Here is a 288,358-nt window from a genome sequence, read left to right as displayed (position 1 = left end):
GCGAAGAGAAAAACAATCTAGGGTAACACGATACTTGATATATTTTCGAATTTCAGATTTTTATGATGGGAGCATTAAGGCCTAACTGAATTTCTTTATATACGATAAAATTTACGATTTAATCTGAATCTGATGAAAGGCATAAATGTAAACCTCGATTGATATCAGACTTTGTCTAACGGTAAATAAACATAGCGACAACTAGTATTTTTCGTATAGTCTGGAGCAGGGACCAGTTGACTTTTTTTATACTGTGGTTATAATTTTCCTAGCAAAATTATTGAATTTTAATGAAAAGTCTGTGCTCTATCAGATAATTTTTAGTTTGATATGTAAACATTCATCAGACTTAATCATAGAATTAATCTTAGATTTTGTCATACATGTAAAAAGTACCACATTCACATATTAAGAAAAATGAAAACACCATTATTTTGTTACTTAAAATATTTTAAATATTAAATTGGACTCGAAATATATTAGGAGAAATTAGTTGTAGCTAACTTCAAAAACGTTGAAAATCACTGCTTTACAAAAGAAAGAAAAGACTGAAAAGTTTTAAAGTCTCTTTATATAGCCCAGAAATGTTTGACCTAAAATTCTAATTAAAATTTAATAGAAAGAAGATCGTCTCATTTTATAGTTTTAATTATTTTATATTACACAAAATTAATTTTACAGTTTCAATAATATTGTAAAAAAAAATTGTAATCAAAAATAATTGATTTTAATCGTAAAAAATAAAATGACTACCAAGACGAAAGCCAATCTGCGTTACGACTTTTTATAATCATTTTATTAGTGTAAAATGTTTTTGTAACAAAGAAAGAAATGCTTTATTGATTCGTCATTGTTAAAAAAAAAAAATAAAAAAAAAATTTAAATTAGTCTAATGAGATTTTAATTATCATTATTTAAATTATTTATTAAATTTTTCATTTTTATTGCATTAAGGAAATTAAAATAGTAATTAAAAAATCTATATTGGGAAAAAAAATAATGTAAAGAAAAACAAAGTTGTTCTGGTTAATGATAAGACAATGACGAAAAATACGGCTGATATTAAAAGAAATGAAGTATTTGTGCGTACTGTGACGTACGTGCAAATATTACAAATCAAATTAAGAAAAATTATTACTTGGCATTCATTTTGGTGTACAAACGTATCTTACAATAAAATTGTCAACGACTCATCTACACATTAAAATAAGATGGCAATATTCAATATTGTTAAAACACCACAAACTTTGTGATGTATCACGTTCCGTATTGTATCGTAAATTTTACGAATATTGCTGTATTGTATTTTCAAATTTTACGCATTCCGAATTGTATAAAATGTTTTTTTGAAACGCAGAGAAAAGCAAATCGTGCATCAAAAAAATTCTGGATGCTTTTTGTAAATTTTTCATGACAGGTATTATACCAGTATGCGTTAGCTAATATTCAACTTGACGTAGAGCTAATTTTTGACTATTTGTGTTGATTTTGATGTAGAAAACTTTAAGGAGGATAGTGAAAAATAGACGTTAATTTAAAAAGAAATGTCAAAATGAAAGAATAAAAATTTGTATTCCGCAATAGAAAAAAAAAACTTTGTTGTTGTTTGACAGTGCAGTATCTTTGTATTAAGTTTTGGACTCAAATACGGTTGAAAGACGGTTTCAAAACTTTGATTTCGACAATGCAGAATACGTAGTTCTTTGACAATGAATTTTCTCTTTTACAAATAGTAGTTACCGATAATTATAATGTAATGTAACAAAGCGTCCTTATCAGAATTATCCCTTTTTATTTAAAAAAAAATTTTTAAATAATATTGTCAATAAGAAAACAGTCAGCAGAAATTAATTTCTCTGTGTTAATCAGTTATAAACGCAAAAACATTTTCACAAAATTCCATTTCAATATTTTGTATTTATTTATACGTTAAAACGTGATATAAACTAGAATTTATGGTGTAACTTGAGAATAGTTATAGATATTTTTGTTTTTTTCAGCCCACATAATAATTTGAGTTTTAGTTCTAGAATTTTAACAATATAATGGCGTTAGAATTAACAATGTTAAAACAAATATGCACCTGCAATTACTTTTAGATTAAATGATGATGATTCATGTGAGTTATTCGCACTTTATATTCGTAATTGCAGATCAGTTCATTTAATGCATACAATATTGAAGATCAGTTCATTTGAGTGTACAAAAAAAAAAAGATAAAAGTTTACAATATGAAATTTGAACGACAGATGAAGGCGAGAAAATACTGATTTGGTTGTATGTAAGTTTTGATAATCATAATTAAATTTGATATGTTCAGATGAATAGACAAATGAGTGCAAAATATAAAGATAGTAAATTTTCAGACGTTGTTATAGGTAAATTTAAACGAATTTGCGAAACTGGAAGTATTTTCCAATGTTGAAAAATAATATTTAAAAATTACTAAAAATTGATGTTACATACGAATGAATTAGTTTTGAAAACGCTGTTATTAATGTGTACAAAAAGCAGCAAACCTTTTCAAGCAGGTATGATGGTTTCTTAAAAAGCGGTAAATATACTGCACTGACTGATTTTTACTACGTTTTTCTTAACTTCGTTTCTTGTTCCTTTAAACTCTAATAACTTAGCTCTCAGATGTCTTACCTAGGGGCTTGTTGGAACGGGTTCGATAACAGTGTCAACCTTATTGTTGGATTCTTCAGTCCTAGGTACTGTTGAAAAGGTCTCAGCTTTTGTTCGAGGACATCCCTGCAAATTGAACCTGCTAGGGTCGAGATCCAAAATTGGGTCTCTAAGAAGCGAAAATTGAAGCTTCTAAATATGATCAAGGTATAAAAGATCTCGGTGCTCTAAAATAATTAATTAATAATGGTGATTCATAATGCTCGATTTTAAGGTTTAATTGTGTGATTTAAGAAAAATAATTATATTTTTTAATGTCATGGAATTTACCGTTAGCTTTTTGTGTTTATAGAAATTTGAAAAAGCTTGCGGTTTCGGAAAGGCGATAACTTGGGAGGGGGTGGAGATGGAAAAAAATTTTTTTCTAACGAAATGAACTATTTGTTAATGTCTAAAAGCCCCTAAATTTTTCAAGCTTCTACAGGCTGGGGTCTAGAAGAAAAACGACATCAAAATTTTGGAAAAAAAGGACTTTAGATAACGGTAAATTTGAACGGCCATTTTGTTTTTCTAAAGTTTAACTATAATATACCCCGCTAGGGGAAACAAGCCGCTGCCTTTCTCTTTTTGCAAAGTTTCAAAAATGCTTATGGTTTCATTGCAACAAATATTTAAAAAAGGCCATTTTTAGGGCTTTGTGGGGGTATAACTTCTAGGGGGGGGGGGGTATAGGTAAAAATTTTGTTCTACGGAGACAACTTTCTAGTAAAGATCTATGTACGTATAAAATTTCAGCTTTCTATCTTCAAGGGTGTAGAAGTTTTGTAAACAAAAAAAGCGTCCACGGACGGACGGACAGAGTGAAACTAATAAGCACTTTTTTCAAAACCTTTTTGGAAAAGTGCCAAAAACGAATAATTTGTGAAATTAAAGTTCAATTTATGAAATGACATTATAGATAAATGACAGTTGTCATTTGACATTTGAGAGTTGACAGCTGACATTAGAATGAAGACAGTTGACAAATGACAGGTGACGTTTGATAAATGACAGCTTATATCTGAAAAGTGACAGTAGCCATTTGACAGATGAGAGCTGACAAGTGACAGATGACAGTTGACAGATGGCGGATGACATCTGACAAGTAACAGATGACATTTGACAGTTGGGGTTTGACAGGTGACATTTGACAGATTACAGCTGACATTTGGCAGGTGACAGCTTCAAGTTGATGTTTGACAGATGACAGTTGACATTTGACAGCTGATAGTTGACGTTTGACAGTTGACATTTGGCAGGTGACAGCTGACAGTTAGAATTTGACAGTTGGTGTTTGACAGATGACAGTTGATGTTTGATAGATGACATTTGGCAGGCGACAGCTGACAGTTGACATTTGGCAGGTGACAGCTGAGAGTTGGCGTTTGACAGGTGACATTTGACAGCCGACAGCTGTCACCTGTCAAACGTCAACTGTCATCTGTCACCTGTCAAACGTCAACTGTCAGCGATATATTGCGATAAAAGGGCCGTGCTACTTTAAAATTTCTGGTGAAGTATATGGCATATCATTCTATTTTAGAAAAAGCTCAAATTGAAAATAATTTTCTGTTCAAAATATGCTACAGCCTGCTTGTGGCACTATAAAAATGCTACTTAGATCTATAAGTAAATAGAGGGTTATGCTATGGAGCTAGAATGATTATGAGAGGTTTTCGCTACTATGCTTAAGAAAAGCATAGTAATAAAGTTTGTTTTGTTTCTTCTTTATTTGTCCGGAAATGAGATATAATTGTATTTTTTGGAAATTTTTAATTTCTCATAACTCAGCTCTCAGATGACCCTATCGAGGTGGCAAAGGATTTGTTGGAAAAAGTGTTTTTAATTTTAATATATTTAAATTTATGATGAGAAGAGATATTTATATGGTTTAAGTATCTAATATATAAAATCTAATCCAGACTAGGCTAGAAAAAAATTATTTTCTTCTTTTATATTATTTAAAAGTTCATCATTATCATCATGTGGCTCTACAGCCCGGGGTGAACTTTGACCTGCTTCACAATTTATCTCCAGATGGTCTTTTAGGATTTTAGGCTGTTCATCTTCAGTTTGAGATATTTAAAACGCTACTGTCATTTTCTATACTGTCCATCTAGTCTTTGGTCGACATATTTAAAAGTTATTATGCTTTATTTTGGATCAAATGCACATTACGATGAGATTTTTTTTGCTGCACTTTGAATATTGGGTGTAGATTACACAATGAAAATTTTCTGTTTAAATAATATTCTTACAGATGAAGATATTTGCAATAATAATAATTTAATGGTTGCTGACAAAAAAAAATTCAAACGCTCCAAAATTGCTACAAACCAGAAAACTTTTAATTTTATTTCCCCTATATATGTACATATAGCTTATCGTTTTTCTATATGGGGTTATTTTTATAAAAAAAAGCGCTGCAGATCTCAAATCGTGTAATTTTATTTGAATAATTGACAGATTGATTTTTCTAAATCAAATAATCGTCCTATTTCTATTTTAATAAGTCACAAATAACGGTTGCCTCATGACATAAAGCGCCATCATGTTGAAACTATATCTCATACAGATCAATGTCATTTATATTAAAAATTATTAATCATGGCTTTCCTCTTTTAAATTCTTATGAACGAAAAATTTTAATTCTGAATTATTGTAGGTAAAGTTGGGGGTACTTTTAAACATTAATTCGAAAAATTGTGTATAATAAGTATTTAATTACCAAAATTACTCAATTCGAAAAAATAATTTGAATCATTTTTGCAATACTTACTAGGGGAAACTAGGGGAATGTTTTTTCCCAAAACCAAAAGTGTTTCTGAGTAATTTGGGGCTGACAAATTTTCCATCGCTTTGTAGATCAGTTTCACCTTATATGGATTAAAGTTGCACACTCAGAATCTTTTCGAAAAGAAAAACTAAATCAAATTCATAAATCACAAAATATGAATTGGGAATTTAATATTTTTTTCTTAGAATCCGTGTAGATCTGTATAGGATATAGACGATTTTCCATTGAAATTTAACATATTTCTGCCTTGAGCTCACAAAATACCAAAAAACAAAACAACAATTTTAAAACGGAGTTGAATGTCACATATTTCATTATGACAAATCTTAAAAATTCTTTAAGAATTTTGAAATCCGAATTAATTCCTAGACTTGTGACAATAGAAATGATGAAAAAAAAAATAAAATTTCGTAGAATTATTCAATTAATAAACCAGACTTACTTTCAAATATGCCATCCCCCTATGTTTACTACATCCTATGAATATTAAATATGACACTCGAAATATTTCTTAATATTTTTGTATCAAATTTTTTTTATTAGAATAAAAATTGTGTTTTCTCTTTTTACACATGTTTAAAATGGTATTTCAAATAAAAATATTAATTTATAAAACGAGTAGAAGTTAAAAAAAGATTAAATTTAGAAAATAAAATTTCAATATTTTTTTTTTATTTATTTATTATTTTGATAGCTAAAACATTTGAATCATCTGCCATTGTATCTTAGTGAATAAATAAATTTGTTAGTTGGCACAATGAACTTACAAAATTTTTAATATAATATTTTGTAAGTTACTTTTATGCCTATACCAAAGTTTGTATAACAGGGTATTTAATTAATTTAGTATGAATAAAATATCAAAAATTTTGTGGGCTTGTGACGGGGATTAATTTTTGGGTAAATTTTACATATTTTCATAAATTTACGAAGGGAAGAGTTTATAGTGTAATTTATCAATTACTTCTAAGAGAGAGGCCTTCTTATTTTCACTCCATAAGATCTTTTGTAATTCTCAGCCTCAATTAAGGAGCACTTCGCTAAATTCTTTAGATAAATTAGAGTATCGCTGGTGCATCAAGCAATCAAATTTTCGATGAAGTCACAAAGTCTTTTCAAAAACATCTCATTCTGGACATGATTAGAGGAGGTGCTTGACAATAATAACAAATAATAAATTCTCCTACGTCTCTTTTTGGTTGTTGCATTGAAAACTAGTTTTAGATATAAAATAATTTAGCATGTTTTAATGTATCTAAACGTGTGAGTCAATTGTTATAATAATTACGAATTTAAAATTTTTTTCTCCTCACTCTTGAATGAAAAGTTTAATGAAAAATCTAAAATAGGAAATCAGAGTTCCAATTTGAATGCATTTAATATAAGTAAGTGTAAAAAAAATCAAGTTGTTAATTCCAAGTCCTGCTTCACGACGGCGATCCGACATGGCGCTGATAAATTTCGTAATTTTTAATTTTGTCACTATTACCTAGTGTTTCCCTTAATTTAACTTTAAATCTTGCCTACGTGGCGTCCGAACTACTGTTTACAATATGTACATATGTATATATTTTGGAAATTTTCGAATTTTCGGCTAAAATTTTAAGTGTAAAACTTCCTTCTTAAGAAAACTGGCATTCAATTGTTTTTTTTTTTCAAATTCAAAGGACAACATTATTCATTCACACAAAGCTTTAAGTCTTGCTTGTAAGTATTTTTAATTATAAATTTACGTACAAGTAGCTGTAACAATTACTATAAGAATGAATCGACAACATAATTAGATTACGATTAAAAGCATTGCTATTTTGTAGTAGCTTTCCTTAAATTTTCAAGGCACTCTGTTCCTCAAAATTTATCATTCATTAAGAAAATACAGAAATTTTTGGCAAACATTTTACAATATAAAATGTGAAGAATTTTGACATAAACAAGTAAAACAAAATATTGTACATAATTGCCCATACATATGTGCAAATGCTGAGTATAACCACATTTGTATGTACATATACATATATATATATTTCATTTAATGTTATTTGTGACATTTTAAAAACAGAAGCGAATATTCTCACGCTATTCTTTTTTCCTTGTTTTTGTTTTTTTTTCTTTAATGTCATTGATTTGTGATATTTATTTTTAAAACAGAAATGAGAAAAAGTTCGGTTTATAAATATTTCAAATTTATTTTTGGCATTAACGATTAATTCGATATGTAAAACAACAAAAAAATGAAAAAAAATGAGAAAAATGAGAAAATAACAAAAATTATTTAATAGTTTGACTAGACAGTTTGACGATTTTATTATAAATTTAACCAATTTTTATAAAGATTTTATTTAGAAAAAAAAAAAACATTTTATTTTTGGCATTATTGGTGATCTGTCAAATGTTAGTCCATTGACGTGGTGTTATACATTGTGAATATAAGGAAGAAATTCCATCAAAATCTAAATTGATGTTTCTATTGTATAAATATCGAAAATGGGTCAATTTTAGTAATTTTAAAATGTATGAACAAAAAAAAAATTAGAAATTCATTAATTATTTATTTTATTGATTTTGTTTTAATAAAATACTTGTCATAATTTAGAAAATGTGCGTACAAAACTTATAGGTTTAATTAAATTAAATTTATTTGCCATTTATAAGAGCAAAACTGTAGTACGGCATATGTATAGAATGTGTTGGAAATTGTTTTAAATAAAATATTCAATTTAATATTTTGACAGCACTAATCTTCCTGATATAACTATTCCGGTTTCACAGTATTTTCTTAAAATTGATCTCCCACAATGAATTTACATATATAATCTCTTCACAATTTTTTATATTAAGATTTCGATTTGAAATTGGATTTGAACTAAATTAGAACTCTTGTAATTTGGGAAAAAGAAAAAATTGAGATCTTTCTATAGAAATCGAAGACAATCAAATTGGGGTTTCTTTTTTTATCTATATAGTATTAAAGCAAATGCCAAAATAACCACGAAAACACACGTTCCATCTGTTGTACATAAGAAATACAATTTCCATCTACCGGCAAAAAATAACCTAACTACAAAGATCATTTATGCATTTGTTCAAGGTAGTGTAGTTATGATCTGTTTTCTCTCATAACAACTCATGACAATAGTTTCCTCTCAGGAAATGTAAATTATATTTTCGATTTTTTTTGTAAACATTACGTAACTTTTAATGGCTACACCTTAATATTTATTATGTACCAAGATTCATATTAAGAAAACATTAAAATCCGATATTATATTTAAATTTGTTATTACAAATTTCTGAAGATTTCATCAAATAGAAAACCTAGTGTTGCAACAATTACAATGTAATTTCATTAAATCATTGGTGATTTGATTACATAATTAATTGCAATGCTGAATTGATAACGAAATTTTGTTGTTACTCGTACAATGACAAAATGAAATTAGACAATTAATTATTTGCTTGTAGTTAAAAAAAAAAAAAACTGTCAACATTATTAATGAATGCAATTTTTTAGGAATATATTTTATCTAAATGGGTAACAAGTTCTCACTTACCTGAATTATTCATTATCGTGTTCATAATCATTATTACCTGCTGGAATTGTAAATTAATTAAGTTCGAATATTATTAATCATATTCAATTATTCTGACATAATATTGCACGACTTTTAATACAAAATGAATTTGATGTCAATCAATAACATCATAAATAATATTTTTCACTGAGTCGCCAAGTGCACACTCGGATTAACTCTTGAAATATCTAAAGTTATAATTAAAACTATTTTTGTAAAAAGTTCAATATATTTATTATGGCTTTCTATATTATATTATTATCCAATGGTGTATCGTAATTTGATGAGTTTTACTTATGATTTGTAAGAGCACAATGAGTATCGTCTAAACTTGAGCCGCAAAGCAAACATCTTTAAGCGTTATTGAAATGTTATTTAACATGCGTATTGAAAGCACTAAACACAACTTATCTATCTTGCTGAATGTAATTGAAAGAAATAGTTTCAGTAAATGCATCACCATTATTCTGAATATTTAATAGATTGCATTCGTTACATTTTGCGTAGAAACTGAATATAGCGCATAACCGGAAACATTAAGAAATCAGCATTTTAATCAGAAATCTAGTAACAATTTTTTAAATAATTTGAATTTAAGTTTTGTAAATTTTCATTAATGTACATTCCTTATAATTTATACAAAAGATTCAATAAACGTATGTGGTGATAAGAAATCAAGCAATTTCAGTTACTCAATCTAGGATACTATTACTATACAACCCAACTCTTAATTATCAATTTGTGTTTTCCCGATTAGTCAATTTTATCAATCATTACTTTAGTAGTCGGAAAGAAAAAACTATAACTTATAATAGTTAAATAGATTATGGGGATGTGCCTTTTCGTTACTTTTTCAGATTTGTAAGTATTCGTTACTTTTTACTTTTAAGTTTTAATTTAATACCTAGTGCCATTACAATATAAGCTTTTTTACCATAAAATACAAGACAATTCATTTATGAGTTCGGGGAAACAACACCAATAGACGTACAGAATACCACAATTCCCTGAATAATCAATTTAATTACAAAAATGTTTTTGAAAAATAGTAGCCCAACAATAAGTTTGCAGTTTTTATAGTGCTTTTTTGCCTATTATGTACAAACTGTTTTATTCATCCCTAGTTAAGTATACTGAAAGATATATGATGCTTCAATTAATACTCGTATAAAAATTTTTCACAAATGTTTTTCAAATTTCAAGAAACTAAATATTCTAGAGGACGAACCATTAAAATAAATTTTTCTTGTTAGCTTTTTAATTTATATAATATGTATACGTTTATAACCAATTATTTATTTGTATATAGAAAAATGAAAATTTCCCAGAAGTTTTATTGAACTTTCCCAATTTATTCATTTGAAATGATAAAAATAATGTTAAACCGCTTACGGCTTACCTCATCACCTTAATCTCATCTAAGAAATGTACATATTATGTATGTATGTCTGTATATATAATATATTTTTAACGGTATAAGTATGTCAATTATTATTACTGTTGAAATGTTGATTTAAGAAAAAAAAATTATAGAAAATAGAAATTCTACTTAAAAGCACAATAATTTATCACCATCACATTATGTCAGAAATTAAATGATTTTGGCAAATGCCTCTGACTGCGACGATACATGCATAAATTTTTTTTCCACTAAATTTTAAAATTTTTGTTTGGCTAATCCATTTTTTTTGAAATCTTCTTTATAAAAAAATTAATATTTTCTTTTTTTCAAATATATTTTATTGGATGATAATGAATTTAGCAGTTTAAAAAGTTTAAAATTATGATTGTACTTTTACGAAATTCGCAATTTTTTTTTTGAATTGCGAAAATGTTTTTAGCATGAAAAAAAAATATTTCAATTTCCAGTCAGTTTTTATGTTAAATTTTAAATTGCAATAAGAGAAAAACGGTAAATGATAATTTTAGAGAGAACATAAATTAGAAATCATCGCTAACGATTAAACTTTGTATAAAATGTGGGTAAATCAATCCTTGTGACATTGCTGACATTTCAATAGTAATCAAAACTTATTGTTAGTTGTTACGTAACTTATGCAAATTTTTAACGCTTTTATTAAGGGAGACTCGAGAAAATATTCTATGTAGGATTTTTACTTCCCATTGTAGCGCATCGAAAAAAAACTGTAATAAGAAAAATTTCATGTTTTTTAAAGAACATAAGAAAAAAATTCAATGTTCTCATTTTGGGTATACCCTAAAAGCTATAGCTTTTTCTCGAGAACTAAAAGTAAGATATAATTGACCAATAAAGATCTAATAATTAACTTTAAAACAAGGGAAACTGTTTACATGAAGGAAAGCATTTAATTATATGAAGGAAAAAATTCGGACCGAATTTTTTGAACAGACTGTAGCTTGAAAATGAGTATATCTAGTAAAAACCGGTGATTTGATTGATAAATTCTTAATTAATGTTTTTAACCAATTGGGGTATTGATTTGTTTTACAGGAAATTTTGCGAGTTGTATATATGGTTTTTTTGCACCAGATAATATGAAAAACTTTTCTTAATAATTTTCAGTAGTAATTTTCATTATTTGAGTGTGCAGATTAATTGTTGTGATATTTCGCACCTAATAAACTATTTCTACAATAGTATTCAATACACTGTTTGATATGCCACCGAAAGATAAATATTGATTTGATATAGGAACATTAAATAAATTTAATGAAATGTAGAAAAAGTTGCTGTTTGCAGTTTAACATAGAGTATAAAAGAATGGCAATAAAATATGAGCATATAATAAGTATAAAGTTGACCCAATCAACTTTGTTATACCCGTACGAATAAATGATTCTTAGATTTAATAAAACTCCATATAGAGACTTAAAGCCGCGTGTTGTGTTTTTGCCTACTATTATGTTGTATGTTTACCCTTTAACTTTAGCACTGTAGCCCTAGTATTTTTTCAATTATAATTATTGTTACCCAAAAGTTCAAAATTGTACCTCAAATAGTTTACATGATAGAGCAAAGAATTTTTGATATTGTATGACTATTGGTTCTGTTACTATATTCGTTTATGCAAAGAATCGGTAGGGTAGTATGTATAAATAATTTCTGAGATCTGATCAAAACACAACTTGCGGAATTGTATAGCACATACCATTAGGATTCGTGTATTCTCTACCACTTTAACAGAAAAGAATGGCCCTATTATTGAAGTTGCTTTTGTAAAATTTCACTACTGTACTTTTGTAAGTTAGTTGGAATTTTCAATTCAAATAAGTTGCTTTATATTATATATTGGAAACTTCTCAGTTTCGTAGATAGAAAAGAATATAATTTTCTGAATCTGAAAACTATTCCTTTTAATTAATAAGGGATAGTTTATAAAATCTGTTTAGAAAGTGTAATTTAATTCTAAAATTTAAAGATGAAAGTTGTATGCTATTTTAGAATTTTACAGTTATGTAATAGTCGAGTAAACGCGCAATTTTTTAATAAATATAAATAAAAAATAAACAAAAAATTTTTCCAAAATATTTGAAAAAAATGCGTCTATTTTGATAATTTTGGTTTTTTGTTTCCTCCCAACACGACTTAAATTATTATGACCGTGGCATTAACATTCTTTTACTTTTAATTAAATAAAAAGCAGATACTAAAACTATTTAAACAATTGGCCATTTTAAAATATTGTAATTAGTATTGTAGTTTTTTCTGTTCTTGCGGAACGGAGCGGAGCGTGTGCTTTAATATTATTTTTTTTGGATTCTTTGATGTTAATTTATTAGGCAACTTGTTTATTGGTAAACAAAACGTTTACCTTTTTTGTTATTTTAAAAATCTATATATACATAATTTCATATGGTTTCTTTATATTGTAGGCACACACACACACACATACAATGTATACAAATTCCATAAACTTTCAAAATCATAATAATAATGAAAGTGTGTATTTTTATTTAGGATTTTCATCCCATTAGGGCTACTGTGCGCTGTGTGAAATAATATATTTTTGTATTTAGATAAATAATAATATTTTTCTGACCATATAGAGAGGATCAATATATATACACATAGCGTCTATAGGTTTGTGTTTATTTTGGAAATTATTTTCAAAAATAATACAAAATATTTTTATATTGCATAGAATACTTTGCGGATAACAGAAAATGTTTTATTTCACATCGAAAAATTGAAAATAATTGGTTAGTTACGTAATAAGCAAAACATTATTTTCTCTTCTTAGTTGATTTACACTTCTTTTTTTTTTCTTTAATATTTTGACCGAAAATCTACAGCGTGCCCGAAACTTGGTGGTATTATGTAAGCAGGGTAATTCATTTAGTGTGCTAGGTAGAAGAATAAAGCACAATAGGAAAATTTTTCCTGCTTTCTGTTCTTCTTCTAAACGTATTGGATCTCCAAAGCTAGTTTTCTGTCGTTTCCTTATAGTCGCAACTCGGAAAATATGAAAAATTCCATTATTATGGAATCAAAACATTGAAAACAAAGAGTTTTAGTTTCAGGTTAAAATTTTCAAAAAATTTTTTTCTATTGCAGTTAGGAAACTAATCTTTTTATATAAAAAATAAAGCTTTTGATAAAGATTTAAAATAAAATGTAAATGAAGTTTTTGCACAAAGCGGTAAGATTGACGGATGTAAAAGCCGCAAGATATCTACCACATTAATTTTCAGAGATATTAAATACTAATTAATCGTCACATAGACGCATAGTTTCATAAGGATAAGCTAATTTTTAAACTTTTTCAAATAATGTTCAAAGAATATTTTGTTATTTGGCTTCTTAGTCTAAGACAACAATATTCTAAGTTTTCTTAAAAGTTAAGTACAAAGTTAACTAAGTTATTAATTAATTCGACAGTTCAGACATGCTCTAAACTAAACCTGGAAAGTTTTTTACACATGCTTACAAATCTGCAGAAACTGAATATTTTATTTTTGCAAACTTGTAACATACTCCAGCAAATCTTCAATATTTGAAATTTTTCCATTATGCTTCTTATTTATAATATTTTTGCAGTATAGTTATAGCAAGGCTTAAAAATTTCTTTAGAACTTAAAGTATAAAAATCATTTTCGAAAATGCTATTTTTGCAGAATTTGCAATTTTGATTTATAAAACGTGCTTTATACTAAGACCTAAGCTAGAACTTAATTATCGAAAATACCCTTAATTATTAGAATAAAGATGGGTCAAACCAATGGTTTGTATTGTAGCACTTTTCCCTTCAACAAGTGAAAATACTGCTTTTGAAATACAGTTTATTTATACCTATCACACTAAAATTATTTTCATTCATATACGGAACTATTTCTAGGATTGCATATATTTAGGACGAACGATTTATGCAGTCTTTGAAATAAAGCAAAAATTAATAAAAAGTGGGGTCAAAAATTCAAATTTTACAAATTTCAAGAGGCGATAACTTGAGAGGGGGTGGAGATGGAAAAAAATTTTCTTCTAACGAAATGAAGCACTTAAAATTTCAGGCTTCTAGAAGCTGGGTTCTAGAAAATAAACGACATAAAAAATTTGGAAAAAACGGACTTTAGATAACGGTAAATTTGAACGGCTATTTTGTTTTTCTAAAGTTAACCTATAGTATACCGCGCTAGGGGAAGCAAGCCACTGCCTTTCTGCTTTTGCAAAATTTGAAAAATGCTTGTGGTTTCACAACTAAATAGTTAAAAAGTGGCATTTTTAGGGTTTCGGGGCGATATAACTTCTAAAGGGGGGGGAGATAAATAAAAATTTTGTTCTACGAAAATAAGTTTCTAGTAAAGATTTATGCAAGTATTAAATTTCAGCTTTCTATCTTCAAAGGTGTAGAAGTTTTGTAAACAGACACACGGACGGACGGACGGACATAGTGAAACTAATAAGCACTTTTTTTCAAAATATTTTTGGAAAAGTGCTAAAAAGTGTAAATCCTCGGATCTTATCCCCTTGAATTCTTACAATAGTGTGAATTTTTTCGTCTTATTTGATTGAAATTTTATATAACTCTATACATATAATTTCGGCTTCGATTATGTGAATTATGTTTAAGTATATTAAAAGTATACGAGTACACCTTTGTTTCTTGATTAACGTTGACAATGTTGTGTTCTTATATATATTCACATACATATATACATATACATGAATTTAAAAATATAATGTTATTTACTTTACTACATTTAAACAAAGAAGAATGGTCTTTGTTCAGAATATTCTTAATATTATGCAATATACATATAAAGAGTATTTTAGTTATATTAAAGTCATGATTTAATTAAAATAACATATTTAACCATAATATTAAATTCTTCAAGGTTATTGTAATAAAGAATATTGCATATTATGAATAATGGTGTGTTTACAAAGAGTTGTTTACTTACATTAATTATATACATTAATGGTTACATGCAATTTAAAATTCTCGTATTGTTTTCCTTTGGCTTTTCATATTTTAATCAGTTTTAAAATAAATAAAATGCTAAGCACTACTTAATCATTAATTTCATACAATATTTTTTTTTTTCAATTATATTTTTTTAAATTTCTTTCACAAAACTGTCAATATTAATAAGTGTTTAATTAAAAATGAAAATATTGTTAAATGGTGATTATTAGTAGAGAAATACAGGAATACCCGTTTATGAATGTTAAAAAACACAAAAATTATCAGAGTGGCGTGCAGACACGCATTCTCGAAATATTTTAATTTAGCAGGTTTTAAAATATTTTCATTTATTGTATGGAATGAAAATTTGTATATACTCTAAAAAATGACATGTAACTGCTTACTAAAAGTAATCAAAATAGTAATATGTAAAAATTAACGGTACTGAGGCAAATTTGGATTTGTTGATACGATGAAAATGTGATACGATTTTCATTCTTGTTTGTAAAAAACATCCATTTGTTAACATTTTTTATAATACGAACATAATTTTACTAATCGCAAGCGCAAAGTATGGCGGGTTATCAAATTCAGTAAATGAAGCCACGAATTTGACAGATATTCTTATTTCCAGTTGGATTATTGGCTAATTAATATTTTTTCACTAATGAAAACTCAACATGCGTAATACTAAAAAGCATGACACCGACATATACATATGTCGTAAAGGGAGTTAGAAACGGCAGTTCATATAATATTTTAAAGAAAAAGTAGCAATGTCTCATGTGGCCTATGGTGACTTTGTAAAATTAATTTTTATTTTATAGTTTTAATAGTTCATAATTAATGCGAGCAATATATTCAATGAGAAAATACCGTTATATATACCCTTACATATATCCGGAATACTGAAATTTTTTAAGACTGAGTCTTGAAACAAGACAAAAAAAAATTATCGGTTTCAGAAAGCACTCGAATATGTAATCAACAAATGTAATGAAATTAAGATGAGATAATTCGTTCTTTCTATCCTCAAAATGAATGCATCGATACCTTTCTGGTTTGTATTTTGTATACGCAATACTTTGGTTTCGGTTTGTGTTCAATACTTAGTTGGACAACCATAATACACGAAGTAAAATTTTTTTATTTTATTTTTTTACAAAATAATTTTTTTATTAACTTTACTTTCAACTGATTTATTAAAATCGTGCCGATATTGTTAAACAACAACAACAGCAAAAAAGATCTTAATTTACAAAAAACATAAAAGCTTTTTGGATTCTAAGCATTTAATGCTTAAGAAGAAATAGTGGATTACTTCAATATTAAACGAATAAATGTGCAAATCGCATTTGGTTTTGCATTAGCTAGGTACTAGACTATTTCTTTCCACGGTGTAGTTAATTAATTTTTTGATTTGTAACGCCAGTAGCTTGAAAGATTTTTTCTGAGTTGTCATTTCTTTCTATAAAAGTTTATTCTATTCAAGTCGTGACTGAAGAAAAACTACTTTTGTTCTTGTTGATATAATTTGACATTTAAATTGTCATTTGTGTTGAATAAAATCATGTGAAAATTTGTCATTTACGTGCTTTACACACAAATGCAGCTACAAATCTAAGACATACTTTATTTTGTGAATTCAAGAAATCGATGCAGATTTAATTTCCCCTCATAATAAGAATTATAAAATTTTATGAATACGATTTTAAGATATTGCGTGTAAAGTGCGCTGACGGCTGAATGCGCTTCTTATATAGCTCATAATGAAATAGTTTTTACGAATCGATTAATTTCTCTTTAGTGTTATAGGCTAGTGTGAATACACTTGTATACAAACAAATAGATTTATTCAGATTAATTGCAATGATGTTAAGTTTCTTTATCATTAAATATTTTTCTTTATTTACTCAAAACTATTAAGAAATTTTTTTTTCTGTTAAATGTTTTCAATTGAATAAATTGTCAGGTATTAGAGATTAGGTGACATTTTATCAGATATTTTATCCATTTAAGGATAAATCCGTGCCAAGACTTGTTTTACAGCGTGCGTGAATTCATTTTCAGCTCAGATTAAATTATTAAGACATTAAGATGGTTTTTTACTTTTTAATTTGGTTTTTTTGTGTAACACTTTGTATAACGCTTTGATGTTCGTTGATTTAGTTTTGTTAGATACTGTATTAAATGCTATATTATAATGGTAGTAAATTTTTTTAAAGATTTTTATCTAATTAGCTTGCAACATTTAAGTTATTAGAAATGACTGTTAAGTTGTTATTGCGAGTTCTATATAAAATTGTGTTACCTACATATTTCTTAATAATTTTACTATGAATGAATCTACTTATTAGTGATATTAAATTAATTAAAAATATTATGAATTGTGGTAATCATGTTAACAGCATAAGTGTTGTTAAAATAAAACATCATTTTAAGAACGTACAGCTAAATAATAGACAGCTAAATAGCTCATAGAGAAGCGCTCATTTATGTTAATAATGCTTTTAAAACTTGCTTCTACTTAAATTTATTCTTCTAACTTGCTACTTCTACTTATTTAAAGTCGGAAAATTTGCATGGAATGTAATGGTGTGTTTTGATATTAATATTCGCTTACTTTTGCAATGCATAACTTTTTTTTTGAATATTTCTGAGGTAGATCCATATGTCTCTTTGTTAATCATGTTGCCTATTAGGCTATTTTAATAATACTAAGTTGTTTGTCTAATATTATATCCAAAATTTATCCAATATTTAGTTTTAGATTAAAAGAAACTGAAATATAATGATTTTTCGAAATTTTTATGCAACGCTCGAAAAACCTTTTCCAAAAAATTGTTATTTAATATTCGTCTTAGTAGTGTAATATACAAAGTTGAGGCACTCAGACTCTTTTAATCAGAAAATATGCTTATACACAATTAGCAAATTTAACTAGATACGGTTTTGAAAATTGGGCTAAAATATGACACGCAAAAATTTAATTTTAATTTTTGTAATTTTTTTACACGATTCCATAACCATTGGCTTAGTGTCACAAAAATTCTAAAAAATTATTCTTAATCTTCATGAACTTCAAACTCATTTATTTTGATTACAAAAAATTCATTAATATTACCCAAGAAGCCCATTAAATCTATAAGTAATAAATTTCTTTTAAGTATCTGTTTTTACTAAGTGCTCAAACATTACAATATTTAATCGATTTTACAAGAATAATGTAAACAACCTCATATTTAATTTATATAAAGTAGAAATTTGAAGCTACAGTAATCCCTCCAATAACGTAATTTTTTATAGCCGAAAAATTTTTAGCATAAGCGAAATCACGTTATAGCAGGTTCCAAAAAAGTAAGAAAAGTAGGAAAAATGTAATCGAAATTATGTAGTAAGAAGTTACGTCAGAAGAGGGATTGCTGTATTCCCAAATAAATTGACAATTTTATTAAGAATTTTTGGTTTAACCGACAGAATTATACTGAACAAAATTATAATTTTGAAATTGTCTGTTTCTATATATTAAAGATATGACCAGGTTAATACCGATAAACTAATGAGATTCGGCTGCTTTTAGAAGCTTGTGTAATAATAAAAAATTGTACGACTTTAATCATTCCGGATTAAGCAGTGATTCTACTATTATTGTAAAAATTACACCGAAAGAAGCAACAGAAATAGGGACAAACAATTGTAACTACTGCCGCTGCATTAGGCTCCAGTAAGTATCTCGATCACTTGGATTTGTTTTCCCTAATTCAACTGGGTAACTTTCGCAGAACAAAAATTCTTATAATTGGAACATAATAAACAAAATAAAAATTATAATTTAGTAAATTTCCAATTTAAATTCAAATTATATAAAAAATAATTTTCTTTTTCCTAACCTTGATCATCCTCAATGGATTTTGGACTTATTGAAGAAAAAAAAATAATAATTTGCGTTTTAAAATTTTCATTAGTTGTTCCATCTTAATTAATCAAAGTGTTCAAATTAATTTCTCAATATTTATTTATAAAATACAAATTAATGAAAATTGTATAGAATAATTAATCTTATTTATGTTTATTTTAAAATAGTTTCGAGAAAAATAATTAGTTTTCAATTTCAGGAGTGTTTTATTTATTTGAACCCGAGGAGAATTTTGCAAATTTCACTTTTTGCTATTTTATTTTCTAAATTCAATATCCATTGAAATTGTTCAATAAATCCTTATTAGCATTTAAAAAAATTAAAATTTTATAATTAAATATTATCAATTTTTCAAATGGAAACGGGAAGGTTGAATAGGGGCGAATGACCATGAAAATGAAAAACCGTTTCTCTTCATTGATTTTTTTTCGTTTTCTTTAATAAAATTTTTGCTCTTTATCAAAATTATTGTGCTTACTCTGCATGAATATATTATTTATGTGGGTGTATATGCAGTGGAGTCTCTATATAACGAACGGTGGAGTCTCTAATAACTCTATAGATAGAACGAACGGTGTTATATATCGAGTCTTGGGCATTTCTTAACTTGAAACTCTCAATATTGCGAGTTGTATGTTCATAATCTATAGAGAGCTCAATTTTCTATAATATCTTCACTTTTCACAATTGAAAAATGAAGACATTAGTGAATGAAAGTATCCACTACAGCTTTTGAATTTTCAAATAAAATAACTTTATAGTTTTAAAAATATTTTTCGATACAAAGATTTTCTCTGCAACGACTCATATTCTACCCAGATATTGACAAATAACAATATATTTTCAACATTGGAAGGACTCACCACGTAAAACTTGTATTTTGCAAGATATAAGAAAAAACACCATTCTTAACACCATTGATCATAACATCAATGAATGGTGTTAAGAACAAACCATTTGTTCTTTACACCATTCATTTACAGAAAGGATTTTAAAAAGGCATAATTTTGCCTATAAATAACACCTTCATTTAAAAGTATTTTTAGTCGCAAACTATTATTTTTTCTTCTCACGGAAGAGATTTATTCTGCACGTAACAGTTTCACTTATACATAAAATTTCTGAAAGCAAATTAAATTTTCCAGAACAATTTTCAGAACCAACAAATTTGAGATTTTCATAAGAAAATAAGTTCAAAAGTGTGACATAACACCTTTTAAGGGAAAATTATATTCTATAATAAATGGTTTTTGGAAGGCAATTTTGAATTTGAAAGACAAATACCTATTCTAACATTTTCATTATACAAAAAAGAAACACTTTCAAATTCTAGTTGACTCCTTCATTAACTCGTGCTTCAATTTATTGTGTTTTCTCTTTTAATACAAACAGCTCTTTCAATAATGACATAAAAATTGTCAATACAAAATAAATGTGAATCAAAATAAAAGAAAATTTTAAAATGATTTTATTTTTAGTTCGTTATGTAGAGATTCGACTGTATTTGCAAATTACCAATTCCCAATATAAACAATACAATGAAATTTATTTTAATAGTTGTTTCAAAAAGCTATGATTTAAGAGTGAAAAAGTCAAAGTATCGATTAAAACTATAAATGGAGTGCACATGGCGCGATAATATACTCCTAAGTATTTATTGAATTTCGAATCTAAAGAGGTGATATATATAAGATCTTACACGCTTTTATATGATTGACAAGCCTTTTTTTTTCATTATTGTCTACGAGTTTTGGTAATTTGAATTATGAAAAATGGAGTATTCTTTTCTTTTCTAAAATTTTTTCGCACAGTTAGAAAATTGTTACTAAGTTCAATGGTTAAGAAAGAAAATTAATGAAATAAATCGTTAAATCACTCACTGCACGTCAGAATACGTAATGTGAGTCACACACGAATTGTTCTTAAAAGTTCTGGCTGAACTTTTCGAAATCGAAATTAGAGAAAATTTCGTACTATCTTTGAGATTAATGAGTCAATTTGATAACTATATCAATTTAATAGGCTCGAGCCTGCTCGTATTTAAAATCATTGACTGACAAACTCTTAGATTTCTATAACTTCTAGAATTTTCCGATTTGTGTCTATTAATTTTCTTATATAATTGTTCATTTTTTTTCAAATTTTATTATTTAAAAATATTTTTATGTTATTTTAATTTTTTCAAAAGTCAAAATTGATGTGGCGTGAGCGACAATTAAATATAAAAATAAAATAAAATAAAAAAAAATTAAATAAAATATTTTAAATATATTTTTTTTTTAAAGAAAATTCTCGGAGGAATTTATAACTTTATTAAAAAATAAAAACGAAAAAAAAATTTAAAGAAAAAAATGTGAAAATGGAAAATTGTTTTTTTTTTGCTATTGTAATTTTTTTTTTTTGCTTAAATTTATAGTTGACAAATTTGCTTAAATTCCAAACTGAAGGAAGGTTGGGCTCTATGTTTTGTTTTCTTGGCAAACAAAATGATGAGATGCGGAAAACGATACATAATGTTAAATTTAGCATTCAAAAATGATTTGTTTGATGTTGACAATTATTACAGGATAAAATTTTTTTGTTATTCAATTGGATTATGAGTGAATTTACATTTTTATAAAATGATTTTTAACGTTAACCGTTCAGATAGGCGCTGCTTTTTGATTTTTATAAATAAAATTTTTGAGGGTGCCAATTATAACTTAAGAATAAAAATTTGAGTTACTGTGGCGCATAACATCTTTTAACAGTACAAAAATTATTGTATTTATTTATTTGTAAAGATGATCGTAAAATAGCTCATCTTTATAGTTGATATAATAATAATCCTAGCCAATAAGTATCACAACTCATAATTGACTTTAGGAATTCATAAATAAGTTTTTTTGTTGAAATTAAAATTTTTTTAAAATAAATTAAAAATTTGGAATTTCTAATGTTACTCAGCATGAATAAATTTCATGAATTGACAAAAGAGGCTTTAATGTTTTTTAAAATTATGTAGGACGCTTTTTGGCATAGACACTATTCGCAAAATCATTAAATGCTAAATAAGCTGCTCAATGTATATTCATTAAGTTGTTAACAAAAATCATAGCATTTTTTTCAATTAACTTAGAAAATTAATTGAAAATTGTGCGAATAAACTGCATGTAAAATGTGACTTATTCACAATTGCAAGAGACCCTATATTACACACCAACTTACACGCTTATGGCAACATTGGGCCTTATTTCTTCGATAATTAAACCATATTTTGCGCTATATTGAATAGAAATCATCACCCCACTGTTATCAATGACTTTTATTAAAATTTGGAGGTGGAAATCTATATGGCAATTGCTCATATCGAGCTATTTAATTAAAAAAATCACAATGAGCTGAATTCGAGAAATGAGTCTAGGAATTGAAAGATCGAGTCTAAGCGAAATTTCCTTGTAATTAAGTATCGAGTTTATTTAATGAGTTGTTTTACTTTAAATTTCAATTCAGTTTTATTTTCGTATACATACAGGAAACCTTAGAGCTTATTTTAGGTCATTTTTGAAAATTATTTTAATTTTTCCTTTGTGTTTATTTAGGAAAACTTTGGAATACACTGTAAAATGTATATATATTAGACTGCGTAAAATTTCCAAAGCCACTTGCAGTCTACATCTATTAGACACCGGTGTTTAAAATGGAGTAATTAAGAGATGGGGCTTTACTACATAACAACAACTAATCAATTTCAGTCATGATTGCACAAATTTAATGAAATTCGAAGAAATTTTACGTTTTGATTTCAAATGATTCAAATCCGAAAAAAAATTTGAAAATAAAGTGTCGAAATGAAAACTGTACTTTTTCCGTTCTGTAAAATTCAATGCATAATAAATTTTATGAAATTGTAATATCCGGTGAAAATTTCCAATACACGAAAAAAAAAATTTCTAAATATTTTTAAATTTATTTTGGAATTAGCGTCAAATCAATTTTGTTTTTAGAACTTTTATTCATTTAGCACGAAATTTCTTTGGAGTTCAGAATTCAGAAAATTTTTAATTTACATAATTTTAAATATTCTAATTCTGAAAATGTTATTAATGCCAAAAATTATTTTTAGAATTTACTATAGAACAACAATTATTAAAGTTCAATTAACGAAATGCACATAGTATTCGCTATTGTAGCAAATTTTATTTATGCATTGCAATTGTTGAGAATTTAAAAATTTTTGTTTTTTCTATAAATATAGATAATTAAAATTTACGTGCAGTACAGTGCAGTTATTGCATAAGAAAAAAATAAAAGTTAAATTGCATTGAAATTGAGAAATTCGACAACCAAAAACACCTCATACAGAAATATCACACACAAATCGGCATTGTCAAAAAATCCATAGAGACGATAAACTCTACGTACAAACAATTATTAATTATAATATGGGCGATATTGTTTGGATCAAAAACCTCTCAGCAGGCGCCAAAAATATTATGATTAACTTCTCCAGAACAAATTTCATAAAAGAACAGTAATATCACATTAGATCGCATACCTTGGATTCAATAATTTTGTGTTACAATTGGCATGTGGTTCCTGAAAACTCTAAATTAAAGTCAACCTAAATCTCAAACAAACATAGAAAATTGTAGAAAATTTAGTTGCAGGTAAACAGCATCAGATTTCATCCTAAATAATCCTTTAAATTAACAAGTATCTTGAGTTAGATTGTAAAATGCAAATTATAACAAAATTTTAGATGAGATGACTACATGCATATGTACTTTGACATTTTTAACCAAAATTATCGATAAAAGAAGCAGAACGGAGCAAGATTTCATTTGAAAATATTGTCCAACTCTACGCTGTAAGTGATCCACTTGAAGAGATAAATTTTGAGTCACATTTTCGGAGATTAATCAACCCATACCGAAATATGATTTAGTTTTCAGAGATCCAAACATAGCTGAATACGAAATAAAGGTAAAATTAGACAATTATTTGCTATTTATAAACTTTTTGCTTCATGAAAGTCATATGCTTACTGATAACTTCACAGATTTATCAATCAGTCATGTGCTATCCAACATTAAAATTTACAAAATATTTACGATTATTCTTTAAAACAGAAGTTTGCGTCAGAAGTGCATTCTAAAATTATAGCAAAATCTTTGTTACTTAACACAATTTTTATTATGAAAATGTTAATTCATCACTAGAATTATAAAAAGTTGCCCAAAATCTTATGAATGTAAGATGACATTTTTGAGACTTGAAACACCTGCGCACTTAAGCAGAAAATTTTTTTATTTATGTTTGCCATTCATCTTGTGAAAGCAATTTATGAAATAATAAATATTCATAACATTATTTTAATTTTTTGTACACGCGGGAACATCATATTTTAATGACATTATTTTAGTTGAACAAAAAGCGTAACAAAATTATTTCTCCATTGATAACGCTATGAGAGGGAAAATATTTGTCTTGCATGTGAGCAATTTCAAAGCATCATTAAAAAAAAAAAATTGTTTTTAAAAGAGCAAAATGACAAGTTATTTTAAAATTGAGAGAAAATTTTTGAAACTGCTCTCATATAAATGTTATATAATGTGAGAATGTCTTTCATAGGTGAACTTAAGAAATTTGAAAGAAATCTATAAAATGACATCTGAAATTCTTCTGAATCACCTTTTGTCAATATATATTCGAGGTTATTATTAAATTACTTTACTTTTTTTTTGATCATTGGTGCAATTGTTATAGAACCGGCCCTTTAACCAAACAATCTATGGTTCAAACATTGGGTTACTATAAAAATTATATTTAATATTATATAGTTTATAAAAGTAATTACACCCACATATCCACAATAATCGGATATTGAATACCAACCAAAAAAAACAATAAAATAGTACGGCAGACTGGTCACATGCCTAGTTAACTCAATGACTTACGAAACTCTAAAATTTAAATGAAAGACTCTAGTGCTCTAAAGTGGAGCAAGGAAAAAGCATTAATATTTATGTCATTTGTGACGAAAAGACCAGATTTTACAAAAATTTCTTTTATATCCTAAAATTGACCACAAATTTGCATTTCCTTGTTTGTTGTCTCTAAAATATTTCATTTCATTTGAAGTGGTAAATTGTTTTTTTTTTTTTTTGCGAAAAACATAAAAATAAATTTTTATAAATAATTTAACTTTGAAGGTGTAACAAAATAAAAATGCACCACAGAATTTTGTGGTTGCTCTCTAAATTAAAAAGTTTCATGCATAAGTTTCCAAAAATAATTTATTTTGGTCGGCTTACGCTCTTGTATTTTTTTTATATTTTTTCTTGTATATACCATTTCTAATTAAATTAAATGCAAAATAATTTATTTTTAAAAATAAATTTATATTTTGTCAACTATTTATAAAAATTTGTGAATATTAAGAAACTACAAATAACGCGCAGTCGTATACCAAAATACGTCACCAACGCCGATAATCATAAGGGGCAATTAATAAAAATGATAAAAAAAATTAAGAACAAGGAAATGAATAAATGTTGATTCTAAAGTATGATGTAGTTGCTCATGTAGTTGAGTTTTAGAAATATGAAAATAAAAAATTTTAATTTCTTCTATCAAAAAATAATTTTGCAAAAATCCTACTCTCAAAGAAAATAAGTGAACTGCAACATTGCAATGAGATTATCGCGTAAAAAATCTAAAATCGACTGACATAGAGATACAACGTATAGAGTCGGTAAATTTCCCGCTCTTACAATCTTTTCTGAAATCAATTAAATAAGGAATTTTTTTGTCTCCTGAGCAGTTTAACATTTTTTGCATTTGTTAAAATTATTGTAATCAAAAGCGTATATTTATAATACCACGGAAATTAACTTGACGATGAGATGTACCTATTTTCAAACATTGCAAAACAAAAAGTTAAAGCTTTAAATTCTAGGCTTTAATTCTATCACTTTTGCATTCAGCATAATAAAATTACAAGAAAATGATTTATTATGCGCTATGTTTATTGCATAATGTTCATTATTTTGAAACTCTGAGGAGGGGGCACATTTTGAAAACCGCGTAAAGTCTCGAATAAGCCAAAACCGGGCCTGATAAAAGGGTAATGCACGCCACCATTGCAGTTTTAAAAATTATTTAGTCAGTTGCACAGATTTTCTAAAAAATTTTGAAAATATTAGTTTTTGAATATAAAAGATGTTTGCGAGAATTTAAAAAAAAATAATAATTTTTTATCTAATTTCAATTTTTCACCTTCTTTAATTTGAGTTATATAAATTATATAGAATTCATCGTTTAGCGCTATCACAGGAAAAACGATTTTATCTGAGTCTGACAGAAAACATCATGAAAATACAGCATGAACTTCACAGAAGTGTGCGATTCCATAGATGGAAAATGCAAAATATTTACTAAGTATTTAATTCTTTTAAATATACCAACATTCAAGTATAAGAATGCCAAATTTGGATACTCAATGTATTTCTAAGATCATGAACGCTGTAAAATTTAATAGAATTTGAAATATTACATATTTTTTCATAGCATGCGTTGCCTTAACTAACATAATCAATAAATCAAAAATATACGATTTAGATAGCTTTAGATTCGAAAAATTAAGCTTATATTTCAATTTGCAGATATTTCTAGTTTGATAAAATTATTCTTTTTTCTACGAAAATCACCTACATACACGAATTCTCTCGAATGAATTTAATTTTTAAATATGTACGTGAATTTCTAATTTCTACAGTTCTAATTAACTATTCAATTTGAATTTCTAATTAAAAATCATAATTTTTATAATACACTGTAAATGTACGGACATCTGCTAAAAGTCAATTCATTGAACATATTATATAAGTTAAGTTTCATAAACAAAAATTGATAATTAATTTCAAAACTACAAAATAAAATAAAATAGAAAAAAAAACTTTTAAGAAAAATTCGAATAAAATTTATAATCTAATTACAAAAACAATAAGAAAAAAATTAAAAATTTGAAAAAATTATCGAAATATTGGCACGATCGGGTATTCCTAATTTTTAAGTAAATTGTTTTTTTTTTTGTTTTTATTATTAAAATTACGTCACTATAAAAACATTTTATTAAAATTTCAAATATCAAGAAAAAAAAATTCATATTAAATTGAATTTATAGTTTTACTTTGAATTCTGTTTCAAATTGAAAATGTAAAATTTTTTTTTAAATTTTATTGTTTCAGCGTACGAATAACGTAATACTCACACACATGTACATATTATAATATCGTAGAAGTACGTTCAACATATTAATGCTCTCACTCATACCCGCAATTAGAATTTGCAAGTTCATAAATTATTCGAAATACAATCGAATTATTTACATATACAAAAAATATTCTTTTTTATTAAAATCTAAAAATTTAAATAATTATTAAAACTTTGTAAAAACTTTCATTTTAATACAATGTGAATTGAAACGCATGAAGAATCAAATAAATTTAAATAAAAGCATAAATAACAAGAACAGCGTTGCCATATGTGGGTGGCTATACAAATTTAATTTTTTCAATGTTATAATTAACCGATTTCTATTGAATTAAATAAACTGGAGAAAGACTTACAACTTCTTGTTAATTGAAAAAGGAGTGCTTAAATGTGAATTAAACAAGTCTAGTGTAAACAGCATTTGAAATAGTAATTACCAAATGTATTGATAAAACTACATTTGCATATTTGTCTAGCAGAAAAATGGTTAGAAAATAATGTGTAAAAATATATTGTGAAAACTATTTAAGATAAAATTTAGTTTTCCCGGAAAAGTTTATTTTCGAAATAATAGAGTTACATAATATTTAATAATAAAAATATGTTAATAGTTAGATCAAAAACTAATCAGCTCCTACTAAAGGGCCAGTTAATATGACCTGACGTACACAAAAACTCAATCAATTCATGGCATCAATTTGGATAACATTGCAAATATAATCCAAATGCAAGAAATATGCAATAATTTCAACAAAAAAATCGGTTCAGACCAAGTTGGTAAGCAGGGATGTATAAACAAACAATACCAAAACAAAATTTCATTAAAAATTAATTTACATTTTTCTAAAACGGAAAAATGCATTTCCATTTCAAAATTCGACATATGAAATTGGATGAGATTAAATAAGCGTTCTATAATAAAAATTAAAAATTTTTTTTTGTTGGCAATGTAATTTAAAAATGTAAATTAACGTTGGCTTAAGGTATACGTTGGCATAACGTACAAGATTCTAATCAACACAATAATATTATATAGAGCTGTGTGTAGTTAAAACTGCGCTTTATTAACTGATGTTCAAATCGAGATAAATGTTGCCAACAAATATAAATGTTCATAAACATTTCGAATTTATTTACAAAAAAAGTGAAATTGCAATGAAATATAGCAAAAACCTCATTAATTTGTTTTTATACAACTGTCGAAACTATATTGCGTATATGGTTTTACTGTGTTCTGTGTATGAAAATGTCATATACATTTACCATATTAACAGCAATCAGACGTTCATTGCGTATCGAAAAATTTTTATTTTAGTCAAATGAAAAGCGTCTGATCACCGATTTTTGCCGTTTATTTTCATTTCGTTACAAAACTTACAGTACATTGTTACTTCGCAAGCACATTTAAATTTCTGAAATATATATAAACATGAATATAACGTTAGTATTATAATTTACGTACGGTATCTTATTATTTAGTTATTGTACCACAAAATAGACAAAAAAAAAATTTATAAATAAATAATTCTCAAGGATAATCATATGTCGGCAAACAAAATTATATTCTCGTTTACATAAATATTGTGGCATATTGTTTATAAATGTAAATATTATGAATTTATGAAAATTTCAATAAATTTATACTTAGAGTCAAAATATTTAACGCAGTAAAATTTCATACACAAAATATTTTTCAAAAAATATTATTTAATTTATAAATCATAATATTCTAGTTAATTTGAAAACACATGAAAAATTCGATTACATATACGTTCGTACGTTACATATACGGTCTGCCTGCAAAATGAAAATCACTTCCGAAACAATATGTCGTAAAATTTATCTTAATTTTTAAGTAAATTTTTCAGTTACCGAAAATTGTAAATTTAGTGTATGAGTTTATAAAATTTTTAATTAATTTTATTAACAATTTATGCGTAAACTTTAGAAATTATATTAGATTTACGATATGTAGTAAGTATAGAAATGCGGCCATACAATGTAAACTAATGTAAACGTAAATATAAAATAATATTGTCCACAACAATAACTGCCATAACAATAAAGGAGCTATAATTTGTTCAATACATATTATATTTATACCCGTACGAAAATATATTCGAAGGGTATACTAAATTTGCCTTACCGTTTGTAACGCTAAGAAATAACGGTTTTAGATATAGACTCAAATGTATGTTTTTGATCAGCGCCGAATTCTGAGTTGATTTAGCTTTGTCTGTCCGTCTGTCCATCCCAGCGATAACTCAAAAACTAATAGAACTAAGTTCACCAAATTTTCACAAATGATTTATTGTAGTAAGTGCAAGAACCCTATACAACTTCAAAATTTATTTGGCTAAATCTCAGAGACTATAAAAGCTGTGGTATTGATATTGCACACAAGCGAATATATTAGGGCCGATGTGCTTGATAAAATTCGTTCAAGTTTCTTGGCTCTTTCTGGTAGCTGCCATACAACTTCAATAGTAGTTTGGCACACACAGTATTTTGAAAAACACAGTACTGAAATTTTACATAAATTTGCAAATATAATATGCAATTTTGCATTAATTAATATGCATGTTTGCATATGGTAATGCGGCAACTTAAAGTCATAGTCTGTCCCACAGTCAGCTATGGCATATTTATTCGCACATAGGATAACAAATTCGTACGGGTATCACAGAGTTGACATGGTCAACTCTAATCTTTCTCGTTTTTTTTTATTTTTGTTTGTCGTAACACAAACTATATAATTTTTTTTTTTAGAATTTTTAATTTATGTTTAACACGCGTACAACTTTAATTGTTTTTTTTTGAATAAGATGACAAAGAATAAATTAAGACTTATAAAACTGTCAGAATTTAATTCCAATCAATTATAAGATAAAAATATATTTTTAAATTCTTTATTTACAATAATTGAATACTGTTCAAATGGTTTCCATATTGTAATTTAATAACCTTAAAATTAATACAAAAATTGGATAGGCTTAGACCGTTTTTTCTAAGAGAATATTAATATAAATTTATATATGTACATAATATAGTATAGTGGTGAAAATTTTAATTAAAAAGGGTGGACAATTTTTAATTGATCGAAAGAAGTTCATTTTAGATAAAGGGATAACAGCAGTTTTGCGGCGCAAAATTACAAGTGTAAAATTAAACACATATGCGATAATGCATTAAAATTTTCTACAAACTTCAAAATATTTTGTCAATTCCCTATATAAAAATTTGTGAAAAGATTTTGACGTTGTCCGTATTGTTCATTATTTTACCTCAATTAAAGTTAAATTTTGTTTAACTTTTTGCTGAGCAAACAAAACAACAATTAACTTCAAAACTACAATCAAACAGATTTTCTAAAAAATTTCTACTCCAAAAAATCGAGGCTAATATTTCAATTCGCAAAATAAGTAAGTAGTTGAGTAGTGACGATAATTATTATAATAAAAATTTACATACCAAAGGTTCATATTTAGAGTTTACGTGAGAGAGCTCTTTTATAAAACAAAATTAGTTATAGATTTTGGTTTTTTCTTTTCAGATAACGGCAACGCAGAAGATTAAAAATATTTAAGCATTGGAAAAGCTTTGTACATATTTTATTCTAATATGAATTTTGGTTCGAAAATTAACTTGAAATTTCTTCTAGCCAGTGCAGTGTCTTATTATTAATTAAAATATTTAAAATTTCCTGAAATCAGGAAAAATTATTGAATGAAATCCATTAAATTTTTGAAATATTGACTTATTGAATTAAAATGCAGAAAATGCAGAATTCATCATTATTTCGACAATTTTCTTGAATAAATCTACCAAAAGCTAGCATTCGATAATTTTACTGTTCTACTAAAATAATATTGGAAGAGCAAACAGTTTCCTATGAAAATAAATCAAAAAAATCTAAAATGTAATCTAATAGTTTTAGAAATGCGGTTGATCAGAAGAAGGTCGATGTACAAAATTAAAATTTTAATCAAGAAGTCAAGAAGCGTCTATTAAGTCAATTTATTTATCTTCCATAATTTTATTAGCACCCATTATAGAAGTGATGGTGATTTTTTTTTTCTTTTGTAATTATTTTATTAGAATTTAAATTTGGGAAACGAATTTTTTTATGGAAATTGTAGAATAGAAAACATCTGCTCACAAAATTCTTAATTATTTTTGCCTTTTTATTTTTTTTATTGTTGGAGAAATTTTAGACACGCTTCGTTTAATTTGGTAATGCAGGAAGAAAAAAAAAAATTTATTTTTCTTTTTAAGAAAATCTGAACTTTGTGTAGTTTTTTTTTTTTTATTTAGTAATTGTTAATAAAATTTTAAAAGCCTATAAAAATTAGAGACTAAAGTTAATTACAATTAAATATATAAATGAAATTGGAGCACTGAAATATTAAAAATGACTTATGGGAAATCTTTTAATGTGTTGAAAAATCGTTAAATTTTTGCAATATGAATCATAGTGCTGTTAAATGGATTAGAAGCCAAATCGTTTAAAAAAATTCAGAAGTTTTAAATAACAAAAATAAACTGTTCAATGATTTGAAGTGTTAGTTTAAAAATCTAACAAATCTGGTGTGCGAGTAATAACACTACAATGACTACACTTACTATAATCTTGTTCTAACACTTCAAATCATTGAACATTGAACAGTTTAACTCTTATCACACGAATGCTGTTGTTAATATAAAGGAAATGTGAAAGAATATGCAATTAAATTGAGTAAAAAAATTAAAATAGTTGTACTAAAGAAATTTATATAAAGGTGAGACTTGACCTACTTAATTTTTGCACTTAATTTTTCTCAAATTTTGTACTTTATTTTCCAGTACGAGTACTAAATATTTTTGTAGAGAAATTTTAACTTAATTAGGCAGGAACAGGTTTTAATAAGCTTTACTGTTATAATTGCAATTTTTAGTGGTAATCACCTATAACAGCATAGAAAAAAGGAAAAATACCGAGCAACTAACCGAAGAACCGATTTTTTTTCGAAATTTTCAATGTTTTCCAATAAGTAGTGCCGATAGTAATTTCGGTAGTATACAAGACATGCAAAGATATAATTATTTGTTTCATTAGTTTCAAGCCTTTGATTACTGCTTTGGCTTTTTTAAACCTCTTACAAGAAGCACATACAAATTTTCTACTAACAATGTTAATAAACAAAAGTTCTGTACTCGTAAAAGTTTTCAAAATCACTGTATTACGGTAATGGTTGCGAATTGACATCGGTTTCATAACAAAAATTTTAATCATGATGATATTTGATTCGGTATTTGTGAATTACTTTTTGAATATATACTGTTTACAATTCTGTAGAAATTCCTTAAGAAGTGTATTAGATAGAATTAAAATTGAATAGGGTACCTTAAAAATTTCCATTCATACCCTATCGCACACAGTCTACATCCTCATATAGTTCCTTTAATAAGCTTGCCGTAAAGAGCAAAAAATCAATACTTTATACATTTTCTTTATTCTTTAATGAACTTTTTGTAAACGAATCTGCTGCTTAGTTTCATCTACTTAATATTTAAATTAAAAGTGGTGAACTTTTGTTTCCCAAATTACTTTGAATAAATTCGCCCCACTTATTTAATTAAAGGCAAGATAAAATAAAAAAATTCTTACAAAGATGTTATATACAATAATTTATGTAAGTAGACTGAAACACCGTGAAATAAAAACTGCGATAAGCAATGTTACTAAGAATCAAATTTTCCATTCAATACTAAAAGAAATTAGCAAATGGTGAAATGTTTTTATTGATAACTTACTGGATGATACTTAAACTTATTATAGAGATTTTGTGTATTCCTTTTAGAAATTTTGTTCTGCATTTACATTTTGTAATTCGTTTATGTGTCATGAACGAAATCTTAAAATAATTTCATTTAATTTATTGAACAATAATAAAAAATAAATCACGAAATATTTGTTCTTCACAATATTGAACAAAAGATGCACAACAATGGAGAAATTGTGCAAAACATTTTTTCTTAATACAATTTTAACACGTCTTGTTCTTCCTGTAGAACTGAACATGATTTTGTTAGCGGAAATGCACAAAGAAAATTAAATTGAAAGTTGTTGCTTAATAAGAACAAAATTTATTGTTAAATGATTTTTATAATTTTTAGTATAAAATATTTTTGATGAATCATTCACTACGTCTACAATAATATTGGAAATGTTAATGTGCTATAGGAAAATTATTATTCAATGTTAAAGCAATTCAATGGTGAATGGAAAATAAAAATTATATCAAATCATATTTTGAAAATTTATAGATCTTTATTACTATAGTATTTACCTTGATCTTTCTGTAAAACAAAGGAGACTTAAACGTTCAACTGTGCACATAGCAAAAAGAAAAAAAATTTTTTGTAATAGCAAAAAGGATCTAGCTTTAATTAATATTGTTTTTTGCTTTACTAATTGCATTTAAAGAAAAATTTATTTTCGCGGCACAGCATGAGTTAATGTGATAAACATGACAAGATTTTATTAGTTTTTAATTGTTGTTCCAAATAGAATTGAAATATTATTTTCATTTAATGCAGTTGTTGAATTACGTTGAAAGGTTTCTTTGGTATTGAAAATTTTGTGAGTTTTTTGAAGCATAATCAGATCTTAAAAGTGAGTGATTAGCTATACAAATGTTGGGTCTAAATAAAGAGTGTAAGCCTTTAAAAATTTTGGAAATATGGTGTTGAATATTTACAGGAGTTTTTGTATTGTGCTTTTTGAATGAAAAGTTTTGATCCTAGTTTCACTAGAGCTCAACACAATAAAGACTTGATATTATTCTCTCAATAACTATAATTAACTAAATTTTGGATGATAATTAGGTTACTATAGGCTTTAACGAATTTCAATAAATGATTTTTGTACTATTTTCGGTCTGTATAGGCGAGTTGTTATTAAAAAATTTTATAAAATTAAGATTTTATCATAAGATTCCTAAGTCTTGTTAAATTGTTGTTTAGTTTCTGCTTAAAATATAAAGTGAATGTAAAATTGAAATGACGGTCAGTACTTTTGAACTAAACTTTTCTAAAGCATTCTCTTAAGTTTGCAGCTCTGCGCAATAACACTGACTTATGAAACGCGAGAAATTGTTTTTTTTTGAACATTGAATTGAAAATTATTTTTTTTCTTTTAATATTTGTTTAACATTAGGTACAAGTTTTCGTAGCTTCAGACGAGTAAATTTCAAAAAAAAAAAAAAACTAACACAAAAATTGCATATCTTTAGGCGCATGATAAAATCTGATTTTAAAACCAACTTTTACTCTGTAGTTTTTGAAAATAATTTGAAAGCATATCAAATCAAATAGATTTCTATTTCGTTAATTTTTTTTGTGTATTTGCAAACACTCTAAAGATTTTAACTTCTGTTTAAAAAACGGCAGAGAAATTGAAAGGAAAATTTAAGAAATTTATAGAAAAATTTGAAAGATAGTAAAATTGCAGTTAATCTTATTGAAACATACTTCTTAAGAATTTAATTTATTGAAAAATACCGGATTAAAATATTGAATGTGCAATATTTTTCTAACGCAAATTAGAAGGTTACTTCAACACCACTTAAATTTCATTTAAAAATTTCTATTTTACGCAGTCATTCTTTGCAACAGTTTCTTAAAACTCTTCTGTTGCACTTTATTTATGGTTTAATTTTATTTTATTATTCAATTTCTATGACAATATCACGAATACAAATTAGGCTTTCAGTAAAAATCAATTGAGAAAATTTTCAGCTACTGCATACTAAGTATTTTTAATATAATTTCTGAAAGTCATTAACAAGAACTATATATGCAGCAAAATTATTTAATTTATTAAATATACTTTAATCCAAAGAACAACTTGGAACAATTTAATAGAAGTTTCAAAAATAAAATTACTTGCAATATTCTCCGTTATATGCATAAATTTTTTTTCAAAATAATTCAAATTCTGAATACTTAATGGTTAATTTAAATAAAATTACAGTGTAATATTACCGTACTTAACTAAAATAATTAACATTTTTAAAAAAATAATAAATAATCGCTTTAAGTAGAAGCACTTTTGCTTGTCAATTAATTATTTCGAATCATAATTTAAATCCATCTATTTAAAATTATATCACGATAAAAACTTGCATAATTTATAAGGCTATTGGTATAAGATGACAATTTAATTAAAAATTTTTAAAATACTGATTTTATTTTATAATATTCAAAGAATTCAAAGCTGTAGAAGAAACTAAAATGCATTCTTGGTATACTATAATTTGTATAAAAATATTTATGAAAGAAGTATGAAGTGATCTTTAATAAAAAATAAATTCTTGGCACATAAATCAATCTTTCATCAAAAACAATGTAATCATTAACATGTTGATTAACAGCGCTTTTGACAGTTGAATAGAGTTATAATAACAAATAGTAAGAGAATGTGTAAGGTTGTACCTGCATTGACTTTTAATAATTATTATAAGCATGACGGAAGTTTTATTTAAAGTAAAAAATTTTCAGAGAAGTTTAATGCATTGAAATAATAGAGTACGCTTATTTTCAAGAAATATAAATTCACAAGCAGATTTTGTCGAACAGGTTTGCTTAAAACTATATATTAATATTTACGATAAAATTTTTTGAAAGTTTTTACTTTTAATTTTTTGAATTATATTCTACATAGCCAGATCAGTATTATCGATATTAACCCCTAAAAGCACGATTTTTTCTTTTTGAACTGTACGGTTGTAAAAATACTTTTGCTTCAGAAATAAAAGATTCAATGAAAATAAGGAAATTTATCTTTCCTCTGAAAATTAAGCTCTTTTGAAATGATAAGAAATAGTTGTAATAACATTAATTGTCTTGTAGTATGCAATGGGTTAAGGCAAAACAAAAAAAAATTATCGTAAGATCTGTGTTAATCAAAGGATTTTTTTTTGGTTTCTACGAAAAGTTTTCTACGGGAAGCCATATAAAAAAAAACATCGAATTGCTCGGAAATCTTTTTAATCTTAATTAGTGTGATATAAAAAATGTATGCTACATTCGGATTGTATTCGGATCGACTGAGACAAAATTTTCAGGAACGAGTGTTTAAGTGTCATTGATGATCGCGTAAGATTTAAAATTTGAAACTGTTTGGAGTGACTGGGATAGAAAGTAGAGCTTTAAGAAAAAAATTCACCTTAATTCTTCGTGTAGTAAGATAACATTACCATGTTACGGTGCTTATAATCTGCTTATTAAGATACTTGCTGTTAATCATCGCATTTCCAACCTATGGGGGCTAACCTGAACATCTTTCGGCCGGATTTACACGCTATTGGATGTACATGTAAACGAATTTCCAGGGAAGTTGTCATGGCAAGAATAGATATTTATGTCTCATAGTATAACGGCCATTCAAGTATCCTCGTAATAAAGCTTAATCGAGTAACATTGCATTAGGTCGTGCGATATATTGAAAAAAATAGATCCTCGCCAAAACGAAAAAGTAGGTATTCTAGCAAGGAAAAGACTTTTGTCGATTGAACGCCATAATCATATCAGAATATGCCTCAAACTACCTACATATAAACAAAACGCGCTCCGAATGATAGGCACATAGATGAAGGTAATGGAATGGAACAATAAATGATCTCAGTCTCCCATGTAAAAAAATAGAAACTGAAATTATTTTTATAAATAAAAAAACATTTTTAATTAAATGTTATTCAACATTTTAAAACAAAATTTAAATAATTTTGAGAGAAAATAAAAATATTAATGAACTTAAAATTTAATCAATAAAGTCATAGTCAAGTTTTATAAAATAATTTTAAGTTTTTGATGAAGTAGAAAAAATTTTCCGCATTTCATTCTCATCAATTAATAAAATTGAGAAAAATAATTTCATTTTACATAATATTTTGTACAATGTTATACCATTTTACTGTGAAACATTTTTCAAATAAGCACGTTTCACAAACTGAGAGAGAACATATATAAAAGAAAACCGGCAAAATTCTATTTCTATGTCATTGTATTGAACTTGTTTGTGTCACAAACACATACCTACAATTGCGCAATATAAACATAATTAATAAAAACAAAAAAACAAAAATAAAAGCTTTAAAAAATTATTCTCTTTCTCTTGATTTTTTCTGTTTTCTCTCTCAATTAAATTTTAACAGAAACGTGTTTCCTGATAATTTGACATTAAAAGCAGTAAGGCAGTCAAAAATGAAAATATTGATAACAACTTTTTTTTTTTTTGCTGTTTTCTTAATTCTACACAACACTCTTTATATTTATTCGAGCGAGATATTTGATCACTATACAATATTATTGCTGTAGCTTTAGATCAGTTGATGAGAGTTCTTATAGTAGCAACGAATAATAATTATGTATAATTATAAGAACTATATAAGTAAATGATGAAGTGATAAATTATTAAAAATTAAGAAAAATCACATGGTATGATGAAAGCATCTATTCATTACTAAATTAATAAACTATACTTTTCTGTTACTCACGCATAATCATTATCATTTTTACTTATCATCATTATCATCTTCTGTTAAAAAATATTTAATACTGAGAAGAGTTTTGCAATAAATAGCTACTATTAACATTATTCGCGAGCAAATGGATTAACGCCCCTCTTTTATATATAAATATTCTTGAGATGATCTGTTAAAAAGAATTTTCTTAAAGATCATTAAGATGACATGACAGCATGTTATTAAAGAGATATTGTGTGTGTGTGTTCGCTCATTTTGATCTTCATTTACATTTTTATAAATGATGTTTACATTATGATTCTCTGCATATATATATATATATATATATATATATGTAGGTAGGTAGATGTATTTGTATACGCAAAATTATTCCGATAAATATAGAAATTTTTCGTTTGAGAATTGTTCTGTTACTCTTTGCTTTGCCTTTTCGATTATTTATGATGCGCGAGTACATTAGCGAAAACGCGCTTACTGAAAGTTTTAAATTTTTTTATACTCAATTTTTCTTCATTTACTTTTAATGTTTTTTTTATGCTATTTTTATGCTTTCTCATATTATGTATAAAAATCTGTAATGTTATTTTTCTTGTTTATAATGTTGTTTGTGTTGTGTGTGTTTGTTTACGTGTGTTTTCTTTTTATATTTTTAAAAATTTTTTATTTATTTTTCATTTTTTTTTTTGTGGTCGTAAGTTGCTTTATTTTTTATTACTTTTTTGCTTTATTCTTTTTTTTTTTTTATTTTTTTAATAAAAAGTGGGTATTAATGGTAGACGTAGAGTGTTTTGGACTTTCGGGTTGCAAGCTCAACAAAAATATTTTTTAAAATGATCAGTCTATCGCGGTGCTCACAAGTGTGTTGACGATTATTTTTCTCGAGTGACTCCGTCAGGCGGCGCGCGTTTCACGGTTAAAAAAATTTTTGTGTTTTTTTTTGTCTTGTACCAATTTTTTTTTTATTTAAATTTTTTTTTTGCTATATTTTTAATTAAAAAAAAAAAACTTTTTTAATTTTATCGTTTGAACTTTTTCAATTTGGAAATTTTAAAGATAATTAAAAATTTTGAAAAAATAAATGCGAATTTATTTAAAAAAAAAAATATTTCAATTAAATATTAAAAAAATAAAAAAAAAAATACATGAAGAAATTGGATTTGATAAGAGCACTGAAAAATTGTCATACAAGAAATTAGAATTTTTTTTGTATTTGAAAAGAAAAGTGAGACAGAATTTAATTTTTTATTTTTGATAAAAAAATAAATTTAAGTGAGAATAAAAAAATACTTTAAAAAAATAATAAAATTAATAAAAAAAAAAACGTGTTGATTGCGATTAAATTTTTGGTGTCAGAGGTATTGAATGAATTTTTTGAAAGCAAGCAAGCAAACAACAAAAAATAAAATTGAATTTAAATTAATTAAAGGTGAAATATGAACACAAGAATAATAAGAAATAAAAAAAATTATAATAAAAAAAAATTTAGTTTTTTTTAGTATTTGAATTTTAAAATTAAAATTAATATAAATTAAAAAAAAAAAGAGAAATTAAAGAATTTGAAAAATTTTTAAGAAAATTTTCAAATATTTTTAATTATTAAAAAAATAAATTAAGAAATTTTTAAATTTTTTCGAAGTTGATGTATAAAAAATGTAAAATAACAAAGTGTATTAGATATAATAGAGGTGAATAGAAATGTAATAGGGCTGGAAGTTATTTGCTTTCATACCAAAAAAGCTTCCATATTTCAACATTGCCTCAACATTATTATCCTGGTACAGGAACATTTTATTCTTGGAGTTTAAGTTTAACATATTTTGTTAGCAGCAAATTAAATTTTTATAAATTCTTAAATTAATTTAAAAAATTTGAATATTTTAAATATCGCAAGTTCGAAAATTTGCCGCTCTTATGAATTTACATTCTTATTGTATGAAAGTTGTATTTTAGTTCAACCTATAAAATATTGGGGCTTAGAATGTTATGGGGCTAGAATATTTCTAATTATTTTATTTTTATAAATTTTGAAACTGAGGAATTTTCGGTTCGTTAAAATGATTGTTAATCATTAAATTTTCAATTCAATAAAAAAATAATAACAAAATTCTATGTGCTTGTTCTGAAAATATATTTTTGTATACACTTAATGTTTGGGTATATGTACGAGTAGGTGTAGAATAACAAAAAATTACTTATATTTCAAATAAGAAAAAAATGTTTTAGTGTTTTGGAATACAAAATTTAAATTTGTTTATAAAATAAAAGGTATTAATTGTATATATTTAGATTCATTCCTGAATTATTAAAAACGATTTAAAATTATGTGATTCGCGCTTTTGATGAGCAGACTAGGTGTGAATTTTATATTAATTATTAAAAATGTTTTTGTATTGTATAATTTTGTTTCAAAATCAGTTCAAATTACTTACTCATTAAATTTGTAAAATAAACGTTTGTGTTATATTGATACATTTGGTATCAGAAGCTTATTATGGGCAAAAAAAATTGTGATACATTTTATAAGTAAGGCATGTAATTCTTAAAATTTTTAAAATAACCCACATTAATTTAGTAATATTGGTATCAAGAACTTAAGGGGAAAACCGTTTACTATTATATAAAAAAACACCAAATTCATAATATAACAGTAATTGTGCTGCAATATTTTGGGAAATAAATCCTCTTTCGTATTTGCAATGAATAGTACTGAATTATTGTTTTTAAATCCTTTCCAAGTTATCTCAAAAATATTTAGAATGCGGGATAGAGGATTTTCTCAATAAGCCCTCAATGTTATATTGAATAAATTTATGGGGCTTATAGCTATTTAATAATTCTTCAATTTTAACATAATATACCTATTGTATTATTATTATGTCTTAAAAATGCCGTATGGTTAACAAATTCTTTTACACATGTAGAAAATTTTTCTTTTTATACAATGTTATTTGGTGTCATTATACCTTGTATAGTAGAGTGTAGACAAAAATCAACCCACAGAGAATAGAATTGCTTTTTTTTTGTTATACTAATGTGTACATAGATTTTTCAATGCCTAAGTGTTATAAAGAATTTTTACACATTATGTGTGAATAAGAATTTAAAAAATTGTTGTTTTTTTCTTATATTATTTGCGTTTTTATTGAATGCAATAGGTAACAAAGTCTCGAAACAATAAGTCTATAAAATCAAATGTCATCTTAGTAATAAAAATATTTTCTTTAATAGATTTTATTTTTTTAATGTAGGTTTTATTTTATTATCTTAATGGAAGATCGATTAATATCTCGGTTCTATATGTACAACAAGATTATTTAATTGTGGTTTTGAATTTAAAATGTTTATACATGTGTGTACATACATTATGTAATATATATAGAAATATTGGAATTCCAATTATGATTTTAATTTTTAATTTACATATTTTAGAGAAAAAATATAAATACACTTATTGGTTTTTCATTTATTTCTTTCTTTTCATTGATTTCCTATTCAAAATTTTTTAAGATTAATTTACACAAACACTTAAAGGTATTTATGTATTAAAATTCTACATATGCACATACATACATTTTTTTAAACATATGAATATTGAGTGAAGATTAATTGAGTCAAAGATTTTTAAAATAAAGCCGCAAGATATTGGATTTATCATTCAGTTGAATTGATTTGAATTATAGAAAATTTTTTTCTTCTTTAAATAGAATGAAGGGTAAATTAATTTTGATTGGCGCTATTTTTATTAAATTACAATATTATTCTTACAAGTTATGTAATGTGTTGTTAATTAAGGAAATTTTGTATTGTATGATTTTTTAGCTAAATATTCATATAAACATTTAAATGTACAAAGTTGTAGCAGTTTGTGCAGGACACTAATCGGTTTTGCAGGGATTTCTTTCAATTCTTAAACAAAACGGCACAATTGTGTTAATTAATGTGCCATTCAGTCTAGGCCACACTTAACTACTTTAAGCAACCACTTAGTTGTCGCCAATAGTCATAATTTTTATGAGTTGATGAATTTCGGAGATGAGGAAAATTTTATTTATTTTTGTGAAAAATACATAGTGCACGTTCCAGATTTTATCTTATTATCCAAATTTGTAATCGAATTAAGGTTTATTCAATTGCGATCACATTAAAGTTCAAATTAATTTGAAATTAGACGTTATAGAATTGTTTAAAAAAAAAAGACCTATAAAAATTCGGAAAATTTTTTTTTTTTCGTAAAAAGCAAACAATGACCTTAAAAAACTTCTAAGCTATGTAAGTTGTACGAACTTTTGTTTTTTTTTACAGTCCTTCAAAATTGTCCTGAAAATAATTTTTGATTTTACATCACAATTTACTCTAAACCAAATAAAAACAATTTCTGATTTAGGTTTAATTTTGCCTTAAGGCCACCGGTGAAGATCTAAAGGTAATTTACTAATTTTGTTTAAGTTTTAAAGCTCCTGGTTTCAATAAATTAGAACATAACTTAATAATCGGATTGACAAAGTCCATGTGTTTACTGTAATCGAAAATAAAAAATTTCTTCACATGCAATTGGCAACCAAGCCTCAGTTAAAACTAAAATATATACAAGCAAATTCTTACTCAACCAATATGCTGCCAAAATAGTATTGCATTTTTAACACACACTTTCTGGGAAGCCTCAGAAATACTTTAAAAAATAAAGAATAAGTTACTTCTTACGTTAATGAAGTGTGCTAGAACTAGATCTACAAAAACAAGATACTCTTGCAACTTTCTATTTATAATTAATGTAATATCTACACACTAATCAAACATTAATATGAAAAACACTTACCTTTATCGTGTTTCTAATACGATGAAATTCTTTTCAGAAAAAGAAAAAACGAGCGCAAGAGTTTTAAAATTGCTAATATTTTTGTATTAAGTTTAAAATCTCTTCACATTTCGCGTTAAAATTTCTAAAATGTTTAAAAAATTAATTAATAATATTGGATTGTTGATTTTTTGTTTCCAACTTACCTAATAGTCGAAGATTATGAAAATTAACTAATATTTAAAAGTATTAACATCGTTATTTTGATAGCTGATTATTTATCATTTAAATTTTTCCAGGTTTGTCTTTGTTGTTTTTTTTAATGTCATTATTCAATTTGATCTTCAAAAGTTCTCATATTCGCGGCTAAACAAAACAACAACAGAAATGTTTATATACCACTTTTATATTTACATTTCATCACTTAAATATTTCTTTGGCCTATAAGCCATTTTTGGTTTTTTTTTTAACATTAGATTTGACCAGTTGGTTGACGTCACTGATGCGACTGGTTTGCTGTAATCCAGTTAACACAAATGTGCCGTTTTGCTATCACCAGCAGGTCGCCGAGTGTACGATTGGTTACAGGTAGCTTATCTAAGCCACCAGGCCCTTTTAGGAATTTCTCATAATTTCAGTTTTCGAACAATCATAATTTGAGTTTTCGATATCTCGTTCTACTCGCCAAACTTGACTCGCCTTGAACCCGAAACTTGCACAGAGGATTTTCTTCTCCCTTCCGTATTGAAGGGCACTTTCAGTCCAGCCGCATGCTCACTGACTTGGGAGTTGATTATAAAATTACACATTTTACAAGTCTCTTGAGAAGTCCAGCATCGATTTTGTTCCATATTTTAAATTTTACATAATGGTGTATCGATATTTTGTTTTATCCAAAACTTTAAAGTTGTTTTTCTGAAAAATAAGTAAGTGGCGTGTGAATCAAATTAGTAATGGGGGGACGATTTATATTTTGTATATAGAAATTTTGACAAATTATTTTTTAAAACTTAGATCTAACAGTGATAAATGACTGACTGTAGACATTATGTTTTGTTCTTTTTGGTTTTTTTTTTAATTTGAAATGATTATAAACATTTTGTAAGCAACAAAAATAAGGAAATTTTTTTTTTTTTTGCTTTTGGTATTGGTTGTGTTTTTTCAATACCAAACAAAAAAAAAATTTAAATAGTTTTGATTTTAAGAAGGTTAATGGCATTATCGACTATTTCAAATCCATTTTTTTTTTCTTTTTTGTTGCTCTCTATATTCCCTTCGTGCGCATTTTGGCTGAAATGAAGTGCAATGGCCTTTGATTCATTTTTTTTGTTTGTTTGGTGTTTTATGAATTTTTGAATATTTTGTAGCTATGCGCTTTCTTTGTAGTTTAAATATTTTTTTTTTACTATTTTTAAGCTTAGCAGAATTTACTTGAGTCAACACTTTTTTTTTTGTTGTTTTTTTTTTTCAAACAAATGTGGAAGTAAGAATACTATTAAGAAATGCTGCTTATTAATTTCCACATTGCAATGAGTTTTTCAAATTTTTTTTTAATATTTGTAGAAAAATAGCTCTGTATTGCGTTAATCTTATCACAATACTAATATTACTGGGTTTTGTTAAGTTTAGAGTCAATTGATATGTCAAAATGTTAATTTAAAACTATTGACCGATTTGATAATAAATTTTAAATTATTAAAAGATTGATAATAACTCTAAATATTCAAGAACAGTGAAAAAATCAAGACAAAAAAATTTAAACTAATTGAAAAGAAGTGCATAATGTATTAAACGCTGTTAAATGAAATTTGAGATAACACTGTTATGTGAACAGATAACAGTTATAATATTTTATTACTCACTTATTGCCGGTCAATGCGTTGCTTTCATAATAAAAAACGGGGGCAAATTGTAATTGGCTTTGAACGAACGATTAATAATATTGCCATTTAACGGCACATTGACCAATGGAGATTTAATACCAAGTTGATTGATCAAATGGAGAACCACACGGTATACAATATTTTACCGGTCAATTCGTTGCTTTCATAATAGAAAACGGGGCAAATTGTAATTGGCTTTGAACGAACGATTAATAATATTGCCATTTAACGGCACATTGACCAATGGAGATTTAATACCAAGTTGATTGATCAAATGGAGAACCACACGGTATACAATATTTTACCGGTCAATTCGTTGCTTTCATAATAGAAAACGGGGCAAATTGTAATTGGCTTTGAACGAACGATTAATAATATTGCCATTTAACGGCACATTGACCAATGGAGATTTAATACCAAATTGATTGATCAAATGGAGAACCAAACGCAACATATTTTTATTTCTATAATTAGATTTGATGACTTAATCCGTTTGTATTTTCGTTTTCAATCCATTTGTAAATTTGAAAATGAGATTATAAATTTGGACTTGAATTTGATAAATTCATACATAAAAATTGATTCTATTGTCCTGGGTCACATTTAATTAGACGAAAATTAAACTGAAGAAATTATTTTATATTCATAGAGTATTGCTTACCACTCTGACTTATGTATGTTTCAATTCAGTTTCTCATAAAATAAACTCCATTTTCTTGCTGGTTTCCCTTGAACTTCTGGTTTCACCATTTTTTTACACAATCCAATTTGGAATTATTTTATTTTTGGAATAAGAATGACTGCCAGTTAAAATAATAATTTTTTGTTCCATCTTTATAAATAAAGATCCAAGTTTTTAGGGAAATCCATATTATTTCAATTTACAATTAATTCTGGTATACAGCAAGAATTCTAAAATTTAAACAGAATTATTAATTTTACAATTTAAAAAAAGCATATTCTGACTTGAAAATTTTTAAATTAAAGAAAACTATGATTTTTTTTTAAATAAATTTATAAAAAATTTTCTCTAGTCTTTGTGCACTTGTATTCTTTCAGTGCTTTTTAACCCTATTCCTCTCTTTATATTTCCCAGTTATAAACGCATTTAAAGTTAATGCCTTGATAGAGAAAGCTATTGAAACTTGGCACTTTTGTTAAAAATATTGTAACGAAGGTTCTTTGGGGTATCCTTTTATTATTTCCTAGTATGTATCTTGATAAGTCATCAGTTCATGGCCTTTTTAAAAAATCGAAGAAAAAATCATTCTGTACAGTAAAATGATGAATTGCCGTCATTGTGTAACACTGGATGAATATTGTTTTAGCAATATTATTTAAAGTCTGATATTCATCTAAAACGATAGGTTCTTTCGCTTCCCTGTAGCGTTAGTAAACTAATTAGATTTTCCATGTTTCTTTGTTCTTTCTCATACTTCTTCATAAGCCTATGTCAAGGACTAAATTATCGAAGGTTCGAAAAGGAGCGGTGCAAGAATGAGAGAGCTGTTGGCATTGAGCAAGTGGATTTCAGTATTGCGGTAGGTATTTTGACGGGACACTATTTATTGGATATTTGCTCGGCGTGTTAAAACATCAGGCTGGTGGAAGATCTGTATGACGTGCTATGTGAGTGCCCCATTCTGATGTGTAGAAGGGAACGCTTTTTGGGGGATATCGGTTTGACGGATTAAAAGAGCTATCGAGAGCACCTGTTGGTGATCTGCTGAACTTTTTCAAGGGACTTCAATGGATTTATGGGGATGGGTGTACTGTAGATTTGTAAGATTTCATTTTGAATAGAGTCTGATCTATGAATTACCAATAAAATTTCATCAAAAATTTTAAACAATGAAAAATAAAAAAAATATTTATGGTATACGGAAAAATAAAAATTTATTTTAAATAGGAAGAAATTTTCTAAAAATATTTTTATTTTATTTGTGGTTTAATTATTTTATACATAAATACCTTTAGTACTTACTTGCACAAAATTATAACAATGTGTATACTACCTATATACAATAAGTATGTAAATAAAATTTTCTTTAATTAAATTTTACACATTCAAGCGCCTATAATAAAAAAAAACCAAATTTCTGAAATAAATTTCTAAGCAAAGCAATAATATAGTTACTCGTCGTACTTAATCGAATTAATTTTATTTGGCTAAAGTAATATTGGCACCATTAAAAAAAATAAAACAAATAAAGTGGGGTCAAACTAATAGTTTGTATATAGTAGCAATTTTCCCTTGAACAAGTGGAATTAGTGCTTTTAAAAGCATAGTAGATTTTGCTGATTAATTAAATTACTTTCATTAAAAGCAAAAAATTATTGCATATATTTAGGATGTGCAACGAAAAAATCGAAAGAAGCGTTAACATAATGGTCGAATTCAAGGGTTAATTGCGTGAGCTAAAATAAATAATTATATTTTTTGATTGCATAAAATCTACCGTTAGCTTTCTGCATTTATAGAAATTTGGAAAAGCTTGAATTTTTGAAAATTTAAGGCCCCGAAAAATCAAATTTTAGAAATTATTGTTTGGCGCCGTTTAAAAATTCTAAATGGGGCCAAAATTTCAGACTTTTAGATCTTACGATCTCGAAATATCAAAAATTTCATAAAAAAGAGGTTTTAGATAACGGTTAATTTTAATCATTATTTTTTAATTTCAATATTCAACAATGCTATACCACGGTAGAACAAGCATTTTCCTACCTATGTGCGTTTGTGTTGCGGGGGGAGGGTGTGGTTAGGTAAAAATTTTCTGCTATCTATTTGTTAGAATTTAAGTTTTCTCTCTTACAGAGTGTATAGCAGTTTTCTAAACAGACACACAGACAGACATACGAACAGAGTGAAAGTAATAAGCATTTTTTTGGAAAAGTACTAAAAATTAAAATGGCAATATAGTTAATAAAATTGAAGAATTTTGAAAATTTTCTTTTAAGAAATTAAAATGAATAAAACTCGTAAAATATGCGATCATTTAATCAATTTTTATTTTCGAGTACTTTAAAATATATTGAAATTTTTTAGATTGAATTAAAAAAAAAAAATGAAAAAATAAGAAAGTGGAATAAAAATTTAAATTCCATTAATTTAACAATTTTTACTTCCGAGGACTGTAAAAATTACAAACATACAAAATATAAAGAGAAAAGTAATTTTTTTAAGTTATAAAAACAGACGAAGTTCATTAGCATTTTAACTTAGTTAAAAAGAAAGTCATTAAATTTTTATAGAAGTTTTTGTTCTATGACGACATGCCAAATACATTTGTATGTCATCATACTCGTCTATAAAATTTTTACCGTAAATATAGCCATAGCTGTTTCTAAATTATTAGTTAATGAAATTCGCAGTTGTAGTTTCAGAGATCATTTTTCTAATAAATTTTTTTTATTGTCTAAAAATAAATTCTTAAAGTGTTTGTAATTTTTTTTTGTTTTCTCAAATAGCTCTTGAAAAACTATGAAAATATGTTTTACACTGACCTTATATAGCTTATAAAAATGATAAAGAGAAATTTTTGCAAAAAAAAATGTTTAAGTTCAAGAAATTTATCCGAATTAAATTTTTATGTTGTGCTGGATTTTTGCAAATGTTTTACATATGATGTGATAATAGGAATACAATTGTGTTTGGTACGAAGTTGTTTACTCATGTGTTTATTATATTTGGCACAGTAATGTCAAAGAAGAAAATAACTTTAAAAAAACATGTCAAACAACTGTAAATAGTCAATCAGGGATTATTGAGGGTTAAACTGTAAGCATAAGCCAGAAGTTTATTTTTAAATTACCCGGAAGCTTGGAATATACAAGCTCTTCAATAAATTTTGAGTTCACTACACACTATTAAGTAGAGCTTATTGTAAGGTAGAACGTAAAAGGTAAGGTAGAAGGTAAAATTAGAAATTTTTGTTTGTGAATTATTGATGAATTTCCAAAATTTTTTTACGATCTTAGTTAAATCTTTTAAAAACAAATCTTCTCTACAATTCAACTTAGATTTATTCAGGGAGAGTGTGTTTAAAACTAATCAAAATTACTTGATTGACATTTTTTGATAATGCGCCTTTAAGTTATGCAAATTTAATAAATTTATTTTATCAAACAGTTGGTTTGTAAAATTCCATTTCTTCCGTTTAACAGTTAAGATCAAGAAATTCTACTTATATAATAACCTTAAATATAAGCAATAAAAATGATCTAAATTTGAGAAACATCTGAATTAGAAAAAAAAATTAAAAATCAGTTTGAAATACCAATTTATTTGCAAGATCAATCCGCAAATCTGTCATTTGTTGATTCATATTTTTGCTTTGTGATATAAGCAGTGTTTCTAGAGAATAAACATTGCTTTTACAATTTAAAAACATAGGGATGGGGAATACCAAATTTTAATCCATAAAAAAATTAATCAACGTCTGTTTGCAAAGAAACGAACGGATGGATAAACAGAAAAAAAAAACCAAATATCATTTCTTTTGCAAATTTTTTAAAAATCTCGACATAATTTTTAATTATTATTAGCATTTTTCACTAAAGAGCTTCACTTCATTATCAAAACGACATTTAAGCTGACAAAATATGTTGCAATAAATCTTTTACCCACATACATTGCTTTATTTTTATATATTTACCCATATAATGTTAAAATTACCCATAAAATTTTTTTTATTGCTTTAATCTGTGCGTTTCAAAAACTTTAAAAAAAACCAACACAATTTTAAATTCTTAAAATTAAATTCAAAAAGAATTAACAATAACTCACGAAATAAAATTCATAACACGCAAAAATACCCTAAAACATTAACCTGTTATATCACATTATTACTGTTATTTCCTTTTCGAAAATAACGGAATATTTTAGAAAAGTTACACACAAAAGGAAAAAGGAAATTGAATAAAAATTCTGTTACTATAGGCAGGAGTATTGTTTTTTTATTCTTCTTTACCAAAATTTTTTTTGCAAAAAACAAACATACACACAAACAAATCAATAAAACACTTGGCTAATATACCGCATAAGTCAAGGTAATTATCATTTCCACCTTCTCATAATCACTTTATAGGTATAATTTTCTATTTTTAGTTTACATGACATTTTTTAACACAAATATCTGTATATATATGTAATACAAATGTATGTATATGCTTTGTGTTGATTTGAATGTAGAAAAGTGTATATTTCACGCATTCAACTATTCCAAATTATCATCGCTAATCTGATTAACTCCACACAAAATGTTTTGTTCATAAATTTATTTTTGTTGTTTTTTTTTTTTGTTTGAAGCCATAAATTTATTTTTAAGCGTTTAATATAGAGATTTTGATCAAATATCTATATTTTGCTATAAAACAGAAAGAGAAAAATAGAGAGAGAGAGAGCGAAAAGAAGAAATATTTCCTTTTCCTTTTTCTTTTCTATTTTCTTTTCTTCTTCTTCTTCTTCTTCTGTCACCATAGGTTCTCATTCAAATTCAAACGAATTTTAATTAATAGATTGCCAAATTTATCTATACAAAATTACAAAAAGAATAGCGAAAAGAAAAAAAATTAAGCGAAAAAATTTGCATATTATGGAGCGCGAATTATTATTATTGTTATTAGGCATCTTTTAGATATCTTTTTAGGTTTGATGATAAAACCACATTCGATTTGGTAATAAGCTACAATACAAAAGATGATGAACAAAAAAAAAAAAACAAAACACAAAAAAAAAAAACTCACCACACAACAAACTCCAGGTTTGAAATAAAATAAAAAAAAAGTTTAAAAAGCACCGACAATACAAAAAAAAAAAAAAATGAAAAGAAAAGAAAAAGACAAAATAAATTTTAAAATACAATAAAAACGCTAAAACACATAAAAATGAATTTTATTGAGCAGTGGAAAGATTGTTAAAAGCGAAAATTTAAATAAATTTTTCTCAAGTTCAATGTTATTTCAAGTCAAGTTATTTAACTTAAAAAATAGAGAATGTTAAAGAGAGAAAGATAGAAACAGAGGTAGAGAGAGGCAAAGAGAGAAACAAAAAAATAAAATAATAAAAACAAAAGAAAGAAAACCGCAAATTTTATACAAATAAAAAATCAATCAAAATTTATTTTATAACTTTTAATTCTACGCTTGCTTCCTTATTGCTAGTTAGTAAGTATAGTATTTATAGCGTATACGCTCATCATATACACACACTATATATATGTATACTTACATACATACATTTCTATGTTAATATAGTATTATGTAAAAATAAAGTTATTTTAAGCCGAACATAAAGAAATTTTTTAAAGCTTTCATTTACACATGAGAGCAAATAGAAAAATTTTAATTTTGTGATTTTTCTTTTCACTACACACGCTTAATATTTCTGATTATGATTTTTGTTAGAACATTTAGCTTTAAAGAATTTTAATTAAGGTTTTTTAATTAAATAATGTTTTAAAATAATAATTTTAAAAAATTTCACCACTACGTGACCGTCAAAGTCACCTTTTAAGATGGAGGACAATCAATTATATTCTTTAATACAGTATAATTAAGTATAAAATGAGTATACAAAATTGGTTGACTTAATTGTTTAAATGATGATTATGTCTTGTAATGTTTTTGTGTTTGAGGATCTTTCTCTATAAGAAAACATTATTAGAACGGTAATAATACAGTTAGAAGAAAGAATTCCATATGAGTCGAGTTTGTTATACTAATTTCCTTACGAAACTAACTGTGACTGAGAAAACAAGTGACATTTTTTTAATTTACAAATTAAAGTTCTTTAGAATACTTTAACCATAAAGATTGTTCTCTTGATATTCCGCATAATTACACTAAAATTTAATTTACCTGTAAGATTTCGAATAACATTTGAATGTGTCATCTGTGATCACGAGTGGCTTCTTGACAAATTACTTCTTAAAACTATTAAAATCTAACAAATTACCATAACACATACACTCTGTATACATATGTCTATGTATATGCATTGTGCAGAGAAGTATATTTTATATGCTTTTTCTGAATTCCTTTTCTAGGAATTGGGGTCTCACAGGTCTTATTTTCAAATGCCTCCTGGAATACAACCAGAAATCTCGCCCAGGCCTTTCCAACATACCTTGTAAGAGCACATTTAGCATTTGCAATTTAACTTTATAACAGTTGCTTAACACGGATCAGTGAATTCAAACAAGTGAAAATTTTACTTTTCGACTTATAGGAAAAAATGAAATGTAAGTTCACATATTTTAAAACTACAAGCATTTAATGCTTCCTTTGACTTAATTAGTAGCCTAACTACATAAACATTGACACAAACAGTTATTAATGGTATTTTGGAAGTATGTATATATTCTATAAATCGATTAATATTGATATTATAGACATTAATTATATTTTAGTATTAAACATTGCGTTATACTTTGTTGAATACAAATATATAATACTTTAATGAGATAACCAGGATTTTCATTCTTTAATACATATACACATAAGTAATAGCATATCAACTACAACAACTCTAACATATTGGCCGATTTTAATTTGAATATTAAAAAAAAAACAAATTTATTATTTTTTCAAATTATCAATATTTTAATTTTGAAAAATTATGAAGAGAAGCTGATTAAAATCCATGTTACTTCTAGAAACATTCGTTTATCCTAATTTAATTCTAAATTTATGTTTAATTTTTAAATTAAGAGCACAATTTTGCTCAAAACTGAAAAGTTCAAAAATATTTTAGCAAGAGAATTTTACATCATGACTTAATTAAAAAAAAATATCCGCTAAGATTACTTAAACGTTGTCCTCTCTACCATAAGTATTGAATAATTATAAAAATTTCTTAATTTATTTTATATGTATATAAGAAAATAAATAATTAAATTAAAAAAAAAAGTTTTAAAATTTATATTTTTTGAAAAATTAAAAAAAAATTAAAATTTTTAATTTAAAATTAAAATGCTAATTCTAAATTTTTTTTTATTATCTTACCCACTTACATACAATCTATACATAATTTATATTAATTTTCTAAAATTTTTTTTTTAAGTGATCACCAATTTATGGTTATTTGTTTGTATAAATCCAAAAGGAATACACTCAACAAAAAAAAAAATTAAAATACAACATTAAATTTGTGACAAGTAATAATAAATAATTTATTGAATAAATCATTTACTTATCTATATTCATTCAAATATATATATATACATGTACAGATATACATATATACTTTTACATATATGAGAATCCGTTTATATTTTAATGAAATGAATATTAATGAAATTTTAAAATTAAAAAAAAAAAAATAAATAAAAACTTAATAAATTAGTAAAAATAATCAATAATAATATTTAAAAACTAATAAAAACTCTCCCAAAACACAACAACAAATAAAAGAGAAAACGAAAAGAAACAAGGAATTATAATTTAAATGTGTGTGTGTGTTTAAAAAAATGTTTTTGAAAAAAAAAAAGAAATAAATTTTTTTAACCGTGGCTACTACAAAAACACAAAAAAAGAAAATTAAGAACACAAAATAGAAACAAAAAATATAACAGAATAATTAACGCGCGCGCTTCTTAATTACACCACAAAAGTGTCATATCATATAAATTGTCAAAATAATATAAAAAATAAAATAAAATATTAAACGAAAAGGAGTAAAGTGTGTGAAAAAAAAAAACAAAAAAAAAAGAAAGAAATACAAAGAAAAAAAAAATAAATTTAAGCTAACCACCAGATGGTGCTTTAATAAAAGAGATTCTAATAATTAATTGTCATAAGCATAACAGTTAATTACAAAAACAAAAAGAAAGAGAGAAAAATTAAATAAGAAAAAAAAATAAAAAATACAATTTCGAAGCGGTGAAAAATCGAAACACGAGTTTTGTTTTGTGCAATTTCCTGTTCATTTTTTTTCTCTCCAATTTTTATATTTTTTGTAACAGTAAATCTTAAAATCTAAAATTAAAGCTTAAACACAATTTAAAATTAAATACACAAAAAAAAAAAAACAAAAAAACAAAAAACAAAATTATTTTTTTTTTTTATTTTTTAATTTTCATTCATGATTTTTCTTCTCTGAATTCACGTGTAACAGTAAAAAAAAAAAAAAATTTATTACGAGTAAGTATACTTGCTATATTGATTATAGTATTGCCGTCGTTGTTGTTTTTTTTTTGTTTGTTTTTGCCTCTTTTTGAGTTTTATATTGTTATTGACTTATTACTCAATAATTGATTTGTGAAAAGAAAAAATAAAAAATAAACAATTTTTTTTTTTTATATAATTTTGCTGAATTTAACAAATGTAATTATAACAATCTATATATGTATACATAAATGCATACATATACATACAGAATTTTTTTATAAATAATTTTTGATTTTACAAATTTAAAAAAAAAACGTACTCAAGTGAACTTCTTTTATATTTCTACTGGCACTTAAAAATAATTTTTTTTTTAATTAAAATTGCCTATAGCTTAATATATAGTGTAATTATTTAGTGTTTATGTATATGTACATGAGCTAGAGCAGTATAATATTGTGTACAGGTGCCAATTTGTGGGTTTTTCGTCGTCTATTTTAAACCTTGATAACACCACTTTTTCATTGTGTTTTTTTTTGTATTTTCATATTATTTTTTTGTTGTGTTCATGTAAATAAATATAGTATATTTACTAAAAATCTATTATATAATATATTGTATGTATGTAGATATATGTATTTAAAAAAATTAAATATGTAATATTATTGTGTGCGAAATAGTTAATTATATAAAAAATAAAAAAAAAAAATGAAAAAAAATATGCGTATATTTGCTACCTACACACGTACTTTATAAATTTAAAATATACACACAAACATACATAAACAAAATTTTATGTACTAAGAAAAAAATAATAAAAAAAAAAAAACAAAAATAAATTAAAATTAACATTTTGCTTTCTCGCGAAATTTAATGTTATTTTTTATTTTTATTGTGTTTAAAGGTGAGTTCAAATTAAAAAAAAAAAAAAAAAGAAAAAAAAATTTAAATGTCTACATTATATGTCAAGTTCATTTTTATTGATATTTTTCTTTATTATTTATTACTGCACATTATGTGTGTGTGTGTGTGTGTTTTTTTATTTATTTTTTATGATTTTTATTTCGATTAAGTAATAACAACTTTTTATTTTATTTTTATTTGCTACAATTTTTGGACTATGATTTTAAATTTTAGTTTGTACTCATATTTGACATCTATAATTGAAAATAAATGTGATTTCTCCCATACGAGTCCCTATATAATTCAAATATTTTTTAATTGTAGATCTCTTTTCAAGTCGCTATTTAGTCGCTTTTCTATTATGATGATTCGATTATAAATACATAATAAAAACAATATTATCCGTTGTTCTAACAATTGAAACATTCTTTAACTAGAACGGAACATGGAACCAGATTCTGTATCACACCTCTTTATTTAAGGAGGAAAAGAATCATAATTGAATCACTAAATATCACATACAAGTGTTTTAAAATTATCTAAAATACAGACACCATTCTTGTCTCCTTGTTTTTGAATTTTGAGAAAAAAATGGCATATCGAATTATAAAGTGGTGACCGACGGTTGTAATAGATACAAAAACTGTTCCTCAACCGAAGAGTCTCAGGTTCAAAATCCAGTTGGGTCATTATAAAAACTGCATTCATAATATTTTCAATATACATACAATTAGTGACTGACGAAATTAGAGCATGGTATGATCAATAATCAATAGGTCTACATCTCTCCTAGGGCAAAATAAAAAATAATAAAAATAAAAAGAAATGAGATTTCGATTTTGAAAGTGATTAAAAAATGTGACCTTTAAAGGGAGATACAAAATCTCTCAATATAATATTCTCAATTAAATTATAAAAGTCAGCTGCGATGGAAAAATTGATTACGCCAAAATCTTAAAACAAAAAAGCATATTAGATTTTTAAAACATGAAAGAATTTGACTTAATCGATCAAGTCTGACGCCAGTTGATAACGGCAAAGGAAAAATTATTCTACTGGGGCTGAGAGCCTTAATATCAATATAATTCTAATGTAAAAAGCTAGGCCTGTTTGCTTAATCGTTTTAAAAAAATTTCATTTCCATTTTCTTTCCTATCGAAACACAAATTATCTGTGCAATCGAAGTTCTTTCTTTTACTTTCATTACTATATTTTAATTAGTAATGAATTTCATATTCAAATTTAATTTTAATATTATGAAAAATAAGGCAACCCTCTTTTAAGGGAATTATTAAAATCACACAAAAATCATTTTATTCGAGGAGTTTTTTTATTAAAATTCACCAAATCATTGAATGCATTAACAAGCCGATGAACTAGAATAATTTAAATAAGTCATGAATATTTTAATTAAAATTCATTAAATGAATTACTTAACTTTAGTTTGTTTCTTTGAGCGCCTTATTAAGTACTTTATGAATAGAATTAGTTACAACTACCTATAAATATTTAAATTATGCTTAACCTTTTCAGTGCGCACTTATTTTCAGTGCACACATGTACGAATTTTGTCTCTTGTCCTTAAAAGAGCTTGTATTTTTTATTTTTTAATATCTCTGTTTAATAAATTACTTATACTCAATTATACTCAATTTTTTTACATTCTTATACTCAATCTTACACATTCTTATACTCAATTACAATCTTATACCTAATTTTTTTGCATTCGCTCTTTAGAATTGAAAGCAAACTAAATAAATAATTTACTAACGATCTCAATTTTAAAATATTGTTGGCCTACATGTTTACTAATTAATCAAATATAATATAATTTAAAATTCCGTACTGCATTAAAATATTTCTGCTTAATTTAAATAAAAAAGAAATTACAATTAACCCGAGAATTAAGACTAATGGCCTCAAGTAGATTCATTTATAAATATAAAATCTTTAAATTACATTCTTTTACTTGACCTTTATAAGAGATGACCGTGAATTAAATCCAATTGAAAAAATAATAATCTATAAGACCCTTAATGCAAAAAAAAAAAACAACAGTTCCACTCAAGGATTTATTGTTGAAAAAGTTATTTGCCTGAACAAATTAAAGATTAGTTATCACTTTAATGATTAGGGGAAAAAATCAGTTAATGACTGCAATAAATGACTCAAATCTAGGAAAATGTCAAAATAATTTTAAAACGGAAATATTTTTTTTGGAATTTCGTGAATAATCAAACGTATACTTTTTCCTATTTTGTAGAAGAGAAAAAATGTCAAAATTAAAACCATTTTTTATTTTGAAACCTTGTGATTTTTACCTTATTCTATTGCTTGACCGTTTTATAATATTGTAAAGTTTAATTAATTAAAATAACTAAAGGAAAAGAAAAGCAACTATTAATTTGCCTTATCCCAAACGTTCTGATACAAAAACTATTTCAACTGAAAAGTAGTTAAATAGTTGGTTGAAGAGGGAACTGTTTAATTCCAGTTGTTATACTTTTTATACACATTTTGAAATTTATAAAAAATAATTACAAAACATACTAATAATTTTTGATTTCGATAGCAATCCTAGTAACTCACATAGTAGCATGTAATATTAAAATTTTAATTTAAATAATAATTTGCCTAAAAATATGCAATTTTTAATAATATTATTACATAATTTTCCCATTAATAATTTATGATAATATTTTCATATTTTAATAATTTTTTCAATTTCAATATTTTGTATTTTTAACATATTCAACGTGAATATATTTATTTCCGCATTATTTTCTGTATATATACATAAATATATTCAATGAATGTGATTACCTAATTAATTATACACGAGCAGTAGCCATATTTACCCATTTTTTAATTTATACACACATGCTTAAAATAATATCGGTGATGATCACGTTTGAGTAAAAATAATTAATCTTATTATTTTAGAACCCTTCTGTTTGTAAGATGTGATCTTAATAGTAATTTACAGCAGTAAACAAACAAAAAAACAAATATTTTGTTTTTTTAATTTTTTCAAAATGCGTAAATTATTTGATTATTTTTACTAACCTAGTATATTATTAAGTAGTTAGTAGTTATTACTAAAAATTATTAATTATTCTAAAACCGTTTTAAGTGCTTTTGTTTTTTTGAAGTAAAAGACCTTCAAAACTTCAAATAGCACTCATTCATTCATTCGTTGTTTTTGTTTTTCTCTTGTCATTTTTGACTTCTTCTCTTCTGTACTGTACAAAATTTTTGAAAAAAAAAAAACTTGTACTTTTATTTAAATTTTTTTTTCTCCATTTCGTTCATTTTGTATTTTTGCATTTTTTGCTTAATTTTATTAAAATATTTATTTATTTATTTTTTTTTTGTCGGAAGTCAATGAATGTATATTTTAAAAGCTAATTATGCAAATCACGCTAATTTACTGTTTTATTTTTTTTCTTCTTAATTTTCTTTATTATTATAATTTTTTTTTTAATTGTTGCTCTTAGCGACTTACAAATTACGAAATATTTTCATTCAAAATGTTGACATTTTAGTTCATTAAATTAATCGAATTTTTAACGTATTCTTAAACGTTTGTCGTGTACGAGTATGCATACGTTTTTTTTTTTTTTTGGAAACATGGAATTAAATGTGAATGTACGTGTGATTAGTAAAATTTAATTACTATATTTTTAAATATTTAAATGGAAAATAATTTGAACTTAATTAAAACAAAAATTTTGAAAGGATTTTAAACAGTTGATCTTCAAGTTTAAAAATAATTTTATAAAATATTGCTGATTCTTATGGAATCCGAGTATGCCAACAAAATTGAACGAGAAGAAAATCAGCTTTAGCAAATGGGGGAATGTTCAACAGGAACCATTAATATATAAGCACAAACAAAATATCTTTTTCGAATTAAAAGAAATTTTTACTTCACTTTAAAAATTCTTTAAGTGATCTTCAATTTTTTTTAGATTTTGACACTTCTTCAGTGATTATGAACAAACAAAATAAAATATTAATAACATCTGGCTTGATAATGCGCAAAATATTAAAATAAAATATTAAAGTATTTTCCTGAATTGTCAAAACCTTAACGATCAGCTGATTTTGATTTTGGCATTTGATTTTTAAGTCAATAATTTTGGGAAATATTTACATGTCCTCCCAAAATTTTGAAGAAGAAATTTTGTGCGCGTCACTAAATCTTTATGATTTTTTCTGTCTTTTAAGACAGCGAAAATAATAAGCTTCTTGTCAAGACTTCAACACATTAAAACGCTGGCAAGAGAAAAACGAACACAATGCAAAAAAGAACGTATTACACATTGTTTGAATGAAAATTTACTTTGGCTTTAGCAACATGTTGCTAACGATACTTTTTAGAATTTTTACATTAAAAACTTTTTAAAAATTATATACGAGTATTTGATTAACATAAAATTGTAATATAATCTTTTACAACATTATGGTTTCTCATGTGTCAAATCCATTAACATAAATGATGATGCTTTGGCAATCCGATAAATCCTTCTAAAAATTGGTACATTATATCTGTGCTTCTCAAGCTGAAATTTTTTGTAAATTAATGAAATAAGTTTAACTCGATTTTAACCGTTTGGATCATGCCCTTACACCATGACAATCTAATTATAAAACCAGTTCTTAAAAAATTTAAAATTAGCTTTTAATATTAGGGTTGTATGGAAATACAATCGAGTAGCTATAATTGAACACAAGTTCATATTGTACACTAGACTCTCTCAAGTAGTTACAAACTCAATAACAAAGTTAATATATCCTCCGCTAAGATGTAGGGTACCTTTGTTGAAATTATTTTCCAATTGTGAAATATTTTAAAATTTTAGGTGTTAGAAAATTAAATAAAAATTTTGAATAAAGAGTTTTGAGATTAAAAAGTATCCATATTTTAGGCTATACGATACAGTCAAAGTTCCATTAAATGAGATTTTGTGTATTGAATATTAGAAGAGTGAAATGTTCAAGTCTTTGTACTATATAACAAGCGCCTATATTTATATTTTTGGGGCAGGTCAAATTTCAAATTTTTATTGTTTTCTTTATTCTTCCCTAGAATCAATAATTTCTAACCTACATTTTATACTCATTTCAATTGTACAAATGTATGTGCTTACTTTTATGAAAATATGGAAAAAAAAACTATTAAGGAAAGGTTATTGATTGATAAAAAAAAGAAAAATGATAAGACTTGAAAAAAAAATTTTTTTTTAATGTTTAACTTCAAAGCAAAAATTTACTAAAATTACGATAAGTTAAAAGATCACGTGCTTCCACTATATATCAATGTTAAATTTTTTAGATAACAAAAGAAAAAAAATTTTGATAATTTTTGGATAGCGCTGTTTGCTTTTTCTCTTATGATAAATTCTTTTGCAACTTTGTTTTTGGCAAAAAAGAAAATTCAAAAATTTCAAAAGAATTTTCGTTGTTACAGTTTGTATTGGCATTCCGAAACAAAATACCTTTGAATATTGGAAATGGTGCAAATTATTTAAAAAAAAATTTTTCCGATTTTAAATTTTTTAGAATTTAATTAACTTAAACGCCGCCGCTTTTTTGCAATATTTTAAATTGTTAAAAATTCTCTGCAATTGTACAAAAAATGTACAAAAAAATCTTGAAATTTGCGAGTATATTGGAAGCATGAACAAAGTTCTGAATAATTATTTGTTAAAATGCATAAGTGCCAAATTTTTGCCATATTAAAAGAATATTTTTAAGAGGGTTATTTCTTTTTCTTAACAACAACGCAATTACATTAAGATAATTTTGGTTTTCCAATGATTGAGTATGAGCTCAACGGGTGTTTTAGATAAAAATCATTTACTTGACTTGCAGCACTCAAAATTATGACTTCTTTTGCAACAAGAGAAGTAATTATCCTGAAATCCAAACTTAATTTAGAATAAAAATCAGCAATATTTTTTCTAATTTTCAAATGATCATTTAAAATTTGTAGAATTAAAGATCTAGCTGAATGATTTTTCTTTTAATACACTTTGAATTCATGGATGTAAATCTCAATACTTAATTAACATAATTATGGTCTTAAAAAAAAATTAAAAATTATTTGGCAAATAAAGTAAATCTAATTAGTTTTATTAAGGAACACTTACATAATAAGCTTAGCCAACTTTCCAGTAAACAAAATTATCATTTCTATTATTATATTAAAAAACAAATTACAAATGTTGAACACCTTAAAAACCTTAGATCATTTAACAATAATCATCTACTTATGTATGACATCATTTTTATAAATTAGATTTAATAATTACTTACTATTATCACCACTAATATACTATTCTCAATGGTGTCATAATTAATTCACTTGATTAAAAATTATTTAAATGCAATTTTTTCTCCTACACTGTAAAAAATTTCTATGGAAATTTACTACGAAAAATGTTGGCATTCGATTTGCCAACATTTACCATAGTAAAAATATAAGGCTGTTGTAATTTTGCAATTCATGATTAATTAAACATTTCAATTGTGTAAATCGTGCATTTTAAGTTGTAAAAAATACATTTAGAACAGTAATCTGTACAATTTCGAGTGTAAAAAGTACATTTGCAAATGTAATTTTTTACTGCTGATAAATGTGAAAATATTTTAAATGGTACTATTATTGCTAATATGGAAGGGCGAAAATTACCTTTTGATGTTGTAATTTGTTTTTGTTGTAAAGAATTTAAAAGAAATCTCCTATTGAAAATAATATACTAATAAAGTGCGATATCCGTATAATAAAAAATAAAAAATCAAAATAAAAAACATAACTTTTACTTCAACAAATTTGTTTAATTTTTAAGCATAATACCTGTAATAACTGCTACAACAAATACGGCACACTTTACATAACAAACAAGGCACACAATTTTGCAGAACTTTATAGGAAAAGGAGTTAATAAATTTGAATATTTTATCAGTCTTGGCTCAATAAGTATTTCTTCAACGACTTATACGCCTTTGGTGTGTTCTAATTGAATTTCATAAATATTTCCACAAAATGCAATTTCTGTATACGTTTCATTTAAAAGTATCGTACTAATTTATTCCGAAAAATACTTTTTAATAATTAATACCGCTTACAATTTTTTTAAAATATATTTAAGTTTTGTAATTTTAAACACTTATGAATTTTCGCGAATTATTATTGATTGTAACTTCACTCACCAAATTTTTTTTTAAACTAATTTGACAAACATAATTTTTGACACATATTTACTTACATTATGTATGTATAAACATGCATCGGCTGTTTTTTTAAATAACATTAAGCACGTACACATACCCTGCATTTTACGTCGGTGGAACAATTCAAAAAAATTCCGTCCAGAAAAATTCAAATAAATCTCGTATTAAAACAAAATTAAAAAAAAAATAAATCAATGAAAAATCTCCTTTTGCAATAATTAACGTAAAATAATTAATATATTTTACAAAAACTAAACCTAACATGCATAAATTTATATAGCGTAATTCTGGGGATACTTGTACGTCAAGTTAAAATATTTGACATGAGAAAAGTAGGTATATTAATGTATAATAGCTACAACGAAGAAGAAAAAACTCAAGTTTTTGCATGTTTTATAGAAAAGCCGTAATAAGTATTCTATTCACTAGCATTAATACATCCAAATTATTTGAATTTTAATGGCTAATAATGTACTGTCACATACTTCTTGTGTACTTTTCCATTCTGGACTGTAGTTTTTTACTATTTTAATGTAATAATTTACATTAATCGAAGCAATATACAGAAAAGTCCGTAATATTGCATAAAGAACGTAAAATTACTCGCCGAAAACAAGGTTTTTGGGACTTTTACTTAATAAATCGTTGTGAGTACTATGAATAATGTTGTAGGAAAAATTGTGTAAAATTACAGAAATTTTTTACTGTGTATATATAAGACACGTTTTTTTGATAAGATCTTGATATTGAACATTACATGAATACTAACATCGTAAACGCATATTCAAATATATTACATAAAAAAACAAAAATTATATTTCTAGAAATGATAGAAATTGTAATGAGCTTGAAAATTTTAAATAATTTCAAATTAACAACAACAATTCACAATTTAAATGTAATTAAATAATTTTAATGCAGAGCATATTGCATATCAATGTAGTTGATTAAAATTAAAAGTGTGTTACTAAATGATTAAATCACAATACTAAAAATTGTGTGATGACTATTAATAAAAATGCAATTTTAACTTGTGAGAGAGTGGAGAGTACAATCCTGTTGAAATTTATTATATCAAATAAATTATTAATGTGTACAAAGTAAAATTTTGGAGTTGACCGCAAAAAACTTCTTTTTTAGCAATAAACAATTTAATAATTGAAGATGAAACGCAAATAAATTGAATTAAAACTGTTATACAATTCATTTGTTTTATAAGATTGATTTTTGACATTACAAATTGAGTATGGTTTTTGATTAAAGTTCACCATAACTGGGTCTGGTTAAAGTATAATTCAATAGGAAATACTTACTACTAATTGAAACGAGAATAATTTGAATACTGAGTTATATGGCCACTAGAAACGTCACAATTGGAAAAATTTAATACATTTTACAAACACCAGAATGACAATTTAGATGTCATAATTTTTGAACAGATTTTCGGAAATTACATGAAATTTGCCAAAAGTTGTAATCCATAATGTAAAATGCGCATTAAATTATTTTGCATCTTAATAGAAATTGCAGTTAACAAAAACATTGCAAGCGATAGTGCAGAAAACAAAACGTTATTATTAATGTCAATTGTCAATTTTGTAAAAATTTCAACTGCTGAATTTGTTGTTTGTGCAAAATAGAAAATTTTGCAGAGGATAAATAAATTTTTATAACGTTTAAGTAAAATGTCAAATTGAAATTATTAAAAATATGTAATTTGTGATCGATAGATGTCATGGTTTTCGAACAGTATTTGACATTTTATACACACACTTAATTATTGTCACAGTTCTAAAATTTAAATTCATTCTAAATTAATTTTCGTTTACGGCAACTCTAAGTGTGAATTTAGGGTTGCCGTAGATTAAAGATAAACAAGTAAATATATTACTATATATAAAGGATAATCTAAAGGACGCGTGTCAAAACATAATAAAATTAAAATTTAAAAAAAAATTAATTTAAATTCAGTTCAAATTAATGCTGTCGAATTTAAAGTTCAATTTAAAAACTTCTATAAAAAATTCTTTGAAAATTAAATAGATTTCTTAACTTGTTTTTTTTTTTAATATTTTTGTTAATAAGTGCTTCTTTTCATGTTTTATTAAAATTCTTTTGAAATTATAAAACGATAATCGGAAAAGGAAAAAAAAGGCCAATGAATAGAAATTTTAAAACATTTCATTTTTAATCTTAAATTTGAAGAATACACAAAAAAAAAATTTTTTTAATTAATTTTATTCAAATGGACTTTTTATATTGTTTTTGCCATAAATTTTGTATTTATTAATTTAAGTGTTTGAATGAATTTTTAATTTTAATTTTTTTTTTATGTTTTATAATGATTGGGATGATGTTCTGCTCTGTGTAGTACCCAACTGTCGTCATTATTTATTAATATTTTTTTCTCATATTTTATTGATTAAATTTATACGATCTCAAAAAAATATATACAACTTTCAATATTTTGTACATTTAGAGTTGCCGTAAACAAAAGTTCAATAAAAAAGTTGCCGTTTTTGATTGCAATCAGAATTGGCCATACCCATTTCTTAATTAAAGCTCAACTAATTTTCTTAAAAAAAAATTAAAATTGTACTAAAGGATTCGAACTTACTAAGTATGAATGGCTACTGAGATCAATAATATAGAAAACGGTGTTGACACATTTATCGGAAAAATTCTCACAATTTCAAGTGTAAATTATGAATTTTTTAATACAACATCATAGTTGTGAAATTAATAAGTAATGTGCTTATTACACTAATAATTTTAACTTAATAGAAATTTCTTCACGCAACTGCAGAACATGAAGAAATTAAACTAGCGAAAATTTATCTTGGGACAGGTATTATTTTGTTTTCAAAAAAAAAAAATTAATTTTTTGCAAATATTTTTAATAAAGTGATAACAGTCACTTTTTTGAAGTACTGCCATCTTACATATTTAGTTCGAATTAAAAACTTCAAACGTAATTTTGAATTTTCAAAAACATCCTTTTGATCTAGTTTTGCTTTTTCTTATTGTTAAAAAAATAACATGAAGTCTAACTCAAAAAACTACTGAAGTCGAACTAATAGATCACTAATTATCATTTACAAATATGGTCACTTTACAGTATAAGTGTTGGGATTTCATTACTGAAATGTAAATTTCAAATTAAAAAAACTCATTCTTTTCTCCAACAACCTTTGAGTAATTTAATTTTTTGGCATTATAAACGTTTCATCACTTGTTACATTACAATGTTCTTGTTTTTTTAGTTTAATTTTATATTTTATGCTAGTTAAGCTCTTAATAATTAGAAAAAAAAAAACTTATATATAACTAGTACGTACATTTTGTGTACAATCATGTTAACAAGTAAAATTTTAATTATGTTGCAAATACATGAGCATGCTAAATACTCAAATTTACCGTTATAATTCTTGATCAGTATACATAATATAAAAATATTATAAAATGTTAGAGATAAGATGATTTTAGTGTAAGATTTTAATTAAAATCATGTTTGTTGAATGTGTTTTTTTTTTAATAAAAAAACTAGATAATAAAAAACTGAGGGTAATAAATGAGAAAAGTAACTTTCAAGATTAAATAAAGTTGGGTCAAACCAATGGTTTGTATTGTAGCACTTTTCCCTTCAACAAGTGAAAATTCTGCTTTTAAATACAGTCTATATATAGTTATCACACTATTAAAATTATTTTCATTCATAAACGAAACTATTTCTAGGATTGCATATATTTAGGATGAACGATTTATGCAGTTTTTTAAATAAAGCGAAAATTAATATAAAGAGGGGTTAACATAATGCTCGATTTTAAGGGTTAATTGTGTGAGTTAAGAAAAATAATTATATTTTTTAATTTTACGGAATTTACCGTTAGCTTTTTGCGTTTATAAAAATTTGGAAAAGCTTGCGGTTTCGGAAATATAAGGTGTCAAAAATTCAAATTTTACGAATTTCAAGAGGTGATAACTTGAGAGGGGGTGGAGATGGAAAAAAATTTTCTTCTAACAAAATGAACTATTTATTAATATCTAAAAGCTCCTAAAATTTCAAGCTTCTACATTCTGGGGTCTAGAAGAAAAACGACATCAAAAATTTGGAAAAAAAGGACTTTAAATAACGGTAAATTTGAGCGGCCATTTTGTTTTTCTTAAGTTGAACTATAGTATACCGCGCAAGGGGAAGTAAGCCACTGCCTTTCTGCGTTTGCAAAATTTCAAAAATGCTTATGGTTTCATTGCAACAAATATTTAAAAAAGGCCATTTTTAGGGTTTTGGGGGGGTATAACTTCTAGAGGCGGGGAGATAGGTAAAAATTTTGTTCTACGGAAATAAGTTTCTAGTGAAGATCTATGTACGTATTAAATTTCAGCTTTCTATCTTCAAAGGTGTAGAAGTTTTGTAAACAGACACACGGACGGACGGACGGACGGACGGATGGACGGACGGACGGACGGACGGACGGACGGACGGACGGACGGACGGACGGACGGACGGATGGACGGACGGACGGACGGATGGACGGACGGACGGACGGACGGACGGACGGAAAAGTGCTAAAAAGAACAAAATTAAAAAAAGCATTAAAAAAAATGTGAAAATTTTTTTCAATTTCGCTATATAGCCAATGGAATATCGTCTATATGTGGAAATCACTTAACTAATCTCTTCTTAACTACATGAACTATTTTTTTTATAATATAAAAGTTGGAATAATTATAAGCGCCTCATTTGTGTGGGTAAGAAACAAAAACAAACTATTCCACTTTGGAACACTTGCGGGATTTTTAATTCTCTATAAAATACTCTAAGACAATATACTAGATTCATATTAAGTCGATTCTATGGAATTAAGATTTCTCATTAATTTTTATATTTCTAGCGTAAATTAAATTCGGCATTTCTTCAAATACAAATTTATTGTATATTTTCAACGTTACTTCTTTATACACCTGAACCTCTTTTTTTCTCGTTTAAATAAAGCTGGATAATTGAAATATTGCACAATATTAGGTAATATGGATCACGTCGATCACTGCACAGCTGAATGTACATTTTCTATGGTAATAGTGTTGCATATTTTCATAAAGAAACCGTAGGGGTACTACTTAAATACAACTTTTAAAATTGAAACACATTTCAGACTTTAGGGCTCGAAAAACCTAAAAAAATAGCAAATAGGAAAAAATTAGATTTTTTCTAAAATTAAAATGCTTGATATTTCGAAAACACAAAATAAAATTTTAGTTGATTTGAAGCTCTTTATTAGCTCTCTCAAAAGCTATTTATATGACTAGCTTTCTAGAGGGCTACGTTTTCCAGAATAGAAGTTTTAAGCAAAAAAAACTTGACACAGAAAATTCACGAAAATTCGTTAAAATTCTTATATCTCGTAAAACTGTTAAGATTTGACATCCAGCGGCAAACAAAAATTTCCCTAATTTTTGATGTCCTAAATGGTGATATACATTATTGGACTCATTACTAAATCATCCTGCATAAAATTGCTGATTTTGTACCTTCGGAAACTATTTTTTTAAAAATTGAATTGCTAGTCGTTCTTCTTAACAAAAATACAAATAATTTAGCGTATACCGTAAAAAGCTATTGTTAAATGTTAGCGTTTACATTTTTTTTTTTTAAATTTATGTAATATAAATTGCAAATGAATTGTGCATACAGAAATGAAATTTATTCTAATATACGATCAATTGTGTATTGTATACAACCATCTTGAATTTAAAGAAAACAGAAATTAAATCTGAGCGATCAAAATGACATACTCGTATATGATTTGCATTTACTTTATAATTTAATGCAGTTGATTGTCTGTTGAATGCAATTGCGTTGACATTAAACTTATGCGTATAAAAATAAATAATTCCAAACATAAACTTCATCTTTGCAATTCTCAGTGAAGTTCTTACATTCAGAAAAGAGTAAAAAATTTTAATATCGTAATAATTTAGAGTAACTTTTTTAGATTCTTTTATACACGCATAAAAAAAAACTCATTCATTCCAATATAAAATTGTTATTTACTCTTTAATACTCCTACTTATGTCCTGTTATTTAACCATTTTAGTGTAATGGAATCCAAAATGAACAGAAATAAAAAAAAAACCGACTACTTCAATCGCAACTTCTTAAAATGTACACATGCATAGTTTTTAAGAGGTTTTAATAAAAATTATAATTTTTTTTTTTATTTTTCCATATTTGAAATAAAAATCCCTCTTAATAGCTACTATTAATTTGTTATACGCATACGGATGCTTCATATAGTATATGTAGTAGATGGATAGAAGCGGAAACTTAAAAGAAAATACCGCGTCCTCGTCTGTTTTTCTATCTCTATTAGCATTTAACATTATAATCGTATATAGTCGCAGCAGTAGGCATTCGATCACACACACAATCTTCAAGTATAAGTCGCTAAAAGAAAGCTAAATAAAATTCTAAAGATTGTCATAATGATGAAGATGATGATGATGACTGAGATTTTCATGATAATGATGATCATAATCAATTGAAATTTTTAAGATTATCAATATTCTTAAGTTCTTTTTTTTTTAATGCTATTTTAAACGTTGCATATAAAAGCTGTCTATTAAATCTCTTATATAAAAATTAAAATTCTTAGTATTGCACATTGCTGCAAAGCAATTGAATTAAAAAAACAATTTTTATTTATTCATTTCAAATTGAATTTTTGAAAACATATTGCCTGTTTAGAGCAGAACTATGACAAGTCCATTTATTCAAAAATAAAAAAATCAAGCAATATCCTATTTCAGTTGCGCGCTAAACACGAGAGTATATACATCTTCGGCTTCAAAATCATTCCAGTATTTATTCAAAATCCCGTCTACATATTAAACTTTATTTTATTAATAAAAATATTCTTACTAACTAATAAAAATATTCTTACCGTATAAAGCTATTTTCGAAGAATTTGAATAGAAATTTCTGGCCTGATCATTTATCTTGCAATTCTACTCGGCAAGTGAGATGAAAAAGTATATTTGTACAATGTAATTTTCGAGTGAGAGTACTATTTTATATTATTCGGAATCATTCGGAATTATTTGGAATTGCGTATCTCGTTTTTTTCTAAACTGTATACAAAATTTATTCATTTTGTTTTTAAAAGTGAAACGTTCAGTCGATAATTTGAGAAAAAATACAAAAATCCAATTTATAAAAATGGGTAATCTTATTAGAAAAATGAAATGTCCAACGGAGATTCCTGATTTGAAAGTGAGTAAAAAAGCGAAATACACGACTAGGTTGTAAATTTCTATACCTTTAATTGCAATTTAAAATCTGTAACTAAATTATTTTACTTCTACTTTAATATACTACCTGAACAATTTGGAAATTGTGACTTAGAACAGTTCTGCTCCAGACATGCTATATGAGCTATTCCATTGCTGCAAAATGCAATCAGAGAAGAAAGAATTAAAAAAAGAATGAAAAAAAATATTATAGGCGTATTTCTTTTAGCGATGATTACAAAAAAAATGTTGGAAAACTATGACACGAGCGCAAGGACGCTCGACAATAACAATTTTTTGTGTATTTTTTTTTTTGTAAATTTTTATAGACACAAGTTTCAAATTTTTGTTTATTTTTGTTAACGTTGGTTTATTTAAAAGTTGCATTTTTTGTTGAAGAATTTTTGTTTTTTCAATTTGGGAGGAAAAATGGTTAAAAAAATGAGAACAATTTAAATTTTTTTGATATTTTTTTTTTTTGGTTTTACTTTGAATTTTTATGATAATTGGTTGATACGATTTTTATGATATTTGAGATTTAATTAAAAAAATATTTTTCAATAAAACTGTTGAAATTTTTACGAAAATATTTTTAAGACTACATACAAACATGGGTTTAAGGAATTGTTTGTGGTGAAGTTGAAAAATATGTCATTGAAAAGATTATTGTGGGCCGCATTTACGAAGTTTTGTTTTAGTTATTTTTATTAATCATTCTAAATTAATAGTTTAGACGTTATGTGTTAATTGCCCCAGGAACGCGAAAAACTCACCACGTATATGCAGCAAAAATAGCTTAATAATAATTATTTCCCACTAAAACTCTCCCTCAAATTTCTTCCACAAATCTCATATCTTATTTAGAACTCAATTTCCAACCAGGGTCTTTTATCATGACTTTTATTATGTCTTACATGAAAAACATAATTGAGAATATAAGAGTTAAAGGTCATTTATTAAATCCAGTCCATAATAGAGAATTAAAACAAAATTACTAAAGATCGCCGAAACCTACCGCATAAAAAAGGTTCACTATTACCAGTATTTGAAAATAAATTAATTAAAGGAGTAAATAAAGACGAGTTGTAAATGAAAATGGAAAACAAGTAAATGGAAAGGGATGAAAAATCCGATAGAAAACAATACTTTGAGGCAGTCCGCTCTAAAATAGACAAAATTTAAAAATTATTCTCGCTCTTAATTAGGAAAACATTCCGATAGTTGAAGAAAAAATTTTTGCGAATCAATGAAACTAGATTTTGGTCCCTCCTACAGATCTGGGAACCGAAATTTTTATTTTGCTAATCTAAGTTAACACTCAAAATTACTTGAAATTGAATTGTTAATTTCAAGTATTGAACAAATTTTTATTTTAATATGTAAGATGTATTTTGAGATGCAAAACAAATCAAACGGATGCCAGGGCAATTAAAAGTTTTAAAAATTAACTGACAAGCAACGTGTCAATAAGTAACCTTCAAATTTTACTAAAAAAATAAAAAAATAAATTGAATTTAGCTACAATTGAATTTTTAATTTTTATAAAAATGGAAAACAGAATTTTACATAAGAAATATTTTAGGTAATTGCAAATAGAACCAAGATGTTATTAAATCTGGTACATTGTATATATGTGAAGATTTGGATGCTAATGTAAGACCTCATTAAAAGTAGTAGACCTCTATAAGTACAAAAGTTAATTTAATCCCTTAAATGCTGATGCTTCAATTTTTTTTCGAATTACATGGTTGTCCCAATACGAAAAATGAATTATGAATAAAATTAATTTGAAATATCAATTATTGCGATATTCTGAATAAAAAAAAATGTATTCAATTTATTCACATTTTATGTACTTAAAACTTATTTTAAAAACTGGAATTTTACTTAAAGTGACTACATTATAAGCTAAGCAAAATCGTTTATTGCATTATGCATTGCGCATATATGATGGGGACTATTTGTCATTTTTCATTTAATCATTTCTCAAGTTATACAAATCAATATTAAGAATTAATAATAATTTTTTTTTCAAAAATAGCTTCCCATTTTATCTTTTATATAGTCTTTTATTATTCCCTTACGAATGAATATTTGATGGGTATTATAAATTTTCCACATCGTTTCTTCCACTATAAAATATGTCTTGCTCGACGCCGAGTTCTGAATCGAGATAGTTTTAATCTAAGTAATTCGAAAATTCGAGTTCGAAAGAAATAATTAAACTAGGCACAAGGTCAAGGAAATTGATCAGTAATTCTATTTGTTTCTGGTTTAATTGAAGCAAAATCGAATAGACCTTATCATGGAGATTGTAAATTCTAAAATTATCGAATTTTGCATAAAGGAGTTTGGTAGTTGGCTCATTATTCATACAAAAATTTTGTTGCGGTTTAAGTAATTAGAATATTTTTCAAATTACTCCCAAAGCAAATCAGTCATATTTCAAAAATTTTAAATTAGGTTTTAAAGACCGGATAGGACTAAAGTTTTTATTAGAAAAAGTTTAGTAACATGAGTAATAATTTGTAAAATTTTAACAAATTTTCAAACAGCACTGTTGCCAGTTACTGTATAGCTCTTTAAAGGTATTCGTATAAAGCAACCGTTGGCAAACTTTTGTGGTTTATGGGCAAATATGTACTATGTGAGAATGAATATGGGCCTATTGAGTTTCTTACATTACTTACAAGAAGAAATTACATTTTCAACTGATTGTTTTGCTTTGACAAATAATAAATTTGATAATAATAATTTTATGTACCTATATCTGTTATCTATGACTGAGTTCTTAAATTTTTTTTGTAAAAAATTTTAATAGTCGCAATCGAATATTCTTTTTTTATTGTAAGCAAAATGATGGGCCGCATTTTGAAGCTGAATGGGCAGCACTTTTCCGGTGGCTGATATAAGGAATAGCATAAAGTTGGCACGATCAACTCTTTATTTTCTCGTTTTTATTCCAAATCTACGCATAATATTTACTTATTTTTAAATATACACCCAATACTTGAAGTATAAAAATGAAAAAATAAAAAAAAAAAAATGAATAAAATTTGCAATTTTTTTTTCTTCTTACTTTGTTTAATCTGAACTTTAATTTTTCGCGTTTTTTTTCACTTTTTTCCACTTATAAATATTTAATAAATGCTCTTATAATTCTTAAGCAAATCTTGTTTTGTTATAATGCACTTTTTTATATATATGTACATACATACTTGCATATACAATAAATTTGTACTCGATGAATATGAAACTTGCTTTGATATGTAAGTATAGTAGAATTGTACAATGCTGTCCTTCAAATTCAATTTTGAGACAAAGAAATGTTTCTAGGAGTTTCATTCACCCCTTCTTTCTTGTTATTGTTGTTAAAGGCATATTATATAGTCAAGATGTATGGTAATGTTTTTCCAATGCAATTTTCTCTTTATTAATATGGCGTTCTATTTTCTTTGTTCTACTATATTCAATAAAATATATAAATTAAGTATAAAGTCAATATGATGAACTAAAGAAGCAGATCTACTAAAAATAAAACTATATAAGCAGAAAGTCTTAATGTAATATTGAAACTAAAAATCGATAAAATTTTAATGGAAAGCACAAAGATAATTTTGTGCAACAATAAAGAAAAAAAAATACAAAAAATAATTCAGGATTGGATCTGATCCAATCTGATTGTACTTATGAAAAAGAGAAAAAAAAAACTTAAAGGTCAGCTTATCAAGTCAATTCCCTCAATTTGTAAATAAAGTCTGTAATTATTATTTCAACACTTACTTTAAATCAAACTTAATTTAACTGATCCTTTTCAATCTTAATTAAGGTTTTTTTTTTATTATTAAAATATTTACTTTTTTTTTCTCTCTCTCTGAGTTGTTTGTGTTTTGTCGTCTTTATCAAGTAAAATTTAATTGTTAAGTAGTTATATGTACATATTTACATTCTTACTTGTGTGACGAGTGAAACGCGAAAAAAATATTGGAATTAAAGTTAAGTAATAAAAATAATCGAAATGTAAAAAAAAAAAAGATTACACAGGGATGATAAAGAGAATTTTTTTTTAATCGATAAATCGTTTATGACACTCTTATGAAATCTTTATAGTCGGCTGCCTATTTTGATTCTTTCTTTTTATTTTTGGCACTTTCTTAATGTAATAAAGCTTAAAATAAAGTTATAAAACGCGAAAATATCAACAAAATATTAAATATAAGAAGTTTTTAAGGAGTTGTATAATAAATGCTGTTCTTTTACTACATTAAGTTAGTTATATTTCATAAGCCTTAAATTACAACTCTGCAAAGTAATATGGTGATACAATTAAAACTGGAGCGTATTATTGAAAAAGAAAAGTAAAAAATGGTTTATTTACGCTTCTTTACCATATACAAATGCGTTTCCAGCGAAAACTCGATATGCAAAATTTAGACCTATGCTTCCTTATTGTATGGAATGTGGTTTTGTAAAAATATTGATAAGATAATAAAATATCTAATGCACTGCCTATTGATGAAATTTTTATTTTAAAATGCTTTTACCCGATTTCCGCTTCATGAATTCCAAAAAAGAAAGAAAAAGTTTTAATTTGTAGTGATTAAACTTTTATTTAAGCAACAATTGCCTTGTTTAACGCTTATTTTTGTCCTACAAAATATATGAAAAAAAAAATGAATATTTAAAAAAGGAAAAGGCTTCCAATGTAATGAATCACTTAAAAAAAATCATTTTCAAGCGTTTGAGACTGCAAAATACATTTTGTTCCAATTCTGTGCTCATTAAACAAGAATGAAAAAAGTCAGCAACAAGTTTATGTTTTAAAAATCCTAAATTGGATTGACATTGTACTCGTATACTGACAATAAAATATGAAAAATTGCATTATATCTAATATTATGGCTACCACATTAACAACAATCTATATCTCTAATGTGCATATATATACCATTATTTCGTATAACTTTATCCTGACCCATTATTCACATTTAATATTAAGTGATAGTACACAATTTTCATGATTTTTTTTTTGTTTTTAATTCAAAAAAAAATTTTTTTTTTTTTCTTGAAGCCTATAAATATGCAATTTTCATAATTAAAATAAAAATACTATAGACGAGATAGACATTAATTGACATATCACACCAAATCTAAAATAGCTGTATTTGATTTCATACACATAATGCTTGTCAATTTTATTAATCAATTTAACACTATAGAAACTCTTGTCAATGTATAGACACATACATTCATAAACACATTCATTTAAAATTTGGTACAAATTGTTTTAGTCAAACAAACAAACAATGTGATTTTTTAATATTTCGATTTGTGCCTTTATAAATGAAAATTCAAATTTCAAATACCTTATAAATTTTTTTCCTTTTTTTTTATTAATTTTGCGGCATAAATGAAAGGCTGATAAAATTAAAATCGGTGAAATTGAAATTCATACGACACCCTACAAAAAAAAAACACATGTAAATGTTTATGTGTGTGTTTATGTGCGTGTGTGTATTGCATATTTATAAAAATAACATTGTATGCAAAATTTCCATATTATTTTTTTTTTTTTGTTTATTATCTGTGCTTTTATTATTTTAATAGTATAGTCTGCGATTTGTCTCGCCACATCTCATATATTTTTGAATTTATTATGGTTCTTGTGATAAGTTATGATCATTTATTATTTCTTATTAAAATAAAAGTCAAATAATTTGTGGAAAATTATTGTCGTATTTGCAATCTTAATGTCAAATATTTATGAATTTGTAATATTTCGAATATTTTAAATTATTAGTTTTGCGAAAAGAAAATTATAGCATTTTTTTCTTTCGAATTTGTAAAAATTTGTTTTCAATTAAAATTTACATTATTATTGTTTTTTCAATTTAGTCGAAATATGCACATATGTGTGCAATTATTTGAACTGTAAAGTTAAATAAGACCTTAGTTCTGGTGAATGGTGTTAAATTTTATGGAATTGTTTTTGATTTCAGTCTTGCATCAGTATAACATTGTAGCATATTGTAACAAAATGCACAGTCAATTTTGAAGATTCTCGTTCTCAAAAGTTCTAAAAACGAACAAAATTGAAAAAATGTGCCTGTGATATAAAGGGAAATTCTATTTGAGACCAAGGTAATATTACAGTACTATAACAATGAAATCCAATAGAAATGACAAAATTCACAATAGAAATGATTTCTTTTTGTTTTGTAATTGGCATATAAAATAAGTTTTCAAATAATATAGCTAGCTATATCGAACAGGTTACCCATTAATTTCGTACTAAAATTGGAATAACCAACATTATTGTGCTACAAAGTCACGTACATAGATTATTTAACTATCTGAAATTATTCCAATTTTTACATTCAATATGAATTTAAGAAATTTTGTAAATATTTTATTTTGAGCAAAATATGTACATGTCCCTACATTTCAAAAAATTTCACTGCAAAATTTTGTAATTAATTTTAAGGTCACAAGTAATTCAGGGTTTTTCAAGTAGCAGTTATGGTGATATTAAATTCCAAACAAAAAATCGATAATAATTTGAGCTTCATCAATAAATATAAAGAGTACAATGAAAAAAAAATTCTACTTGAATGCCGTTGGATTGTAAGAATCACTGTAAGAAATTTAAAACAAACTTACTAACAAATTTACTGTTAACTTTACTATTTACAGCATAATTTGTGTAATTTTACACATGCTATTCAACAAAAAATATTAATTTTTGAATACATTCAAAATAAATTACACAAAATTTTGAATTTATGTAATTTTAAAATGTTAGAATTAACACTCCATTGAAGTTTCGACCACTTTCTATTGTTTTTTTTTGTAATAATTCCAAAATTATTTCTTTCAGTGAAGATTTCCAATTTAATTCAATTCAAGGCTCTTTAACTTAAACTTAATTATCCCCCTAACGGGAAAAATTCGACAACTAAGCGTATGTACATATTAATTTTTTTTTTTTTTCATTCCAAAGGAGTGTACTTACAGTATCGAATTTAAAAATAAACTTATACCTATCTCGATTATCGGTCGAAAAATTACGAAATGTTAGACATTTCAAACCAAACAATTTAAGAGACTGCATTGTAAAAAATACCTATATTTGGAACTCATATACTAAAACAAGTATTACACATTTTCGTATATGGTCCTAATAGAAGTTTAGAATTAAAAGTTTTAAGAACAAATACAGTAATCTCTCTCTTTAATGAATTCGTAAATATCAAAACAAATTTATATAATCGGATGCTTAAGGTGTGTGATATAATATAATTGAGGGAGGAATTAGCTTTAATTTTGTACTGTAAAGTATAATTATTCAAAAAAATTTGCGTTCATTTATGTGGCTGTGCAGCAAGTTAAAATAAACCGAGAATCCACTGTTCTCAATAATATTGGAAACAAAATTCATGACAAATTTTTTTTCTCACTGCAAACAATTTCTTTCAATTTCTTCCAATTTCTTTATAATATGTATGTATATATTCATGTGTATATGTACGTAATTATGTACAATATGTATATCTAATGTAAAGTAACAAAAAAATATAAAACTTAATTGTTTATTAATTCGATATTTAATTTTAGAATTCTTTTGAATCATTTTTTGCAAAAGATGAACGAACGCAATTTCCTCAAATTATTATTTTTATTATTGTTTATTTTTTTTTTTTTTAAATTTGTTTGTTTTGCTCTTTTTTTAAATTTTCAATATAAAATTACATACGTATGTGTGTCTGGATGTGAAACCCGCGTAAATGACAAAATTATAATCAATTTGGAAAAGAAAAAGTAAAAAAAAAAAGATATAAAAAGTACCTATATACAATTTTTTTTTTATACGTGTATAAAACCATGTGCTTCCCATCTACAAAAGAAAACTAGAAAAATATTATAACCAATCAAGCGACGATGACTGATGACTTATTATGTTGATAAATAATGACAATAACGAAAAGCATAAACCTAACAATAAAATGAGAATAAAACAAAAAAAATACAATAAAAGAATTGAGAGAGAAAAAATAACCCGCCCGGCATATAGCAAGGTCAATGAAGTTTTAAAGTCATTGAACCGTTAAATTAAAGAGTCGCGTTCTCCTTTTTTTTCTTTATACATATATATAAATACATATTTATGTATATAGTACTCGTATATAGAAAAAAAAACATATATTTTTATACAAATACACACAGTATCTATTAAATCATCATTGCCACCATTTTCATCATCGTATGATCATCATTGCCAGAAGCAGAAGTAGTAACAGCGATCGATATCATGATGATCATCATAACGATCATTAAATCGATTTATTGTTATTTAAATGTTTTTTTGATATGCTAAACAAAAAGTAAAAATAACAAAAAAAAAAAATATTGAGACAATCAACAACAGATTCGCTTAGAAATGACAATAAAAGAAAAATTTTAAGAATTTTATCATTACAATTTTTAGACAAACAATACTATTGTAAAAATGTTATTTGACAGAACTGAGACAGTAAGTAATATAAAAGAAGAGTTGAGAGGAAAAAAAGAGAAGAGAAAAACAGAACAAAAAATGCTTCCACTAAATAAAGAAAATCTTTGATTTTGATCGCTTTGACGCGCTTTCTTACTATTATTAAAGGTACTCGTATATTCTAATAATGACAAATAATCGCAATAATTATGATAATTATTTTAAATTGCTTTTGATTACTTTAAAAAATCATAATAATTTCAAAAATTTTAAATCGTTTTCATTTAAGGAAATATCGATCAAATTTCTGTATTAATTACTGAAGGATTGTGTTTAAAACAAAAGCCTGAACGTATTGTATGGGGGTCCAGAATAATTCAATTGGTGTACAATTTATATTTGGATATGATAATTTTTATACTTGTATATTGGATTTTCGTAACAGCATAAAAATGTACATAAAATGTTTTACATAGAGTTGAGTTTGGATATAAGGAATTCCAAGAGAATAATGATATTTTCGCTTTACTCAAGAAGTGAAGCTTAAAACTTCTTCACTTGTGAAATTATAATATCAAGGGTAGCTCTTATTTTATTGGCCTAAATATTTACATACATATATATGTATATTCTTGTTTGCGCTATAAGACGCCCCAAAAGTAAATACCCATAAATTTTCTCGAATTTATGGGTATCTACTGAATCTAAATAGCAAATTATTCGAATCTATCTTATTTGTTTGTTTGCACACCTGTTTTATCCGTATCGTAATTTTTATTGTTGTTTTATTTTCGACATATCGTATTTCGTAATGCGTAATTTGTTACAGTTGTCGGTGTTCAATTTGACACTCCAAGATTATTTTCTTTTATAAGATACATAAACCACTTGTTTGTATCGAACACTCGGCGTAGGTTATAAAATTTACGACTTGGCTTTAAGATTTTCAACAAAAAAAAATTTATTAATAAATTTAATAAATATTTATCACGTGATTATAAATTGCTTGATCGTTGAGGCGGGAGCATATTTTAATTTGTACCTTTAGAATTAATAAAATTTGTGCGAACATTGAAATAATTTTCAATTCTTCACATATAAATTCTAATGCATTCAAAATTTCTGACTTTAAAACTTGAGTTACAGTTTTATTTACAATAGAAACAATTTACGATAAATTGCCTTATTCTTGACTGTGGAATATTTTTACCTTCTCATACGTACACATACCGTCATATAAAGTCAAAACAAATTCATTGTACTTGGATGAATTTTAAAGTGAAGGCATATTTTGTTTAATTTATGTGAGCGAGATCAAATTTGATGAAATCGAACTTAAAAAGGATCAAATATTTCTTCGATTTCTCTTATCACTTGATAACTTATATGAAAATTGTAAATTTAAAATAAACAACAAAACTTATGTAGGTGCCTCCTAAAAGCATTTTAGAGGCTTTACAGCGAAAATCAAAGTTCCAATGAATTGATTCACAAATAAAGATCAATTCATTGTGTTTCGATTAATTTCATTCTGCTTTTTTGCATTTTGTAATACCCCGTTTATAGTATATACCTATATACATACAAATTAATCTATACTTACATATAGATTTATTCTTTTTGTACAAAACAAAATAATTTTTATGATGGATGAGTTTAATGCGTATCTATTAAGATTTAAATTGGTATCTTTACATGGTTTGATGGTTAAATAATAGCAGCAGCAGAAGAAAAAAAAAATTACGAGTGTTCAAAAATTTGTTTGTTTCTTTGTTCATAGTTAGTTTTTTTCGATTTTTGCTTTTATTATTTTTTAATCGAGCAATGGCGCCATGATCGGTGTTCGTAAAAGGAAATTAATAAAAACTGTTATTAATAACAATAATAAAGCAATAATAATAATAGTGTATTTGGGAATGGTGATGATAATAATGATGATTATAGTGATTAAAGTAAAAATTGAAAATGAGATTAATGACCAATTGAGATGCAAGAATGTTATAATAATGGCACCCCTTCTTTCCCAATAGTATTTTATTTTCGATATTGAAAAATTATTGTCGAAATTTCAATGAATGAAAATTCTATTTTTCTACTATTTTTGAATTTATTATTTAGATTTGTAAAAAAACATGTTGTTTGATTGTCTAAGAGCAAATTAATTCTGGCTACAATTAACCTACAAGTTAAATGGTGTGTAATTTAATGTGAGCAATATATAAAATTTGTATAATGAAAGGCTATGAACTTAAGTGTGAAAGTGACGTTGATTACTTTCAGATTGATTGATTTTTAGAAATTGAAAAAACTTTATATTTTGTTGTAGAGGACCTTTTTAGAAATCTGAGATTTTATTCAAAATTTTTTATTTTCCGAAAGATTGAAGCAGGGATTTGACATACGCCGAGCACTGCTGAATTTTGTCTACAATAACAAAAACAATGTTTGCCTGTGAGCAATGTCAATTTTGCTGATTTATTATGAAGATAAATCGATGATTTTATATAATACGATAACAAATGATCGAAAAGTACAGAATTGATTTCTCAGAATCCACTTAATACAATATAAGAATGCAATGTACTTGAAAGTAATTTGAATTTAATTTGTACGAACAAAATTTATTTTAATAGATATACGCGGGCATTAACAATCTCAAACTGCCAAGAATTCTTACTGCCGAACAAGATTTTACGATCCTTCCTAACTGTTTCAGAATCCAATCAGTGAAGAGATGACGCATACGATAGTGAATATGACGACTAGATAACACAATATACCACTTTCCACACCATTTTTGACTTTTTAAAAGCGAATGTCTTAAAAGACATACAATCATTAAAAGCCATTTTAATATTATTGTAGTCTACTTATAATCTAAACTTAATTTAGATAATTTTGAAATCATTCAAAGCCTAAGGTCAACTGAATGAAATCTTCTCGAATCAATAGTAAATGATTGGCTGTTTTATACCCGAGCTTTTATTTTACGATATTATTTCTTAATCAAAAACAACATAGTCATTTCTAAAGCTCAAAATAATGAATACTATTATCGCCTTTAGTTATATAAAATAAATTTGTAAAGAATTTTCTAAATATAATCGCGAATAATTAATTTCAAATTTCCTTATAAAGTTATTTTAAAAAATTAATCTATGACATCCGGTGATGTTATGAGATTATACAAAATTTCTTAATTTTCAATAAAAAAAAAAACTTATATGTACTTATATATACAAAGATATTGCATATTAATCGAGACTTATTTCCATTTTTGAAGACAGAGTATTAAAATATAGCCAACACCTCTTGAGATTCTTTTTAATTCAATATTGTATGTTCTTCTCAATTCTTAATTCAATTTAGCTAGTATAAATCCTTTATATGTATGTATATATCTAAATAGTTACAATCAAGTTTTTGAAAAACAAAACAAAAAAATTACAAAATATCTGTTTGCGTCTATCAATTACAGCCCACCACCGCAACCATTGAAAATGATTTTTTTCTATAGAATATTCTTTAAAACATTTGTTTAATAATCGCTAACAGACCATTTCAAAAATTTATCATGTCTTAAAAATCAGCAAATTAATGCATGCTATAATAATGTTTTGATTACATATTTTCTTTAAGTTCAATATGTTCATAGTTTCGATACAATGGGGCAGATATCAAATATTATGTTGTAAGTAAATTGAATTAATAAATTTATTGCTTCAAACGGAAATCATTTTCTAAAAGGAGGAGATTTATAAGAGGAAAATTAACGCTGTTTATAGAAGTTTAATATAAATAATGCTATATAGAGAATTTAAATTTAATATCTTTATAATTTTTAGTTTTCTAATATTTACTTTACTAATTTTACACTAATGATATGCACAAAATCAATTAGAATTTAACATTAGGCAACTAGAAATTAAAAATGGCCTTAGTAATTAATTTGTTCTCAAAATCAATATGATTGATCAATAAAATAAAAGTATGTGAATTTTGGAACTATGAATGCCTTTTTTTGGAATTAGAAAATAATTCTGAAAAAATGTACACAAACCACGGCTGGACTGGCCCCCTCCCTCTCTCATGATAACAACAAAGAACTTATAGATACAAAATGAAAATAATAAACTAAATATTTCATTAACGTCCAATCTTATTGATCAAATTTGGGCTTCCTCTTAAAACTCTTTTAATTGATTTTAACTGATTTTATAAATTATTTAAACTTTTAGATTCATTAGAGAAATTTTCTTTGCAAGTCTCAAATAAATTCGATTTTTTCCCAAATTGTTTGGAAAAATCAATACAATAATTCAAAAATCATTCCTTTAAATGAAAATTATATTGTCCGAACTTTCTTACTTTCTTCTTATTCACTGAGCCTATTGAAATCGTCTAGCATACAAAATTAATATAAAGTGGATTAACAGAAACCAAAATAATGGTCATCAAATTTTCCTGAAGTCGAAAATTCTGATTTTAAACTGCAAGTAGATAGAAAATTCAAATTAAATACTAATAAATTTTAAAAAAAAAATTTTTAACGCTATAATAATTATTAATTAAATTGAAAAATGCAACCCACTATTTTTCGACAAATTGACATACTTTACAATGTTCTCGGCAAACAAAGCAGTTTTTTTAGTTATTTTCCGAAATATAGTCCGTTTTTTTATAAAAGCACAAATCAAAAATAAAGAAATAAATTATTCCAGGTTTGTGGTCATATTAGAAACTAAATTTTGCATTGAATTTTCAGACAAAGCATGGAATAGCAGCGTATATAATATTTGAAATTCGATGAACTGCAAAACTATATACATGAGAGCTAAATTTTTGAAATTATAAGTAATTAAAGATCAATTACTGAATTCAAGTGCTAATCGAATCGAAAATTCAAAAACATTTCTCTTACAAATTTATATGGCCTCTAATCACTGCCTATTTATTCTCTAGAATTGTGTAAAATTTGCCATTTAATAAGTAATCAACTCGAAACAACAAAATATATCGGATCGCCCTTGTACAATAAAAATTGTATATAATAACACATTTATCTCTATACTTAATTTCTTAAGTAATAGATTATTCAAAATTAGAAAAAAAAATTTTTTAAAAATTCTAAGTATATTTTTAAAGATTAATGGCCTCCAATTGAATTTCAATTTTAAAATCTTCTTGATAATTTCCTCATTCACATTAATAGCGTGCAGGTAATTATTTTTTTTTTCAATTTTACATACAATATTGTGGTACATAAATGCAAAAATATAAACACTAACATGAGCCTGAAATGAAAATACTAATATCGTGCTTCAATTGTACATGCAAATTGTATGCATACGTGTTTTTGCATTGAAATTGAAAATGATTATGTTGCAAACGCAATGATGTTGCACTGTCAATATAAAACATGTTCTTAAACATGTATATGCGATTACAAAAATCTTTTCAATAGATCTGGTATGATAATTGTAAGAGTGTAAATATGTTAATTTGAAAAGTATGCACAATAAAATAAGAAAGGAAAATTTAGAAATGAAATTACAATTGAAAAAATCTTGTGCAATTCGTTTTTAGTTTTGTTTTTGTATATGTATACGCACATATATAGTTATCGTCATTATTGTTACAGTCGCTGTTGCAGTTTTTGTTATCATGCACAGTTGGACAATTGTACTTTTATGTACATTTTAGATTTTAAAAGTAAAAAGTTAAAGTTGAAGTACAAAATTCTAAAAGAATACGCACCATACAACAAATATGAACATATGACATTTAAGTAGTTTGGCACTTTTTCCTTTGATATTTTAAAAATTGAAACCTTTCACTTTCAAAAAACGATATTATTAAATATTAAACTGAGTAAAATGTACTTTTTACCCTTTTTGTTTTTTGCCAACAACTAGTAAAGTACAAAACAATAAGTACAATATTACATTTCATTTTGCTAAATTTTAATTCAACATCAACACTGTAATATCATCGCTGTTGTCGTCGAGTGTCGTTATGCTTTTCTTTCTCATTTAAAATTTATCGTGTGTGGGATTCTCATTTTTTTTGTGTTTTTGCTCTCTCTTAAGTAAAAATTACATTTATTTGTCATGTTTTTCTTTTCTTTTTTGAATTCACAATTGTGTCTAATGGTGTCATTATCGTAACTAATACTATAAGCATTAAAATTAATAGTAAATGAAGTATTTATAACTGTATATATTTTAATTTATTGCATTAATTTCATGTTAGTTTTGTAAATGTGAATTGTAAATTACTGGCATGAAGATTTGAAGAAAGTGATATAGCACTGTCGAACAATAGTAAATTAAAAAATTGATTTTTCATTATCATTATTTTAGCATTGTTGGAAATTTTTTTTTTGAATGAGTAGATATTTAAAATTGAAATTGTAAATTGCTTGAATTTTTTAAAATATTTGGGAGAAAAAAAAAACCTGTAAACTTTACAAGGATTGCTATAAAATTTCGAAAATTTCATGAGAATCTATATTACACTACTGCAGCTTAGTTTTGTAATATTTTTAATGTAATTGAAGTTGAGTTTTTATTATTTACTTTTAAAATCACTTTTACAAATAAATAAAAATTGAAAACTTCTCCTTCTAAGATCTTTAATTTTCACATTTAATAAACTCTAGAGGCACTAGCTCTAATAATTTTCTTATTTTATTAATGAAGCTGCCTGTCTATGATTAAGTAGGTTAAAATTATAGAATCAAAACACATTTTATACCACTGACAGGGAATTTAAAAGAAAATCTCAAAATATCGTCAACTACAGTAATTTTTCAATTCTCATTGTTAAATATTTTACACACTAATTTAAAATAAAATTTTATGCTTGCAAAATTACTATTAAAAATTCTTTTAGAATATAAATTTAAATTATTCATGAAACAAAAAATGTTTTCTTGTTTTTTTTTTTATAAATTCCGACTATCGTCTTAATTTACATCCTGAGGCTGGATAATATTTAAATAGCATTCATGTTGCAATTACCCCATAATATGTATTGAGTTTAAGGAAAATTATGCACTTTTAAAGCATTATTTTATTGTAATCACCATACTACTTATATTTATAAATATAAGAATTATGTAAAGACACAGAATTTTATTTTAAATAATTCAAATGCCTGTAGCCACTATGGTAATTATTATTAGAATTAACAAGTGAGAATGAATGGAACGAATTTGCTTTTTAAGCTACCACTAACAGTATGGAAATTTTTGTAAATTTTATAATTAAGGGTGATTATTCAAATCTGTAAAATTTAATAATGTTGTAGGTGAAAATTAACAAGAAACCAATTCACAAAATAGTTGGCTCTTGATAATTAACTTGTTTTATAATAAATTGGGTTTAAAGCAATTTTTAATTTTCAAAAACAACTATATTTCTCATACGTATTTAAGCCACAATAAATATCAGACCAAAAAAATGAGGCCATATTTCAGATTTTGCCTAATACCAATTCTAATATTTTCTAGGACAAAATAATGATAAAAATGCACGACCAACCCTGAATGCAGTTGTTTAAATTTAAAAAAAAAAAACGGCAACAAATTTTAAGTTTTTATTAAAAAAAAGTAAAATGTAGATCCGTCAAAACACATAGATTTCACCATTTTTTATACTTTTTCATGTTTAAATAATAATTTTTTAAAAAATTACTTTTCACGCAACATAATAAATTTTATGTGGGTGCGAAAACTTTCTACATAATATTTTTATTTCTCAAAACATTCACACTCACTTAATGATAATTTCAATTATAGTTGAGCAGAATTAAAATTAATATTAATCGCCAGAGTACATGATAATTCTGAGTTTAAAATTTAGTGGAACGAATTAATTTAAAACTGCTTCTTAATCTTTTAAAATATAAATGTTATTTTAATAAAAGATCTTGTACAATTTAATTTTATAGTAGCTCATAGTTAATATTCAAGCTAACAATAATCATAGTTGTTTAGTAATATTGTTACAAAGGAGTAGGCGATAAACTATTTTATAATGTTCATAAATAATGTAAAATTAATGTAACCAAATAAATAGTGCGACAACTTTAAATATTATGCAAGTAGAAGTTATTCATCCAGTGTCGTAGATATTTTGGAATAATATTTGGTTGCTCCAATTGATTCTAAAATTAAATAACATGCTAGTTTCAGAAATTTCCTTCAAATAATTTTTATTTAGAACCAAAAGTTACCTTTCATAAATATTTATAACTTGTCAAATTATAAATAGTCTCAAAACTTAATATGTTTTGATATCAGTATTTTAGGCAATTTAGAGAATTTAGACAGATTACAAATTTAAAAAATTAATAAAACACAATGTTGACTTCTTGACTAATGATTAACAAGCAACTCAAACAAAAAAATATTAACCGCCTATGGGTTTACATGTTGAGTCTTTACTAAAATTCATTTATTCTATTTATAATATTCATACTCGGTCTCTGGAATATGTCACTCAATTAATAGAGTCTATAGAACTTTAAAATATACTCAAATGTACAGAAAAAAAACTACAACCAATAATGTAAATAAAGTTAAGAAAAAAAAATTTCTAAATTCCCGCTGAGCAGATGTTTTTTTTTTTATTTATTTTGTTAATTGCAGAGCATAAAACTTTAGTTTGCATGCTTGTTTTCCCAATACTTTTTCAATTTTTAGCATTAATTCTAACATGTTAATTTCAAAATGGAGTTTCTTTGGGGTTTTTTTCTGTTCTGTTACTCTTTGATTTTGAACAAAATTTTTCCAAATTGTTTTTAATGAAATTATTATGCCTGATTGCTTGTGGGCATATTATGCGGCACAATGTTTTTAAAAAAATTTCTTTGACATGATTTCTTAATTTTAAATTAATTTTTTGTGTATTTTGATATTGTTGTGCATAGAATTCATTTATAATGTATGCATAAAACATGCAATAGACTGAAAAATTTACTCTCGTTCCTAAAATGACAAAAACAGAAAAATTTAGTGTATGTTAAAATTTTTTGACATAATCTGTCAAATATTATATGCATAATAATTTCGATAAAAAAAAAACTTACGAAAATTACTTGAATCCGGTTTAACTTGAGAACACAAATAAATTGACCCGAATTTCAGAAAAATTGAGAAACTTTCAAAATGTCAGACTGAATATCAAAAGCATACATATAGAGAAAATCGACATGCACTACAATCGGATTACATTAATCAAGAAATTTTTAGCATCTGTATTCTATTTTAATTAAACGTAATCAGAAATGTACTAAATGTAAATTGTACTAATTTTAAAAAACTGATGAAACGGTAGCACTTGTATGTGAATTATTGTTAGTTCACAATCATATTTATTTTTGATTATTTCAATATAAAACTTGGAACAGTTTCATCGTGTCAACATCTCAACTCAAATACAAATTCAAATCCCGAAATACATTCGAAATCACACGATTTCTTTCAACTTGGATTTTAAATTTAGAAATACAAAATATTTGAGAAGAGAAAAACATTTCAAACTTTTTAAAGTTCATTCTCCTTCTTGAGTATTGCAAAACAAAATTATGATTCACGATTTTTAATATTCTCATTTTACTTTTTAATAATAAATCACATCGAAATTTTACTTAATTAATATTGACAATTTCTCAAATATGTATAGAAAATTGTCATTTTTCATTTTAATAATTTGAACAAAAATTAAATAAAGAAAACAAAAAAAAAATGTATTACTTAACCACACTTTCAACATTAATAAAAAATTTTTCGTTGTCTAACTATTAGAAGTTGCTCAATAAAATTTGAATTATTAATGAAATAATATTATTAATTCATAACAAAACATGTTATTTAACACCTTTTCAGCCAATTTCAAAACAATTTAAAAAAAAATAATTGTTGGAAAATTTACAAAAAGCAACAATTCACAAAAATTCAAGAAAATGTCAATGAAAATTCAAAATTGCATAAAAATGACACTTTGGAATGTCATTGGGTGAATTGATAAAAAATTTATTTAGGTATAAAATTGAATTGCTTTTTATATTTTAAATGTTCTTGATTTAGAAAAAAAAGCAATTATTCTAAAAATTTAATAATTATTAATTCAGTGTAGGTTCATTTTAGTCTATTAATGTTTAAAATTGACGTATTGGGTTGCGTGTTGCGTAAAATGCACATACATAATTTTATGAATAAGTTTGACCATTCGATTTGTTAACAATGCACATTCGATTTATGTGAAATGTTTACTTGCAAAACTTCTAATTATTCTAATCCGTAAGATTGAACATAATTTAAAAATTTAGGAACAATAATTGTGTCTAGCTGTGTAAAAGTGTGTTGAAATTTTTATGTATATACAGAAATTATATGTACTAGACTTAATCTGTTCGAAACTGAAATGGACTCAACTTTTGTTTAACAATTTTATTAAATTCAAATGAACTATCTTAAAAAACTCTTATAGAACTAAAGTAAATTCGGCATATGAAAAACAAAAAAGCACAAGTATATAAAAAAAAAATTTGTGAATTTGATTTAATTGATTTGATCTGTTTTATTTCAATATAGAATCTCGATTAATCGATAAACTTGAAAAAAAAAAAATTCTTATAATTTCAAAAATTATCAATTTACTTATAAAAAAAATAACATAAATTTTTAAATTAAAGAAATCTTTCTTGTTCTATCAATTAAAGTACAACGTGATAGGAAATTCGTTTATTATACTTTGTAGTGTACAAACTGAAAAAGTACACAAAGGAAACGTGTTGACGAATATTATATACTATCTTTTACTCTCTATAGGGAGAAAAATATCGAAAAAAAATTATTTATGCACTTGAATTGTAAAAAATATGCAAGAAATGGCGATATTTGTGTGTATTCTAATTTTCATACAAGCATTTTTTGTATTATAATTTTTTAGGAAAGCAATCGTTTTAAATATTAAAGTGCTGCCATCGTGAAAAGTTGAAATATTGCTTTAACATTTAAACAATTAGCAAGGCATTGAAGACTCGCATATAAAAACAAAACTTCTTATTTAATTTTTTCTCCGTAATATTTTTTTAAATTTTAATTTCGAAATCGATTTTGACATTACAACTGTCATAATTTATAATTCCAGTGTATGTCAATCTATATGCAATTTTATGAGTAAAAATTTTTGCATACAAATTTCTCTTAATTATAATAAAACCCGGATATAAGCAATGAAAACCATACAATTTTCTAATGCACATACTTATAGTTGGGTCCGACTGTGCTTAATATTGTTAATAATTCCATATTTTCTATGTACATAATATCTGCTCAGTCACATGATTATTAAAAGATTAACTTTTAGAATAAATAAAAAAATACAAGAAACAAAAAAAAAAAAAATTAAAATAAAATAAAAAAAAAGAAACAAAAATATTATTCTCAGCTGTGCTTGGAGACAATGTGTTGCCTCTAATGATGATGATGTTGGAGATTGATGATGACGATGATCTTAATGATGATGATGATGATGATGATGACGGCGACGCTGAAGAATGAAAATTTATGAGAAGAAATGTTCCAAAGCGAGTTCAAAAGCTTTTTGGTTATTTTTTCTTGTTTTTCCTTTTCATTATTTTTTTTTTTATTTTTTTCATTGAAAATAGATTGGAAAAAAGTACTAAAATAGTCGCATACACGCACAAACATTAATAAAAATTCTTTAGCTGTTAATTTATGATTTAATAATAATCAACTTTTGATTTATGGGTGATATTTTAAAGAAAGAAATATTTAAAAACAAAAATAATAAGAAAACCATAATAAAAATAAAATGATTTTATCGACTGGGAAGCACTTTGATATTTCTTAATTAAAGCAATATGGCAATTTAGTTTTGTCATTTAAAAGTTTAGGACTTAATATTAATCAATAAATTAAAAAAAAAACCTAGACGTTTTATGAAATTAATTTAAATATTATAAATTTCAATTCTTGTTTGAAGCATGTGGCTAAAGATCGAAAATGTATTCCGAATATGAAAATGTCTATAAAATTCTAATCTTTTCATATATCTTTGATTATCTTATTGACACATTCAGAGGGGAAAGTTAAGGCGGGACTGCTTAATGTAATTTTTCGTTTCATCTCGCCAATCAATTATTTTCGAATGACTTGAAGAAATTGTTTTCATTTACAATATCTTGAGATTGACATTTGACACGAAATAAAACGCGTCTATGAATGTCAGAATGCCAATTTCTCGAAAAAATTTTGACAATTGTTAAAATATAATTTGCCCTCTTCTCGCGTACATCAGAGTCAACTTTTAGGACACAATATTGTGGAGTCGAATACATTTCTTTTCGTTACTTAATATAAAATTATTGAAAACAAAAAACTGATTTACTGCTTTAATCCCGAATGGCATCTTAGGGTGATTTATGATCATTGTCAGCTTAACATATAAAGAATTTATTTTAAATCTGATCAACATTTTTATTTTTAACTTAAATCAGTCGTCTCGCTGTATTTTATATGTGCAACTGAATACAATACAAATTATGTACATATATATTGCGCACGCTATTAAACATGGCATTTTTCTTAAGGGTATTTGTGTTTTTGTTTTTTTGTTTTTTTGCATAAAGAAATTAATTCAGTTCGATTAGTATCGATTAGTGTACAAAAACATTATTTTTAATTGATAGCAATTAAATTTTATACATACATTAATTAACTTATGCTTACATTTATCTAAAATAAACAGGGTATAGCTACCTACAAGCTTTAAATTACTACTATATTAACATTGAAAATGTTGATTTTTTGTTAATTTCATTATTTCTTATTTTTTTTTCGCTGATATCGTTGACAAGTCTGGTTATAAAAATAGAATTTTTAACTAATTTTGGAAATTTTATTCAATGAGTTTATAATAAATACAATTTTGTGTAGGTTTAACTTAAATGACTCTGAAGAATTAAAAAGAACGTGTTTATTCCATGATTCCATTTCTAAAAAATAAAATTGACACAGTAAATATGAGAAGTTAGAAAAATGAAAATGAATAACAGTTTCGTAAATATTGTTGCGAAATACGAGAAGAACTGAAATTTCTATTTTAATGCAATTTAAATTAAAATGCGTTCGTGTCTAATTGATTTTGTTTTTCACTTTTGATAGCTTGTTCTCACTCTTGATATAGCTTTGTTAAAAGCAACTATAGGAAATCTACATAATTATGATATTAATCCAATCTTGATTTCTATTTCATTATGATTATTTATTATATTAGATAGCAGAATGGGACGAAGATGCACCGCGATTTAAATGATCTATTGTCCTTTTTGTTTGTTTTATTTGCGGTCCTAAGCGAAGTCTGCTTAAGTGTTTTCTAAGCCTGCAGTGCTCTATCAGGATTATTTATTATATTCCATTAATATATGAACACGATTTTTCACATTTTAAAGGAAAATGTATCACATACTTTTCTGTATTCGATATATTCATTCTACATGTAATAAAATTAGCAATTAGATTTTAAAAATAGAATAGTCGACTAATTAAATTTAATATTAAAATTAACTTAACTAATTTAACAATATTCACCTCATCCCGTCCCTACATTACAAAATACAAAAAAAAAAGATTTGTTTTACAATTATTTACAAAAAAAGAAAATTCTTAACGACCTTTATGAATAATATAATATTAAAATGAAACAATTACTAGGCATTATGAAATTTGATTACACCCATTTTGGCAAATTTACGTAAATCAGCAACTTTATTTTATTTCAAAAAAATTTTATTAATTAGAAAAGTAAAAATAAGTTTATAATATTATTTTTAGTTTACAAGTGTGTTTGCAATGAATGTATAATTAAATTTTAAGAGGAGCACACAGAGCCGGAGTTAGAGTAACAGAGGCTGAATAAATAAGATCATTAATTTTAATATGAAATTTGGAAAAAAGCAAAGGCTATATTAAGTACGAAGACTCAAAATATTTAGTACCGGCTTACCAGAAAATTTTTGTATCCGTCTTAACTTTCCCAAGTATAATTCAAGCTATAATCCAACTATGTCACATATATTTCCATCTGTATTCTCAGCATTCCCTCTAAAATCATTCAATTTCAAATCAAAGTATTTAGGAATTAATATTGTTGTTTAATAGTGGGCAGAAATTAAACATTTTTTTTTTTTGTAAATCATTTGCTATTTTTGCACAATGTTAGTGTGTTCGTAAAATAAAAATAAAAACTGATTTCGTCACGTAAATTATTTTTTTATTTTTATTTTCATTTTGGTTTCAAATTTATTACTTAGAACCGAGTTGAATATTTATAACAAAAATGGAATTCTTGTATTAGAATTCAAAAATTCTTTATGAATTACATAGTGAGACCTACAATGTTGACTATCCATACATTTTTGTTAATATGTTTCGTTATTAAATACATACATATATACATGCACATTTTATATGGGTATTTCAAATTTTAGCAGTTTTAATTCATAAGCGAATTCTTAAGTGTTTTTTTTTTTTGTTAACATTAAGAAAATATTAAATTAATTCGGCGAATTTTAGAATAATGTCAAATATTCATACTTGTGAACTAAGTAATTTATAAAAAAAAGAGATTTTTTTTTAATTCATAATTCCTTGCCATTCAAAGAATTTTAGAATATGAATGCCGTAACGAATGTTAGGTACAAAGTTTGATCCAAAAAAAATTCCAAAACTAATTTATTAATTTGTAATATATATCAGATCTAATTGAAATAAAGGATAGAGTTCAGTGCTCTTCGAAAAAAGAAATTAGAAAATAAAATGCTAATGTAATCTAAATTACAAAAGTTTTAGAAAAACTCTTGAAATCCAATAGATTCTAAGAGAGTGATTATTTTTATACTTTTTAACTTTTTGTTTTACCATTTTTGAAGCTTGATCCGTAACTTATTACATTTGCCAATGACAAATTAACTTAGTTTGCTTTCACACCTTGAAAACACCGAATAACGCTTTAGAAATTATTATTATGTACAATATTAATAATGTTTTAGATTAACAACTAATGTCACATTTTGGATCTATTTTAATAATCGAGATCAAAGATTTGAAGACTCTAGATTATTTTTTTTTTGGGTTTGGCGATACACCAAACGCCGATGGCACCTTTGGAAGACAATATGTTTTACGTGTTATTGGTTTAAAATTAGAACCCTCAAATGCCTTAAATTCATATAGTTATGCCATTTGTGATTTTCTTCAAATTTGCAAACCTAACTTAAAATCAAGTAAGCAGTATGTAATTAACAATTCATTATTTCTGAAAATTTTAGGGGTACTGTATAAGAAAGTCATATACAAACTATTTAAAAAATTTTAATGATTAAATTATTGACAACGCACACGCATGTGAATTTTTTTTTTTTTTGTTAATGATTAATTTTTTAAACGTTTTGTAAAGTGACAAATCTTAACCAAATTCAAAATTTTGGGGTAGAAAATTTCGGGGCTTTCATTTATTTTTCATACAAAGGAAACCAAATTCATTGTGTCAAACATTTTTTTTTTTGCGTATACGTAAAAATTAAATATTTTCTAATTTTTCTAATTTTGAGTTATCAAAAAAAAAATTACGCATTTCTGAATTAATTATTCACATTATGTGGTTAAAAACCGATTGAATCAATCAAAAATAATTTATTTTTTGTCAATTTGTCAGTTTGACTAACTACTTTCCATTGACGGTTTTATTAATTATTAATCATTTTCCAAATTTTATATTTCAATACTTTTGCAATCTACTTAGTCATAATTGATTTAAATATTTGAATAATCTCTCCATTTTTTAATAAGATGACAAAATTTAATATTTCTTTATGTAGTAAGTGTGGAAACTTTTGGGGTTGTAATAAGTCACAATATGAGCTTAAAATATAATGAGCACAGTTTGTCACGTTACAAATTTTATTCATTGAATATATTGATAATTTTCATAATTCATAAATTTTCATTGTGATTTCCAAAAATCTAAGTATGCATTTTAGCAAAATTTTAAAAATAAATTTTACACAGTCGCGAACTTTATAAACAAATATCTTGTATATGCACAAAATTAAAAATAACAACACCTATATAAATACATATAACGCATGTTTATATTAATTGAATTAAATTAAAATCAAAAATAAACTTCCCGGAAGTTTTTGCAATATTTTAACACCATACGTGTTCATCAACATTTCCAGCTATCACAGTCAGTTTTAACACAAATCTTACTATGAATTTTTTTAATTTATACATGCCACAAAACCTAAATTAGATAAATTCATAAATAGGAAGAATCCATAACCAAAAAAAAAAAACAAAAACACTTTTATGCTCATCCGCTGCCCGTCCGTTCGTTCATTAAATGAAAAATTTCCCATTTCATTTATGGTTCAAAAATTTTAATCAATGTTTAAAGTAAAATTAAAAAAAAAAATTTAAAATAAATCAAAAGAATACAATCAAAACGGGCGAATCACGTACGTGATCAAGTTTTTTGTTTATTCTAAATCACATAAAAATATTATTAAAAGCATTCGCTTATAATTTTGGAAATTAAAAAAAAAATATATATACGTTTGTATAACAAAATATTATGTTAAATTTTTTGCATGAAATTAAAAAAATAAAAATTTCGATAAAAAAAAAATATGTACGAACTAAAATGCAAATTTTAAAATATAATAAAAAAAAAACATTAAACATTAAAAGTAAAAAAATAAAACAAAAAAACAGGAAAAACAAAATTCTTGGCACAACTAAAACGTGGAGAAAATTATTTTCTAAATGTTCCTCGTTTGCTCCCCCTATATTCAAAATATTAAACTATGAATAGAACATGCAATTCTAATTTAGATGAAAATGTTCTCTGAGAAATACGACCACAAATACTGCTAACTATAAACTATTTTTGTTCATAGTAAATTTTTAATAAATTTATTTTGATCAATCTTAAGAAAACATACCCTTTTTTTCGATCTACCGGTAGTAAATACCATTTTTTTTAATAAACTACGATAAAAGGTGGTCGACTTGCAATTGACATTTTAAAAATACAAAAAAATTTTTTAAAAAATTTCTGTAATTTCAAGCGTCTTGCAAGTGAAAGGCGGAAAACATTAACCAAAGGTAAATTTGGTGAATACGTTGCATGACATCACGTAATGCATTCGCTAAACGGTAAAGAATCAATTAAGGATGACCCTTTCTTATAATTAATTAGTGATTATTACGAATTTCAAGGAAAGAACTTAATTTTAAATCAAAAGTATGCTTTTCTTTGGAATCTGAATCCACCCCCCAAAATAGCATGTTCATTCAAAAGTTGTAGAAGTTATCAAAAACTCAACAAAATCTAAATTTTGAAATAAAAATCCTTGTATTTTTCTTCAATTTTTCGACTGCTTCTAAAATAACTGAATAATAAATTCAAACCCAGTAAAAAAATACGAGTTCAACACGTTCTGTAATTTCCACATCTATATGTCGAGCACTAAAATGTATTGTGAGAACAATAATGTCTTGTTTATTATTGCAATACAATATATTTTAGGCTAGGAGGTAAATTAAACGTTATATACAAATTTTTAAATTTAAATTGTGAGTTACAAGGATGAAAATCCTGGAAGTAAGCTCGAAAACATTAATAAATAAAGTACATTTATTAAATTACAAATATTTTTGTACTATTACTGCATTCTGAATAAAATCGTAGATTTACAATACCCGTGCAACTTATTTTGATGTGAATAATAAAATCTTAGAAGAAGGAAAATTGTTTTTTTTTTTTTTTTGTAGAACTAAAAATAAAAGTAAAAGATTTTTAAATAGAAACTGAATTCGCGGATATTATGTAGGTCGTTGTAAAATGTTCTATATATTTCGATATACATATATTTATTTTAATATTTCAAATAATGTATATATAAATTTTTTTATTTCTACTGATTACTCTACTGAATATTTGAATAGAAATTGAAAAGAAATAAAATTTTTTCATTCTTTTCATTATTCTTCAAAGTGGTTTTCTCGTGATCCTAATATTTTATAGAAGTCTGAACGGGCTTCTAGAAATTATTAAATCTGAACCCTTTGTTCATAAAAGTGGAAAAATTTAATAATAATAAAATTGAGATGTAGAAAAAAGATAGTAAGACTTTTAATATTTTAAGAACCTCAAATTGGCAGTTTTTTTTTCATTAAACTATTTATTTTCAATGTCAAGATCTCTATTTTTATTAATTTTTAAAAATTCCGTACTTGAAAATCACTTTAACTTAATTTTTTAAATTTGTTTAAATAACTTTTACTTTTTGAATTTTAAATTCCAATAATAAAATTAATTTTTTCTATTACAACTTGTCCTTTTGCTAAAAGGAGCATTAAACACTTTTTTTATCATAGTTTTAAAATAATAAATAAATTATGTAAACGTACATATCCACTGATCCAAATAGAACTATTCTAACTAGACCTATAATAAGAATTTTTCCTGCTTCAGTGAATGCTCAATAACCATGCACACCTACCTATAAATTATTGTACACCTAGCCTTAATAGAAATTCCACAAATATAAAAAAAAACTTTTATTGTAAATTGTTCAAGAGGCTTTAAAATATTGTATTTGTACTTGCGGAAGCTTACTTTCTGTAATATTATTTTAAAGTGATTTACATTAATAGGATATCTGAAAACTTTTAGTAATTGTTAACTTTAACAGCGTAATTTGCTATTGTTTTTGGTTACTAAAAAGAAAAAAATTTAAAAATTTTAAATAGTTTAATTAAAATAAAAAATGTTAATTTTTAGCAGGACCTATTAAGAAAATTATTTTAAAAAGTTGGCCTTTTACTTCATTATTAAACCGTCTTAATAAAGGTAAAGTTCTGAAAATTAAATTTCACTTCAATTGTACATAAGACTACTTTTTGAATCTTTTGCATATTTTATAAATACCAAAAAAAAAAATAACTCACGTGCTTTTTTAAAATTACGATGACTAATTGAACAAAATAAAATTTTTACTCTTTCATTAAGTTTCCAAAATTTTTGGGAAAAACTTTTTTAATAATAAGATTTACGCTCGTACAAAATTTTAAATATGTTCATTCAAAATTATAATTTTTATTAACGTGTGTACTTATACTTGGAATTTTTAATTTAAATTTTATTCTAATACCCACACGTAAGTAAGTGTTTCATAGCTTAATATTTGCGGTAAAGTGTGCCACAAATTTAAATATTTACATTCGAAAGTGTAAAAATTGTACAAAATTTTCAATACTTAATAATATATATATTTAAAGAATATTTTAAATAAGACAGTAGAGTGATTTTAGAGTTCTTATGTAAAGTGCTACTTAAGTGTTTTAAAAATTTTTTTGCTTTTTTTTAAATTTTACTTAAATTAATTTTTGATTAAACAAGTTATTTTATCTATAAGAAAAATACGTGCAAAAATATATATTTTATATTAATACGGTGACATACATGCTTTAATTGAGATATTGAAATACTTGAATAATATTTTTGAAGATCTTAATTGAAATTTATTGGAATTACTAAAAACCGTGAAAATTCTAATAATTTAAGTAAGCCTATATTTTATTATGGTCACATTTTAATTTGTTAATTGTGTATTATATTATTTTACTTTACTAAATTTTGATGTTTGATCTAAAACTAAAATTACTCAGTTAACTATGTAATCAAGGTACAAAATTCAAAACTCAATAGATTTCATAGTTTGGTATAGTGTTGCATCAACTAGGTTAATTGATTCGCAATACTAAAGAAGGGGAACCAATTTTTATCTTGTATAACATACTTATAACATTTTCAACTAGGTGCCCACTTATAATTTATTTTAAAATAACATTAACCTAATAGTTTAAATACAACGATAAGTAAACCTAGTTTCCTATACAAAATCATGTGAATCAGTTTAATAACAAAGTAAAAATAAAACAGTTGATTTTATTTAAACTGAAATCCTCATACTTCATATTTCATAAAATTTTTTTAAATAAAAACCTTATGTAGGGTTCACTTAGTTTACCAAAACATAAAGCATCTGTACGTGTGAAAGCTTTGCTTTCTCTTTTAATCATTTTGTTAAATCTTAATTTAAAGCCAGTAAAATAATTTTTATCTTTCATATTTGTCAATTGATCTTCGAATTTTAAATATAAATTAATTCAGATCATGCATTTTTATAATTTTTTTTTTTTGCTTATGTGTGTGTAATATTGTTCAGTATAAATAAGTAGTTACACATTGTAAATGGATTTTAATTATTTTTGTTGCTTTTATAACAAAATTATTAAAATTTTTACATTTATGTATTTAAGTATATAAATATTATGTTGTAAATAATTTATGTAGTCTGCAGCACTAATTTGCATCAATTAAGAAACCCAATTAATTATTAAAATATTCTCTCCTTGGTTGCACTTTAAGTCACCCGCTCACATAAATTTAAACGAAAATATTTTTATAGCTATATAGATGTAGGTTGGTTTATGATTTTTCTTACTATGAGATAAAGTAGATATCCACAATATTGTTGTATTATACAAACTAGACTTATTATGTATTACGAGTTTTACGAAAATTTTATTGAAATGTTGATTAGGTTTAAGTCTTTTTCAGTGTGAGAAAGAAAATTAAAGCTCAATAATTGGCATTCATTCTTATGATGAAAGTTGTTAATTGTAAAAATTTTGTTTGATCTAACTTGAAATTTTGTAATGAAATGATGCTCATATGTCGGGATGATTTTGTGTAATTTCTAATCAAATCAAATTTTAACTGCACAAGTTTTAAGTTAACATATGTACATAGTAAGTATATCTATTAAAAAATTATATTTGAAAAATTCATACTACATACATATATAATTAAACATCTAGTAGCTCTCTTATATCTAATACCTACTTGACTGTGGTAACTATTTTCCATTTTATGAAAAAATTCATTCTATCCACACTACGAATTCCCATTTCACTCAATTTTTTGTGATATTCTGTTCATGCTTGCATTTTAACTGCAAAACTCTTCAACTGCGCACCATAAAACATTTTTAACATAACATTTTTTTGCAGTTTGTTTAATAATCCAATTAATTCCACATTGCTTAATAATTTTAATAGCAGATTGTTTAAGAGTTCCAATCGGTTATTTAATATATCCAATAGCAAGTTGTTTAATAGCAGATTATTTAAAATGTCCAATAACAATTTTGTTTAATAGTTTTAATAGCAGCAAAGGTTGAAAATCTTAAATAAAAGCATGTCCAGATTAGCGCTGTAATATCTACTGTTTCACTTAATAAATCACACTTAATAAAGCACGCATTTGTACATATGTATGTATGGATGTTGTACTTTTATTTGATGACTTGCAAAATCGAAGCTTTCAATTTGTACCGTTTCTAGATGAAAAATGCTGAATAGTTATAAACTAAAAACCAACGCTACATAAATCCTTAGCATTTTGCTTTTATTATAAATTTTGAAACAATTTTCTCATAATTTTTAATATCACTCTTAATTTTTATTTTAATTTTTATTTTGATATATAATAATAATTGATGATCTTGCCCACTCTTCTTAAAGGCCTTTTTGAATTGAACGAAATAATTCTGTTTCTTTTTTTACTACATAATTTATACGAGGGCAGATTGATAGTTTCGTCTTATAAAAAAAAGTGGTGGTTCAATTTCAACTCGTTCCTTTTCACCTGTGTGGTGTATGTGCATATTTATATTATTCAAAAATTTTACGCATAAACTTTAAACTTAATAAAAAAATATTGGTTCTTTTAGTTTATTCATTTCAAGAAAGAATAGGAATATCGAAATACTCAACGACTATTTGATGGAATATTCAAAATTAGTGAAATAAACAATCCTAAACAGAATACATGGAAAACATTGACATTACAATATTGTCGCTCTGCATTCTACTACTTTTATTCTTCTTTTGAAATTAAATAAAAAGGGTGCGTTCACAATATTCCAACACAAATACAAAAAAGCACAAACAAGGTTTTGAATATACCGATTTACTGAATGTGAACCATGGAATGTTACATTAGTCATTAAAAAAATGCAAAAAATCTCTTTAAAATTTTAAGTGAACTCGGTGCGTAAACACCATGTATATATATGATATACTTATGACATTTTAACTTTTACAAATAATATAGGTGTGTATAACAATGTATAAGAGTCTTAACATTAAAAGGCAAGTTAAATTCTATCTTCGAAAAGAAAATACACAAAATCTACAAAAATTAAGGCAAAGTGGAGCTGGAGCACCAACAAAAAAGAAAACGAAGTTTGACGTATTCAGAATATTCTTTATTTGCAATGATTAATCGATAACGTCCATTGTTTGTCACAATTATATAAGAGTTATATAGCAATTGATTACCTAAAACTATGTGGTAAATTTTGTTATCGAACCGTAAACAAATGTCAAAATCCATACTCTGTAGCAAAGATTTTATTTATTTTAAATGCATACTTGTATTAAATGAAACTATTTTGTTGGAGCTTTAAAATGATTATTAGAACTATGGAGTTAAAAATCTTTTAAATTTGGGGGATTTAATTAAGAAATTATTTTAAAATTTCTGTTGTCAAAACTGGTTTGTGGCGTTTTTGACAAGCATTAAATAAAAGGGGTGCGTTCAGAATATCGCAACAGGAATAAAAACAAATAATAAAAATGATTTTTATATTCCAATGTTAATTTAACTATTTTGGAATGATCACAAAGGGGGCATTATTTAGAAAAATTTTTGTTTTGAAGATTTTACTTGGTTTAAAAATAAAATTGCTAATTAGTTTTTTTCAAAGTTGCGCATTTATTAAACTGTTTCAGTATATAGCTATATGTACTTGTATGTGAAAATAAAGAGAATAATAATTTTATATCATTTCGTAGGATCTGATTGTCCGCTAGAGTTAAAAATTAATTTTTTTTATATATTCTGACTTTTATTTTTACTTGTTAAATTAAACGTTTTGATGTGTCAATGTCACTTTATGACAGTGAATCACTTACTTCGTTTCGTTTCATTTTATTCTTGTTGAATTATTATAAAATGTCTGCATCGGAAAAGTTAATTTTAAAGTACATGCTACTTTTAATTAAAAAAAAAATACTAAATTGTGTATGTAAAATTAAAAATTTAATCCAGTGAAATGTAAAAGGAGTAAAATAAAATTAACACCCTTGAATCATGGAAATTTCAAGTGAAACCGGTCAAATAAGATTACATTTTTTGGATAATTTGCCAGCACAGCACAAAATTTAACGGTATATCGTTTGGCGTTCAAATGTGTACATGCACATGAATGTATATGGGCAGGTATGTACGTACATAAGAATTAAGAAGCCTTTTTCAGAGTTCAAAAAGTAACAGTAAAAAATTTTGTAAAGAAAAAAGACTATTCCAATTTATTCACGAACGCTAATAAAATAGGTGTACAAGTTACCTTTAATCAATTCAGTAGTAAGTAAGATGAGATATTGGGTAAACACTTTATTTTTTAAGAACAAAGTGAGCGTATGATTCCTGATTGCCTTGACAAAATGAGCAAATAATGAAATGAAAATGTTTGTTAATGAACATACAACTTCAAATAAAATTTTTTAAATTAATTAAGTTGCTTTATTTAATTTTAGGAGGCTGGAAGTAATAATTGTCATAGTCTAATTATTATAACTGCAACAAATAAATACAGTTTGTAAAACAGCTTTTCCAGTGACAAACTTAAAATTTAAAGTTCTCATATTTATAAAAGCCCAGGTTGAGCGATAAGAAATTCAACATCACCTGTGTAGCTGATCTTAATGCAATATTAGTTTGAATAATTAAAATAATTGTGCACAAACCCAACGATTATGTGTTTAGCATGATAAAAGCTTTCAAATTAAATTTATAAATAAATGTTAGTAAACCTGCTCTATAAAATTAAAATTTTGGGAAAGAAATATCTTAAAATCTTGTTTAATCATACACAAATATAAAGAAACATAGGTATCCATGTAAGTACAGGTATAAATCTAGCCATGTACATATGTACACCTGCAATTGAAAATGTTTAATTTTTGGAATCATATAAAGTAAATATACACTATAAAAATTTAATTCTATCTGTACATATTCACAAGTTAGATTTAGTATTTTGAATAAACTTATCTCATATTATGATTAAATGATACTTATGATTGGAATAAGTATCCAAATTTTGTACATTATTCTTTAATTATTTTTATACGATTTTATGTTACTAAGAATTAAATTTTAATTTTGAAAATCCATGTACACTGTATATACATAGGTACCTATGTATATGTATATGTAAATATAATAAATTTTGTTAGATAATACTTCTTTATTTTTGTCGGTTTAATCAGCTTGAGTCACTGCACCATTTAAATGATTATTCATTTAATGTGCACAAAATATTATGACGTATTCTTTTATTGGATATACATAATAAAATTTAATTATTATATTTTAAATGATTGTACATTAAAGAAGCGAATAAAAATAAATAGGTATCTACCTCAACAATGTAAAGAGAAAATTTTCTAAAATTTCATCTTTAATTTTAAAAGCAGAGGTGGTCGCATAATAAATTTTCACTGATTTTTTTCTTTTTTTGACAATATTTGTGTTCGTACAAGTTAATGTCTTGTACTTAATATTATTATAATAACATAAAAAAAATTTCAATATTCGATTATTGCTACATTAAAAGTTATAAATAAATTGAAATTTTGTGTGGGAATCTAAATAGCTTTTATTAAATTAATAAATATTTACACAAAAACAGTAGATATATACATAGAGTAAAAGTAGTTTGCCCAAAATTACTATATTTCTGTATTTTCAAGTAAAAGCGTCTCAGAATGACTTAAGAAAAATGTCTTAATGACTATATATTAATCATTGATTTATCTGCCACTGATATCTACCTTATTGATTTGAAATTATTAACCATTGAAAATAGATTGGAAATTTTTTATTTTTCGATCATTTGTTATATAATATCATCTTAGATTCTAGCGTTTATTCTATAAACATTGAAATATAATTCATAACATGATTGTTCTTTAAGAATAACTTTTCTTTTATAATTTTTTGGAATGTTTGCTTTAATTTAATTTATATAGGTATATATAATATATTTCTTTTACATAATTATTTACTCGGTATTTCATCTATTACTAATAAATTTTAATTTCTCTTTTTTAATTTCAGATCTAGTAAACTTAAACTGGAGATAATTTTAAACAATATTATTAATTTGATTTATAATATTTTAATAAAAATTAAAATTTTACCAAAAATAATTAATAAATTTCGGAAAAGATGACGACGCGTTGGAAACAAAAAGCCTCATGGGCTGCAATTGTTGCATTTTTTGGTTTATTATTATTTATAATTTTATTATGGTCAACATTACGTCAACATGGTGTTATGACAACGAATAGTACTAATATTAATATTAAAGATAAAATTATTAATTATAATAATAATGATCAAAATATAAATTTAAATAGATATAATAAATTTAATGTGAAATTTTCAAATGAAAGTGATGAAGAGTTTATTAAAAAAATGATTGAAGAAGAAAATAAAATTTATAGTGAAATTGAACCAATTAATAATTTTAATGAGGATAACAATATAAATTATAAAAATCAAAGTGAGTAAAATTTTTCCTTTTCTAATTTAATTGTTTTAATATAATATTTATATAATTTAGTTTTAATATTAATTTTTAGCAGGACACTTTGAACAAAATATGAAAAGAACTCCATTTTATGATTATAATAGCAAATTTTGCTAAAAATTTCTATAAAATACACTATGAGATTAAAACTCTCTTTTATTCTATTAGCCTCTTATTTACTCAATTTACGTTATTTAATCTGAAATAGTTAATTGAGTTCTTTAGTTGTTTTTAAGAAATTACTTTCAATAGCAAATAAAATTTTAACAAAACCATTTTTTGTATTTGAAATTTTTGAGTTACATTGCTTTAAATTACGTTATTTGTTTAAAAATTAAATTGAAATTTCAAAAGATTTAAACAAATAACTTTGGTGGAAAAATGTTTAATATAATGGGGATCAATGAATCAATCTGGTTTTGGCAGGGCTGCTAAATGTACGAAAAGCGAAACTAGATAGTAGAGTGTAAACATGGCGTAATATTACATCGTGACCACGTAAAAGATCTGTTTTACCCCTCCCCTTGCTCAAGATTCACCGCGCCCTTATGTACTCGAGCAACTTGTGAACGAAACTAAACATTTCCTTTTCCATTTTACATAATTCTTGAATCAAATACAGGAAACTTTTGTGTTATCAATTCTATAAGCAGTTAATAAATTTCTTTTTCAAGTTATCGAAACCAAAAAAAATTTTTTAATTCATTTTATAAATATTAAAATTTATAAGCTTAACATTTTTTACAAAAAAAAAATTTGCAACATTCCTACAAGAATGGAAGTTCATTTGCCTTGTTCGTTATTTAAAAACAAAAAAAAACACTTTTGACTGAAAACACAATCAAAATCACTTCCATTTGAATACAAATTAATTAGAATGTGATTTTAATCTAATTTTCAAGTCATTATAGTCAAAAAAAATTTTTTTTCTTATTAAATTTATTACGAGGATGCTTTTATTATCACGTTTCAAAATTTATTAACATGCACACATTCTATTCATACACATACTCTATAAAAATATATTTATATAAAGAGATGACCTTTTTCATGCACGAGATTCAAAATCTGAAACCAACCAGAACACACAAAAAAAATCAAATAGAGTAAACGAAAAGTTGAAAATAAAAAAAAATAAAAACGCGAAAACTAAAATTCTACAAAATTAAATTACTGCTGGTGAATTTGGTGTTAAATTAATAATGGTCACGCCATATTCGGTTAGACTGAATGTCTGGTATCAAATGACAAAACAGTTCATTTAATAAGAACACTCTTTTCTTCTACAAATAAAAAAAAAATGAAAATCAAAAGTTTTTTAACTTTTATTTTTATGCTTAATCAGTTCGTATATGTCAATTCAACAAAAATTGTTTTTGTTTTTAATTCATAAAACTAAAAGTGAGCAAAAAACAAAAATTAAATACTTATAACTTTAGCGCATACAGCATTTATACACATTCGCAAATGTATTATACATACATACATATATTATAATATAGTATGATATAAATGTTATAGATTTTTTTATATAATATTCGCACGTAATCCAAAATATTGAATTTTTATAAAAATTTCCATTGCTCTAGGAAAATGAAGATACAGTAATACCCCGCACTTACGTACCCTTTGGGACCGGAGCGTGTACGTAAAACAAAAATGTACGTAGAATGAATCTACTACTTTATTGATGAATAATATTTTTGAAACAAACTAAAACAATAAATATATAAATAAAAAGAAAAAGAGGCATATTATGTATGCAGTTTTATACTTTTATTTCATACGTTTTTATACTATATTTAACACTTAACGTGTATTAAAAAAAAAAAACAAAAAACAAATTCATATACATATATAAATATCAAACAAAACTGAAATATAAAACATAAGCTTCAAAATTCATCAATACATAATTTAAATATAAATAATATTGTAATTATTACGCGAGAGCTCAGAACACTGGAGCTTGGATTAGCCCCGGGAGAGAAATGTTTGAGAATGCCGCCAGACCAGTCCAAGTTACCTCCCTTTAATACCGCCATCATTCCCAAAGAGGAAGGAATGTTGATAACGAAAAGTATTTAAAGAGAATAAAGAGGGGAAGGGACGGCAGGAGGAAAAAGCTGAGCGAAGAAGATCTTTAATAAAACTATGACAAAAAAGAAGATAATTTTGGACAGCTTTCCTGAGGATAACAGTAATTCAAATTTAATTGCTCCATGATGTAGAGAATGATGTATCATCTTCATCTTCATAAGTGATGTAATCAACCGCTAAACGCTTTTTTGCTGGTGAGTCAGGAGATGTAGATGAGCTTATTGAAAAAGTTTTGCGACTTCCTGAAGTGGATGCCAAATTCCAATTTTCTTTTGAGCTAGGTGATATAGTTTTTGTAGTTTTGTTCTTATTCCACTTTACATAGATTTTGTTTTGACTTGTTTCTACATGCATTCACTCATAACAAAATTTAGGTTTCATAGAAATAATGTACAGACATACAAAAACACGTTGTTACAAGTGTACATTCTCAATTTGGTATACATAATTTTTTTTCCATAAATTTCAAAACCAGAAAAAATGTACTTGTACGTAAGTGTGAATCATTGTACGTATAATGGGCAATTGGGGACAAAAATGAGATGTACGTAAGTGCGAGGGTACGTAAAACGAGCGTACGTAACACGGGGTATTACTGTATTTACTTATATACATAAGCACATTTCACTTCATACACAAATAGGGCTGCTCATTCTAATAAAAAATTTGCCACCTGTCGTAATACTTAGAGCACAACTATGTACATTCTTTTCTGAATTACTGGAATAAAACCGAATTTTTTTTGAAGGAATTTTCCAAGACTTGTCAACCAGTATCTGGCTTTATGAGTCATAGGTGGGCTGATCTTCTTTTTCAAAAGCACTAAGAGATTGGGGTTCATTGAATATTAGACTGTAGGGACATTAATCATATAAGTAACATTTAATTTTAGAAAAAATTTTAGAATAATTGGTACATTCTTTTTATAAAAAATGTATAAGGGTACATATTTATTCCGTTAGGAGGGTTATATTTTTTATCCTATGTAAGGGGTCTTCGTAAAATCATCGTTCAAATTACAAACTAACCCGTGAGTGGTTTCGCGACTGGAAAAAACGTATATAATTTAAATTTTTTTTGTAAAATTATTGGTTTTTTACAAATCTTACAAAATTCTTGTTGTACTCAAAATTTGGTAATTATTTCTAAGAATGTCTAAAAATATAATATATGTAAATAAACTCTAATAAACGATTTAAAGTCTTAAGTACTGTAAAACTATTAAGTTGCAATTATCATATTGCCTGCTACTAGTAATACGAGTAAAATGACAATTTTAAAATTTCAGATCTTAACTTTCAATCTTTAAAATTAGATGTATGTACTTAGCATTTTTATTCTACTAGGCTAGAAGTTAATTACCTCACAATTAATGTACATATTTTTTGTTTGACCTTCTGTAATATTCAAACTGAATATTGTAAGATCATTATAAATAGTTATTAATTTCATGGCATTATAATTTTTTTTTTAAAAGTGCATGCTTAATTTTAAACAAAAATAAAATTGATCAATTTAAAATGAAAAAGATAAACTTTAATAACCTATACGTTTCTAGACTTTCCAAAATTACTTTGAAACAAAATTCTATTAAAATTCCTATTAATTTTTTTTTCCTTTTTCTTTTTATAAAAGATATTTTTAGGAAATTTGAAACAATACTTCTAAATCTCATTTTTGAAATTATTTTGAGTCCCCAATATAATATGTAACGTTATAATTATTTGTACGTATGTATGTAATAATAATCAACATTAATAGATAATTTCATCTTCATTTATTTCTTTACTCCGTAATCGTTGATTCTTTGAACTTTTATATGACCCAACTTATAATGTATACAAGTTTCAATTGTGCTTAAGCTTATAAAATTAAAAAAAAAAAAAACAAAAAAATGTTCAAACCATTTTTTAAATTTAATAAAAATCTGCAAAATTTTCAAAATATTATTAAAAATAATAATAACAATTTATAAATAACTGTATTGTATATAAATAAGTATGTATAACAATTGTATGTGTGTGTATAATATACATACAACAAAAAAGCATAACTCTAAAATCGTGCTCAATTATTCAAAAATCTTAAATCGCGTGTTCATCAAATGGCGCTTAAAAAATCTCCATAATTATGTACACTATAAAACAATGTTGTTATACAATATGCAAGTATGTGAGTTTATATACAAGTTAATAATTTTTGATACATACATGCATACAAAATCTGTATTTTTTAATTTACTTTTGCTAACTCATATTGCCTTTCAGTACAGAACACTTGAATAAAGTACAAGAAAAAGCTTAACACTTAGCTCTATTAAATCTATTTCTGTACTCATTTTACTTTGCATTTAATATAACAACAACAATAATTTATGAATTTTAATAACATATGCACATAAATACATATGTATATATAATATGTATATGTACATATTTTAAAGTCGCTAAACGTGCAATATATATGTATGTATATACATTTATATTGATTTAGTCATACAGTTTTTTAATAATGTTAATATAAATTAATCTTAACAGAGTAAAGGAGAAAAAGTTATTAGAAAACGTCGTTGCTTTTAACTGATCTGATCGCGGAAGCTGATAAAATAATTTAAAAAAAATATAAAATAAATAAAAAAAAATTAAAACAAAAATAAATTTAAAATAGACAAACGATTAAGAATTTTAATTCTGAAATGAGCAAACGCATACTCATATGGGATTTTTATAAAGTAGAAAAACTGAGTCGTTTAGAAAAAATTTAATATAGTTGGCGGGAAAATGTTTCGTCATTTTAGTCCAAATCAGATTTCGCTAAGTTAATAATTTTAGTTTTGAAAAAACCACATTTGAAATTTTTTCGTTAAATGCAATTTCATTTGACAATTTTTGATTTTATGCTTTTAAAACTAAAAAATTCTCTCAAATATTGTTGCATTCATCGGGAATGAGTTTTGGCATCATAAAATAGATTTGAAAATAGGTTGATTTGAAATACTAAACAGAGACTTGGCAAAAAGTGACTTGAAGCGTTCTTGGATGTTAACTGACGTTAATTGTATACATTAATCAATTTATTTTTCTTTTCAATACAGTTTTTTTATATTTTTATTCATAAATTCAGAACCTAATGAAATAACCTCATCAAATTTTAAGAAAATGAATTTTAAATAAGAAGAAATTCGAATTTTGAATAAAATAGATGATTAGCAAATTTGACTTAAATAGTTATTGCTTTTAAAGGCGAAAATTCCTCAAATTAGCCGTTGCCCCGATAAATTTAATGTACCAAATTCATTTAAACGATGTTTAGCATTTCACCTCTCAAATTTTAAAATATATAGTCCACATTGAATAGAATATTCCAACACAGTACTTTTTCTTGAAGAATATCAAAAAAAATTTTAGAAAGAAAGAGAAAGGCGTGTTTGCAAATACTACCCCAAAATATATTAACGTATAAAATTTCATTAGAATATATATGAGCACTTTTTACCGCAAGCAGTGTTAAATTTTCTATTAACAGGATACAGAATCACTGACAGGGTTTTTTTAATTTAATACTTTTTATTACATTGTGTTCGTTCAACCCATTTGCCCAATAAAATTCATGTGCATTTACTTAGCGTACGATAATTACGAGAATCTAATTAAATGAATACTTATTTAAAATTAAAGAAAAAAAAAAGTCTTTTTAATTATTCTAAAGTAATAAAAATCTTATCAACTTAATGGCGCTAAGCATCTCTGATTAATATTAACCTTTATAATTTTTATATTATGTTTCATTTGATTTGGGTAATCAGTTTTAATAGTAAGGAACTGTTATTGTAAATTTGTGCATAATTAAAAAAAAAAAAAACAAAATTAAAAACATTAGATTAATATTCCTGGATCACTTCATACCATGAAATTCATACAAAACAAGAAAAGTTTTTGATAAGAACATTGTATGCTTGATATGACAGATATTTGTTTATATATATACACTTTATACGTTAAGTGCTCATTACGTTTTAAATTCTTAAATTATGATGCCGAACATAATTTTTGGCTGTTTTCCAAAGAAATTGAAAAAAAAACGTGCATGTGTTCACTCTGATCGTCTGTTCGTGTGTCTGCTTGTAATATTTCCATCCCCTTGAAAATAGAAAGCTAAAATTTTATACAAATAGATCTTTATTGGAAACTTATTTGCCTAAACGAAAATTATTATTTAGATCTATCTCCGGCTACTAAAAATTATAGCCACTGAAAGTCTTAAAAATTATATTTTTTGACTTTTTATTTATATTTTTTGACACAATAATTTTTTTTAAAATCTGCCAATACAGGAAGCGGTTCGATTCATGACTATTGAAATTAATTGTTATCTTAAACCCATTTTTTTTCGAATTTTTCATATAATTTTCCTTTTAGACTTTAAGATGTAGAAATCTGAAATTGCAAATTTAAGAAATTAATAGCTTTTGGAATAATTTTTCTACCCCCTCTCAAATTATTGTCTATTGAAATTTGTAAAATTTTAATACTTGGCGTCTTATATTTTCAAAAATTTAAGTCTTTTCAAATTTATATAGAAACAAAAAGCTAACGGTAAATGCAATGTCATCATAAATTACTTACAATTACTTATCTCAAATCACACCGTCAACCCTTGAATTCGACCGACCGCATTTCTAAATTTTTCTTTTTTTTTTTTTTTGTTTATCCTAAAAGTATGCAATCATTTGATGAATTTTGGTATATGAATGAAAATATTTATTTAAATAACTTGTAGATTGTTTTTTTTTTTAAGTTTTTGTTTGTTTAAAGGAAAAATGCTTCATTACGAACCATTGGTTTGATTCGAATTTATTTAATTCAAACATAGATTTTGCAACTCTTATCGAATTTATTGTTTATATACTACTGGAGAATCAGAAAAGCAACTCATTTTCTCTGATTTTCGAACCAACAAAATAGCGTGGTAAAATAAATGTCTCATGAGGAGATTAAAATTAAAAAAACAAAAAATGTGACGATTAAAATTAAAAAATACCAAAACCTATTGAATTTTCGAAGGCAACTTTAAGATATTGTCTACTTAAATTTTGATATATGCACTTAAATTTGACTTACAAAAATTTAAAAGTGCATTCATCGGGAATGAGTTTTGGCATCATAAAATAGATTTGAAAATAGGTTGATTTGAAATATTACCCAGAGATTTTGGAAAAAGTGACGTGGAACGTTCTGGAAAATAAATTACTAAGTTGGAATTTTTAAAATTGCATATAAAATTTAAAATTGTAAGTAATTCAAAATAAATTCATCGGGATTTGCAAAACATAAGGAGAATTTCTAAAAATAAATTAAAAATACTAAATATAAATAAAAAATTTATTTTAAATATTCAAAAATCAATTTTACGACCATTTGACTTTTAACACTTAAACGCTTTTATTGCTTATTAAACAAAACAAACAAGATTTTTAGATTTTTGACTTAAAATATTTTCATTTGTTTCTATTGAAAAGCGCTAGCAAATAGTAACTAGGATATTTTTATAACATTATAAAAAATGTTCAAAATTTAAAATATTGCTGTAAAAAATTCAATATTATTGTTTTGTTCCATAATTTATTTTTAAACAAAAGGAAAAAATATTTATTTGTTTTTACGTTTACTTGTTGTATTTTTGTTTATAAACAAAAATTAAGTAATTCAAAACATAAGTGTTCGTTTGTGTGTATATGTGTGTATAATTGTACTACCATATTTTATGATTTTGCTTTCATTTTATATGGAAATTCACAATAGAAATGGAAAACATTAAAATTTTATTATTAGATTTTGCATAGAAATAAATAATTGTTTTCTAAATAACCTCTAAATGGAACATTAAACAAATTGCCAAGTAAAAATGAGTAATTTTTGATTTTGAATTTAAATTGTATATAGAAAAGTAATTTATGTATCGAAAGTCGAAAATGTTAAAATCTTGTACAAATGCCTTGTAATGAACACTTTTGTAATGAACAAACACGAGTTTCAAATTGCAAATTTAGAGAATATTTAATTCAGAGAATATTAACATTGGCTGTGTTCCTTTAAAGGGTATATATTCAATTCTAAGTGTATAACACTTAGTATTAACATAAGTATTAACATTTCTAGTTATAAGTTTCTAGAGCAATACTTATAAGGATTTTCCGTTAGATGGCTTAGTGGCAAATTCTTATTATTTTGGTGCAATAGATCTTAAAAATGTATATAGAAAAATGTTTCATTAGCAAATATTCCCGGAATTAGAGGAAACAAGTCTAAATTTTTTATTTTTACACAAAAATAAATTTTAAAATTTTCATACATTTTCAATATCGTGCTCGTATAGCCAATTGTAAATTTTACCATTTTAATTTAATAACTTGAATTTAAACCAATACCAAACGTATATTAAAATTTTTATTGGGGTAATAGTCCAACTACTAACTACTAATTCTAATTATTAATCTAAGTCAACTAAAATATCATTTAATTTTTAAATGAACATATTTTTTAATTTTCATTTGATTTTCTTGTTCTAATGCCTAAGGTTGATAAAATAAATAAAAAGCTATTCAAAATTTCCTCAAAAACATTATTTTCAATGGCATAATTATACATAATCCCCTTTGTTTCGGATATATAGCAAGCTACCCGGTAGCATAATCTAATTGGTTGTTTAACATTAAAATGCTAATAAAAATCAAATCATCATTGAATTCCAACAATGCATTCATTTCCTATCCCAACTAAAATTCCATTATCTATACTCCAAAAATATTTGTTCATCCAGCCTTCTAAAGCGACCTGAACAACATACATATGTAAATACATACGTAGATGTAAACGCTTCGAACAAAAAAAATTTATTTTCCCTTCTTTCTTTCTAAATTTCGGAGTATTTATTATTATTTCTTTTTTTTGGGTCATCAGCAAAACTATAGGCCATTCCAAATTCTACTCAAAATATTCTAAAAATATCTTCCTTTTTTTTTGTTAAAATATCAGGTTATTATTAAAAAAAAAAAAAAAGTAAATATTCAAGAAGGAACCAAAAGTATGAGAAAAAAAAACTCATTCGAGAATATTTTGTAAAAGTTCAAAAATAATTTATTTCTATCATTTTACATATAAAAATTCTTCACATCATAAAATATGTTATACTAATGTAAAATATAAGATTACTAACAAAAATATACATAAATACGAAAATATATGAGTTCGACCTTGGCTAAACACACATTTTAAAGCGTTTATAAAATATAATAGCAAAGAGGAATTACGAAATTAGCATGTGTTTGTGTGCGCACATAAATTCATACATACATAAATCGTAAACGCGCTTAAAGGCAATAAAACAGAGAGAAAAGAAAAAAAATATAAAAAAACCAAATAGAACATAAGATGAAATGAGAGATAAAGTAATCAGAAGCAAACAAAAATATAAAGAAGAATAAAAAAAAGAAAAGAAAAAATAAACGTTTGACGTTAGCTGTTAGCATAAGCATAGATCTGTGGTCAAGAAAAATATCAGCTTAAATTGAATTTTAGAACGGATCAAATTACATCAATGAATTTTTTATTATTAACCAAGAATTTATTACCATCTTTATGTGTAGTCTACTAAAATGCAATTTTGGCTTCAATTTCTATCCTCAATATATATATACATAGAACTATAAGTTTTGTGTTATACAGGTTCAAAATTTATTTTAATTATTAATTAATAACTTAATGTTAAACCAAACATCATCATAGATATTTGAAATCACGGAACATAATGGTAGATGTCGTAAATATGGAACATTACAAATCCCGATTAATTTCGAAAGTATGTTCTGTAATTGTACAAATAAATACAGAATTTCATTAGATTTTTTTGGTTTTATATGATTAAACTAAAATCGGGAGTATCACACTTTCGGCCTACATGTTTTAATTTATTTTGATTTATGATAAAGTTTGCCTTTCATTTGAAATAGAGAAAACTTGAAACATAAATATTAATTAACAACTTTTCGAGTTATTTGCCCGTTATACTGTGTCAATCATATCAAATATGTATAAGTTGATGGCATTAAACTATTCGTCAAAATTTTATCGCAGTTACTAATCCCTCTGTAATTTTTAAAATAGCGTAAATACTTAGTTGCCTAAATTTTTACTTAGTTATGTGTTTAAAATTTGATGGTCTTGCTATTCTGAAGAATTCTTAATATTATGCTTGAGAGTTATAGACTTTGAAAGTCAATTTTCCGGAAATGTTTTCTCTTTTCAACTTTTACATTAAACTTAAACTTACAGAGCAAACTTAAATAATCGACTACTTGAAGGAGATCAAGTTTACTATAATTTTTCATATGTCTGAGCCCAATCTTTTACTCAATTTTAGCAACATTATTGGGTCCCAAACATTAACTGTCTACTTATTTAACAATATGTAGTTATTAATATTTGTCCAAATTTACCGTTTACCCCCGATTCACAAATATTATGCGTGTACATTAAAAATTTTATAACCGAAACAAGTACGTATGTATAAAATTTCGATATAAAGTAAACATCGTTAATTATACATAAAATTTTTAATTCATATACTGTATGTATGAATGTTTTTTATTTATATACAAAATTAAATTTTTAGAAAATTTCAAAATTACATAATTTCAAATAAATTAAAAGAGCAAAAAAAAAAATGTACTTAAACATAATTGAAAATAAAAAAAAAAAATTTTTGCAATAAATCTTAAGTCGACAGTTTTAATTTTGTATAGAAGTATACATAGAACTGACATTAAGAAGCTTCTAGCATTTCAGTAAATAATGATAATCTCTTTAACAAAAAAAAAATATTAGAGAAGAAAAAAAGGGATTTTAAAAATCTTAATCCGGAAGCTTTCTTACTCATTTACAACACTGACATCATTGTATATACACTAAAAAGAACATTGAAAATCAAAGTGTCCAAGTTACCTCAACATTAAATTGAATTTTTTTTTGCTACTTAGCAAATATGAGCAGCTCAGAACTACGTAACATACACACTTCTATTGTACTTAAATATATTAGTTTCTTATGTAAGATACAATAAATGCTACAAGGCAAAAGAAAAGTGTACCTTGCAATACATGGGTGTAGAACAATGTTAAAAGAAGTGGAATCAAGCGGAAAAACATGATCAGAAGTTAAGTACCTAGCACAAAACAGAGTAATATTTAGAGGATATGTGGAAGCTTTGTGTTCCCAATGGGAATGAAGAAAGGAAAACAAAAAAAGTTCCCACTGCACCGCAATAGTTTTGGTTTGAATTTACGGAAATAAAGAGTTTCCCAAAAAAACGGTTTTCTGTTAATTTTTTGGGCAAAGCAGACGATTTTTTGGGCAAAGCAGACGGGTTGACGTGTACTTTAATATTTTCCTGAATGACTGACTAAAACTTTTTAGTTTAGTAAAATCCAATTAATACTGCCAGCTTACTTTTACGAATCGAGAATTTTCTGTGTTTCTGCCCTTTATCTTAGCTTCTTTCCCAGTGTTTCAATCCAATTTTTGAGTGGTTGTCGCGATTCAATAACACACAAGTTGAAAACGACTGAAAATTAAATTTGAAAATTTGAAAAGAACGTACTATTTGACTCCGTAACTAATCCATAAGACAAGATATGATTTTTGTTTTTTCATTATTTTAACATATCATTTTAAAAGTGGATGACGAGACACAATATTTTTTTTTTTCGTTTTTTTGTGTATACGAAAACAAAACGCCGACAAATCGCTAAAATTTTGGCTAAAATTTAAATTGATAATAATCGTAAATGTTTTTTTTGAATTTTTTGTTTTAATATGGTAATTTGTTTTATCAGTCATTTTTTCTTTTTTTGCATTTATGTCACGGCTCGATGATTAATTGTTGAAAGTTCTTAAGCTTTTAATTTATGCAAGATTAAATTTTAATGAAGAAAGCATTTCTTTAATAATGTCTGTTGGGTAAAATCAGAAAAGAAAAGTTGAAAATTAATTTAAAATGAAATAAAATGGAAGATTTTTTATTTCCTTGTCTTTGTCACTGTTAGGTGAATGAATCTTCAAAATATTTAAAACTAACAGTACATTTTTTTTTGTTAATTTTTTCAATGATTAAAATTGATTGCTACTGTTTATCTTTTGTTAAGCTCATTACTTGTATTTTTTTTCTGGAATCAAATTACCATCATTTACATGTTATGCATAAAAAATTCAGAAAAGTCATCCATATCTTGCTGACTCAAATTTTATAAAATCGACGGTAATCGCAATAACTTCAATAGCAAAATATTTTTTGAAAATATTTTTTGAAAATTTTTGACAAAAATTTTCAAAAAATATTTTCACATATCGTTTCTCTATATGTATTTTTTGACAAAATACATATAGAGAAACGATCAACCTACAAAAGCATTAAGAGTAGTAATTTTTCAATAATTAAGTAGCAAATGAGAACACGTTTTTGAGAAGTCGAGGCTATAGCATTTTGAAATTTTGAAAATTAAATTATGTACCTCAGCAGGAGAATGAAAATTTTTCGAATGTATGAGGGAGACCGAGACCCGGTTTTTAGAATTAAAGGTGAACAGAAAACAATCACCCGACCATTATGGCATCCTTCTTCACAACTATATTTTCTTAATGTAGCTCAACTCTAGCGACATAATATGAACAATTTAGTTTATATTTAAATGTTGGGATATAATTATTTTTCGGTCTCCCAAATTTTTTTTTTGTAGTCGACTTTCATAAGATTGTTTTGTTCAAATTGTTAAAAGAAAAATATTGCATATTTTTGAGGGATGGCTAAAATTAACTACTTAATCAGGGCTTCTAAAAAGAATTTTTAATTTTTTTTGTACTTATATGTGCTTAAGGAAAATTGCTACACTGGGCCCATATTGGTAAATTGGTTTAGAAAAGAATATCATTTATATCTGTGATTTTTCATCCACTAGTTTTGAAATATAAAGGGTGTCCCAAAACACGGTTTTAATAATTCTGATGTGAAGCAACTACCTCCCAATATAAGGTGGTAGTTGCTTCACATCAGTATTGTGATTAACTCATTTCCAAAATTCATTTTCCAAATTTTCTTAAATTTCTCGTGAATTTTCGTTATTCTTAAGTTATCAATTAAAAGATGACCTTCAAACTTATATAATTTGTAAAAAGCGTGCGATTAATTTGACCCTCTTAAAACAAAGTAAAGAAACATTTCGCAATAATCCCTTGTATATACAAAAAAAATTATTTTATATTCAATTTAGAAACTTTATATAATACATAAAATAAATTTAAAAAATTTAACATAAATTAAACTCAAATTAAGAAATTCTATATTAATTTAAAAGAAAACAAAAAAAAAAAATTTTTTTTCTAAAAACATTACTAAAATAGCAGCCTATCTCGCATAGATAAGATTAAAAGCCGGCATATGTTGACCTCTTTAATACTACAAATGAGAACAGCAACAATTAAATAGTGAATTAGAGAAAAAATATAAAAGAGTAAATTTGTCTACAAAATGTCTAAAATTATATGAGCAAAAATTATAAAGTAAATATGAACAAAATACTAAAGCTGAAATGACTTAACAAATTAACTCGTATATAAGTTAGCTGAAGCTTATTTTATATACAAACTTTTATACATATTATATTGTGCAAAGTAAATTTAAAACAGGAAAATTAAACAAAAAAAAAAAAATTCTATGTCAGTAATAAAAATTTGTATGAGAAAAACTGAGTAAGTGTAAAATAATTAACTCAACAATTAGTATAAGGACATATGTATGTATGCGTGTAGATAGAGTATGTAAATAACATAATATGTAGAAATAAATAAAACTATACTTTTGGGAAAAATTCCAAAAATGGTGACGTTGAAAATAAAATAAAAGAGAAAATTTATAAAATCAACCAAAAAAAATTGCCATTTTGCTTAGAATAAAATTATAAAAGCTTGTATAATTATGGTGACATTTATATACAGTTATATGCATTCATACCAATTTCACACTTCAGCTTCAGTAACGTAAATATTTCTCAACAATTATTATTCTAATAGATAGCTTGTATTTGTATATAACATTCTGGAATCCTTAGTTTTTAAGTTTATATGTTAGCTTTTATTCCGTTATAACAGAATTCCGATAAAGATTCCTGTTTATAAATTATTTTCAAGCATGCCTTTTATCTACAAATATTCATTTAATTGGAAGACAAACATAAAATTTGTATATTTTTTTGAAGAAATTGCATATATTACGGCGGATTTCATTAAATAAGCTTAAACTTAGTTATTGCAGATAGCAAAAAGCCCATGTATTTAAATTTAAATTAATAGATTAAATTTAATAATTATAAATTTAAATTAAAAATGTTTTAATGTCTCCTGATCACGAGTTCGGTAAAATTAAACAACATTGTGAATGTGCAGTTCTTACAAAATTCTTTAAGTAAATTTTTAAGTACATTATTATAGCAAACAATATTGTTGTTAACAATTTGGTAAAAAAATTCAGATTTGCAACACGGTTTCTTTATACGGTATCATACGTCACGAATTATGATTCAATTATATCTATCCCTACTTCTTTATCTAAGTTATAAACGTCTTTTATTTCAATATAAAATTTTATTTTGTCTATATGTATAACAAAATGCATTATTGTGGATCATTGTTTTAAATTTCTAATGAAATCAAAAATTTTCATATTAAGCAAAAAATAATTTATTTAACAAAATAAAAATAGATCTTAATTACTGTTAATTATTTATTCATGTTTTAATATTGTAACACAATTGAATTTGTTTTTTAAATTTAAATAATATGAAAAATTTAATATTTAGAATCATTTTTGTTTATTCGTCTGTTGTTCAAAATTTCTCACGCATGTAGTAGAATATATTCACTTACTTAGAGTCTATTGCTTATTCATCCTATCAATTGCTAATTGTTTTAGTATTAATCATATCATCTGTGTAAATCATAATTGCAATATTTATCCTGCCATTCCTACTAACTCTTGAATTCCAATATTGTTCAGCAGACTATAATGATCGCGTTGATCCATCAAAACCATGATCGTTTGCTTTAACGTGCTTTTTTGTTATCATATCCCTTAATATCGTGTCTTCATTCGTTTAGTTTTCAGTATTGTATTGAAAGTAACTCTACAAGAGCTTTTTATTTCTTTTTTTAAATCGCAAAAGCATAAATTGATTATCTATCGTTAATTGGTTACATTAAAAGCAGACATTTTTATTTATAATTATAAAATTTAATAATAGGCAATTTATAAAGCGGGATCGTAAATTTCATTTAATTTTTAAAGTAATTTTTTATTATAGGTTAAGTTTTGTTTACTTTTTCAAATGATGTTACAAAAACAAAAATAAATATTAATCATAACAAATAACAGATGGCGCTTATTATTTTTATGAGCGGAAAATACAAACAAATAGTAAAAACAAATAATTATTATCGGCTACAATGTTGCATCGTGTCATATAAATGAAATTTATGATCAAATGCAACACACACAATGTTGTAATGTCCAATAAAAAAAAATGATTTTTAATAAAATACAAAAAAGACTGATTTAATTTTTCATTCCCAATAATTTGAATATGTGCTTTATTTACAATCTACACGATCAAATTATTTTTTGATCGTGTTCAAAATTGAAGTTCATTCACATATTGCTGTGCCTATATAAACCTTCCCTATATATAGGGAGGAAATTGCTTACTTAATTCACTTTTATATTTTAAAAAATTTTACCAATCCCACTAAGAATTTTGTTAATAAAAAATTTTGATATCAGAAATAAAAGGCGGTTCCGATACTATCGAAATTTCATGGAACATATTCAAAGTTAACCCAAAATTTGTTAGGATATACAAACAAAAATACCGTCCGAATTAAATAATAGATTTGAACATAGATAGTTGTATGGTATTTAAATTAAAATTCTTTATAAAAATAAATATTAAAATTTTTCAAACGTTTTTTACTTTAAAAAATTATTCATTAATTTATTGATTGATTTGTTAAATTACTAGAGGCAGACTTATCGGCTATTTTAATGAGCTTCAAATATGTGTTTTGAATAATTTATAAGTGAATTTTGTTATTTACAATTCAAATTATAGAAAAAATTATTTTATTTTATGATTGAAAATAGCAAATCTATTTTGTTTTACTTATTTTGTATAAATAAATACAATATTTTTTTTTTGCATATAGTTGCTCGTATAATTCATAAATAGTTTTTGGAATAATTATTCAAATTATTGTGCACACATAAAATTTAATGAAAAAAAGCAGGGAAGTTTTAAAAATAAAAATGTAGAAATAATGTTTGATTTTTAGGGATTGAAAAGAATTTATTGAAAATTTTTATTATATTTTTTTTGGTGGCAACTCTTGTTTCACTCTTATTTTGAGTAGAGGGAAATGTGTGGTATAGTTTTACTGTGTAACCTAAAATATCTGGTGTTTCAACATAATTTCACTTAACATAGTAAAAGCTATTCATTTAACACTCATCCAATTAAATAAGGTTTAGAAATTTTTTCTTTTAAATCATTTAAACTCGATTTATCATTCATGAAGTTGAAATTTTGGTCGCCAAATATGAACAAATTGTCAAAGTTATGACAAACGAATAAATGAATGACTTGATATTGTTGTTGCAGGTTTGTTTAACGAATTATAATACCTTTTAAATTCTTATAATTGTGCTCATCAAATTTTACGTTTTTTTTAATATGGTAGCTTAATCTTTCTGAAAACCTAACTACTTTTTTTTCAACTATTAAACTCAATAGCCAATATTCATTTATTTTTAAATACTGTAGTCTTATTTTTATTTGACTTATATAGGAGCGTGACTATGAATGTGTGTCTGAAAAAAAATCCAATATTGAACTGAATTTCTAATACAACGTTTAGTTATTTAATTAATAAGTATTGTGCCTATATTACACTAATAATATTAACCCGATGGAAATTTTTTCATACAACTGCAAAACAAATCAGGATTGAATTGAAAAAATTTTCTCCTCGAACTGTACTCGAACCAGTGACCTACCGCTTTCTAGGCAGACGTTCTACTAACTGAGCTACAGAGGTATGCATGAAGAAATTACCGACCAATTGTTCTTCACATTGCTTTATATTGTAATCTACATGATTACTAAGTATTGTTTACATTTAGATGCTAAATGCAATATTTTCTATATTTGAAACACACAATCACAAGAACATATATATACAAATAGGTATTGTGCCTATTACACTAATATTTAATTTTCAAATATTCTTTATTTTTAATTAAGAAACACGCTAATATAGGTGTTCTTATAAGTGTTATAACTTAAGTATTTAAATTTTTCAGTTTAAAATGAACGAATAATTATTTTGCAGAATGGGCAAAATAATAAGCATCTGAGATTTTTTTTTCCTTTTATAATTTCAATTCCAAAATCAATTTTAAAAAAAAAATTAATATTTTTTATTTGATATTTTTAATCTTATAAATTATTCATTTTATTTACCTACTGTTATATTACGTGAGTTGGAAATTATATAAGTACAACGTCCCTGTTAAAAAATTTCGAAAAGAAAAAAAAAAAAAATAAATATCTATTTTCAGTCGATTATCTATAAAATCCATGAGAATAATTTTATTTTTCTATATAGTATATGCCACCTTCTTGAATATAATTGAGGTGCAAGTCATTAAAAATTACCTTTGATAATTTGTGTTAGACATTTTGACAAATGATCGTCTACTGTCTATACAATTTTATAACAACATTTAGCAAAAAATGTTTCTACATCATTCGATAGTGTTATTTTTTTCAGTTCAGCAATTCTGTTCAACAAAAATTGCTAATTTTAATTCTAAGAACGTATCTTAGACCTACTATAATTTATATAGATTTTTTTTTTTTTTTAACTATAAATATTTTTTTGTATGCTTTTCTTTTATATAAGCATTATATAAAAATTTTATGCAAAAGAGAAAAAAAAAAGTCAACAGACTCATCAGTACAAAATATTAAAATAATATTGCCGTTTTCGAACTGAAATTTGATATTCAGAGTAAGGAGGAGAGAGAGAGAGAGTTAGAGAAGGTAACATAACAAAATGAAAAGAAAGACACTCAATAAGAAAGTCACGTTTACTTAAATTGTTTTCTATTTATATAAAATGGAATTTTAAAAATTTAAAATTTATAGTGACCACATTTTAAGTAATGATTTCAAGGTTAAAATAGGTTTATAAGGTTTATAAACTTTATATGATTTACATAAAAATGTTAAAGAAGAGTTGCTTAGGAAAACCCTTTTACATACTTATCATATAATCTTAGGCAACTGCTTAAAAAGGAAGTACACATAAATTTGATTTAAACTTAAAAAAAAATATGGTACTGATCAAAGCGATATTAAGTAGAATAGCAATACTTATTTGTTTATGTTGGGTCTTAGATGAACTTACTAAAATTTTTGTTTTATTCATATGAGTTTTTTTTTGTAAAAACTAATATAGTATTCCTATATTAAAATAGTTTAGAATATGTATGACTCTCATTATAAACTTCTCAAAAGTTACAGTCATTCCATCCCAGGCTCTTGATCGCGGTTTCTTGTCTAACGAAAACTCGTATCATTCCCGCATAGTGCTTTTCAACCAATACCAAAAGTTTTATAACCGATCCAATTATTGTAAATTTTATTTTTCTAATGAAGCCTGTTGAAATATTTAAAAACATCCATATTCTGTTGGTCGTCACCCACTGACGTGATAAAAAAAAATTACAATGTCACGCCACCTAAAATATATCTGTCTGGTTAAAAAAAATTTTGAATATATTTGTTAAATATTGAAAAAACGTACATTTTTTTTTATTGATTTCTAAAGTAATTCAAAATTTCGAAATATGGTTTCGAAATTTTAATTGAAAAACTTGATAGTAACTTGCCAATACTTGTTTAAATATCCTGAAAAATCTATTTTGTGGTTGCCTTTCAAAATCAGAAATTCCTTCGTATTTGTAATTTCTTTTGTAAATTTTTCAAATACTAAACTCCCAATTATCGGTATAAAATTACCACAGGCGTTAATTTTAGCATTGGCCATCACGTCATGTATGCTTTTCTTTCCAAAATTGGCACGTATCTACGAGTACTATAGAAAATCACTAAGACGTGATAGTATGAGTCACCAGAATATGAACGAATTATTTTAATTTCTTCTAACACTTAAAATCTCTCTTGATTTTATTCTAATAAATTGTAAAACAATTTTTTTTTCCAAACGAAAACTTTTTCAAAATTCAAAAAATTTTACTAATTTTTATTTTATGTTTTAGGTTCGCAAATCTAAATACTTAGTATAATAAGAAATAATGAAATTTCTAAATAAAATTTATTGCAGAAGTTTTTTCGACTTAAACACCCCAAAAAAAAAAAAATTACTTATGTTTCTCCATATACATATTAAGTAAACACGTGACGTTAAAACATACACTCTAAATCTTAAGATACAGAAATATATAAGCAATCTTAGATAATCATCGTACGATCTCATACACAGAGCCGTTATTATTATCAAAAATTTCCAAAAAAAAAACGAAAATTTCACTTTTTCTTCTCTTTTTCAAAAAACTCTTATTTAACCTTTAATTTTTGCTAAGTCTAATAATTATTATCTCACCTTGATAATAAAAAAAAAACATTATGCAAATGTAATTTCTTATCCCATCTTTCGCGTATTGTATACTTATATGTATTTCGACAAAAAAAAAAACCGTTGTTTATTTTAGACCACATGTGCTACATAATACACTGTATAAACAAACGAGCTTAAAAAAAAGAGACGTGATGCTAAGTTTCTTCTATATTAATAATTATGGCAACGTTATTCTATATGCCTTTATGTTTGTTTATAAATAATTTACTATATTTTATATTTATAGTTTATGTATGTATATATAGGTGGCAGGTAACATACAAAGCGTGTTGGAATGAATACGCACACAAATACTGCAAATAGTGTTAGACATTCATTCGATGCTAATGGCAATTTATATTTGCTTTTTTTTTGTATAAGTATTTAATGCTAATGGAAAATGTTGATTCTAATAACGATTGAAATATCTGGTCTTTTTGATTCCAGCCTCTGTTGCCAGTTTCAATACCAGTACAAAGAGGAGTTCGGTCGTATATGGTGTAAAAATATTATTACTGTTGAAAATCCAAATTAACTAAAATCGACTTAGTCATTGTTCTTACAGTTAAAAAGCTTTGTTTCCTTTGACCCGAAATTGATATTTTCATAAGTCGAATTGTATTAAATTTCTTGCTGTTCTTGGCGAAACGAGGCTAAAAAGATAGAAAAATTAGTAAATAACTACATAAAGAAAATTCAGCTGCTTTCTGGAATAAATTTTTCAAATAGCATATTTTTATCCATTCGAACTGAATAGAAAATAAGAATTCGAATAGCTGAAGAAATTAATCAAATTGACGTTAGATTGAAGTATTCGTCCATGAAATCCAATTTCAACTTGTGTATTCGGCAATATGAATAAAATTCCCTAAATTAATCAAATTTATTCCATAATAGAGGACCTATTCCATTTATTTTTGAAGGTAATAGAATTTCAATAAGATTCCAAGAGCTCATTTCAAGATGAAATTGATTAATTGATAATTCTGCTTAAATAATTCTTGGCAGTGCTTTGACTTTTTTTTATCATCCTACAAGATATTCCATTGAACCGCTCTGCCGCCTTCTAATTATTTTCTTTAAAATAACTCTTGGAAACCTTATAAATCAGACAGACCAAATAACTTTCTAATTTTTTCGCTATTTAAAATTTATATAAAATAGATTTCTGTCGTTAAACTTCTTCTTCATTGCAATAATTTTTATTTAAAAAAAAAAATTAGAAACAAAAAATAAAATTAAACAATAAAAAAATTAAAATTGAATGAAATAAAAAAATATATACGTATGTATATAGGAAAATATAATGTGGCGCGAGTTTTAATTGCCATCTTTCTAAATAATTAATTACAATCACAAGTTAATTTGTTTTCTTTAGAGTAGTCATTGTTGCTGACGTTTAATTTTATCACAGTATACGGCGACTATGCAAACTAATAAATTTTATTTTAATATTATTATTTTTATGACGTCATATAACGCGTTAAGCTCTTAATCAGAATTGACTTTCAATTTTTTTTACACTATCAATTCGAAAGAAAAAAATTTAAAATATCTTATAAAGGATAAGATGAATTTGTTAACACATTAATGACAATGAAGGTACTTTAATACGCTGATCGACGATATTCGAAGCTATACGCAGCCAAGGGGAAATCAAAGTAGGAAATGAGTAGAAGGGATTTATCTAGATCAAATAATTTCATGTAAAACAATGGCACTATAGTCCTGATTGGCTTTCGAACTTGTAGATTGTAGATTTTTAAGGGAACCGAGTGGGGCAGTAGTAACTCCGGGCCACCTCAGCCATTCGCGACTTATTGTAGCCTCCCCACGCCCCCGCCTACAATATCCCCGTTCCAAGTATGAAACTAGAGACATCCCTAAGCCTTTGAACTTTTTTTAAGATTATTTCAGAATCTATTGAACAAATTAAATTTATAATTTTAGATCAAAACCCAAACATTCTTAAATTTGGTTCACGTATTTAATTAAAGATAACCATAAAATGGTTTGAATTTGGAAAATATTTTCAAACGAACTGCTTTTTGGTATCTTACAGTTGGTCCAATTCATATAAATTTTCTTAATTCATTTTAATCAAATACTTTCTATATGTACAAATGTATGTTCTCGTATGTATACATAAGCACATATGTAGTTATATTTAAATAATTATTTTTTGGATTGTTTGTAGATTTATAGAACTTTTTTGTTTGCTATTTTTATACAGTCTTTGTTTGTTAATAATTAAAAAACAAAATTATAATTGTAGATTAAAATGAAAATGTTTGTTTCTGACTGTCACCAGTTTATCTTTTTTTCTATTTAAGCAAATTATATATTTATTTTCACCATTTATTCGAAATGTATCCGGTTTCATAAACTTACATATATTGTGTACTATTCATAAATAAGGATATAAATTTAGGAAGAAGCGACTTGCAATTATGAAACTGTACGAATGTAGGCTGTGGAGTGTTGATGATTAATTGTGTATTTTTAGGTCTTCGTATAATGATTAACTAATAAATTGTTCAAATATTCGCTGCGGAGAAAAAACGTCATCTCTTTCTGATTTTATTTTGATAATATTTTATATACCTATATTAAATTTTGTATTCGATGACGTATAATAATCTTTATTTTTATTATTCAGCAAAAAGCATTTACCTCTAATTATAACGGATGTATTTTTTGGTTTGAAATAGGTTACGAAAGAGTTACGAGCAAACGGGCAATCACTAATATTTTGACATTTGTGACAATTATTATAATGCTCACTCATGACTCACAAGAGTTATTTGTGAGACGAAATTTGTCCATATTAAAAATCAGTTCCTCTTCGTGTAGAATTGCTTATTTTAGCTAATTGTTTGTAGAATGGCTCATAAATTCTACACTATACAAGCTATTTAAATAATGTAAGAACATTTACCCTTCAAAGCTTTATGCATATTGGAGACAATCCCGAAAGAATAAACAGAAATGTGGTAGAAAATCAAAATTGATCAAACCCTTCACGGTCACAGAAATTGAGAATATATTTAAAGACAAGTTAATTCCAAGAAATAGATTTGTCAACTAAGCTCCAAGGTATTGAAATTTCGATTTTTAGAGATAAATACGAGTATCTTTGAAATCTTGGAAATCCAAATCGCCCTTCCATAATATTCTTCGTCAAGAATAGGAACATGAAACATAAAAATGAAATAATTTTTCAAATGAAACACAATGTTTAATATTTCCATTATTAAACAACTTTTTCAATTCTTTTAAAACTCAATTTGCTCTAATATCACAATGGTTTCTTGCCACAAACTGATGATGTGCTAAATCCTAATAATGCTTATTTAACAGAATTTTTAAAAATTTACTCGTTCATGAAATATCTAAACATTATTTTGATCACTAATAACGCGTTTGAGCCAGAGTTAATTATACCATTCCAATATAATTTTCAATTAAAAATTGTTGGAATTTGATAATTTCGAAGAAATTTTCAAATTATTACTTTCACAAAATTGACATAATTTTCTTTTAAACTCAAGCAATTAAATTAAATATCTTTTTAACAAAACAAATGTGTACACTTGCAAATTGAATACACTTTAAGTATAGATTATGAAGGAAATATTCACTTAAATATTCCAACATTTAGTACTCAAAACGCATATTTATTTTAAAAAAGTCGCTATTCCAATTAACAACATTTAAATTTGTCACTGTTCTCTTTTAATAATAAAAACTAATAATTACAATTCTTTATAAAATTTCTTTACTTGCACTGCATACAAGTATTAGTGAGCCCCATTAATTATAATCCAAAGCACAATTATTGTGACAAAACTGCACATTAAACAAAAGCTGATTTCAAAGTCGTGTGAATTTGCATTTTAATGCTACGAGTACACAAAAAAAAAAGTGTTTACAATTTAATAACATGCGCATATGTGCGTTTATACTAAATTGTAAATCATTCAACATGCACAATAGTTCTCACATTATATACAAATTCGTAATTAAAATTAGAATTAATAATACTATGTTTGTATTTTATATACTTATACTCATACACCTCAAAGTTATGTTCATTCTGTTTCACATTTTCATTTCTCATTTGAAGAAAAACGAGAAAAAATTTAATTTTAATGAAAAGTAAGTGAGCACATAGGCATAGCAATTTAATTTTAAAATTGTTAAATAGAAAATCTTTAAACGTATAATTTAAAATTTATAAAACTTGTGTTTGTAATTAATAAAAACGCACACATAAACCAAATACATAATTGAAATAAATATACAAAATCGTATTTTAAAAATACACAAGTTTACAAATTGAATTGTATAATGTACTTTCAGGGATACAACATCAAAATTCAGCTTATAAGTATTAGATGTAACGTATAATAAAGAATATTGCCCTGAATGTATATGTTGGGAATTGTAATAATTTGGGCCAATTTATTACATAATTTATTTAACAAGAACAATTTAAATGTCGTTTGTTGAAAGTTTAAAATTGCCTTACAAAAAGATTTTAAGACTGAGGTGCTCCGCGCAAGGTTTTGTGACCCCGTCGGAGGTCTCACGATTCTCTGCGGACTTAATACTGAGATTTGTCAAAGGTAAAAAAATAGCACTCATGGTTCACAAAAGATCCTGCGACTCGAGGTGAGAAGGGCCATACGGTAATACGGTCGAATAATCACGTTTTATTTACTTGCGTTTTTCAATCTAGTTTTACAATAATATGAAGTATTTTAAGGTCTTTGTAGAATCAAAAATATACCTTTATTTAACTTTCCTACTCCAGACTGCATTTAACATTAACAAATTCAGGCGAATACAATTTTTAAGAACTCTTACTTATTTCAGAATTATGATATACTTGAAGCAATAAATTCAATTAAGAGAGTTTAAAAATTTTACCATTGTATTGCTGAAAGTGCACTAAAAGTCGACAGTAACTGTCAGTAAGCGACAGTAACGACGACTGTTGTCGAAATAAAAAAAATAATTAGAAGTTCGATTTTTTGAAACTTATCATAGTTCATTTCGTATTAATAGAGCTTTGCTTTAACTACAACTACTAATTTTTTTCTTAATTTTCTTACACGATACCACTGACACGGTCATACATTTACATTTATGCTATATTCATTTCAATCTAATATGAAATACATATGTATGTATTTATGCATTATGAATGTCATACGATCACATAAGTTTTTGAATATTTTATCATATAATCATGTATTAAATATATTTTTAAGAAAAATTAACATAAAATATGCTAATACTCGTATCTAACAATTTATGAGCATTTTTATGACATTTTATGACCATTGATAAATGTCTCATTAAACTACTACTAACTATTAATTTTGAAATAGTCTTATTTTGCATATATAAAAGAAGTTATATCATGTAGATTTTGTTCCTGCATGTTAAATATACATGTATAACATTCTTTCAATGAATTTATTATTTCTGTGGTCCCATATTTATTCAGCAATTCTTATTTTTGTTATAACATGTAGTTAGTGATATTACCTTGGGGTATCCTTAAAAATTTGAAGATTATGGATTTGGACAATTTTGCACCGCGACATAAAAAATCTATTGCGCTGCTCAAACTCTTGCGAGTACCCAATGTCTTGCATAGAACAGTTTCTCTCACATTTCTGATGAAGATGAGCAATTTTTTCGAGGAAATAATTCGTTTATTCCAAATATTATGCCGATTGTATTTAATGAATTATATTTTATATACTTAGCTGAATTTTGTATTAATACCGTATTATGCTGAATTAAGTCGGAGATTTTAAAGGAAAAGCATTAAGCAAAAGGTATAGTTTTTTTTTTACTATTAAATGAAATACCTGTATATTATTGCTAACTCGAATTTTGTATGGCGTACATAAAATTTTCGTCTAACTTCCTCTTCTGTTCTATAATCAACAGCATAATATGCTCTTCCATCTATATCTATTGAGCTATTTATTGAAAATCGAGAATATAAACAAAGCATAATATAAAAAAAAGGTCTAGTAAAAAAACCATCGAGATTAAAATTATTTAAATGGTTTTCATAAAACTCTTGTGAAAGCTCACATTAAATGCAAATCTATTCAAAAATTGTACTCAAAACTCAAGTAATTATGCTTAAAAGAGAAGGCAAAAATATTTTTTAGAATTAGTTCTAATAAATTTTTTTTATTTGCCAAATATTTTTTTTTTAATATAGTGAAAAATATAAAAATATTTTTTCACTTAACCATGCCAAATTCATCAAAATGAAGCAATTGAACAATGACTCAGACAAAATAATAAAACAATAATAATTGTTCACATATGTGTATACACGTATGTACGCATTATACCATACTTATAGGAATATTTGTTGGTACATAAAATAATAAGACAACATTAAAAGTTAGCCAAATAGTAGCCATATCACATTTAATTAAAAACAAACAAAAATAACAATGAGGAAAAGGAAAAAAGAACGCTGACATTTAAACAATTAACATAACAAAAATATTCTCAATTGAAAATTTATTTGTTTTATACGCCAATTTTATTATTTCGAAAATTTAAAATATATACTTGCTTTTAAGCATAGGGACATATTTATTGAATAGAAGGTAGGTATTGTAAACATAATGTTCCAAACTTGAATATCTATCCTTAATAATTAATTTTATTATTTTAAAAAATTTTTCACAAAATTTTGAATGACATCCCGTTTACTTTAAGTGAGAAATCGTAGAAGAGAAGAGAATATAAGAGAGCATTACAAATTACAGTTTGTCAATTTTTTGACAACACTATTTTTGCTACCATTAGAGTGGGATATACACGTGTTATACGGAAAATTTGAAATTTTTCAAAAATACTTCATATGCGAGTATCTCAAACATTAAAATTAGTACAAGAAATACTTATATAAAAATTAATTTAAATGTATGCTAAATATTTAATTGATTGTTTTGTTTACTTTATTTTATTTTAAAATCTCCTATATAACTAAATAAATATTTAAATAAAAAAATATGTCTAAACCAAGTGTATAAATAACTTTATATTAAAAGAAAACTATTCAAAAATTAAACAATCCATTTCTAATAAAATTATTTTTAGATACTATAAAACAACTAAATTGGGAGAAGTCTTAAAATACAAGTTGACAGCATCTGTTACGATACCTTTGCTCAGAGAGAGAACATTACAATAGTGCGTGATAAAAATTTTAATAATGGTATAAAAATTTCAGCAATACTGTATAAGCTGAATTGTGTATATTGTCGTATACACAATTGTGATCGTATTCAATTGATCATTTGACATAATCCACAAATTATTGACATTTCTTTTCTTCGCGACGAAGGCATTTTGCCTTCTTCTATTTTGCTTAAAATAATTTTTTAATTTATAATATCAAAACATTAAAGCCATCTATCGGAATAAGCTTACAAACCTACTTTTTCAAGAACACTTTAATTTTTGACAGATGTCACATTACTTAATTGAGGCGTAAAAATGTTACAATCACTTAAAAGAAACGTGATAACACTTATTTTTTATTATTTTATGAATAATAGTAAATCAATTGGCATTTCAGTTGCAATAATTTCTTTTACCGAAAAAATAATCCCAAAATCCACCCCGAAATCATCAAAGACTTATTTTCCATTTCGAATAATTAAGAATAAATAATTTCACCGAATTCATTTTTCAATGATTTACGCATATAAATTTAAAATTCTTGTAAATGCTATTAAAATCATTAACAATCAATTTTTCGAATTCTTTAAAGAAATTTTTCAAATTTCGAAAAAAAAAATACCCTATAGTTGTTAAAATGTAATTTTTTATTTTTTTTTTTCTCAAGAAGATTAAAATAAATTTTATTTTATTTTACTCAATTCATAAATATTTGGTTTTTATTTGTTTTTACGTTCTTTTTTTTTTTGGCAATTTTTGCTATTTTAAAAGAAGAATTTACTTTTCACACCTTTTATGTGCTTACCTTCTTTTATTTAGATTATTGTTTAAATTGATATTATCCAGAAGGCCGACTACTATATATCTTAATTTCTCTCTCTCTCTTAATCTTGCACTTATCTTTTTCTGATTATTAGATAAATTTATCGTTTTTACAAAAAAAAAAAGCGATAGTAATCAAGGAAAAAATAATTAATTTTTTTTTTCATTTTTAGAGGTGTGATTTTAAAGAAGAACCGCGAATATATTTGTATATACGAAAATGTTATTAAAAATAATGGTGAGAGAAAAAAAAATTTAAAAGTAACTTAATAAACTTTTATAGAATTTGCGTAGGGGGCTGCAAAAATGTATCATGTAATCATGTTCCGGCATCCTAAGCAACATCTAAAGTATTCGATTTCTTTTAGAATTCTAGATCATCATTAATTATTTAGTAGAAAATTACAAATGTTTACTTGAAAAATTTTTTTATTTTTATTATCGTTTTTTTTCCATCATTATTTTTATTTTTAAAATGAAATGAAAAATTTTTCAAATTAAAATTCAAAATTCATTCGTTTCATAACACTGACAGTGAATTTGTTAATGTCTTCTCTCACTTCTTTCATCTTTCTCATTTCTCTTTTTTTGTTACCAAATGTTTATGTAAAATAAAGTAAATATAAAAAATGTTGCTAGCGAAAAATTGTTCTTGATTGGCAACAAATAATAAAAAAAACAAGTAAAAACGTTTCAGTCGGTATAAACCGATTGAATTATACCCTGCAGCTTTCGTTATTGTGTAGCAATTACACGAACCCGTGAAGTCATTCTATAGAAACTTCACAGATATGTCTGACCTATAATTCGACATCCGACTGCCAAGTTTCATGAATCTAACTTTATTATTTTTCCAAATATTAAGAATAAGCTTTTAGACTTGTATGGGAGCTACACGAACCTGCCAAGCAATCCCACCAAAACTTTAGAAATATGTCTGACCTATAATTGGACACACGACTGCCAAGTTTCATGAATCTGACTTTATTATTTTTCCAAATATTAAGAATAAGCTTTTAGGCTTGTATGGTATCTACTCGAACCTGCCAAGCAATCCCGCCAAAACTTCAGAAATATATCTGACCTATAACTCGACATACAACTGCCAAGTTTCATGAATCTGACTTTATTATTCTTCCAAATATTTAAAATAAGCTTTTGGAGTTGTATGGCAAGTACCTGAACCTGTCAAGCAATTCCACTAAAACTTCACAAATATATCTGATCTACAATCGGACACGCAACTGCCAAGTTTCATAAATCTGACTTTATTATTTTGCCAAATATTTAAAATTAGCTTCTGGAGTTGTATGGCAGGTACCCGAACCTGTCAAGCAATTCTTCTAAAACTTCAGAAATATATTTGACCTATAATTGGACACATGACTGCCAAGTTTCATGAATCTGACTTTATTATTTTGCCGAATATAAAAAATTTGCTGTTGGAGTTGTATGGCAGCCACGCGAACCGGTGCAGCTATCCCATTATAATTTTTAGAGCATGTGTAGGATATAATTGGACACATGTATGCAAAATTTTATATTTATAGCTTTATTAGTTTTCGAAATATTTGAAATAAACCCTTTGAGCTGTATGGCAGCTACCCGAACCCGTTGTCCGAATTAGTCCAATAACAATAGGGTTCGTCCTTGGCACAAAAGAAAAAACTTGTGAAAGTTTGGTGTCGATAGCATTATTCGTTTTTGAGTTATCGTGCGATCGGACGGACGGACGGACGGACGGACGGACGGACGGACGGACGGACGGACGGACGGACGGACGGACGGACGGACGGACATGTCTAAATCGACGCAGAATTTTACGCTGAGCAAGAATATATATATATGTCCATACCGCAGATGACTCCTTCAAGTAGTTACAAACTCCATACCAAAGTTAATATACCCTTCACGAAGTGCAGGGTATAAAAAAATTAGAATAACACGAAAAACTAACAAAAAAAAAATATTCTGTTGATAGATTTATGGGTTTCTAGGGTAAAATGTCAATGAACTTAAATGAATGTAATCGGGTGTACTTAAGTACTTTGAATAATGTTTATTGGGGAATGGGGAATTATAAGAAAAGAAAAAAAGAATTATCAATTATGCCAAAGTTACTTATATATATTGTTGTGTATACAGTTGGTTTCTAAGGAATTAAGGAATTAAAATTAACATTTTCTATTTATTCAAGGAATTATTACACTATGAGACTGCTAATTACTAATTATAATCAATTAAAATTTGAAAATGAAATTTACTTTTTAAGAAAATTATATTTCAAATGGTGAGTCATTTTTAGAGTGAGTTTATTTTTAGAATAATTGAATTGAAACTATGCTATGCTATATAAATGACTTTTGATATTTAAATTTGTTTAAATAATTTTTAGGTTTATTAAGAAGATTTGGGGTCCTTGAGTTACAATAATTATTGTAAAATGATGAAGTTTGTTTATGACATGAGTTGAAGATATTGCAATTTTACATTTCCGGTATTTTACAGACGACGAAATTTGGCGTAAATTTAGACTAGTTTTTGTAAATTAAATTTACATACTTGCTTGCTTAGACTCAAAATCAGAATCCATATATTAATTATTCAAAAATCACTGCCAAATTGTGGAAATTTATAAAGTAGGTTTTAAGTAATTAAGTATAAGTAATTTAAAATGTTCAAAGAAATTGCTAATCTCAATTTAACGTTTGATTTTTGTGTTACAAATACCTTCATTAAAGTGTAATATAATTAACTCATCGACGGAAAACTATTACAATATATAATATAATGCTGTTAATCAATTGAAAATTGGAATGTTTGACGCGATTGTAGTTTAGCAACTGTTTTATTGCTTATTTGCATTCCACAGATCTTCCACAACCACACACACATGCAACTGTTGATCGTATGCAATCAAACAATCAAACAGATTGTAATTTTTATAAACCGTAATTGCAATTTTTTGTTAACTCTTTAATTGATTTGAATTTGATGCAATAGTTTAGTTGCTTAGATGTTCGCGCAACGATTTTTCAATTAAGCGGTAATTGCAAAATTAAAATTCGCATGTCTGCCTGAGTTCTAATTTAGGAAATCGAATGGATTCCTGACGGTTTTTTAGGGGGAGATTATAACTGCTAGTCAAGTAAGTCAGAAAAAGTGTGACTGGGTTGGACGAGATATCGAAGATTAACATAAGGGATTTAGATAGATTCTTTGAGAGAGCAATGGTACGCTCAATTATGGATCGGTGATTACGGAATAGTTGCAGCAAAAGGCCACATTTATGATAATTGGAGTGTTGCATCGGCTACGTCAACCAATCATATTTGAAGTTATTTAAAAATATTTTCAATCTTTCAATTTGCATTTGAAAATTCAAAACATTTTAATTTTTTAAATAATTTTTACTCTTATTTCCAAAATAGGTTGACAATTTATTCGAATTGAAAGTTATAAATTTAAAATTTAAAATTAGTCATAAATGTCATTTTCATTCTGAAGAACAGTTTATATTTCTCATTCGTTATGTTAATCGCCGCGTTCAAAAGGAAAAATCAATGAACTTATAATTCATAATTTATAATTGTGACTTTTTATTTAAGAATTTTTTAAAAAAAATTAATGGCATCAACCATAATAATTAAGCATGACAAATTATTTGACTATACATTCAACTAAGCAATAGAAATCGTAATACATTTTTGCTTTAAAAGAGAATGATAAAAAAAAGGGCTCATAAATCCAAAATTTTTTATATTTAAATTTACTCTACTTTATTGTAAGAATCCATACTCATAATTAAATAAACGAAGTGTAAAAATATTTTAATTATTTTGGAAAATTTTTTCTAGTTCTTCCATTTCCCTTCACGTCTTTGTGGTTTTTCTGTCTATATACAAATTTTCGAGAATGAACTTAAAATAATTAAAGAACTGATTAATTACAGAAATATTCATTAAATAAAATTCTTTATTGATAAAAGAACCCAAAATTGAATGAATTTTAAAAAACCGAGGAATGTGAAAATCATAAAACTTTTTGGTAGTGGTTAAATCACAAATTAGGTTCTTCTCTTTTTCAATAATTAAATTCCTAATTTATACATAAATGCTAAGTTTTAAACCATGTTAAAATGGCTTGAACCCTAAGCTTTAAATCAAATTGTTGTAGATAGTTGATATAGGAAATTTTTGTTATACAAAAACTATAGGATTTTGTTAAGAGAATTTCAGTCTATTAGCAACCCTCTGCATTATTCATCATTATTCTCTGCAATAGAAGTAAAATAAGTTTTATTTTAATAAAGTATAAAATAGTTTTTTAAAGCTTTGCGAATTATTTACGTAATATTTACGTCAACTAAGCAATATTTCCGTACTTGTTTTAAAATATTTAAATTTTTTCAAATCCCAACATCAATTTTATAATCCAACTCAATGACAATTTTTTTGGAATTCGCTCGATTAACCCACATTTTTACATTTCAGAACAACATTCTTTCTTAAGAGAATTTGATCGTCTTAAGAAGCTTCTACGTAAATACTAAATTAAAACTTAATTTATTGTTATGCTCATACGATTCAACTAATATAGAAATCTAAATATGTAATAAAAATCTATACAAATTCGAAAAAATCGTAGTTATATTAAAATAAAATAAATTATACGTTTTTAAAACCCTACAAAGAAAATTCTTTATAGTGATGGGGCAGATATTGCCATAATTGAAAAAAACAATTTTAACAAATTTGGTAAACTGTTATATAAAAAACTATAATTATTTATTTTAAATATACAAAATCAAATTGAAATTGAAAGCGACTAACATTCTGCATTGATTTAGATTTTTTTTTTATAGAAAAATAAATTATTAGGTTATTCAATTCTTTTTTTTTAAATTCAATGGAAACTTATATGTAAAAATATTTCGAGAATTTAATGTCAATATTTTTCTGATTAAATCTAAAAAAGTTCATCATTAAATTTTATGAGTCTATTTTATTTGAATTGAAACGCTTTCAGGTTTTTTTTGTTTTAAAAATGTCAAAATGTGAAAATATGGAAAACACTTTGCACAAATTTAATTTTTTTTACGATATTAATTTTATGTTATATAAAATTTCCGATTTTAGAAGGTTAATTATAATATGAAATATTTAATTTCAAAATGAAGAAGCATAAAATGTCGTAAAATGTTGAATAGCTGGTACATTTAAAAAGGTTGTACATAGGGTTGTTTGAATAAATTCTAAAGAGTGGTAGAAATACTGTTTGAGCGAGTTTGTCGCAGTTTCTAGCGGAATTTTTTAAAATTTAAATTTTTATTTTTGAAGCAAACTATCAGAATGAAATTCGTTTTATACTCTTGACCAAATCGGATTCTTGTCTCACTAGACTTTCATTCATCAGATTTTTTTAGGGAATCCGCATTAAATTATAAGCCTTTTAATTAAGTTTTATGTAATAAAGAATTTTCTGACATAATCAAGCGAATTTTTAAATTCTGATATAACCGTTTTTCTGTGATGAAAATACTGCTATAATACTTTTGCATGGTCTCGTTAACGCTTGGCTTAACTTTAGACATTTTTAATTTTTGATAATATTATCATAGAGGTATCTACATATATTCAAGAGAAATTTTTTTGACACTAGAAGTCATGAATTTATTTTCCGAAGATTTCCTACCTCTTGCAAAAAAAAGAGGTTTCGGAAAACATTAAAATTTACGTGAAAACTTATGATTTTCGTGTAAAACCCTGGCCAAAAACACTTTACTAGAAATACGTTTTGAGGAATTTTGCTTTGCAAATTTTTTGGGAAGGGAGTTACTCAGCATTTCCTCTAGAAGCATTCCCGAAACATTCCTACTAATTTTTATTTTTAAAAATATGTGCCGCAGATTCAAAACTAAATACCCGATTAATTAAATATTCCACATAGTACTCAACTTAATTCTGAATCCAATATTAATGTTATTTTTTCTCAAAAGTAACGAAAATTTCAAAATCATCGATTTTCGTGAACCAATCAAAAAAATTTACAAGAATATTAATACTTACCAATATTTAAACAAAATTAGGGCGGAACATCAAATCTACAGTATCTGAAAATTTCAACAAATTGCTTATTTTTAATTTGACAACTGTTCTTCAAGAATAATTTTCATTTCTTGTTTATTTCTCTCAATAATTAACCTTTAAATTATGTTCTCCCATTAATCTAAAGCTTCTTGTCAATAAGCATATATATGAATATGTAAATGTGCCTATAAAGGCTCATAAAATAACCAAATTATTTTAATTTCTTTAATTTTCTTCTGCTTCTTTTTACATTATATAGCATATAAATAGCCATTAAAAAAGGCTAGGCTATAAAAAAGCTATTTGGACAATGTTAAATTAAGAACAAACATAACTTTAAGATCATTAAATTCATCAATTCAACAATCATCAACTTCCAAGAATGGTGAAAAGAAATTCCGGTAATAATAAAAGTGGTTTAATGAAAAAATGTATAAGAACATAAAAGTTGCTTAGGAATTTTATGGTCCCCCTACTTATTAAAAAAAAATTAAATAAAAAAGTATTATCAATTCTTAAAATATTTTTTTTAAGTCAAAATCAAATATGCTGCGCCTCACAAATTTAAATTTTAATAAGCAGTTTTGTAATTTAAATTAATAAGGTTAAAGCTGCCAAAAGATTGAATCGCCGCCAAGTCGTTTTTGAGTCTTATATAGTAGAAAATTTCACCGTAATAAGTTAAATTTTTTATGTTGAAGGAGTTTGAATATTAACAAAAAAAATAACCTGAAACGTTATTGACAAAACGAAAAATTAAACCCTTGAGCCAAACTTGCAACGGAGCCTTTATTATTTGAAATATGTATAAATTTTAATAATATTTTGTCATGAACTACAATGTTCATGAGCCGAAGTTAAGCAACAATCCCATTCAATTTTTTTTGTCTAACAAATGTGCTTTACTATTATTTTAAGGAAATTTGAGTTCCTGGAAATGAATTCAACTTCTATGAAGTAAATTCATTTTCCGTCTTGAAATAAAATGTCACGTGTATCGTATTAGTATTTTTGAGATAGTTGTGTCTAATACTTGGAAATTAAGGATTTCAATGGTCTTATAAATTATATTAATCCTTCTACCCGTTGGTATTAATTTTATATTGAATTAATTTTATTATGTATGCAATGCGATCAAAATAGTTTATTTCTTTAAAAGCACGTTAATAAATTGGCGTAAGGTGCGGTGCGGTACAATCAATGGTATTAAAATTGATCTTATCACAGATTATATTTTATTTCCTTCAAGTATCATTGAAAGGATAAACTTTCGTACGATTGCTGTTATCGTAGAATTGAATTCAGAATTTGAACATACCCTAAAATTGAAAATATTTTTCAAATTTTGCAAATTGTTGTATACTAGAATATTAGAAACAACTTGCAAAATTAAATATTGACAAATCCGATTTACTGAAATCGGCATTATTTTTGTTTTTCAATTTCAATTTTTCTTGACATTACTGACATCTATGAATTATTATTTCATTTGATTTCTTTCTATTTTTGACAATAATTCCAATTTGAAATCAACACTTTAATCTCAATCAAAAAAAAAATACTCGCCCACAAAATAAGTATATACAAAACATGGAAAAATTTCATAATAACGGCTATCAAAATAAACAAATAAAGAGAAATAAGAAAAGAGAGTTGAATTTCGTTCGTTTACTTTTGCTAATCTCATCAAAAATCAATAATCATTATTTTCTAAATATTTCAAATGATTGCATTTAACCGTGGTCATCTAACCACGCCATCTATATTATGTAAATAAAATGTTATAAATATTATGAAAGAATTGAATCAAAAAACCAATCCTATGCTTAAAATTTATATGAAACGATTTTGCATAAATATTCAAATAATCTTTATGGAATCGAAAAAATTGAAAAGTAAAAGAAACTTAAAAGAGCAATCATAGGAAAGAGGTATTGCTATTATTACGAGTATTGTTGGTTTCTTGAACCTGATTTTTTATTGAAAATAAGTAAAATTATAACAGTACTATAGCTGAGTAGAACGTAATTTGTGCTTGTGTTTCTAAAATCAATATTTTGTGCTTCTTTTTACCGATCACTTTACATACGATAAGCGAGATTATGTGATTGCACCAAATTTTCCAAGACAAGTTTCCCGTGGAAATGCACGGAAGAGAAACATAAATAAACTATTTTTAGGAAGGTGCCATTAAACGATTTGTTTACCCTAGATAATCACTCGCTCAGGCTTGACATTTGCATTTTTTCTGATTAGTGTTATATTTGCACTTACTTAATTGCTGTTTCTGCTATATTGCACTTAAAATTATTCATCACTATTTTTAGTTTTTGTGTATTATTTGATGATCTTTCTTTTTCAAGTGTTTTTCTAATTGATTTTCGTTCATGAAGTCACAATAACTCTGCGCTTTTAAAACAAACGGTCTTATCTCAACTCTGGACGTTTTCCCCTAACTTTTGCAGATTTTAATTAAAATGCTGCATAATATCTTTCGCTTACTCTTAGTCCCGTTTTTAATTTCTCTTCAACATAAAATTTTGAGAGAATAAAAAATCTAATAAATTTGTTTGCAACGGACACAAACAATATGGACTCAAACAAGTCTTCTTCCTCAGCGTCGAACGAAGAAGGGCACATTGGTAGCCCAATAACTTCATCGTATCTCAAAAACTATCTAGCTTACAATGATAATATTTGGCACAAACGAGTTTAATTATATATAGAGCCGAATTTTTTCGAATTCTTTAATGGTAACTAATATTTTACTTAAATAACTAAAAATTAAATCATACTTGTATATCTCACAAAATATTCTAGCAGCAATGGTCAAATTTCAACATCAAGTATTTTAAAAACAAGGCCATTGTGCATATCTGTAGTCGAGATTCATTTGAAATCTGTCTCATGCAACTTAAATCATATCATACACTGGACACGGTCAACTCTACTCATTCTTCACCTATTTTCATCAAATTTATTTCTATTTGCAATCTTTATTTGTATAATAACTTTTATTCTTGTACATAAATTTTAACATTGGTAATAATTTATGTAAATTTTAAAATTTATTTAAAAAAAACATACAATTGAATCATAAAAGTCAATAACACAAAAACATAAAACAAATGTCCAATAGAAGAGCTTGTAAATTAGAATAGCATGTAAATTTATGCGCTAAAATTTGATTGAAAGATTTTCATTCTCATAAATTGGTTTTAGTTTTTTTCCTACACTCGTTTTAATGTTATTTGAACGCTCGATTTCATTCATTGATTGATGACGCCAAAAATTTTAAAAAGTTCCCATAAAATACATATTACAAGAGTATAATAAATTGAAAAACGAAGACCCCATTAAGAAAATGATAATTTTACAAATGAATTTAAGTAACAAAAAAAAAAAAGAGAAAAATTACAAAATTACATTAAACAAAATTTAAAGACCCATTAACCAATCCCATATACAATTGGATTGATTTTTTTAACAAATGTTGATTTACAATGAATATTTGAAATCATTGACGTAAGAGCAAAGAAGATCAACAAGCATACAAAATGCATATTTTTTTTAAAGTAATTTAAATTGTAATAACTGTAAAAGAAAGTGCAAGAAATCTTAAGTTTCTCAAGAAAATTTTCATATAGAAATTAGGGCAATAGAGGGAGAACAATTGCATTTAATTCTTTAATTTTAAAATTTCTTTAAAATTCGAAGATTTTGTTGTCAGTCTGATTTTGACTTCAATTCGCATATTCTTTTGAATTCATATATAAATAAAGTAAAGTTTCGAGCTGCCTTCCTGATAGTCTATTTTCTTAATCGGATTAACTCGAATATCCACCTATGTTCATATATTCGAAATACTCAAGTAAAGTTGTTAAAATCAATCACTTCTCTTTAATACAAAAAGTTATTTCTTGTTTTAAAGAACTCAAAACCTTAATTATGCACATATGCAATTTTTAAACTTCCTTATTAAAAAACTTGTTAATTTAGTAATTATACAATCCGTCTTGTAACAGCTATTAAACTGTTTACATAACTGATTCACTGTTCTCATGTTATGTAATAAAAAAACAAAAATTTATTTTGCATATTCTAAAAATAAACAAAATCAACTTTTATTCAGGTCACAAGTAATGTGCGTAATACTCGTATGCGTATTATGCGTATATACATTTTAATCAAATATTTCAAGAAAAACAAATAAAAAAACTTAAATTTTATTATTAAATCTAATTAAAATTTTCATCACGTTACAACAATTTTTAATTTTACACATTACATTGTAAACGATTTATTGATTTCAAACGTCTGAATTTAAAAAGCATGAATAATTTAACACTTTATTATTTTGTTATAAATTTTTTAATACAAAGAGAATATTAACAATAAATTAACACAAAATCTTATTAGAATGGTTTAAAATTTCATTAAGTTGAAATTTTGAATTTAGAAGGAAATTGTTCGGACGCATATTGGTGAAAAAGAATTCGCAAATCTTATTGGTGAAAAATGATTTGCGCATATTGCGAACTTATTTGTAAAACAGCATTTTTAACTTGAGTAAAATTAGTCAAAACTGCAGCGTATATAATTTGTTTTTAGTGTTAACTTTACTTTATTGAAACAATGCTCATATTTACAGTGTTGCGTATATTAAGGAGGAATCGTAGGGTAATAATTTAAAAAATGAATAGAATTATAATTGTAGATTGTGCTTCTTAATTCGAAAAAGCATTCGGGGTATTGGAAAATAGCCTTATGGTTTGCAAATAAATGCGTGATTAAAAATGATTGAATACTAAATTTCTCCTAAATTTGTTAGGTTAATAGTTCGCGGGAAGGACAAGGGTTAGAAGTGAACTTTTTTCAAATAAATACGAATCAATTCAAACAAAATTTTTAGGGTAAATATCAGTATTGGGTTGGGTACGGTAAATACCACTTTATTTCGGTTCCCCTTTCAGAATAACCCCTAATAGTTCGAAGATTAGTTTAAAAATTCACCAATAAATAGATGAGTTTAAGCACATTTTTGCGTGTAAGCCAAAATTCTAGATAAAAATTGTAGATAAAATTTAGATAAAAAGCAAAAATTGAATTGTTAAAAATTTCCCCTACACAACACTTTCGTATTTTCTTTTTTTTTTTAATATAATTTAATGCATGAGAAAAAATAAATCATTTCCTCTTTTTTTCAAATTAGAAAAAATAAATTAAATAATCATAAAATTTCAAAATTATCATTTTTCATATTCTGAATATTGAGTTAAAGAATCTAGCAAAAAAAATAAATCCACTCGGTTTTGTACTCATGAAACATTAACCCCACCAAAAAACAATTTCGGGTGTGATGCCCATTTTCACTATATGTATGTACACACTTATGTACATATGTGTACAACTAAATTTGTCTGAATAGAATTTTTATATATTTATGATTAATGGGGGAAGCCTTGTTGAAAATATTTTTGGCATTGAGAATTCTTTTCTTTTTTTTTTTGTTCCTTTACTTCTTAATTTTCAATTTTTTAAAATTTTACAAAAAAAAATATTATTTAAATAATGAATTTAGTTTTTTACTCCTAAAATTTTCCAATTTTCATGTTTTAATTTTCCTTATTATGGTTAGTGATTTAATTACCATTTGGATTTCAGTTGCAAAATAAATTAAATGAGGGAATTTTCAAACAGCGGAACTTTGATTTCATTATTTTGGCAAAGAAATATTAATTAATTAATTATTTTAATCCTTAATTTCACCAAAATTAAAATTTAATGAATTTCTATTAAAATTATGAGAGCACATTTATAATTTTATAATGTGTAATTTTGCCTTAAGGCAGCAAATAAAAGCGAAACTGTCAAAAATGAAATTAAAATCAAAATTTTTTTGATTTCTGAAGCAATGTTTCTGTTATTTCACCGCAAGTTTTTGGAAAAAAACCAAATTTATGATGTTTTGGAATACGTTTTTTTGCATGTGTCTATGCAAACTTGCTAAATTGACTTTAAACTTACTATTTCTAAAATTGCTCTTGTCTTAATTACGTTTGTATTTATACAAAATTCAATTGCTTATCTTCTTTTAAGTAGAGGAATTAAAGAGCAAATGCAACTGAATGTCACAGCCATTATAACCTTGCATTAAAAAAAAAAATCGATTTTGTAACATAGTGTTAAATTCAAGTTGGTGGGTTTTTGAATTTTTTAAAAGCCCATCTAAGGATGGACGACAACAAATTAAAAAAATTATTGTTTATAATTTTTTAATTTTTTAAACCCATTATACATTTGAAATTTAAATTGACATTACCAACTGTTAAGTCTATTCGGTTTGTTTTTTTGATTAATAACATTTGGCATTCGACTTTTTGCATTTATATTTTATGTATGTATGTACAATAATTGTATGTACGTCAAATCCAATATTCTGAGTAGAAGAAGAAACAAAATTTAATAAATTACTTGCCAAAGGTGTTGCCATCCATTTATGTACGTGAAATAGAAAAATAGAAAAAAAAATCCCATTTGCATTCACACAAATGCAGAAAGCCCCGTGAGTTATTGCAATTTTTTTTTTGTAAGATTTTAATTATTAAATGTTATTTTAATGCATAATTAATATAAAATTTATTTAATTTAAAAATGGGAAATGAATTAATGTAATTGTTGTTCATATTTTTTTTTTTTTGTGTTTTTTTGAGGACAAACGTAAAATTTTAATATTTTTTTTTTTTTTGAATATTTTTAAATATTTCAATAAAATTTCCGTCATTTAAAAATTCCTTGTCAACGTCAATTATCATTATTTTAATAATTTCATTATACTTATGAGAAAATAGAAAAATAATTATTTTGTTGCCAAAAATGTACATACATAATTGCAATACATTGTTTACAACAAAATAAGTTGTTTGCTATTATATTTACATATGTAAATACATGTATACATACATATAAATAATACACAATACAAGTTTTTCCTGAAATACGATTTAAATTTTCAACAAGTTCGGTTAGTTCTATTTTATATTCAAGTGTTGGAATTAAGCTCTTGCAGTTTAACAACTCTGCAATCCCTTGAGATTTCGGTTCTGGGTACAAATTTCGAATTAAACTTACAAAGCTTACCTTGTTCAACTTCGATTTACACTTATTTTGGGCATTTTTGGGGTACTGTTGTAAAATTATAGTTAACCTATTTTATATTGTAAAATATTTCAAGGATTCCACCTCTTATGAATAATAAGAGGACATTAAATTAAATTGTGCAAGGACATTAAATTAAATTATTATAAAAAAATTTATATGCATTTTGATTGTATCTTTCGGAATCGCCCTTCAGAATAGTAATAGGCCTAATCGAGGGAATAGTACTCTTAACCTGAATCAAAATTCAAAATACTATCAAATAATGATAAGTTTATTGTCTAAGTACTAAGAACTCATTTTACGTCAATTTGAGTTATTCCAGAATTAAAATTCTATTGTCAAATAAAAAACTTGACATCAGAAATGCATTTTGGTAGAAGCCCTTAATATATATATAGTTTTCTCTATTGTTGCTATCACACTAGTTGGTAAGATTTCACGTTATAGACGCCATCTATGTTTTCTGTCAAAATTTTCTCTTCAAAACGAAATTCTCTCAACCAAAACCATGCGTGTTTTTATTATAAATTTTTTCTCTTTTTTCTTTTGGCTTCCATTCTAATTGTAAATTTCGGACTACTTTCATCTATTCATTTAATATTTCTAATTTTTTATTATATTTACGCAATAAAGTTTTTTAAAATTTACAACCATATGTTTTTTGTCACAAATTATAAAAATTTTGTAAAAGAAATTACAGAAAAAAATTCATTTTACAAAATTTTAAGTATCAAATTTTTTACAATTTAATTTTGTAAATTTCATAATTTTTTTTTTTTTTCGTACACTAAAAAGTGGACACCATTAAATTTTTTTTGTTTATAAATAAAAATGTCAGTGTGTTATTTGTCAAGGTTCCGCATAAGTAATGATCACACACTCATTATTTATTTTTTTTTTTTTCGGCACGTCCTACTTGAAATCGATCTTTTTCATCTATATAGTTTAATAATAACAAAAAATATACGAGTAGATCAAAAGAATATAGAGAAAAATATGTAAAAGAAAAAGAAAATAATTGGGGTTCAATACCTCTTTCTAAATAACAACAAGAAAAGAAGAAACAACAGAAAAAAAATCAATTTTGCCAACAGAAAGTCGAAAATTTTCACATAAGTGCCGAATCTAATGAAATTTTCGTTTGATCTTGTTTACACCCTCATTATGTTCAATAGTTTCTTTGCGTGTACATAATTTTTGTGTAAAAATTTTAGTTGACAAAATTTTCATTGCCCATACACACTTTTATAATTTCTGTTTGACGTAATCCATAAGGTTTACGCACTCATTTTTAAAATTAGAAACGTGAATATTGCGCCTCCATACTGGCTGAGATGGTATGGAAAAAATTTCAAATTACGTTTTGTTCCCTTTATATGGAAATTCAAACTGTTCCAGTTAAATTCGATTAAAATATTTCAAAGAAAACTAAAAAATAAAATTTTCTACTGAATTGTTAATTTTTCCAATTTTCTTCGTTTTCGCGCGGCAACAAAATTCTTAAGAAAAGAAAATTTCTAAAATTAATTTTAAAATTGAAAATGCGTTTCTTAAAATTTATTTAATTTGGAAAAAAAAACAAATTTCTTCTTTCCTTATAAAGAAAATCTTAATTTTCTAATATTTTAAATTTTATGCTTCCAAAAAAAAAAAAATTCATATATGAAGAGGAGTGCCGTCGCACATAAACTGTGCACAAAATAATTTTTTTTTTCAATTATTGCAAAATTAATTGAACAAATTTTAATTCTTGTTTTTTTTCTGAAAAATTATTTTTCTTTTTTTTTTAAATAAATATTTTTGAAAATGTTTTCTCTCAAAAATTACTTAACTGGAAGTGTGATGTAATTATATAATTTCTTTTTGTGAAATCAATAGGGTAGGGTAATTTTGCAAGTTATAGGCAAGAATTGCATGAAATATAAGCGCATTACTTAAATACAAGACATGCTTCGAATTCTTATTGAACCAGTTTACAATACACGTATATGGCACGAATCCAATTTACTTTTTAAATTAAATTAGAGTAATCAATTGAAAAAGGTATACAATATAATCTGGTCTAGTTTATATAATTCACACGAAATGGGTTTATTAACGTATGTATATGAATAGAATAAAAAAATTGAATTCGTGTGCTTTCAATCTAGTCTCACTAGTTTTGTATTGAAATTTTAGTGTAATTCTATGAAAATCGTGCTAAAAAATCAAAGTCAATGAATTATTTAATAGGTTCTCGTGAAAAAAGAAACAAATGAAACATATGCAACAAATGATTGACGTTATTGGCAATCGTTTTCAATTAAATGTTTCCTATATTGAAATTAGAAAATTAAATACAAAAAACTAATTACTTTATTTTAAAACATCTGAGTTAAAGAATGGAAATTAAAAATTTAAATTTTTACACGGAAAATCTGTGGTTTTGGAACTACTCGCTCAATCATCTAGAGCCTGGAACTTTATAACATGTTATTTGCAGATACAGTTTAATCTTTCTAAATATGGCTTTTAGTGCTTGTAAAGTTTTCAAATATTAATTTTTAAAATTTTTTTTTGGTCGGCTCTTTGTTAGTTCGGTTAATCTTTACTTGTTTTCTTTAAGACTCCTGAAATGGGGGATGTCAAATTATATATTGCTAGCCATTGCATGAATTCCATTTCTTAAAATTTGACCCAGTTCCGTTCTGTTCTGTTTGCAACATTGCAAAATTAATCTAATTCAAACTATAACATCACATATGTAAGGCATCATCATTTTGCTTAATATTTTTTCGAAATTTATGTACATAATTTTTGTGTTTAGACTTTTATTTTCTTAAAAATCAAATATTTTTTTATGTTTCACAAGATTATTATTTAAAATTTTTTTTTTCATATCGATATTATTATTTCTGATTATTTTGATGCTTATTGACGTTTTTAAGTCCAAAATTTCGAAAATTATTTCTATCAGATCTTATAAAATCAAAAATATTGAAAAATGAACCAGATTAACAGTAGAATAACTTTATGAAGAATATGGAAATAATCGGATTTCGTAACTATAGAATTAAATATTAAAATATTAACTTAAATAAATTAAGTTTTTCCTTCTATTTTAGAAGTAAACGCATAGCCAATGCAGGAACTACTGTAGGTATAAAACTAAATTTGTAAAATCACCTAATGTTATGATTAATGTGAAGCGGTAGAGCATATTAATTACAGTATTTTGTACACTTCTATACATTACTCCGCCCAATTACACCGTCCTAAGGCGATTGTTGCTAATCCAGTTGAAATAAATTGAACAAAAAACTTAATACTCGGTTTAGTAAAATGTTTGCTGAAGGTAGATAAATGCTTATATACACGCAGTAAATTTAATTAAAATGCAATTTAATTACCAAATTATTCGAACTAAGCTCAAAAAAACGAGATCAATTCAAAAAATTAAGTATGCTTCTAGTAGGTTACGTTAGCCTTTTTTCGCAAATTTTCAATATATGATCTTAACTGTTAAAGTGCTAAGCGGCGCAAAAGTGATGCAATAGTTTGAATTGAAAATTACGCCGTAGCGCAAAACTGCCGCGCGCATCAGTGTGTTTTTGGTGTTTCGTGGTAGTGAACGTATTCTAATCCCGAAAATTAGAGTGTTTTATTTAAAACCATTATTTTTCCTTTAAAATAATCAAAAAATGTACAGCACATATACAGGGTTAAAAACCCTTAACCCCTATGGTTATTTTTACGAGAGTTGACTGTATTTCATTGCATATATACACAATAATGTTATATATATATTTTCATTTACATAGAAAAAAGCAAAGATTCTTATAAAAACACGCACCATAATTATTCACTTCAGACATTTTTATATAATTTCAAAATATAAAAAATTAAAAAAAAAAAAATATTAAAAATTTTTCTGGAAAAATGCCAATTTTTAATAAAGTTTATGAAAATGAACGTTTATTTTGCAAGCAAATTTTATTACTCAAATCAAATGAACTTATTAATGTGCACATACCCATACTTATGTACACACACACACACTTGTATATTGGAAAATTCAAATTTATTCATGTAATTATGTATAAATGTTGAAATTTAAACTGTCCGACAATTTTTCAAATGGGAAAAACATATAAGAAATAAAAAAATAAAAAGAAAAACTTCTTAACTCTAGCACGTGCCTATATTGAAAATTTAGATGATGAACGTTTTAACTATGGCCATTTTAGAAAATTTTTAAAAAATAAAATTTCATTTTTAAGAAAATTAAAAAAAAATTTCCAAATATAGATTTCGAAATTATTTCCTCCCCAAATGCATAACAAATCAAGTCCCGACGACGACGATCATTTCACTGATTTTCTTTAGATTAGATAGAAAATTTTTGTTAAAGAAAATTATGGAAAATTTTCTTGTAATAAATTAAAAAATTCCAAAATTTTAATTTACTCGCTTTTATATAGAATTGTTTTTTTGGTGTATCCGAGATGATGATTTGGTCAAAATATCATGGTGGAGTTTGTTCTGTTCTTCTATTGAAATAATTTTTTTATTCTTATTTACTTTAAAAAACTTTTTTTTTCTCTGTGTTTTTTAATTTTGTTTAGATAAAGGCGATAAAATGTTTTTTTTTTTATGATTCTTAAAAAAAAATGACTTTGTTGTTTTTTCTATTTTTTTTGTTTGCTCTCTTAATTTCTTCTGATCTGATTTTTAATAATGATAGACGTGCTTCTTAAGTATAATGTTGTATCTGAGGCTAAAAGCAAAAAAAATTAGCAGCGAAATTGTTTTTTTTTTTTTTTATGGTTCATTTGAAGTCACATATGGTCAGTAACGGACGGCACATAAGAAAAGATATATTACGTGTGTTGTTTATATAAAGTATAAAAATATTATGAAATCAAAGTATTCAAGGTTAAAATAGTTGTAAAAATTATTTCAAAAGACCTTGAATTTAGATTTAAGAGAGAAACACTAACAAAACACACAAAATTTAGAAGGAACGAAAAAATTTAGAACGAAAACCACCTGATGGTAAAAAAAAAAAACAAAAGTTTATAGTTAATTGGAATTTTTATTGACTTCTTTTCTTTCTAGAGTAATAAACTTTTTTTTTTTCAAATAAATCCTGAAAAGAACTAAATTAAGGCATAAAATTTTTTAAATACTCTTCTCTTATTTTTCATCTTAAACAATTTTATTACAATTAAATTTTTGAATATTTTTTAATTTAATTAGAATAAGAAAAAGAATTCTTAAGATTTATTCTTGAATTTTCGCTGAAATTTTTTATTACCAGAGTGTTAAACAGTTCCCGGAACAGGAAGGACGCTCATCTATGATGGCATTTCAACTAAAAAAAATTGTTAACACATTAACGTAATGAGCCCTTCCTTTTTACGCATTTCCAATCTGATGCGAGGATGAGAATATAGAGCTTGTAGGTTTCATACTGCGAGATCCGAATTTTCAAAAATAATTGAAGTAAGTATGTTCAATTCAAATATAAAATCATAGCAGTTCGAGACATGAAACCTTAATAAAATGCAATTTATAAACCCCATATGAAAAGTTACTATTTTTTTTTTGTCAAAAATGCAACATTATATTATAAAATTGAAGTAAAAAGATTATGAAAAATAGCCTAAGAAATATTAAAAATATTTGTTAAATGGTACATTAAACTTGTAAATCAAATGGTATTCTTCCAATACTATTTTTTATTTTAAAGTCGAAGAACAGAAGTATGTAATATGAAAGTCTAGAAAGAAATATTAAGAATTCCCTATAATCCCTCACTATGTTTTTGTATTACAGTAGGCTCGTCATCTAACTAGTAAACTCAATTAGACAAGAAACAGGTTTATGGTCATCTACAATATCATACACTAGCCCTATACTACTCCTAGAAACGAAATACGAAAAAGCCATAGCGAGATCTTATAAGCAAAACTCTCTATCTAAAATAAGAAATATTTTGCACATATTTGAAAAGAACCTACCAAATTTTTATGACTATAGTAATTGCTCTGCAAAATTTTGAAAAATAAAGAATCTTTCATGTTTGTAAAGAATAATAAACAAATAATCGAAAGTATTTTCCAGTTTTTTACAAATTATATCAAAATTATTAGAATAGGGGATAGACAATTGTTGTCGTAAGTGTTCAACACTTAGCATTTTTATTAATAATCAGAATATGAATAAAACCTTTTCCTTTTTTCCTTCTTCTGGTAGATTATAAATAAAATAAAATTTTATGCTCTTATTATAGTTTTGTGTAGGTGGCAAATTTGTATTCGGTATGGTACTATACTGTAAGTAAAAAATCTATTGCGTTAGCATCCCAATCTAGCTGTTGTTAGGAGCAGTCCTTCGAAGCTAACACCTCTTAAAAAATCAAGTATTTTGTGGGAATCAATTCCCGTTGGTACAGTGTATAAGAGCAATCTAATTATATTCTTCAATAGTTTGCCATCTTGTCAATTAGTGCTTCAGTATCCCTGAGGAGTTGTATTAAATTCTCCGCTGCCTTACATAACATTCTATATTCAAAAATCTTTATTCTTTATATCTAACTTTTTTAATATAATTTTCTCAGGAAGCCCGTAAGAATTTCTTCACACAGTTCGTATTTTCCTATAATTACTCCTATAATGGTTGCAAATTGCTTCTCGTTGCAATTTTCCAATAATTCTTTTGCAAGGCGACTTCCTAGACAATTTCTTTATTTTTGTTGCCGTTTTTTTTCTAGTTTTTACTTCATCAATTTTTTATTATTCAAGATTTTGCAATTGCTTCTTTATCATTAACGTAAAATACTTTTTTTTTATCTCAAATAAAAACATTTTTTGTTAAAATAAATAAAAAATTGAAACTTATTTCAAATATTTTGAAAAAAAAAAAAAACCATTAGGGTATTGACAAATTGTCTTTAATCTATTGGCTGCAATAAATTACAAATAATTGTGTAAAAAGCGAATAGCAAATAAGAAAAGAAAAAGAAAACAACAAAAATGGCAAAATATGTAAGTACACAACAATTGTTTTTTTTTTTCTTTCTTTTCGTTGTTTTTTTGGCAAGAAATTTTATTTGTCACATAAATCTTGACCTGGCGCCGAAATACATAAAATAAAATAAACAATACAAAAGTATAACGGTGTGACGACAAAAAAAAACACGGTCTAGTACCGCAACTATAAAGTTTCCAAAACCAATTTGATAGATTTTTAATAATAGAATTTTATCGCAAAAATTCAAGCAACATGTTTTTCTTAAGTGTTGACATTAATTGTGTATGTGCAAACCGCGAATTAGAAGTTAATAAATTATAATACTCTTAAACTAACTAAACTTGTCTGAAAAAATAATGAATTCAATAAAAAAAAATTTAATTAAGTTTTGCAAAAAATATTTATAAATTCAACAAAATAAAAGATGAAAAATCATAAATCAAAACTAAAATAAATCTTTTTTTTTTTGCAGATTTGAGCACCACACTTTCAAGAAATTCTACGGTAGAGTACATTAGTCTGTCAAAAATTCATCACAATCCATTAAATAAGGATGATTTACTTTATGAATCGGAACGTAATAAAAGTATAACAGACGGTAAGTTGTGATTTAATTTACACCACCTTTGAAATTATGCACAAAAAATTTTAGTATTTAAAAAAAATTCTGTAGTGTAAAATGAACCAAAAGTAAGTGGTTCCCGTATGCTTAATAAAATCTCATAAGTTCGAAACTCGAAAAATTCGCAGTAGATTCGAAGTACATTCGCATTACCAACGCTTACTGTTAAATTTCAAACAAATATTTATTTTCGTGCTTTTCTTGCTTCCATTATAAAGTTTCGAAGCTGATTTAAAATCGAACAGTTCCAAACTTGTTTAAGTATCAAATTTGATTTGTTTATTTTCGATTTTGGAGAATTTTGGAGAGTATTTACGAAATGTACATAAATTATAAGATACAAATGACATTCGTTGTTCTTTAAATCGAATTTATGTGGTTCTTCAATAACGAGAAATTTTCTCTGATCATTCTGGTGTTAAACTTATTCTATTTTAAATATTCCATATTTATTCTAGAATTTGAGTATCTCAAAATCCACCGATATATTCGTAAAAATTATGCTCTCGCTCTCTGGGTTCTCTACCCCTGAACCTAAAACAATATTGCTGCGTGTAGTCTATAAACCAGTCTCTTCCTCACTAAGGTAAGAGTGTGCTTTACATTGCACCATGGTCTTTTCTAACTTACTCCAGTTTAAAGTTATTTTTGCAACAACTAATTGGCTCAAGATGCGCATCTTAAAAATCAAAAATTGAATTTTTTGTCGCAACTTTTTTGCTCCATTTTATTTCTATGTTTCAAATTTAAATTAACAACGAAATTTCCATTATGTTTTTCGTTTCGTTAAGATTTCAACGTGTGTCGTGACCCATATTTCACCTCCCATATAGTACATACATACATACATTACGCCTATATCTGCCTTAATTCAAATTAAGATTGCAAAACTTTTACCTTTTTTACACTATATCCAGCACAATATTTTAATAATTTAAAAAGTAAACAAATAAACGCAACTAAATTTAAAGATAAATAACGTTTTAGAATAAAATAAATATAAAATTTATCTTGTATTAATTAATTATAGACCAGAAATTCGATATACATTGTTTAGTAAGAAGATCTAAACATGGTAGCAAGCAACATTTTCCATGTACCCGCGTAGAATACAATAAAAATTAATTAATATTTATTTTTATACCCGTACAAACGTATATTCGAAGAGTATACTAAATTTGCCTTAGCGTTTGTAACGCTAAGAAATAATACTCTGGGATATAGGCTCAAGTGTATGTTTGTGATCAGTGGCGAATTCTGAGTCGATTTAGCTTTGTCTGTCCGTCCGCCTATCCGCCCGTCCCAACGATAACTCAAAAACTAATTGAGCTAAGTTCACCAAATTTTCACAAATGATTTATTATATTAAGTGCCAGCACCCTATTTAAATCGGATATGATCGGGATACTAGTTCGGGTAGCTGCCATACAACTTCAAAATTTATATGGCTATATCTCAGAAGCTATAAAAGCTGTAATATTGAAATTTCATATAGTTTATTTCATATAGAATGTATTAGTAGGGCCAACTTGGTTGAGAAGAGTCGCTGAAATTGCTTAGCTCCTTTTGGTAGCTGCCATATATTTTCAAAAGTTATTTGGTTATATAAGGCCAATATATAAGTAAGGCCAATGTGTTTGATCAAATTCGTTGAAATTGCTTGGCTGTTTCTGGTAGCTGCCATACAACTTCAATAGTAGTTTGGCCATATCTTAGAAAATATTGAAAATTTTGCACAGTACTGAAATTTTGCATAAATAAATATTGTAATATGGCAACTTGAAGTCGCAGTCTGTCCCATAGTCGGTCAGCCCCATAGACACATATTTATTCGCACACAGAATAGCAAATTCGTACGGGTATCACAGAGTTTACACGGTCAACTCTATTTTTTCTCGTTTTTTTTTTGAATTTTTCTGAATTAATCAACAATTTATCAAATTTAAATTTAACAATTTTCTTTTGTCGTGCTTATATTTCTGGCTCTTTTTTTTTGTTTTTGGACATTATAAATTAATTCTTAATTAATAAACAATAAAGGGCCACATTAATTCCATTAGAGACGACAATTCAAAAAAACACCTATGTTTTGTGCTATGCATAATTTGCATAATTTCATGTTTTTTATTTTTACAAAATTGGTGATATTTTATTTCATACACAATTAATTTTTCATAGCATATTATAAATTTTTATTCACGATAATTTTGGATATTTACGAAAAATGTTGGTAATGTTTGTAATATCGTCAACATCAGGCGGTAAAAATAACAACAAAGGGAAATTTTAAACAAAAGAAAAATCAATACAAATTTAAATTTAGTATAAGAAATTTTAATAAAAAAAAAAATAAAAACAACAATTTAAAGTTTTAAATTTCAATATTACAATTTTGAAAAATTATTTAATTTAATTTAATATTTTATCTGTTCAAAATAGACAAGCAACAACGAAAGCAATAATAGGATTTTATTTTGCCTCTAGAATCATCTAGATTCTAGATGATCAAATCAATTAAAAACCAATTTTAATTTTATCAAAATTCATTGAAGGGAAGAATATCTGAATCGAGAAATAAATGGCATATTGACGAATTCTGAAAAAATTAACGAAAACACCGAAACTAAATTTTCAACTCAATTTTGAGTTCATATTGAAAATTTATAATAAGTGCAGATTATCTCTATTGTTACTAAATTCGGCGAAGCTATCTTGAAAAATTCCTACATGTAAATACAAAATTAAGAAGCGCAACAAGTATTCAAGAATCTCTTCAAAATCTTTAAGTCGCTATGTTCAGAAAATGAAAGTCTGGTTATATTACAACATAAGATTTCAAAAATTCCTACAGATTTCTCACAAGGGAATATGAAACTTTTGAAATTTCTTTCTTATTTATTAAACAAAATATTTTATTTTTAGATTTCATACTTCAAAAATGCAAAAATAATACCAAATTATTAAATAACATCAAAAATATTTAAAGAGCTAAAATATATAAGCCTAGGAATTTAAAATATATATGACATAGTTTCCGACTAATGAACTATGCATGTAGAAAATAACGTGACAAATCCGAAATTTATAAAACATTTCCAAACAGCTTATACAAAAAAAATATTTGTCGCAATTACCTCGTTTATATATGCCAGTTTGAATACTTGCCTTGAAGTCATCTCAAAACTCAAGCGTCTACTTTTTTACTATGTCAGTTTGAAATCCCCAATAGTGACATTTAGCTATTAGATTTCAAGCAATATTTTTTGATTGACTTGAGTGAATCCTACTTAAAGTCAAGTAACATTTAAATGAACATTAAATAGATTTCAAGTACACTTAAACCTGTTATATAAACGGGGTAAATGACAACAGTATATCAGAAATTCGAATTGCTAAAATATTATAGTTAATTTAATTTTAGCTGAATCCAATTATTTGAGGCATAGTCGCGGTAATTTTTTATATAAACAGTCGAAAGTCTAATATTTGTCTAAATTTTAAATGAAAAAATTAAATTTTTTCTACCTTTTTCGTCCATAGTTCTTTGAATTTCAAATACCGTTTTAACGTATGTATTACGTAAAGACTGCAAATTTCTGAAGGAAATTTGACATTTTCTATACACACATACGTATTGTAATTTAAATTGCGGTAAATTTTTACTTTTTTTTACAGTTAACGTCTTATATAACAATATTCTACACACAAACCTCGTTTCAATTTTATAATACCATTCATTATGCTAACTCTTTCTCTTCTAATGTAAAATTTAAACAAAATCCAAAACATAAAAAAAAATATTTCTGTATCTAATCAATTTCAAATTGTCATTATGAATTAGTTTTCGAAAAATCAAGTAAATCTTGATTCATAGACCTTCGAATTCTTTTCAACATGCATGAAATTTTCAAAAAAATAAAATAAAAACATGATATTTTTTCTACACTTGATGAACACACACGCACACGCATTTACATATTTCGCATAAATTTTATTTGCCTATATTCAAAAAAAAATTTTTTTTAAATTATTTCCCAATCTGGATCAAATATTTCACGATTACTTCTCTCATTAATAATTCCGTAACTTATCATTCTAATTCGAATAAAGTTTTAAATTTTTTTTTGAATATTAATTTAATTAAAAAGTTATCTGTCATTATTAATATTTTTATTTCCGACTTTAATTCTACATAATTATACTTGATAATTAAGTATTTATATTTTAGGCATGAAATCATTGCGTGCGTGTGTGTGTGTGGTTTTTGTTTATGTTATACGCGAGTCGATTTTTAAGTAATGTACGCAATTAGCAATCCAGATTATCAATAAAAGAGTATGGTTTTTTCGGAATAATCTAAAAGAGAAGTCTGATATTACAATCGTAAAGACCTTAAAACAAAATGTTTAAATTAAAATTAGCACGTTGTGCTAATTAAATCAAGTTTAGGAAATAATCTTATAGTTTTCATAATGAAAGTAAAAACATTACTTTTATTACAAAGTGATTTAAAAGTTTCAGAAGCGTATATAAGAGATTCAATTCAAAGCCTTGTTTGTAATTATCAGCTAGTTTGTTCGGTATTATTTAGCATTTATATCTTTAGCTCACGCTCAGGAAAAATTCTCCTATATGTAGACAAAAAGGCATCTTTGAAGCAAATTAATTTCAAATCTTAAATTCTGTTTACAAACAAAATTTTTATTTTTTCTAGTTCTATTTATAACTTTTGATTTAAATTAGGTATATTAACTTTTCTAGCTAGTCTTATCTTAGTTCTAGCAAAAATAATTTTTTTTATTAAATTAAATTTGAAATAAATTTAAATTTTTACCTACCGGATTTCGTACAATAGGAGATTATGAGATTTTGACAATGGAGGTTATGAGATGGCACCAAATTTCACATGTCGATGAAAACCGACTTCTCCTTGGTAAGGAGAAAGCGTAAATAAATTATTTTTAGAGAGATATCGGTCGGTCTGTCTGCCTGTCTCTCTGTCTATCTGTCTGTCTGTGCGTGCAAGTCAGTATCTCAAGTTCGGCTGAACCAATTTTCACGAAAATTTTATCATATTATTTTTGATCATGTCTCAGGATCTAATGGACGGAAAGAATTGAAATTTAATATTTAAATTCTGGTTTTTATAGAAGTTAACTAGGAAGAGAAATTGGATCACAGAAAGAGGCCTCTACTAAGAACCCAATTTTAATTTTTCTACAGGTGCATTAACAAAAGCCTATTTTCTATCTTTCATAAAAGGAAATTTTCATAATTTTATACTCATGTCTTTCGAATTAATTTGCAATAGAATTTATAATAACATATTATATAAAATTACTTAAAACTTGGATTAAGCAATTGTTGTCTATATTATCTGTAAAGAATTGCAATTTGCGCGATTTGTAATTTTCATCTTTGAAAGTTTTTGTATTCAAAATTTTAGTTGATTGTCATTTCACGTTATTTTTCAAATAATTCTCATAGCTAAACAAATTTTTCACTTAACAGGAGGAGCAACTTAATTGCCACATTATAAACTAATTTCCTTATTAATAATTCTTCTTTTCATTTATTTTCTTTTATTTTAGATTACTATCAAGGTTATAAAACCGGAAATTTTAGAAATAGATCAAGTAAAATATGGGATCCTCATCCAGAGTACATTATTGATGCATTTGGTCAAAAAATACATCTTATGCTATACCAGGATACTTCATTTGTTCCACCAGATTTTAAAGTAAGTAAAAAAATTAATGTTCTTTTCAATTATTCAAAATTAAATCATTTATCATAACACAATTTGAAACGAAAACGAGAAAGGAAAAAAAAAAACAACCTTTGCAACTTTCAAGATAGTTGAATGTAAAGGGTAAAAATTTTTTTTGTTAAAACCATTAAAATCAAGGTGTGCCTTTTATTATTACTTTTGAATTTAATAACACTTTTGACCTGAAAAATGGAGAATTTTTTTTAATATAAACGGAATATTATATTTTACAGATAAATAAATGGACTCGACCGACAACACTTTGCCCACTTTTGTCACAATAATTAATAATGCAGAAATTGTTTTTCTCCATTGGAAATTAATCTTCACAATTGATATAATCTATAAACTAACTGACTTTCTTTGTACTACTTTTGTCTGCTCACTTTGTTTTGTTCATTCAATTTGATAAATTTCTTGTTGAAGAATTTAAGAGGAATGCAAAATTTCTTACATATTTACGAATTAAATCGATTTTTTATGTGGAATAGCAATGAAAGCCAAGTTATTCAGTAAATATTTTATTATTTTAACCCATTAAATGCCATTGTTTGTCTTTTTGTTTCTTCAAATTTTATTTTTAATGTGTTTTAATGATATTGAGATTAAATTGAGAGAAGAGCAACTACCTAAACTGGCTGTTCTCTAATGAGAACTATGACACAACAATTCGTAGTAGAGATACCAATGATTTGTAAAATAGCACATTCCATTCCCGTAATAAAAGTAAAAAAAAACTGACACCTTTCAGATATTTTAAGTACAGAAAAGTAATAAAAGATGTTTTATTAAGAGTATTTACTTAGAACCAAATTTTGTAACATACTAGACAGGAACTATACTATTCAGGAATAATAGACCTAACAACAATTTTCAATTTAGCAATTTTAATATAAAAAGTGGCGCTTTTCAGACTTTGATGAACTATAGAATTAGAAGGAGGGAGAAACAATTTAGTGGTTTTAGTGAAACAATTTATTTCCGCATAAGGGAGGTGATGTGAAGGCACCAAATTTCGTATTTCAAGTTTTCGGTAGGCTAGCGAAGCATGAATAAAATTTTTTTTTCAAAGACATCCGTCGGTCTATTTGTCTCTGTGCCTGTCTGTCTGGGTGTGCAGATCAGTATCTTAAGTTCAGCTGAACCAATTTTGATGAAATTTTATATGCGATATATTAGACCTCGAGAACTGAATTTTTCCGCGGGCCGATTTTACATTTTAGCACATATAAAGAGAAATAATTAGAAAATTTTCTTAAAATTAAATATTTAAGTTCAATGCGTTAAAACAATGAACCTATATATTTTTTTTTTGGAAAGGTCAGGGCTCCGAAAGCAAACAAAGAGGTCGATTTTACATTCTTTGCCATATCTACGGAAGAGATTGCTCGAATTTCTTGAAATGTAATATTTGAGTTTTGGTTATTACTGAAAATACCTGGTGAACTTTTCAGGGAATTCGAATGACACAAAGTGAAAGTCTACTAAGAGCCAAGGAGCCAAGTTTACATTTTTCTATGTACATATGTTAAGTAAAAGCTTACTTACTCCCTTAAAATTGGAAAGAAATGTTTAAAAGGCATTTTCAAAATCTTCTGTAACACTGTCCTTAAACTAGACACAACATATTGCGGCGGGCTATATTCTGATCACTTCAAATTTTTTTATAATTTACTGGGAAATGTGATGACAAGAAATTTTCTAGTAGACATAAGACAACGTCAATCATAATTTAATTAAAATAATCATTTTGCTACTATTTTTGTTGTGTTACATAGTTTCTATCATAGTTCTTTCCAAATTTATTTTAAAGTCATATTTATTAGCAAATAATTAGCAATAATTTTAAAATCGCCTACATTTTTTGCTATTTAATTTTATCGACTGAAATATTTATCGTAATTCAAATTCCAAAAATATTTTATCATAAAAGAAAAAATTTTCATTAAACTCTTAAATATCTTAAATACTTCTAATGTTGATTTCTAATATAAGTAGTCCAAAAAAAAATAAATTTTTTCATGTCTGAGTGTATTTAAGTGTGCATTTATAAGCTAATCCGGTATTTGTAAGAAAAACTTGATTAAATCCTATTTAAATTTCGTGCAATTTCAAATGCAATGAAAAAGTTATCGCACATTAAAATTTTATTAATTTCCCATTTAAATTTTATCTTATGATTTTTGCTGAAGAAATTGTTTTAATAATTTTGTGAATGTTAATTAATTTAATGATATTTTCCCTTTCACTTTACTATAAGCTAATAAATTCAATAAGTATACAGTAAATAATTCACATTCAATCACGCTCCAAGTATTTTTATCAGAATATGATAAGGAGTTTCATAATTTTTTTATCGTATCTATCCCATTGGTTTCAATTATCTAACAGGAAAATTAGTTGAAATTATCTAACAGGAAAATTAATTGATGGTGCATGAAATTTTTTAGGACAGTAATTTTTTATTTCATAAGAGTATGACAAAATAATTTTAAATTTGTAGCAATAAGATTACCGAAAAACGTTCCAGTTTAATGCCCAAATTTTAATTAATTGAAACTCTGAAACTAAATCCGGCTTGTCAATCATGCTCTTATAAATATTATTCCAACACCACAATCTTTGTTATAATAGAATAGGAATATCCCAAGAGAATATTCTAAACCATAATTTTGTGTTATACTAAGATATAATTTATTTCCAATTGCACAGCTTCTTCATGTATTCAAAATTTACTTCAAAACTCCAATTCCAAAACTTAAAGTCTTAAAAAAATCAATTTTAATATTTCAACCTCAAAATCCAAAAAAAATTTATATCAAATATTTTTTTGTCACGGAAATTTTTTCAAGCTCCGATATTTTCCTCAAGTCATTTTATACTCGTAATATTCAAGTGATTAATTGACTTCCAGTATAAATGACTTATAATTTCACTCGATAAAGATTAAAAGTTTCAGATATTTTCAAAAATTAAAAACCCAAAATTTGCAATTTCATTTGATAGAACTATTAAAAAGTCATCATTCATTAACGCGGCTTTATACACTATACATTAAAAGAGAAATATTAGTTCATTGTCCTGACAGCTACTGTCATCATAATGAAAATGAATTTTTTCAATTATTATAATTATTTCAATTTATAAAATGTTTTAATAACTTCTGTACTCAAAAGTTTAAAACAATAAGAGAATAAAAATAAAAAATTTTTTGTCTATTCAAACTGAGACAAATGACTAAATCATGATAGGTCATTCCACTCCAACTAGTTTCAATGACATTATGTGTAACTGTAAACTATGTAATGCAAATTTTTATTACCATAATTATGTATGTTTGTATTAAAAAATATGTGCCACTTATTTTATGAACACAAAGATAAATATTTTCAAATGTACATGCATATTATATTCAAATTGGTATTTAAAATTCTCTTGGCCTCCTTCATACTGCATAATTTGGTATCTATATCCTATGTATGTCGGACTTAATATGATTTTTTTCTTTAAATTTTGTTTATGCTTTTTTCTTTTCTCTGAAATTATACCAAATGTGGTGGATTATGAGGACAAATTGAACAAATATAAAGTCTCGTATTAGTTGAATTTTGCTTAAATATGTCAAAAGAAACGACAATTTTATTATTTTTATTAAACAAAAACAAAAGAGAAAAAAGTTTAGTAAAACATGCAGAAGGAAACGATGAAATTTGGAAGTTGTCATAATCAACCATAGGATGTTTTACTTGAAAATTGTTATACTGAAGGAAATAGACGTATTTAAAAGGAAAGTTATGTATTATTTGTAGCCTTTTGCGTGTAAAGGAATGCTACTCGAGCCAACTGACTAATCTAATCAGTTTGAAATAATATTATGGGAATAAGTTTAAGTAAATAACACGTTCAAGTAAAATGTAACTTCATACACCACTTAATATACCTACGTACAAAAGCATATATTCTGTGGCTATAAATTGAAACTGACTAACAATTTTCTAAAAATTTATTACTTTCGTTTTCCTAACTTTCATTGATTCTAATTATTGTAGGCCTACGCCTAAATTCGGTGATTTCGAGAAATTCAATAACTCGATTTGTCAACTTCTGCTGTTTCAACTTATAGCTATAGTTTTTGTGGTCCATGCAGCACTTTTTGTTTATATGATGGTATGATGATGTGTTATGAGTTATAACACAATGTTTATATACCCATTCGGAAACAATATTTTATTTCAAAACTATATGGAGAAAAAAGGATAGAAAAAATACATGAAATGAAAGAAAAATTTAATTTAAATAAGTTGTGATCGTGTATATAGAGGAATGTGTCATTAAATAGGTGCCAGATTGAATATTGTTTTAACATATTGCGAAAAATTACAAAAATTTTGTTTTTTTTTTTTTTCAATTTAAATTTATTATGTTTCTATTAATGGTATTAACAAAATTTTTAAAAAGTGAGGCAAAATATCAATTAATAAATAAACTGAGAATTTTTTTAATGGAGTTTTATCAGGTAGCATGAGTTTATTATTAAATTTAAGGATAAAAGGAAAATACATGAGCACAAAAAAATTTCTAATTTAAGAATAAATAATCAGTGCAAATTTTTAAATGTTAACCAAGTAAGCTAAAAGGCATTTGAGAGTTTTATGATTGAGGGGTACCCCTTTAATTTCTTAGACGGAATCTCTTGGGTACTCTTGGGTACAATTACAATCTTCGACCAGGTTAGCGAGACTAAAATCAAATTGAGACTAAAAATATAAGGAATACCTCAATTTGATCTAATTTAGAATCGCTTTGCGAGCTCAACTTTAAAAATAAACAAAAGACATTTCTACCATTTCGAACCAAAAATTACAAAATCTCTTACTGAAATAACGAAATTTCATTCTATTTGTTCCGATTAAGTTTGATATTCAGCTTAAATTTTAAAAATTCTCCAATTTTCTACATCTGATCCTACTTAGAATCGCGGAAGATATTAACTTCCATTCAATTTTATTTCATACTCAACAAAACTAAAATTTTTTTTGCATTAATAACTTATTTGCTGCACACAGCTGTTCAACAAATTTATTGTCATTATACTCGTAATTATTAATTGATTTATTTTTATAAGCTTTAAATTGTTATTCAAATTTATGATTGTATCTTGTTTACTTGTGCACAAGATATCTTTCAAATCTGTTTTAAAAAAATTATAATAAACAACGCTGTAAGGTTGGTGGATAATAAAACAATTTTATTAATTACACCACGTAATGACAGTAATTTCTAATTATGATGAAAGCCCATAAAACCCAGAATTTCATTATTATTTTATGTCTTTATTTGCGTATTATAATAATTGGAAATCTCTTTGTTCATAATAAGTTTACAATTAGTAATAAATATTAAAATAGCCAGAAAAAGAATTTTATAAAGGAAAATTAAAAAATTTAGTCCAAATCGCTTAATTTATTACTTACGGCTTTTCCCTACAAAATTTATGTATTTGCAAGAGATGCGTTCCCGGTTATTTCTCATTTGATATTTCTTTCAAATTTTAGGCGAAATTATTTAGAAATGTGGTGGAGTCAGCTTTGGTTTTCGATAATCAGTTGTGCTTACTTATTAAAATTGCAAATACATAAACTTATTAAAATTGTATAAGACTTTCCGGGGAGCATTTAAAAGATAAGACAATAGATTAGACTAAGATCATATGCAAAAATGCAGTGGCAGCTTAAATATATTAATTTAATTACAATTTGATTCTCAATTAAATGTTTTTTCTAATATTTAATACCAATCAATGTTTAATATTTTCGTAATTCCATCGGGAATTTTCGGTACACTTCGCTTCGTCGGTTTTGTGCATTGACAGGTGAACAGACAAGTAAAATATTTTTATCTCTTGTTTTTTTACTAATTCAACTCTCAATATTAAAATTTATGTTGTATATTTCGCATTAATATGATCGTATTTAAATTTTAAATTAATATTTTTTTCTTGTAAATTATTTTTTATAGCTATAATAAATTTCTTAATAAATAAAAAAATTATTATTATTTTTATGAAATTTTGGATTGATCTCATAAATTTTCAATAATGCATAAATATAGTTTGTTTTTTAATTTTTATATTACAAAAATTTAATTTAGATTTTTTTCAAAGTTATTAATGTTAGAAGTTTTACGGTAAGTCTTTCGCCAATTAAAATTAAATTAAGAATCCGGTTGTAAGTTCCTCAAAGTTGAGATTTTATTAAAAGTAATGATTGCTCGTAAATAACGGAACATGATAACAATAATTTAAGTAATAAAAGATTCACTCTTTTATAACGTAGCATATAGGGATTTAAACAATTAATTTTTACAAAAATAATTTTTCCAATTTGTACTTTTAGTTTACAAATTCCATTTTTTCAAATAAATGAAAAATATTTTGTCAAATTTTCAATCGTTCACGAAATACCCCCTTTCTATTCAGCAAATTAAGCTCAAAATAAATTTTCTTGTAGTGGATAAGAGTTACAGTGGGTGAGAGTTAATGTTAATAAAATTTTTGGGGTTGCTCAAATAATAATTTTTCAAGCCTTTTACTATCCAAACTAAAATTTTCAGCTAAAATGTCAGCTAACATATGAGCTGAAGGAGAGATCCTTCTGGCCCATTCGGTTCCCTTAATATTTACGAATTTACGATTCATATGAGGTGGCGTAGAAATATCGGAGAGCTCTACAGAAATTTATGGAAAAAATAATCATAATATGGATTTATTACAAAAAATTGTCCAACGAAGTTTTGCGTCCCGAAAAGGGCCATTCAAATAAAGTCAATATAAGAATTAATTTTTTTCTTAAAAATAAATTTTTCGATCCAAAAAAATATAATGCAGAAAAATTTAAAAGAAAATTATGGTTATTATAGAAAAACTAATTTTCAAAAATTGTCTTGTATACCAGTGCTCAAAAGCAAAAAGGGGAAAAACCAGAAGCCGACTCAAACGATTGAAATTTTTTTTATAACATTTGGTTAAATAAATTGCTAATAATAAGTTTAGTGAATTAACCTTTACGATTTGTAATCCAAGAATGAGTTAATTTTGAAAGACTTTTACATTTTTACTGAATATTTAATGGCGCACATGCATATAAACATATTTGAAATATTTACAACATCTACAACAACTTTTACAAAATACTGCAAAAATACAAAATTTATTATAACAATAACTGTCAAGCTGATTAAATTTAATATTACCACTTTTTACCTTATAAACTTTCAATTTGCATTTTTTAGCAATTTAATAAAAATTTATAAGGATTTTTAAGTATAGTATAACAATAAGACACAAATAAAATTTGTAACGTTAAGCAAATTAACAAAAATTTATTGAATATATTTGCTCCCTTTTGTTCTTTTAAATTTAGAATTCCATTGAATATTCGCAATAAAAATTTTAATATAAAAATTTCAATAAATTTTTGATCAGTTTGTAATGTAGCTTTGTACATCAAATTTTCCTCTTAAGTGACATTAATAATATTGGATGATTGTTGCTACTATCAACGATAATTTCTCAATCAAAGAGGAATTAAGTGAAATCTGAATGATATTCGATTACAATAAGTGGCACTAATATGATGCCTCCAAACTCTCATGCTTCTGAAGAAAAAATCCCAAATAAATCCTAAATGAAATGTTCAACATAAGCTTAAAACTAATTTTTGATTAAAAATGGTGGATGGGCAACAACGGTTATCATTGAAAATTCAAAAATTTCAATCTATAATGAAATAAAGTAAATTGTATAAATATTTTTGTATTTAGTAAAAAATTATGCATTACCATTATTGTTTTGTAAAACTCCTTGAGTTCCATATTGCAACAATGTAGTATGTCAACTGAATTCAACTAAGCCTTTGATTTTTGAATTCTCCTTGAACAACATTTGCTGAATTAAGATAGAAAATCGCATTGCTACGTAATAAAATTCAAGGGTTATATAGTACAAAAATTTCATTTCTCAATGTTTGTGTGGTTTATCAGCCAACAGAAAGACAGACAATTATTTTCAAATCGCTAATAATTTTAAATTTCTTCACACTATACATAATTTAAATATCAAATAACAATTTCTTAATATCAAAACAAATTAGAGTAAATTTTTCTCAAAATATATGAGTCGTAATCTATGGATTTATGAAGTCAATTAAAAAATTTTCACAGACATTTTCTTAATATTGCACAAAAAACATGAAAGAAAAAACAACAAAAAAATTTATTAAAGCGGTAAAATATGTCAACTTGGTATATTGTTAAATTATCCACTTTTGGTTGTATGCAATTTGAGAGACAGAGGCGCATTAATATTAAAAATAAGAATAACAAAAAAAATTAAATGTAAACAACACGATTACCTGGTGTGACTTACATGACATTTGTAACTTTTTCTGTTTACTTTCAAAACTTTGTCGTTCATCTGTTTGTTTTATCGTAAATTTCTTAACGTTAGTATTGTCAAATTGATTGTGTCTTGCTCATTTTTATGATCACTTTTAATGCAACAAAAAACAATGCAATCCACTTAAATTTTTCAAATTTGAAAATGTTATTCTAATAAAAATTTTTTTGATTTAGTTTAAAACAAAAAAATTTGATTTTTATAATTTAGGTTTTATTATTAGCATTATAAACGTACATTAAATTCGATAATTTAATTCACAAATGTACCACATTTTAGGCTTAGCAATTCTTTTAAAAAACTGCATATTAGTTTAATTAATTAATTTTTCACTAAAAAAAAATGTTTCACTTATAAAAATAATCATGGTCGAATTTGATTTTGGTGCATAATACCTAATTAAATCTTAATCGCAGCTAACGATAAGTCCAAAATTAAAAGACCAGATTCTTTCTTCAAAAGTGCCTAAATATAAAATAATTGTGATAAAATTTTTATACCGGTAGATAATCAGTATACTAGGTCACAATTAAGAATTCATAAGAAATAAATGCGTTATTTATAGATTCATAAAAACATCCCGTAAAATAAATTGTAAACAGTTTTTCCTGGATAGGGAACAATTTATAGTTGCTTAGAATTTGAACAAAATAAATTTAAATAATTTCCAATTGCATTGCATAAAATTAGGATGAATACGTAAGGGCACCAAAATTTTGAATTTCGAGTAGGAAAGCGTAAATACACTATCGATTTACATTTTTTTGCATCCTGAGAAATAATCAATCAGTTTTCTTAAATTTAATATTAAGTTTGATACCGCAACTAATTGACAAATTTTTCGGAAATTCGGAAGTTCAATAATTATAAAAAGCAAATTTCTTCAAAAGAATATTATTTTTTATGCCTGCAATTAATGGTAAACTATACCTAAAAATAATGAAGATTTTAATTTTTCCTGGTTAATTCTAACGTTTCTATTCTAAGTTTTAATTGAAAATTAAAGCATGCCAATTGACCTAATCTTTAATTTGATTGATGATTACACAAAATTTAATAGAAAAATCAGTTATCAGATTTTAAAACACTCTGTACATTAACTTGCAAAAAAAAAAAATTTCAAGAATTATTTTTTTCTAAATATAGCCATATATGTACATATTCGGCCTCCCGCTGAGCAACAAGTTAATATTAATTATGTTAATTATTAATCAATGTAAAATAATAGCTTTCAACTTAAGATATGTATATATAGCTATACGAATACATATGTACATTGAAATTAAATAATAATTACATTTGACATCTTTACGAACATGAAACTTAATTGTTAAACAAATAATGCTAATTTAGTATAATTAAACACGCACGCTAGCAAATATACCTCAGTTTTTTTTTTTGCTTCTTCTTCCTCAAAATTTTTAATTATGCATTTAATTCAGAAAATTACAAGTGTAATTAATAATCAAATGCAAATATATTCTTTGTGTTTCTTTTAAACAAAGTTTTAATAAGCCGGTGTAACAATTCAGCGCGATCTGAAATATTTAATTTAAGCACATGTTTTTTACAGAAAAAAATTTGAATTGTTAGAAAATTCTTGTAAAAATATAAAATTAATTTCGCATAATTAAAATAAATTTGAACAAAATTTTCGAATGTGATGTATTTTTTTTACAATAATTATTAAATAGGCACAAAAAATTTGCAGAGTTCATCCAAATATCTATGAATTTCTATGATATCAGACTTAAGAATTTTGCGATTGAAATTAATTTTTATACACCATCACAATTATAATGGTAGCCTCAACCCACATTATACAATTAATATATGAAACTAATAATATTTAATAATTATAGGAAATTAATTACTCAACAGGTGTCTCTATAAAATTATTAATCATTTATTACTTATACAAAGTTCTAAAAAACCTACTCGTTCCATTAATTTTATTGTTCTGCTAAAGCCGCTATATAGCTTCTCCTTATAATTTTTTCTTATTAGTTACAAACTTAGTTGCTATTTAGTGGAATAATTAAGTAACACTATTTATCGGAGTTAAATATGTATTATTGAAATAAATATTAAAAGTTGTCAAATCGCATAATTCCTATCTGAATGTAAACTACACAAATATTATTATTCACTTTCAATAATTCTAATAGAGCAATAAAATGAAATCTACAGCTATCTTAACTAATCATGGGTTAAGCTAGAAAAAACAATGCTAATTGCTATATAGAACATTTTAAGGTCATAATGAAAATAAATGTATATGAGTTGTTTTATTATTTATTGAAACATTTATATTAATGCCTCAAATTATTAGGGATATACTCTAAGCTTTTTAACACACAAAAGAAACCCTGCAGAAATGTAATAAACTCTGCTTATTTGTAAATACACTCAAAAAAAACCAATACTAAAATATTTCAAGATGTTTTGTCAAAAATCCAGAAAAATATATTTTTATTCGGAAAAGCTCTGACTTAGAGCCTTACTATGTAATTCGATTTTCATGAAACGTATTTGCAGAAATAGAAAAGTAGTTCTATATACAAAGTGATTGGCACTGCCTTATAATTTTTCCGAATACGATAATCGTATTACATATAGTAAGATCCTTGATTTATAATTTACTTCTAAAATAGTTTACTCTTAGGCGAGTAAACAGAGAACTATTTTTTGCATATTTTCAAAAACTCATTCTATATTATTAAACGTTAAACAAATTTATCATACCTTTCCGAAAATATAATGTGTGTCATGCTATCATTATGACATTTACACAAATGTACAAATTTTCAATACAAACATAAAAATATAAACAATTTATTAAATCATAATTTTATTTAATGACTTTGATAATAAATGAATTTGATTTACGGAAGACTTAAAATGAGATTCACAAAGAAAAAGCGATTTAACAATTTAGCGACAATGTTGTATTTTTTTCTTTCTTTTGACGACGACGACGACAACGATGATTGTATCGGTTTGTTTTTAGTGGTATAAAGCCGAGCCAAGCCCAAAATTTATTTTTTTAATTTTTTTTATTATAATTTAATATTTTCTCTTTATTTTTTTTTAATTTTGAAATATTTGAACGACTAATTCATACCGAAATATTTTTGTTTGTACACTTAATTTTGAACCAAAATTAACTTACTGCATTACATTTTCAATAAAGTTGTTTTAGAGTGTGTAAAACTCAAATTTATTTTAAGAATTATAAAGGAAACAAATATTTTTAGATATCTGAAAACGAAAACTATAGCATTATTTTAAGATGATTTCGATTTGAAGAATGACCATGGCAAGAAATAAAATATTTGCTTTGTTAATGGTTTGAAAACGTCCCGTAAATGAATTTGTAAACGGTTATCATTCTTTTCTGGGCAGGGAACAAATCTATAAATATTTAGAATTTGATTAAACTGAAGTAATTTCAATAATTGCTATCCACTTAAAACTTTAGTCACGCGCTGCAGCCCCATTCCTTCTAATATAAAGTGTTTTCTAAATTACATAGAAGATTTATTACAGTTATTGTAAATATTTTTATTTATTCAAAAAAAGGCCCACAAACATAAAACTCAAGTTGTGGCTTAAAAAAATCGTGAGATTTTCCCAATAAAAACAACATGTAATCTCATTATTATTGAAATAAAAAAAAAAAATTATTCACTCATTTTGATAAATAACATGTTGCCAGATAAGAAAATTTTAGTCAAAATTTGTAATCACTTTTAAGAATTTGTTTTTACAGTTCTACCCGACAAATTTTAACAAAAATTCAAAATAAGTATTTTTCTTTTTTTGGATGAATACAAAATTTCAATCATTTCATCCAAAAAAAAAAAAAAAAAATGGGAAACAACAAAAATAAATCTGCTGTGATCACCACATAACCGACCGCAATGTGTATTTTCTGGTTTAGCCAAAGTATTACATAAGATTATAAAAATGACTTTGAAACACTTCTTTCTAAATTTAAGAAAGTTAGTATGCTTTTCTTTAACATGTCCAGAAAAATGCAAATTTACCTTTTATACAAATTAGTTTGACTTTGAGCCATTCGAATTCCATGATGAATACAAAAATCGCCATATGATTTCAGAATCAAGTGCAGCTCAAATATTGAATTTTAAGAAATTCCATCAACTATTTCCGTAGATTGCTAAAATATATAAGAGCGGCCCCTCGGTTTGAGAATTAAGGTCTTTCCAAAAAACTTATAGGTTCATTGTTTTAAGGCCCCGAATTTAAATATTAAATATCAAGGAAATTGGTTGATTATTTCTCTTTATATGCACAAATATACAAAATCGGCCCGCAGTTCGGTCTACATTCTGAGACCTTATATATTCCAAAAAAAGATCAATTTCTGACATAGCCAAAATAAGCTCATACAAAAAATTACATCAAAATCGGTTCAGTCGAGCTTAACATTCATGCGTGCACCGACAGACAGATGGATAAACAGACCGACATTTCTCCAAAAATGGTTTAGTTACGTTCTTTACTATTGAGTGCGATCCCATCAAAAACTCGACATGCGTAATTTGGTGCCATCCCGTAACCTTCCTTATTGTATGCAATCCGGTCTGTAAAAATTCATCAAAATTCCATCCATCCATTTGTAAAAAAAAAGTTAAAAAGAGGAAAACAAAAATGGAAATGCATGTTTTTTTTCTCTTTTCCATTTTTTTTTTTAATTTATAACCTAAAAATAAAAATATTTTATTTTCCTTTTTTGACATTTAATTCAGCATTTTATTTTCACCTTAACTCAATTTTTTTTATTCACAATTATCTTATTATATCTTATTACAGGTTACTCACGTTTATGAAAATCAAACGAATCGTATACCTGAAAAAGAAGAAGATCGCTATCACCTGGAATGCTATTATAAGGGACGAGTTAAAGATGATGAAAAAAGTGTTGTTGCTGTCTCTTTGTGCAATGGAATGGTAAGCTTTACATTTTTTTTTACCGTTTTCCTTTTTTTTTTGTTTTAATTTTTTGTTAGTTTTTGACAGTGACTTTGACATTTATTTGAATGAAATGGAATTTATCCACCTGCGTGAGATTTATCGAAATGATCTTTCGCATATTAATCATATAAAATACTTACATATACAAAATATGTATTAAGGTATATATGTGCATCAACGTCTACGGAAAACAAAGTATTATTGCATTCCATGATCATATCACCTGATCGGTATCAATTTATTGTGAATTCGTAATGTCTGCTAGGGAGTACAAGACGAGGGGTTACAAATCTAAAATGGGAAATACGTAGGTTTATAAAATTTGAAAACGACGATTTGTTCTCAGAGTGGAATTGCGAGGAGGAATTCCAGTTGAGGAGACTAGTTTCTTTGCCTAATTCATCTTTCTGAAGAACAGTTGCATGAAGAAATATTCTGCTTTTAATTATTTTATTCCGTGAAATAAGGGTCCAAACGGCAACGGCTTAAATGTTACTTTAAACCGAAAATTTAAAAATCAATATGAGTATTAATCATATATTGTGCTGTTGAATCCTAAAATTATGCAAAGTCCAAAAGAAATTACAAAATTTTTTACTATGAGTCAAAAAAAATTTAAAACGTAGAATTGAAAGTTACTTACGTCAAAATCAACCTTTTTTTGATTACAAAGTCATTCCGACATCGAAATTACAGTTACAGAGTAGCGCTACAAAGTGTTCAGCGTCACTGTATTTTAGATTTTAGGTTTAATTTCCGTTTAAATCATTTAAATTCGTATTCGTGGACAATATTGACTAAATCCCTCTGTATACAGGCTATCAGCTTTGATACACGTTATGTATGAATGAATTTCTTTTTTTTTTTTGTTCTGTAATAAACGTAAGGCAAACTGAGTAGATTTATAGAATACTAATTTATTTATTTAAAACACAAAAAAAAATTTGAAATGTGACCTAAATCAGAAAACGGACACGATTATTAGCATTAACAAACAAAAGAATTGACTTGTGGATTTATCATCTATTCTTATCATGCCACTAATGACAGCTTAAGCATATTCTTAAGAAAACCATGAATAAATTCACATTTACAAAGTATATAAAATGTGAATTTATGGACGAGTATGTATAGCTATACTAACATAATCGTATATTGAAGACTATTTAAAACTGTCAAAAAAGTTTCAAAGACAATAATAAGATAAGCCGGAAAGATTTGAAAGATGCCGAATTATTTTGAGAATTTTTTTTTTTCTAAAATGAACGAGATAAGAGAAAACATTAAATTGACTGAATTGACTAATTTATTTTTAAGGATTTGTTATATACAATTATAAAATTCCAAAGAAAATATTAGCAACGTAACTGAACTGCAAAGGTAAACACTTTTTAAATATTTAAAAGTCATTTACTACGAAAAAATCATGATTCAATGTTGTTTTGTAAGATCCAACGCTCAATATAATAATTTGTGAATTGCAGTAAGATTTATCATAATTTTGTTTCAATATTTCTCACATCATATTATCAGTTAGGTGAAAACATGCCCTTAACTAAGTCACTGGAAATTTTATAATAAATCAAATTCTAGGAAAATTTCAAATGTATTATAATATTTTGGGTTATGCCCATTATGGCTGTCTTTACCATATGAAAATATCATTATGTAATTACAAAATTTTTTTATCGAAATACACTTAAAAACTATTCAACTCCAGAGCTGCCAGAGTAGTGTTAAAAATGAGAAGTAAAATGTTTTTATTAAAGAAGAGCTAAATAGCACTAAAATTCATTAATTTTAAGTAAAAATCGCTCATAGGTTAAGTTTTGTTTTATCGTCATAAATTAGAGTCATTTCCTTAATGACTCTTTTGTAGTCTTACCGTTTTTATGCCAAGTATAAAAATTAACATGGAAGGAGGCATATAAAATCATTGGAAAAATTGCCGTCGTTTGAACGTATCCCAAAATCTATTTCAATTCAGCAAAATATAAAATTTAGTACAATAAAATGACATGAATTTTTCAATACCTTCCGTATGGTGCGCATCATAGCATATTGCACCCATTGCGTTTACGACGTGGTATTTTTATTTAATTGTTTTACTTTGAATTTTTACAGAATATTGACAAATGACAATAATTAGACATTTAATAGTTGACTAATAGGTAATAACAATTTATTTGACATTTACAACATTCGATTCGATATCCATGAATAGTTTAAAAAGAAATATAAAATGATTCAATGTTTGGCAACTGTGCACTCATCTCAAGAGTTGATGTAGTAATTTTCCCTAAAAATGCAATATTTTCAGCCATATTTCGAACACTTTGCACCGACTAAACAAATAAATATTAATTCAAACAAAAAAAAAAACCCACGAAATTCAAAAAATGTCGATGTTAATAATTTAAATAAGCCCTATTGAAATGAGGGATCAAATAGAATTAGAAAAGTTAAAGAACTATTAAATTTTTATTCAAAAACAAAAGTAGAATTAGAAACGAATATAAAAAAATGTTTTATTTTTTGTTTTTATTTTTTATATCAAATAATAAGGCGCCAGAATAATTGTTAAAAAATAAAAACAAAAGAAATCCAGATTAAAATTAAAATTCTATTCTTACAGTTGAATAAACTTTTGTTATATACAATTTAGCCCTATTCTCCTATATGTACAATTTTAGATTTATTTGTTTTTCTTTTCTAGACGACCTTTTTTTAGATCATTAAAATCTAATGTCATTTTAAAGGCATGTGACATAATAATCTGCTAATGGGATAAAGATGTCAAATTCAATTTATTTAATAAGTTGACCTTGAGCATTTTATTTGTAAATATATAGGTTTTTGTGACATTTTGGAAAATATTAATGTACCTACATATGTACATACATACATAATTTTTTCTATTTATAGGAGTTGGATTAAAAACGATTGGGATGCCAAGAGAAAAAAATAGTTTTATACGGTAATATTTAAAGAATTTTTAACATAAATCAGAAATCGTCGATTGGAAACCTATAAGATATAAAGCGTGTAAAAATAATTTTGAAAGAAAATGTTGCCGTTGTGCACGTTTCTAATTTTAGATAACAATTAAATTCTTAAATTTTTGTTTATTTGAGCAACTTTTTTCAATTTTAATATACAGGCACTGATTACTGAATCATCTTGTATTGTATGAAGGCATAACTATGAATAGCTCGCAAAAAGTTTAGCGAATTAAATTAAAAAGAAGTTCGATCACATGGTCCGCTCCTTAGTTTCAATATACAAAGTAAACTTAATAACCAAACTAATTTACTTTAGCCACACTACATTTAAATTTTGAACACAATATTGAGTTTTAACATTTGAAAGTCTCCATAGTCTATATGCTAATAACACAAAATTTTAATAAAAATTATTCCAAATTTAATTGCACATTAATAACCATGCTATAATTAAAAAAAAATTCTATTAAAATTTATTTTGAATTTTCGAAAATAAAGTAAATTAGTCATGCTCATTGGAATTTTATATGTATAATAAAAATCAAAGAATAAAATTTTTGCTAAATTAAAGTTTTTCAAGGCAATTTACTGAACTTTATGATTTTATATTCATTAAATTTTTTGCTAAATTTTAAATTGTTTCATATTTTTTCATAATTAATATTAAAAAAAAGCAACAAAGTTTCGATTTTTATTTTACTTAAATTGAATATAATTAAATATTTTGAAGATTTTCATTCAAGTTTATAATGTTTTAATCATTTTAAATATTATGGCATTCCCAAATGCGAAAAAAACTTAAGAAAATACAGTAGTAATTTAATTAGAAAATAAAACAATGAGTAAAAAATTTTAGTGTAGACTCAACTTCGATTCGAATTTGCTCGTAAATAAAGGAGGTTTTGGTTTATGCACGCTGCGCTGAAAATTCTACATTAAAACTAAAATTTCCAAGCCGCTGCGTTAAACAGTACGCAAAAACTTTAGTTAAGTTTTTTTTGTTCACACAGTCTACAATTTCTGAAACTTCTAAATCAGTTGTTCGAAAATAACAGAAATGATATTGTTTATGAAATTGTATAACAATACCTTTCGCCTTCATTGCAAAATAAGGAAATTTTAATAAGATTTGAAAACTTAAAGAAAACTTACTTTAATAACCCTGCGATATCTGAATCTGTCATTTTGAAACTTAAATTTGTTTTTGAATTTTGAATTTAAAAAAAAAAAAGAAATTTCATGAGGCAGCGACAAAATTTATACTAGAGGCTTGCGCTACATTTCTAACATTTCTTTATTGCAGATTGAATTTCCGAACGAACTTTATTGCTGCCAGTAATTTCCGAACGATCTATATTTTCAGTGTATGTAGCGTGAATTTTCGAACGTACTATGCAAGCTAGAACTATTCTTTAACTGAAAAAACGAAACGCCCAAAAATTTATATTGCTGAATAAGTTGATAACTTCTATCAATTCAAAGACAACAAATTTAAATTTTCAACTGTCAAATTGAAATTTTGCAAACTTTATTAAAACTAAACATTCTTCAAGTATACCAAAAGTATATTTTACAATCAACAGTTATTGCATACTTTTCGGATGAGAACAAAAATTAAAAGGACTACGTATTAAATAATCGGGAATTCGACAGTCTTAACGTTTTATTGATAATAAAATTAATAATTTTTTTCTGTCTTTCGTTTTAGTCTTTAATTTTATTAATCCTCTTATTGCCTGTGATAATACTTTAAAAAAAAATATCTAATAGAAAAAAAATAAAATATGAAAATTTAAATGTTTTTTTTTAACTATTTAAAATCTTGAACTAATTTTTGCTAATCCCCAATGGGCCACAACTAATAAATAAACGCTGTATAGTAATATTATGACGCCAACTCTTCTTCTAATTATTCATCATAATAATCCACGAGGCAAATATTGTGAAAAATTCTATTTTTAATTTAATTAATAATTTTACATTTAATATTTTTAAAACTTTATGTTGCTACTTTTATTACTGAGTACATTATTATGTGCAGTTCTGTTGTGGGCGCTAAAAACTGTAGAATAACTACGTATGTTTGTTTGTGATATGTTTCTTAAGATGATGTACTTATGTTCCAGTATGTATACACATAACAGTTTACATACATATAGGCGTGTACTTCTATGTATGTATATAAATATATTTTTTAGTGGACATTTATTTCACTTGAAAATTTATCATGCCAAATTTATTAACTTACTAAGGTCAATTAGTATTTTCGAATATTTTCATTCAATAAATTTTCCGACTTATTTCTCGATCTATATACTCATATAAAATATTGCTATGAATATTTAGACGGATTTTATTATTCTCATACTTTTGAGCAGACTACAACTAAAGCAACTTTAGTTGTAGTCTGCTCAAATTGCGGCATCACATAAGTTCAAAATTTGAAAAATTTATAATTTCAATTTTTCATTTATAAAAAACCTTAATTTTTTATACAACGTAACATTACAGCTTTCTCCAATTTTAGTACAGTTGGCAACCTTGTCAATTGAGTTTTAATTTGATATATGAGTAATCTGGTTTAGATTGAGAAAAATAAAGTACTGCAAATGTTATTTTATACGAAATATTTTTTCTCCAATGACTTTATAAAAAATTGTGTTTTCCGTATATTTGAAAAAATTTTATGGCCCGAAGAATATCATATCGCATAATTTCATTAGTACAGCCCTGTAAGTCAATTTTTAACAATCTTCTGATAAACAATCAAAATCATCGTCTCCATGAAGGCCTAAGCAGCATAAATGAACAGTGAAGATAAAAGTGAAGGTAGAATGTCCTCTTAGACTCAGGACATCCTGTATACTCTTAATTTATTTAACTACATACTGCACGGTTCAGTTTTAATAGCCCCAAGTCATTTTTGATAATCATCGTACTCTCTGGTGAGAGTTCACTATAAAACAAATTTCAAATTTGCAACAAATGAGGTTTTATAAATAAAATTTCATTTAGAATAACAATTCTATCGAGTTCCACAAACTATAAAGATTATTTTAATTGAATTTGAGAAAGATATCAATTTCTACATATTTTGGTAAAAGTTTATGTGTATTATTCTTGTTTTATCTAACCTATTGCCATGCTACATAATATTTTTGTATCAGACTGAAATACGAATATCTAATGCCTACACTCATAAATTCGAAAATAATTTTCCTATGAATTTTTTTTCTATATTCATTCCCCTTTCAATTCAATGGGAATTTTGCCAAAAAAAAAAAAACAAAAACTAAAAAACTTATTTCTGGCCGTAATTTCCAATTCAAAGTCATAACAAGCATACAATAGCGAGCAAAAGAACCGGAAATAATTTTCATATTTTCTTCATATATAAATATTAATAAAATTTTTATTCTTAATATTTTTAGATTAATATTGTATGTATGTATATAAAAATGTCGAAATTTTAAAAATTACTAATGATTATAAAGCGTCTTAATTAAAAAATACTAACCTGTAATTGTGTCAAGTACAAAAGTGAAATACGCAATTTTTATAAAAAATTGCAATCCCGAAAAATATTATTTGTATATTTTACACATAATTTTAATCACATACAAATAAACTTGTATATTTGTCAGTAAAAATATAAACATATGTAATTGGTTGTACAACAAATTGTTTTACTAAAAATTTTATTGCTACTTCATTCAAAATTCGTAAAACAAAAAAAAAAAACAAAAGTTTATAAAATGCAAATTCAGCAAATAAGTTTTTTGTTTCTCAAGTTTGAAGAAGCACTCTTTTTAACACCTTTTTTTCAATTTAGCATATTTCACACAAAAAAAATTGAGTATTGTGCGTGGGGAATTCACAATAATTTTGAATAATTTACAATGTATAGACTTCGAAACAGGTATAACTATTTTGGTTGAGGTGATCAGGGTGCCAAAATTTGTTTCAATTTAACTATATTTTAGTTGGCGTAAACAACCATATTATCTCGAATATTAAGAATATGCAATAAGTGGGTTATAGCTTTAAGGGAAAAGTATAAATCGAACATATATAATACATGTATGTACATATGTATGTGCTTAAAAATTTATTTTACATTACTTCGATATCAAATTATCGTATCTTCGATAGCTGCTATAATTACAAGAAATATAAGCTCTGCAATTGTAAAAATTGACATTAAAATTTTTTATAATGGTCACAAATAATTAATTTTTGTATTATGCAGAATTCAAAGGGTATTATAAATTTGCCTTACATTTTGTAAAGCTAAGTAGTAATAGTCTGAGATATAAGAATAAGTGTGCTTTTGATCAAAGTCAAATTTTAAATCGATTTTAGCATGTCTGTCCGCCTATATGTCTGTCCGTCCGAGCGATAATTCAAAAGCGAATTGGACTAAGTCGCCCAAATTTTCACAAATGGTTTCTGATAGTAAATATCGGAAATCTATTTAAATTATACAGCATACAATATTGAAATATCGCATAAGCAAGTATTTTATAAGGACCCTTATATTTGATAAAACTAGTTGAAATTTCTTAGCTTGCGGTGGTAACCGCCGTACAATTTCAAAAGTAAATGCTGAAATTTTTCATCCATTAATAAGGTTATCACAAAGTTGTTATCGTTTTTCACTAATTTTATGTTTCAGTATTTTGCCACATCTTGCCAATATCTTGCACATTATTCAATCGCAAAATTTTTTTATATTATTCACCTTTGTCTTTTCATACAAATATTTATTTCTTTTGTTCATTTTAGAAAAGTTAATATTTTTCCAGGAAATCTATAGATTTATTAAATTAAATTTTATTTTATTTTAATTTTAGGAAATGAGAAAAGATAATTTCTATACGGTCACTTTATTTTATATAAAATTTTAATAATTGTACAAACAGAAGTAAAACAATTTTTTTTTTGCTTTATCTCTATTTTAAAATTAATTTGTTTTATTTAAAAGCCATACGAATAAGGATTGAAATATTTAATTTTAAATATACAGGAAATTAATAAAAACCCACCTACGTTATTATATATGTATATTAATAAAATTATGAAATCAATGGTGACTATTTTTGATAACGATCGCAATTTTATAATTGAATCATTTAATAAATGAATCGAAATTAATAAAATTATACGCATATTATGACAAATTCAAAATGGAAACACAAACAAAGGCCATACAATAAAAACGCTCAATAAAATTTATGTCTTAATTGGAAAAAACAAAAAAAAAACAGCTACGCCATCAGATCAAGTTATTGAATTTCTAATTCTATAATCATAATTAAAAGTAATAAAATTATATAAAAGCAAAGATTTATGATAAAAATTTAAAAAAAAAATATCAGAAATATTAAGAAAAAACAAGACACAATCCACTCGGAAGAACAGCTTTTCTTTATTGCAATCGATTACAAATGCAATTGTCCGATTTTGAAAACACAGATGACCGTCATTTGAAGGATAAAGAATTGAAATTGTAATAAAATTTTATCGTAATAAAATATAAACGTTCTGCAAAAAAAAAATTCAAAAACTTAATTAAAAATTAAAATGTTTTAAAAAAAAAAAATTTATTGAAAATTTGATAATGAAAATTATTGAAATTAATAATAAAATTAAACAAAAGACGCGGTTTAATTTGCAAGACAATTTTACGAAATTAAAAGTGTTATCGTTTTAAATTAGATGATAAATTTTCATTTTTATGGTGTGCTCATTGTCTTGAATATACTTTAAAATGCAAAATGACATTGCTATAATGTCAGTTCATTAATCTGTTCAGAATAGCTTTGCACCACACCAGAGAGCAACATTAAAATTTTTAAAGTTGGAGTTTTAATTTTATCCAGTTTTAATTAAGGTTCATATCCTCAGAATTATAATGATAGCTTGTTTTGCATTATTTTTTAAAATTTTGTTCAAGTTGGAATTTTTAAAGAAATAATTCAAAATTTTTTGATTTCATTTTTGTATTCACAATTTATTTTTTAGTTTTTACGCCTCGCTTAAGGATGTATAACAATCTAATGGTACAGGACATTAATTACACAAGTTTATACTGATAGATCCATTCCTTTTGTACGTGTTCAAGCTACTCCATTTACAAACTTACTCCAAAGCTGTTAATTATTTTTTTATTAGAAAATAAGTTTTTCGAAAGGATGATGTCTATAAAACTACCTCAGTAAAGACGACTTGATCGGACGTATGAATAGCATAAAACTATAATAAAACACTTTTCTTTTTAAATTTTGTAAAAATGTAAGGAGAGTGAAGTTTTAAATCGAACCCTCATTCTGTTAACTATACTTTGGGCTGATAAAAACCCCGAATTTACAAATTTTTCAGCAATCCAAAAAGGCAGAAAAGCACTTCCATCTTAAAATTGACAATACTAACCTAGTTTCTATTCGAATTTGTGAAAAATTTCGAGAAGCAAAAAACTTTTGGTAAGAGACGAATAAATTTTCTTTTAATTCTTATGAAGGAATATTTTAGGAAAATTTTAGGGCCTAATCGTCTATCTCGCTATTTTACTTAGTAAGTGAGAAGAAAGTGAGTAACTACTATATAAAATTATATAATGTAATTTTCGAGTTAGAAGAATTATTTGGTATTGCGTATTTCGTTTTTTCTAAAATGTATACGAAATCTATTCACTTCGTTTTTGAAAGTGAGAGGTTTGGAAAGTTGAGTAATCTTTTTGGAAAAATTAAATGCCAATTAGAAAATATTGAGAATTTTGATTTAAAAGTGAATAAGGAATGAGTAAAAAAGCGAGATACACAATTAGACTATTATTTTGCATTTAGAAATTTCATGTTGTCATTAATCCCAAAAGATATGCACGTTGAATGAAAACAAAGTCAAAAACGAAATTAAATTTGAACTGCATTTTTAATTAAAAAAAAAAATTAATTTCAATTTCATAGTTAAATTAAAATATTTTTAATTTTTCTTAAAAGCATGGCAATAATTTTCTCATTTTTGCAAGAAATTAATTTTACAACTGGAGGAGAGAGAGAGAGAGCTCGTCCGTTCATTAATTTTTACGATTATTCATTTATGATTATAAATTTTTTTTTTTTAAGTTTTTGCACAAAATTTATGAATTTTAAAAAGCATTTAACATTAAAAAAATAAAAAGTAAAAATTTAGAAATGAAAAATTTTTCTTTTACTTTTTCTTTTTTAATATTTAAATTTGTAGATTTTGTCATAATTTTTTTTTACTACTCGTACACTAAATTTATGTAAGAGCAACAAAAAAAAACAAAAAACAAAATTAATTAATGGAATCTAATTTTAAGTATGAGTTTTATATGGTGTCATAATAGTGTTGTTTGACCGAGTTACCAAATTAGTTCCTTATTATTGAATAGGCATTAAGAATAGAATCTTATTAATTAGCCTTATCCATTCCTATATATCGGATTCGATACAGTGTTGTATCGATGAATCGAAATATTTGATGTGAAATTTGCAGTTTTTTTTTTAAATTTTCATTGTCATGAATGATTATGTCTTAACAGTATAAAGTATTTATTCATTGTCCTGTGAACAGTTAAAGGTACAATTAAAAGATTTAAGAAAAATGTATGGAAATTAGATTAAGGGAATAAATATTGAGAGCCCATGCTATATTGCCAACCAAATAACCACCTCAATACTCTGAAATTGTTTTATATTCTTTGCACATATTTGTAAATTGAAAATACATTAACAAACTATGGTCAAGTGTAAAAAATATTGAATATTGAAAGCAATGTATACGATACTTACGGCGATTCTACTTAGGGCTTCAAAAATTTTGATAAATAGCGGTAGGTCACTGATTCGAGCCCTGTTTGAGGAGAATAAATGCTTTAATTCTTTTGTTATGACATTCATCTATTGCATAAAGAAATTTTCCTTACTAATATTTTGGATTTTAAGATTTTAAATTGAAATAAATTAATTCCACTCCAAGTCAAATCTTTTTACGCCATACTGTATAATTGTCAGATGATCAGATTTGCTAATTGTCACTGTGAAATTTTCAAATGTCTTCGAGGAACTTCACTTATAAAGTAGGACAAAGGATATTTCAAATGCATTTAAATCTTTTCAAAGAGACCCAATTGTTCTCCAAAATTTTTTCATTTGTGATAATTCTTATATGGACTAACCAACATTTACATACGAAATTTTTTGCTGTTTTTGAATATAAAAAAATTATAAATTTTAAAATTATTGAAATGTTTATTATGCTAATAAATTAGTAAAAAAAAAAATTAAATTCAAATTTTTATTAAAAACACATAAAATAATAATAAAAATGGAGGAAAAAATCGTCGAAAAATTCTGTTGAAAATTTATGATTCCACTGGATGCTAGTATGATTTTTTTTCTCCTCATCTTTTTTAAATAAATTGAATTTAATTTTATATTTATGATTTTAATTTATTGATTATTTTAAATATTCAATTCTTGTTTTTAATCATTTTTTTTATTTTGTTTCTTTATTTATTTATTACAGACCGGGCACATTCGAACCAGTTTTGGCTCATTTTTTATTGAACCAATTGAAGAATATACAAAAACCGATACTGAATTAATACATAAAATTTGGCGAGAAATTGGACATCATCATATTTATAATGATATCGAAAAAAATAATGGAAAACATTCACATTGTCCAATAGCTGAAGAACATAATCATTCTGGTAAGTTTTTTATATTAAAGAAAAAATTTGAAAATTAATTGGAAATTGAGAAAATTTGACACGAAAATATTCGATGAATGCAAGTCAATATAATTAATTCCGTCTATATATCCTTTGAACTGTAACCCAATTTTTGAATCAAACTGATAATATCTTAAAAATTTTAATTAAAATAAATTATTTAAATTCGAAATCGTTTAAGCGTTAAGGTATTCTGCAAACAGCTTTTAAATTGTGTGCTTAGAAATAATTGTATGGGAAATTTCTTGAAAATTATTATTCAAATTTGGTGTTTTCGAATGATCTGCCATTTAACATAATATGGCCATATCAATAATTTGAAATTGCTGGATTGTTACTAAAAACCCATTATTTATATACGATTTATTTATAATAATATGCTATAATATAAAATAATATAAATGGCAACTCTATAATATAAAATTATTATTTGAGATTATGCACACGCATAACATAAAACTTGAAATACGCCTCTAGTTATGCAATGAAATAATTTCTTTTTTTGATTTGTTATCATGGAAATTTACTTATTGAATTCTTCATTTGACTCAGAACCATTTTAATGGTATACAACCGTATTTTAAAGTCCTCAACTCACGCATTGTTACTATACAACTGGAATTAATTTGTATTAATTTTTACTGGAATATTTTTACAAATCAACCTTAAATAAATACAAATTGCAAATTATCATATTAATCTATAAGCTCAATTAAACAGAGTTAGAATTTTTAATTTACTTAATGTATATACAATTAATGCAAATTATTCACAATCTCAATCTATAATTACTTAATATATATTTTATTGAAGTCAATTAATTTTGTTATTTTAAAATTATATACATTTACCTTGTAATTTGTACCATTTCAAATGCGGAATTTACCTTGTTATACAAATGTTTTCATGTGAGATTTAATAAAGAAATTATTCCAGAATATAATCTTACCTCATAAATGCTTCTATTTACTTATGTTTCTCAGAAATATAATCCTAATCTTTGTATGTTGATATAGAAATGATAATGAAAAATTGCGAAAATAGCAATTGTCGACTTTTCTTTTCTTTAATTAAACGAAGATTAATTACAAAGTTTAAGAATTTTATATATTCTAATCGTAAAATTATTAATTAATATAATTCAATTAAAAAACTTACTAACTTTTTTTCCCCACCTTATTCTAAATTCAAACACTTAATTCCACCTTATATTAAAGCTTTGGCTCTTTCGAGTATTAAGATCAATAAACTTAATATTTTTTCTTTGAATTCAAGAAGCAAAAACTTATAACTTGTATGCCATTTACTAAATTTTGAAGTAAGTTGGAAAAAAATAGCAAAAAAAAAATTTGGTTAAATAAAATAAGTTAGTCTTGACAATTATGCAGCTTTAAATTTTTTTAAATTGTCAGATTTTGATATTGATTTCAAAAATTAAGAAAATTAATTTGACACAATGTCATTATGTATTCAGGTATACTTACTTGTTTTTAAAAAATCAAAATATGTAGTAGCTTTAAAATTTTGCCTGACAAATGTCAAATATTTGTCAAAAAATTTGACGTTTTGGAAAATTACCATAAACAACTAATTGATATTTGAAATTTGAAATAAATTTGAAATAAGTATTTCGAAATTTATTCCAAAATTGAATTGCTACTGCAGAATCCAAATTATTTCAATTGATTTGAGTACAATTTGACATTATAATTTAAAAATTTCAATTTGAATTAAATAATGCCTTTCAAATTTAAAAATTCACCATATAAACTTGAAAGTATTGAAAAATGAGCTACAAATTACCAAAAGCATTGATTAATTTCAAGTTGGCATTGTATGAATGAACGATTTATTTTATATGTTTTTTTTTTTATTTTAAATTGTTGAACAAAATATTGTATAATTATTTAAAAGTTACTGATACCTTTGCCACTTATGAATATTTTTTTTTGCCCATTTCAAGTTAACAAGAATTAATCCCATATTTATGGTATATATATATATACCATAAACGTGTTAATTAATGTAAAGTGTATTACAGGCCGGTTAAGTTTTTTTTCACGCTTATTTCACTTAAAATTGTTAATTAATTAATTAAATATGGAATATTATGTATGGTAGGATAGTTTTAAGGTGATTTTTTTCATATATACGAGTATGTGCGAATTATACATATTTTTTGGTATAAAATTTGAAGGCATACCGATAATTTATCAAAAAAAAATTCTCATTGGATTTTAAAATATTTAATAATTTTATTAATTAATTTAGATTTCTTGTTAAAAGCTTATAATTATGGAATTAATTTTAACAGCAATATTGAACCGTTGAAGTGTATAATTATAATTAAAAATTGGAAGGTTTAAATTAAATTAAATTTGTTATATAGAGTTGGCTGTTAGCATAAAATGAAGGGTGGAGTTTACACACCAAATTTAATATTATGGAATTAATCATTTCATCAATGGTTAATTACGGAAATCTTTTTAATTTGACTGTGATAGAACACAGCAATGTAATAATAGCTGTCACGAAACTTAAATAATAATTTAATTGTAGCTCGATATTAAGTAAAATCATGCTATAAATTTTAAAATAGCAAGAACTCTTCAATAAGACAAAGACTATTTTGAATAAAGATTTTTTAAGGGATCGATATCTCGGGCTAATTAATCCTCATTCAGTCATACTAATTGTTTTTGGAATCCCGACGAATTTCCATTAGAATAAATATGTAATTAACGTAGAAAAATCGTTTCTCCGAAGGAGAGGTATTAGGTCTGTGATAGATAGCATTACGGGTCACTGTTTTATTTGGCAGAAAGATAGAGAGGCCTGCGAACGATCTTGGCAGGAGCTGCCGTGACGAGGAGGAGATGGTGGCCCATCTCCTTTGGTTTTGTCCGGCTTTGGCGGGAAGGAGGCGGAGATTCCTTAGGTAATTTTTCTTTTTGCGGACTACGGATCTGGCAAATGTAAATATTAGAGTCCGTAGCCGGTTTCTAAAATGCTTGGGCTGATTTTCGCAAGACTTTGGATTTTATGATTCCAGCGGTATCACAACGGGCCTTACTGATCTACATGTACCTTACAGTAGCCGCGTCAACCTAACCTAATCCAATCTAAAAAAATCGTATGCCTGAAAACGCAACTTAATTATTGCAACAATATACAAATTGGAATTGAAAAAGCTATCAAAACCCAGTTAAAAATTTTTAATATCACGTATTAAAATTTTGTTTTCTTACGCCTTTTTGAATGCGATTAACAAAAATTTTAACATAATATATACAAAATAATTAACATAATATATTAAAACATTAATTACTACTCTGAATTCTTAATCACTAATAATATTTTTCATAGTTCGTTTTGCAATAATTCCTACGATAAGCAAGAAAGTAATTCAAATTTCAACTTACATTATTACCTTTTCAATTGTGTGTATATAGAGACAGGCAAACCTTAATAAAGTCAAATAAAATTCTACAAGAAATTTCAAATTTTTTTTATTTTTTTTTTCAATTATTAAATTAATATTAAATAAAATAAAAAAAATTCGATAAACTTCATAATATATTTAAATTTCTTATTTTATTGGCAAACATACCTATAAAGTATTTTGCTTTTAACCGGTTCTATATGGAATTACAATATAATGTCTTAATAATATATAAGCAAGAATTTCAATAAACTGGTATCAGATATCTCCGAGATTTTTGAATTAAAAATTAAACATGAAATATTATATATGTATGTATAATAGATTTAAAAAATTTATTAAATTCCAAAAAAAAAATATGCCATTTTTATAATCGGCAAAAACTTTCATATTTAAAGAATTTATATTCTATTTAAGTATGTAGAAAAATATTCAATTTATCATAATCGCATGTTAAATCTACAATGGTATTAGACACTCATCTAACTGAAATTAATTAATATTTAAAAGAATTAACAAATATACTAGAAATTATTCCAAAATCAGGAAGTTTTAAAATGTGAAAAGCAATTAAAATAAATTTATTAGAAATTTAAATGGCAAACTTCTCATAAATCGATTATTATAAAATATTGGCTCTTAAAAATTTTTCACATGAAAATTATCGAATTATTACGAAATTATTATTATATCGTAAAAATTCGATCATCCGGTTAAAAGTATTTTATGGTTATAACGAGCACACATTTCCTACAAAAGATTATTTTCCTCTACAACCTTTTAAAAATGTTTCCATTTCTTCTAAAATGTCAACATTTGACACAAACTTTTGTAAATTTTAATGTTTCATAAAATAAAGTTAAAGGTGGAATCTGATATAAAATTTTAATGACAATTTCACTTCTTATGTCTGTCAAATATTAGCCAAATTTTACGTAACCCTCTAAAATAGAATTCCGTAAATTAGCCTTCATCATTGTGTATACAATTTGTAGCGATATATACAAAGGAAATTTTTGTAATTACACAACAAGCTACTTGTTTTTGAGGGGTGCTAGTCAGTATATTAAGTCTTTTAATTTATAATAACGCCACTCAAAGAAAATTTTTTATTATGCTCTACATGCCTTCATTAAGAAAAAAGTTGTCAAATTTCCTAAAATTTTATTTTTCCTTCATTATTTCATTCGTTATTTAATCAATTGTAACTGAAGAACAAATAAATTTACATATCTGCTCTCATATTTTTTAATATCTTTAATCTTATACTTAATACACTTCAACACTCGAAATACTCATTAAATATGATTACGTTCCCATTACTATCTATATCCAATATATTTTTATATAGAGAAATTTCATACTTAATCTTTTATACTGAATTAATTTCTATCTAATACAACTTAATATTGAAAAAAACCAAACTACAAAAATTAATTTATGGATCACCAACAAAACACGTTTATTTCCCTTTTTGTATTCGACTTGCCTATAACTACTCTTTATCTTAAAATATTCATGTACATTTACCCATACATACACACATAATCGTAAAAGTATGTAACTTGTCTATGTTTTTTTTTGTTTTACAAGTAAATTTTGTAAAAATATTTTTCTAAAAATTTAAAAAAAAAAAAACAAACCAAACACGCCAACCAAAGTAATTTTTACCCATATAAAAGGAATTTCATAAAAAAAAAATTATTCGCTTCTACAGAATAAAATGTTGAAATGAGAAAAACGATAAGAATAAGAGAAAAAAAATCGCGTCGAGCTGTCTGGTGCTGCCACCTGAAAATATCAGAATGAATATATTTTATATACATACATACATATCTAGAGAATGCTGAGAGTGTAACATCAGACTTGATGACTTTTTTTTTTGTATTTGCTAATCAATTTATTCAACAAGAACAGAACGGCAGCGCAAAAAAATTAAGCGTTTTTCAAGTTTTTTTTTTTTTGGAAGCGTAATTTTTTTTTTCTTTATTTTTTTTTTATTTTTTGTACAGTTTTTGTCTGAGTTGTTTTTTTCCCCATATATTTTTTTCTATTTAGTTTTTTTCTCTAGTTTTTTTTGTTTAATTTAAAATCTGTAGTTGTTGTGAAAATGTTGTATATGATAGCAAGTTGCGTACCTACCTTAATTTTGAATATCATTGTCGATTCTATATTTTAATTGCATTTTATTGTTCATAAATTATTGCCAATGACAATTTGTAAAATATTCTTTAAAGCTAAATAAAAATACAACTCGTTTCTCATAGTTTTACTCTACATCCGCCTAAAAGCATACTATCATAGTTAAAAATTAATTCTGTTGTTTAGTATTTTTAGAAGGAAAGCACATAATAAACAGTGTGTATTTTAATTATCAAATTCCAATTATTAATTAATAAATTCGTAACTTTGTAGTTAATGTATATCCAAAAATATAAATTTGGTTCTTAGTACGATTTCACTGTAAGTAAGCAATTATTTTGAAAAACTGGTCAATTTAGTATCGCTGTTAAGCATTAACATTAAATTTCAAAAAAAATCTGTTGATTGTTTTCTTAGATTACAAGCAATTATTTAAAATTAAGTCCTAGTGGATTTTCGGTTCCCGAGCCCTAATATTTCCGAAAGATTCTTTGATTCTCAAAAATAAATTACAGTGTCGAAACATAAAATATCAACAAAACTTGTCACAATTTCAGATTTGTGCTTAAAAGGCAATAAAGATCGAGTTTCTGAGATCTGAAATTTTCCGAAAACTAATCAATCCGTCATATGACCAAAATAAACCTTAAAAATGTTAATTTTCTTTAAATTCGCTTTAGAAGAAAATGGAATACAAGAGTACAGTAAAACACACCCACAAACAGAGTAACAGACAGACAATTACCTTCAAAAGAAGTTAATCAACATTTGAAAAATTTTAGAAGACTTAGTTCAGAATCTGATATAAAAAAAAATTGATTCATTGATTTTGGAAATTTTTAATATTATCATTCTTTTAGCTTTACTATCATTCGACAACTCCTTAAGTAATTAGCGGAAATTTGGAAAGTCAATAGTATCATATGTTTTTGATCCAATAATAAGAACTCTGATAGACGGACAAATGAAAAATATTGTAAAATCTATTCAGAACTCAACACTGAGTTGATAAACATGCTTAACATTCGAAACGGAATGGTTACTTTATAGCGTACTTCAAACATACGTTCGTAAGGATGGGAAAGAGTTTTAATTTTATTTCAGAGGAGCTCTGAAGTTCAATTTCAAGTTTTATTCATTTCCACAATATTTACTTACAATTCTAAATTCTTGCGTGTCACCGCAATTGTTTGGTATATTTCCAGCCTTGGGTATATCTCCAGTTGTATACTTGGAATAAATAATACTCCTGGTATTATTAATTTATTTTTTAAATTATTTGTTATCAAACACCAACGATATATAATTAAAATCCGTTATATATTTTGCATATATGCACATAGTTATTTTTTTTAACTACTTCTATAATCTCATATATCTTACAATATTAAGTGTATTAATAACAAACCGATAAATCTTTATCCCCCTATTATTATAAATTTTACTGTATTCGCCTCAGGTGTAACTTATTATCTATATTAATATTTCATATTATAATTGAATTAAATTTCCTTGTATTCAGTATTATTATTTTTTTGCTATAACGCTACCATACATCTTATATATTGCAATTGAAACATAAATTTAGCCTAAGTGTTATAAAAAACTTGTTTACTTTAATCGTGTTAACTATTATTTTAAAACAAAATTAACAATCATTATTTTAGTTTTCTAAAATAATTTTTTTCCTTTAAAAATAGTAAAGCATTTTAAAATATAACTTGTCAGTTTTATGAAATAAATTATTGTCTTGAACATTTTAAAATAAATGAAGCTAATATAAGAATTCTGTAAAGAAAAATTTAGAAAACAATAATTTAATTATGCAAATTAATTTTATCATAAATGATATTTTAATTATATTTATCAAGTTTTATTGCACTTTAATTAAAATACGAAGCTTGTTATGAATATCGCACCAATTGTAGCTAAAATAATATTTGAAGAATGGTTGACTTCTAAATTAACCCTTTAATGCATGAAATTTTAATAAAAACCAGCAAAAACCTCTTTTTAGTTCGAATTTTATTATTCGTCCAACAAATCAGTATTTAATGAGTGACAATGGGTACATAATGATTAAATTAAACCTTGGTTCTTTTTGTTATATTTAGTCTGTGAAGGTGACGATGTCATAAAGTTAAACGTTACAGAGTTCTATATCATTATTCAATTAAATTAATTATATTTGTGAATGAAAATCATTTTTACTTCTTGTGCTCCGTTGATATTTTAATTTTCTGATTCATTGAACTTAAAATCAGGAATATCATAAGATTTTGCAATTGAAAACTGTTATTAACTTTTAACGCATGCAATGCAAAACTAATTATAACTTATCATTATTTTACACTGTTACAGTAATGACAACTTTATAATAGATGATAGAACCTTGCATATTTCCAAAGCTACAAAAGCTGTCATCACATAAAGCGTTGCATTTAAAATGACATTAGATACGTTTCAGCAAAATATTACCATCCTCCCCCCCACCCCTTTAATATAGAAATGCAAAGATATTTAAATACTCATATTAACTCCTTCTGTATTTTTGTTTCCAATATTAAATGTATAATTATAATAATAATTATAGTAAAATTTTTGGTATAATTTAGAAATGTCAATTTCAATTTTAACATAAAATATTTAGTCCCATTGCCTATTGCAAATTAATTATTTAATCCCAAAAATATTCTACATTTAATCAAAGTTTTATTTAAAAATTTCTTATTAATAATTTTTGATGTGTTGAAATCTCTTAAATCCTATTTCGTATATAATGACATAAATGACGTGAGTGACATAAGTTTATAATGTTGACATATTGGCATTAAAGTCTTTCGTTTTCTTATCAAATAATTTTTTTTTTTATATTAAATTTTCAATAAATTTTTTTATTTAAAATAAAAAATTTGTTAATTATATTAATACATACATAGATTAAAAAACAAATCGACATTATATACGTATATATAAAAAACACTGCTTATATGTAAGTATATTTAGAAAAAAACTACTTTTTGACGGCATATATACTGCTGTCAAAAAGTAAGATAAAATCATGAATAATATTCAAGTTGTATAAGTGATATACAATTTTCAAATTAATATTATACTTATTCATTTTTATAATATTTTCGAACAAATTATATTTACATGTTAGATCATGATTATTTTCTAAACTAAATTATTAATATAAATTATTTAATCTAAATATAAGTGATTAATTTTATTAACAATGTTATAAAATTTTATTAATTATTGAGGGTAAAATTCAATATGACATTACACGGTACCTTTTGACAGAAAATATAACAAACAAGAATTATTTTGTTGTCAATATTTAACAATAAAAGTGACGTTTCGGGAGGAGAACATTTAAGCAATCTAACTAACAAGGAATTTTAAATTACTAGTCTAATTTACAACCTACGTTAAATTATGGAAAGGAAAATATATTTTTAAAATATATCTACAAAATATTTATTTCCGCAACTTATCTCGCAAGTCTTATCAATTTTATATACAGTATACGAAAAAAGCAATATTCCCTTCATAGAATTTATTTTAAGAAGAACAAGTAATGTCAAAAAAACAAGTTTCAATTTGCGATATATTATATGAGTTGATTTAATTAGAATAAATTTTTAAAAAAATTATAAAAACTAATTTTTATAAATAATGTATAAAAATAAAAACCGCAGGAGATCAATTTAACAAATCAAAAAATAAGGTGGGAATATTGTGATTTTTTTTTTAAATGTAAGATCAAAATATGATAGCGTCCTTGTTTTTTTTGTATATTCTTTAAAATTTTATAGATGATGTTTGCTTAAACACGTGTCAATCTTTAAAAAATTAACAAATAAATTTTATTGAATTCTATATAGTTTTTAAAAGAATTTGTGATCAAGTTTCGCGGCCGCAAATCAATTTTACTTTGAAAGTTTTTTTTTCTAATAAAGAACATACCATTGTAAGACAAGCAAGTAACTCATATAATGTGTGGTACATACTAAGAGATGACACTAAAAAATTAGCTTATACTATTTTTATTTACATATTATATACATTTATATGCCTATACATATATAACTGTTATACACAATATATAATAAATTAGTTATACTTAAGTATTATATTGTTATTCCGACAAAATATATTATGACATAGCAGGTATAAAGTAGTTGGAATAAATTAATTTTTTTTTTTAAATGATTGTTTTCAGTTAAGCTATAAAAAAAAAAACTTTAAAAATGATGGTGTGCCATTAAATTTAAATTCATTAAAATTTTCATAAATGTTAATTTTCGATTAATAACTAAGTGTATTTTTTAAATATTTTGTGTGTAGTGCAAATCATATTGTTATTTTTATAACGATATACGATAGTTTTTTTTTCTCCATATCGTTTTATTAAATAAAACGATATACTGGCGACGGTGGCGCTATAATAGTGCCAGACAGCAAAAAAAATAAACTATAATGCTCATTTTTTTGTGCCGTTCCGTTTTTTTTTTGTCAAAATTTAAATATGATACGCATTCGTAAGGCGACGATTTATATGACAATATGCGCTTAATTATTATGAAGCTTTTATTTTTATTTTAAATTGCTTCCATTTAATATTGGAGTATTTTTTGTTTCTCTATACTATTTTTTTTTTCATTTTATAAGTGTTTTTTTTTTATAGATTTGATGAAATTTGGTCAAACGTAAATTTGAAACAATATTCAATATTTCCTTTACTAATTAAGCTATGCTTCGTTATACTGATCTGAAAATAACGAAATTTACAAAGATTTTAGCTCAGATAAGTTTTGTAGATACCAGAAATTTGGCATTTGAAACCAAGACGAGAAAGCTAAATTCGGAGTCAAAGAGAAAAATTGCGATTTTGAGAATGTCATTGAAATATTCATTGAAGTATGAAATCATAATTTATTATTTTTAGATAATAATCAAAATTTTCTATTAAAATAAAATTCGGATTTGAATCGGATTTAGAATTAAAGCCGATTTCGACAGTTTTACAATTCTAGTATAAACTTTTTTTTTTCAATGAAATTTATTTATCTTTTTAATAACATTTAAATTTTCTATTAAAACCGAATTCGGAGTTTGTGTTTAATTCGGAATAAAAATCTGTTTCGGAATTATGTTATCACATTAAAAATTTGAATAAAAATCGTGTTGGTATCGCAAAATTTGACTGTTTTTCAATATGAAATCCGATTTCCGAAAAATTATGTGCATCTCAAATGAATAATTTACAAAAACATTGAAATCATTTTTCAATCTATTTTAATTGATTTTTTGAAAATTTTTATTAAATGAAGTGCATATGTGTGTATGTACGCACAAATTGTATTAATTGCAATTTTCCACTAGTACTGTTAATTGTCATTTACCACTACTTCTCTCAATTCTCTTAATTTAAATTTAAACAAATTTTCAGTTCCTCTTGTTTTTTTTTTTGTTTTCCTTTGAAGCAAACGCATAACGTCTCCAATTCAGTGTATATTTTAACAAAAAATCTATTTTTTAGTTTAGCAAACATAATTTCAATAAAATCAATAATATAAAATATTACAAGTCATTTAAAAAAATATTCACTATATAGGCATAAATAGCGCTATAATTTGTACACACGACATTTTATACCCGTTTCGGAGTCGGTTAATTTTTCTTTAATATTAAAATTTTTTACATTATGAAAACAAAAAATCTACTTTAGTATGCTAATTTATAAAAATTAAAATTAAACATTTTTTTTTTCTTAATTTTTAAAATACATAATTATTGAATATTTTTTAATTCGAATTACTGATGATGGGATAGGGAAATTATTTGAATTTTAAAATAATATCACTGGAATTTCAGTGATATCAATGAAATGACCCCCACAATAAAAAAAAATAAAAAAACTCGTAAATATTTACGTCGTATCGATTTTTAAACTTTTAAATGCTTAATAAAATTTCAAATCTATTAAATACTAGCGCAAGTAGTAGAGAAAAAAAGTGAGGTTATGAATATTTATTTCTATGAGAAATATTTAATATGGTGTTGAAAAAAAGGGCTATTTTATGAGTTTTGTAATAAAGGTGATATAAAAATGAAAATTTTTTTTTTGTTGAAGAGCTTTACTAAAAAAAAAAATTGTTTTTATTGAGTGTTGTTTTACGTGACACTCCGCAAATATTTTATTTTTTTGTCATTTCGTAACTTGAATAGTCAATAAGGGATTTGGGAGTTTCTTTGTATTTCTTTAGTATGCTTTGTTACTAAGCATTTTTTTTTAAAAATCAAAACTAATTTATCAAAATATTTAAGTTTTATTCAAACACACAAAGTTTATATGTAGATGGTGCTGCTCTAATGTGATTTAATTTTAATAATCTGTTGCGGTTGTCATTTTTTTTTCTTCAAATTAATTGTTTTGCGTTACAAATATTTTTTTTTTTCACATATTTACAAATTAAAATTTACATAATTTATATAAAATTAAAAATTTGCTTTTTACATTTTGTAATATGTAAATAAGTAAAAACATATAAATTTACACCATTTTACATGTTTACATATTTTATTTACATTAATGCATTTGTGCCGTTAAGTCGATAATTAAACGCTTTGTAAAATATTGTAGATATTTTATTGAGATCATTTGTCATAAAATTTATGTGGTGGTTCAGTGCGGTTGTAATCAAGTTAAAAAATTTATTAATTTGATTTTGTCTTGTAATAAATTAGAAATTTTATTTTTAACATTTTTGTATACTAAAAAAAAATATAGCCATTGAAAAAAATTTTATAATATTGTGAACATTAGACTGAAAGAGGCTTTTCTAGTACAAATGGAAATTTTAAAGAATTTTAAAATTAATATTTATTAAGTGATTATTAAGATTAGGACTAGAATTCGATTCTTATTTTACGAATTATTTGAAAATTAAGTGTTTAAACTTTTCGTTGAATTTATAAGCTTTTAAGATTTTTTAATAACCTCAAACACGGCAAATTCTGGGAAAAAGTAGAATGGTATTAAAAAACTAAAAGAATAATTTTCTTCTTCTTTTTCTTAAAGAGCTCATATTTCTATCGTAAATATATAAATATATTTTTATGAACTAGAATTCCAGAATTTTTGGTTTGCATTCAGATTTCGCAAGTTTTGTTGAAATTTAACATTGCTTACATTTTTCATACGAGAACCTGCAATATTTCATTCAATTCCAATAATTGAATTGAAAAGGATTCATAAAATTAGAAACATAATATTGTCTATGGTAATTTATTGTAACTGAGTAAATAGTTGTTACAACGCTCTTAGCAGTAGTCAAATACTAATCTCTTGAAGTGTACAATGATAACAATCAAAGTAAGATTCAAATATGGACAACACATTTGAAATTACTTTTCTCACATTAAAGAATTTATTGTTATTTTTTTCATTTGAAATTATTAAACTTTGTAAGTCCAATAAAATTTTTTGAATTAAAATTTGTTCTAGTACAAGTTTTTAGTTTAGAAATTTGAATAACTATTATAGGGTTATTGAATTCTGCTCAGTTTACAGATAATTTTAAAAAATTTGTAAAATAAAACTTGTGAACGTTATATGCCGCAAATCATGACCTTTTCAATTCATATTTTCAATTCTTATTGAATCTTAAAGCCCAGTATTTCAAATTTTTTTTTCTTTAATAGTTGTGGTTATCGAAGATTTTAGTCTGAAAATTAAGTAATAAATTAAAAAAATCCCATGAAAATTAACTTTGAATCTTTTTAATTATAAAATTCTTGTTCTTACCGCTATTTTAATCCTTATGAAAATTGATATGAAATTTTTTTTTTCACTTTTTTACTCTCTTTTGTTTTTCACTTACATATTAATGACCTTTCTTCTTTCTTTTCCCATTAAAGTGTAAACAGTAATTATATACCAACCCATATCTTATGAATTAAATGGAAGGAAAACTACTTCATAAAAACTTCATTTAATTCTGTAACAGTTGAAAAATCTGCAAAATAATAACAAAAAAAAAAAACCAAAAATCCTGTTATAGCCATACTTTTGCTCCTTTAATGTTCAAGAACTGATCCAACTATTTACATATACATACAATTACGGTCCATTGAGTCCAGTAAAAATTCCATTTATATTGTCCAATGGAATATATTATAATATTTTTTTATCTGATCCAAAGCGATTCATTCAGAAAGTATAGGTAAAAAAAAAAACAGAGAAACCGAAATAAATTAATTTTAAGACTCCAATTACGATGGAATATTGTTTTAGGAAGGTGCATTGAATTAAAATTTATTAAACTGAACCTGATTTTTATATATTAAAATAAATGAAAAATGATGATTTTAAAACTGACTTAATGAAATTAATCCATATAATTCCGATAATGGTAGTTTATTTTTCGAAAAATTTTTTTACTCGCCAAATATTTCGCTGACCAAATTCACTGTAGTAATAATTAAACTCTTATTGTGATGTTCTATTCAAGTGAAAGCGTCTGTGCATAAGTTTTCTGGCCTCGAAGCGAAATTTTAATAAACGCTTAAACGGCTTTCCATACTCATTTATTGCAGCACAACTGCGAAATTTTTCGCTCTCTTTTGACTTTTCGCGATACGGTTTGTGTACATGATGACTAAGCCCAAACGGTTTATGAAGAGCTAGGTTTGCTGAATTATAGGACAATTCACGTGGCACAGTTTAAAGAACAATTCACGTGGCAATTCACATGTCATTTTTATTAAAATAAGTAACTTTTATTCTAATATTAACCTTTATTATATTGATAGTCGAATTTACTATTTCTAAGCTCCTGCTACACTATGAGTGCCTACAAAAATAATTTTCATATTTTTTGGAACTACATTAAGACACCCTTTTTTTCATATATACTCGTATATAAAATAATAAAACAAAAGAATAAGGAATAAAAACTCTCGACTTTAGAAATAATGAAAAAAAAAATTTCCAATAAACAAAAAACCGGCTTTTGTAAAAATGCAAAATCAAGCAAAAAATTATTCCATTATTTATTAAAACGCGTCTCTCAACGGTGAATAATACACAAGGTTCCTTCATTAAATTTCTTTGACAATCTTTTGTTAAAAAAACTAAAATTTTTATTTAAACTATTCAACAGAAATTATTAAAATTTTTAAATAATCTAATCGAATATTACTTTATTCGCAACCTATAAATTTTTAAAATTTTTGTGAAAAGTTCCTGGTGGGAAATTCGTCTAACCAGAAAGGTTCTTTCAAATGGCATTAATTCTGTAATTCACAAGTTTTGGTTTGAACAGCACCTCCAATGTTTTAGAAGTTTTTAAGTTAGTTTCACTTAGAAGAAGATTAACAATGCTTCCTCAAATTATCAAAAAAAAATTAATTGTTAATTTATTAAAACGTAAGTTTTAACTTGACGGCTTTAATTCGTTCCTTTGGCTATGTTATCCATCTGTTCTGTGTGTTAGCTATGTTTGGATATGCCATTCCTATTAAATTTTGATAACTAAAGCTGAAGCGAAAAACAATTTAAAATGAGAAGTCAAATAATAATTCTTATGAATGCTACGGTAAAATTTATTTTTCCAACCTCTTAAATTAAAGAAAATTAAGTTATGAGCAAATTTTATCGAAAATGTTTATGTCAAAGTTAAAATCGTATTGTTCCTGAAGTTCATCAGAAAATGAATCTTTTACTCATTTAATGACTGATTGAAATATTTAACAAGTAGCAATCACAATTAATCAAATAACAACTAATTTAATGATTTTCACAATTCACAAGAAATTCAAATCGAAAACATTCTAGACAAATTGGATTCAACTTATATGATATTTTTGTATACTTTAATGGTGTTAAATTGCAAGTAATTGCATTACAGCCTTAAAATATTTCATAATTGAGTAATTACATACGTTATTGCTTGTGGCAATTGTTGTTCTATTAAGTGTTCAATATACTAATTTTTTCTTTTTTTAATTTATTTCACTATCAAAGTATCCACCTGAGTTTTTCAAAAAATATTTACACATTATTTGTGTACTTACAATACTCTCTTATTCACAATATACTTATTACTCTCTTATTCACAATATTAAATGACGATTACAATCGATACCAAAGTGAATTATTTGAAAACAATAAAGTGTTTAATATTTACGATCAGATAAAATCAACACATTTATTCATGTTTCCTATTTTGTAAGAATTATTTTTGTTATTTTTTAAGGCAAAAAAACTGCAAATAAAATTTTTTTCCAAACCATTTTCTAAAACATTTAAAGCAAAAAAAAGTTTTTTTTTTCATCTCAGTTGGATTCTACTTAAAAAATGAGGAAAAAAAAAGTACACATACCTTATTTAATACCATTAAATATAAGCAAGAGTAAAAAAAAATAAATTAAATTTTTTAAAATAGCCAGAGGACAATTAAAATACAATTCTCTTATCTTTCATCTGTTCTATTAAAGAAAAATCTCTTGTAATGATCAAAAATAAAGTTTAGTTTTGGAAATTACATCAGCAATATTTTTTGGTTTGTTTAGAAAATATTTGAAAAGTAATGACTAGCTGAAAAGATGAATTCAAGAATTTTTTTTCCCTTAATTATTTTGTTTGAAATCTGAACTACGAATTTTAATGCACTTCATTTTAATTAATTTGATATTAGCTGCCTGATCGTGCATTTTGCCTTTTTACTCACTTTTTACTCACTTTCGAATTAGTATTCTCAGTTTTTTATAATGGATATTTCATTTTTCCAATAAGATTGCTCATTTTTTCAATTGGGTTTTTGCGTTTTTTCTCAAATTATCGACTAAACCTCTCACATTCACACCTCTCACTCAATGATATTAATCACTTTCTTCTCACTTGCCGAGTAAAATAGCGAGACAGACGGTCAGGCTCTATTTGTTTGATTTACGAATAGTTTAAAATAAAATGTTTGATTTTAGCAAATGGAACAAGCTTTTACAAATTGAAATACAAATTTCAGTTTCTTTTTTTAAATTTGGTTTGAAAATTAATTTATGCCCCAAGAAGTAGGCAATTTTATATTATAACTGCAACTAAACTGACAAAGAAAAAATTAAATGCAAATGAATGAATAATTTTAAAAATCTTATATTAATTATAATAAAATTGTTGGATTTAATAAAATATTAAAATTTCAATAAAATGTTGGATAGTAAATGAATTCGATAATTCATTTGTATTAAAAACAATAAAGTTTCTCTAAAATCTTCCTCTATCACGCTTACATATCTCTAGTACTCAAATCCAATTGAAAGTTACCTAGGTAAGAGGAAATTTATTTGCGAGATCTTCAAATTATTTTTTGTAATAATCCTCTATAGGTAGAACATTTGTGGAATTTTATTCTCTATTTTAAAGCCGTTTTATTTCTACAGTAAAACTAAACAAAAATTCATTTCTATACCGATTATAATACTGGAAAAACAATAAAGCTCAAATTGTCAAGCTCTTGCGAATATATTATAGTAAGTTTTAGTAAAGAAATTACAACTTTTTGATTATAGCAATAATGTATGCAATTAAAAAAATTTTATTAAAAATGAAAATAAAATGTCAACAGCACATAATCCGAATTCCGAACCGTATATTGCTAATTTTTCAAATGATCGAAAATGAACGAAATTTTAACGAGAATGAACGAAATTTCAAAGAAATATTTGTTCTATAAGACTGTTGCATCTTGAAATTGTCACGACAGTAAACAGGCCTATTGCCATATTTCTGGTTTAATGCCAACATTTTGTTAGTTATTATGAATCTATATTTCTACTAAGCCGGGCAAAATTATCGAATGTGATTGAAGTAAAAGAAAAATTTTCAAATTTTTTGAAAAAGTCATAAAATTTTCGTGTCTAATGAAATGACATTTAAGCAAAAATTCACGTAAATAATTGAAACAATCAATTTTTTTTTTACTGTTTGGTAGTTCTAGTGTTAAAATATTAAATTTAAATATTTTTTCATTCTTTTACAATATCACATAAGTTTTCATTACAATTTTACAATTCTATATATAAGTACGAGTACACCCATATTGTAAAATCTTTTTTCATCACTATTTGAATGTCACCAAACATACACTAAACCAAATATGGAAATCATTGATTAAATTAAACCAAATCAAACCAAATAAAAAAGAAAAAAAATTCATATCATTTCATCATCAAACATAAAATGACAATCAAATCATTAATGGGAAATAAAGACGAAAAATTTAAAGATTCATTCAACTTTTATATATAAACACACAAACAAAATAAAGTACATACATAGAAATTGAAACATACGAAAGAAAATTATTTGTGTTTTGCATTGAAAGGTCGTTAATCGTCGAAACAATAAACGAATAACATTAGGCCATTGCTAACGTCACACAATCATTACAGTTGAAAATTTACCGCAACCCGCAATATTTACATTGTTCAATACTGTAAAATTTCAAAAAAAAAAAAAAAATCGAAAATCAAAATAAAAAACAAAAATTTTTATTTGATCAAAGCACGCGATTTATGTTGAACAAAATGCTTTGCCAATTATTTTTTGCAAAAATCATTGCTAAAAAAAAAAAAACCAAATTCCGAATTTGTGTTTTTTATTCCTCATTGCTTTTTACCCCAAAAATAAGAAGAATTGAAACTGACAGTTTATAAATTTATTTGTTCAATTATTCGTTTACTTCTTCTATTGTGCTGCTGTTTACATTTTAAAGTTAAAATGTGATGGTAAAGACTCTTGTCATTCAGTTCATTTTTTTTTTTGGGTTCTATTTTGGTTTTCATCAACTTTGGGATATTTATATTCAAGAAAAACTGTTTAGTACCACGATTTTCACATGAATAGACGTGTCTTACACCTAAATAAGTTCGGTTCTCTTAATAGCAATAAAGTAAGAAAATAATATCACAACACCTCAACATAATTTCCAGCATTCTACAATAAATCCGAATTGACCATTTAATTTATATCCACCAACTAGCACTGTTCCACATTACAAAAATTTATGATTTACTTCACACCCCATTTTCTAAAATGTCTTTGTTCATCGCATTGAGTTTATTATTCCAGTTTTTAAGATGTGATGAGATGAAGTTTAAAGCTTTAAAATTCAAACTAGCTTAGGTCAAGTGAGTAAAAGGGCTCAGTGCTATCAATTCTGCAAAGTGCTATCAATTACAACATTTTTAATAATTTTTCGTCTGCTTTTTAGTGTTGACATCACAATCAATGTAGAATATGTATTTCTTTACGATTAAAATTGCAATGTGACATTTCGTAAGCAGTATTAATCAATTGTAGATCGTTTTTAAGTTAAAAGTTTGGCAATTATGTCAAACACATCAATCGTTTGATTTTGCAAATGACAATTATCTGTAATGAAGCATTTCTTGCAATTAGCATATTAGAATCTTATTTAGTACCTATTTAATAATCTTAGAGAATATTGCAAAAAAGAAAACAAAAATCTACGTCAGCTGCGTTGCCAACATATATTGGGATCGTTTGTGTCATGACGTCTTGGAATAAATGTCAAATGTCAATTTCAAAATTTTATATGCTTGGAGAATGTTCACAATCTTTTGACATGATCAAACTCTCAATCTTTTAAACTCAGCATTGATCGATATTATAGATGGAAAATGAAATTTTTATACTCACTGGAAAACGAAATTTTAAATACGGATGTAATGAATTTCTTTTTCTCCAGTCAATTAAATATTTATTGAAAACGCTGAAATTTTTAAATGACGAGATTTATTTATACTTTTTTCTTATTTTTTTTTTTTTTGAATAAATGTAGAGACAGACAGATGACTTAGTGTGTGTGTATGGTGTATCTGTCACACAGCAGTCATATTAAACAATTGCTCACGAGATACTTGTTTTAATGCTTTTTTTTCTTAAGACAATCTAGGACAATTCAGAATAATGAAAGCACTGTAAGATCCTATGGTAATGTAAATGTTTGTGTATCTATATGCATAAAAACTTGGTCTATTTAATTTATTGATTTGTTGATTAAATTAAATTAAGTTTTCCAACATATTTGCGGTGACAACGTGCGGTACTAGAAAAAATTTAATTAAGTAGCAAACAAAAATAAAATTGAGCTTGCAGTTATTCGATGGTATCATTACAGAAACAAAAAATTGTTGGAAATTTAATATGAGGTGCGACTATTGTTATAGTGCACGAATTTTTTAATTTATTCAACTTATTTGAACTTAGTCTATAACTTAACTCGACGAATGCTCAATAACGCAATGCAAGACCATGCAGAATTTTGTATTAACCCGTACGTGATAAATGCATACAATTTAGATTTTTGAAATTTTGAGTTTTTAAATTCGAAATCGAATATAAATTTTCTCTCCTCCTCCAAAAATAAGGATTCTACTTTTGCTTTCAACTTGTGCAGAGTTCATATCTGTTGGAAGTTGCATTTCAAATAAAAATTAAAATTAGTATTTTGGGTTAAAACTTTTTTGATTTGCCGTAATATTTTAATGATTTTAATGGTTATGGTCACCCTAAATTAAGAAACAAAACATTTTCCTATTATCCTAAATTTCTTTTTTATATATATGTATATGTTTGCGCCATTATATGCGAAATACGGAACAGCAGATTTTGCCGTTTCAAAGTTAATTTGTGTTAACAATTGAAATCGTCCGCTGTTGCCGTTCACCGCTTTGTTTCTATGGTTCTGTTTTTTACACTTACTGTATCGTATATGAGTGTAATCAAAATATTCATTTGCTAGTTGAATACCAAGGCAGCAAAATTGGAAATTCAGTCGACTAAAATTTAGTTTTAATTAGCCGAAAATTTACTATTTTTTTGCAAATTCTTTAAAACTGATAGGTTCTTCAAATGTTCACTCTGATTACATCTTTTGTTTTACCACCAAATTCGCCTAATTCTAGGCTTTCTTCTTTGTTTCTTAAGCTTCAGCATTTGAAATGAACTTGTGAAAGTTAAGTTTAGCCTGGAACCTTAGTTCTTTCCAACGCTATTAATTTTCAAGAAATTTGTAAAACAAGTGGTTGCAGTCAGAATTAACAATCGATATTATAAAAAAAATCTCATATTTTGCATAATGACATCAAATTGACTATTCATAACTGTATATAAATCACATGATTAAATTAAAAACTCTTTTTAAATAAAATTTTCACTGCATCATCACTATAATTTTCTTGTTTTACGAGTAATTGAGGTTTTTTAGCATGCTCGTTTTTTCGGTTATTGCATGCTGTGAAAGTTTTTTTCTTAAAAATCCAAATTTCTCCCTTATTTTTCATAATTAAATAATAATAAAGTACTCACTTTCCGTTTTAAAACTTTCTCATCATCATCTCAGAAAACCGAGCCAATTACTTCAACTAAAAACACTGAAAAAAAAACGTACAAATTTCATTGAAATAATTATAAAGTCTGCATAATTTTTTAGTATTTTCTTTTTTTTTTTAATTGACGATAAATCAAAACGATTGATTTTTTTTTTTGTTCACTTCATTAAAATCCGCAATCCGAACTTTTTAAATTTAATAAAAATATTTGTGAATTCTTGCAAAATATCCATAAGTAGTTTAATTGGTTGAAAGACGGAGGAATAATTTTTTTAAATAAAAAAAAACTTGCTGGTTTCTTTCAAATCGTTTTTCAATAATTTCAAATCAAAATACAAACGAATACAAATCTTATATAAATTCAATTAAATATCAATCATCAATTCTTATATGCAGGCAATCAATTATAAAAAAAAATAATTTATATTTTGCGTAAATGTTATGAAAAAAACTTCTATCAGTCGCGTCAATTTGAACCAAAACGAAAAATCTTAGTACATAAACTCAATTTCAAATTCTACTTATAAAATTACACGTTTCTGTGAAAATTTCTTCGATTGAGTGTGAAATAAAATATTGCCAGAATGTCTAGTAAAAAAATTGTTAAATATATACGTACAATTATTGTGGATTTAATACTCTTATTCCTTGGAATTGTAAAAATAAAAAAAAAATTTATTGCGGTAGTGCATTCATGAATTGAATTTTGAATCTTAACATTCCATATTTTAAGTTTTCAATAATTTTAATCACTTTAAGTTTAATGAAATTAAATTGAAATAGAAGAAAACACAAAATGTGACAATTTAGAAAAAATGTTATTAATAAATATGCCATCTATTTGTTGCTGATAAAAGCACTGCTCTTATTTTTAAATCTATTACAATTTTTAATTAAATAAAAATTCATAAATTGAATATTAATTAAATTGAAAATCAAATATAAAATAAACAAAAATATCCCCGAAGTTTGCAATATTTTAAGCAAAGACCCAAAAATCCCTATTCTAGAAGATGAAATTGTTATTATTCTAGAACTTCTGTTCTAAACATAATTCATTAATATCCTATAATAGTCCAATATTCTTAATGTCATAATTAATATATGATTATATTTTTAGAAATCAAGAATTATTACTCTAACACTTACAGAATTGACTGCTATTCTTTCTTACTGTATAATTATAGAGAGATTCTTGCGCGTAAAATTTAAACGTAATAAATACACGGTTTGTTCTCTTTAAAAATAAAAATAGTATTAAATGTGTTTCACTTGTTATCATAATTTTCTTTCAATTTTTTTTTCTCATTTTAAAGTCTTCATATTACTTTCATATATTATCAACATTCATATGAATTATGTGTGTGTACGAATATATCATATATTAATGACAGGGTTGGGATCATTCATCTAGTATACTTATAGATTAAACAGTAAGACTAGGTAAATTTATTCATTTTTGAGTAAAAGCCTTATGATAATTCTGTAAATGCTTGGAATAAAGAAATAGAGAATTTTTTTTTAAGTTTCAAAATGCTATAATAACTGTAAGTCTTGTGACTATTAGTTGAGGTGCTAACTGTACACTGCCTCTTCATGGTCTGCCTGAAAAGGATGAGCAAAGTGGAGAAAGGAGTATGCTGTTTTCATTAAGAGGAGGATAAGTTGGCAGAACACCCACTGTGTGAATTTAGTGCGATGATCCGCTAGAGACTGCAAATTCTTAGCAGGGGGTTTTGTGATCCCTTTCCAGATCTCTGAAACCTAAAGTTATCGAGATCCCTTTCCAGGTCTAGACCTAAAGTTATCGAGATGGTACCGTCTATAACAAAAGATCGCTTTGGCAAAGATGCAAAAAGCCGAAAGGCTTCAATACTCCGGTGGGAAAAATAAAAATAAGTCAAATTTTATTTAATTTGAGCGTACTATATTTTTGCTGGTGGTATAGAAAATATAACGGAAATTAGAGAGAGTTTTACTATAAAGACGTCTCTGCTAAATCCCTAAAAAAATATGTTCAACCCTGGTTTTAATAACGCAAAGTGATCGTTATGTTCAATGTCAATGACATTAGAATTTTAACTCTCTTTTATTGGAAATATTTTTTTAAAGCAACGTTTATGCTGTTCCCGTTTATTTTTTTTTCTTCGTATTTTAATGTAGTTTAGTTCGTGCTCCTGCAAATAGTACACACACATATTTTTTGTTGAATTCTTTTTAATTTCATATTGTATTTATGGTTATTTTATATTAGTAGTGAACTTTTAGCAAGTTATGTGTACAAGAAGGCAAAACATATAAAAATAAATTCTGTTTTTTAAACTTTTTTTTTTTTATTTTTTCTTCTGCATTTTTTTTTTATTAATTCTCAAAGTGATGCTTATGAAATTTTTATCAAGAGTTTTACTTACAACATTGGAATTTTTTGTTGCACATTTTTTAATAACAGTATAACAAAATAATAAGAAGTAAACTAAGAAATCATATGGAAAAAAAATACATTTAAAAACTACAACGGTAACAACAGAAAAATGTACGAACGAACGACCAAAATAAATTTTATGATTTTTCTAAGAAAAAATGCGTTCCTTAACCTTTTATGCGATTAAATTTTTTTCTCCTTTTAGTTTTCTTCAATGATTTCTTATTTGACTCCTGTTACTATAGTGGTCCCATTGTTCAATGTACATACGTGGGCTGGTTGAAAAATAAGTGATTTTAATAAATATTTATGATTAAACTAAAATGAACTAAAATTACTTAATTTTAAACTGAATAGATAAAAAAGAATTTAAATGACAAAAATATAAAAGTTGATTTTTATAAGCTTCCCTCTAAACTTATTACTTCTACTTTAATTGAGCTTTTAAACCTACTTGCGTGGATAGAGAATATCATTGTTACTCTCATGGAGCGGGTGTTCACACTGGCCGCTGCCTCTCGATGAACTATCTAAAAAGCATGGACAGGGCAGGGGACGGAATCTGCCGTTTGTGCCAGAGAATAGAAGAAACGATGAAGCACTAATTGTTTGAATGCGAGGCAGTTGCTCGCCTGCGACTGGGATGCTTCGGGGAGGGGAGGGCTTTGTAACCCCGGGTATGATCTCGGGGCTTGATCTAGGTGGGGACAGAAATCACAAAAGATCCTAAGGGACGACGTGAGATTGGCTTAAGGGCTTTAGTCCCCGGGAGGAAAAGAAAAAAACTCTCATGCAGAACTGCGGAGAACTATGTACGTTTAAAAATCTTGCTCAAATATTTCTAAAAAAACTAAAGCAATTTTTATTTTTTTCGTCGCAATCAGAATCAAAATTTGAGTATTTTTAATTATGCTTTCTTTTTATTTTTGATGGCTCTTAAAAAATTAAATTTAACAGTTACAGTATCATCAATGTCACGACAATCAAATGTTATAGATTGCGGAATTTAGTTTTCTTTTCAAAATGCTTATGAAGGTATGTCATTATGAATTATGAATTTAGTTTTTTCAGTAAGAATTTTTTATTATGAAATATGAAAAACCACAGGACATACAAATTTTTATCCTAAAAGTATGCAATAGTATATGAAAATTAATTCAAAGAATAATTTCAGTAGTTTTCTTAATTTCTAATTGCCTAAACGCCTGAATCTCTAACTATTCTAACTCTAAAATTATATGATATGCTTAAATCTATGCAAATGTTATAAGAACAGCTTTAACGAATTTTAAACGTTTAATAGTACATTGAAGTATGAACCTCAGCATAGTGAAATTCTTAGAATTTGATATTTGGATTCCCATTTCATGTTAACATTTTTGTTATTTTAGAACCAGAACTCGTAAGGTTGTCAATTTATATACGTATATAGTTAATTAAATTGTATATGTTTCACGGAACCTCCTCCTTTTTTTTTAAATATTTCATTTATATTACAATTTTTCTTTTTTTTCTTTATTTTAGATTCTGCATTAGTTTTTTAATATCATTTTTTTTCTTATTTGTTAACCAAAATCTGGTTGACCGTATGGCTATTGTTGATATCTTATGTTTATTGAAATTCTTTAAAAAATTCTCTTATTTTTCCTGATGGCTTACAACCTCATTTTATCTTTCATGAATTAGCTTGCTGAATGTACATCTGTATATGCAAGTTTGGTTGAATTAAGCACTTATGTACATAGGTTATTAGAAAACCGAATCCTTGTATATTTTCTTAATTTTGTTTTAAACTTGACTTCTGTGCTGTTGTCTTTATTTATTTATTGGCATTGTGGCATTGTACTTTCAAAAACATTTGATTCCAAATAAAGATTCCAGTGAGTGAACCAAAAATTAATATAAAAGAAAAATGAATTTTATTGTTTATGTTAAATGTCTTGGAATGATTTGTTGTTACAATATACTTCGATAGAATTTTGGTTGTTAATGTTGCGCCAAATAAATCAAATTTTTAGATAAAAATTAATCGTAACATATATACATAAAAAGGCGAATTTAAACAATAAAATAAAGTCACGGAAGGGTAAATGAATTTTCTGGTTATTTCCGGTTATGTGGGAATAAAAAAAGTGAATAAAACATTTTTTCTTTTTCTCAACTTTTTAAGGAATATAAAAATAATGAAGGTTCGTAAGTTGTATGGACAAACAGAAAGAGAAAACAGGATCAAATTTATTAAAAAATATTGAAATTTTGTAAAATCACTTTAACCGAAGCAGGTCATTATACTTTTAGGGAATTTTTACATTTTAAAGAGGTTGTCAGAAATTGTAAACAAAATTTTTTTATTTTCCAAAACAGAAAACGCTGAAAAAACAGCTTGATTCGATTTATAATAAATTTATAATATTTGAAGAGCACACTGTACAGCAGTTAGGAGAATTAGAACAGTTGACTATTGCATTTAATTATTATAAGGCCTTGCGTTTGATCTGGTAATGTGCAACATATTAATAGATCAAGACCACCTTAGAAAGGCTCTCAAAAAGAGAAGTACACAAAAGTCATTGTGCGACGGTGTGTTAGGAACAATTCCAGATAAATTCAGTGTCTATAGTTAAAACGGTTAAATTAATAATTAAAACGATTATTTCAAAGCTGTAACTATATGTAATACATATAAAAATGATTTACGCGAAAAAATTTCGCGTAAATTAAATTTATAAAATTTATTTTTCATGCACACAATTCCAATAAGTATTGCAAAATCTAAAATTATTTTGCAGTATATTTGATACATACGTCGTCGGCTGAGTTCTAATTTGCTCCATTCGCCACCAACATGAATTCGAGAAATTTGAAAAAGAAAATTTGATTAATTAAAAAAATATGTTCGCAAAGTTTTATTTAAATCTAAAGGAAAACAACTCATTTCGTCATTTGGGAAAGAATTAGCTGAAAAAAAAAACAAATATCAGAAATACAATTATCCAAAGCGGCGAATTTTAGATATGCAAATGAATTTTAAAACGGTAAACACGACGATCAGATAAAAACTATCATAAAAAAATTTTAATCATACATTTTGAATGCACTTGAAGCAAATGAAAATTTAACCTTTAAATTTTAAGTTTTGTTGCATTTTCAAAAAGAATATATATGCTCCCATTGTTCAAAGCTCATACATGGGCTGACTGAAAAATATATATGCTATGGAGCACAGTAAAATTTACATAAATCAAAAGAAATCATGCTTTTTTCATGTAAAATGTGCTCCATTGACAAAAAAATGGTTTGTGGAGCCAAAAAAAAATCTGTAACTTATGGTTTATGGAGTAAAAATCACGCCGAATATCTTACAAACTAAGAAAAAAAGGAGAAGATGGTTTGTGTCACGTGAAATAGCGCCCGTCAAAACCTATAAAACCACTTTTAAGTCAAAATTTTCAAAAATGGCGTATAAAGCAAATTAGAACTCAGCCGAAGACATCACAATGTATAAAATGAGAAAAAACAAATTTCTTTAAAATTCAATGATTGAGATGATTGAAAGTAAAGTGGCATATGAAGTTACGTCAATAAAATTTCAAGTGAATAAATCCGGTCACTCATATGTACCGCGTTCCCATATCTTTTTAAGACATCAAATAAATTGCCGACCTTAATCTAAAATTTTTGATTTACTTTTTTTTTTTTCAATTTTTGTTCGCCTATTTTAATTATAACGATTTTGATTCACTTTAAAAATGTATAGAGGCGCATGTGTTTTTATTTTTATTTGCTTTTAATTATTTTGGTACCATACTGTCTGACAAAATATTGACGATTACGAATCGATTTCTGTATTTTTTTTTATTTTCAATATTTTCTATCAATTATTTATTTGTTCGCTTCTTTTATTATTTAATTATATGAGAAAATCGAATTCAGCGGCCAAAGTGTATTAATAATTTCGACGCTACAAATGCATTTTTGACAATATAAAAATTTTATAAAGTTATTTCTTGTCGCTAACGCAAAATATTGCGTTTACAAGTTTATATTATTTTATATGATAAGTGCTTCCAACCAAAATTATGTAACTCACACTGCTTACCCCACACGATTAAAGAAAAAATCAATCTTTTTGTTTAAGTTTTCTATTATTTAAAAGCAAGGTTATGTCGATAAAAGTTTTCAATTTGTTTTTGCTTCAATTTACTTAATAATTGATTTCTGATAGATTCTTTTGTAATTCTGTATTTTATCAGCTTCTGTTTAATTTCTTTTTGATCAATAGTTTTTTTATTACTCAGAAAAATATTTTTTTTTTTTTTAATTTCTATAAGTGATTCGAAAAAATTATAACATCATTAGATAATTATTTTGAGACATGACGTTTTCAAATGTCAGTTTTGATAAATACAAAATTATTTTTTAATTTATATCATTAAAAAATTATTTTTTCTATTTAATATAATTTTTGTCTGCCACGATTAAAGTAATAAAACATTAATTTAAAAAAAAAAAAATTTTTTTATAACACTCATATGACAAGCACAAAAACAAAAAGATTTGCCTGTCATTAATAATTAATTTTAAGTTTTTGATATTTTACTTTTTCTTTTTTCGAGTTGACAATTTTGACAACTCAAGTAATATTTGAAATTAAAACTAATTTTTAATGTAAACTTATAAGATTTCATAATTTATTAATATGGAAGAATAAAGAATTAATATTATTGTACATATTTATATATGTGTGCACAACATTTAAATTGTGTCAGTCATTGTTGAAAGAATTTGATAAAGTATAGTGCTGTGCATAACGGAACAAACAAAAAAACGAGAAAATTGAAAAATGTTTGTAATAGAAATCGCAGTTTTATATTGACTTTGATTATTTACACCCTTAGTATGCATTCCATTTCACAATCAACTGATTTTCATATTCATAAAATTTTTTTTCCTTTGTCAAAAACATCGTAACTCATTTTGACAGACGAAATTTTAAAATTATTTAATAGATCTTACGAGATCTCTTATTAACAGTTTCGAATTGTTGTTTTTGGCAGAAATTTACTCCTTTCGATTATTTTCGCTTTGGTTTTGACGGAACGTAAATCATTGTAACGAGAAATTTTCATATATGCACATACAAAATAAGAATTTGACTCTTTATATTTGTTTTCACGTCAACAGAAGCTAAGATTATCTAAGTCACTTAATAAAATTATAATATTTAAGTGTGAAAATAACATACAATAATTTGACAAACCTATATTTTTATGAATATCAGATATTTCCGAGGCGGGGGGCTGGTCGTTTATGAATTTTAGTCAAGTTATTATGAAATTAAATTAAAAAGCATTTTCAATTTAAGTTGCTAATCTATTAATATTATTATCAAATTTTCTAGCAATTTAATTTTATTTTACATGCTTGCGTGCACGATTACCCAATGTTCTACTTTTGTATACCCGCACTCAAGAATTTTATATGCAATTTCCCAATTTCTAGAATAATTGTAGTTTTCAATATTGCGTAGTCATTTTATATAACGGCATATTAGGTATGTACGTAACATTATTTATAAATATCGTATTCATTTATCAAAAGATTTATGTTAAATTTTCGAAAAATTACATGCTTTCTTCATTAATCATTATTTTCTTAATCGCAACTTGTCTGCTACATAATAATTGATAATCAACTACATATTTATGAAAGAAAGATTTCCCTAATAACAATGTTGCAATTCGTACATTAATTTATTGGACTCCACAACAACTTGTAGAAACGGCAAAAATCAGTAAAATAATGATGAATCATAAAATCTCAAAATCATAAATTTAAAAAAAAAATAAAAAAAAATAATTTTCATCCGCATAAAATCATAAATAACAATTAAAAACAGTTTAAAATATTTTATTTTGACAACTAAGAAAAAGAATTCCTCTTCAATTTAAATTTAATACAATTCAAATATTTTTACAACTTAAATTATGTTAAAATAATTGTAGACTCAATAACTGCTATAATATTTAGCACATTTCTTAAAATTAATGGCAGTTTAATTGGTTTTACATCGGAATGACTAATTTCTTTTTCTTATTTATAATATTATATTTAAGAATACAAGCTTACTAAAAGCAGAAAAATCCATCGGTGCCTAATAATTCTAGAACCTACAGAAATTTATAAATAAAAGTCCAGCTAAATGTAAAGTCCCTAATTACCACTCCGCCTGAAACTATGGATTTATTATGGCTGTTCATTTGTAAATTTATGTCAAAAATTGTCGAATTCAATGTTAAAATTAAAAAATAATTTGTTTTATTATGTAAACTTGCCTGGATTAAAGATGCCCGGAAAATATTTGTATTTGACTAAAAATCATGTCTGGGGTTATTAATCTGAAACACACTAACAGGCAAGCAGTTATGGTATCTAAAATTAAGAAAACTTCATCCTAAATCTTTTAAATCAAAGCAATATAAATTTAATTCTTATTTCTCAGAAAAATCAAACCCAGCAAACTTTATTTTATTAAGAATCCTAAAACGAAACAAAAATCTGATTTTAATGAATTTAGATTAAGAAAAAAAATTATTCTTGACCTTAAAATTTAAAAATATACCAACGTAAATTGTAAAGACCATATACGCATTCACAAATAAATAAGAAAATAAGTATACAATGTAGATCAATTTCTTTAATTTCCTCAATTTGCATATTCCCGTTTACGATTTGATAAAAAAAAAGAGAGAATGAATGGCCTTTAATCTATTTTTGCTTAGATCACCACCAATCATTTTTAAAGAAACAAAAAAAAAAAAAAACAATTTTCTTTTTCAATCTTAATTTAATAATTCCAAATGCAAAAAATTAAAATCATTTCAATCAGTCTAACGAGATTTTAATTGCAAAATTTTTCAAAGAAACCATATAAAAAGAAATTCATTATTTGACTAATTTATTTCAAAATTTCTTTAAAAACGTATATCTGGCATCCAGTCAACAATATTTTGAGATTTATATTGAGTTCGTTCATTTCGTAAAATTTAAATTTCTATAATTTCATCTTGAATATGAATAAATTAAGGTATTTAAAAAATCAAATTTAATGCAATGCATATTAAAAACATATTGCAAAAAAAATGTTAAACATACCAAAATTTTTACAAGTAAGAACCAAAAATAGATGCTCAGTTTGAATAAAAACAAGTCTTAGAAATTACTTTTAACATTAAGTAAATATGAGGGCTTATAAATAATTGAATAAGATATGCTAAACAAGAATCTTTTGAAAAATATGTTGGGCAGTTTTATGATAATGCGTTTGCATTTCTAACTTATTGTTGAAGAACCGTCCTAGCTGTTGAAAGAACGTAAATTTCGCCTGCAATCATAAAACAAAATTGAAAAAAATTAACAAAACCGCGCTCTGAATTCAAAAATAATATTTTGACAATTAATTTTTTATAAATTTTAATTAATATAAATTTGACAGCAAATTTTGTAAATACTCGTAATTCTAGCAAATAGTGCTATATTTGCAAAAAATTTAACTTTTTAACATTGAAACTTAAAAAATTTTCGATATTATTACTTTTATGGTATTAATTAATTAAACAGGTCCCAAATATTCAACAGTTTACTCAAACTGACCTTACGATTGTCATTTTAGTCGAATCAATTGTACCACATTTCATTTATTTTGTTCGAAATGCAAATTTATTGTTATTGCCAATAACCCTATGTATATAATATAAAACAAATTCTTTTCTCGTTGCGACATTAAATATCTTGAAAATTGTGTTGTTCTTTTTTTTTTTTATTTTCAATATTAATAAAATTAATATTTTCAATACAACCGAGCTATTTTTAGCTAAAATATTTTTCTGCACACATGATAGTCGTTTTAGAATTTCATTCAGTCATTTTAATGTCATAAATTAATATCCAATAAAGCACCACCTTATTTAAGTACCACTGACAATCTGACACTTAACAGCATTATCAAGTGTGTTAATTGTTATGTAAAAAAATGACTAAATAAGATTGTAATTAATGTTGCTTAATCATGTTTATTATTGTTTATTGTTGTATTATCGGATATTATGTATGTAAGACAAACTAAATAATAAATAATTATCATGACTTTTAAATAATAATTTTTTTTTTTCAATTTTAAAATTCCAAAAGTGTATACGAAAAAAAAAAAATAAAAAAGAAAAATGAAATTGGTTTTCATTTTATTTCAGTTTTTTCCTTCTCATTCTCGAACTCACTATTAAATTGTGAGTTTCTTTTCAAAATGACAACATTGATACCACTACTTTAAGAGACCACACAAAGTTTAACAGAATTGGAAACCCAGAAACAAAAAAAAAGAAAACTGATGTGGCCAACACATTGCCGACCAACACGGACTGTTCTCTAAATTAGCGAAAATATTTCACAAGATTATAAAAATATCCTTTAAGATTATAAAATATCCTAATAATATTCAAATTTTGAGAACCCCACTAAGCTTTCAGTTAACGTACCCAGGAAATTGTAAATTTGGCTTTTAGTAGACGTTCACTTTATGTCATCCAAATTCCCTGAGTTCATTAGTTAGTTCCAGTAGTAAACAGAACTCAAATATTAAATTTCAAGAAATTCCGTCAATTTACTTCTTAGATATAGGGTAAAAAATGTAAAGTTGGCCCAAAGTGAAAGTTCAGTTTGCGAGCCTTAATATCCCCAAAAATGTTGTAAGTTCATCCTGAATACATCCAGCATTAAAATGTAAAACCTAAAGGAAATTTCTTCATTATTTCTCTGTAAATGCATAAAAATGTAAATTTGACCCGAAAGAAAGCCAATTTGCTGACATTTGATTTCATTGAAAAATTAAGTAGCTTGTTATAGTGCAACGCGATGCTTATACCTACATAACATATCAAGTTAATTTGTTAAATATTTTCTTAAAAATTATGAAAAATATAAAATCACCTAGTAATATGACAGATCCCAAAAGTTCATCAATTCGCTAAATAGCCAAATTAAAGCCAAAAAGTATATTTTCATCAAAATCGATTTAGCCGAAATCCATAAAACGAAAAAAGTTAGAAACAGAAGGTCTCGCAAAAGTTTATTAAAACTACACTACTCCAGAGAAGTTCGTTTTCTAACTAAATTTATACAAATTAAATTTGGTGCCATCACATAACCTCACTTATTGTATGCAATACGATCGGCAAAAAGTACCAAAAGGCAAAGTATACAAATTTCAATTTGTCGACAAATACTCGTATATTATCTTTGAAATCTAAAATTAGAATGTGAACATGAATATTCGCATATGTACATATGTATGTGTGTGTATTTAGGTTTTTATTCTTAAAAGTTAATGAAATTCTGATCGAACAGATTAAAATATTAATTACCTTTACTTATCAATTGATCAGGCACATATATAAAATTGCAAAACTTTACTCATTCAATAGACTGAATAATTTTTATGTTAAAAAATGCATAAAATTTGAATTTTATTTTAAATTGGCAAACATATGCATATTGTACGCAACTACACACATATATATCTTTAATGTAAATAATACCGCGAACGAGTTACAATAGACATAAGATAAAATTTACTTTATATTTTAAAGCCTATGCCCTCTGAATTTTATGTTTACTTTCATTTACTTTGTTACAATTCTACCGAGTCTTAACAAAATTGTCTTGTTAAAAAAACTGGCTACTTCCTTTGTATTTTTTCCTTATAAATTCTTTCCAATAGAATGATGAAAGAAAATACGAGAATGTATCAGAAAATGTGAGCATGTCGTTCCTTTAAAATTCTAGACAATCTTATAATTGTAAATAAAAATGATTCTTATGGTGCAATATGTCGTAGAACGGAACCTTTATCATTTCAGTTATCACACACATAATATTGCAAAATACACCATCATTCAAACTTACGTGCAGGTGGAAAATGAACTAAATACTCAAGAAATAATTTTTTAAATAATTTTCGGCTTTTAATATATTAATTAATGTAAAAGCAAAATCATTTGTTTCGTATAAAATATGAAATTTTGGCTTATTGCCCAAAATCGGCTTAGATTCAAGAATAGTTGGTAAAACTATAAAAAACAATTTAGTAATTAATAAAAAATATTGAACTCAACCACCCTAATTCTGTCAGTTGCATCACTTAAAGTGGCGGTTTGTTATTTAAAAATTTATTCAAAAAAAAAATTTAATTAAAAGCATGCTAGTTTTTCAAAATAAAATCAATTTCGAAATTTGAAATTCTAAAATGAAAACTAAATGATGCGACTAGCAGAATACGTGTGATTACCATATCTATATTTGATTTTCTGTTCCAAAGATGTTTCCAATTTATTTTAGTTCTTAATTTAATTCTAAGATTGTTCTGAAGAAATTTTTAAAAAACGCTTTTAAAATTCCACAAAAAATTGCTATTATTTTTCGTTCTTACTTATAACATTTGACAATTAGTTCAGCAAATCTACACACACATATAATTACAATTACATATTCCATTCAATTCGTTCTTTAATTAATTTCATTCAATTTAAATTAATATCAACAAATTTGTCACTATTATCAACTTTATAGTTTAGCCATAAGTGTAATTTTGACAGCTTTTTTCTTTTTATTTTAATTTTTTGTCCCCCTCATCTTTGTCTCTTAATATTTTTTTTTTCTTTTTATTATAAAACAGATTGTTCCATATTTTACCATAAAAGTCCATACAAATTAGTTTTACTATAAAAAATATAGAAATGAAATTTGTCACTATTAAACCATCTCAGTAAAACCTCTTAACTTCTGATCTCTCTGTCAAAAATTTTCTATTGTGAATTCAATCAATCATTTTATTTAACTATCGTTCTTTATAATATTTCTTTTAAACTTTTAAATGAGGATTAGAGGGGTACAGAAATATACTTTTAAATTTTTTTTTTTATATCCACTTCTATTTTTATACATACATACATACTTATTTTATTCATATTATATTTTCTATTTTATTATTTCATACTTATACCGTTTTGGTCTAATGGCGTTCTAATCATCAATTTATTCATGCTTTTTAAACGCTTCATAACTTAAAAAACAAAAAAAAATTGAAAATTAAAAGTTGTTAAATCGCGGTAAATAGTTAACAAGATTTAATTGTTCATTATAAATTAATAGGGTGGACCGTAAAAATTTAATAGTTGAGTAAAAATTATTATTCATGAAAAAAAAATTCAGAAAAAAAATAATGTGAATAATTTGACACTTGAAATACTCGTACCTTTATTGCTGCTATTAAATTTGCGCTAAAGCCATGAGAGTGAAATGAATTTGATTTAAACTATGTGCATTACTATGACATTGAAGTTATTCAATTCTCACATTGTGTTAGAGTTTTTCATAACTTTTAAAAAAAATAAAAAATGAAGGGTAAATTTGCGATTTAGAATTTAATTATAGAAGTCAAATTTTGACAATTAAAACATTTTGGCAATTAAAACATTCTGACATGAGCATTTTCACTGCACAAATCAACACTGCAATTCAAGGAATTCAACAAAGCAACGTAATAATTTTAAAGCTGTAATTTTTCAAACAAAAGTATGTTTTTCTGCTTCACCGTAGTTAGTGACTGAAATACATAATTGGTGCTCCCTATTACGTTCCACATTTGTCAAATACAAATTTTGCTGACTACAATTTTCTTTGGTCACCAATATTCTATAGCTCCAAAAATATAATTGTTGCATGAACTTTAAATGTCTCAGAAATGCAAATAGAAATTCTGTAACCATATACCCACTATGAATAGAATTGTTCTTAAATTGATTCAGTTAAATTAAAGATACTTATAGGGATTGCAATACGCAATTTCTTAAATCGTTTGAACCACTCTCTTCTATAAATATTTTTTACAAAAATGCCTCCTACTGATTCCCGATCAAAATTCATTGGGTGTTATTTTGAAATATTGGCACTTATAAATTATGATTATCTGCGTATAAAGAGAATATTTGTACAAACGCATGCACATTTTAAATAAATAACACCAAACTATGTAAAAAAATCAATAGTATAAATGAAATAAAAGAAAATTTTTTTTGAAATTTATATGCTCGGTAACCCTTATAACCACATTCTTGGTCTCAATAATTGATTTCAATTCTGAAATGAAAGAAAGAAGAAGAAAAAAATATTAAAGCGCCATGCAAATAATAGAAAAAAATCGCTTTTCAGTTTAAGAAAATACAAAAGCATTCATTTAGATCGTAGACAACAAATCAATCTTTATTAATTATTAAATTTAAAAATATTGAGTTGAAATAAAATTATTTTTTATATTTTGGTATTTCAGTACGATTTTTTCTTATTAATTCCACATTTATTTTGAAAGTATAGCTGACCTCATCTACAATTAATTGTAAGGTCCTTAATATATCGTGTATGATCCAATTTCTATAATACTTTTATTAAAGTGTGGAAAATTTAAAAAAAAAAATTGTGGATGTTGAATAATAAATCAAAAAGTCATTATAAAAAAAAATTAAATTAAATATTGAATTTAAATTTTATGTTACATAAGAAAATTATTAATTTTATTATTTCCCGAATTATAAGCCTTATTCCACTCACTAAACAATAAGGAATTGTGTTTGAAAATCATATACGCAATTTCTTTCACGAATGTTCAATTAATTTTTAAAGTGCATCTTAAACCCCCAAACATGTTAAAATAACTAAATATTTTTGGAAAATAAATAAAATTAACAAATTGGTTCCAACAAATTGGTCCTTCGTTTTATTTTAAAAATCAATTAGAAGACATTTCCAAAATGAAATATCGTATATTGTCATTAAAGTAGCGAAGTTTTGGCATGAACAGAACTGTGTACCATGTTCAGGATTATTTTGAAAATTTTATTTTGGTTTAAACTGGAATATTACCACTTTTCATTCACCTTATCATCTCAATTGATTTTAATTATCAAGAATGATTTTCGATATTGAAAAGTTGTGAATGATTCAAATATACACTCAATAAATGTTGTGAATGAAGAATATTGTAATATCAATAATATTTCTGCAATGGTGGTTATTCGCATAGAAAATCTATAATATATTTAAAATACACATAATCTCAAAAATTTATTGATCTTCACTTACTATTTAGCCATTTTACACTTTTATTAATTGTTAAACATTTATTTTGTAATTCAATATTTACAAATTGTTACCACATTTCTCATATGACCGCAGCCATTATACCTTTGTCTCCACTACATAGGAAACAAGTTGTTTTAAAATTTTTATTATTAGTTTATTCTATTTAAACAGTTTTAATAGTGCCTATATCAAGTTTACGAACATATTTTATAAATATTTCCCAGAATATTTTATAAAAATTCTTAATTATTTGATAAAATGGTTTATATAAGTGCAGAGTATGCCAGAGAATAAAACCAAGAATTTATAGCAAAATGATTCTGATTACAAATATATATTGACGAAATGGATAAAGCTTACAACATTTTTGTTTCAATAATTTATGAGTATATGAAAATTACTAGAAATTTTTCGATTACTAGAATATTTCTGTCTTGATTTATTTTTTATTAAAATATAAAATTATCCGAAAAAAACAAATTAAATTCTTTAGAATTTTTGTTGGATTCGTTAAAATCATTAAATTTGAAAATATAGGCTTAAAATCTATTGCATAAAGTATCGTGTACTTTATTAATTTAATTTATACTATAATAGATAATCTGTTTATTGGAAGAGTTATTGGATCTGTTTACTCTCTTGGTAGAGTTCTACCACTATTCACGCATTTCACAGATTTAGAATGTCATCAATTGCGATATTGCACTTTCAATATTATTTTATAAAGGTGCTACCTCAAAAGATTTCGTGTACTTCCAAAAAATATAATTTAGAAGCATTGGAACCAACAATTTCAGCAGCCAATTGCTAGGTCAAGCATTCATAACTAATATTAATTTAAAAAATTGTCAGTCTCCAAAAACTGATATGAGAACTAAAATCGAAAGTCGATTTGTAGTGTCATTCCGAATTTTCTCTAACAGGAAATAACTCTTGAATAAATTATAATCTCGAAGGGAATTATGTTTAGCCTCTATAAAAGTTATATAACAATCACTTTTTGTAATTGCGTTCAATTGTTCTCTTATACATTACGTAAATTACAGCGTCTTTGTGCTTTTTTTTATTTTATGTCGTCATAGAGTAATTGAAAACAAGGAGATGCATCAAGGATACTAATTACTAACACATATTATATGAAATTTCATATATACGTAATTTATTCCCCTACATTTTCTAGTTGAGAAACCCTGATTATACTATTGAATTTTCTTTAATAAAATTTTTCTTTTTACATAATCACTTCGTTTTCAAATAAAAATAATATTTCATTTATCATTATACCAAGAAAATATATAATGAAAATAATTTCATTGCAGGTGATACCGCATATATGCAAATAATCATATTAGTGATAAGAAGAAAAATTTATAAAAGAATTAAAAATACAAATGATTGACGCAAATTGTTATTCAATCATAAAATATTTCGTTCTTATAATTAAAATTTTCACTTATATGAGTACGATTGCATTATTGAATGGTATACTAATGAAAATTTTATTTAAAATCAATTTGAATCCTTTGTATATATAAAAATTTCTTATATATTATCAAAAGAATAATAAAATTATAGTTTTAACCTACATTATACTGTGGGAAATGACGTAAAACCAAATTGTAAAATCTTAATAAAATTTAAAATTTATAATTTGCTTGTAAACAAAAACTTGATTTTCTTTTGATATTTGGCCTTAAATTTTTACAATATCAAAAACTTTTGTAAATAGAAAAAAAAATTTGTGTTCATAACTCAAATTGTTAATTAGAAAACCTTTACAATTTCGTGATGTGCTTATAAGCGAATTCGACTGTATACTAAAGCGAAGTGAACTCGACTGACAAAATTTGATTGTATGCGATCTTTAGATTCGACTGTAGCGTGATATTTAGTGACATCTATTGTTTTTCTAGCTTTTTTCAAGCCTTTAATCGTATAGGCTCTTTCCAAAGTAGCGCCTATATAATATTTAAATAAATACAATGACTACATACTGCCTTATTTCGACTGGTACAATTTTAAATATTATTTATAAAATGATGAGTACTTATTACTTGGTTACTTGATTTTACTTTTAGTTGTCTAACAATTTTTGCGTTCCATTTAAGGCTATTCAACGTTCTAAACGTATAAAAATCGCAAACCAGCATATGGTTTGAATATATGAAAATAAAATAAATGATTGACAAACATTTCTCATCCTTTTGCAAGCATAAATATATTTTTCCCCTCTATCGGAAAAGTAAAGAAACATTACTCTTATCAGAAAACTCTTACATTGACTCAGCTTGTACTACTCTCTTTCTGTTTCTTTCTCTTTCCGTCTTTTTTTTTTTACAGTCTTTGCGAAATTTTAATGGTTTCAATTGAAAATAATTCATTTAACACTGAAAATAGAATAAAATTATTTAAAAAAAACATAAATAAGAACTCCAAATACCGTTTTCAGCTAGTTTAGGAAAACACGAAACCTAAACTACATAAAAATGTAAGCTAAATTAAATCGATTTCAATTTATTTGTATAATTCACAAACAGAATACAAGAGAGCACGATCTATCAACCATGCCATTATCACAATTAATAATAAATTGTCTCTTTATGCCAGCGTTACGAAAAACACCAATAAAATTAGACATAAAAATAGTAATGAACAAAAAAAATATTAGTTTATGAACTCATCGACAAAATCATCTATTGAAAATCTTATACAAATACCACCAGACTGAAAAATAAATGCTTTAACACTTGCTTTCAAAATGAATGTGTACTTAATGAAAATGATTTCGAATCGAATTGGCCTAGTAACTTTTAACCATAAATTTTTTTTTTTTTTTTACTATTTATTTAATTTTTTACTATTTTACATTTATCCTTTATTTTTTATTTTTTTTTTCTCCAGACGATGAAAGAACCATTGATTTTGTTGGTAATTCAAATGGTAAAGATGAAGTTATTGAAGAAACAAATAACAATCATAATTATAACAATCATCATCAACATCATCGTAATCATCATCATCATAATCAAAATCAAAATGATGATCAATATTATGACCACCAGCAACATCAACCACAACAACATTTTCCTCTTAACCAAAAAGATAATCCAATTGCTGAGAACATAATTCGAAGACGTCGAAAACGTAATACATTTGAGAATCAATATACATTGGAAGTATTGGTTGCAGTTGATCGTGCAACTATCGATTTTCATGGTGAACATAAGATAAAAAATTATGTATTGACATTAATGGGTGTTGTAAGTATTTGGAATTTTTGTATTTGTTTTCATTTTTTAACATTTTAGTCTTTATTTTACAAATTCTTTTGGAATTTTTCGTAAATAATTTTGTTGAGGTTTTTTTTTTGGTTTGTTTTTTTTTTTTTTATTGTTTGCCATTAGTTAACAAAATGGAAATATAATTGATAGATTAAAATTGTTGTTAAATAATGTATAGAAGAGGTTAAATTTTGTTTATGTTTGTATGCATGTATAAAAATATGCAATAGAAAAATATTTATTAAGTCTTTTGGTACGTACTAGAATTTAGTTTAAATACACATAAAAGCTGATTTCTAAGATTGTAGCTTAAGTACTTGCATACCGTTGAAACTATAAAACTATGGTATATACAATGCTAGACGCGATTTAACTAGAAAATCACTAGAAATTAAACCAGTGTTCAAACCGTAAATCACATACGAATGTCTAAAAAATTCCACCACAAGTTATTTCGACAGAATCTGTACTAGGAAAGAATGTTCGGCTTAAATGTCAAATTATTGCGTGAAATTCAATCTACCACAAATTAAAGAATTCAAAAAGAATTTAATTTTAGGAACCTTTTATAAATTTTAGATAAATATTTTTAACTTACAAGAACTTGGTGAGGAAAACCAAATCTTTAATCGAATAATTAATTTAATAAGGTCTTCAATTCCATAATAAAATGTGTAAGTTAAGCGTTTAACACTCAAAATGAAAACCCTATATTTAAACAGACGTCGCCTTTTTGGAAATAATTTTTCAAGCCAATATCAAAATGAAAATCATTTTAATTAATAAATTTGAAACTTTATCTAGCTATTTATAGATTTTTTTTAAACTCAAGGTCATTTTCTTGTAACGTACTCGTATACTTATTTACATTTAAAATGCCGGTCATAGTTATGTAATGTGTGGTGATTTTAATATTAACATGCAATAAAAATGTTTGCAGAATTTCAATTGAAAACGAGATTTTTAAAAATTTTTTTGTGTTTTTTCTTATTGTAATTTTAAAATGTAAAATTGTAAAAAAAATTTTTACCACTTAATCAAAAATAAGCTTAAAATCTATTAAGATTTTCTTATAAATAAAATTTCATGTGAGATTGAATTGATAGCTTCGCATATATCTCTTCAAATATTTTATATAGATGCATGTAAAATAAAATTCCTGATTAATTTACGAAAAATGCAGAAAAACTGATTTTATTGATAAAAAAATTTATTACAATTATTCCAAACTTAAAAGTACCGAAGTTAGTGCTTGAGAACAAAATTTTAGGAAAGCGATTTGCAATTGCAATTACCTTGTTTTTAATAAAAACTACTTAGTCACTGAAAATTTAAATTCCATGAATTTGGAATGAAAAAAAAATCTGATGTAATCAGCACATAACTGATCACAATGTATATGGCCTAGTTCAGAGAAAGTGTTACAGAAGATTATAAAAATGCCTTTTGAACATTTCCTTTGAATTTTAAGGAAGTTAGCAGTCTTTTCGTTAACATACTTAGAAAAGTTGGAATTTGGTTCTTAGTAAGATTTCGCTTTACGTTACCCGAATTTCCTGAAAAGTTCACTAGTTAGTTTAAGTAACTATCAGAACTTAAATATCAAATTTCATATGGTAAAATATGTAAAATCGGCCCCCAGTTCGGTTTCCGAGCCCGGATCTTTCCAAAAAATTTATAGATTCATTTTTTTAACATCCTACCCCGACTTTAAAAATTGGTTAATCATTTCTCTTTATATACACAAAAATATAAAATCGGCCAAAAAGGTCTCCAGTTCCTCAAATCTGATATATCCCAAAAGTTTATCAATCCGTGCCATAGTCAAAATACGCTTACATACAAAATTTTATCAAAATCGCTTCAGCTGACAGCGCTGACATCTCTCTAAAAATAGTTTATTTACTAGCATAACTATATGGAGAAATTCTAACCGAAAACTCGACATCCAAAATTTTATTATATGCAATACGGTCGGAAAAAAATGTTTATGTAATCTTTAATTGCATTTAAACTTGCAGCTAGCAAAAATTATCATAAAAGGAAACCTAAGCGGTGCTCAAAAATATTAACGTTTTAGAAAATGTTGTTCATAATAATTACACTACATACATAACTATACATAGCTAAAAATACTATTAAAGCAGTAAAAAGTTTAGAAAAGCAATACTATTTTAAAAGCAAGAACTGTTAAAGTTTCCAGCGAAATTATATGAAATATTTTGAAACCTGTACTTAATGAAAAATTTATTAAAAGTTTGGTTGCCATATTCATAGTGCTCCAATGTACTTTTCAATAAAAAATTTAAACTTCTTAAACTGCTTCTAATACGATGAGTTTGGGAGTAATGTTCGATCTCAATATAAATTAAAAATACTATGAACTTCTTATATTACGTATATCATCTTTTTATTGTTATAGCATTCACACATTAGCATAATAATAAGCATATATTTTGCATATTAAGTGAACAAAATCTCAACTGATACTTTTATTTAAATCAGAAAATCTTTGCCAGAATTTCAAGCCAAAAATTTAAAAATCTCCTGGTATCCACACAAATCAAATTTAACCTATAATAAGTATAATAAGAACAAGTTTTTAAATTAATAGTCCACAATTCTAATATATTTAATTAATTACATACTTATAGGTATCAAGTATATTTAGTGATGCTAGTATTGGAAACGCTATTAATGTTGTTGTATCTGAAATTCTTTTAATTAAAGATGACATTGAAATACAAAAATACCGAGGGCATGGTAAGTTCCTTAATATTTTTTTTAATTCGAATTTATTTTTATTTAAAATTTATGTAAAATAATTATTTAATTTTTAGATTTATTAATTTTTAAAATTCATTTAGAAATTTTCAATTAGATTTATGAAAGTTATCATATTTTTGGCAACAAAAACTTTATTCGTAAATTGATTTTAACTTTTGTTCCAAATTAGAAAAACATGTTTTCAAATTACAAAACATCAAGTGTATTTAAGTGAAAAAACTAATTGTACTATATAGATTTATAAAATGTTTTTTTAATTGGGAAAAATTGATTTTAAAATTAAATGTAATTTATAAGTACTTATAAAAATAATTAAAAAGTCATAAGAATGAATTGCCAAGCCAATATAAAATTTTACAATAAAAGTTCAAGGTAAGATCAAATAAATGTAACTTGCGCGAATTTTTTCTGGCACAAGAACAATATTAGCTATATGTATATATATATATATATAATGAGGCATATACGGTTGTATATTTATTTGTATATGTAGTAACAATTTTGTGTAGATCTTCTACTAGCAAACATGAAATATAGGCAAAAAGGCATTATAATATGCAAGAATAAAATTAATTATAAAAGAATAAATTAATAAAACAGTTTATGTATTGGAACAAATTTATTTATTCATGCTTGCTCTAAGGTATCACCTAAGATTATAGCTCTTATTCATATAAAATTGAAATTACACGTTATAGACATTAATTTTACAAAGGTATGCAACGTATTGCTATTTATTTAGTGTACTTATTCAGTAATACAATAACTTACATCATAAACCTATACAGTACTTAATTTTTTAGCTTCTTTTTAAGGAATATTAGTCCAAACATTAAATTAACTCTAGCATTCATACATTATACTTTGATAATTATAGAAAATCTTATTCTTACTATTGAATGCATTCTTAATAGACAACACTGTTACAAATAGAGCTGCGACACCGAAAATGAAGATTCAAAATTAGAATTCTAAGGTTTTTTTCCACTGCTGAAATTATCATTGAAAAACCAAAAAATATGTTATACGAAAACTTGTATCGAAGACTAATTTGCAATTATATAGAGGAAATTATCATATATTTCCTACATAAGTGACCATTTTTAAAATTCCTATATATTAGAAATTTTCAAAACGATCACTTTATTTTTTTTTTATAATTGACAATTTGCCCTCATTTGCCACCATTGACTAAAATTATCGAAAATTGGAGTCATTTGGTTACAAAATTTTAGAAGCAATTTTGCATTTCTCGTTTTCGCTTCTGATTTGTAAGAACTACATACATACATAATAATTAAAATTACCATAACTTAAGCACAAAGCATAAAGTTCCCATACAAAATTTATAATACGATCCGTCATACCTATTTCCCATTTTAATTGACCAAAATTTGAAATTGTTCCCATGTTAGAAACAGTATTTTCAATACACAATTCATAAATAAAAACAAATAACTCCATTTTTGATAAATCTCATGTGAATTATTAGATTTTATTTTTCATTTAACTGCCATATTATTTCAAAGATTAGAAACGCCAGAGCTTTTTAACCAGTTAAGAAAAATGATTTAACACTCGAAAACGACATCTATCAATAAACAGAAAAATAAAGAGTTAAAAAAAAAACCTTGTTAAAATTTAATGTCAAATTTTCATTTATTATTAAATTTCATGACTTATTTTCGTTTTTATTCTTCTTCGTGCAACATAATTAATGGCATTTTTTATAATATTACGTTTATTATATTTATGTAAGTAATTTAAATTAAATTTAAGAACAGTAAAAATAATTGACATTTCAAGATGTTCTAAAACATTTATATTTTATCACCTGATCTGGAAATATGGTCGTGTCAATATTGAATAGTAGATTTGCAGCATAAACTTTATGTTGTGCTTCTCATACCCTCCCATCTACAAACAAAATTTAATTTTACAGGAGGTAGGATTTGAGAAGCATAAAATAAAGACTGTGCATGCAAGGGTAAATAGGCCGATTAATAAGTCGTTTGATTACGACTTTTGTAATGAAAGTAAATTTTAAGTCATCAGCAAGCAATTTTGTTCTCTAAGCTTACTGATCGCTTATTCTGATCATTAACTCACTAGTGGAACACAAATATTTTTGTATTAGGGTTAAACTTTAAAATTTTATTTTAGCAAATCAATAATGTTTTTTTTCTTTTATTTTTTTTTTTTTTGTATGTAATGAAAAAAATAATTTATGTAGATTTTAGCCAATCTTTATTAAAATAAATTTTTAAAATAAAATGTTAAATGTCAAATAATTCAAATTAAAAAAAAAAAAAAACAAATAGAAAAATAGAAAAGCCAAACTAAATCTCCCTTGAGAATTAATTTCTGAGTTTTCATAGTTAATTTTGTATTCTAAAATAGCAAAAAAGCATTTTTTCAATTAATTTAAATGTAATGTTAAAAAGTTTAAATTGATTTGGATATTTTTTTTTTAATTTTTTTTTTTGTTACATTTTTGAACATGACATGACAAATTTGATATAAAAATGCGATAAATCGATTTAATTTTCGACAGTTGTTTTTAGCCAAGCATCAGAATTAATCAATCTTTTTTAAGACCACAACAACCACAAAAAAAAATTCAAATTTTTCATACTTCTGAAAATTTATTTGAATTTTTTAACCCTAAAATTTTTATTTAATACTTTACAAGCTTATTCTATGCATGCATAAATTTGAGCTTACGTATTTTTGCATTTTAACATAAAAATATTTTGAATTTGATCTAAAATGTAAATAAAAAAAAAAAAATTCTGATACGGTCACCACATAACCGACCGCAATCTATATTATCTAGTTTAGCAAAATCTAGTTGCATAAGATTATGAAAATCCTTTCAAAACGTTTCTTTCAAATTTTAAGTATGCTAGTAAACTTTTAAACATACCTTATGGGTAATAGTTAGCAAACCTAGAAAAACGAAATTTTGGCTCTTAGTACAGGTACATTTTATGCTAACCGAATTACCTAAAAAGTTCGTCAGTTAATTCCGATACCAAACAGAACGGAAATATTCTCAAGAAATTCCGTTAGTTATTGTAAATATTTTAGTTCCTTTAGTATTGTAAAAAATGTAAAATCGACCCCTGATAAAAGTTTAAGTTCCAAGTTCTGATACTCCAGAAGTTATGTAGTTTTTTATAGTTGTATAAGATATCAAGTCAGCTGAATAATTTCTTAAAAATTATTAAAAATGTAAAGTCCAATTCCCATGGCTTGATATATTACAAAAATAGATCTACAACTTCAAAGAGCTGTTCTGCAAAGAAGTAAAATTTAGTGCCATCACATAACCAGCCTTATTGTATGTAACGCAGTCGGTAAAAATGTATGTAAAAAATTCTTTTACTATAATTTTGTATTTTAGTATTTTATTGTTTTTTGCATTTTAAAAAATAAATTTTCGCTCACGTTTTAAAGCGCGAACAATTTTCGTTATCTTAATTTTTAATCGATTTTTAACTAAATATTAGGTTATTTAATGCAAGTTAAGTCATTAGTGCAACAAATCTACATAGTATCGCTGTATTTTAGCTATACATATTGGAATTAATAATATTATGAATTTTTTGAGAAGTAGATATGTATTCCGACGTCAAAACATTTATACCCACATAATGTTTTATATACGGGGGTATATGCGGTAGAAATTCAAACTCGCGTACATACATTGTATTTGCAATAGGTACATACATACATATGTACATATATATGTTTAATTTAAATTTCTTAATTTTTTATTATGACATTTTTTTTACTTGTTTAAATTTATTTCCGAACCACCTGTATAAATTAAAGATTTTATTATTTGATATCGTATTCAATTTTAAATATTTCTACATATTTATATATACTAGTTTTTGAAAATATAAAAAAAATAAAAATGTGAAAAATTTTTAATGACATTTGAAAAAAAGTCATACTTAAAATTAATTACAAGCTGAGAAAATTTTGAGCATAATTTTTGATGTAAATATCCGAAAAGCAGCATGTTATTTTGTAACAGTTTAAAATACGCAGAAATGCAAGAGTTTTGTTTTTAATTTACTGTCATCACAATCTTCACTGTCATAACAATTAAAAAATTCTTAAAAAAAAAATTGGAATACTTGCAGTATGTTTTACAATGATCTTAGTTGCTGGAGCTAGAGTAAAAGCAATTAAATTTGCAAGATGAACGATAAAACTGTAAATTGGTAGCTTTTGGTACCCCACAAAACATGGTCGTATCTCGTATATAGTCCATGATGGCACAGTATTTCTTAATAAATGTAAGAATAAATGAATATTGCTCTATATTACGAAATTTTAGTAGATTTTCATTACAATTGAAATATGTACGTTTAATATTGATTCAAGACTAATATTAAAATTTGTTGAATGTTTATTTAAGTAATATAAGCAGTCTTCGCAAAATGACTAGGAAAACATACGCTTTTCTTCCTTATAAAAATCCAGTACTTAATCATTCTAGAAATTCCTATAGTTTTATCCCTTTCTGAGGCATGGTGTAACAACATGAGGCATGGTACGATGACCTTTATTACTTCTATTTGTCACCTCTATATCACTTGTATTTGTACTAAAACCATTTGACCATTTTAATAATTATAAATAAAAAGTAATCGTATTGTCAAAATAAAATTCATATAGGAATTCTACCAGCTACGGCAGGTCATTGTTAAACGCATATTGTCTTAAAACAGTTTCTTTATAAAGCTATCATAGTATTTTATTGTTTCTTCTGCCTCTAGATTACACATGCATACATATAGATTAATAAAATAAAACACACCTATTACTCATAATTCGAAAACTAAAGGATTAGTATAAATTCCCCACGCAAATGAAATTTTTTAAATTTTTTTAAGATTAACTTTATGCAAATTTAAAAAGTATAATTTATCATTTTACAAAAAAAAAAAATCCGCAATACAGGTTACAAAAATAGTGTTCTTTGAACTTTTCCTTGTTTTTCCCAGGAGATATTTAAAATGACAGTGACAGAAATTTGTATTCTCTGTCAATAAAACTTATAACTGTTATTATGGAAATTAAGTAGTAGGTAAAAATAAATTGTTGATTTTTTTCTGGTCTTTTCTTATAAGAAGTTTAAAACGGGAAAAAATGAGAGAACAAATTTATTTTAAAAGGTGTGGTCCTTTTCTTCTTATTTGATTCTTCTTTATTGATTGACTTTCTTTTATTAATGATTGATTCAAAGTCTATCATTATAGAAGAGAGATGTGATTGTGTATAAAATAAATAAGTGGGTTGACATTTTTAGGTTCTTATTTTTACACGGGTATCATACTGTTTTTCATTTGCTTTTGTTTTAAGAGCTAATCAACTAAAATCTTAATGGATTTCTGTATTTACCTTTTTTTTTTCCTTTTTTCTTGTTAAATGTGAACGCTCGCTCTGCACACACCTAAATAGAAAAATATTCGAAAATGAAAGTTTTTCGTAATGATGTGGTGATCTTTATATTTTTAATTCTACCAACATTATTATATTAACTTTCTACATTGAATTTTAAAATTTATACACTCGCAATATTACATGTTATGTTTGCATAAATTAATTGTTGTTAGTTTTAAAAGCATTAAAAATAACAAATGTTGCTGTAACAGATTAGGAATAACATGGTATAGAAAATAAAAGAACGAAAATTACTTAGTCATGTTGTACAATAAAAATTACAAATATTTCTTCCTTTGAACCCATAACGATATGAGAAGCAGTTTGTTTATTAAAAACTATGAAACTTGTTTAAACTACATTTTGTTATGCTTGGCTGTATATGGTGGGACAGGAAAAAAATAATACTTGGTATTGTATTTATTAAATAAATTTATAGGACACCTAGAAATTGTTTGTTTTTTCTTTTCTACATATTATTGATTTTAAATAAAAATTAAAAATTCTTAGAATATTTGTACATTTACACTTAACTGTTTAATTTAACTCTTACATCGAACGACAAGTCAAGAATATTAACTAGAAAAATAATTAAACAGTTGGTACGTTTGTTCTTGAAATAATTTATTAAATTTACTGGGCTTACAAAATAACCTGATGGTGCAGTGGTTATGGCACCGGCCCTTTAACCGAAGGGTCTCGAATTCAAACCCCGGTCAGGTCACTATAAAAATTATATTGAATATTATACGTTCCTATATAAATTTCTTAAGGATAATTGGCTATATATACGCTTTAGAAATTATCTGAAAGGAATTCAGTAATAATTAAGCAAAGTTAAACAATCATTTCTAGATTTTCCACTGAGATACGCTTAAATTTTTTTTTAAATAAATCACGAGAATTGAAGTTTCAACATAAGCCCATAAGGACCACTATTTTCAAATTGCATCTTTGCATATCTCCGACTATCATGTACTCGTACTCAACAAAATTAGTATATAGAAATGCAAGAAAATCTAATTTTAAATAAGCGGCACAGAAATATTAAAGTCTATGAAGAAGTTTTAAAAAATCTGTCCCCCATTCAAAATAGTTTGTGTATATGTTTGCTTAAATTTTTCTATAACTTATGCTCGCGAGTGTAAGTATTAGTGCCTGAGTCATGAATGAAAACACTAGTCCCTTTTTAACAAAAAAAACATTAAACTAAAATTTATTAAAAAATCACAAAACGAACTTAAATCAAATTTTCGTATATTTACAGCGAATAAGCAAACAAACTATTTTAATTGCATTGTAGGAATTGTACAATTAGCAATTGTTACAAAATTGTATAATTGTTATCCTTTATTGTTTCCTCTATAAAAACAACAATCATCTTCATTACATAAGCAAAAAACGCATTCATTAGGCGTACTCCTCTCATATACGAACAAAATACTGTATTGCATTTCACAATAAAAAATTTAATTTTTTAAAAGTAATAGAAAAATAAATTAAAACATATAGTAAAAAAAAATATTTTACATTTTTTTTTAAATAAAAGCCCACATTCAATAATTAAAACTACCTACATACTCACTTACTTACAAAAAGAAAAATTAAATATAAAATATTTTGCTTTAATGCATAATTGTTATAGCACTCATGTTAATCGTTAAGTTTACATGAGCTGCCCTCATAACCAACACACTCTTCATATATAGGATCGTTAATATTTTACATTAAAAAAAAAATGCATTCATCTTCAGATCTGTAATCAAATATTATATTGGGTGTATATATACAGATTTCTTAATCTACCAGCAAAAGTTTTGTTGCCAATTAAAGAGATAAAATCTAAAAAAGAAAAAAAAAATGATGATTTTTTCTTTACTAAAAAAAACTATGGTTTCTAAATTAAAATTTAAAATTATGTAATTTTAGTTGTAAAACACTTGTATTTAGATTATCTGAACAAAAAAAACTAATAACCTCCGTTTACTTATTTAATTTCAATCTGAAAATATTGAGCTTATGTAAAATATAGGAAACAATTCATCAAATCAAAAATGACAAAACAATTTTTAATTTTCTTAAATATTATGTAAACGGAAATTTGTAATAAATTTTATATAAAATTGTTAAAATTTTTGAAGAAATTAAATTTGATCGGACAAGCGGACAAGCACACTAATTCAATTTTAATTGGAACAATAATAAATAAACGATACAGTGCAGATCAAAAGAAAATGTACGTTGTACAATGAAAGGTAGCTTATTTTGTTTCGGTAGTTGCTATCTATTAAGGTTCAAAAATATAAAATAATTAATTCTAAACGAATTCTAAACTAATTTTTCTTACAGAAATGAGAAAAGAAGGTGCACATGAAATTATTTTATTAAAAATTGACAAATTTCTTTTGTATTAATTATTTTTCACTATATTAATGGTTATTAATTATTTTTTAATAAAGTATGCAATATTTTACCCCCTGAGATTTAATTGAATTTTGTTTTTAGAAAATAATCTTATATCCTGCTAGGAAATAGTTGCGATCAAGCTCGATAGCTTTAATAATTTCTGAATTAATGCCAAATAAATTTTGGAGTTGCATAGCATCTATCACAAGTGTCAATGAGAACTCAATAACTTTTATTGAGTTCTCATTGAGTACTAAAATTTTCAAAAATTTCAATACTGTAGGTTGAACAATTTTTATGATACGAGTATAGCCAAATAACTTTTAAAACAGTATGGCAGAAAGAGTCAAACAATTTCAATGACTTTTATGAAAAATTGAAATGAAGATAATGAAAATTCAGTACTATAGCTTCTATAATTTCTTAGATATGGACAAATAAATTTTGAATTTGTATAGCAGCTACCCGATCATATTCAATTTAAATAGGGTTCTGCTATTAACTATAATAAATAATTTATGAAAATTATTTAAATAACTAAGTTTTATGAACTTAGCTTATCTAGTGTTTTAGTTATCGTTGGGATGGACGGATGGACGGACAAACGAACAGACGAACAAACGGGCAGACAAAGCAAAATCGATTCAAAATTCGACTCTGATCAAAAATATGTACTTGAGTCTATATCTCAAAACATTATTTCTTAGGGTTAGAAACAATAAGGCAAATTTAGTATAACCTCCGAACATACGTTCGTACGGGTATAAATATTAATGAACAAAACAACTTCTAAAATTTTGAAAAATAAAAAAAATGACAAAAACTCAAAAATTGTTACTTCAACTGTAATTTGCTAATATTCAAAAATATTCACCATATAAATATATATATGGTGAATATATATTTGGTCTTGCAACAAATACTTTAATTATAATTACAAAAATTTCACTTAATTCTTTGGATTAAACCATTTTAATTAGTTCATTAAATAAAATTAAATTTTATGAAAATTTTCCTAATTCATAGTGTCATGCTTACATATGAACATATAGTATCCATATCATTGTAATGGGTCCATAAAAAAAAACGATTTACTCAAATAATCTTGAAAATCTTAAATTTATATTGTTTAAAAAGAAAACAAATTCAAACAAAAATTTATGAAAAAGAAACTGGGTAAATGTTTTTTAAATTTATCCGACCTTAAATTGAATATAAAAATTAAATATGCAACAAGCCTATATAAAAAATACTTGATAACAAACTTGATTTCACTTGCATTTCAAAATTATATTAATTAATTTGGGGTTTATTTGAATGTTTTCAATGCTTTATGAAATTAAAGAGATTAAAAAATTTAATTATTGTACAATTTAAAATAAATTCTTCAGATAAATTTGCATATTTATTATAAAAATTTCAATTAAATTCTAAGGAATTTAAATCAAATCGAAATAATAAATCATTTCGAAAATTTTACTCTAATCCTAAAAATGAAAAATAATGGTACTCGTAATTGTATTTGCAATAATTCTTATGCATATTAAAAAAAATTTTAACCTTTAAGAATTCTGCAATAAATTTTAATCTCACAATAAGTTTACAGAATTAATTTGGATGTCGCTAAAATTTAAAACACATGGAAAACTAAATTAAAACAAATAGCTCTATTAAATCCATATACATATATACATGAAATTATCCCAAGGTGTTTGATTTTCACAAATGTATTTAATTTTCGCATATCTACCATATTCATGCAGTGAATCCAATCATAAGAATATGTAGAATTAGAAACTTTAAAATTATTGTACGATTTAAGAACAAATAAGCAGATTCATACAATTACTAATAATCATTAATAATCATTTCTATATACACATACAAATTGTATAAATACGTTCATTAAGAGTTTTATTACTTTCAATAAAGCAAATTAACACTTAAGAAGTAATATTATTCATATATATTATCATGCACTCACCCAAGTGCAATTGATATCAATCACAATAGACCAGCATATTTATATCAATTAACATATATATAATCACAAAAATCATATACGTCCAATGTTGCCAAGATGACCATATGAATAGGAATTGGCGTTCAATTGAGTTTAATTAAAACTGTTATATTTCATTATCGTATAGAAAATCAATAATACTTTTGTTCAGAAGTAAGTGTCAAAACTCAACGCTTTTCGAAATACAAAGATTATAAGAAAATGTGGTAGAGTTGTTTTGCAAGCAAAATTTTTTGTAAATAATCTCATTGCGCCCTTTAAGACAAGACATGACTTAATTTCCTACTCCCCGTAATTATTGTAATATTATTGGGATAAGAAAACAAAATTGTTGCCGAAATTTTTAAGGCTTTTCAAAATTTTTTCCAATTTTGGATTTTCTAAAAGTCCTAAACCATTGTAGTCATTACCAATCAATAATCAATATCATCATTACCAATATTTGATCTGGTTCTGATTTGTACGCCACCCTACGCCGCTTGTAAAAAGTGCGCCTCCCCCCCTCTCATCCTATCTCCGCATGCAAAGCAATAAACAATATACAACAAACATTGCACATTGTGCTTTGAGCGTAATAAATTACTTTTTCATACTGAATACAAGATTAGTCATAAAATTCAAAGCCTGGAATTAAAAACTAGCGCTCATTGCAAATGCTTACTTTACATATATGGAAATAAATTCTTTAAATTTTCAAAAATTACTACTAATTTTTTTTTCCTTTTCTACTCCCCTTGAGAATCTACACGGCATCTACAAAGCTTCGCCATCTGACCCTGTTTTGCGCTAGCTGTTTTATTTCGGATCATGTCTTTTAAGCGCCTCTTACTTAATTACTCTACTTATTAGGCTTGAAATAATTTTTAATCAAGTTTTAAGATCAAAATCCAAAATCAATTAAATTTGTTAGAGAAACTTCTTCGGAGAATTTAAAAACTTTAATTACCATATTCATTTATTTCAATAAATTAAATTTAATATCTTAAAATATTCTCAATAATGGTGATACTCAATTAATAATTTTATTTTTTTTTTTTAATTAAATTACAATATTAATTTTAAAGAATAATTATAGAGACAAATACCCACTCAAATCTTTTGTCAATTAAATAATTAATGTAATTAAACTTTAACATAACATTAACATATTTAAATGTTATCACTAAAAACTTTACAATTTAATTTAAATACTTAATACATGTGTGTATATACTCTTTAATTATTTTTTTATGCACTAACATGGAAATTACCAAAGAAGTACTTTAGGCACCATTTATGTAAATATTAAAGGTGATATTTCAATTACTAATACGGTATAGACCTTATATAACAGTATGAAAGACCGTTCAATAACAAGTGCGAAAAGTACCAACAAAATTTTTAAAATTACGCTAAAAATTAAGATTAACACACAAAATAAAACTTTTTCAAATAATTTTCTTACAAATTCATAAAAAACATTGCATTTTAATTAAATTGAAATACATATTTTTTATTACAAAAATTACATGTAGGCATTTAATTACTAAAATCATTTCAAAATATATAAATTATAAAATTCAATTTTATACCAATAACCAAGTTGTTCTTATAATGTTAAAATCTTTCATTATAAAATGTAAAATTACCTTGAACCTTCGATTTATCTTCTATTTAACCATAATAATAATGATTTTAATATTTTATCTTGTATTACAGATCATTTCGCTGCACCTTAGTTTTTATAATTAAAAAAAAAATTTTAATGACCTCTATTTGATCTGAAATACATAAAAAGTTCATTACATTTTTATTAAAACTTCATATAAAACTTATGTTACTATATAAAAACCATAGCATAAAATTGTATAAGGGTCATTACATTAAAAAATTTTCAGACTAACTCTATTGTATATGTTAATAGAGGAGGTCTTTATGTATTATGTTCCCATTATAATTATATTGAATTCGAAATAATTGCCCTTGTTATTAAAGAAAAGAAAATTATAATTAAAATTTTCAGATTAACCAATAAATGTAATTGTATATAATAAAAGGTTATTAAAGCTTAAGAGGAATTTAATTTAGCGCCATACATGACATTTTCATAAAGCTCAGAACAATTTTTTTTGTATTTGAAATATTACAAATCCTATTATGAAAATAATACAAAGTTGCCCCCTAAGAGAATTTGACTTAATTGTTTTGATATCTGACACGTCCGTAGCACGTAATACTACCGTAATAATAATTAATTGAAAATTAAAATTTAACATAAATAAATTTGAATCAAACCAATGATTTTTAAAAGAAGCAATTTTCCAACAAGGGAATCTAGGAATATCACATATCTAATTATAGTTAATAATAGTAAAATATTATACTTCAAATAAAATTGCATACCTATTGGAGGAAAAAAAACAAAAATTAAAAGAAACATTAAGTTTCACAAAATCACGTTAACCGTTAGTTTTTTATAGAAATTTTATAGAAATTTAAAAAAGCTTGCAATTTCAGAAAAATCAGAAATTTAAAATTGAAATATTCCGAACTTTAAAAAGAAATAGACAAATTGGGATAGGATGTAGGCTTAGAAGAGAAGGGAGTTGGAAAAAAATTTTGTTCCGATGAAATAAACCATTTATTAATTGCTATAACCTTAAAAATCTTAGGTACCTGCACCATAACGTACCTTCTAAGACAGCAGCTTTATCAAAATTTTGAATAAAAAAAAAAACTGACTAATTTGAACAACCATTTGTTCAAATTAATTAGTTTTTTATCAAGAAACTAGCCCTTTGTCTACGTTGACAGAATTTATTGTATCGAAACTATTTAGATTTTGTGAGAAATAATAGAGAGAATATTATAGAAATATAATATTCTCTCTTTTTATTTCTCTCGTTCGTTCGTCCATCTGTCCGTATAGTAAGATTGAAGTTAATATAAGCAATTTGCTTTTGTAATTTTCCGGAAAAATGCAATAAGAGATTTTTTCGGTCTGTTGTCATCATTTCCCTTCAATTTTTAACACTAACTTATAATTTTTTAATTAAAATATTTCCTAATATTTTATACATGCTAAAAATATAAAAATCCTTATAAGTACACAACCCCCATAAAATTTACAAAATTTTGAAGAAAAAAAAAAATGAAAATAAAGTGCGTACCTCAGTTTAATTATAGAACGAATAACCAAATTTGGATCATAAAACCTAAAACTTCAATCATTCATAAAATGAAAATCAATTATTTTTTTTTTTCTCTACATAAATTTAATTACAAACTTATTACTTATTGATGGAATAAATTTTTGCTTTAAAATATTTAATAGGCTTTTCTTATTTAAAGGTTAACACCAAATGGCAATACAAAGAAGAAAAACTGAATATGGTACAAAAGATTATAAGACGGAATTGACACAATTTTTCTGTCACATATCATTTGTTTCATTCATTCATTAAAATGAATTGTATATCTTTTCTCTCGTTTCTTCGATTTGCTGTCATACTGTGGCACCATTAATATTCAGTTTTTTGCATTAAATATTTCTTTGTCCAATAATTCCTTGTAATCAATTCCAAACAAAACAAAAATAAAAGAAATAAACTCTTATTAAAGTGTCATTTCGATAAAATCCAAAAAGAAAAAAAAAGTAAACAAACAAAAAAGCAAATTGATTATGTCCAGCCAAAATGTCAAATATTACAATTTATATGCATACATACGAACATATTATATAAAAATATTTTAATCTACTCAAAATGCGATTTTGAGTTCAAATATATTTTTAGAATTTGATTAAAAATTTTATATACCCAAAATAATATTTGCATTTTATATGCAATTACTTAAGTAATTTATATTTAAATGCTAATTTTTATTTACTTATATCCAATAGGGTTAAAAATGGTACCTATGCTCATTTATGCAGCGTATAATTATTTTCAAATAATATTTAGAAGAGATATTTACAATCCGAACAAACCATAATGCACTGATACAAGCGACTTTTTACGATCTTCATACATTTTATATGAAAATTGTAGTCCCTTTCATTTCGCAGCGTTGCCGCTTAAGTAAGACTAACAAATCTCATAGACGAAGACGCTTATATATTTTGTATAATACCTTCCCCGTTGAATTAGAAGCTAATAAGTTTTTTGAATTTATTTTAAAGTATAGTAAAGTTAAATTATTTTATTTAATTTTATTAAAAAAAATTTACAAAACAGGAACACAATTAATTGAGTAAATGTTAAAATTCTCTGCAGAAATTGAAAGTTTTGAGTTTTTAGAGATGAATACATTAATTTCATAAAATGCATCTTGATATTACTGTAGCTTTCTTATAATATAGAATGATCAATTCGTATGGGTATTAAGTAATTACGGTTTTCGTTTAAGCTCTCTTCGTATGACATTTTTCTTAATTTTTCTCTCTCTTTAATATTAAATTTTAAAGCTAGTTCAATTTTAATTATTCAATTTAAATAATTCTAGATAGCGTAACTGTTAATAGAAAGCAAAAAATACGATAAAAACAGAAAAATTGTAGTGCAAAGGGAAAACAAATGAGTTTTCTCTCTCTTTCCCTGTACGGCATTAGTTTCAATTTTGACAGAAACGAAAATTAAAAGTTTCGAATCGTCGATTTCATTTCTTTCAAATTTAAGATTTGAAATGAAAACAATTTTTGTTCGTACTCTCATAGTGGCAAGAGATAACTCAGTTATGTAGCATAAAATCTGTGCAGCACGATTTTTGTCGAGAAAAAACAAAAATGAAAAAGACAAATTTAAATTTTAATTTTTTTATTTACTTAAATTTTTTTTTCTTTCTTACTTCTTCTTGTGATTTATGAATATGCAAGAATATTTCAATTTATAATTCTTTTGTACAATTTTAGTCAAATTCCATTATACCGTATGTTTTGAAATCAAACATAATATATGAATTTACTTTTAAGTGAGTGTGTATGTATCAATGTATGTATATCATAACTGAATTGAGGAACAAAAAAATATATAAGTATACATAAAATAGAAACTAGCTATGTGAAATTCTATTCGAGCATTTCGATTAAAATCCAATAACGAGCTGCTCCCATCAAAAATTTTAATATTTACTTTTAGTTTCTAAGATTTTTTTTCTTTCTTTTTCTTTTATTTTGATTGGTACATAAGGAGCGTTTTAACAACATACGCCACCTATATAGTAAACTTGACTCTTTTTCATATAATAGTTGCATATAATTACAAAATCTATAATATATGAATAAAAACTTGTACAATATACAATAAGTTTCTAATTTTTAATTGAGGAAATAATTTTTTTATGATCGATTTTAAAATATACATAAATGTATATATACATGCACATATTAAATGTATATGTAAATATTTTGATTACATTAATGATGTTTCTTACAACAACAAAATTAAGTAATAAAAATAAAATATTAAATATTTGGTTTTTTCTTTTTTGTTTTGCAATTGCAGGCGTAAGTGCTCCCTACTACTTAAAACGATTTTGCAGTTACATTGATAAAAGAAACTTCCATTACGACACAGCTGTATTGATTACAAGGTAAGTTAATCATGTCTTATTTTTTTTTTGTTAAACATCTAAATAATTGTATGTGTTTGTGTTGAGTATTTGTGAGAAAACCTAAGAATAGTTCATTTTAGATTCTATAGTTAAGAATTTGTTGTAAACTAATTTAATTTGATCATAATTTACAATGGCAATAAAGAAAAAAAAACCTGTTTTAAGGGTGTTGTTTTAACACCCTTTTGGTGTTAAAATAAATTGAAACATTTTAGTGAGCTGATAAAAATTTTTCATGTCAGCTCGAGTTTTAATTGTTTTGTTTTTGCATTGTAAATTCTATAAGCATCAAATGTTCCAAAAACTGTTATTATTAATTGCTAATTAGATTTATAAAGCTAAGGTTAGTTAGGTTTATAAAGTTTCCAAAAATCGTTTTGTCTCATTTTCAAGAAATTTTCGAAAAAAATGGGGTTATTAGTTTTACTGTGTTCGTCCATTCATTTCCCCGTTTCTTTATAAATCTTCGACAACCATTAAGATAGAAAAATATACATGTAATTAGACAAACAGTTTTTGTAAGAAACTTGTTTCTGTAGCAAAAATTTTTGCTTCTTTCATAACCTTCTAAAGACTCAAAATTACAACGTCCTGAAGAAATATCCGCTCAAAGTTCTGAAATTGTTAGTAGATTTTGTCAAATTATTGTGTTGTAGAAATCACAAATAATTTTTCAATTACAAAAATGTAGAAATATAAGAACTTCCTTCTCCTAACATCGAATGGCTTATTAACAAATGTCACGATTGCAAAATGGCAGCTATTTCAAACTTTTAACATAATTTTTCTCATAGACAAGTTTTATTTTGTAAACACTATTAAATGACTTAAATTTGGCCGCGCCTGAAAGGTATGCAACGATATTGCCAAGAGAAAAAATGAAAATAAAGTAAATATTTTGCTGAAAGAGGGGAAAAGTATTTTTAATTATTCAAAGAAAATGTGCTACTCTACAAATTGTGTTAATCGAGCTTGTATGTCACTTAAAATTTTATATAATAAACATATTTATTTTTAAAAATTGTAAATGGGCAAGAAAAAGGTTTTACAATTCTCGCTAAGATATTGTCGGATCACTACAGATTTAGGGGGCACCACAGCAGGTTAGGCCTAGAAAGTGAACACACTTTCATGTTCTGTAGGGGAAGGTAAGTAGAATCCAGCACACCTTCTGGGAGAGTGTGTTGCTCTTGCTCGCAGAAGAAGGGAAATACTCCGCGACCGCTACTCAACCGCTCTTGCAACCGCAGCAATTATATCTTGAAATTTCCCATGTAAAAAACGCTTTGTTGTATAGGTTCTATGAAGAACACACAATAATATTGATTTTTGTATGTTCAGGTACTAAATGTAAGATATTGTGCTTCCGATTGCGATAATTGTGTGAAAGACAGTGACATACTCGTAGATGCCTTATGTAGCTATTCTTTTGTAAATTTTTCAAGAATTTCATGTCATTTTATATTTCTTAAAATATATACAATAATCGCCTTAATATATGCAAAAAATTTTAAAATAATTGGTACCCAAATGAAAAAATTCTACATTTATAGAAGTATACAAAAAACAACTATTATTTTAACACTATTATTTAATTTCCTCAAAGGGAAAAATGAGCCATTTAAAATTTCAATTATTGATTATTCAAATAAATCGAAATCAAATATAGAATTTTTCAAATATTTTACACGACTTGGTTGCGAAATTAATTAATAAATTCCAGTGTATATTAAAAATTCATGCAGATTTTTCATATTCTGAAATATTGCATTGTTAGTTTTTCATGTTCCTTGACGTATTATAAGCAAACCACAAGAACGCTATCTAACTATATTTAGATCACTATGTATATATATTTCCTGCTGTAATAAAGGAAAAAAATAAACATCTTATTGCTAAATAATTTTTTGATTTTGTAATTTTTTTATATGCAAAATACACAAAATTTCCGAGTAATATTTTGTAAGATTTCATAAAGTGTTTACATAGAAAATAATATAAAAAATCTGATGTTAGCAGCACGTAACCGACCGCAATATATATTCCGTAGTTTAGTGAAAGTATTACAGAAAATTGTGAAAATGCATTTTGAACACTTCCTTTCAATTTTGAGGATATTAGCAAGCTTTTAGGCCTGATCTTTCCAAAAAATTTATAGATTCATTGTTTTAACACCCTGCATTGAAATATTCAAGTTCAAAGAAATTGTTTGTTTATTTCTCTTTATATACCCAAAAATGTAAAATTGGACCGTAAAAAGGTCCAGTTCCCGAGTTCTGATATATCTCAATAGTTGATCAATCCGTGCTATATCCAAAATAAACTCCAATATAAAATTTCATCAAAATCGGTTCAGCCGAAGTTAAGATAGGTGCACATAGACCGACGTTCCGACAGACCGACAGACCGACACCTCTCTAAAAATACGAGTAGTTTATTTACGCTTCCCTACTATGGAGAAGTGCGTTCCCACCTAAAACTTGACATCCAAAATTTGGTGCCATCACGTAACCTACCTTATTGTATACAATGCGGTCAGTAAAAATGTAAGCTTAAACCTATTTAAATTGTTATAATCAAAAATTAATGTTTTTCAATTTAATAAATAATAAAATAAATTAATTTTCTTAATCTAATTTTTTTATTTTTTGAAATATTTTATATTAGACATACAATTTGCCGAAATGATACCGAAATGATATGCAATACATTGGGTTTAGCTGAACTTGGTACAGCATGCAAAAAGAATTCATGTTCAGTTGTTGTAGACAATGGATTGAATGCAGCATTTACTATTGCACATGAACTAGGACATATGTGAGTATAAATTTTTTTTTTGTATTTTCAAATATTTTTTAACTTTGAATTTTTTATTTTTCTCTTAACATGAATTTTCGAAAAATGGAAAAAATTTTCAGGTGTTTTTTTTTTTTTTTTAAATATTCAAATTTATTGCCACAACATGCAAGCTACAAGAATGCAGTTTTACTGAATAATTTATTATTCCTTTTATTTTTTTTTTGTTTTCTTATTTCCTGTTGACTACCAACAATATTTTACATTCATAAATGGGGGAATAAAGACGGTGTACTATACGATAGTTACAAGCAAAAAAAAACAAAATCAATCAGTGTTATTGCTCATGTTCGTTATAAATAAAAGAACAAATGATTCATTAATTAAAATTACAAAAATTGGTTCTTTTATTACAAGAACATTGAAATTACATTAAATTTTTAATTATAAATTGCAAAAGCTTACACAAGAATTACAAAAATTTAATCGGTTCTTATACAATAAAAATTTATTAGGTAAATTTCAATGGGCTGACAAATTATGAGACAAAAGTTCCATTAAATAATACAAAAAATATTTAATTGTATGGAATGACAAAGTGTGTCCATAATTACATACTTGATGTTGCATACGAAAAAAACAATATGCGTGACAGTGTGACTCATAAAATTGAATTCTATACGTAAAAGCCTTATAAGGGGTAATTTTAATTTCAAATGTTCTAAGAAGAATAAATTGCCTGCAAAAATGTTACATGATATTGAATTAAATGAATGAATGTATTTACTATTTTCTGGGTACATAATTTTTATGAATAGCTGATATACCTTTAAAGAAATAAAATGTTAAATTGGACTAAAACATTCCAGATTTATTTTGAAGACCAATGATTTTAGTAAAATAATTTTCTATATTAGTATTAATTGAGTATTAATTAAGTGTTTCTTTTGACATGTTGTCGAAAGAAACATATTAATATTAAGCAGGCATAGTGCTAAAAAATAAGAATATTAAACAATTATAAAAATTAAAAAATATATAAAAGATAAAGAACTCAAATCTTGCCCGTGAATTGAGGTATCATACTATTTAAATTTATGAACGTGTTACATGATTAACGAAAACTTTTCAAGAAATTTTTTTGAAACCGGAAACTTTATACGAGTCATTATTAAAAACAGTTCTCGAACTAAACGGTATAATATATTATCATATTTGTGAATTTTGAATATTAAAGCTCTCATAGTAATCTTTCATAGAGGATGTCCATCATAGTTGGGTAATATTGCTCAAATATCAGGCAACTTTCGAGTAAATAGCGCCATATTTCGCATAAATACCTAATTGCGTTCTTGCGTTCGTTTAACGGCTCAACAACTTAAAAATTCTTAAAACTATAAATTTGTGTCATTCGTTGAGAAATTTTTTTCAAAGAAATAGCTACTATGAATATCTGAGGTTATTCGGAATTTCAAACTTGATAGTTTTGAAAGTTATTATAGCTCATCTTACATATTATTCTTCATAATCCAAATAGCGCATAGTTTTGTATGGCTCCGATATTTCTTAGTGCGTTTTCTTAATTTTTTATTTTTTGTTATATTAAAACAATATTAATGATTTCATTAAAAAATAATTTTGTCCATTTTACCAAAAAAAAAATAAAAAAAAAATTAATATTCTCATAGCGTTTGTAATAATTCACACCTCAATTTAATATTATTTTAATAAATATTATTTAAAAATAATTTGTTTGAACATCAGTTGAATAATAAAATAATGTTAATATTTTGAATAAAATAAATAATATTTTGTCATTCTTTATAAAACTTGAGAACAGAACAAAAAAATTGTGTTCAAATTAACAATCGAACTTCAGTTAAAATGTCATTATTTTGTCAATTGTATTATCTACCTTTTACTAAACAATAATTATAAAAATAGAAAATTTGAAGGTTGGTCATCTATTGTCAAAAGATTTTTGATAAAATTGATTGAAATTAAAAGATCCAAAATATTTTTGGACAAAAAGGTTATTATTATTTTTATTCCATTATTTAACAAAATTAAAATTTCCTGCTCTCATACCCATTATTTAAATATCTTTATTGAACGTGTCATATAAAAGTTATAATTGTAATATAATTAATTTCGAACCAACGAGTTGATTAAAATTCCCGTCTCATACAAGTATTGTATTGGAATTGTAAACAGAGAAAAACAATCAAACTCGTAAGGTATAAAATCAAACTTGTAAGTTGTTTAAATTAGAATCATACAACATATTTTGCATCCCCAAATACAGGCATAAATGCATTTTTTTAATTTAACAATTATTTTTTAATTGTAAATTAATTTCAAGTGCATATTGTATAAGTAACTAAAGTATTAACTATATCAACTAAAATTCCTATCTGCTGGTAAGAAATTAAAGAACTAAAAATTACATGTGTATTCTAGGTCTTAAATAATTGCCACAATTCATTTTTGAATAAATATTTGCTCAGGCTTTCTTCAACCATTCCAAAATATTTGCTAACAGAAAATTATTCTAATTTAAATTGAAATTGCTAACAGAAAATGATTCTAAATGTAATTGCAAATTCTTCCCAAACTTTTTGATTTTCAAAGTATAATTTCACATTTTCCGAAAAAAAAGTTGCTCTTTAGCTTAACAGCCCTAAGCTTTCACAACCATTTTCATCTCACCTTCAAATCTTTCCAATAAGATTACTCAGTTTTTCAATTGGATTTTTGCATTTTTTCTCAAATTTCGACTGAACCCTTTCTTCAGAAGCCAAGTAATTAAATTAATTAAAAAAACAAGATTCTTCTCAAAAATTCTTCTTCTTCGGAATTAATTCTTCTCACTGAAGATACCTATGATAGTTATTTATCTTCCTCTTACTTGGCGAGAGTAATAACTCCTATAATGTAAGTTATTGAATCTCATTACTTCATTAACATTATTAATAAAATTACAATTTAGAATTCGAATGATTCAATTAATTGCTACATTTATTAACACGAAATTAAGACTTAACTTATTACTTAAAATCTAACAGTATTTATACTAATTTGAATTCGTTGCTTTTCCGGCCTTGTGCAATTTGTAGACATATACTCAGAATTTTGATGGGAGTAATAATTTCCAGTTAAAACAAGTTGCAGATGTTAAGTCAGCAATTTTGTGTGAATTAGAAAGTAAAGATGAAACTTTACACCGCTGTATCAAAGAAATTAAATGAATATTACACCGCTGTCACGTCTTCAAAGAAATTAAATGAGAATTTAATATAGCAAATAATATTTGAAATGCTCGTGTAACTGGTGCAATTTTCTATACGCTTTTGTTTCGTTTTCAACTTGCAAATTTAGGATATATTGTACAAGACCTCATTGAACAAAAACAAATGAAATCGTAAAGGTCATCATAATTTTCCTAAAAATGATTTTCTTTTTTCTTAAATTCTTGTATAATGATCGAAGGGGCATTAAAAATTAAGTGCCAAATGTTAAAAACGCCAAAAAAATCAAGAATTTTCAAAATTAAAATTAAAACTTCTTATGAAATAGATTAAAATGTTACAAGTAATTTATTTTAATAAAAGAATAAGAAAACGAAATTTTTTTTTTTCTCAGTTTTCGAAGTCTTGATTAATTACTTTAGTTTTTTTAAATTAACATGTGTTTTCTTATATAGCTGTCTTTCATTTTTCTAATTTTTTTCTTTTTCTTTGTAATTTTGGAGGACTTAACAGCCATGAGCATAGATTAATATTAATTAAATATTAATTTTTCAAATAAAATCTCCTTGAGGCACCAAAAAAATATTTTTGAGCAAAATATGCGATATGTTATAAGAAAATCATATATTCAAGGAAATATTCTTAAATTCAATTAAAGAACATTTAATTGAATATTTTAAAAAAAAATGTTCGGTTCTTTTGTTATTTTTTTGTTTTTCTAGAATAACATACATAATTATTGCAAATTAAATTCTATTCTCTATACCCGATTTAAGAATATTGAATCTAGACAAATTTATTTTTCTATAATTGACTCAGCATATAATTTAAATAAAAATAAATCATTGTTATTATTAACCGATCTCACTTAGTTTGAGTGAGAACTATTAACATTGACTTAATTTGTTATTTTGATTAATTATATTCAAAAATAATTGCTGTAAAATTAGAGAAATATCAATTTATTTACATAAGTAAATCTGTCAATACTGTCAATTATTTTATATTTTTTAGAGTAAAATTTTTTTTGGAATATAATTTTGGAAAAATTATTTACAAATTTGGTTTCATGGCAAATAACATAAGCACAAAGATATTGATTTTGAATCATTTAACAATATTTTAGTTTTTAAATTAAAAATGTTAGATGAAGATATTATTTCATACAATCTAATTCTATAAGATGCATTTATTCTATTAATTTCACACCTAAGTGACGCTTTGTTAAACCTGGCTATAGTATATTATTATTGGCATCAAGAAGAAAACATAAAGTATATATGTGTATATTCTTACCCAGTACTAAATTCTCAATTGATGTAACAATTACCTCCCGGCCATACGATTATAAGCAGTAAGTGTCATATATTTAAAAATTATAATTTGTAACTCTTGCTGTATACATTTGGTATATACCAATAATAAATTGTGTTTGAAAACAGTTAATGCTAACAACATCCTGTTTTACCAAAATAACAAAATTAACTGTATATTATAATATTATTATATGTATAGTTAACATTTTGCAACACCACAATAACAGAAAATGATGTTGTTAGTCTATAACTTAATTACATCTATATGTATAACATCACAAAAAACTCAAAATTTTATACTCGTATATTCTTTAAAAACCTAGATACGTTAAAAAAAATTTTATAATTTATTGAAACATGAAAAAAGTTGGGTCAAACCATTGGTTTGTATTGTAACACTTTTCCCTTCACCAAGTGAAAACACTGCTGTTAAAAACAATATAATATGTATTAAAATTACCTATTAAAATTATTTTATTTATATACGAAACTATTTCTAGGATTGCATAAATTTAGGATGAACGATTTGAAATAAACCATAAAAATAATTATATTTTTTAATATCATGGAATTTACCGTTTGCTTTCAGCGTTTATAGAAATTTCGAAAGGTGCCAAATATTTCCGATAGGTGATAACTTGATAGGGGGTGGAGATTGGAAAAAATTTTCTTCCAACGAAATAAACTATTTATGAATAACTAAGAGCTGCTAAAATTTGACGACTCCTGTAACGTACGATGTAAAAGAAAAACTGCATCAAAAATTTAGACAAAACGGGTTTTACGGAACATTTTAACAGCCGTTTTGTTTTTTTAAAGTTTCGGAAAAGTTCTAAAAAGGTCAAGTCCAAAAATGTTAGCTTTTAAAAATGCTATTTTATTTAATATATTACGCTACCAATGGTGCAGTGGTTATAGCACCGGTCCTTTAACTGAAGTGTCTCGGGTTTTGAACCCGGTCAGAAAATATCAATAACCTTAAATATTTAATATAAAAAAAAACTACGTCAGGCTCATCACCTACCAAGTTAATTTCATGATGCAAGAATCTGGTTCATATAGTTCTACGATAGCCCTATGCTCCTCCCACGAACGAAATAGGATAAAATATTAAATATATTGAATATCACAATATTTTTAGAAAAACCATATATAATTGTAGGAGGATGTGTAGCATCTTTAAAAAATAAACTTGCAAACTATCATAGTCAAGTCGATCTCTCATTTTCATTGTTCGATCTTTCATTATCAACATATCGATTTGTTATTTCTCAAACCTGATATTAATTAAAAAATAAACTATCTACTTACGTATTTCTTATTCATATAGTAATTTGATTTCCATTACAAGTTTTTGAATAAATTTTAAGGCAAATCAAAATATAAAAGTGTGTATACCCACATTAAATATCTTTCAAATTATGATATTTTAGTTTATTCCCTAGCTGGATTACAATTCATTTTAAAAAATTTTATGGTAAATTTAAACAATAAATCTTAAAATAATTTTAATTTTTTAAAATAAAAAAAAAACCAAAATACATGATCAAATATTGCAATTATCACGCACCTAACTTGTACATACACACATGCATACAATGTACGTATAAGGTCAGAGGATTAAAATTTCATAAAACATTAATATTTAATTTTAAAAAAATGACACATTACATGTGTATGTATGTATTTATGTTAAAGTCATAAGCATATAGCGTATAAAAATTTTCAACTTGAATGTGACTGCAGTATTATGAAAATTGAAAGAAAATATAGGCCAATTTTGTAATAAATAATTTGTAAAAAATAAAATACACGGGTATAAATTACAACTTAATTCAAATTTGACATTTATCCATTTTAAAGAAAATTAAAAATTTTTTTTTTTTACAAAATCGTAATAAAAATTTGATCATTGATAGCTTACATGAAGCTTACATCTTTATTTGTACACTCATTGAGATTATTATTATTATTATTATTGTATTCACCTGACCTTTAAAAACTGATATATCCATTATTATACATTACATGTGTATATACATAAAATACATATGTACTTGCATATGTAAATGTACATTTATGAACAAACAATGAATTACCTATTGTATTTTAAATTTACAATCTTATTTTTTTTATTTTTTTCATTATTGTTAAACAGTCAAAATGTTATAATAAAAATCAAACCGACAAAAATACCCTAAACGAGCTTACATACACATAAAAAATATGTATTATATCAAAATACATATATAAACATGGTCTAGCACAAAACTATTGTCCACGTATCGATTCATCCGGATAAATTATGTGCACACGTGTATTTGCGTACCTGCCCATTTCAAAAATTAAAAAAAAAATAAATAATATTATACAATCGTACTGTTGTTTATATATGCGTACTGTGGTACTATGAATAAAATTAAATTATTTAAAATTTACCTAAATTTAAACTTAAGCTTTAAACTATTAAAATTCACTAAATCACTATATATTGCAACAGAAAACAATGGGATAAATAATAAAAACAAAAAAAATTTCATCTAAAGAGTGATTGGCATCGGGATTGAATAATAAATCTATAAAATTTTATGGTCAAATTAAATTATGTGCCATTTATGAATTTCTATATACTGATGATTGTAATGTAATAAGAGATTTCAATTCACTCTATAAATGTACATGCAATAATATAAATGTTACTAGATATATATACACACATGTAGGTGCATATAAAGTTATCTTTATAATGGGCCCATTGAATCTTATATTTTAATAGATTGTATTCTTTTTTTTTTTACTTTTTGTTTCATTTTCTTTTTGTGTTTTTTTTTTATTTTTCTTGTTAATGTTAAAATATTATTATATAAAAACGTTTATTACGTATATTCTATATACCCATATACTTGTCCAGAGTCGTATTCAAGCTAATATGGCCCAAGCATTGATAACTTCAAAATTTTGTTAAGACTACGTTAACTTAGGTCAAAATGGAGCACTTCGGGACATGCCCGAAATTCTACCAAAATAAATGCGTAAGAAGAAAAATTCGTTAAGTTTTGAATTGTCATTTTATATAAAGAATCAAGACACGTTTCGCATTTCACTTGTACTAAAGTCATTGAAACATTTGTATCAGCTAATCTAACATGCCACTCGTCTATATTGACCAATATGTCAAAATTACATGCAATATGTCAAAATTTATGTCTTTGATAAGTTTAGACGTGTTCTTGGCCTTTTAATATGGTTAATGAAGAAATTTCGACGAAACTTTCAATACTTTTTTAATAAACTTGGGAGTTGGTAGTATGTTTGACTAATTTTATATAAATTTTATACTTTTCAACCATAGACTTTTTATTTGTCATTCTTTCTTTGTTATGTTCTGCATAAATTGTAATAAACGGAAAAAAAATGTAGTTAATCATGACAATTTTACGATATCAGTGCGAGTGTTTTTTATATACTTCCTAAAGTAAAATGTTCTAACCGTGTTATCGAACTTGTTTTAGTTTTTGAAATTTTTGATTTAAATATAAATTGTTTCTGGAGTTGTTTATTAGCTAAACCAAGTACTCTTGCGCGACTAGGACCTACTATAGCAAACTCATTTATCAAAAACTCAAACATTGCAAACTTTTGTATACTCTTTTTCCTATATATATATATAGCCAAAGTAGTTTTGAAACTATTTTAAAAACTTATATACTCCTAACCAAATTTTGTCGAATTAGTTGCGCTTTGCAAGTTTTAGTAATTCTATGCTTTATATTTACCTAAAATTTATTTAGTTTAGCTCAATGTATTTTTTTGTTAGTTGCCGGTGGGACAGACGAACAGAGAAAGTTACGTAACAAAAATTTAAGAAAATTTTAATTCACCCCTGCAAATCGATAATATACAGAAAATTGTGTTTGTCAATAACACTCTGTAATTAATAAAAACAAAATAAAAAAAATATAAACAAATTTTTGTAAATTCATTCAGCTTTACAATATTTATGACATGTTAAACAATACAAACGGCTTTAATATCATATTTTTGTTCAACAATCAGACACACAATTAAAAATCTTTTGTTTCTCTAGCTGCGCGATTAATTTTTGGCCAAAAGCTATAAAACAAAATTTTATTATTTTTTTTTTTTTCAATTTTATTAATTTTAATAGTTAATGTTGATTTTATTTAAAAAAAAAAAAATAATATATTTATTTTTTTTAAACCTTATAGGGTTTTAAATTTCCGTTTCGGAAAAATTATTGACGGGAAATTCAGTTACAAAATATTCGTTATTTTTTATATTTAAATCTTAAATAAAATAATAAATAATATTTAAAATTTTATTTTTATAAAGGCTTGTTTACAAGTTAAAGACAAAACATAAAAAAAAACAATACAAGATTTTGTTTCAAACCGTTAAATATAATGTGCAATAACCGTTTTTATCTTTATCTTTTGCAATAACAATAGCATTTATATACTTTTCCATGTGTATCCATATATACATATGTATAATTATATTATGTACATAAGATACCCGAAGATATTGTAATTAAAATGTTAAATTAAAATTTGACTTTGGTCACTTCCATTTTCAACAATTTTATGGTAATTAAAAACTATTAAAGTGACAAAACAGGTGCTAAATAATAAAAATATCAAAAAAATAAGAATAAAAAAAAAATATTATTTATAGGTATGTCAAGGATAATTAATTCTTGAAATAATTTTCATATTCGAATAATGTTAAGATAATAAAATCTCTGTATAACAATTATATACTTACATATAAAAGAATGATTGTTGGTTCGTGTATAGTACCAAAATAATATACAAAAATGAAAAATAATCGATTTGTATCGATTTATTTATACTTCCCGAATCGATAAAATTACCCAGGAAGCAATTATCAGTTACATATTCTAATTTTATTATTTTAAGTGTAATACACAAAGTTTATAAGTAAAAAATTTTTCCGGAATTTAACAGACCATAAATAAATAATTTTAAATTTTTATAGTCAGCAGTTGACTTGTAAAAACCACCAGTAGCTTTGAATTTTAATAATAATTTGATTCGATATCAACGAAGTTGATTCGGGTATTTTCGGAAATTTTAAAATAATATTTATTTAAATGTCTTTTTTTATGAATTCACCCCTAAACATCGTTTATAAATCAATTAAAAATTAAAGATTTTGGAAAAAAATTTATTAGAAATTTCAATATATAAAAAAATGATTGTTTCAGTCATTCCTTATAATTTCCTTATGTTTACATAATTCAGGATCAAAATTTTGTATGAAAACTGACATAATTTCCTAATTAGCTTTCTTTATTTAATATTTTTTTTTTTCCTTTATAGTTTCAGTGCACCACACGATGATGATAAAAAGAAATGTCATAAGTATAATATTGGTATACCTCCACAAATGAATATTATGTCAAGTACAATGGCAGCACACATACATCCATGGACTTGGTCAGACTGCTCAAGAGGATTTATCGATGAATTTTTAGAGTAAATACCAGAAAAAAAAAACAAAATTTTAATAAAAACCTCATATATTTTCATTTTCTTAAATCTATTAGAAAAGAAGATGTGTCGTGTATGAAAACATCAGCGAGAAATGAAATTGTTGCCTCTAATAAACGTTTACCAGGTGAAAAATATTCATTAGATGAGCAATGTAAATTAACATTAGGTCCACATGCATCTTTATGTACTTCAATAACGGTAATTATTTGTTTTTATTTTATCCCCATTCAAATTAATATCATAATTTTTTTATTTTTTTTTCTGTTCATTTTTCTTGTATAACTAACAGCAAGATTGTCGTCAACAATTTTGTACCGAATATGATGAAAATACATGTAAATCGAATGGACCATGGGCAGATGGTACACCATGTGATGGTAGAAATGTTAATCATTTTTCAAAATCACATTATTGGTGTCAAAAAGGTGAATGCGTATCAAAGAATAGTAAACAGGTACCAAGAGATGGTGGTTGGAGTTCATGGAGTGAATGGTCTGAATGTAGTCGTTCATGTGGTGGCGGTGTACAAGAATCACATCGTGAATGTAATAATCCGATACCAAAGAATGGTGGTAAATATTGTATTGGTTCAAAACGTCAATATAGATCATGTAATACAATGGAATGTCCCGAAACTGATATGGATTTCCGAGAAAAACAATGTGCTGATTTTAATCATAATAATTTTGAAATAAGAGGCTTACCTAAGAATGTACGATGGATAGCAAAATATGGAGGTAAATAATTAAATTAATTTTAATTTATGTATTGAAGAAATAAATTTAAATAAATTTAATTCAATACACAACAATCATAAATTCATTCTTTGTTATTTGTAGTTGCAAAACGTGATGAATGTAAATTATATTGCCGAGCTGAAGGTGAACCAAATTATTTTCAATTGGCTGATAAAGTTATTGATGGTACAACATGTTCATATGAAAGTTTCGATAAATGTGTTAATGGTGTATGTCAGCCAGCTGCATGTGATAATGTATTAAATTCATCAGCAAAATTGGATCGTTGTGGTGTATGTAATGGTAAAAATGATACATGCACTGAAGTTGTACGAAAATTCTATAGATATCAGTTATTATCGAATCAGAGATCACACAATGGTTCAACATTTTATTATTATGTTGATGTTATACCAAGAGGTGCTTCAAATATTGAAATAATTGAAGGAAGCCCCGGAAAATTAACATATATTGGTATATACATAATTAATTTATATGAAAATTTTTTGATTTAATTTATTAAACTATTTTTGGTTGGTTTTTGGAGTTTTTTTTTATTCGTTTTTCGTTTTTCTTTTGGGAAAGAATATAATTGCATTTGAGAATTGCAGTGTTTATGATCAGGCTTATCTATTATTAAAAGAAGCTCTGATCATGAAGGCTGTAATTTTCATTTGGAAATAATCAACAAATATAACATAATGGTATTATTAGCAATTTAAATATTATTACATTACTTGTATATTTCTACATACACATATATATATATATGGTGCTAAATTTTTATATTTAATTGAGAAAATCATTGAGTAATTAACTTTTTTTATCGAGTCTAGTAAACACAATAACTTCCATTTGAGTTTAGATCCCTTAATTAACTGATTTTATCATTACACACATTTTAGTTTACTTTTAAATTTAAGGAAAGGAAACCATTTAATAAATTAGAGCTATTTTTAAAAATCTTTTCACACTATGTACAATACAACCGCCTTGATTTCATTAATAATATTCTTAGATATTATGTAAGAATTGAAAATTTCTAAAACAGGCAGAATATAAACATGAAATTTTCTATATTCAATATATATAACATTCTAAACATGGACACATATAATCTATATTTACTTAATAAATGGTTTAATTCTTTCAACCTTGTTAAAAATCTTTAAGATTTACATAGAAAAATATAAATATTTTTTTTTTGTTATCATTAGTAAAACAAATTATTTAAATCTCCATATTATATTCTTATGAAATATTGCCATCCAAATATTCTCGAAATTTAAAAATTTCTTCAATTCTCCAATTTTAATTTGATGATGTCAAAATTAATCGAAATAGAATTATTATGCGTATACAGGGTGTGATATGAATCAAAGTTTTGTAATCTTATCCAGTTAATAGTGAAATAAGATACTTTTTTGAGTTTATACGAGTACACATAAAATTTTTTTTTAAATGGTAATCAAATTTCGATTAATACATTTAAATTTCATAAAGTTTCTTGCTTTCGCTCAAAGATTATTAGAATCAGACCAATGGTTTTCCAAGAAGCATATTTTCTTAAAACAAATAAAAAATTGTAAAAAACTTTGTAGGAAAACTTGAAAATTTTTTGACTGAAATTTTCTCTTATTACATTTTGTAATTGCATACACCTTGCTTAATCAAAACTCGACGACTTTTGCTGTAACTTTTAGAATTAAGTTGTATTAAAATTTTGAAAGAAAAAGCTACGAGAATAACAGTTAATTCTCGTATGCGCGCACACTTTCATACTGTACAGGAAAAAGAAATATTCAGTGAATCTGATAAACTATACAAAATATAAGGCAGTGAAGTTGAAACGTTTGTTCTGATCCAGCTTAAAACACAACCCGCTTAAAATATATTATAAGATTCAAACTGAACTTGCATAATTACATAAAATTCATTAAAATTACTAAATTTTTCTCAAATTTACTAAATATATAATATTATTTTTAACACCCTGTATAATTAAGTTGTTTAAGTTCCTGTCATTTTCTTGATGAGTTCATAAACTTTACTTTATATAAGTGTGTAACACTTATAATTTATTTTATTACTATAAATAAAAATTTATCTGTATCTTCACACATATAACATTGTATATACATATATGTATATAATATATTGTATTTGTTCATATTTCTATTTTGACTTCTTTATTAGTTTATATTACATTATTTGCTTATAATATGTTTTAAAATAATTTAAATATTTATATTTCTTTATTCATCATTCAATATATTTTCTATAGTATTATTAGATGACAACCAAAAATTTTTATTGAATGGAAACAATGTGATTAGCATCTATAAATTTAATTTTCCATATGGTGGTGTTAATTTTGAATATAGTGGTGCAAATAACCAAACTGAACGTGTCAATACAACATATTCAAGGAAATTGAAACGAGATCTTGTCATAAATGTAAGTATACGTATATGATAAACAATATAAGCTACACCAAAAAGAAAAGTTTGATTGACAAAAAATATACGGGCAACTGGTAACGTCAGTATTAAATTTATAATGTGTACATAAAGACCTCATCTATACTCAATTCCTAATTTTTTAGTTCAATTTTATAGTTTTCCCGCAATTGTTTAACGATTTTAACATAACAGCGATTAAATTGCTAAACCTTATGTGTCACAAATGTGCGGCTAGAATCAGGTTTTGAGGGGATAATAAATATTTATATGCATTTTAATTTAGTTTTAATATTAAAAATATTTTTCTTACTTTTCAAAACGGTCACCTTATTATTAGTTTATTTGTTATGGTTTTACTGTAAACATCTGAAAATTAAAGCACTTTTTTTAAATTAATATTGACATTCAATTTTTTCATTTCATAAAACAATAACTTAAATTATATCCACATCCATATCATAAAATATCGGAATACGCAACACTTATACTTTTGTATCTTTCATTTATAGTTAATTGTAATGCCTAATGAAAATGGTAGTACTAATGAATTACTATTAACGTATTCATATACAATTGCAAGACCATATATAACATCAATTGATGATGATTATGATGATTATAACCATCATCAGATTCATCATGAAAATCAATATAATCAACATCATTATGATTCACATCGTAATCATCAACAACGACATCAAAATGAAAATGAAGATGATAATAATAACATTAATAATAATTATCCAAATATAAGACCACATGCATATCCACATGCACAAAAAGTCGAGATCTATAAATGGGAAACAGATCAATGGACACCATGTGATTCAATATGCGAAGGACAACGTAAAAGATCATTTGTTTGTGTACAAGTTAATGCTGGATTAAAAGTTGCATCAACAAATTGTGATCCAAATTCAAAACCATCAAATACAGAATTAACAAGCAGTTGTAATGATCATTGCACGTTAATGTAAGTATATTTATATTTTAAATAAATTCAAATATGTATGAAAATATTTTTTTAATGAAAAAATAAAAAATATTATATAAATAGAAAATTGTACTACCTATATATATGCAATTATATAATATTCTGTAGTATATTCTGTTGCGTTGCATAAGCTTTCATGTATTAAAAAATTGAAAAGCAAAAATAAAATTTAATAAAAGTTTTTCGCCTAAACTTAGGCAATTTCATCAAGTTTATGTTGCGAACATTTTCCGTATACCAAAAGCTTTTTTATTGCATATCGATAGAAAAAAAAACGAGCTTGAGCATTTGGAGTTCTAATTTTTCAACAAAATTTCTAAAACCTTAAATTCAAATTATCAATATGCTGTTCTCAACCTGTTATATTTCTTAAACTGGAAATAATATATAAACATGCAAGCATAAGAGGCGATGATTATTTTTTATATATTTACTTTCATATGTTTGAAAAATAATGTGTCACCGACTGATGAATAAAAATAATTCCCGTTTCCAAAAAAATCAAAATATTATATATGTATTCAAGATAAATATGGTTTAGAGTTTTAGACTTAAGAGTTTGGTATGGTCTCTTTAAATAAAATTTTTGTGTATTAATTATTTTTTATAAAAAGTTAATGCATATATACATAGAATATTTAACTTACAAATTAATTTTATGCAAATTCAACGAAATTTTTTTTTGGAAATTCTAAACCAAGGCCATCTGAAAAACTTAATTTCAATGAATAATATGCATATTATAACAATTATATTAAAAAAACAAAAACCAATTGTACAAAAAAAAAAAGAATTTTTTACTTGCGGTCCTACATATTCTTTGAATAATTCCCAATTATATATCATATTACTAAGTATGTACTTTCTTTAGGGCGAATGTTACCAGTGTCTCAGAATGTAGCGCTACTTGTGGACAAATTGGTAATCGGGAAAAATACTATACATGCATACAAAAATTTCATAATGGTAGTTCTGTTATACAAGATTTATCATATTGCCATCAGTTACCAATGCAAAAGTATGAAAAATGTAGTGAAGCGTGTTGGAGTTATACTGAATGGTCCGAGGTAAGAATTCTACATCTGAAATTTTTGATATTGAATTAAGTTTTTGTAATTTAAAATTTAAAAACTTTCTAATATATGTAATTAATAAAAAAAAATAACATTTATATTTTAGTGTTCTAGATCTTGTGGAACTGGTCAAAGAACTCGTCAAGTTATTTGTATTTCTAACGGTATTCAAGTTGATGAATCACAATGTAATCCAGTAAAACGTCAACATTATCATGAATTATCACAAATTTGCAATACTGAACAATGCCCAGAATGGATAAGAGATGAAGCACCACATCAGGCGGTAAGTTTAATTAAAAAAAAATTAAGTAATAATATAAAATTGCATATTGTATATATGCATATGTATGTAATTTGCATATAACGCCTTCACAAAACATAAATACAAAATAATGTAAATACAAAATTTCTTGCTTCTTGAAATTCAAAATTGTATAAGAAAAAATAATTTACAATCGAAATTTGATGACAAAAATTTTTGGGTTTTTTGATTTATTTTTTTTTTTTATTTCTTAATTTAGAGGAAATCCAAATTTGTTTTATATAATTTTTTTTTTGGAATTTGGAATTTTTAATTTTTTTTTCTTTTTGGTTTTGTAATATAATTTTTTTTTCGTTTTTTTATTTTATTTTTTTTTTATGTTATAATTACAATTTTATTAATTAAAAAATGCTTCTCATATAACCAATAAATAAAAAATTTATTTTGGTGTTCAGTGCTCTGTAACATGTGGTATTGGTCAACAAACAATTGATCATGTTTGTATGCAAAATAATAAACTTGTAGATAATCATTTATGTTCTGATGTACCAAAGCCATCAATAATAATTGTAAATTGTACAATGCCACCATGTCCAACTACCACTACTACTACTACCACTACTACCACTACTACCACAACTACACCTAGATCTACTGCTATAAATCAGGTTAGTTTTATAAATAGCACATTTTTAACAAAATTTTTTTATTGTAAATATATTTTACATAGTAAAAAAAAGTTTTTTTATATTATTTTATAAATTACACGCATTCTACACAAAATATTAACAAACATAAAAAGAAAAAATTACCTAATATTTTAGTTTTGTCAAATATTGAATATTTTTTTTTCTATCTTTATTTCATGAACTAATTTTTTTATACATCTATTTCTATTTTTCATTATTATTTTGTTTGTATATTTATTATTAATTTTTATGTTATGTATTGTAGAATGCATGTGTGCACTAGATTTTTCAAAAATATATAATAATTTAAGATAATACCGAAAATATTCTAAATTTTTATCTATGTACATTATAAGATTCAATCGCATGTATTATAAATATATGGTGTTAGTTTATTATTATTATTTTTTTTTTGTTGGGTAAGATTTAATTTAATTGAATTATTAAATTGGTACTTATACTCTTCATTTTATAACATATTTTATAATTGTAATTAACATTAATTTGGGCATTTTTTTCCTTCAATATTTTAACATGATATAATTATATTAAAGCTTACTAAAAATATCTGGCTTATTTCAACTGTTTTTTTGAACTATTACAAAACTGTATATTTTTATATGTAAAATAGATTGCAAAAATTTACTAATTAATCAAAAACAATTTATTAATTAAACTAATTTATAACAAATTTTTCTAATTTATTTTTATTCGGACGGTACCTATATTGTAATTGCACGCGTTCCAATATTTCAAAATTATATTTAAATCAAATTATTGACGCACTAGTATACAAAAGTTGCATACCATACGAATTTCTTTTAGGTTGAGCATGACGTATAATAAATTTATTTACATTTTTAATATTATGTTAATTTTATCAAATTTTATTTATGTATGTGGTCAATAACCTCTTTTTTCTTAAATATTTAATCATTGTGATTTTCTTATTGTTATCTTAGAATAATAAGTATTATTTTTTTTTAATCACTCTTCTGAAATAATCGCTTAAAAAATGCTATGCCCATTTAATAAAATATTACTTATCTCTATAAAACTTATTGGAAATTTTCAATAATATAAACAAAATAAAATTATTTTGAATCATTCTGGTTTGCAATATTTTCAATTTTAAGCTTATTATTTCAATATATATAAATACTATTATTTAATTTGAAGTAATGAACCTATATCATTCGTGTTATTTATCATTTAAAATTTTGGCTAATGCATGTTTTTTTCGAATATTTTTGTAATAAAATTTATTAATGATATTAACAACCAACAAAGCTTGAGTACAACTGCGAGCGATATTATTGATCTTTAAAATGCCAGACTTTCCTTAGTGCGTGAATATTAAAAGTTTTTTTGTTAGTAATTGCTATCATATATATATGTAAAAATATCAGCATGTTATCAAAAAAGCTTTTACTAACAATAAATTAAATGATGAAGATTTTACAATTAGTTTCTTAACGCGAACAAGAATATATGTATATCAATTTTATTAAAAAATTTTATCAGCTACGGGTGTATGAATACAAATTTGGCGGATGCCGAAAACTTTTTCATATCCAATTTTTTATTCATAGATGTCCTAATACATAAACGTTTTGGTTTAAAAATTTAAATATAGTACATTCAGTTGTATATACATAGTTGTTTAGTTGTATAATTTAAAATTGTAAAAAAAAGGGCAAAAAAGTGTTTTTCAGCGGTTACCTATGAATGATTAAACCTTATTTTTGAAAAATGTAAAACAAAATCAATTTCTTATAACTAATTAAATTACTTTGAATGAATAACTTACCGCACCCATTTTATGGGTTTTAATTAAATACTTAAAATACATACATATAAGTATAATGGATCTATTGATATAAATTTACGGTAACCTTGATATTTTATACAAATAATTTTCCCTCCTATTTTCCTAAAATGCAAATTTTATATGTGTATCATACTTTTGGGTCTATTTAAAATTATTCCCTTGAGATAATTTTCATACATTTAATTGTTTAAACATATATGTACATACATACATATGTACATATGAACCCTATGTAGGTACTTAAGTGTTTTCATTGTTTTATAATTCATTTTATTCAAAAATTACGTCGTAAAAATAGTTTTTGCTTTTGAGATATACATATATATACTATGTGCTTACATATCTTACATCTTTTTTTAAAATCTCGAAAGAAAATTCCATTTTAATACAAATTACATTCTAAATATAGAATTTTTATTTATGTTCATATACATAAAATGAATATTTTCTCTGTTTTACTTAAAAAGAAATGAAGTCAAAACAATAAAAAACATCTTGAATTTAATTTCTTCCAGTCTAGCTGCTTTCATATGAAGACAATATTGTTTAATGCCTCAGTATTTTAGCTCGGGGAATTTGATATGTTTTTAGATTTTATAAAATTTTCTATTTTTCAATATCTTAAACCAGTGCCTTTATCTTTATGGAAAGATTATTTTAGAATTTTTTTTTTGTTTTTTTTTTTTTTGTTTCATAAAAATACACCATTTAACTTTCACATTTTCATGTAAAATTTTTTCTTTATTCCATTAAAAACTGTATAATAATTGCATAAGAAATAAATAGGAATAAAATGTTAGAATGTAAATAAATTTAGCTTTAAACTTGGCTTTTTTTTAAATGAAAATAGCCAGGAAAACCAAATTATTAACAAAAAAAAAAATATTCGAAATAACTTAATCATAATAATTAAAAACAGGAAATTTTTTTATAATATTGCTAATTTATAATTTAAGTAAATCGTCTAATACTTCTCAGAAATTGAAAAATATCAAAATAAAAAAACAGACACAATTAATTAAATAATCATTGTTTTCATCAAGTAATTTTGGTTTTTTCCAAATTTCGTTTTATTTGTTTTTGTGAGATTCACCAGTGGTATTCTTTCCAAATGGTATTGCAGCATGAATTTTATCTGAAATCTCTGAAATTTTTACTCTGACAAGTTCAATATTTTGGTCAATTATTTGTTTATTTTGCTCATAAGCAATTGGTAATGTGAACAACAATATATATCCCAAAATAATTAATGTCATACCATTGAACCATGAACCAATATATGTTAAAAACCATAAAATAATTCCAAATTTGACTGATTCAACATAATCCTCAACTAAGAATAATTTTTTCAATTCAGTAACAAAAGCATTTACATTAGCAACTGTTACACCACAAACTTGTTTAGCACGCTCTTGTGATATATCAATATCACTTTGTAAATATTCTTCAAAAGGATGTCCTTCTTGTTTATCATTTAACATTCCTAATACGAAATTGTAAATACGGAAACCAACAGTTCCAGCTAATGCAATCAATGATGTATATGCAATAACACTAATAACTGAAAAACATGTGAGTGCTAATAATATAATCAGTCCAATAGCAAAAACAATTCCAGAAACTTTAACATCTCGCCAATAAATTATAGATTCAATTAGAGGATGTATATTAAAGTTTGATTTTCCTGGAGCATTTGGTTTATGAAATATAACCTCGCCTTGCATAATATTGGTTTTTGGAAGTTCAGTTTTAACTTTTGAAGATATTGCTGACGTTGATGATGATGGTTTTGTTATATCAGAAACACTTTCTTTAATATTTTCAATGGTATCTGAAATAGCCTTAGGTACTTTAATATCTTCCTTATTTGTTTTCAGGAAAGCATCGAATCCTATATTTTCAGCAGAAACGAATTTATCATTATCAAATTCAACATTCGATTTAGTTTTTGGAGCTGATATATCTTTTAAGAAATCATCTTCGAAATCTGAAAATTGCTTTGGTTCTGGTGCTGTTGGCATTGGCATTTGAACGGTAGGCTTACTGAATATTAAATCATCTGACCAAGAAGAACTTGTGTTTTCTGTTGGTGCAATATTAAACTCTAGTTTGGTTGTTTGTGATTCTTTTGGCATATCAAAATCTTTGCTGGTAAAATCGTTAAATTTAACTTGTCTTTCAGTGACTGTAGGTTTACCTGTTTGGTTTGTTTCAAAATCATCCAATAACGTTTCAGAAGATATTAATTTTACATTATCAGGCTCAACTTTAAACTCTAAGTTAACAGGAGATCCTAAATTTGCAATAATTTCATTTTTACCATCATTTACCAGCTGATTAATTTTTTGTGCTGCCTCTTCCGGTTTTAATATATTACTTTTAGTTTTATCAAAATCGTCTAACAAATCTGTTGAAGATATGAATTTTACATTTTCGTTTTCATTAGTCGTCAATTTTGGTGTTGCTGGCGAAAAATTCAATGAATCATGTTCGAATTCGTCATCAGCATGTTGGTCACTAAATGGATTATTTTGTGCGGATTTCATATCAAATTGAAATTCTTCTGCATTGTCTAAATTATGCATTGATCTTTCAGGTTCATTTTTTGGTATTTGATATCCTCCTCCGCCTAATTCGGCTGCTAAAAAATTTTGTGTAGCATTTCTTAAATCACTACCATAGCCAGGTTGAAATTTTTCATGCTTCTGTGCACTTGACATTGATTCTTGCGCAAGATTAATTCCGAAATCCATGTTTTGATCCATTTTATTCTAAAATAATAATTTTATAGAATTACAAACAAAAAATATATGTATATTTTTTTTTTACAAATTTTATTACGTCAAAAATAAATTGAAATTGATTTTAAACCTACCAATATAAAAAAAAATAATTTGTTTGTTCCCCCAACAACTTATGATTCATAAATGATATCACCTTTGAAAAACTTATTCAATCACTCCTCTTCTAAACGCAGAATATGCAAAAAAAAAATTGGAAAGCTCAAGTAAAAAAAATTTTGTGTATTTATATATACATACATATTAAACTACAATAATAAGGTAAATAAATATGGAAAAAAATTATGGAGAACGTCCACGAAATCTGGCGGAAATTTTTATAAGTTTGTAAATATTAAAAGTTAAATCAAAATCAAACACTCGCGTCATCTACCTTCGGCAGCTACGTAATGTATAATTTTAAAAGAGATGAAAATGTTAAACTAAAACTTTTTTCTTATTTTCATTTCTTTGCACATAAAATTTTTATTTTTGTAAAGCAAAAGTTTTTAAAAACTTTCATAAAATTGGTTCGTATAATTATTGCACGGAAAGCTTTAGAACATTTTACTGATGTATTTATTGATTTAAGATGCTAAATTTGTAATTTTTAAAATGAATTTCGTACATTTATTTTTTCATCGATCCTATTTTTAATACAATTATTTAATTGTATTAAATTTAACTCATGCGGTATAATAATAGTTCAAATACACATACTTGTCAAACCCACTCAAAAAATTTTGTCTAAGAATAATGCAATAGGTACACACATTTTTTTCCATGCATCAATTTTATAGCATAAAGTGACTTCTGGTTGGTTGTTTAAGAAGAAGTGTTCTCGTTTGAATTACAAATGTTTTTAATTTTTCCACTAGATAGCAGAATTTTATGAAACCTAAATCTAATTTTAATATCATATATAATTTAATTTTATCCATAATGTGGGAGTATTTATAAAAAGTGTGTATCGAGTTCTTGGATAAAAAAATTTTTTAATGAAAAATAAACGACACCCCTACTATAGAAAAATTAAATACGGAATGAATAAGTTTTTATCACAAGCTCTCGTACGTTAACACATGCAAAATCTATATTCATCCTGCAGTAGTTTTTAGTCGATTTCGTTAAAAATTAGATATATGTACATATGTATATTATATAAGTAATAATTTAATAAGTATGTACACATGTAGCCCACCTATTTCGCAATAGTTAAAAATTAAAAATTGTAGGCTATGTATGCACTTTTTTATATTTTTTTATATGCACAAATTCGGATTGATTTAGCAATTTACCTGTTATAAAAATATACCTGTTCATATTACAAATATCAGCACCGATTTGCTTAATTACAATGGAAGTTGTACTTGCAATTTTAAGTATTATGGAATTGCAATTAAAGTTGAAAATGATTTTTCCCTCATTTTATGTACATTTTATTAAAGTATGAATAAATACTAGGCATTCCACAAGTTATATTTATTTTAAGTTTTAGTTGTAACAATATTGAACTTTGACTAGTTCAAAATTATGAATACAACTAAATAGTAGAAATGTCCTTGCATGTGTTCCAAATAAGTATTGCACGACATTAACAATGAACATGCATCAGAGAGATACTTATGTAACTTACAATCTACTTACATACATATATATAATTTTCCAAACAAATTTAAATATTTAATAATACCATATTTTTAAATCTTTTATACGTGCCAATTCCAAATATAAAAAAATATAACATTGTGTCTTGTAATATTTGGGTAATTTTGAAAAATTAAACATGTTGTATAAAAATATGACTGTATATCAAATTTTGTTCATGGATTTTGTTTGAATTAATAGTTTGACGATTATGTAAACGCCGTGGATTTTGTTTGAAGCAAAAATTAAACACCATTCAATTCACATCAAACAAAATCCATGAATATTATTCTATACCTAAGAATTTAACTAGATGTTTTGCTTATTGAATAACTTATCTAAAATAATTAATTTTCTTTACTTATGGAACATCCATGATTTATGCTTTTTTATATTATTAATTTATTTATTTTTTTCTTCTTAAAGTATACACGCAGCAGATACAATACTTATCACCCAACAAATCCTTATGTTTATGATATGAATCAGGCTCTTCGTCCTAGCTATACTATTAAACCACCATACCAGCAAAATTATGAACTATCTAACGGCATAGTAAGTGCATTAAATTTAAATTTATTTACATACTTAACTGTGTAAACGTGTGCAAGTTTTACTTATGTATGTCGAATGTATTTTTTTTTATCATACTCTCATGCACTTATGTGTTATGCTAATGCTTGTGCTTCAACTCAATTTTTTTATTTAGTTTTAAAAAATAAACTAGTAGTATTAAATATTATCCCTGAATTTTAGAATTCTGATGAAGAATTGCCTGCTAAATGGGAAGTTGGAGAATGGAGCGAATGTAATAATATGTGTGAACGTAACCGTAGCGTTTATTGTAATGCATCATACCCAAGGAATTGTCCAATGAAGGATAAACCAGTAAATAGGAAAAGATGCTGCAATATTAAATACGTTTCAAAATTATCAGCTGTAAATATTTTTTCAAATTATATTTTATATGTTACAGAAGCCAGTTTCAAATATATATGTATATGTATGGTATGTCACAGAAAGATGAAATATTTTTATATTTATTTTTAGTGTTCTGCTGATTGTGGTAATGGTTTCCGCACAAAAGAATTTTACTGTGCAAAAGTTTTTAAGTTAGATGAGAAAACTAAAAAAAGAGAAAAAATACCGATTGATGAAAGTTATTGCAAACGTTTGAAGTTAAACAAACCGAATTCAAGAGGATTTACAAAACCGTGTAAAGTTGGATGTCATTGGAAAGCTTTAGGTGATTGGACTGAATGTACACCTGATTGTAGAGAGGAATATTCACGACAAACCGTACATTGTGTAAATAAAGATAAACGATTAATACCAAATGAAAATTGCGATCGCCGCAACAAACCAGAAACTCGAAAACTTTGTACTAAATGTAATAAAATAAGAACCGAAGTTAAATATTCAAACGTAAGTTTCATTAAATTAAATTGTTTTTATTAAAATTGATGAATAGAATTAGTAAACCAATATATGAATTTTTTTTCGTACAGTGTCTTTGCGAAGGATATAAAAGGAAACGTATTGTTTGTTTTGATTCTCGTAATAAGCATGTTCAGTGCCCAGATAAATATCATTCTATATCAAAAGTACCGTGTATACCACCACCAAGATGCAATGCCCAACCACGTTCTTGTGCAGAAGTGAAACGTTTAAAGCATACAACAAAAGATGGTGAATATAATATATCAATCAAGAATCGCACAGTTAAAATTTATTGCCATAATATGGCTGGACATCGACCAACTGAATATATAACCGTCGATTCAGTTGAAAATTATTCAGTTTATTATGATAAACGTGCACGTAACCTAAATAGTTGTAATAATAATGAAAATGAAGAATTTACTGATTCAAATATTAGTTTTGGTAGTACAATGTTTGAAAAAGTTCGATTAAATTTAAATCACCCGAATCGACTGCAAATTATTACAGATGATTATAAATTTGCAAGAATACAAAGTAATGCTCAACCTTTAGGAACAGCCGGTGATTGCTATAATAAAAACTTAAAATGTCCGAAAGGACATTTTTCAATCAATTTATCTAATACTGGCTTTAGAATAAGCGATTCTGTAAAATGGGAATCGGATGGATATTATGTCAAAATGCAATTAAGAGATAAGGTGAGGATTTTTTTTTATTATTATTTTTTTTTTTTTGTATATCTCTACTTTTCTATTTTAGCTCTTACCACCATATCAAGTTGTTCGCGGATTGTGTGGAGGTTATTGTGGAACATGTTCAATATCCAAATCTACAGGACTAATTGTCGATGTGGTATGAATACCTACCATGTACGAATATTCTAAAACTCAATAATAATATGGAACACTATAAAAAAATTTCATAATATATTTCCTAAAATCTTGATTGATAGGAAATTATTAATTTTTTATAGTGAATTTGAGTTTTTTTTATAGCTAGTTTTCAAATGAAAATAATTTAATCACAGCTGATCCCTCCGATTAAAATACAACACAGTCAATTATTGCAGTAATATTAAATACAAAATTTAGAAAAACTATTTTACATGCATATGTATATTATACTTTGTAAAGAATTAATTAACATTCAAATTATGATTCTGAAAGATCTGAATTTTGTTCAGAAACTAAAGTATCATATTTGAAATTTTATATTATTATATAGTATTGAAATATTTTTGATTGTCAGAACAATCATGTACATACTAACTCATTTAATTGAAAACAAATAAAAGTAAAATTGTAATTGAGAAAAAATGGTAAGTATATCAAAGGAAGAAAAAAAAATAATAGTTGTGTAGTAGAGTAGCCAACAATGCAAGTTAAAAAAAAAAAATTTACATAAAGTTCATATCCAGATGAGTTATTTATTTTAAAATTTAATTATATTACTTGTCCAAGATAATTAACATAAAAATAATTTTTGGTAGCTATATAAAAATATATATGTACAATATAACTATATATGGCTATATATAATTTAATTATGTACATTTTTTTTTTGCTTTTCCCTTTAAATAAAACATGTATGAAATTAGCAAAAAAAAAAAAGGGGAGATATTTTGAAACTGCCCTCTAAGAGGGTCTTCTATATTTTATTTAAATTATAATTTTAACTAAAAATGAAAAAATCAAAATAAGTATGTAAATTAAAAAGTAAAGTATATAAATTCATATTATATAATACATATTACGCATACATACATATAAATATATAACAACGTATTTTTTAAAATTTATTACAATAATGTATTTTTTTAAATTTTATCTTTTCATTGAGTAATTTCTTGTTTCATTAAAAGTTTGTATATAAAGAATTTTATAACTTTTCAAATCCTCTTTAAACGAATATGAATTTAATTTACTAAATCATATCCATACAATTTATTACGCACAAATTTTAAATTTCTAGCAATTAGAGAAGTAAAAAGTTATTTTGTATTATACTTTAGATTTTAATTTTTTATTATAGCATTTCAAAAAACATTTTGATTCAATGCAAAATATTTTGAAATGTTAATAATAATAAATTCTTTTATATCCTTTATTAATATGTGAATGTAGTCAAAAGTAAAAATCAATTTCCGGTTCATCAAAAATCAATTTTAGTCTAATATTTATATTCTTTTATTACAATTGTAATTTTTAAATAGACGTGATGTAAATCTAAAATTAATAAATATAACTTCAATGAATTTTATCAAAATATGTAATTTATTTTTAAGTTAATTTTACAAATATGTAACAATAAATAAGTAAATGTTATCAATACTACAAAAAAATTATACAAAAATTCAATGAAACAATAAATTACTTTATAATATTGAATACATAGCAAAAAAAAAAATAAGAAAATTAAAAAAAAAATTATACATATAATATATTTGATTTAAAGAACTTGTGCCATTTATTAAGATTTTACTAATTTTTAATTATATATTTAAAAAAACAAAAAGTAAAAGTAAATAAGTTCGATTAAAACTATAAATTCTAAAAAATAATACCAATCAAATTATACTAGAAACACATAAAATAAGAAAAAATATTCGAATCATTTTAATAATTGTACGTGCACTTAATTATATGAGGATCGATTTTCATTTATTTAGATAAAAAACAAATTGTATACATATATAACATAATTGGAACATTTAGAAATATTAAAGAAGTCTTACTTGAATCATTCTAAAACGAATTCTCATATAGAATTTTTGAAACTAAGGTAAACAAAAAATAAAAAAATATTTAAAACTTAAGCTTAATCATAAAATTCAAAATTAATCCATTTTATATTTAATAATTTTAAAATTTTTTTCCTAATTCATTTACAAAAAAAAAAAAAATCAAAAAACTGAATCTTTATCGCATTTCATCATTTCATTTTCATTAATCGAAATGTTTAATTAAACAATTCAAAAATCTTACCTAATTTATGTTTAACTCATTTAATCCTTAAAAAAAATCGCTATTATTATTATTACTAAAGCTAAAATGGAAAGCTCATATGAATTGACTGCAGCGCATTGTTATTACATATATTGTAATTGAAATTTCCAATTTTATAATTTGTAAAATTATATGTTATAAAATTAAAGGAATTCTGGTTTTCTTTTATTTTTTTTTATTTTTAATTAATGAATATTGACTAAAAATAACACAATATATCGTGAAAATATACAAAATGCTTTGAAAATAAATTTATAAAAAAAATAAGTAATATAAATATCGTTGAAAAAATTTACAGTTGTTACTGGCTATAATAGATGCAATCCAGAATACAACCTAATTTTGCTAATACTTAATTCAAAATTTAAATTTTAACTTATATTTTTAAAAATAACATGTAAATCAAAATTGAGCATTTTCATTAATATTCTTTAATAATTTTTTAAATGGAAAATAGTTTTAGTAGCAGCAATTATCACTAGTAAAATATTATATTTATATATATATATATAGATATATATATATAGATATAATATATATATTTTATATATATATATATTAAATCTTCATTTACAATATTTAATAAAAATATAAAACAATTTCATATTGAATAAAATTCCATTATTTCTTATTCTAATAGAAATACAATAATGGTACTGTTTGGTCATAATTGGGTCTTTACCATATACTGCCTCTATAACTGCTTTCAAAATGCTATAGCATTAAAGTTTCTTTTTTAAATAATATAATAAAACATTAGAGATACATACTCGTACATATATTATTATAACAATAGCATAATATATATAAAAAAAAAAAAAACAAAACTTGATCAGAATTTAAAATATGTTTTATAAAAATATAGAAAAAAATTAATAATATTATAATTAACATAAAAATGCTAAAACTGCCATAATTTTAATTAACTACTTCATTTTAATTATATGCAAAATAAATAAAAAATTATTTAATAAATTTCAAATAAACTAATTTTTTAAATTATTTTTTGGGTAATTTTTTCGAATATTTTCCGTATCAGATGAAAAGAAAAAAATTAAATACGTATGTAAAGCATTGTCTTATATTTGAATGAAATTTCCAATTAAATTTTATTTTAATAAAAAAAATATAATTATGTATTAAAATATTCTAATAAATAAAAATAATACATAATGTCAAACAACTGTTGCTTTGCTTAGATCAAGCATTAAACTTTTGTAATCGCAAATAAGTAATTATCAGTTAACAAGCAACAAGCTTCATCATTTACAGAAAGGGAGGAACTTAAAAAGTAGATGATATAGTTTTGATATAGGAAAAAATATTATTGAATCATGTATTTTATAACTTCAGTAATTACAATACTAATTAAGATGAATATTTTTCATTTAATTTCGAAAAGAAACCCAAAAATCTGTTATATTAAAATTAAAAACTGCCTTAGGTTCTACGTACACATACATACGTACACATATTATTTTTTTTTAATTATTTAATGAAATTTAAAAAAGTGCACTGACAATATTCGAATAAAACAAAAAAAAAAAAGAAATCGACAAATTATATAAAAAGAAAAAAAAAAAAGAAAATCTAATAAAACAAAAAATATAAAAGAAAATATTTGGAAAAAGAAAACAAAACTTTCATTTAAAATTTTAAACATTAATTAACAATTTTATTAATGTGTAGAGAAATGAAAAAAGTTTTGTGATTTCTGTTGAACATTTCACCCAGAGTTAAAAACAAACACTGCATTTAAAAGTATATATATATATTTTAAATTAATGTCTAACAAAATATAAAACTTATATAAAAAAAAAAAAATTTGGAATTAAAATGTATAGCAAAAGAAAAAAAAAAAAGAACTTTTTTTTTAAGAAAATAAAATATAAATATAGTTAAATTATTATACCTCGAATAATTTTTTTATTTGTTAAATTAGTAAAAGTGAAATATATTCAGAGAAAAATTAATAAAAATTAAAGAAAAATATATATGTAATATAATTATATGATTTAATTTATTTAAAGAAAAATTTATTTTAAATAAATTATTTTAAATCATATATTATACATATATATATTTATATTAATATATATTTTTTTCAAGAAAATTAATTCGAATGTAATTAAAGAACCATTATACTTAATATATTAATTATTGTATAATAGAATAATTTTTTTTTTTTTTTGTGTAATAAAAATTTTCAAGTATTATGACCTGACAAAATATTTCAAAATGCAATTCAATCCTTTTTTTATTGATATTTTACAAAAATAAATTCTTTCATGTTAAAAACACAATGTTTCATTTCAAATAATACAAAAATGTAAAGCATTTTTTTGTTTTTTGTTTAGAAACATCCATATTTTCTTAATTCAATAATTTTTAAATAATTATATATTAGATAATTCATAATTTAATACTTAAATTATTTTCTGTTCTACGAATAACATGAAGTCTATGATAAATATTAAATACATAATGTAAATTCAAAATTTTAGAATAATTTAAAATTTATAAATACTTATATTTTTGACCTTCATTATTTAAACTTTGCCCTGAAATATTATTACATACTTATATACATATTTTTTAATTATTTTTATAATCATAATCTTTAATATTTTTAAAATTTTAAAGATTTTCTATATTAGAGAAAAGAAAATAAACATCACATTATTACATAATTTTTTAATTTTTTCATATCCCTTTTTTTTTCTATGACCTCTTTAATAAATGTAAATTAAAATGAAGATTATTGAAAAAACTAATATTATTTTTCAAATTATAAAATAAGTCATTATTATTTTTATAAATACATATGTAGGTATACATAGATTTTGTTCATAATACTTGAAAATTCAATTATTTTAAATTGTTTTAAGTCATTTAAATATATTATATTTAAAAAAAAAAAAAAGAAAAAAAATGTTATTTGTACGCTTCATTGTGCTTTTTTTTCACTAGAATATTTTACATACATACATACATACATACATACATATTTTAATAATATAAAATAATTTTATAAAAATAAATTTTTTTTTATTTTGTAAATAGAATATTAAATCGCAGAGTAAAATTTTTACAAAAGAAAATGATGATATTTTAATATTAAAATATTATTAAATTAAAAATATCTAATGAAAAGTATTAAAAATATATAAAAACTAAAAAATAAATGTTGTTTTGTCTTCTTATAATATTACCTACTCTAATAATTTTATATAATAATAATATTTAAATTATATACAAAATTGCACTGCTCTAATTAGATACTTAACAGGGCAGTGGAAAATGGAATAATTTCATTAATTCTTTGAAAGTTTTTTAATAAAAAATTACTTCTAAAAAATTTCAGTTTAGCCTTAATGAGTCTTGATGATTTTGTTGTTTTAACAATTTGCCAATCTATTCTTAATGAATAAAATGGCAAATTTACAATTAAGTTAGCTGAAATCAATAGCATGATACCAAAAAATATTATTTGCTGAAAGGAAGGATCCTCTTAACCTAACTGATAGTTCGATTTTTGTTTCATTTTACGTTTTGTTAATTTCCCTGGTTACCATCAGAATCTCACATGAAAAGATTTTTGCCACTCATTTGTCATGTTTCCCTCGAAATTTTGCGAAATAATTTTATTATTGTTTGACTTCTATTAAATTTGTCTTGATACACATATTTTGTTTTTATTATTAAATAATCATTGCTCCGTATTCTTTTAATTCAATTATTTTAAAGAACTTTGTGATATTATTTTGCTAAAATAAATTTCTATTATTTGAATAGAATAAATTGCAAGCTGGAAAATTGCTGTTTTTATATTATTGTCTCTTAACCTCCACTTTTAAGTCTGATCATTCTATTTTTTGCAACATTAAAAAAATGCATACACATATATTACATATATGCACAACTAGATAGAAAAATTGCATTTTTATTTACTAAAAAATTTATTTTTGGATTAATTACTATTTACATTATTTGAGTTATAAAATGTAGGTACTATATTCGAAAACAATTATGTAATTTAAAAAATGAAAACGCTTCTATTATTTAAAAGTAAATAGTCGTCTAATCATCATACATATATGTTATCTCTAAAAAAAAAAAGAAAAAAAATTTTAAAAATAAATTTTTAAAATTTATTAAAAATTAAAATTAGATTTTTATTCACAATTTGTTTAAATAAACTAAATGAACTCATACAAAACTAAAGATTTTGGAAATTAAAAAAAAAAAGACTATATTATGTTGAAAGGAGGAGGTAGCAGCAAAAGCATCAATAAAATTGCACTTAAACTAAAGTTTATGTTTCAAAATGTTAATGTCACTGCAAATAAAAATATTTTTAATATTAAAATTAAAATAAATAATCTTACAGAGAAAACAATACACATAATAAAAAAACATATAATTTAATATAAAAAATATTTACAATTGTAATTCTTCCTCTAAAGGCAAAGGGGCAAAATAGAAATTAACACGATCTTCAGTAACACCATCAACAGAATTTGGTTTCCAGTTCGGCTTTTGATCTTTATCAATTAATAAAGCTCGAACTCCTTCCTTAAAGTCACTGTCTTCCATAAACCGCAATACCTAAATTAAATTTATGTATGTAGTTGTTAAGCTTATGCATTCATTAAAATAAATTATTTACCATTCGATATTCCATTTTCAGACATTCTTGAAGCGACATACAACTTCCAAGTTCTAGTTGGTATTTGGAAACTTTAAGACTTGTTGGAGACATTTTTAATAAAGTCTGCAATTTTTTTTTTTATATTATTATCACATTGAAATAATTTTAATTTTTTCTTTTACCTTTAATGTTGATTCCGCCCATTTACTTCCATCTTTTTCTAAACTTTTTAAGATTTCTTCTAAACTTCGTTTACTAAAGTGTTTATTTATTTTCTCTAAATGTTCTTGCAATACAAATTCTCTACTTGGCAATGTTGAAAATGCAGATAATATATTAGGTATTTCGATGATATCTTTGCAGTCTGTTAAGGCCTTTTCTAAATCATTGAGTTTTGAGCTTTCACAATAATGTGTTGCTATACCCGCTCTCAAAACATCTTCACCTTTTAATCTATAACCGGTTAAACCCAGATATAAACCTAAGTTACCTTGGAGACGTGGTAGAAAATATGATCCACCAACATCTGGAAATAGCCCGATTGCCGTTTCTGGCATAGCAAACATTGTCCTTTCCGTTGCAACACGATATTTACCATGAACTGATAATCCAACGCCACCGCCCATTGTTATACCATCGATAAATGCAATATATGGAATGCGATATGATCCTATTAGGGCATTCATTTGATATTCTTCACGAAAAAATGATTTCGATTCTTCAGTAAGACCAGCTTCAACAATAGCACGAACGTCACCACCGGCGCAAAAACTCTTTTCACCGGCTCCTTTCACAATGACCAAACTTTTTGTTCGTTCCCAAGTTTTTAGATGTTTTGTAATTTGTCTCACCATATCTAAATTCAAAGCGTTAAGGGCTTTGGGACGGTTCACTGTAAGTATGCCACATATGGGATGGTCATTAGCAATAATTGTCGCTTCAGTGTTTGCTGTTGATAAAGATTTTGCTACAACCATTTTATTGCTTTGAAGATTCCGCACTAATTGCCTCGCTGCAATCTGAAATATAGTAAATGTATTAACTTCATGTTGACTTTTGTACCTTAGTACTTAATTACCATTTTTTAATAATTGAGTATGTCCAATGTCAAAAAGGAATATAACGAAATAGGCAACTTGGTGTGTGTTTCACTTTTATACATCAACATCATTTACAACTACATTCATGAAAACAAGTTGTCAATTGACTAATTGTCACGAAGAAAAGCAAATAGCGGTTTGCTTTTTTTTTATTATTCTCTTTGTAAATGCCGCAAATCAAAAAGAGTCATTCACAATCAAATATTCTGAAACATTAAACCCAATTATGTATGTAAATATCCAATTTTTTTTATTAAATTTTTAAAATTAGCTCTTCAAATCTTACACCTTTCTTTTTGTAGATCAGAATCTATAATGAAATTATTTAACTTGAGAGATTGTTAAAAAATATGTAAGCTACCGCATTTTTTTTTTAATTTCCAATATTAATGTTAAACAACATATAGACATATAACATAACATATTAAGCAACATATTAACGTTAAATTTAAGAAACAAAAGTCTATTGATAATTACTTTACGTAGGATACGTAGTAACAGAAATGAACTATATACATAAATATCCATTAGATATGGAGAAAAGTTTTGAATGAAATTTCAATGGAAGGCAAAAGTTGTGTAAGAAACTTGACAAATTTCAGTTTTTCCATCAGCTGTGGTAAAAAACAAAGAAAAATTTGTGTTATTATTTTCTCATAGCATCTTTTCTGGGAATACTTCGTAAATCTGTACCCTATTTCACCAACTGATTTTTCACTTCTACTTTTTAACTTTTTATGAAAGTACTTTATTAGCATAGTTCGGTAGTTTGACTTTTTATTAAAGTCAAAACACTAAAATTTTAAGTTAACATTAGCATAGTGTTGTAACTAACAACTAGACAAAAAATGTGGTTGGTGCAATAGGACCCTAGTATTATCTGACATAATAAAATTTGCGTTCCATTTTCGTTCATTAGTCATGAGTGTACAAAAAGTGGAGGTATTCTTTACTTATGTATCGAAAAAAAGCCGTTCCATATGCAAACTACGCATATGTACTAATAAATTACGTAAACGCTACGCAAATAATGATATAAATAAATAACAATGTAAGCCATATAAATCTTGTCAATATTTCAAGAGAGAAATTTCATAAAAACTCTGTAGATAGTACGGCACCGTGCTATTTAAATAAAATTTTCTATTTTTCCCCACCCCTATGAAAATTAGTATGCCGGTTTTCTGTTCAATAGTTGATACATCAAGTGTGATTTCAATGACAAGTCAATTTAGTATTTTAATTGTTTAAAGAATATTTCTAACTGGCGAATTTTATACTTGATTCCTTGTTCTTGCTTAATGCTTGTTCACTAAAAGTGAAAATTAAAAAAAAAAAGAAAATAGTTGCAGAAAGTGTAGTAATATCAGAAAAAAACAAAAACAATTACTTATTAATTTTCCAGAAAATTTCTGTGTTTTCGAAATTACATTCAATACAGGGATCACTTAATATCAGGTAAGTTTTACTAAATATAAGCGAAAAAATGGCCCATTTTGTAAAATAAATTCAATCATTAAGTTATTATTCAAATTTAGTAAATTTGTAAAATCTTAAACATATTACAAAAATCAAATTTTAAAAACATACGCCTGAGTATGATACCCCTTGGCTATCGGAATGAGAAACATTATTATAGGTTATGTTAATAGAAGATGATAGATAATATTTTTAAAATATATACATACATATGTACATTGTAGGTGCGGAGGTGCCTCTGTAGATGCTTAAAGTTATTTAAAGTAGTTTATCATTATTTTAATAAAATTTATTAAATTATGTACCTAGGTATTATTCAATTTCGTAGATTAAAAGAAAAACCTAAAGTTCATATGTGGGCTATTCTTTACACATATGTATATAACATACATTGAATTCATCAATATTAAAAAAAAGATTTGCTAACACTTAAGTCCTATTTTTTTTTCTACACCACCGTAGGATATTTGTAACTTTTGCGACAAAATGTTATTTCGAGCTGTTATCAAAGAATCCCATATTATGAAAGAATTCTACAACACCATTGTGACTCTATCAAAATTAACAAAGCAATGTGTTATGATAATATCATCCGACAAAGTAAATTTCATTATAAATGAGGAAACAACTAGTGTCGCTCCACTTATATGGACTGAGATCCAATGCGTAGCGTATTTTGATGAATATAAAATGGATGGATTAGATGCTAAGAATAATCAGATTTTTTTATCATTCAATCCAGCTAATTTATCTAGAGCATTGCAATTGCTACGTGGTAATCCAGCTGTATGCAAAATAAAACTTTCAAATAAACAGTTTCCCTGTTTAACAATTGAAATTGAACTACCATCTCCGAATAATATACAAAATCGGCATATTGTTCATGATGTTCCAATTACTTTAATACCACGTGATGAATGGTCATCATACAATATACCGCAAACACAAAAACCAAATATTTGTTTGGGTTTACCAAGTATTCGATTTATAAGAAATTTAGTAGATAAATTAAAAAATTTATCACCATCCATTACATTCTATGGAACTAACGAAGGTGAATTAAGCGTTGTAATCGAATCGGATTCATTAACGTTATGTTCAAGATATCGAAACTTGGATGTTAAATCAACTAACCGAGATAATATGGAAGTTGATGACCACCATAATGTGGAAGTTGGCATACCTGCTAATAAAAAAAATGTACAAAATATTAACTCTGGCAGACTAAAAACTAAACCTAATTACTTCGAATCATCATGCTTGGTTGACTGTAAAAAAACTTCAATGTTTTTAACTGCTTTGCAAGTAACAAATGCTGAATTGTCTTTTAGTATTATAAAAGATCATTTAATACAAATGGATATTGAAATTGGTTGGGGTCTATTCATCCATTGTATTGTTCCAGCCATTTGCTGTTAATTCAAGAAATTTTTGTTAAATAAACTTTATAAAATAATTTGCAAATTTTATTTTTACTTCGCAATTTTAAATGGTAACAGCTCGAAAAACTCTTAATAAAAAGAAACTGAAACCAAATTCTTTAACAAGCCTGCTTTTCGTCGTAAAATTAAATTTTATTTTATTTTTACTAGTTCGAAAATTTAAATGATTTGTTAGTAAGGCTATAATTAAACTTTCTCTTGCACAATTCTTTAATTGTACCTAAACGAGTTATTTACATAATAAACTGGTAAATTTTTTGAGAAATTGATTAATATAAATGATAACAACTGCACAAATTTCCTCTTTGACCAAAAAGTTGAACTTAATTTTGTTGAACATAAATATTATTTGCCCGGGGTTTATGTTCGTTTAATTTTTCCATCAATCCAATCTTGAATTTTTTTTTTTTTTTTTTGAGTTTCGAAAATTTATAAAGTTAAATAGTCTTAGTTAAAGAAAATTTAAAGATGAAACAAAAAAATATGTGTTTACTTTTAGAAAAATTAACGCAATTAAAAGAAAATGAGTGAGTCCGCTGGCAATTGGTGCTTAATTGAAAGCGATCCAGGAGTTTTTACTGAATTAATCAGAGAATTTGGTTGTGAAGGAGTACAAGTTGAAGAACTCTGGAGTTTGGATGCGGAATCATTTGCTAATTTGGAACCAGTACACGGTTTAATATTTCTATTTAAATGGGTTGAAGATAATGATCAACGTGGATCAGTTGTCAAAGACTCGCGTCTTAATAAAATATTTTTCGCAAAACAAGTAATTAGCAATGCTTGTGCAACACAGGCTATATTAAGTATTTTATTAAACAGTAATCATCCAGATATAAAACTTGGTTCCACACTAACAGATTTTAAAGAATTTTGTTCAAGCTTTGACCCGTATAATAAAGGTTTGACATTGAGTAATGCATCCGAAATACGTAAAGTGCATAATTCATTTGCTCGACAAACTCTTTTCGAATTAGATACTTCAAATATAAATAAAGATGAAGATGTTTTTCATTTTATTGGTTATATACCTATTGATGGCCATCTATATGAATTGGATGGTTTAAAAGAAGGGCCTATTGATTTGGGTCCAGTTACACCGTCACAAAATTGGTTAGATATTGTAAGGCCAATTATTGAAAAACGTATGGAAAAATACAGTGAAGGTGAAGTACTTTTTAATTTAATGGCATTAGTATCAGATAGACAATTAATATATCAACGAGAATTGGATAAAATAAAAAATTCTGGTGCAGAGGGTGCCGATGATTCCCAAAGTGAGATCATACGAATTAAATCATTGATGGAATATGATATTGCCAAGAAAAAACGTTATAAGATTGAAAATATTCGTCGAAAACATAATTATTTACCATTTATTGTTGAATTATTGAAAATGCTTGGAGAGCAAGGTCAATTAATGCCATTATATGAAAAAGCAAAACAACGAGCTTTGGAAAGGCGTCAACAAAATTCAAAACAACAAAATAAAATGGCTGTAGATGAAAGTTAAACCGCATGACTTTGAAAAATAAAAAATAAAAACACAAAATAAAATTGCATTTTATAAGTTATATGTTGTAACGCTAAAAATAAATTTTTTAAACCTACTTTTTTTTTTTTTGCCAAATTTTAACAAAGTGTATCTTGACTACCTAAACTTAAATGATATTAACATATGTTCTTATTTATATGAATTGAAAAATTTCTAAATTTTTTACACATAATATATTACGTTTATAAAATTTTATGTATTTAATTTTTAATACAAAACAAATTTTGGAACCATCATTCAAAATTCTATTTTTATTACTATTTACTTTTCTAAATCATTCGGAATAATAGCTAATGCATGCATAATATATTTTTGTGAATTATGCTGAATTAAGAAAACGAAGAAAATAACCCAATTTTTAAAGGTGTTTTTTTACAACTTTTATTTAACTAGAAACAAAATATTTAGGTTACGATTGTTTAATTATTTAGAATACGAAACTGGCAACTAAGCATATTAAAAATTCATAATTCTTAAAATAAAAAACTTTAAAAAGCCATTAATTCACCGTAAACGTTGAAACGTAATCAAAGTACCATATTAATTTCTACATGTATATTAATTTCTTCAATGAATAAAGTTATTTTGAATTAATTTTATGAAAAAACATAATTAAAAAATTAAAAATAGTTAATTAGTCATAAGACCAGAGATATTGTAGAATATTATAGAATAAAAATATACAGTTAAAGATATTGGCCATTGGCCATAATTGGTTCACCACTTGTTATTTATGAGTTATAGCAAAAATCAGTTTCTTTTTATGCCGAATTAATTTAAAATGTGATATTTACCATAAGTAGATAGTAAGTTAGTTGATTTAAGTATTAAATTCTTATTTAAATTCACTTATTTTAGTCATGTTGATATTACCTATTTTGTAAAAATATTTGAAAATTAATTATTGAATTTAGTTATTCTTCTGGAGAAATTTCTAGCAGTTACAACTTAGCTAGTTCAAAAAAATTTAAAAATAATGCATCACTTACAGAAAACTATTAGAAAAGAGGTCGCGTTTCAGAAGTAAGCGAAAGAGACTAAATAGGTTCATCTTCTGTTATTAAGAAAAAATTAAAATATAGTGTGCGTGACATATTCAAAAAATATATAAAAAGATTCGAAGACTAACAGAACACCGCACAGAATAGAATTGAAACACAAAAATTGAAGTGGGGACATAGTTGGGTATACTAGTAAGATTGCCGAATTATTTGTACTTACGAGTGTGTTAACCTATTTCAAATTTATGCTTAAATTAAACCCTCACATTTTCTTTAAGAACTTTTTAAAAACCATTAACTTTAAAATAAAAAATTGTTGTAACTTAAACAGAGATTCTTAGATAAATTTTATTCATAATGAGTAAAGTTTACTTGTTCTACATTACCATCTCATTTAGGAAAGTGTTAATTAATTAACACTTTTATTATTTAACATTTATTATTATTATTTTTATTATTATTATTATTATTTTTATTATTATTATTATTATTTTTATTATTATTATTATTTTCATTCTTACTATGCAATGTAATGCATAACACCAAATATTGTAGAAATATATTATTCATTTTTACAAAATCAATCACAGGAAACTCTAACTTTATGTGCTTTATCACAAGTTATAGTAGCATACTAAAATTAATTTTTGAACTTCGTTACAAGAAGAAATTCTCAAATATATACTTACATAAATTGCTACAGTTGTGATCAAAAGATTGGCAAAAGTGATGTTAATAGAAGTAAAAATAGTGAACATTATAAAATTGCAATATGTATATTTTTACGTTAAAAACAAATTAAAATAGAAAAATAAAAACGCAACAAAAAATTATGGTAATCGTATATAAGAAGCACTGAAACAAAACAAGCACAAAATTTCTTAAAATTTGGACCCATTCTTTCATCAAGTTTCGGGAAATTCAATTGACTCCGAAATTTGAAAATTAAATTTGATTTTTATTGAGAAAATTAATGATCTTTTATTCATTAGAAAGGATCACAGAAGTGTGCAAATATTAGCAGTCTCTTTCTTTTAGCAATCTCTTTATGTAGTTATGTATGTATTCTACAGAATCCAAGTTCTAATGTAGATAATATTTATGTACATTATTTATTTGCGCTATGATTTGTTATAGACTTTACTTACTTTTACAGTTAAAATTATAACTGTAAAAGTAAGTAACTTTTATTTTAAATTTACTTGAAAAAAAAAAACAATTAAGCAAAAGGTTTTTCACTACTGCATTGCACAAACTGACACTGTTGAATATTGCGCAACTAAATCATTGTAGTGGTATTTTTATACACGTGCTTTCTTTAACACATTTTCATATTATCTATCTACCATAACATTATATACACTCGCATATTGTAATTGCATACATGGTACAAACAAACAATATCAAATTATAGATATACATATAACATGTAAATATGCAGATAATCTACATAATAACGGTGGAATAATAGAAATATATGTATAAAATTTTAGAATTTATTATATACATATAACATGTGCTTCGAAAAAGATAAAAAATAAATTAACAATGAATTTTGTTTTTAACACAAGTTCATCATTTTTTTTCATAGCTGTTGCGAGTGCGCATTACACAATAATACCAATTAATTACATACAATATTTTCATTTGTGTTTAGTTTGAAATTGAGAAGAAAATTTCTTTCATATAAAATAAGTTATTTATTGTTCAATAATATAATACACAAAAAATGTATGTATTAAATATTTATTATTTTATATTGCGGCAGAAATAATACGTCGTAACAATAATAATATCATCTTTTTATTTTAGTCGTAATTTTCAATTCAATTGAAAATCAAGGCCTTAAAACAGGATAGAGAGTACTTTAACTGGATGGAAAATATAAAAGAGAATGCCTTACGCATATTATTACAAAAACCATATTTGTCCATTATGATAACATCCAAATTCGATAGAAAAAATCGCACATGTAATAATAAAAAAATAAATAAAAGTTGTTTGTATTCCAGCAAGGTTTAAAAATAAAAATTAGTATATTTTTAAAAGGGTTTTTATCGTTTCTCTCCTAAAGAAATTTCCGTATTTCAATGATTCAACAAAAAAGGTTTATTATTTTTATGTCCTTTTGTGCTTATATTATTTTGTAAGAAATACATTGGGGTAGAGTTTCAAAACTACTTCAAATTTATATTTTTATTTCGTTGCAAATTAATCGCCCCATATTGTCAATCATTTAAAAGAATTTCTTCTCTACTACGAGGTGGATTAAAAATATTGTGCTCAAAATATTTCGGCATAAATAAAATATGTACAATGAAATGAAGACCTATCGTACTGCTTATATCTCTTTAAATTAATAAGAAATACATATGTACATACATGTACAGATTTTAAGTTTAAACCACATTTACAACAATTAAACAGGAATCTATATACATAAGAACTTATGTAGGTATTGTACCTCGGTGTAATAAAATTTGTGTTTTTGTTATGACAATATTATTGTAAAAATATACATTACATAGTTTGTGTTTTATTTACATACATATGTATGTACATAATGTAAAGATAATGGAAATTTTATAATTCAGGGTTTTCTTTTTTTCTTTTTTGTTGTTTTTGCATTAGAATTCTGTTTTGATTTTCTTGAGTATGAATTAATGTTTATTTTGAAAATATTTAAATAAAGCTTATATCCATATGCTTATGTATGTACATATGTATATAATCCATGGATATTTTTATTTATTTATATACATATATCTCCACATAAGCCACGCCAATATATGCTCTATATTTACATAACTGCAAATATATTATTAAAATATGTATTTATAAATATTTAAAAGTGTACGTATTAAACGTATTATTAAAAACAAAACAAAATACACAGCAAACGAAAATTACAGATTTTTCATTTGTTTGTTACAAGCTCCCGCAGTACCTACAAGATTTTTAAAGAAATTGTATTAAAAAAATTATTAGCTTGAGTTAGGGATTATGTACATATATACTTAAGTATATAAAGAATATATGCAGTAAAATTTGAAATATCTACTTACAACATTGCATTAGGTACCTGTATACGAGTTTGGTAAACGAAATTGTAAAGTGAAGGATACCAAACACATTTTTGTTTTTACAGTAGTGATTTTTCAAAAAAAAAGAACTCGAAACACCTACAATAATATGTTTAATGCTGCATAACAATAAATAAAAGTTTTGCCGCATTAAAATTTCAATTGTATGAAAAGCAAAAGACTGTTACAGCCTGATCGTGTTTTTACAGTCTCGCTTTTTTACTCACTTTTTATTCATTTTCAAATCAGAATTATAAGTATTTTCTAATGGATATTTTACTTTTCCAATAAGATCACTCATTTTCAACTGGATTTTTGAATTTTTTCTCAAATTATCGACTGAATGTTTTACTTTCAAAATCAAAGTTTTTGAAAGAAAAACTTTTGTATACAATTAAAAAAAAAACGAGATATGCAATCGGAATAATTTTTCTCACTCGAAAATTACATTATACAAGTATATGATAGTTACTCACTTACTTCTCATTTTCCGAGTAAAATCAGGCCCTAATTTTTAGTTGCACTAATGAAAACCTTTATTAAATATTAATATTTTTACATAGTGTCTAGGTCTGTTTTCCTTGAATCAACCAGTCCATTCTTCATTTTAACGATTGAGTACAAAATTTCATTTTTGTCAGTTCACAATAGCAACGACTTTTGCCTAGCTAATTTTTCATTATTGTCAAACAAAATTCCATTTTGTCAACAATTCACCGAACTTATTGTTTTTGACAACATCCATTCACAAACCCTATTGAATTATTATTGAATTATTTTTCAACTGATTTTATCTCAAGTCTACATCAACAACCAGTGAAAATCACGAATTACAACGTGCTTGTAGCTTACGTTTTTAAAAACGTTTTTATAAAATTAAATTAAATTTATGATAATATAGAAAATGTAAATCTAAAATTGTCGAAAAATTAATATTCAATAATGAAAAAAAAATATCTATGAAATAATTTTTACTTTTTACATTTGTTTTGTCATCTTTGAAAAAAACGAAATTTTTCTCTTCAAATAACAAATTAAAAAACTTTCTTAAAATTTTATACTTTTACTATTCCTACTATAGTAGAACAAAAAGAGACAAAAATATGCATTTTAAATGTTCAATAAAAATACTTACATATTCAAAAAAGTAAAAATGACAACGAAAAAATAAAAAAATAAATTATTAAATATTTTATATGGAAATTAAAAACTGCAGTATGTCAAAGTCAATGTTTGTAAAATAGTACATTTCCATTTAATTGAGAGTGATTACTGTTATATTTTTGAATTAATATAATTTACTCGATAATAAATATATTTTATTTTTTATGATTGAGGAAGTATTGTCCAACTTTTCGCGTTTACAGAATTTACAAATTGATTTTGATTTGAACACTGAAGTTTCTCAAAATTTTGTATTTCCTTGGAGACTAAAATCTATACGTATGCATGTCATGAAGGTATCGAAAAAATTATAGAGAGAGAGAGAAATTATGTTTGCACGCAAATTTATTTGTATGCAATTTCATGTTTATGTTTTTGGTTGGTGTAGGGAGTTTCGTAAACAGACAGACAAATAAATTAAAACTATTAGGCATATTATTTTCAAGAATTTTTGGAAACAAGCAAAATTAAAATATTTATTTTATTAAGTTTAATTTACCGTTATGAAAACGTGTACTTCAATTATTTTTCTTTATTAATTTACTTTTAAATTCCCGGTAAAGTTTAGAATATAAATGTCTAAAATTTGAATTTGGATGTTTCTAAAGTTGTAATATTCAACAACTTTCAAATTCTGACAATATCCAAAAGCGAGATATTTATAACCGTAACTTATTAGTAACTTGCATTACTGTAATCAGGTTCAATATTACTGTTAAACTAGTTTTAATATTAATGTAAATCGTATAGATATACAAAATTAGCCCTGTTAAAAGATGAGTAGAAGTACCACCGCAGTTTGCGATTATTGACATAAATTTAAACATCATCAATAAAATTTAGATAAGAAAAAAATTCTAAGGACGATTATTTTCTATAAATGAGAGGCATAATTCGACGTGACAATAATCTGCACACATTGTTGATTTTTAGAAAATCAACTTGAATGCAGTTTCACAAATTAAAACGAATTTAATAAACAGTAATCCGTTAAAACTCAGACTTTTATAATTACTTTTGTGAGTACAATTTTAAACGCTTGAGTACATTGGAAAAAAACGGAACAAATACAGGCGAGAAACAAAAAAAAATCTGTCCGTAGATCTTAATTTGTAAAAGTATGCACGAGCAAAGTACATTTGTTAGAACTTTGTCCAAACAATTAAAAAAAAATTAATAAAGAAGTGCAGTAGTATTTCAATAATCTACCTGAATCTGAACTCTCTTCAAAGTTTTCATAGTATCGAATCAAAATCCGTTCATTCTTTCAACTTTTCATCTTAAAATGGTAGCAAGAAAATTAACCGGGAAATATTAAATTTTTTTTTCTGCTTCTCATCAAGTCTTCCACTTTAAAACGCACTTACATACATCAAAATATTTTCTAGATACACATGATTTTGATTTATATTA

General features: G+C 25.2%; 5 protein-coding genes across 10 annotated transcripts; 3 read left to right on the top strand and 2 right to left on the bottom strand.

The window, feature by feature from the left end:
* The first annotated feature begins 53,994 nt into the window (after positions 1-53,994).
* LOC129609854 (A disintegrin and metalloproteinase with thrombospondin motifs 9-like) lies at positions 53,995-271,085 on the top strand. Of its 3 annotated transcripts, XM_055521990.1 has the most exons (24): positions 53,995-54,807; positions 103,182-103,629; positions 152,343-152,468; positions 158,084-158,232; positions 171,557-171,694; positions 183,271-183,457; positions 223,003-223,361; positions 226,037-226,145; positions 241,539-241,626; positions 244,315-244,464; positions 254,371-254,526; positions 254,598-254,742; positions 254,834-255,281; positions 255,384-255,755; positions 257,566-257,738; positions 258,253-258,716; positions 259,609-259,804; positions 259,917-260,096; positions 260,531-260,743; positions 267,449-267,577; positions 267,779-267,961; positions 268,073-268,447; positions 268,531-269,163; positions 269,225-271,085. In XM_055521990.1, the coding sequence occupies exons 2-24, from the start codon at positions 103,293-103,295 to the stop codon at positions 269,321-269,323; spliced, it is 5,409 nt and encodes a 1,802-aa protein (XP_055377965.1). In that variant the 5' UTR covers positions 53,995-54,807; positions 103,182-103,292; the 3' UTR covers positions 269,324-271,085. The 3 variants fall into 3 exon arrangements, with proteins under 3 accessions (XP_055377965.1, XP_055377966.1, XP_055377967.1); XM_055521991.1 differs by lacking the exon at positions 260,531-260,743 and having other exon boundaries at positions 53,996-54,807; XM_055521992.1 differs by lacking the exons at positions 260,531-260,743; positions 267,449-267,577 and having other exon boundaries at positions 53,996-54,807.
* On the bottom strand, positions 263,303-265,756 carry LOC129609855 (reticulon-4-like). Of its 2 annotated transcripts, XM_055521994.1 has the most exons (3): positions 265,637-265,756; positions 265,471-265,562; positions 263,303-265,366 (listed from the first exon to the last, which is right to left on the bottom strand). In XM_055521994.1, the coding sequence occupies exon 3, from the start codon at positions 265,358-265,360 to the stop codon at positions 263,666-263,668; it is 1,695 nt and encodes a 564-aa protein (XP_055377969.1). In that variant the 5' UTR covers positions 265,361-265,366; positions 265,471-265,562; positions 265,637-265,756; the 3' UTR covers positions 263,303-263,665. The 2 variants fall into 2 exon arrangements, with proteins under 2 accessions (XP_055377969.1, XP_055377968.1); XM_055521993.1 differs by lacking the exon at positions 265,637-265,756 and having other exon boundaries at positions 265,471-265,597.
* A 4,334-nt stretch (positions 271,086-275,419) lies between the features above and the next one.
* Positions 275,420-277,336, bottom strand: LOC129609688 (3-hydroxyisobutyryl-CoA hydrolase, mitochondrial). Of its 3 annotated transcripts, none has more exons than XM_055521786.1 (5): positions 277,200-277,336; positions 276,304-277,140; positions 276,140-276,244; positions 275,915-276,078; positions 275,420-275,576 (listed from the first exon to the last, which is right to left on the bottom strand). In XM_055521786.1, exons 1-5 carry the CDS (start codon positions 277,200-277,202, stop codon positions 275,558-275,560), a joined length of 1,128 nt encoding a protein of 375 aa, XP_055377761.1. In that variant the 5' UTR covers positions 277,203-277,336; the 3' UTR covers positions 275,420-275,557. The 3 variants fall into 3 exon arrangements, with proteins under 3 accessions (XP_055377761.1, XP_055377760.1, XP_055377762.1); XM_055521785.1 differs by lacking the exon at positions 275,420-275,576 and adding an exon at positions 275,599-275,809; XM_055521787.1 differs by lacking the exon at positions 275,420-275,576 and having other exon boundaries at positions 275,911-276,078.
* Positions 277,337-279,139: 1,803 nt separating this feature from the next.
* Positions 279,140-280,247, top strand: LOC129609762 (checkpoint protein HUS1). The gene has a single exon (XM_055521880.1). It carries the CDS (start codon positions 279,187-279,189, stop codon positions 280,117-280,119), a length of 933 nt encoding a protein of 310 aa, XP_055377855.1. The 5' UTR covers positions 279,140-279,186; the 3' UTR covers positions 280,120-280,247.
* A 389-nt stretch (positions 280,248-280,636) lies between these two features.
* LOC129609716 (ubiquitin carboxyl-terminal hydrolase isozyme L5) lies at positions 280,637-281,752 on the top strand. Its single transcript, XM_055521826.1, has one exon. It carries the CDS (start codon positions 280,666-280,668, stop codon positions 281,653-281,655), a length of 990 nt encoding a protein of 329 aa, XP_055377801.1. The 5' UTR covers positions 280,637-280,665; the 3' UTR covers positions 281,656-281,752.
* The last annotated feature ends 6,606 nt before the right edge of the window (positions 281,753-288,358 follow it).

This window comes from Condylostylus longicornis, unplaced genomic scaffold (genome assembly GCF_029603195.1).
Source record: "Condylostylus longicornis isolate FDR11 unplaced genomic scaffold, ASM2960319v2 ptg000040l, whole genome shotgun sequence".
In the NCBI taxonomy this organism is placed as follows: Eukaryota; Metazoa; Arthropoda; class Insecta; order Diptera; family Dolichopodidae; genus Condylostylus; species Condylostylus longicornis.
This window is presented reverse-complemented; position numbering and strand designations above follow the sequence as displayed.

What these genes read in the sequence shown, in the direction of transcription:
- LOC129609854 (XM_055521990.1), top strand. Translation starts at nt 103,293, where the DNA reads ATGACGACGCGTTGGAAACAAAAAGCCTCATGGGCTGCAATTGTTGCA. An exon ending in ACAAAAATACCGAGGGCATG is followed by an intron (nt 226,146 to 241,538) that starts GTAAGTTCCTTA and finishes TTGCAATTGCAG; the next exon opens with GCGTAAGTGCTCCCTACTAC. An exon ending in TTTATCGATGAATTTTTAGA is followed by an intron (nt 254,527 to 254,597) that starts GTAAATACCAGA and finishes TAAATCTATTAG; the next exon opens with AAAAGAAGATGTGTCGTGTA.
- LOC129609855 (XM_055521994.1), bottom strand. Translation starts at nt 265,360, where the DNA reads ATGGATCAAAACATGGATTTCGGAATTAATCTTGCGCAAGAATCAATG.
- LOC129609688 (XM_055521785.1), bottom strand. An exon ending in TGAAAATGGAATATCGAATG is followed by an intron (nt 276,079 to 276,139) that starts GTAAATAATTTA and finishes AATTTAATTTAG; the next exon opens with GTATTGCGGTTTATGGAAGA. An exon ending in TTAGAGGAAGAATTACAATT is followed by an intron (nt 275,810 to 275,914) that starts GTAAATATTTTT and finishes TTTTATTTGCAG; the next exon opens with TGACATTAACATTTTGAAAC.
- LOC129609762 (XM_055521880.1), top strand. Translation starts at nt 279,187, where the DNA reads ATGTTATTTCGAGCTGTTATCAAAGAATCCCATATTATGAAAGAATTC.
- LOC129609716 (XM_055521826.1), top strand. Translation starts at nt 280,666, where the DNA reads ATGAGTGAGTCCGCTGGCAATTGGTGCTTAATTGAAAGCGATCCAGGA.